Source organism: Diospyros lotus, chromosome 6, assembly GCF_014633365.1.
Source record: "Diospyros lotus cultivar Yz01 chromosome 6, ASM1463336v1, whole genome shotgun sequence".
NCBI classification, from domain to species: Eukaryota; Viridiplantae; Streptophyta; class Magnoliopsida; order Ericales; family Ebenaceae; genus Diospyros; species Diospyros lotus.
Window position 1 is genome coordinate 20,552,209 of NC_068343.1, and position 288,358 is coordinate 20,840,566.

At 36.9% G+C, this 288,358-nt stretch overlaps 5 protein-coding genes, 1 long non-coding RNA gene and 2 pseudogenes across 10 annotated transcripts; 5 read left to right on the plus strand and 3 right to left on the minus strand.

The window, feature by feature from the left end:
* Positions 1-464: 464 nt before the first annotated feature.
* Positions 465-34,937, plus strand: LOC127804382 (cytochrome P450 71AU50-like; annotated as a pseudogene).
* Positions 34,938-51,478: 16,541 nt separating this feature from the next.
* LOC127803927 (cytochrome P450 71AU50-like) lies at positions 51,479-226,279 on the plus strand. Of its 5 annotated transcripts, none has more exons than XM_052340573.1 (3): positions 51,479-52,596; positions 53,307-53,500; positions 122,746-123,267. In XM_052340573.1, the coding sequence occupies exons 1-3, from the start codon at positions 51,694-51,696 to the stop codon at positions 123,164-123,166; spliced, it is 1,518 nt and encodes a 505-aa protein (XP_052196533.1). In that variant the 5' UTR covers positions 51,479-51,693; the 3' UTR covers positions 123,167-123,267. The 5 variants fall into 5 exon arrangements, with proteins under 5 accessions (XP_052196533.1, XP_052196536.1, XP_052196535.1 ...); XM_052340576.1 differs by lacking the exons at positions 51,479-52,596; positions 53,307-53,500; positions 122,746-123,267 and adding exons at positions 120,672-121,594; positions 186,345-186,500; positions 225,524-226,279; XM_052340574.1 differs by lacking the exons at positions 51,479-52,596; positions 53,307-53,500; positions 122,746-123,267 and adding exons at positions 185,533-185,721; positions 223,825-224,603; positions 225,524-226,279.
* Positions 135,910-136,721, minus strand: LOC127803931 (uncharacterized). The gene is made up of 3 exons (XM_052340579.1): positions 136,636-136,721; positions 136,108-136,344; positions 135,910-136,016 (listed from the first exon to the last, which is right to left on the minus strand). Exons 1-3 carry the CDS (start codon positions 136,675-136,677, stop codon positions 135,990-135,992), a joined length of 306 nt encoding a protein of 101 aa, XP_052196539.1. The 5' UTR covers positions 136,678-136,721; the 3' UTR covers positions 135,910-135,989.
* LOC127803929 (cytochrome P450 71AU50-like) lies at positions 146,999-149,148 on the plus strand. The gene is made up of 2 exons (XM_052340578.1): positions 146,999-148,035; positions 148,366-149,148. The coding sequence occupies exons 1-2, from the start codon at positions 147,142-147,144 to the stop codon at positions 148,978-148,980; spliced, it is 1,509 nt and encodes a 502-aa protein (XP_052196538.1). The 5' UTR covers positions 146,999-147,141; the 3' UTR covers positions 148,981-149,148.
* Positions 172,490-174,961, plus strand: LOC127803930 (cytochrome P450 71AU50-like; annotated as a pseudogene).
* LOC127803932 (uncharacterized) lies at positions 172,692-224,037 on the minus strand. The gene is made up of 3 exons (XR_008023625.1): positions 223,926-224,037; positions 185,664-185,822; positions 172,692-172,823 (listed from the first exon to the last, which is right to left on the minus strand). It is a non-coding gene; the product is annotated as an uncharacterized LOC127803932 (long non-coding RNA).
* Positions 226,280-243,426: 17,147 nt separating the features above from the next.
* On the plus strand, positions 243,427-245,492 carry LOC127804152 (cytochrome P450 71AU50-like). The gene is made up of 2 exons (XM_052340939.1): positions 243,427-244,469; positions 244,579-245,492. Exons 1-2 carry the CDS (start codon positions 243,564-243,566, stop codon positions 245,191-245,193), a joined length of 1,521 nt encoding a protein of 506 aa, XP_052196899.1. The 5' UTR covers positions 243,427-243,563; the 3' UTR covers positions 245,194-245,492.
* Positions 245,493-245,579: 87 nt separating this feature from the next.
* Positions 245,580-254,402, minus strand: LOC127804151 (probable inactive receptor kinase At5g10020). The gene is made up of 3 exons (XM_052340938.1): positions 253,233-254,402; positions 247,717-249,384; positions 245,580-246,386 (listed from the first exon to the last, which is right to left on the minus strand). The coding sequence occupies exons 1-3, from the start codon at positions 254,155-254,157 to the stop codon at positions 245,809-245,811; spliced, it is 3,171 nt and encodes a 1,056-aa protein (XP_052196898.1). The 5' UTR covers positions 254,158-254,402; the 3' UTR covers positions 245,580-245,808.
* Between the last annotated feature and the right edge of the window lie 33,956 nt (positions 254,403-288,358).

Sequence of the window (288,358 nt, forward strand, 5' to 3'; positions counted from 1 at the left end):
AATTTTAGGATTTTAAAAATCGTTAGCGGAACTAACTGCACAATTGATTTGGGTACTTATAAGACCAGTTGGTGAAAGTGTTAAAAAGATTGTATTTTGAAAATTGTTTTTAAAAAGATGATATTTTGTACAATTACTCATGAAACACATACATGGCACCGCAAATGGATAGTTTTTTGCTAATTAATTTTATTTTTAGATAATATATGTAATAAAATTACTAATTTAAATTATAAAATATGACCAAATTATATTGTTTTGTCTTCATCCCACGAATCTTGTAGGTTGGAAGAAAAACTTATATAAAAAAATTCCTGCATTTTATTAGTAAACAAGTGGATTACAGCTGAACTTGGGCCGCACGGTCCTTCACTTTCTTGGGAGACAAGCAGAGTAAAGATCACATCAGCTTATGTTTAGTCAATGATGCGGCTCCATGCCATGACATAACAAAGGGGACGCATATATAGAATCTGGTTGGCTGTGTACGGTTATCCTTGCTCTGGGAACCCATCTTATCTCTACATAGGCTTCATCTCTGTTCTTCCATTTTCCAAAAACATATATATTGCTCCTTTGAATTTGAATAGCCTTATTGTTTACCACTGAATCTAGCAAACCCCTTATCAAGATCAAGTGGTCACAGCATATATATGGCTTGGTCATGGGAAATAGCTCTTGCAGTGGCAGTGCTTGCACTTTCTTGTCTCCTGCAAGCAGCAGCCTGGTTGAGGAAGAACAAGAATGGGAGATTACCTCCTGGTCCAAGAGGTCTCCCACTTGTGGGTCACTTTCACTTGTTGGGGAAGCTTCCGCACCAGGATCTGCACCAGCTAGCCAAGAAACATGGCCCCATCATGTACTTGCGCTTCGGCTTCGTCAAAAACATCATCGTTTCGTCTCCCGAAGCAGCCGAGCAGTTCCTTAAGACCCACGATCTGGTCTTCGCCAGCAGGCCGCCTCACGAGGCATCCAAGTACATATCTTACGGGCAAAGGAACTTGTCCTTCGCCTCGTACGGGCCTTACTGGCGGAACATGCGAAAGCTCTGCATCCTTCAGTTGCTTAGCGCCAACAAGATCGCTTCTTTCCAGTCCGTGAGGAAGGAGGAGCTTGACATTTTGGTCGGCAAGGTCAAGCAGCAGCCGGCCCTGCTTGAAAGAGAAAAGAACCATTCTAGGATGCTAGATATGCCCCCACACCTAACTAGAGCCAATCTAGATTGCCTTGCAAGGAGGGCATATCACAAAGAGATGCACAAGAGAAATATTATTCTTTAGGATTATTATTATAGAAGAAATACATGAGTAAATTTCAAAAGTGTCACATTCTTTTAAAGTTAATTTTAAAATACCATCCTTTCAAAAATAATTCTTACAATACTACCTTTCTAATTCTTAAAATTTTTGGATTTTAAAAATCGTTAGTGGAACTAACTGCACAAGTGACTTGGGTACTTACAAGACCAATTGGTGAAAGTGTTAAAAAGACTGTATTTTTTAAATTATTTTTAAAAGATGATATTTTGTACAATTACTCGTGAAATACATACATGGCACCCAAAATGGATATTTTTTTGTTAATTAATTTTATTTTTAAATAATATATGTAATAAAATTACTAATTAAAATTATATAATATGACCAAATTATATTGTTTTGACTTCATCCCATGAATCTTGTAGGTTGGAAGAAAATATCATGGATATTATTAAACAAAAATAATATGAAAAAAATCCTGCATTTTATTAGTAAACAAGGGGATTATAGTTGAATTGTCTCCTATGTAATCCCCTCTAATCAGGAAAAGTCAAATGACACACAACCACTTTAAAAGAAAACGAATAATGCTATTTGTACATATAAGGTTTTGCAAGTGTTCCTGACAAAAGGGAGCGATTGAAGATGGGATCGCAATGGCAAGGAGCGGGCTCCGGCGACGGGTCCATCCAGAAGGCGGCTAGCACCTACAAGCGCTTTAATGATCGAATGAGTGAGAGAACAAAGAAATGACAATGTATCGATAGGTTAGAGAACAAACATACCTTGCCTCTGAAAAGAGCTAGTTGGTATAGGAGGAGGAGACGTCCTCCTACATGCATGCATCGTGCGTTTGCAGGTGATGGGACTGAGTATCCGGCGCTGGTGGGGTTCCTAGGTGATAGCATGGTGTAATACCCCGTGAGCCCAGAGAAGCTAGTATATATCGAGGATATTGTAAGAAATGAAACAATACCAACTGAATACCTTTTGAGCTAAATGTAAGCAAAGAACTCTCGGGTTAAGCGTTCTTGAGCTAGGGAAACTTAAGGATGGGTGACCCTTGGGAAGTTCGCGTAGGCCCATTAAGGTAAGTTGTTCTGGTCATTTTTATCGCTTGATGCGGGATGTTACAGGTGGTATCAGAACCGACCCAGGCTGTGTGTTGGGACCGTGTACTAGCCAAATGCTGGGAGTACTAGATTGGGGACCATGTACTAGCCCAAGGCTAGGGGTACTGGATTGGGGACACTAGACGGGGGAGATCTGGGACCAGTTGTAAGGTCACATAATGAGGACGTCATGTACTTAAGAGATGGAGAATGTAATACCCTGAGAGCCTAGATAAGGTAGTATATATCGAGGATAGTGTAAGAAATGAAACAATACCAACTAAATACTTTTTGGGCTGAATGTAGGAAAAGAACTCCCGGGTTAAGTGTGCTTGAGCTGGGGAAGCTTAAGGATGGGTGACACTTGGAAAGTTCGCGTAGGCTTATCAGGGTAAGTTGTTCTGGTCCTTCTTATCGTTCGATGCGAGATGTTACACATGGTGTCGACAGGACCCTCATTAATGTGGATGGGATTTGTGACTGCTACGCTACCTTGCACATTTATTTATCAAAACAACAACCAAATTCGTCAAACATTAATACTCTTATTAAAGCAGGTATAGGTCGATTATACTCGCCAGTGTGCGAGTATGCGTGTAGTACAATTTTAAATTTATATTTCGGTGAGTCCGAGTCGGTTCACAAGGAGATTATTTATGGATGAAAACAAAAAACAAATCATAGAATATTTGATTTTAGGAGGTGATTAAGATGATCTAAAGGTAAGAATTAAAACTAAACTAACATTGAATTTAAGTAACTTGGGTCAAGACAATTTCAGTGTCAAAACCAATTAATTCCCAATTTAATAGAAAATATCAGTAATATTCATCTGAATTAAGTTTTACAGATCTGTCAGTAATTTTAGTTTAAGATAATGATAATTCTTGTTTAAGCAATCTCTATACATGGCATGAAAATTCTAAGTTAAGCAATTATCATAAATTGAATTATATTCCATAGATAGAATTTATAGATACAGATTAATCATTTGGGCTTGGGTATGAAAACATTTTCAGGTCTAGCAATCTCCATACGTGGGATGGAAATTCTAAGTTAGGCATATACTCCAATCCAAACTCAAAGATGCACTATACGCACACTACTCAAATTAAATTAGATTAATATTACACATTTGAAGTGTAGCTTTCTTTGGGAATCATTGGAGTTGGACATTGTCATTGCCTTAACCCAAAATTAGATTTAGCTACTCATCTTTATTTGAAAATAAATTGGTAGAAATTTAAATGACGGGAATTAAAAGACAGTATTTAAAAGACAATATTTAACCGACCATATAGGCGGTGGATAATTAAATGACGGGAATTAAAATTATAAAAATTAAAAGACAGTATTTGAAAGACAATATTTAACCAACCATATAGGCGGTGGATAATAAAGAGACGTGAATTAAAATTTTAGAAATTAAAAGATAATATTTAACCGGTGGATAATAAAGAGACGAAAAAAATAACATAACACAACTATATAGAAACTAAAGTTAAAGATTTGAGAGAGAAAATCTAATAACACAACCATGCTTTCATTATAAGAAAATTGGATCGTTACAAGTACAACCAAGTGACCTATTTATAGCCCACAAGATGCAATGGAGACCACACAATTATCTAATTTAATAATAAAAAATATCTAATTTAATAATAAAAATATCTAATTTAATAATACAAAGATAAACAAAATATCTAATTTAAAAATACAAAGATAAACAAAATATCTAAGAAGCTTCCAGAACTTGGGCCTTTAGTTTTGGGCTTGGGCTTTCCTTGTTTTAGGCTTGGGCCTTCCTTGTTTTGGGCTTGAGCCTTCAATTGTTTTGGGCTTGGGCCTTTCTTGTTTTGGGCTTGGGTCTTCCTTGTGTGAAGTATGCAATCCAAATATTATATATATGTATTATATTTATTTTTTTATTTTATAAATTTTATATATTTTTTATATTAATATTTTTAAACCTGCACGCAATCACAAAATGCATATTAATATTCAATTTCAACTAATTTTAAGATCAAAATAAGGGTGAAATTATAACAAAATTGACCACTAATCAATTTGCCATTAATGAAGATGGGATCTGGGGCTGACGTGCAGATACCTAGTAGAGGCTATAATGATGTTGTTGCAAACTAGCGTAGGGCCAAGATGGGGCCGAGATTGGGCCTGAACGGTCCACAGCCTTGAGGTCGGATGCTTGAGAAGCAAGCATTCGAGCTAGAGAAGGGAAGTCTGGATAATTTATCGCATACGCTAGTTTTAGAGAGATTATCGTTAGGCCTGGCCAAGAAGGGTGGTCGAGTTGACGCATGGTCTCGTTTAAACATATGTTGGTTCAAAAGGCATATGGAGCCGCTTGGCTTTATGCGGCGAAGCATTTCTCTTGGTGTGCATAACGAGCGTGGTTTCGAGATTTGAGGCATTATGCCAGTGAGGTGTAATACCCGGGAAATCCTGAAGGGTATAAATGGTATTTGATGAAGGGTATAAGTGGAATTATTGAAAGAATGAGGCTACAAGGTACACTAACACAGTCTTAAGTGACTGAATCAGACAAAGGGAGCACCCTGGACCCTAGATAGCTAAAGAAAATATAATGGTATTGATGAGTAATACGAATTATGATTTTAGAAATCAAAAGAAGTTGGATCAGGATTAATTTTCGGTACAATTGTCGACCGAGCTAAGAAAACTGAATCGACGTAGGGAACATCCAAAAATTCAACGGAGTGTCTTGAGGACTTAGATTTTGTATATGAAACAACTCTTGAGTGATTTCGGGTTGAAACAAATGGATTTAAGGTCAAAACGATTAACCGGGCATAACTGTAATTTTTCAATTTTACCCAAGGGAGGTCTAAATGATGTTTTTTCAAAAATCTCAAGGATGAAATGAGATGTACAAAACATGTGGGTCTTAGTGGTATTATTGGATAGATCACGAGCTCAAGGAAAAGGGAAAAATCGACATTTGAAGAAGTTAGGGGTGAAAGTGTAAAAAAACAAACTTGCAGTGTGAACACAAAAGTCGGCCACCGCTTTCCTCCGCACGTGGCTGCCTATTCCGGCAATGGGACGGCTGAGGGAGAGCTGGGGGAGTTGCTACACGGTGGTAGGAAGCTTGGTGGCCAAGGCTTGGCCATGAGGTAGCCGATTTTTGGCTATAAAATGGGGCTAAAACTTCAAGGTTTTGGGGAATCAAATTGGTCGATTTTGGGAGTGAATCGAAGGTTAAGGATAAAGGGCTTTTGGTCTTGAGGCATCAAGGATCGTTTCTGGAGCATTTGAGGGTATTTGGTGTGAGTTTGGAGGCCATTCGAAGCTCGATCGGAATCGGGAGGCGGACCGCCACCACCAACTTGTAACTCTCCATTTGAAGCATTTTTGGTTAAGCTTTCGAGGTGAAAGGAGTGCCGTTGTGATCGACTTATCAAGGGCTTCAAGGGGGTGCCCTTAGATCTGGAATTGGAGTCGTCGTCGGTGACTGAAAATCGGAGAAGAAAGTGGCGCGTGAGTTGCACGCGCCACACTCCACACGCAGCCACACGCTAGGCACGTGAAGGCGCGTGAGCAAGGGCATCTTTGGTATTTTTCTTCTAGTATTTTTCTTCAATTATTTTAGGATTTACTGTGTGAAAAAATTGGGAAAAATATTTGAGGAAATAATTATTTTGAAATTATCGAGGTGAAAATTGGGAGAAAAATAGAGGAAATTATGGAAAGATTGAGGAAAATGGATTTTGATGCTTCTTTAATTAAATATGGTGTTTAGGAAGTGTCGTGGCTCGAGATTGAGTACAAGTTCAGGTCTTTGTAATTTGGCATGCAAATTGAGGCAGTGCACAAGGATCGAGGTATTCCAAATACATTCGAGGTGAGTGTTCGTCCCTAAAACTTGACTTATTGTGAGTGTTCTACCTTGAAACTTGCTTTTAAGTTGTGAGTTGTTCACTACCAAAACTTAATTTATTGTGGGTATTTCTACCCTAAAACTTGGAATTGGTGTTACCTAAATTTGATATGGTTTTATGCAAAACGGTTTTATTGCATGCAAACAGTAACTGGTGATGGTTAGTTTATGAGGGAGGTTCGTCCCTAAATGTTTTGAACTTGTGCATTGTATTTTATAAAACTGTTGTTTATATGATGCTTTGAATTGTGAAATGTGGCATTGTCTTGTGTTTTGTTGTTCATATGGAATGTTAGCCTAGGATGTTGTCTAAATAGTGTAGCCATAATTCTCCAAGGGCGTGACGGAATAATAGGGGTATCTTGTACTGGTGTACATGCTGGGATAACCGCCTTGGTTTTTGTCCCGGGCCGTTTGGTCAGGGAAGTTGCATTAGGATGACTAGGCGATCCATATTGTGTTGTTCATATGGGATGTCAGCCTAGGATGTTGTTTGGATAGTGTAGCCATAATTCTCCAAGGGCGTGACGAAATAATAGAGGTATCTTGTGCTGGTGAGTATGCCGGGATAGTTGCCTTGGTTTCCGTGCCAAGCAGTTTGGTTAAGGAAGTTGCACTAGGATGATTAGGTGATCCATGTGAAATTTTGGAGTTGGGATTGTGTGGTGGTTCCTGGATGCTTAGAGTGGGAACGTAATCTCCGACGTAAGTGTGGTGAGCTGGGTTCCTATGTTGATGTGACCCTCCTAGGCTGGGAGTTGGTAGCGATTGTTCCCGAGATGTTGGAGAGATGCGTTGACTTGCCCCTCTTAAGCTAGAATCGCGTCGTGTCGATTTGTCAGTATGGTGGCATAACTTTTAAAGAGATTTCTCTTATTCCGTGATAAGGTTAAGTGCTTGGGATTCTCTTGGGCTAAGGCTTACCGGGTGTATCGATTTATTTCATGCCTTGTATTCATTCATGAAAAATGTGTTTTTAAACTCTCACTTAGATGATTCATCATCTAATATGGACTTTGTCCCTAGAATATTCAAACGTTTCAGGTGAAGGCAACAGTGTGAAGGGAAAGGGAATTGCCGAGGAGTGACGGTGATTAGTGGATAGTTTACTTTTTATCATTTTCAATTATGTTGTTAATTTTGATGACGTCATGTAAACGTTGGTTAGACTTTATATTATGAATAAAGTGGTTTCGATTGTGTCTATTAAGGTTTTCATCTAGCTTCCGCATTGAGATGATGTACCTGTCTTAGTTTATTGATGGTTCATGGTTGATATACTGAGAAGGTGTAACGGGATCTTTGGGGAACAATTTTGTGTTAAGTTTTCGTTGATTGGAAAAAAAAATATATCCTTGGAATCTTACGTTACCTAACGCTCCGGACAAGTGGGGTGTTACAGGAGGGCTCAAGGTGACATTTGGGTGTGGTGGCTGGCTGATTTATCTTGAATGTGCACAGGCAGAGTTTTAGGCTGCTATTAGGACGTGCTTGGGGCATAGCCGAGCTCGCGCTTGGTTTTTGCTACCCTCATCGAGGATTGGATATGCTTTTTGGGAGTGGTGCTCTGGTTATGGTTAGCCTCTTAATCCTCGCAAGATTGGGACCGAATCTGGTGGCGGGGAAAGTCCTCCCAATGTTTAGACATATGAAGCGTGGAGCTTCAAGATATGGACCGTCATGCTTGGGAGACGCAGTGCCGTAGGTATGAGTGGTAGATCATGATTTCCCTCGAGAGATTGAATGCGCGACAGGTGGCATGCCCCTAACGATTGCTAAGCACCTAATGGCATTTTTCTTTCTTCTGGACGCGCTGTATGGGAATAGTATAAAGGGTGCGTCCTCTTTTGGGTTTTCTATTGCTACTTCTTCCTTTTTGCTTCCAGGGTGCGCTGCTTTCCTAAGTCTTTTTCTTTTAATTGTTACTTGAGGAGAAATGGCTCCCTAACTTAGTTGAAAAATACTTAAGGTTGTTTTCGAGGGAAAGAGAGAGGCCTCTAGTGGCTCTAGTAAGAAAGGCACCTTCTCCCTGGCTATGGATCTTGCATCTTCCGCCGTGTTAGTCCTCCTGCCTGCTTCTGGTGCCACCTCGATGTCGCATTCTGAGAGGCCTGTTGCTGATGAGAGATAGTTATCGGTTAGGAAACGCCCACAGGACACTAGAAAGGTTGGGTCATCTGCTGGAACGCCTTCTGTGGGCGTGTCCAACCCACCTGTTTCAAGGGATCGATATGAGGCCTATCGCTGGGTGGAAGATCGAGCTCTGGGGGTGGTGGTGGAATGTCGTGTGCTAGAGTTAAAGTTTCGAACAGAGATAGCTGATCTCAAATGGTTGCATCGAGAGGAGATAAAACGGGTTCAAGAGGTTGCGGAAAGCAAGTTGGGGGATGAAGTGGCTAGGGTGAAGGTCGGCTCGAGCTAGTAGCTAGAGGAAGCAGAGGTGATGCTAGTTTGTTGCGATGAGGTCATGGGTCGACTCAGCCGCCGATGTGATGATCCTAAGTTGGAGTTTCATCATTCAGGGGCAGAGGTTACCCATCTACGAGCTGCCCTTGGGGTCGCTCAAGTGGAGGCGGAGGCTGGTAAGGCTCAGAAGGTGGAGGCTGTAAATTAGTATTTGAATGGTTATGAGGAAGCCTTACTCCATGTTAGGACTTTGTTTTCGGGTATGCTCCTACAGCCTTGTAAGCCCTTTATGAGGGTCGAGGATGGCCGACTTGTTGATTCGTCCGAAGGGGAGCGTACCGCCGGGACTTCAAGGGGAATTCTGGGTGTTGAGATGGACCGAGTTAAGGAAGGTGTTGTCGATGTCATTGAGCCTCGGGCTGAGTTGGGTTGACTTTTTTTGTTTTTCCAATCTTGTACTAGTGTAGGTTTTCTAGTGTTTTTGGCGGCTGGGTAGGTCTTGTAATATTACCACTTGTTGACTTTGTCAATGAAATAAAAGGCTTTCTTGTTGTTTGGGATACTCTCCTTTTCTATGGCTTGGTTTATTATGCTTTTTCTAGCTGGGTTAAGGCCCTTAGGGGCTAACACGGTGATCCTAGGGTTGGGGCCGGTGCCTAGTCTTAGGGCTCGGAGAAGAAGCATTTATCAACTCGGCTCCATGGTATTGCAGGAGTGTGACGGAATTGTGCACTTGGCATGGGATTTAAGGTTATAAATGAGGCAGCGTTTTGGTGGCGGCGTCAAGTGCGCTGCTCTTTTTGAGATGTTTCATCAGGGTTTTCTATTTAGCACGTGGAGAGGGTTGATTGGCTATAGTGGGGGGGACCTTTTGGTTTTTAAGGCGACGGTATAATTGTATTGATGACACGATTTTTGAAGTCTGATCATATTGATTTTTAGAAGACGGTGAGTGTCTTTTGATTGTTGGGCCTTCCTGGATTTTCTTCAGGAGCGATTGCAAGACCGGCAGAATCAGATCCCTTTGTAGGGGATAGGATGCCTGGTGGTACAAAACGAGTTTCAGCCTTTACCAAGCGGCCTGTGGGGAAAGATGTTACTGATGATTATAGGGGGAGAACGTCTCACAAAGACTGTTGCTCAGCCTTGCTTTTACTTCAGGCATGCTTTTAGGCTGCCCCCAGCGTTTGTGCCTTATAGTGGTTATAGTGTGATAGGCGAGTATAACATAAAATTACTACATATATGAATCTTGTAATCAGATGTAAGTTTCATAATGAAATGTAGGTGCCTTTTGGGTACCTTGTTTTCTATTATGTCTTGCATGCTCTTTTTAGTGATAACATCTCTTTGCATTAATGACCTTGTGTCTCATATAAAGCACAGGGTCCTATGTTCCTTTCTGATACAAGGCATGACTTTAATGATCAATCGAGTCTAGTTCGAGGTCCTATGCGCCTATTTGATACAAGGCGTGGCTCGACAAGGCCTAGGCAGGCTCGAGGCCCTAGAAAAATGACGGGGTTGTGCCCGAGGTCTGCGCGGGGCGGACTAACCATGTCGGTCTGGGTCTTGAGCACGATTTAATGGAGGACTGAGTCTGGCTCGAGGTCCTATGCGCCTGTCTGATATAAGGCGTGGTTTGATAGGGCCGAGAAAGGCTCGAAGCCCTAGAGAAATGATGGGATTATGCCCAAGGTCCACGCGAGGCGTACTGACCATGTCGGTCTGGGTCCTGAGCACAGTTTATAGGAGGATCGAGTCTGGATTAAGGTCATTTGTGCTTGTCTGATACAAGGCGTGGCTCGATAGGGTCGAGGCAAGCTCGAGGCTTGAGAGTAATGATAGGGTTGTGCCTGAGGTTCACGCGGGGCAGACTGACCATGTCGGTCTGGGTCCCGAGCACGATTTAAAGGAGGACCAAGTCTGGCTCAAGGTCTTGTGCGCCTGTTTGATACAAGATGTGGCTCGATAGGGCCGAGGTAGGCTCGAAGCCCTAGAGCAATGATGGGGTTGTACTCGAGGTCCGTGCGGGGCGGATTGACCATGTCGGTTTGGGTCCCGAGAATGATTTTGAAGGAGGACCAAGTGGGCTCAAGGTCCCGTGCGTTTGTTTAATACAAGGCGTGTCTCGATAGGGCCGAGGCAGGCTTGAGGCCTTGGAGCAATGACTTGGTTGTGCTCGAGGTCCTCGCGAGGCGAACTAACCATGTCAATTTGGGTCTCAAGCACGGTTTAAAGGAGGACCGAGTCTGGCTTGAGATCCTATCTTGCTAATACTCGCATTGAATGAATTATGGGCAGTAAAAAATAAGGGATTTTCGAGTACCTTGTGGCTTCGGTTGATTTTGCCAGTATCGCGTTTGGACATTTATCCTCGCCAGTGTAAGTGTTAGGTGAGATGAGGTTGTTGGCTCTGCCCGGCTAGGGCGCGGCTTTAGCGAGGCCGAGGTAGTTCCTAGTTTGTTAACACTGGGATAAAGTATTGAGTGATAAATTGAGGAATTCTTGGGTACCTTATATTGAGTCAGTCGAGAGAGACTGAGGTGATCTAAGGTCTGTGTTATGCTTTGTGCCTGTTTGATACAAGGCAGGTTGAGACAGGGGTGACGTGAAGCCAGGGCTGTACCAAGGGAGTCTGAGGTCTGCTATGTAAGGACATAAAAAGTGGAAACAAGTGTCTTGATTAAATAAAGCATATTTTTAATTGAATGAAATGGGAAAGCAGTTGCTTAGCTATAGTATTTTCGCAAGTTGTTCGCATTTTATGATTTGGGCCGGGGTTTTTTCTAAAGGCTCGGCCAAGTGGTAAGCTTCGCTGTTGAGGTTTCTAGTGGCTTGGTTAAGTGGAGTCAACATAGATGACCTATTCTGGGGGATGGCTATCTGAGTGTTCGCTTTGTGGATCTATCTCTGCCATGTGTATGCTAGGGAGTGGAGCTTGGTTGCTGGTACCCACTGCTTGGCCGTTGTCGGGCTCGGGACTCTAGGCCTTGAGGTTGTCGTGGTAGCACTGCCAAGCCTCCTTTTGGTCAACGTGAACGACCACGACCTTGGTATCTAACATCGGGAACTTCATGGCCAAGTGGGGGGTGGATACTATTGCGCCCAAGATGTTGAGAGAGGGTTGGCCGAGAAGCACATTATATGGTGTCTGACAATCCATGACCAAGTACTTGATGGTGATTGTCTTGATAAGGAGGGTCCCAATTGAAGTTAGTAGGTCGATATAACCCCTAATGCATATCTGCTCTCCAAAAAAGTCAATCAGGTTCCCATGGAATGGCCTCAACTGTTTTTCGAGAATACCCATCTTTCTTAGAGTCAACAAGTATAATAGGTCGGCGAAGCTACCTTGATCCACGAGAACTTTCTTTACAAGAAAGTTTGCGATGATGACCGAGATTACCATGGAGTCATTGAGGTTTTTATCAATGCCCTCGAAGTCCTCATCAGTGAAGGAGATTGTGGGATGTCGGGCTATCCTTTTTGGCTTTTTCTTGATATTACTTATCGACATTACTGCCGAAAGTGTCTTTTCCTTGCTGAACTTGACTCACTTCCACTTGCAAAGCCTCCGGAGTTTGTGTTAATGACCCTGGCTATTTGATTGGTTGAGGATGGAGTAGCGTTTTACTTGTCGTCTGCTCTTGGTCGTCTTTGAGGGTTGTGGCTCCTTCGCCTGTCTGGATAGCCCTGTGGGGACCGTCTTCTGTCTATTCTAAAAACATACTGGTGAAGATAGCCTTCTCTGACCAATCGCTCTATTTGGTCCTTTAGGGCGGCGCATTCTTGAATCATGTGTCCGAACATGCGATGGTAATCGCACTGCTTGCTGGTGTTGCCACCGAGGGCATTGTTCATTGACGTCCTGGAGGGGGATAACCCTTGCGTTGTAAACTTCTCAAAAGATCTAATCTCCCTCTTCCCTTTGTTGTGATCTCGGTTTTCCTGTTTTCAACCAGAGTCCCTCTCAGGGTTGTGTTGCCGTTCGGAGGGAGGTCTCAGTTGAGGAACCAGTTGTGGTTGTGCTTGTAGTTCGGCTTTGTTGCGTTAGGCAACTGACACCTCCTCCATGTTTATGTATCCCATCGCGTGTGTCTTGAGATCGTCCTGGACGGCGAGAGGCTTTCGGGCCAACGAGTTGGCGAAGGGACCTGCTCTCAACCTGACCACGATAGTGTGTAATGAGACTACTGCGTTGAGGTCCCTGATCTAGAGGGACTCCTAAAAAACCTATTCATGAATGCCCGAAGTGGTTTGTGTTCTCCTTGCTTCAAGTTGATGAGACTGGCCGACTCCTTATGGTGAGCTCGGCTAGTGGAGAAATGAGTGAGAAAGTGAGTGGCTAGCTCGGGGAAGTCCTGGATGGAGTTCGGCTCTAGGGATGAGAACCACAACATGGTCGACTTCCTCAACTTGCTAGGAAATGACCTACACTTAATTGGGTCTGAGCTTCGCTTAGTAGCATTACGACATTGAATATGGTGAGATGCTCCCGAGGGTCAATGGTGCCGTCATAAGGCTCCAAAGTGTTAGGGAGGCTGAAACTGTCGGGTAATGAGACGACCATGATGAACTCTAAGAAAGGATGACTTGGGGAATACAAGAACACGGAAGGCGGGGGAATAGGGGCGTGGGTGGCTTGATGGTGTTGGTCGCGTTGCTAGTTTCAGGTTAACTCAACAACTTGGTTCTGGAGTTCTTGGATAGTCTAGAGGAGGACTTCTATGATAACTGGGTTTTATGGGAGACGGTCGGCGTTGTTTGGCTCTTGGGCATGGGCGCTTATAGTTCGCACCATGGTAAAGTGATGGGGTTAGCTTGAAAGGCTCTAGTGAGATTATGGGATAGGTAAGTTTTATCGAGCCCCACTATGGGCACCAGATGTTCCTTCCTGACTAAAGGGAGTGGTCGGAGACAGGATCACAACGGCAGGGAGCAGGCTCCGACGACAGGTCCAGCTAGGCGGCAGTTAACACCTACAAGAACTCCGACGCTCGAGTGAGTGAGTAAAGAAATGGAAGTGTATCGGTAGGTCAGAGAGCAAAACATATCTTGACTCTAAAAAAGAGCTGGTTGATATAAGAGGAGACATCCTCTTGCATGCATGCATCGTGCGTTTGCAAGTGATGGGATTGAGTATCTGGTGTCGGTGGGGGTTCCCAGGTGATAACATGGTGTCGACAACACCCTCATTAATCTGAATGGGATCCTTCATTAATGAGGATGGGATCTGGGGCAGACACGCGGATACCCAATAGAGGCTGCAATGATGTTGCTGCAGGTTGGCGTAGGGCCAAGATGGGTCTGAGATTGGGCCATGAAGGATGGGCCAAGATTGGGCCCGGACGGTCCAGTAGGTGGCTTAAAGGATCATTTTGCCTCTTTCTCTCCTCTCTCAATGACCATTTTGCCCCTTCCCCCTCCAGCAACCTCTCTTCTCGCTCCCCTTCCTCTCACTGCCGCCGCATCCTCGCCATTGCAACCGACCATCAGTCATCAACCCTCTCACTATTGTTCTTCACCTCTGCTACCTCAGCTCCTCTTGCTGCTACAACCTCGTTGCCTCTCCTCCTTATCACTGCATCCTCAAGCAGTTGGCTCGCTTCTCAATGCAATGGCAAGAAGAGAGTCAGTTGTTGAATGATGCAGCAGTGAGGAGGCGAGGGGATAGAGGTGAAGCGATGAGGTTGCAGAGACGAGAAGAGGCGATGGCAAGGCTACAGAGGCGAGGAGATGAGGTTGCAGCGACGAGAAAAGGCGAGGCGACAGTGGTGAGAGCAGGTGAGGTGGCTAAGGCGAAGAATAGTGGCGAATGGTTGGTTACAACGGCAAGGGAAGGGGAGAGAGAGAGAAGGGGGTGAACAAAAATCGCGATATATCATGATATTTTTATGTTGATGTCAAAATATTGCGATATATCACCCTGTAAAGCATTTTGTAAACCTCTTTCTGTACAAATAGCATAACCCTAAGAAACTTAGGCCGTACTGTCCTTTGCTTTCTTGGGAAACAAGCAGAGTAAAGATCACATCAGCTTATGTTTAGTCAATGATGCGACTCGATGCCATGGCATAACATAGGGGAAACATATATAGAATCTGGTTGGCTGTGTACGGTTATCCTTGCTCTGGGAACTGAACTTATCTCTACATAGGCTTCATCTTTGTTCTTCCATTTTCCAAAAACATATATATTGGTCCTTTGAATTTGAACAACCTTATTGTTACCACAGAATCTAGCAAACCCTCTATTAAGATCAAGTGGTTAAAGCATATATATGGCTTGGACGTGGGAAATAGCTCTTGCAGTGGCAATGCTTGCACTTTCTTGTCTCCTACAATTAGCAACAACCTGGTTGAGGAAGAACAAGAATGAGAGATTACCTCTTGGTCCAGGAGGTCTCCCACTTGTGGGTCATTTTCACTTGTTGGGGAAGCTTTTGCACCAAGATCTTCACCAGCTAGCTAAGAAACATGGCCCCATCATGTACTTGCGCTTAGGCTCAGTCATAAACATCGTCATTTCATCGCCTGAAGCAGCTGAGCCGCAGTATCAGCCTAACAGTGAAACTATATATGTGAGGGCATAAGGCTCCCTATAACACCCCACTTTTCTGAAGCGTTAGGTAACGTAAGATTCCGAGGATATTTTTTTTTTTCAAACAACGGAAACTCAACATAAATCGTTCCCCGAAGATCCCGTTACACATTCTCAGTATATTAACTATGAATCATCAATAAACTAAGACAGGTTCATCAACTCAATTGCGGAAGCTAGATCGAAACCTTAACAGGTCATAATTGAAACCATTTTATTCATATTATAAAGTCGAACTAACATTTACATGACGTCATCAAAATTAACAACATAATTAAAAACGATATAAAGTAAACTATCCCCAAATTGTCATCACTCCTCGGCGATCCCTTTCCCTTTCGCACCGCTGCCTTCACCTGGAACGTTTGAATATTCCAGGGACATAGTCCAAATTAGATGATAAAACATCTAAGTGAGAGTTCAAAACACACATTTTTCATGAATGAATGCAAGACATGAAATAAACCAATACACCTGACAAGCCCTAGCCCAAGAGAATCTCAAGCGCTTAACCCTACCACGGGAAAAGAGCAATCTCTCTAAAAGCTATGCCACCATACCGACTCGACGACATGACGCGGTTCTCGCTTAAGAGGGAAAACCAATGCATCTCTCCAGATTACATTCCCACTTTAAGCATCTGGGAACCACCATACAATCCCAACTCCAAAATTTCATATGGACCACCTAGTCATCCTAGTGTAACTTCCCTGACCAAATGGCCTGGCACGGAAACCAAGGCGGCTATCCCAGCATGCTCACCAGCACAAGATATCTCTATTATTCTGTCATGCCCTCGAAGAATTACGGTTACACTATCCAGACAACATCCTAGGCTGACATTCCATATGAACAACACAATATGAACCATCTAGTCATCCTAGTGAAACTTCCCTAACCAAACTGTCTAGCATAGAAACCAAGGCGGCTATCTTGACATGCACTCCAGCATCAGATACCCCTATTATTTCGTCATGTGTAACACCCCAATTCCCGGGAGGGCGTTACGTAACGTAAGATTTCGGGGATATATATATATTTTTTCAAATAAACAACAAAAACTCAACATAAACCGTTCCCCGAAGATCCCGTTACACCTTCTCAGTATATCAACTATGAACCATCAATAAACTAAGACAGGTTTACCAACACAAATGCGGAAGCTAGATCGAACCTTAACAGGTCATAACCGAAACCATTTTATTTATAATATAAAGTTGCACCAACGCTTACATGATGTTCTCAAAATAAACAACATAACTAAAATGTGTATGATGAGTATTTTTAGTGAGATGACAGAACACATTGTGGAGGTTTTTATGGATGATTTCTCTGTCTATGGAGCTAGTTTTGAGGCATGTTTAGAGAATTTAGAGAGAGTTCTAGCTCGTTATGAAGAAACCCACCTTGTGCTTAACTGGGAAAAATGTCATTTCATGATCAAACAAGGTATAGTCCTAGGGCATATTGTCTCTGCTAAAGGAATGGAGGTGGACAAAGCCAAAGTAGAAGCCATCCAAAAATTACCAGTCCCTAAAAGTGTTAAGGACATCAGGTCTTTCTTGGGGCATGCTGGGTTCTATAGGATATTCATAGCATCTTTTAGCAGCATAGCCCGGCCTCTGTGTAATTTGCTCTCCCAGAATGTCCCATTTGAGTGGACATCATCTTGTCAAACCTCTTTTGAGAGGTTAAGAAATGCTCTCATCTCAGCCCCCATTATTCAACCACCAGATTGGTCATTGCCCTTTGAACTCATGTGTGATGCAAGTGATTATGCTGTAAGAGCAGTCCCAGGGCAAAGAAAAGATAAAAAACCTTATGTCATCTACTATGCCAGTAAAACCCTCAATGAAGCCCAAAAAAATTACATAACAACTGAGAAGGAACTATTGACAATAGTTTTTGCATTAGAAAAGTTCAGATCATATCTGGTGGGGTCATTAGTCATTGTTTTCACTGACCATGCAGCTTTGAAATACTTGCTCACCAAACAAGATGCCAAACCGCGTCTTATTAGGTGGATTTTGTTACTCCAAGAATTCAACATAGAAATCAAAGATAAAAAGGGAGTAGAAAATACGGTGGCAGACCATTTGTCTAGACTTCCATGCCAAGACCTTAATCTAGACAAGGAACCAATCAGGGACACCTTTCCAGATGAACAGCTCTTCCTTATCAATGATACCTCAACCTCTGTTACACCATGGTATGCAGATCTGGCTAACTATCTAGCCACCGGTCTAATTCCAAACCATTGGACCAAGCTAGATAAACAAAAATTCTTTAGGAAGGTTAGGACTTATTTCTGGGATGACCCTTACTTGTATAAGTATTGTGCTGACCAAATTTTAAGAAGGTGCATCCCTGAGCATGAGCAACAAAGTGTCATGAATTTCTGTCATACTCTTGCATGTGGAGGCCATTTCTCTATCAAGAAAACAGTTGCAATTTCAAAGTGGATTTTATTGGTCGACACTGTTCAAGGATGTGTACAAGTTCTGTTCAAGTTGCGATCGATGTCAAAGGTTAGGAAGTCTGTCAAGGAGAAACATGATGCCATTACATCCGATCCAAGTGTTAGAAGTTTTTGACTGTTGGGGTATGGATTTTATGGGCCCATTTGTCAATTCATTTGGTCATGAATACATCTTACTTGCTGTCGACTATGTGTCCAAATGGGTCGAAGCAATCCCTGCTAGAACAAATGACCATAGGACTGTGGTGAAATTTTTGAAAGAAAACATATTCAGCCGATTTGGGATGCCACGAGCAATCATCAGTGATTGGGGTTCCCATTTTTGTAATAAAGTTGTGGCAGGATTAATGAAGAAATATGGTGTACTGCATAAGGTTGCAACACCATACCATCCCCAAACCAATGGTCAAGCCGAGTTAGCCAATAGGGAGATTAAGCGCATATTGGAAAAGACTGTTACTGCTAATCGTAAGGATTGGTCCTTACGACTAGTGGACACTCTTTGGGCGTACAAGACAGCTTACAAAACAATTTTAGGAATGTCTCGCTATAGGCTAGTATACGGTAAATCTTGTCATCTGCCAGTGGAAATTGAGCATAAAGCATATTGGGCAATTCAAAAGATCAACAAGAGTCTAACTAAAGCAGGCCTCTCTAGGAAGCTCCAATTGAATGAACTCGAGGAAATTCGGAATAAGGTATTTGAGAATGCACGATTGGCCAAGGTTCGCATGAAAGAGTTACATGATCGGCACATCATTCGAAAAAGCTTTCAGGTAGGGCAACAGGTACTCTTGTATGATTCTCGATTGCATCTATTCCCAGGAAAATTGAAGTCTCGATGGGTTGGCCCCTTTGTAATCAAGTCCATCTCAGGATATGGGGCATTTGAGATAGAAAATCCAGAGTTAGGAGAACTTCTTACAGTCAATGGTCATAGGTTGAAACCATACCAGGGTAGTATTGAGAAGAATGAAGGAGTTGTGGATTTGGATGACGCACCATCATCTGATGAGTAATGGCAGTTTTATGTCGTCTGGGAATCTGACGTTAAAAGACCACCTTTCCATTTAGGTTAAATGGATGTTTCTAGATTTTTTTTTTTAAAAAACAAAATAAAAAAAACAAAAACAAAAACAAAAACAAAAAGTATATAAAAAATTTGTTTCTTTTCTGCATTACTTAAATAGTGTTCCTCTGTGTGCAGTCTAAATAAAACTTTTGCATACGAGTTCATATATTGAAGACCGCCAGGTATGCCTATCTTCTATCATTTTTATTGCCGATTGAGGACAATGCGCAATTTAAGTTGGGGGGTAAGGTGTACTTAAGAATTAATTTATTAGTATTTGAAATTGATCCATTGTGCAAATAATTTTGGTTGACTTGATAATATTGTCTTGTGTGGTATATATGATTTTATTGGGCCCCTAAAAAAATTAATAAAATTAAAAATATAAAAAAAACAATAAAAATATATATAAAAAAAATAATAATAATTGAGAGAGACAGAATTGACGCTGGTGGTAGCCATTCTTCTCGGGCAGTGCAATCACACTGCCCTATAAAGAAAGAGGCACACTGCCAAATGTTGAAAAATGAGACGCTAAACGACACCAAGCCTGACGGTGCAATTATGGCATGCGTCGAGCCGAGTGTCGAATAGTGATGCCCATTACTCTATAAGAGACTCCAAATCTATATGAGGTAAGCCACCCTTCTTGAGCTCAATCTTCTCTCATTTGTGTTATTCGCCGATCAGGTACTCTCATCCCTTTTTGTAAAGTTTATAGTTCTTTACTTTCTTCTTATTAGAGTTTTCTTTAAAAAAAAAAAATGGATCTTCAGCTTTCAAAAATTTGCAAGTACTATCCATCTCTCCCGCAAAATGATTTGAAAAAAATTGATGCTGCTAGATGTGAAAGACTTAGGCTTTTGATGCGTAATAACATTCCTGAAGATATTCGTTGTCTGATCGAAGCAAAAGTTCGATTAGCTGGCGAAACTTCACCTAGTTTTAAGCATTTCCTGGGCTTAGGGAAGAGTAGTTTTGCGAAGAAACGAAGAGCTAAAAGAGTGAATGGTTGTCACAAGTGTGCTCGTTGGACCTGTAACACTCGATGCAAATCTATGGGGTTTACGTCCGTAAATCGAGAAGATAAATTACTTTCATAAAGGATGGACTGAGTAAGGAGTCATTGGATGATATTCGATTGACTCTTGAGACGCATTCATGTGGAATAGTGCAAAGAGAACTTCTTGCTTTATGGAACCAGTTCATAAGTGACCGCCAACGCTATAGTCTTGGGAATCTGACTAAAAACGACCCTCTTTGCCAATCTATAAGAAAATTGGATGGGAAGCTTATCCTCGCTTCATAGAAAGTGTTTAAGCCATTTCTGGACGTAAAACCAGAGGAAGATGTGAGCCACAATCATAACTACTTGTACATACACATGATTTTTGTTTGTATTTATTTCTTGTTGAATTGTTGTATAGCTACTTTTGATTGCCAAACCTCTTTCCAGGGCATACAAAAGAAACAAACATGAAAGGTCAGTTAGTTCGTCGAATCAAAACCATATGTGTACTTTGTGGCTCTCAACTTGGGAGTAATATTTGTTACGCACTTGCAGCAAGCGAACTAGGCCAAAAATTAGGAGAGAAAAAGATTAATTTGGTATATGGAGGGGGAAGTCGTGGGTTGAATGGTTATGTTTCACAAGCTGCACTTTTTGTAAAATCATTTGTGGTAGGTGTAATGCCAATCCCTTTGGCTGAACCACGTATTTCTGGGATTACACGCGATCAACTTATAGAAATGACTTCTATGTCTGAGCGCATGGCTAGTAAGATTTATCAGTCAGACGCTTTCATCGCTTTACCAGGAGGTTTTGGTACACTTGAAGAAATCTTCTATATAATCTCTTGGGCCAAGAGCAATCTGAATACCAAACCCATTGGACTTTTAAATGTTAACCATTTTTTCGATGGGTTGCTTTCTTTTATTGATCAGGCTGTGGACCAACAATTCATTTCTCCTTCAACAAGAAAGATTCTTATTTCTGCATCCACCATCGAGGAGCTGCTAGAGAAATTACATACTTATGTTCCACAGCACGATCCTTATGAGCCTCGGATAGATTAGTCTAAGGCAATCAAAAACAAGCGGCAAAAAGGTTCGATTAATTTAGAATTATCCCTGTAAGGCAAGTCTATGATAAGATGGCTGAGTAAGGAGTACTTTTTGTACTCTTGAGACACATCTCCTATGACTTGTACAAAATTTCTTTTCTTGTGTTCCTAAAAATAAAAAAAAAATAAAAAACTGTGGAATGTTGTTAGGCGAGTCTATGATAAGATGGTTGAGTAAGGAGTACTTTGTACTCTTGAGACGCATTTTGTTTATCTTATGACTTGCATGAAATTTTTATTTTGGTGTGAAAATATAAAAATATATATATGGTATGCTCATTTGTTTGTTTGAGTTTTAGCAGTTCACAGTAAATCTATGGACTTATGGAGTTACAGGTATTCCTAACAATCCTATTTTATTACTACAATTCAAGTTGGGGGGAGTAAGGTATATTTATGAATTATCTGGTCTATGTTTAATTGTGAATTTGCAATTGCATGCTTGTAGTTTTGTGTGAATTAAAAAAAATTAATAAAAAAAAAAAGAATATAAAGAATGTGTGTGCTTTAAATAATGCTATCCCTAAAGCGTTGGAATTATACACTGATAGCCAGTTGAATTTGCAATATGAATCATAAATGCATTAATTTCTTATTTGAAAACGTATATGTATGGAATTAGAATAAATGATTTGCATGCATGGGGTGTTCAATAATTAGAAATTGGTTTATCGGTCATAAAGTCAAAGGCAATGGTAATTAGCTGATTAGCATACTGCATGATCCCTCAACAGAAGTAGAGACTATTACCTGAGTGAGTGTTTGAGCCTAATAATCGTTACTTCTGAGTGAAATAACACTTACTCTAAATATGCTTTATTGTTTATCTCATCTTTTCAATAGCTTCAAAACATCAATTTGCTTTGAATGTCTAGTATGATAGCGGATGAATTTGGTTGGTTTCAAAACTCTGAATTAGTTGACTGAGTAACATTGTTTTGTAGAAGTATGATAGGGGGATCAATTTCTTTCAATTTGGGCCTATTAACCTTTTTCTTTCTTTACATTAACCTCCCTTGCTAGCCCATTTGAGCTGTTCTTAGCACACTTTCTTTCCTTACCTTCGTCTAAACCTGTAACCATATGAAGTTTGTCCAACCTGGTGTGTTTCTAAGAATCAGTCTATATCGGTATTTTCATATAAAAGAAAAAAAGAAAAAAGAAAAAAAAGGGGAAGTTCTCTTAGTTATTCAGCATAAGTGTTTCAAAACAAATGCTGAAGAAAACATTATATCCAGTTTGAGATTAGTGTAAAAAAAAAAAAAAAAATCCTAACACACCATTTGCACACTTTGCCATTTTCTTTGACAACCCGTATTAACCTCATAGCCCCATTACAACCCAGTTTGGTCCCTCTTGATGCTATAAATCATGTGATCTCAGGATTTGAGTTCGGAGCAAGGAATTCTGTTTAAATTCAAAAGTTATTTATCTATGGCATTATTCCAATCATGAAGCTATGTTAATTTCCCTGCTCTTTCATGAAAATACGTTCTTTGTATTTGGGATGACACCGAGTTTGAACTTGTTTTACATTTACTCTTATAACGGTGCACCTCCTTGTGTGTACACCTGAGGAATCGTTTTATTGGAGGGAAAATCCACAGTAAGGCTTAAAGTCAAAACTTCGAGAGAATAATGTGTATTGGTTATCCTGATTGCCATTCCTAAGATTGTATGACCTTTAACCATAAATCTAATTTTGAATGTTCAACTTATTTTGAATGTTCTACTCTACGCATTTTGGTTTCGAATTTGAAATTTTTATATTCATGCAAGTATTGCGATTAGATCATGGCTGGTGTATAATCCGATTGCTAAGGGATTAGCAATATTCAAGTTGGGGGGTGTGATAAGGGTCAATATTTCCTATATCCTACTGAATTATGTCCCTATTTTGGCTTTATATTTATGCTTAAAGTAAATAATTATTCGTATTACATATTATTTCAGGATGAAACAAGGAAGTTGGCTTCTACAATTAATTAGGGGCATAATCGAAGACATTGGATTACCCATTTTAAAATTTCTCAAATTCAAAGGCCAATTTAAAGGATATTTCAAGTGCACTTGGCCCAACTATCAAATGGAATCCAACCAAAGGCCCAAGATCAACCAAAGGCCCAAGACCAATCAAAGGCCCAACAAAGCCCAATTTGTAGAAGACTTTTCTTTGTTTTGTAATTTTTTTATAAGTGATTTACAACCTAAAGTCTTTTGTATTCTTATGAGAAGTCCACCACACAAAGTCTTTTGTATTTTTTGTCTTTTACCTAATTTTCTTCCATTAGTTAGGTGAATATTTTGTTGAATAATTGTGTGGCTTGTATTGCATCTTGTGAGCTATAAATAGCTCACTTTGGTGCATTTGTGAGGGGTGGTTATTACTTGAATCAAAGTTTAGTTTTGTTCTTAGAGTTTCCCTTAGAGAATTGCTCTTATTCTCTCTCTTGTTTTCTCTTGTAATCTTACTTCCTTTCTTTCTTCTTTTAAATTCTTATGTCATTTATTGTTACTTTATTATCCACCGCCTAAATGGCCAGTTAATTTCTGCCTTTAAATTTCTGCAATTTTAATTCTTGTCTTTCAATTATCCACCGCCTAAATGGCCGGTTAGTTTCTGCTACTTCAATTCTTATCATTTAAATTATGTTATTTAAAATTATGCCATTTAAATTCTTGTTAATTAACTTTTAAATGGAAATGAGTAACTAAATCTAATCTTGGGTTAAGGCAAGGACAGTGTCCAACGCCAATGATTCCCAAAGAAAGCTGCGCTTAAAATGAGTATCATTAATTTAAATTTCAGTATGAGTGAGTTTTAATTATTGAAAAATCACTAGGTTTGGATTGGAGCGTAAGCCTAACTTGGAGCTTTCATGTCACGCATGAGAGTCACTAGAACTGGAAACGCTATCATACCCAAACCCGGATGATTAATTTAGTTGTTTTGTATATTAATTGTAATTAGATTTATGGTAGTTGCTTAAATTAGAATCCCGCATATCATGTATGGGGATTCCTTAAACTAGAACTATCATCATCTCTAATTGCATTTAGTAACAAACCATCATATCTGAAATTAAATTAATGTTACTAACATTGTTTGCTAAAATTTGGGAATCAATGGGTTGGTGCTGAAATTGTCTTAACTCAAGTGCTATCCAATTTAATATCCTCACATTAAGCATTTATTTTAACTTTTACCTTGCTTTATTTTCTAATATTTGTTATAAAAAAATTCATAAAACAAAATCTTGTTACCAATTCATCTAAATGCGTGTGCGTGTGTGTGATATTCTTTTGCTTTTGCCATAAATAAATCTCTCAGTGGACGACCTGAACTCATCCAGAAAATATAAATTTAAATTTGGACTACAACTGCACTCTTACACTGACGAGTATAAACCTCACCTAAATAAAAAAATATATATATATAAAATTTTTATTGTGTTTTGTTTTGTGTTTTAATTCCAGGGTGAGAGTGCAGCCAAGTGGTGTGTGGCGCGTGCAGCCACGCGCCACTTTCTTCCTCGATTTTTCAGGCGCCGACGATTGCTCCGATGGAAGATCTGATCCCACCCCCTTCAAGCCCTCATCCAGTCGATCACAATGTCTCAACTTCAAGGCCGAAAAGACACTAGCAAAGCCACCGAAAGGCCAGTTGCAGGCGGCGGAGGTGGTCCGCTTCAGGTTTTCCGGCCAGCCTTCAAACAGCCTCCAAACGTAATGAAAAACCTCCCAAAAACTCCAGAATTGATCCCTGACGCCTCGAGACCAAAATCCCTCTATCTCTTGCCTTCGATTCTCACCAAAACGTGAGCAATTTGTGTGAAAAGAATCGGCTGAACCCTTGCCCTTTTATAGGCAATTTTCAGCCAAAATCTGGCAAATCAGTGGCCAATCCTTGGCCATCACATCGCCGAGATCGGCCTCCATGTGCGTGGATTTGCGGCGGCCATTTTGGCTTGCTGCATTCACATTACAATTTTTGCTAAATTGCATTTTCACCCCCTAATTTCATCAAATCTCATTTTGGCCCCTTCCATGATACCCCTGATCTTTCCAACACCATCACTAAGGCCCACAAGTTTAGTACTTCTCATTTTATCCTCAAAATTCCAAAAAAACATCGTCTTGACCTTCCTTGGGCAAAATTAAAAAATTTGCACTTAGGCCTGGCTAGTCAATTTAACCTTAAATCCATTTGTTTCAACCCGAAATCACTTAAGGGTTGTTCTACACATAAAATATTAGTCATTAACATACTTTGTTGACTTTTTGGATGATCCCTACGTTGATTCAGTTTTCTCAGCCTAGTCGACAGCTGTACCGAAAACTGTTCCCAATCCAATTTCTTTCATCACCAAAAATCATAACTCGAATCATTCGTCGATAATATACCATTTTCCTTGGCTATCTAGGGTTCGGGGTACTCCCTTCGTCTAATTCAGCCATCTAAAGCTGCGTTAGTGTATCCTATAGCCTTATTTTTCTGAAAATTCCACTTGTACCCTTTATTAAATATTATTTATAGCCTTAAATCATTCCCGGGTATTACATTCTCCCTCCTTAATAAAGTTCGTCCTCGAAATTTGGTCCGTGATAATTGTGTCACTACTATTGCTAATGAATCCCAATTGAAAAGTCCTAGATGTATCATTCCTAATCCTTGGCAATCATTCTTAACTTACATCTCTATACAGTCCGAGCCTACCAGACACGTCTCTTATTTTCCAGAATATCCCGTTGTAACTCTAAACAGGCAGTTGTACATATCCAAATGATTCATAATACTTAATATCATTCCCAATCGTGTCCTCAAAATACATTTCATTTGACTCCTAATTCTCCCAATCTACTATAATGCTAATGTATATGATAAGATCACACAGAAATTGATAACATTGAACTTTAACTCAGCTGCCATGATCGCACATAAATTGATAACATTGAACTTAACTCGGCGTACCTTTTCTCCATTGTCGGGTAGATATCTTCGTCATCCTTTGACAGGTAGAAGACTCGTCCAGGGCAAGGTTTTTGTGCCTCGTTTGCTTTTCCCAGTTGCTCCATCTTCTGCCTCTTTGGACATTCGCTCAAGTAATGACCGGGTTGTTGACACGTGAAACATGTGATCCTCATTCGATTCCCAGTCGAAGGTGCCTCTTTATTCTTAAGGCAGTCATTTTCCTTATGTCCTTCTTCACCGAATGTAAAACAGCGACATATCTTTGGAAACATTGTTTCCCTGAGTGTATCTTGTTGCATCGGGGACACGGCTCACTGTCTTTGGAGTTCCTTCCATCTAATTTATGTTCCCCACCTTTCGGATCTTTCTTCTTTTCGTCCGATCTAATCAATCCAACTCGCAGTAGATTAGTCTCAATGGATAAGGCTCTATCCAACGCCTCGTTGTAGGTGTCCAAAGTCCACGAGCTAAGAGCTTGCTACAGTCCCACTTTTAGTCCACCCATAAATTTTTGGGCTTTCTGCCACTCATCGGCTTCGTACATAGGTACATACCGGATCAGTTGGGTAAACTTGACATCATATTGAGTCACCTACATCTTGTCAATCTTCTTCAATTTCATGAATTCTCAAGTTTTTTCTTCTCTCCAGCTCCGAGGAAAATACTTTCCGTTAAACGCTTCTTTGAATCTTGCCCAAATCACAGGTTGAGCTTGCCTCAGCCTTGGATCTTGCTCTATTTGCTTGGGTGTCCTCTGCAAAGCTCGCTGGATTGATTGCCAGCATCGTGTAGCCTCTTCCTCTAACATGAATGTAGCACAATTAACTTTCTCTTCGTCACTACATTGCAAATGTTGGAGCAACTTCTCAGTTTGCTCCATCCAGAACTCGGCTATGTATGGGTCATCTTCTGCTTTTTCCCTGAATACCGGGGGTCTTTGTCGGCGATACTGATCCAACACATGAGTGGTATGCCTCAGCGGCTCGTTTCTCGTTACATGTGTCAGCATACCTTCCAAGATTCTTTCCATTCGGTCAAGTCTATTCTCACTAGGACCTAATCGTTCCTCTTGTCGTCCATCGTTAGTGACATGATTCGTAGAGCGGCTGCGATGACTGCTACTACTGTTGCTCTCGCCTCGATCACTGAGATCCGTGACTCTCTGAGTTTTCACCATCTGAAAAAGAAAAACACTTTCTTAATCAATGCTAATCTCACTTAAAGATAATCTCAATCTTGCTAACCAATCTTTTGGGTCCCACAACCATAAAAGGTACCCTGTCCAAATCTTAATTCATGAGTAGCCAAAATTTCTAGTCTCCAATAGCCTTCACGGGATTCAATCCTATATCCCGGCCATTTCATTCTCTAGATCAACATTTGAACTAACACACTTGACTCGTTCCCATGAGTAGTTTCCTTGAGGTAACTCTACCTTGATCCTCACAACATTTATTTTGAGATCCCTATAATCAAAATCGATCTTCCGAATCCTTAAACTCTATTCTCAACAACACTTATCGAATCATCATAAGTTTAATATTCCTAGGATCCTCAATCTAACTGAATTATTCCTAACTCGATCATTCACGATAACTACCAGCTATCCCATTATTCCACGTAAGGACTTTGTTATTGACCTCAAATCGATAATTTCTAAATTTCCAACGAAATCTATAATCCTCAAATAACCATTGCCCTAATTAGAGTCCCTTAAGTTTCAAACCCTAATCAGAGTCCCTTAAATTTCAAACCTTCACTTTGATACCAATTGTAACACCCCACTTCTCTGGAGCATTAGGTAACGTAAGATTCCGGGGATATTGTTTTTTCCAAACAACGGAAACCCAACATAAATCGTTCCCCGAAAATCCTGTTACACCTTCTCAGTATATCAACTATGAATCATCAATAAACTAAGATAGGTTCATCAACTCAATTGCGGAAGCTAGATCGAAACCTTAACAGGTCATAACTGAAACCACTTTATTCATATTATAAAGTCAAACCAACGTTTACATGACGTCATCAAAATTAACAACATAATTGAAAACGACATAAAGTAAACTATCCACTAATCGCCGTCACTCCTCGACGATCCTTTTCCCTTTCGCACCGCTGCCTTCACCTAGAACGTTTGAATATTCTAGGGACATAGTTCAAATTAGATGATGAAACATCTAAGTGAGAGTTCAAAACACACATTTTTCATGAATGAATGCAAGACATGAAATAAACCAATACACCCGACATGCCCTAGCCCAAGAGAATCCCAAGCGCTTAACCCTACCACGGGAAAAGAGCAATATCTCTAAAAGCTATGCCACAATACTGACTCGACGACACGACGTGGTTCTAGCTTAAGAGAGCAAACCAACGCATCTCTCCAAATTATGTTCCCACTCTAAGCATTTGGGAACCACCATACAATCCCAACTGCAAAATTTCACATGGACCACCTAGTCATCCTAGTGTAACTTTCCTGACCAAATAGCCTGGCACGAAAACCAAGGCAGCTATCCCAGCATACTCACCAACACAAGATACCTTTATTATTCTGCCACGCCTTTGGAGAATTATGGCTACACTATCCAGACAACATCCTAGCCACCTAGTCGTCTTAGTGCAACTTCCTTGACCAAACGGTCTAGCACGGAAACCAAGGCAGCTATCCTGACATGCACACCAGTATTAGATACCCCTATTATTCCGTCACGCCCTTGGAGAATTATGGCTACAATATTTAGACAACATCTTAGGCTGACATTCCATACGAGCACAAAACGCAAGATAATGCCACATGTCCCAATTCAAAGCATCATATAAACAACATTTTATAAAATGCAATGCACAAGTTTGAAACGTTTAGGGGCGAACCTCCCTCATAAAACCAACCGTCACCGGTTATCATTTACATGCAACAAAACCATTAGCATGAACAAGTCATGTTTGGTAGTGAACAACTCACAACTTAAAACCAAGTTTCTAGGTAGAACACTCACCTCGAACAATTCGGATTGCCTCGATCCATGTGCACTGCCTCGATTTGCGTGCCAAATCACAGACACTTGTGTTTATACTCAACCTCAAGCCATAATATTCCCTAAACACCGTATTTAATTAAGGGAGCATCAAAATCCATTTTCCTCAATTTTTCCATAATTTTCGCCATTTTTCTCTCATTTTTCACCTCAATAATTCTAAAATAATTATCTCCTCAAACATTTTTCCAAATATTTCAACATGATAAATCATAAAATAAATCAATAAAAATTCTAGAAGAAAAATACCGAAAAATCCCTTGCTCACGCGCCCTTACGCACTCAGCGCGTGGGTGCGAGTGGTGTGTGGCGTGTGCTGCCATGCGCCACCTTCTTCCTCGATTTTTCATGCGCCGATGGGTGCTCCAATGGAAGATATGATCCCACCCCTTTCAAGTCGTCATCCAGTCGATCACAACGGAACAACTTTAAGGCCGAAAGGACACTGGCAAGGCCACCGGAAGGCCAGTTACAGGTGACGGAGGCAGTCCGCTTTGGGTTTTCTGGCCAGCCTTCGAACAGCCTCCAAACATAATGAAAAACCTCCCAAAAACTTCAGAATTGATCCTTGACGCCTCGAGACCAAAATCCCTCTATCCCTTGCCTTTGATTCTCACCAAAATGCGAGCAATTTGTGTGAAAAGAATTGGCCGAACCCTTACTATTTTATAGGTAATTTCCAGCCAATCAGCGGCCAATCCATTGCCACCAAGCATCCCTCGGCCGTATACGACCTCCCCCAACTCCTCCCCGGTTGTCCCATTACTGAGATCAGCCTCCATGTGCGTGGATTTGCGGCGGCCGTTTTGGCTTGCTGCATTCACATTGCAATTTTTGCTAAATTGCATTTTCACCCCCTAATTTCATCAAATCTCATTTTGGCCCCTTCCATGATACCCCTGATCTTTCCAACACCATCACTAAGGCCCACAAGTTTAGAAGTTCCAAAAAAACATCGTCTTGACCTCCCTCGGGTAAAATTAGAAAATTTGCACTTAGGCTCGGCTGGTCGATTTGACCTTAAATCCATTCGTTTCAACCTGAAATCACTTAAGAGTTGTTCTACACATAAAATATTAGTCGTTAACATACTCCGTTGACTTTTTGGATGATCCCTACATTGATTCGGTTCTCTCAGTCTGGTCGACAGTTATACCAAAAACTGTTCCTGATCCAATTTCTTTCATCACCAAAAATCATAACTCGAATCATTAGTCGATACTATACTATTTTCCTTGGCTATCTAGGGTCCAGGGTACTCCCTTCATCTAATTCGGTCGTCTAAAGCTACGTTAGTGTATCCTATAGCCTTATTTTTCTAAAAATTCCACTTGTATCCTTCATCAAATATTATTTATAGTCTCAAATCATTCCCGGGTATTACACTCCCAAAATTTAAAGGCCCCTAATTTTAAAAATTTATAATATATATTTTTTTATTTTTTTAATAATAAATATTTTATTATAAAAATTAAATATAAAACATAATAAACCTTTTCATCTTCTCTTCTCCATTTTCTAATTTTTTACCGTTGTTGTTATTCCCAAATTCCAATTCCCATAATCCCACAAAACCCATTTTCCCTTTCAAAATTTTCTCTCTTCCCCCCCCCCCCCCACTCTCTCGCACGTGTTCTTTTTTACGGTCACTACACACAACACACTCACTGCTTGGCAATGCCTATAAGGAACCGTTCCTGAAAGTCCCATAAACACAAGAGTTTCGAGAGGAAACCCTCACTGAAATGGAAACAAATGCAGACTAAAAAAAAATATCTTTAAAGAGCTTTTAATTAATATACACAAGAGAAGCAAAAATCATATAGTACACAATCTTTAATGACAACATTAGGGCTCGCATGCCCGTATATCCCATAAGAAACACCATGCCTAGCATAGTAAGACAATATTCTTCCTAAACTCAAAGCAAGAAAAAACGCCTAAGAATCTTCCAGTTAGGGTGCCTCTGTACACAACATCTATCATAAGGAAAGCTAAACTCGACTAAACCCACTCTCAATTGTCTTTCCATGCTTACCTGGAATGATGTAAAGCAAGAATGAGTCACAAGACTCAGCAAGTATATATATATATATATATATATAAGAAAAAGGATAACATGGTTGTTAGCTAACTCACCCATAAACGTCCCCACACATGATATATATCACATATCAAGCCATGCTATGAACCGTAATGCCAAGTCATAATAAAAAATGCATAAATGCACACATATGGTCCTTGAGACCCACATAAGAGATCACAACCAATGGCTCCCAAGGCCTTATATACAAACCTCCTAGTAGCCATAACAGGCTACCATAACGGAACCATGAACATCACTACATCAAAGATCTCAGGCTGCTATGGGACTCGAATCCCCAGTTTTACACATCACAATCACAAGCCAAGCCTCATCGGGGCGGTACTCCCGATACCCAGAATAGTAAAACTCATGAGCCAACACTCCCTCAGGACAGTCCTCCCGTCTCCGGAATAGGTGTACATCTCGTGGATAAAACCAGCACGCACAAGGAACCATGCAATACGACATATAAAGAAATGCAATGGCTCTTGCAAGATAAACGTGATGTCAAGGCCCACATAAGCCAAGCATCAGGCCATGCTACACCCACATAGTAATTCTCACATGCGAATGCTCTACATGCATATGCTTGCCCAACATACACAAGTCAACACTCAACAAGCCAATTGTGTCATGCCAATGCTCACACTCCCAACCAATACAAATCATGACCCCCAATAAATGCAACCCATGCCCCAACAACACAATGCAATGTAATATGGCAAGTAAGCTAAAATACAATAACCACCGAACACTGGCCTTTTGGAACCTATCCCACAAGGGTACGACATCATTCCACAAGGAAATGTAGGGAGAATAAGCCCTACTTGGCTAGCGAATACAAAATGCATTAGAAATGCTCAGGAAACCTCTTATACTCTCATAAAGAATTACATCTAGAAGCCTCATCATTTATCCCATCAATAGATCTCATTATACTTCAATCATGCCCCAAAGTAAGTGATTTATTCGCCAAGAACTAGAGCAAGGCCAACTACCCAAAATAGAAAATTATATGTCAGTTGGTACTTCATGGGACTCTAACCGGTACAATTCTTGTTCAAATAATCCAAATTATATATAAAATTGAATCTTATCGAGTCTAGTTTACAACAATTTAAACGGTTCCTAAATCAGATATCTACACAAAAAGTCATGGCCAAAATCGTATGACTGTGCAAAGTTGTCTAGAACCTTTAGTCGACTAATGAGAAGATTAGTTGACTATTGAAAAGCTTAGTCGACTGGGCTAAGAGCTGATCTTCCGGGGGTCAGCTAACCCACTAATTAGTAGACTAATGAGACTAGAAATGCACAGAAACGATCGAGAACACCCCAAAACCATCCCAAAACCCACCATAGTCCATCCAAATCCCAAATATATCATTTTCATGAAGAGATGAGATAGAAGAGTTCCTCATTTCAGCCATAACCTCAACTTACCAAGATTCCACCAAAAATTATACGAAATGCAATCAACCAAATTGTTGTAAAACCTCAACCTTCCACACAAACATCCCTCCCCCCCCCCCCCCAACCAAAAAAAAAAAAAAAATCCAAGAACATACTCTAAAATTCCATGATCCAAGGACATCTAGAAAAACCCCAAGATTCTAGTTTACATCCCCCATAGAAATGGAAATAGATTCACAACGGTATGAAGAAAAAGAAAAGGGAACTTGCACATCAAAGATGAAAAATAGGTGCAAGCAAGAACTTGCCTCTATTTGGATGAATCCACCGAAGATTTCAGCTACTAATCCCATGAATTTAAATCTCCAACTTCAATTTCAAAGAGAGAATAAAAGAAAATGGGAGAAGAGAAGAATTGGATGGAAGAAGAAAATAAGAGGGTTTGAAGAAGAAGAACAAGAATGGGAGAGAATGAGAGATTTCTCTCTTTATATACCATGCCACATTTCCCATTTTTCCCTTCTTCTTTTCTTTTAATCTCCACCTTATCCCTTGACCATTTAAATAATCCTTAAAATTTTCATTCAACTTAGTTTACATAGGTTCCACATCCATACATCATTTCCTCTTCTCTTTTTTTTTTCTTCCTATTTCCCATGTATTCCCATAAACACATGCACATTTACTTCTCTTTACCAACATTAAAGCCTAATAATTCTAAACATCACCCATGCAAACTAATTCCCAAAACATAACTCAGATCATTTGACTTTTCAAGTCATATTTCATCTTATCCATTGGACTTTTCCATGCACATAAATTTTGCTTGCATTGAAACCATTCACAACACATTAATTATTTTCAAATTCCCTTAGGTCAAATAATACCCGAATATAACACTCATTAAAATATTATCAAAATAATCTAGACCCACTAACGGGTCATTATAATGCCGACCCAAGGTGTATTATTTATTTTTTTATAAAAAAAATTAATACACTTGAGAAGACCTCTACAAATTTTTTCGTTTAAAGCCCCCCAATTCGTTGGGTCAGCTCTACTGAACAGTTCCTCAAGACCCACGATCTAGTCTTCGCCGATAGGCCGCCTCACGAGGCATCCAAGTACATATCTTACAAGCAAAGGAACTTGTCCTTCGCCCCATGCGGGCCTTACTGGTGAAACATGCGAAAGCTCTACATCCTTTAGTTGCTTAGTGCCAACAAGATCGCTTCTTTCCAATCCGTGAGGAAGGAGGAACTTGACATTTTTGTCGACAAGATCAAGCAACAGGCAGCTTGGGAGTGTGTGGCGGTGGATCTGAGCACTATGGTTTCATCCACGACCGCCGACATTAGTATTAGATGGTGATCGAGAAGAAGTACGAGGAGGAGGAGTTGGACAAGAGAAAAGGTTGAAAGCGGTGGTGAGAGAGGGGATGAAGCTGGGGGCAATTCCTAACATTGGAGACTACTACCCCTACATTGGAAAGCTTGATTTACAGGGGCTAACTTAGCGAATGAAGGCTATAAGCTAGGTGTTTGATCAACTCTTAGAGAATATCATCAACGAGCCATGTTCAAGACAGGGGTCGAGGCCAGAACAAGGACTTTGTTGACATCTTATTAGCTTTCATGGAATCTGAACAAGCTAACTTCCAGATTGATCGCCGCCATGTCAAAGTGATGATACTAGTAAACTAACTCACTCAATCACAAGATACATGTCAAGTTAATTGCGGTCTCTTATTTTAGTGGAGATTTGTTTTAATCTGTCTTTTTTTTTTTTTTACTAGCAAGTAAAATCCTAACAAGATTATGTTTCCTATCCTGAACTAATTACACATTTTGCACATCTCAACAACAATGAAAAAGAAAAACAAATACTTTTATGAATTGTTGGATGTCATGGTACGAAGATAGATGCGTGGGACACCATTACTCATTCATTTTCTTTTTAAATTACTAATGTACAATTGTATTAAAATGGAATAACTGGATATTTTTTTTGTAGGACATGCTTATAGGATCCATGGACACTTCAGCAACAACAGTATAGTGGATTCTTTCTGAACTTCTGAGGCATCCACGAGTGATAAAGAAGGTCCAAGATGAGCTTCAACAATTGGTGGGCATGGCGAGAATGGTAGAGGAATCGGATATAGACAAGCTGGACTACTTGGGCATGGTGGTGAAGAAAGCCTTGAGGCTGCAACAAATAGCGCCATTGATGGTTCCTCATGAAGCCACCTAGGACTGCGTCGTCAGTGGCTACCACATACCGTGAAAAACTCGACTCATCATCAACATATGGGCGATTGGCAGAGACCTAGCTAAATGCATGGACTGACCCGAAGAAGTTTTTGCTCAAGAGATTTGAGGGGAGTAATATCCACCAGGAGAGAGAGAGAGAGAGAGAGAATTATCATTCAACAATTTACAAAGGGAGGTGAATTGGGTTATCATTCACTCGGTGTAACTGTTTGCTTTCGTTTTGTGGACGACTCCAGATTTCTCATTCAAAGGATAGAATCGAATAGCTATGGCAATAATACCCAAGAGGGATGTGAATTGGGTTATTTAAAATTTTGATATAAAATTAAAAAATTTCTTACTTAAGAAGAACAAAACTTTGATGCAAGTTAAGGATGGTCGAAAGATTGCAAAACACAAATTATGAAATGCAAAGTAAGAGCAATTGAGTGATAGAAGCTATGTATAATGGTTTGGCTTGAACAAGCCTAGTCTACTTCTTAGCTCTTTATTAAGAATTTTCAAGCAAATTGCTATAACTCTCCTATCACACCGGATAGGCCTCTAGCACTAATCTAGGAAAATACAATCCTCTTGCTTAGGCAAACAAGTCCTTTAGTAAAGCTAGGTGAAAATACAACCTCCTACTTAGGTACAAGTAGGTTATCTAGTTATATGAGCTAGGAACACAAATAGTGATACAATAAATGAATCTCTAAGAGTATGCCCTCTTAGTTACAATGTAATCAAGAACAAGAATAAGGCTAGAAATATAATTATACACAATTAAACATAAGCCTTGAAATAAAGAGATTTAGGGCACCAATAAAGCACGATAAATGATGATCACTTGGGAGCTTGTAAATAGATCACTTGGGTATCTTGAATTCTCCTCTTAACTTGTATTTATAGAGATTTAAAGGCTTGATCGAGAATCTTGTCATTGAAAGTGGAGAGACCACTTTGAGAGAGTGGATGAACTAGTAATTACATGTTGTCTGCGGTGAACCAGTCGAAAGCTTCATTCAACCGGCCGATAGGTTAGTTCAAATATTTGAACATTGGTCGACAGGTGGATCAAGGCGGTCAACAACTTCACAAGACCAGTCAAGATGCAGAGACGGTCGACAACAAACTATAAAGAGCATGTTGTTCAACCGGTCAGCAACCTATATTAGGCGGTCGACAAGATGTGAAAAATCGATTGGCAGGTACAAAGAACCAGTCGACAACTTGTCTCTTGCTTTGAAAAAATATGCTATGATTTTTCAATGACATTTAGAATCAATTTTTGAAGAATGTTTTGGCCAATGTGTTTAAGACAAATTATTTTGATTTTACAAACTTTTCATTAAGAAAAATATGCCATAGAGATGAGATAGTTTATTTTTGATAGAATTTGATTTTATTTGCATAAGGTAGCTTGTTTTCATAAGATGGTTTGAAATTCATTTTATTTTCATAACATATGTAAAATTTGTAAAGTTTTGTGAATCATCAAAACTAAAACATCAATATTATCACTCTCTACCATCTACGTGTATTGGGCTTCGATTTTTATTCTTCCAAAGCGAGTGACTAAGGACATTAAGCAATTGGTACGCAATTTCCTTTGGAATGGCAATGAAGCAGCACTACAAAAAATTAGTGTTTTAACGACGAAAAATTTCGTCGCTAAATTTTTTAGCGACAGATTTAGTGACGGGTACCTTTCCGTCGCTAAAAAGGGCATCGATGAAATTTAGCGACGAGGTTAGTGACGAGTATTTTTTAGCGACGGAATCAGCGACAGGGGTTGTACCTGTCGCTATATAAAATTTAATTTTTTTATTAAATTTTATTTAACCCCGTCGCTAAATTCAACCCCAAAATTCAAAATTCAACGCGCGCTAGGCCCCGGCCTCCCCTCATGTGTGCCACGTGGCTACGCCTATGCTCGCCACGTGGTAGCGTTGGGATATTATTCCTAGCTATTATCTCAAGCTCTTTACCAGATTCGAACCCCCAACCTCTCATAACCAAGTTCTGCGCGCGATCCAGCCAATCTGGAAGCTTTCTTGTTTATTGATGTATATAAAATGTATTTATAGTATTCTCTTCCAAATATTTCAAAATTATATTTATACACCAAAATTTCTCAAACTTATTTAGTGATATTAATTTTAATATTAATGTTAGTAAAGGGAAATGAATATTAATTTTAATTTTAATTTTATTTCGTTATTAATTCAAATAAAACTTTATTAATTATTATATTAGCAGTGAAAAATTATGTTTTTATTTTGATTTTAATTTTTAATATATTTAAAAATTATTAGTTTAATTTCTACTAATATTAATGTTAGTAAAAATTATTATAATATGTTTAAATGTAAAATTTTTGATTTTTTACTTAATTTTTTTTATTTTTTAGCGATGGCGTTGACCCCATTACTATATTTTGATTTTTTTTATTTTGTTTTTTTTAGCGAGGAGGAGTATCCCGTCGCTAAATTTGAATTATTTTATTTAATTTCTTTTATGTTTTAGCTATAGGGTTGTCTTATCGTTAAATTTTAATTCTTCATTTAATTATTTTTTATTTTTTAGCGATTGGGATCCCCTAGCTAAATTTAATTTTTTTTATTTAATTTTTTAGCGATGGGCGTACCTCATTGCTAAATTTTAATATTTTTATTTAATTTTTTTTATTTTTTAGCGACGGGTGTACCCCGTCGCTAAATTTGAATTATTCATTTTTTTATTTTTATTTTTCAGCGATGGGTTGACTAATTGCTAAATTTGAATTAAAATTTAGCGACAGGCTCATCCCCATGGCTAAAAAATAAAAAATAAGCGTACCCCGTCGCTAAATTTTAATTTTCTTATTTATTTTTTTTTAGTAGCTGGTGTACCCCATTGTTAAATTTTAATTTTTTATTTAATTTTTTTACTTTTTAATTTAATTTTATTTAAATTCTTTTCATCTAAATTTTTATTTTTATTTAATTTTTAGCGACGCGATTGGTCTCGTCGCTAAATTTTAATTTAATTTGTTTTTATTTTTTAACGACGGGTTGACCTGGTCTCTAAATTTGATTTTTTTTTTAACTTTTTAGCGATGGGTTGACTCGTCGCTAAATTTGAATTATTTTATTTAGTTTTATTTAATTTTTTTTTTATTTTTTAGCAACCAAGGTTGACCCCGTTGCTAAATTTTAATTTTTTTATTTTTTAGCTACGGGATTGAGTCCCTCGCTAAATTTTATTTTTTTTTATTTAGTATTTTTTATATTTAGCGACGAGATTTCCGTCGCTAATTCCATCACTAAATTAAGTGATGGGGTTTCCGTCACTAACCCAAAAAAATATTTTAAAAAAATAGCGACGGAAGCGACGGAATAATTCCGTCGCTAAAATACATTTTTCTTGTAGTGCAGATTCTCATAAATCTAAAGTAGCTTGGCATGAGATTTGTTGTCCAAAGGAGCAAGGGGGTTTCAGTCTAAAACCTTTGTATGTTTGGAATCAGACCCTTGTTGTCAAGCTTCCGGTACCTGTTCTTGGGAAAGAATGAGTCTCTTTGGATTAAGTGGGTCTATACCTATCGTGTTAAAGATAGATGTTTTGGTTGGCGGATTAAGAATGGTCGGAGAGCATTCTTATGGCACGATCAGTGGCATTTTCTTGGAGTGCTCATATATCATTTCTCTCGCCAATTACCCCATCAATTAGGCATTTTTAATTTGGCTAGTGATAAGACTTAATTGTATATATATTTTTATCTAATTTTTATCTTAATCTTGTATTATTTTTTTTCTACACAAAATGTGTGTTTTTATAAATTTTACATTATTTTAATCTTTTTTATATGAATCCATCAAAGGAAATAAATTCGAAGATTTGGACATAAAAAAGAAAAAAGAAAAAGAAATATTATAAAGTTAACTTCAAAATTAATATTATAAAGTAATATTATAATATAAATAAAAATAAATAAGTATTTTAAATAATTAATATTATAATATAATTAAAATTACTATAACTAATAGTATATTAAATATTATATTATATATTAAATTATAATATTGATATAGATGTATTATAAAAAAATAAATAATATATATATATATATAATAATCAGTGGCGTGAAGGTAGAGAATAGGGCAAGGTCCATGTGCATATATATATATATATATTAATATATAAAGGAGATTTTGGGACTAGGAATGATGAATGGAAGAAGGCGCACAGCGAGGGCAGGGAGGCGGCGCACAAGAAGGAATTGAGGGAAGCCTCGCGCATAGGGACGCCGAAGGAGCAGCAACTATAGCATATCCATTGTGATCCAGAATGGATAAGGAGTTATTCCTCTTTATTTAATTTTTATTTTAATTATATTTAATTAAATTATTTTAGCTAGAGTTTGAATAGTTTTTAATTTTGAGATTATGTAATTATTTATTTAATTTAATTTAAAACTTGATTATTATTTACATGAGAAATTTATATTATTGTGTTTAATGATATAATATCCCATATTTTATAGTATTAAGTAAGTTCATGGAACTAGAAATCGGTTTAAGAATTTAGTTAAATAATTGTCGAATCGATGGAAGGGAGTACCCTAGAGCGTAAATATTTAAGAAAAAAGGTATGTCATTGACGAGTGTCATGAGGTAAGATTTATGACACCTAAAGCAGTCAGGGTAGAGACAATTTTTTCGGTACAACTAATTTCAGCCTGAAAAATCAAATGATCATAAATGATGTAATAGTCGAGATTTTTAGATTTAGATACTTGAGGAACTACGATATTTCAAGGGATTGTGGAAGTCTGGAGATAAAAATTCAGTTTCTGAGCCAGGGGAAAAATCGTAATTATTGATATTCTGGTAAAAGTGTAATTTACCTAAAAAATCAGGGGTATTAGCATAATTAATCCTTTCTCCATGGACTAAAATGAAATTAAAAATTAGTCGGGGGACCAAGTTGAAAGAGGTCTAGGTGCAATTACCTAAAAAGTTAATTTGGGCCAAAGTGTAATTCTTAGAACTTCTCAACTTGATCATTAGGGTAACGAACTGGGCCAACTAACCATTAGAAGTCATGATGCGGCACACAAATCAAAGCATGAGGTGGCAGGGTAAAGGTGTAAATAGTTGAGAATGTGCGTACGTGAGTTTACATTTCAATTGAGCTTTGGATTTCAAACAACATTAAATTCACATTTGAATCACTTTGGAGTCCAAGACTTAGCCTCCAAATTTGCTTAGTCTCCAAACTAGGGACATGTGGCAAGCACTCATGATGATGCATAATGACTCCCTTGAGGTAGCAAATAAGACTCATGATGACCTCACAAAGTGGCAACGCGTGATTAGCTATAGAAGTTTGCTTAGCCTCCAAGTCTCCAAAATCTTATCCTTAAGGGCACGTGGCAAGCAACTATTGGATTTCTTGAAGCTAAGTTAAGGCCTCATAATGATGCATAATGACTTCCTTGAGATGGAAGATAAGACTCATGATGACCTTTAAGGTGGCAACATGTGGTTGGTTAGAGAATTTTATAAATTGGGGCCTAAGTTGATCACAAACCATTCCAAACATCTTTGAGTAGAATATCTCCCAAATTGAGGGAAACAAATGGGAGGGTCTTGTTCTTGAGAAAGATGGAAGAATTCTGAAAAAAGAACTTAAGGATTTGCATGGAAATTGAGGCGTTCTGAGTATGTTCAAGGTGAATGGTTCGATCTAACACTTGGTTTTAACTTATTACAAATGTTTTGACTTGTGAGTGTTCTTACTTAAAAACTTGGTTTACTATGAGTTATTCATACCCTTAAACTTGATTTAGTTACATGCAAATGGTTTTTATGCATGTGAATGGTTGAACCTATGATGGTTGTTTTCATATGGGAGGTTCATCCCAAAATGTTTATTCTTGTGTATTTAATTTTATGTGATAAATTATATATATGAAATGTTGTTTTATATGATGCATCAATTCATGGTATGTGGCATTGGCATGTTTTTGTGTTATTCATGTGGGATGTGAGATGTCAACTTGTGATGTGACACTTGAGTGATAGCATTAGGGAAGCGTGCCAAGGATTAATACCCACTTGTAATGGGGGCTGAGAGTGAAACCACCATTGCGAATCGACAAATGGCGGGGCTAAGAGTGTACACCATCCCATATCGACTTAAGTGGAGGGGTTGCAAGTGGACACCACCCTAGGACCTTTGAGAGGTAACATTGTTTCCGAGGTGGACGTGGATTCCCAGGGATAGTGTTGATCATCTTGTGGTCAGGGTTTGTGTTGACATGGTCTAGAATGCTTCTGAGTGGGAACATAATAATGATAGGGTGATTCCTGGGTTCATGCATTGATGTTTCCCCTCTTAAACTAGCTAGGACGGTGTTGTGTCAATGTGTCGATGTGGTTGTGTTGCCTTTAGAGAGATTGTATTTTCCCTGGTTAGGGTTAACTGCTGTGTGGGATTCTCTTGGGCTGGGAATTGTCATGATATTTCAGTTATTTCATGTCTTGGATACATTTATGAAAATGTTTTGAACTCTCACTTAGATGATTTAGCATCTAATTTTGGATTTTGTTCCTGGAATATTCAAATGTTTCAAGTGAAGGCAGCGACACCAAAGGAAAATGAATTCCCAAGGAGTAACGGCTATGTGTAGATGGATCGTAGCATGTCTTTTGATTATGATGTATATCTTGATGATGTCATGTTTGAAGATAGTATGATTTTCATGTTATGAATAAAATGGTTCGGTTATGTACCATTTAAGATTTCTATCTAGCTTCCACATTTATGATGATTTACCTGTCTTACCTTATTAATTATTACTTTGGTATGCTGAGAAGGTATAACAGGATTATCGGTAAACGATTCACGTGGAGTTTATATTGGAAAAAAATAGCCCCGAAATCTTGTGTTATCTAATGCCTTGGAAAAAGTGGGATGTTACAAATGCTCTAAAAAATTGATCACTTTTTAATGATTTATACATGAATGACTAAATGATTGTTATAAATTAGATCCATAGGCAATATAAATCACATGCTTGACTATGATATCTAGAGATGATTAACTCATGTGTGGGAATCGAGGAATCTTAGTAAGTCACATCCCCTCCTGAGATTAGAGGTTTTCAAATAACTTAATGCATATTTATTTTTTTTATATTTGTTTAGAAATTTGACGATGAAATTGAATTAATAAAGGATTAATATGACTTGAGAAAACTTATTAATTAATTGAGGGAAATCTACCACCACATGAAAATAATTATAAAATACTATAAGGGTATTTTTTATTTTAAATCAGGTTGAATAAATAATTACATAATCTAGATTAAATGAAATCTAAATCCTAGTGCATTTATTAATTAGTTTTTCTCATAACAGGATTTAGTTTTTTTTTTCTTTTTATTTATCTAATTAATTAATTAGTTCAACTTAGGTTAAATTAAAATTATTTTGATATTGTGATCTAGTTCTTGTGAGATCGACATTCATTTTATCACTATATGCATATTTGACTATAGTACACTTACCCGAATTAATTGTGCATAAATCACACATCAGCTAGAGTCTCAAATATAATCTCAGATGGTTCATGGGTCTGGCTTGAGATGGACCACTTCCCTTTTTTAGACCTTATTTGGGACCATATACCATTCTTAGGAATGGGCGGCACAATGAGCTTTGTTGGCTCCCTGCCTTAAATGGGGTTTTCTCTGTCTGTTTTGCCTATCAGGCTCTTCTAGTGCAACGACCCCGTGTTCCATAGCATCGTTTGGTTTGGTCCATTTTGGTATTCCAGCCCATATGTTCTTATTTTTTGTTGGCAGTTCAGGAAAGGTTATTTACTCACAATCATATTAACTTGTACTTATCTTTTTTGAATAGATGATGTAATACCCAGAAATAATTTGAGGATAAAAATGATATTTGATAAGGGCATAAATGGAATTTTGGAAAAAAATAAGGCTATAGGGTACACTAACATAGCTTTAGACGACCGAATTAGTCAGAGGGAGTACCCCAGACCCTAGATAGACAAGGAAAATGGTATAGTATCATCGAGTAAAATTAATTATGATTTTTGGTGATGAAGGAAATTGGATCGGGAACAGTTTTCGATACAACAAAAAATACAGCTGCCAATTAGGTCGTATTACCGAATTGTTATAGACGATGTCCAAAAAGTCAACGGAACGTGTCTAGGACTAATATTTAATGTAAAAAACAACCCTCAAGTGATTTCGGGTTGAATCGAGTGGATTTGAGGTCAAAACGATCAATCAGGCCTAAGTGTAATTTTCTAAAATTGCCCAAAGGAGGTCAAAACGATAATTTTTTGAAAATTTCAAGGGAGAAACGAGAAGTACTAATCTTGAGGGTCTTAGTGATGGTGCTAGAAAGATCAAGGGCTTGAGGATAAGGACCAAAATGCAAAAAAAAAAATTCAAGATGGCCAAACTGCAATTTTTGAAAATCTGCTTAGAAATTGCAGATCTAGCCGGGATTTGTGGCCAAAAAATTTGGCGATTTGGCAGCCTATTTTCGTCAGTGCATGGGCAAGGACGGTCTAGGAGGCGTGTGGGAAGAGTTTTGGCCGAAAATCGGCCACGTGGGGGTGGGTTTTGGCCTATAAATAGCCAAGGGTTTTGGCCGAATTTGAAGCAACAAATCGCTCAAGTTTGAGGGTGAATCCAGGGAAGCCAATAAGGGGCTTTTGATCCTTGAGGCAAGATGAGCATTTCTGGTAAGTTTGGTGAATTTTCAAGGTGTTTAGAGGGTGATTCGAGGGCTGATCGGAAAACTGGGTGGTCCGCCATACCGCGCTTGAAATAGCCTGATTGAAGGCCTGACTGGTGTCCTTTCGGCCTGAAACTGGTGGCATCTCGATCGACTGAAGGTGGGCTTTCAGGAGGTGTGGTCGGGGTCCAATTCCGATCGCCGGCCAGCAACCAGCTCGCCGGATAAGAAAGGGCGGGTGTAGTGCACGCGCGGCTGCCACTCGCAGCACCACTCGCCCGCACGTGAGGGCTCAGGGTATTGTTGAAACTCGAGGGTGAACTATAGAGCGTCTGGCACGAGAATTGAGGTGGGGCACTCAAATCGAGGCATATCGTGCTTTTTGAGGAAATCAGAGTTACGTCTAGAGGTGAGTGGTTCTACCCGAAAAGGACTTATAGTAGCATGTGAATAGTTTACTGTGAGTGTTCATCCCTATGACTTGGTTTATTGTCATGGTTTGTCCAAACGGTTATTTACACATGCATTACATTTCGTACGGTAAATTGCATACATTGCGATGTTGATTTTATGCATGTTATGATTTTCGGCATTGGCATATTGTGTTGTCCATGAGGGACGTGGGTTGTTAACCTGTGACGTAGCTCTCAAGTGTCAGCACTCGGAATATGTGCCAAGGGTTAATGCTATGTGACCCACTTGGGACGAGGCTGAGAGTGGACACCACCCCGGTTGTTGGCTTAAGTGGCGGGGCTGAGAGTGGACACCACCCTAGGTTCTTTTGAGCAATAGCATTAAGGCCAAGGTGTCGTTGATTTCAGGAATAGTGCTGATGTGACACTCTTGGGGCTACGGTTGCGTTGGGTTTTGGAATGCTTTTGAGTAGGAGCGTAAAGCCTAACAATGACGATGGGGTGATTCCCGGGTTCATATGTCGAGGTTGTCCCTCTTAAGCAGGATTGGTTTGCCAATGGGTCGGTGTGGTCGTGTCGCCTTTAGAGAGATTGCATTTTCCCCAGTTAGGGCTAAGTGCTATGTGGGATTCTCTTAGGCTAGGGCATGTCGGGATTTATCGATTTTATATATGGTTTTGCATATCTGCATGAAAATATTTTTGAACTCTCACTTAGATGATTCAGCATCTAATTTGGACTATGTCCCTGGAATATTCAAACGTTCCAGGTGAATGCAGTGGCGCTAAGGGAAAGAATGTCATCGGGATGTAGCTGTTATGTTTAGTTTTCGTAGGTTTTTGTCTATGATTACAATGTTCAGAGGTTATGTAATATTTTGATATTTTCATGTGAAACATCGATTTGGTTATTGTAAAAGGAATTGTCAGTTATATATCATTGAGGTTTCAATCTTGCTTCCGCTGATGTGATTGATAATACCTGTCTTAGTCTATTAATTATTAAATTTTGATATGCTAAGAAGGTATGATCGGGATTGTCGGGAAATGATTATGATGAAGGTATGTGTATCGAGAGACTTATGTTGTGTGTTTGATGTTGAAAAAAATATATATTCCCGAAATCTCGAGGTAATGCACATTCTGGGAAGACGGGGCGTTACAGATGTTTCCTTCGCAGGGTGAAGGCAGAGAATCACATGCACTTTTTCTTCGATTGCTCTTTTTTCGTTAGGTGTTATAGCACTTCTGTAGATCGAAGAAATTTAGTTGGCCCTAGCATCGCTGAGAAACTGGGGTGTCTTAGGCGGTGGCCAAATAGAGAGGGAAGGGTCCTTGGCAGGTGGCTAAGCATTAGTGTACTTTGTTTGGAGAGAGCGCAACAATAGATGCTTCAATGATCGAGAGAGGTCTGCGTTACAATTGGAGCATTAAATTTAGGCTGTTGTATGGGCTCATATGGCCACTATTCACTTCCAGCCATCTCTTTAGAATAGTGCTCTACGTCAGCTGACCAGTCCTCTATTCTCCATTGATCATTTTGTTTCTTGCTTTGCTTTATCAGTTCCTGGAGTTGGTGATGTTCTCTTTGTAGTCTTCTTTTGGGTTTGGTTGGTTCTTATGTATGTTTTGTTGCCTACGAATGCCTTCTGGTGGGTGTTTTTATTTTGTATATATTTTCTGTTGGGCTGAATCAGAGAGCATTTGTATTTTGGTGCTTGTGTTTTTTCTCTGATGGTTTTCTTTTGGTCTAGGGTATGTCTTGACCTTCGGTTGTAGACACTTTGGCATGGTTTGTTTATATATTTTTTTATTTACAAAACAAAAAAAATTCAATCGTCTAAGTTAAGCACTTTGAAACCTCAAATTCAAGCAAAAAAATTTGAAAGAAATTAATCACTATAATACATCAATTGCAATCACCAATTACACAATCATTGATAACATCATCAATCACAAAATTACAAAATGAAAAAACAAAAAATTAATATATGCTAAAGACCAAAACTGTAACACCCCAATTCTCGGGAGGGCAATACGTAACGTAAGATTCCTGGGATATATATATATATATTTTTTTCCAATCAACAACAGAAAACCAACATAAACCGTTTCCCGAAAATCCCGTTACACCTTCTCAGTATATCAACTATGAACCATCAATAAACTAAGACAAGTTCACCAACACAAATGCGGAAGCTAGATCGAAATCTTAACATGTCATAACCAAAACCACTTTATTTATAATCTAAAATTGCACAAACGTTTACATGACGTTCTCAAAATAAACAACATAACCAAAAGGACATAATATAAAACATCCTGTAATCGCCGTCACTCCTCGGCAATTCCTTTTCCCTTCACACCGCTGCCTTCACCTGGAACGTTTGAATATTCCAGGAACATAGTCCAAATTAGATGTTGAATCATCTAAGTGAGAGTTCAAAACGCATTTTTTATGAATGAATGCAAGACATAAAATAAACCAATACACCCAGTAAGCCCTAGCCCAAGAGAATCCCCAATGCTTAACCCTACCACGGGAAAAGAGCAATCTCTCTAAAAGCTATGCCACCATACCGACTCAACGACGCGACGCAATTCTAGCTTAAATAGGGCTGCCAACATATCTCACCAGAATACGTTCTCACCTTAAGCATCCGGGAACCACCATACAATCCTAACTTCAAAATTTTACATGGACCACCTAGTCATCCTAGTGCAACTTCCCTGGCCAAACGGCCTGGCACGGAAATCAAGGCGGCTATCCTGACATGCTCATCAGTATCAGATACCCCTATTATTTCGTTATGCCCTTGGAGAATTACGGCTACACTATCCAGACAACATCCTAGGCTGACATCCCACATGAATAACACAGTATGGACCATCTAGTCGTCCTAATGAAACTTTCCTGACCAAACGGTCTGGCACGAAAACCAAGGCGGCTATCATGACATGCACACCTAGCATCAGATACCCCTATTATTCCGTCACGCCCTTAGAGAACTATGGCTACATTATCCAGACAACATCTTAGGCTGACATTCCATACGTACGCACAAAAAGCAAGACAATGCCACATTTCACAATTTAATGCATCATATAAACAACATTTTATAAAATCCAATGCACAAGTTCAAAACGTTTAGGGACGAACCTCCCTCATAAAAACCAACTGTCACTGGTTACCATTTCAATGCACAAAACCATTTTGCATGAAATCACACACATGTTCAGATAGAACAAGCACAATAAATCAAGTTTTGGGGGCGAACACTCACCTTGAACGAAACTCAGAACACCTCGAATCTTGTGCCCAACCTCGATTTTTGTGCAACTCCTCAAGTCTTTTAATCAAACCACCTCCTTACACGTCCTCATGTGCTGCCCAAGTGCTCTACGCGTGTGATGCTTCGCGTATGCTTAAAAATCCCTCTATCCACTAAACCCGAAGCACTCTTGTCTAGCACGAACTTCTCACAATTTCAAATGAGAAACCTTTGATTATGAACCCCTATTTATAGGTTTTGGAAAATTAACCACCAAGAAACATATATTCTGTAATCATTTCAAATCTTCCAAAATCTTTTACAATCATTCTAAATCTTCTAAAGATCTTCTGCAATCATTGTGAATCTTCCAAAATATTATATAATCATTACCAAATCTTCTAAGATATTCTGCAATCATTCCAAATCTTTTAAAGATCTTCTGCAATCATTGTAAATCTTCCAAGATATTATATAATCATTACCAAATCTTCTAAGATATTCTGCAATCATTCCAAATCTTCTAAAATTTTATATAATCATTACTAAATCTTCTAAGATATTCTGTAATCATTCTAAATCTTCTAAGATTTTATATAATCATTACCAAATCTTCTAAGATATTCTGTAATCATTCTAAATTTTCTAAGATTTTATATAATCATTGATATCCGAATAAAATCTTATTCAAATCAAATCTTTATCCAAATCAAATCATATCCAATCAAATCTTATCCAAATCTTATCCTTAAAGTCATCATGAGCTTTCATCTTGTCTTTAACGTCTTCATGAGCCTTTATCTTATCTCTAATGTTATCATAAGGCTTTATCTTATCTCTAACGTCATTTATGAGGCTTTTCCTAAATCTCTCAAATGCCCCTAGTAAAAAGGTTTCAATAATTACACTTTGGCTCGAACTTTTGGATAATTACACTTAGACCCTTTTCAACATGGTCCATAGACTAATTTTTAATTGCATTTTAGTCCCTAAAAAATGGACTAATTACGCTAATGCCCCTAATTTTTCTCAAAAATTACGATTTTACCCCTGGTTCAGAAATTGAACTTTTATCTCCAAACATCCACAACCCCTTAAAACATCATATTTCCTCAAGTATTTGAATCTAAAAATCTCGAGTATTACATTCCTTACGATCATTCAATTTTCTCAACCTGGTAGATAGTTGTACCGGAAACTATTCCCGATCCAACTTCTTTTGATGCCTAAAATCATAACTCGTATTACTCGTCAATACTATACCATTTTCCTTGGCTATCTAGGCTCCAGGGTACTCCCTTCGTCTAATTCGGCAATTAGTTAACTAAATTCTCAAATTGATTTTCAGTTCCTTGAACGTACTTGACACTTTGCAACATGGGGTATTACAGAAACGTTATTCTTTTTCCTCGTACTATAAAATACTAACTTTCACGCAACATGAAACCGACATGTTTCAACGAGTAGGCTTGAAGTTTGTTTATTAATTCCTGCAGTATTTTGCTAGCAGAACTAGATAATCCATAAACACCAGTGAAATTTCTATTGCCATGAAGTAACAACAAAAGAATTAACCTTCAACTAGTCAGGTAACATTTCCAAGTGTCAAAATCCAAGTTACTTGTGTTGATCTTCCATTTTCACTAATAATGATTTTACTTTGAATTGCTTTCGACCACACTAGAAAGGGACATACAGAGAAAGTCCCAGATTAGAGATTAAACCCCACCTTGAATAGTAGTTGTGCTGACTCGGTGTCACCTTTCACTGAATTGGAACTCGGATTTAATGAAGCATTAAATGCTTTAAATTTGAGTATTTTAATATCAAAGCATACTAGTCTATTGTACCCTCTAAATACTAATTTTTTAGCAAAACCATGTCTGACAAGAAAAGATTTAGAGGGTTTATAACTGTGATTTAGTGGAGTCGTAGAATGAGAATGAATGAAAACTAGACGACAATGCCAAAAAATAAGAGAACAAGTAAGAGTTTACACTGCTTATCTTGCCAAAGTACACGTTTTAAGATGGAAATATAAGCCCAATTCTTATTTATTAAACTGGTATTCAATCTGATACAACTCACCAACTTCTCCAGAATAGAGGTCGTCGAAGAGGAGACGAATAGGAATCGATGGAATGGTTCGGTCAAAGTAAGCACCAGTAGCTTATAAGGCATTATGTAAGCTCTCGAATAATGAACGTTGACTAGCGATGGCGGGTGCAATGGTCACAAATGGGGACAATGGTAGGTGTGACTAACAGCGAGTGAGTTAGGTGTTGTAGGGGAAAATTTTCCCCAACTCCAATGGATGGTTTTTGAATTGAGAATTTTAGGCTGCGTTTTCTTTACTATTTTTAAGTTATTTTTAGTTTTTAATTTTCTAAAATAATGAAAACGTGTTCTCTTTATTATTTTTAAAAATGTATTTTTAAAAACAAAAAAAAAATTATAAAAGAAACTTAAAATAACAAAAAGTTATTTTGAGTGTTTTCATCCAAAATAAACTTTAAACTCAAAACACATTTATTTATTTATTTATTCATATTTTATTATTGTAATGGAAAAATATTACAAAATTCATTAACTATATATTTTTTTAATAATATATTAATATTAAATATTTATAATTTACTGAATAATTAAATTTATTGAATAAAATATTATTAAAAAATTATTTTCAAAATTTTAAAGAAAACGTGTTTTTAATTTTCTAATAATAGATTACCAAAACAGAAAACTGAAAATGAATTCAAAACTAAAAATTAAAAATTAAAAAATAAAGAGAACATAGTTTTAGTAGTTTGGTCGGAATTGAAAATTTTTCAGTAGTGGTCGGCGATTTCAAATGGGTTGGTCCTTTTCCCTCTAAGAGGGTTTTGTGGGTTTTGATTTGGGGATTTTTAGGTTTTAAATTTTTTAAATGGGTTCTGTAAAGGCTGAAAATAAAAATAAAAAATAATTAAAAAATATTGTACCAGGCAGAAGGTGTCAACCATTCTGTCATCCATGTACAAGCAGCATTTTTCAGGAAGGTTTTAATCTTGATTGTGCATTCCACCGATGACAACCAGCATTTTTCAGGAAGGTTTTAATCTCGATTGTGCATTCCACCAGACAGACTTGACACCCTTTCAGTTTTTAATCTCGATTGTGGCCGGACAACTCCGCTTGCCCAACTACTCACGGTGGACAGCAACAGGGGCTCCTTCACATCTGTTAAAAACTCAGTGATTATTTTAACAGCAGGGGGATAATTTACAAAATAGTATAACAAGTGACTATAGGTATTAAATAAGAGCTGATATCTGCTGTTCTATCCTTTGTCTCTTCCGTTGTCTCTCTAATCAAATTAAGCCATCTTATCAAATTAATTCACAATAATATATATTAATAATGCTAAAAAATTCAATGCTCTTCTAAAATTTATTCTACAATTAACAGAAAAAAATTTATTTTTTCCAGATAAAGAAATAATTTTTTTTTTCAGACAAAATACTCACATCTCTGTCTGACTGTAAATATTTGAAAAGATGAATTTTTTCTGTTAATTACAGAATAAATTTTAAAAAAAGAGACAGGAAAATGATCTCACTCCGTTAAATATAGTCCACTTCATGCTTCTAAATTCACGTCAGAAATGCAACCAAATGCATTCTATTATTTTATTGTTGGACACTGAAAACATGGACGCTTGTGTTTATCGGATTCTTTTGTTTCCATCACTTAAATATATAATCCCTCCATTGTACGTTTAATATATAAAGTTTAAAACTACATTATTAAATCAAAATAATAAAAATATATTTAACAGTCCTAATTAACTTATTAAACCTTTTTATTTGGGTTTTTTAAATTACGAACATTCTCATCCTTTTTGTAAAATATATATATTAGACTTCTAATAAATATAGATAGTACTGAGTTTTTTTTTTTTTAATACATTGTAGTAATCTATCATTTGGCATCTTTTCATCATCCTATGTATCATAATTTTTAAAAAATTCATATCAAAGTATCTTTGTAAAAACTCTATCTACTTTGATTATACGTTGTAAGTATATTTACTTTGATTATACGTTGATGAGGAAAAGTTTTATTAGACTTTTATATATAAAATGTGACAAGCATGCGATAATAAAAAATACCAAAAATTTATTTAACTCTTTTTAATATATCATTCCATGTTATTTCGTGTACGAAATATGTTTCGTATGACATGGTTTAATATATAAAAAAATTCATGAGCAAACTCCTCTACTGCACAATGAAATCGCAGGAATGAAACAGCTTTCGGCTCTGTGCATATTCTTGCATTGTAAATCGCAGGAATGAAACAGCTTAAAATTGACATCATTCACTGTTGATCGATCTTATCTAGGCTTCAGCTTTCTTTTCTCTTTTATCACATAGGACTAGTTGAATCACATATTGCTGCTTCGATCGAACACCCTCATCAGTTGCTACTGATCGAAGAGTGATATATCAAACCATATATATATAGATGAATCCAGCTATGGGATGGTCATGGGGAATAGCTCTGGCAGTGGCAGTGCTTGCACTAGCTTACCTCCTGCAAGCAGCAGCCTGGCTCAGGCGGAACAAGAAGAACAACAGATTGCCTCCAGGTCCAAAACCTCTCCCAATTCTGGGCCATTTTCACTTGTTGGGGAAGCTTCCACACCAGGATCTGCACCGGCTGGCCAAGAAACACGGCCCCATCATGTACCTGCGCTTCGGCTTCGTCCCCAACATCGTCGTCTCATCTCCAGAAGCCGCCGAGCAGTTCCTCAAGACCCACGACATTGTCTTCGCCAGCAGGCCGCCTCACCAGGCAGCCAAGTACATATCCTACGAGCAAAGGAGCATGTCCTTCGCCCCATACGGCCCCTTTTGGCGAGAAATGCGAAAGCTTTGCACCTTGCAGTTGCTCAGTGCTCACAAGATCGCGTCTTTTAAAGCCGTGAGGAAAGAGGAGCTTGACATTTTGATCGACAAAATCAAGCGGGCAGCTCAGGATCGCATTACAGTCGATCTGAGCTCTAGCCTCTCATCCATGAGTGCGGATATGAGCTGTCGGATGGTGTTCGGGAAGAAGTATGCGGAGGAGGAGTTCGACGAGAAGGGGTTCAAAGCTGTAATTCAAGAGGCAATGAGGTTGGTAGCTCTTCCAAACATTGGTGATTACTATCCCTACATTGGGAAGCTTGATCTGCAAGGACTAAATCGGCGAATGAAGGATGTTAGCAAGGTGTTTGATCGATTCCTTGAGAAGATCATCGACGAGCATGTTCAAGCTGGGAACCAAGGCCAAAACAAGGACTTTGTTAACATCTTGTTAGCCTTCATGGAATCTGATCAAGCCGACATCCGTATTGATCGTTGCCATGTTAAAGCTGTTATGTTGGTAAATTTAACTCACTCGATCTTATTTTTCTGAAGAGATTTCAATTATGGTCTTTTAATATTCTTTTCTATTTAATTTTTTTTTGAGATTTTACCATATATTGAATAAAAGTTGCTAGATTATTTAGTTTGGTCTAGCATGTTAAAAAGAGAGCTTAAATCTACTTATGTGAGATGGAAAACTTTTGTATTTGTTAAAATGCGTAAAATAAGATTGTATTAAGATAAACTTAAAATATTTTTCGAATTATAATATGGAATGGTCAAGATTGAAAAATAAATCAAAATTTTTATTAAATTATTTGTTAATTTTTTAGTGATGTACGACATGTACATTATTTTTTCTTATCTATAAGATTTAAATGCAGATAATTAATACATTAAAAAGAACAAAAGTATAACAAACACTTTAAAAAAAACAAAAGTTTAGAATATTTTTAATATATTATTTTTTTTAATTTATATCTTGATTAACAAATACTAACTAAGTGTATATAGGTTGATAGGCTTTTTATGTAGCTTTATTTTTATTTTTTTTTAAAAATATTTTTATAATTTGAACTTGACCATTAATTAGTTATAAAAGAGTAATCTTATTATGTTATCTGCGATATTAACTTGGTAAAATTCCAACAAAGCTTAACCGAAAGCTTCAAATGCAGGCAACATATCGCTTTCAAATTTACATTATTATACATGAGAGATTTGCAGGATATGCTTGCTGCCTCCATCGACACTTCCGCAACCGCAATTGATTGGACCCTGTCTGAGCTTCTGAGGCATCCACGAGTGATGAACAAAGTCCAAGATGAGCTTCAACAAGTGGTAGGCATGGAGGGGATGGTGGAAGAAACTGACTTAGACAAGCTGGAGTACTTGGAAATGGTGGTGAAGGAAGCCTTTAGGTTGCATCCGGTGGCACCGTTGTTGCTCCCCCATGAAGCTACCCAAGATTGCATCGTGAATGGCTACCATATACCGCGTAAAGCTCGACTTACCATCAACGCATGGGCCATTAGCAGAGACCCAAATGTGTGGACTGATCCGGAGAAGTTTGTCCCGGAGAGATTTGAAGGGAGCACGATCGATCTGCGGGGCCGTGATTTCCAGTTGCTTCCGTTTGGAGCTGGCCGGAGAGGCTGCCCGGGGCTGCAATTGGGCCTACTGATGGTGAAACTGGTGGTAGCGCAGTTGATACATTGCTTCAAGTGGGAGCTGCCAGATGATATGTTGCCTACGGATTTGGACATGAGTGAGGAGTTTAGTCTGGTTACTACTAGAACTAGACATGGCCACGGTTCATGAACCGCCGGTTCCGGTTCATGAACCGCCGGTTCTGGTTCAAGAAATCTTTGAACCTGAACCGAACCGCCCAATGGCGGTTTGGGACGGTTCGGTTCCGGTGCCGGTTCGGTCAACGGTTTGGACCGGTTCGGTCAACGGTTTGAGCCGGTTCGGTCAACGGTTCCGGTTCCGGTTCAAACCGAATTTTTTTAATTTTTTTTAAATATTGTTGTATTCAATTTTGGTCCTTGTTCCGTTGTTCGGTTCGGTTTGGTTTCGATTTTTAATTGTTAAATGTAATTGTAAATATAAATATTCTCAACCATATTTTTAATAAAAAAACACTACTAAAAATTGAAGAAATATAAGTAATAATTTCATTAAAAATAATTAAAACAACTAAACAAGTATGTAATATAAGTAATTAATTTTTACAAATGTGAAAAATAAAAAATAAAAAATAGAATTAGACTTAATTTCATTAAAAAATAATTACAACAAAAATGTAATACAAGTAATTAATTTTTACAAATGTGAAAAAAAATAAAATATGGACTTGGATCCTACGCATCTTCATTGGAGTCGGAAGTCGCCGTTGTTGAACCATCATTAACCCATTCGTCAGATGATGATGAATGGATAAGTTCTTCTTGACGTCGCATGTTAGCTCTTTCCCAATCATCGAGGCAAACTTGAGCTTCCAATGATTCTGGAGCCAATCTTGATCTTCTTTCGTCCAAAATGTTGCCTCCACTACTGAATGTTTGTTCAACGGCTACAGTTGAAGCTGGAACTGCAAGAAGTTGACTTGCAATAATTGCAAGAGTTGGAAATGTCTCCTTGTGCCTTTTCCACCACTCCAAAATTTCAAAATTTAAACCTGTATCATCACCAAACTCAAAAACTGTGGTTAGATAAGTTTCGAGCTCCGAATGTGAGCTCGATCTAGGTTTTTTCCTCCTTTGATCTAAAAATTTATGACCCCATTTCATTGGTTGGGAGGAAGAGGAATGCGGAGCCATGGATGGAAATGATTCTTCACTACTAGGAGCAATAACATATGCTTCATATAATTGATTGCATAAAGTTCTAACCTTAGAAATTATAATATTCACATCAATTTCTTCATTATTTTCTAATCCTAACAACGAATAATAGTTAGACAAACACTCAATTAAACCATCAAATTTACACCTAGGATCAAATACCATAGTAACAAGAAAAATTTCAGGAATAAATTGATAATAACGTAACCATTTTTCTCTCATTTCTAAAACAGCATGACAAATTTCTTCAACATTAATTCCTTCCATTAATACACCGGCCACATTCATTGCTTCTATTAAAAATTGATGTGAAGTTGGTTTATAAACACTACTAAGTGTATGAGTAGCATCATTAAAAATTCGTAAAATATTCAAAATTGAACTACAAACATTCCACATAGTTGGAAAAATAGGATATTGTGGAATATAATTTGCTGCAAAAGAACACAATAAATCTTTATATTCAAAAGATTGATTAAGTAATTTAAAAGTTGAGTTCCAACGAGTAGGGATATCTTTTGAAAAACGTTTTGGGGTTTGACCATTGGAGGTGCAAAAATGTGCCCATGCTTTTGCAGTTCGAGGGTGTACCCAAATATAAGAAATAACATTTCTAATTGGATCTAAATAAGAATTAAGTGACTTAATACCATCTTGAACACATAAATTTAAAACATGACATGCACGTCTAACATGAAAAAATCTTCCACCAAAATTTGGTTGGCAAATTCTTTTCAATTCATTAATAAAAGCAGTATTAGCCGATGCATTATCAAAAGAAATTGAAAAAATTCTATTAACTAATCTATATTCTTGTAAAATTTGTTGAATTAATCTACAAATATTTTCAGCATTATGACTTTCATCAAAACATCGATACGCAAGAATTCTTTTTTGTAAAACATAATTTTCATCAACCCAATGACAAGTAATACCCATATATGAATGAGTTTGCCAATGATCACTCCAAATATCACTACAAATAGAAACATTAATATTATTGTTTTGAAAATATGTTATCAATTCAATTTTTGAGTTTTTAAACAATTTTAACAAATTCCTTTTCAAAGTATTTCTAGGAATTGATTTAAAACTAGGATTAACAAAGTTTTGACAAAATCGAGTAAAACCTAATTTTTCACCAAAACTAAAAGATAAATGATCAATTGCTACCATTTCAGCTAAACCAGACCTACAATTAGCTTCATTATAATGAAATAATTGAGGAGAGTTTGAAGAGGTAGCAAACCCGGATATTTGTGTTTGATCGCGGCTCAATCCAACCTTGAGCGGGTGCTTTGTTTGCAAATGTCGGGCGAAAGTACCATATCCACCTCCTTGCTTGAATTTGTATACTTGATTACAATAATTACAAGATACATCAAATTTACCATCTCCTTTTGGTGTTTTCTTGAAATGAATATTAAAAATATCAAAAGTAGAAATTTTTCCACCTCCCTTTTGTTGAGTTTCACTCTCTTGTATTTGAAAATTTTGAGCTTCAAACTCAACATTTTCAACATTTCTACCTTCACTTGCCATTTTTTTGAAAAAAGTATGATAATAAAAAAATATAATAATGATAAAATAATATAGTAACAAGTAATAAATAATTAACAATATAATTGAATAAATTGATAAATAACAAAATGAGAAGATTGAAGAAATTGAAATTAAAATATTAAATGAGAGACAAAATTGAGAGAATAATAGCTTGAGACTTGAGAGAGAGAGAGAGAGAGAGAGAGAGAAAGTGTGAAAAATGAGTGGGGGAGGGAGGGGTATATATAGATAGGAATTATAAAATTTAAAAAAAAAAAAAAAAAGTTGGGGGGGGTCCAACGGTCCAATCCAATTTGGACCGTTGGGGGGGGGGAGGGGAGGGGGGTCCAACGGTCCAATTTGGACCGTTGGGGGGGGGGAGGGGGGGGTGCACCGTGCGCGGCCGCACGCGCACGGGGGGGGGGGGGGGGAGGGGGGCCGGTTCCGCGGAACCGGAACCGGCGGTTCCGGTTCAGCGGAACTGGCGGTTCCGGTTCCGCGGAACCGGCGGTTCCGGTTCTCCGGAACCTTGAACCGGAACCGGACCGAATTTCGCCGGTTCGGTCCGGTTCCGGTTCGGCCGGTTCCGGGTCCGGTTCCGGCCGGTCCGGTTCCGGTTCGAACCGCCGGTCCGGTTCAATTTTGGCCATGTCTAACTAGAACTAAGCATCTCCTGGCTATTCCCGCTTATCGCCTTTCCAAATAATGGATCAAGTTCCACTTAACTAGGTTTATTTGTCAGCTAGTTTTCGAGTTTTTATAATGTTAAAACTCCTTTGTACTTATGGTCATGTGTAATTTATTTTCCTGTATTTTTGATTATACCAAAAAATATAAAACTAAAAAAAGAAGCCTTCCTGCGTGAAAAATTCTTCTTCTCTACGCTTCTTGTTCAACAATCTCTCTCTCTCTCTTCCAAGCACACTTTTGTAACTGTTTGATCTTAGATTCGATTGCATTTTCACCGTAAAAATAATCCCGATCTACAATGAGGTAAGTCTTTTAGTTTGATTAGTGTTATTTTTAGCATAGATGTATGCTATATATACGTATATATGTGTGGGTTGGGTTTGATCGGATGCTATATATACATAGATCTATAGAGATTCGGTCCTTAAATCTTGTTGGTTTTTGGGTATGTTGGTCGATAGAAGTAAAAGTGTTGGGTAATTGCCTCTGATTGTCGGAAACCACCAGCCACGATGGCCAGTGGCAACCGCCAATGTTTTTTTCAATTTTGGTCGAAAATAAAAATAAAAAATGTTTGCAAGTAAAAGATTTTTTCTTATAACTTATTACAAATAGAAGATGGGGGTAAGGGTGGGGGTAATGGTAGTTATAACTTTATGCTTAGCTTTGTTTTTTTTGTAGCTTGCAAATAAAAGTAAAAAATGTTTGTCAGAAGAATTTTTTCAAAATATATATGTTATTTACTTTAGGTGGTGTTTTTTTTTGTTCCCTAATAAGACCCAAGACAATGACAATTTTTTAGGTGGTTCTTCATAGGCTTCGGCCCGGGATTGAAGGACCCAAGACCGTTACCATCCTCTTTTGGCAGCCCATTTTAGAAGTCGGGCCACAAGCCCATTCCCCATTTCAGAGGAGATATGAGCCACAACCTATTTGCTCAAATAGGGGTGAAGCCCACTCAAGCTTAGCCCACATTTTAGCCCTCATATAAAAGAGCCTTTGGCTCTCCATTCGATGTCTCTATCCTATCCTCTATTCGAGCGAACCCTAGTTCTCTCTCTCTCTCTCTTGTTTCCTTTTCGTGGCCGATTGATTCATCGCTTCGGTTCTTGTTTATCCGATAACGATGAAGGCATTCTTGCCTTCTGTGGATGCTGTTTCCTTTCATGTATTTAGCCACCTTTCCTTTTGTGAGGAAGGCGGTCCCTTTGATGTCGCTGGAAGCACCTTATTTATTCAGATATGGGTTCTTCTTTTGGGATAAGTCTTTCTCCTTAGTTTGAGCCTTGATCTCGTTGTCTTTGTGACCGATCTAATCTACCTACTTTGTATGTGGCTGTGATCGTTTGAGGGAGAGAGGGTTTACTTTGCTGGTTTGGCTGAGAGGTGTTGGGACTTTTCTGGGCTTACGGTTTGAGAGCTTCGTTTGTGGCTTGTGATTCCTATTCATTGGTATTACCAAGAGTGGTAACTGGTCTTTCAGATCTGAGTCTTGAACGGTTAAAATAGGGAGTTTGTAATTTGTTTTCTTTACGTTCTTGTTTTGATCTATAGTTGATTCATTCTATTGTACTAACCTTCTCTGTTTTGAAAAGATTTTCCGCAACAGGTGTCAATCGAGCAATTTTCAGAATTTACTCTAGCTAGGTCAAAAAGTGAAATTTACTTTCTTTTATCTAGTTTTTTCTTGATGAGATTATCTTTACCCTATACCTGGTGGTATATTTTGCTAAAGTTGAAGGGAAATTCTTACAACAGGTCCTCTCATCATATATGTTATTTAAACATTGACCATTTCTGGAGTTTAACATATTAATTACTAGGAGAATTGTTGCAAGGATATATATATTGCTGTGTGCTAGAGAAGTTATTGAGATGAAAAACAGGAGAATTTTGAATGGTGGAACATCACTTTATACCCGTAGAGGTATATACCCCCAAAAAATAAAGTATTTATTTATTTATTTTTTGACAAGACTCAATATATTGAACCCAAAAAAATAAAAATAAAAAGATTAAATTACATATATATAAAGGCAGAATCCCCAAAGGTTTGTTTTTCTAATATAAATTTGCTGGTTAGGCTTTACCTTGCTCTAATATTTTTACTTAATCCTCTAAAGAAAAAGAATAAAATTGCTGATAAAAAGAAATTCTGTCTCAACTATATATATCAAAGTGCAGCTCCTTATATTTTTTATATAAATAATAAATTAATTAATTTGGTGCCATTTGCCTTCTCTCTCTCAAAAAAAAAAAAAAAAAAAGTAAGAGATGATATGTATAGTTAATCCTCTCTGCATAACTAAATGTTTCATGCATGCGTAGGCAATGGATTCATTGCCAACTTGTATAAAGAGGTTTCCAGCTAGCTAGCAACTTATATTTTGTTTGTTTGTGAATTGATTAAATAAAAGCTCAAACCTAACAAACTAAAAATCAAAAAAATCAAATTGGACATGCCAAAAAGTGAGAAAAAAAATTGAACCCGATTGAAAAAAGTGAAAAATAACTGAAAAACCAAAAAAAAATTGAAAATTGAAAAAACCAACCAAATTGAAAACCAAACAAACGGAAAATATTTGAAAAAACAAAAAAAAAAAAAAAAAAAACCTAGAAAAAACCAAAATAACCCGTTTATGATTAAATATAGAACTTGTATAATAATTATTACTATTATAATATATATAGTTATAAGTTTCAATCTGAACTCTTTAATAATTAACATGATCATAATTCATAAATAAAGATAATTAATTAAAATTTTAACTAAACATGTTTATTTTAAACATGCTGATTTTAATTGAGAGATTCTTCTCAATTTATAATAATTTAGAGAAAATCTTTTTACTTAGAATTATATCTCCTTGTTAGATAATATTTGATGCGAACTTGTTACAGACCATGGACGTACGTGAGCAACGGGCATGGATATAACAGATTGGCACCTAATCGTCAAGGACTAACAAATGAGTACTTATGTGGCGTTGAGAGTTCCATACATTATGTATGTGCTCAGCCATAGTTCACGCGAGATGATGAGACCATATATACAGTGTTCGTGTGTTAAGTGTATACGTTGCATCTTTATCAGAATGATGTGACGTTGATGTAGGAAATTCTTAAATGTGAATGATGTGACGTTGCATCTTTATCAGAAGGTATTCATGGCCCATTGCTATTATTGGGCATGCCATGGGGAAGAGAAGCCTCCCATGGAATCCCAGGTGCGAACAGAGGTAGCACAAAATGAAGCGCATTGGGTTTACGAGGATAATCCAAATGCATCTGATGCAATGGTGATGGATGGTACGAGTTATTCTATTAGAGCCCATCTTTTGAAGAACGAATAAGAAGAGTCCAATGTAGATGTTCAAAGCTTTTATGAAATGTTAGAAAATACAAGTACACCTACATATGATGGTTGCATTATTCACACCGAACTTTCTATAACAGTGAGGATGCTTAGCATTAAGGCTAATTTCAACTTGCCTAAGCAATGCCATAATGATTATAGGTGCAACTAATAAATGCGTTGATGTCAGAAGGCAACCGGATGCCCAATGACTTTTACTAGACAAAGAAGATGGTTTCTAGGCTAGGCCTTGGGTACCAGAAGATTGATTGCTGTGTTAATATGTGTATGCTTTATTTCAAGGATGATGTTGATGAAACAGAGTGCAAGTTTTGTCATGCCTGACGATATATATATAACTTGTAAGGTAGGACCTAGGAGGCGTAAGGAAGTTCCAATTAAATGAATGTGGTATTTACCTATAACACCAAAGCTCCAGAGGCTTTAGTTGTTAAACACAACTACTAGGGAGATGAGATGGTACTATGAAAACCCACGGGAGCTAGGTGTGTTATCCCATCCATTCAATGGAGAAGCATGGAAGCACTTTGATAATGTTTATCCTAATTTTGCTTGTGAACCACACAATGTCGGGTTTGGCTTGTGGGTAGATGGCTTTACACCGTATGGTCAATTTGGCAAAACATATTCATGTTGGCCTGTGATTGTCACTCTTTATAATCTTCCTCCATGGATGTGCATGCGACAAGAGTATTTGTTTCTTACAATAATCATCCCTGGTCCTCACAATCCGAAATCCAAAATAGATGTGTTCCTACAACCTCTCATAGACGAGTTGAAAATGTTATGGGATATTTGTGGAACCCTTACCCTTATACCCCTATTGTGTAGAAGAAATAAAAAACAAAGAAGAATCACTCATTCCACCATGCATGCACCTCTACAACTAAACGTACACCTGTACATAACTAACAACGGAAGCACCTGGCCTGACATCCATGTACATAATAGTCACATATACCTGAACATGAATTTGATAACAAAGGCATAAACCACCACCTGGGAATGCATACAAAAGATGACCAACCCTCAGGGTTGCATGGTTTTTATATATAGACTAAGGGTAAAACCAAAAGATAAAACCACCTTGATTACATAAAAGATCACAAAGCCTCAAGTTAAGACCAGCTAGTACTGCCCTGTACACCATCTATTAGGATAGGTCAAAAACTACTAGGCTCGCCCCCAACCTTGTCCTTGCCCTTATCTGAAATGAAGAGAAACAAGAGTGAGTCACAAGACTTAGAAAGCATAATTAAAAGAAAAACTAACGAGTGTATGGAACTAAAGAACAACTTGCACCCCATGTACAACATCCATGTATCATTTAATGCAGGATAGGTAATAATGGCATAATGAAGATATGCACATACCTAATCTTGGGGCCCACCTAAGACACAATGGCACCTAAGTCCATGCCACAAACCTGTTGTTGCCCTGAAGGCCAACATGTAACACCCTGCCTTGCCGAGCGTGTTACTATAAGGGTATTTTCGGGAATCTTTTTTTTTATAACATCATCACGCTCGGTGCTTCATGAACAACCTTCACATGCACACACAAGATCCCGAAAACCCCAGTCTTGCCCGTTTAACTAACAAAATCAATAATCTTAACAACTAAACAAGAGATATCATAATGCAGCGGATACATTAACATCAAACACCGTAATTCTTACATAGCATTTCCATAACGAAATACATAATACAGATAACCAAATGATAACAATGTTATCGTACAACTATTTATACACACGCTAGAATAAATACCAAAACCCCAAAATTTACAACGACTATCAAACTAAGCATCGTTGACCTTCAACCGGCCATGTCCTTGCCCTCGCAGCAGTCCCTGATTGGAACATTGAACATTCCAGGGGCATAACCCAAGTTAGATGACAAAACATCTAAGTGACGGCATGAAACAGTTTACATGATGCATGAACAAATATACGAGCATGGCATACACAGACAAAACGACATGCAAACACGTCTATCTTGAGAAATCTCCCTGACATACTCAACTTCCCGTGGAAAACACCTTCCACACACTGTTGGGGTTGACCTTGCTGCGACATACTTAATCTCTCGAGTGCCCTACCGTGTCACTCGTTCACCAAGATTAACCTTATCCCATTCTCAAGAAGACCCCATCTCGTCCCATACGGACCCAATAACAACACGAACAATCAATACCCCGATGATATGAAAATCACACGCCATGCACCGACTCTTTTGCAAGTAAAAACAGTTGATACAATATACCACATGATCAATATGCAAATGATGACATATATACATGAATAAAAATGCATAAGCATAGCATCCCGAGTTCTGGTCTCGAGTGCCCTACCGTGTCACTCGTTCACCTGAACTCACTACACTCACACCAAGACATATCCAAAACAAAAGTAAAACTAGAGTCAGACCACTCACCTCGAACATATTCGGATCACCTCAATCCTCGTTCATTACCTCGGTTTGCATGTTGAATCCCAAATACTTGAACTTATGCTCAACCTCGAGCCACAATATTCCCTAAACACCATATTAAATTAAGGAAACATTAAAATCTATTTTCCTTAATTTTTCCATAATCTCCTCTATTTTCTCCCATTTTTCATCTTGATAATTCCAAAATAATTATTTCCTCGAACATTTTTCCCAATTTTTCCACATGATAAATCCTAAAATAAATCAATAAAAATACTGGAAAAAGAATTACCAAAATGCCCCTTCGCACGCGCCTTCACGCGCCGGCGTGTGAGTGCAAACAATGTGTGGCACGTGCAGCTCACTTGCCACCATCTTCTACAAAATTTCGGCTGCCAACGGGTGCTCCGATGACCACGAAAAAGGTACCACCTTGAAGCCCATGAGGAATCGATCCATGTGGTACCAGTTTTAGGCCGAAAGGCCACCGGAAAACGGCCGAAAATGGCAATTGCAGGCGGCTCGCGGTGGTCCGCCACCCGACTTCGGCCAAGCCTCAATCGGCCATTAAACTCACTCGAAAACCCACTAAAAACTCCAGAATGACTCTCCTGAATGCAAGGATCTAAAGCCCCTTAACCATTCCCTCAAAATCATCCAAAAACGAGGTCGATTTCATGCTTCAAAAATCAAAACCCTTGGCCCTTTTATACCCGAAAAACTGACCCTCTTCCGGCCAATCACTGGCCATGGCTTGGTCACCAAGCATCCTCACGCCGGCTACCACCTCCCCTAGGTCGCCCTTGGCCGTCCCATCGTCGGATTCGGCCCCCCCACGTGCGAAGATTTGCGGCGACTGATTTCCCTTCACTGTGTTCACATTATAACTTTGTTTTATTGCACTTTCACCCCCTAGATTCTTCCAATATCATTTATGCTCTTTTCTTTGAGCCCCCAAACTATCCAAAACCACTATTAAAGTCCACAAGTTTAGTACATCTTATTTGACCTTCGAAACTTTCAAAAAATTACCATTTTGACCTCCCTGAGGCAAATTTAGAAAATTGCATTTAGGCCCGATTGATCATCTTTGACCTTAAATCCATTCGATTTAACCCAAAATCGCTTAAGGGTTGTTCTACACATTTAATACTAGTCCTTGACGCGCTTTGTTGACCTTTTGGACATCTCCTACGTCGATTCGATTTTCTCAGCTCGGTCAACAGCTGTACCGAAAACTGTTCCCAATCTAATTTCTTTCATCACTAAAAATCATAATTTAAATCACTCGTTGATACTATACCATTTTCCTTAATCATCTAGGGTCTGGGGTACTCCCTCTGACTAATTCGGTTGTCCAGAGCTGCGTTAGTGTACCCTAAAACCTTATTCTTTTGATAATTCCAATTATATCCTTCATCAAATACCATTTATACCCTTAATAATTTCTCGGGTATTACACAACATAACCTACAACCTACCTTAGATAACCCCGAGTGGGTGTGACGACACCCGAAATGGCTCGTTAAACTCGCTTCGTCTGTGAACATAACCCTGGCGCGGAAACCCCCGTCATTGAAACAGTTGTGTTTTCAATACCGACACTAAGAATCATACAAATGCACATATACAATGCAATGGCATAATGAGCATAAACATGATACATAGCCCCCATAAAACCATGAATCAAGCCACGCTCGCCCATAAAGGAAATCACATTCCATGCAATGCCTATGTCTAGCTACTCAAGGTATCAAAAATAATCTAATATGTCCGTGCCTAAGCACACAAGTCATGTGAGTCCTATTTATGCATCATCCTAGTCCTTGCTTTCAATCGGCATGCATGGGAAATTAATTAAGTAGTATAATGGCTACCACAAGTAAACTAGTACCAACAGGGTCTAACTTCATTCCACAAAGGAATTGGAGAGGAAACTATCTCTCCATGACCACATGAACAACAAGGCCCAAAATAACCTAATACAAACATTAAAAGTATATGTTTTACTTAATTTATTTTCCTTTTGGACAGGTTCTAACAAGAGTAAGAGAAGTTGTTAACTTGAAGTCTAGTAGGAAGGATAGCACCAAAGCCAACCATACAAGAAGGAAATCAAGACAACCTTACACTAGCAAGTCCATTAGTTGAACATCAATAAGAAGAAGACCTAAGGCTTCCTTTCACCATGTATAAACAATTTTCTCACCAAACAAAAAGTGGTTCAAGAGCTTCTCAAAGGAATAGTTCCTCCAACAGTTTATCTTTCCAATTTAACATGCAACACACCCAATCACAAACATGATAAGGGAAAAATCGAACGCTTTCCTAGGTATACTTGAGAGTCAAATAAAATAGGAACGAAAAAAGAAGGAAAGGGCTTGCATTTGGGTAAGAGCTTGCCTGAAACAGTGAAGAAATCAACCCTAGAAGCTACCAAGTTTCCTTCATCTTCTTCCTTTGCCCCTCTTCCTCTCGGCCAAACACACTAACCTCCTTATTCTTGCACTCTCCCTTAGCATATATATATATATATATATGAGGACTAGAAGCTAGTGGATGAGGATGCATGGAAAAATCGGGTGGAAGTCGTCCACCACTGCCTGAAAGTGGAAGCTATCCGGATGTGAGGCAAGGTATTTGGACGTATATAGCATCAAACTAAGGCATATCCGAATACTCCTTGCAAGGCATCCGAATATAATAAAGAAGAAGACCCTAACTCATTTGAATATCTTCCTAGGCACTCGAATACAAGAGAGAGAGATTCTCCAACACATCCGGATAACACCTAAGCCATTCAGATACCTTTTATTTAAACATGAGGTATTCGAATAGCCCATTGGCCTATCTAAATACCTTTCCAAAACTAAGGGTATCCGAATGTCTTCTTGAGCCATCTAGACATCCCTAAAAAAACCAAGTCCCTATTCAAATATCCCATCAAATATTTGAATATATCAAGCTTAGCTCAAACACTTAATTAATGTCATTATCCTAGCATCTCACCACCAAAAACAACATACTACACATCAAGGCTAACCAACTCAACCTCAAGGCATGATAAGAACATTACATAACTAAATTCAGGTCATTACAATATTGGCGTGCCAACATACGATATTTCACTCAAACAAAACTTCCAGATACAGGCTGCACTAATGTGGACTATTAATGACTTTCCCGCATATGGCATGCTATCAGGTTCAATGACAGCGGGCAAGTTAGCATGCCCATTTGCATGAACCAAGACATCCTTCTTTGACTATCATCGAATGTTTTTGCCCATGAATAACCTATTCCAAAGGAACCAAGATGCTTTCATTAAAAATAAGGTTGAGAAGGGTGGGTCTCCACCACGATTGAGTGGTGATGACATATGGGGTCAAGTTTGGGCATTGCTAGAAATAACTGAAACAGGTCCAATTCACACACAAAGTGATGGGTGTCGAATCCAACAAATAATAAATTCTTGCTCTTAAAAAATGCAAATTGTGATAGTAATGAGCAAGGTCGTATCCATAGGGATTGGTTAGATCTATTCCTTTGAAAAATTAAAATAAATAGAAGAAACAATTGGGGGGTTTTAATTTTGAAATTTAAACAATTAAAAACAGAATATTATTCTAAATTATTAAGGCAAATCAGAATGTAAAAAGATTAAAGTAATCAATAGAAACGCTTCCTGTAGAAGGGATTTATCTACCAATGGTTATGACACTGATCATTGATGCCAAAGTCACTAATTTTCCTTGAATACTTGGCCTTAGAAAGAACAACAAGCTTTGTTCATTCAATGTTTCCCTTACTTCTTAGTTAATTAAAACAAACTCTTCAATTATCTCTTACGTTCAAACAACCCTAGAACAAACTCTCTAGAATTTAATTCAAATGTAGCATTAAACTTTATGGAAACAAGACCAAATTCGAACAATAAACATACAAGCTCGGTTTATTTAATTTAGCACATGTACTCCCTAGGAATTGAATGAAAACTTGTCCATAAACATAAACCCTAGTTGCTACTTATGCAAGAAAGACCAAACAATTATGGATTTGGTATTCAAGCTAGCAATTGATCATGCATCAAGAATTGAATAGCGACCGTCTACGCAATCAAAACACACAATCATAAAAATTAAAACTAGAAGATACATGAATATTCAAGAGAAAATCATATGGAAAATAATCTTAGAAAGATCTCACAGTGTTCTTCACCATAGCTTCAAAATATCCTTCTACCAAAAACCAAAGTTTAGCCACACATAATGAGAGAAAGAACAAAAAAACAAGAGAATTTATGAAAAGGATGCTTCCTCCTCCTCTTGGATGTGCTCCTCTGCCTCTTTTTCTTCCTAGACGTTCCTTCTTCTCGAGCTTGGATCAAGACCTTAAATAGCCCCTAACAAAGAATCCAAATCAACCAAAGAATTAGGGCTTCCTAGACTCCCATAATTTATGAGCCCATTTTGGGCTATATAAAAAGCTTTTTAAGCTTTTGCCCCTCTTAAGAATTATAGCTCAGAATGTTTAGATTAATTTAGGATTTTGAAACACTCTATTTGGACATCATAAGTTCAAGTTATGTCATTTTAAAGATTCAGTGTTTGTGTAGAATTTTAATCCGATTAGGATTTGGCCTAGCTTTTCGATCCTAATGTTGAAGTAATGTTTGGAGGCCCAAACGAAGACGGATTTGGACAAATAATACCATTATGGAAATCCCAAGAAGTCCTCTACAAAAGCTCTAAGGACTTCATTCATGTTCTTGAACTGTAACATGGTCAAAAATTTGTAAGAAGCCCAAAAGGTCAAAATATTAAAAAGCTAAGATTTTCTAAGTAAAAACCCAATTTATACTAACATATCAAAAATTGCCTTAACCATAAAAATAAGCATAAATCAGCACAATAAGACATAAAGCTCACCCAAAAGACCATATGTAAGGGAAATAAATATATGAAATTATACACTAATCAAATTCCCCCTACTTAGCTTTTGCTTGCCCTCAAGCAAAACTAGGCGTACAACAAAATCAAGAATTCCCGAACTCGTAAAATCTCGACCCATGACATCATATTTACTACAAACCAAGAACTTAGGAGACATGTCATGACAAGCTAAAAATCACAAGACAACATAACTTATTCTATCATGGAAATCTTATCCAAAAGTGAGCATAATAAGATCCGTTAAAAACTTTTCCACAAATTTAAAAATCAGAATTTTCAAAACACAACTCCTTCTCATGCAATTCTCAATTGAATATAAACTCATAAGTAAAAGGAAAACACTGTTGAGTTCTAACCTAGTCAAGAGGGGGGGTGAATTGACACCTTTTAAAAACTTTAATGCAAAACTTATGCACGTATATATATGAGAAAACAAATTTAATATAAACCAAAATTGTAGTTGAGAGTACGGGAGCACTTAAATACTAGATGGATAATATGATATCCGCCAGCTGTGCTAGTATGTGCTTAGATCCAATATACTCTTCAAATTACAACTTGGTGAAAAACATGTGATTTGAATGCACACAATAACAAGACTTTAAATAAACCAAATGGAATATTGAATGAGTACAAAGAATGATCAATTAAAGAAAATCAGAATATAATAGCCAACAAGAATGTAGGCCTTAGGATTTGGCCACACAAAAACAAAAACAAACAAGTATAATCAAGCAAGAATAAGTAAAGAGTGAAGAGAAGAAGGACACAGAGATTTATAGTGGTTCGGCCCTTATGGCTTACATCCACTACCTAAGGATTCCCTTCCTTAGGATTTTCAATCAAATCCACTATATGAAACTTTTCTTACAACCACCAAAGCCTTCACTTGGCTTCACCACCACCAAACTATTTCTGGAGTCTCACACTCACTAGTTTGGATTTTGTACGCTCTTTACAAGATAGTAGAGATTGAAAAATAGGGTTCTCTCAAAAATAATACAATGAAGTGTAGAGAACTCTCTTAGTTTTCTCTCAAGAAGATAGAGGAAAAGAAAGACTAAGAGAGAATGAAAATCTTGGCCAATGATGTAGAGAATAATAGGGCTTCAAAAAGTTGTTCCAAAGACTTCAAGAGATCCTTTTATACAGTGTTAGAGTTGGCTTTCCTTGATTAATCTCAGCCCTCCATGTGTCAAGTCTTCAAGCCAATCTTAGCCCTTCGTTTTGAATTTTTGATTTACCTTCCATAATCAGCTAACTTGATTGATCTTCAAGACCTTTGACTTTTGTAGATCTCCAATCAGCCTTGAATGAGAAAATCAATTCCAATAATGCATGGCTGATTTCAAGGATTAAAAATATCATCCAAACCCTTCATAATTCTTGCAAAATCGAAATTAAATAACAAATGATCAATTCTGACTTCTAGTTGATCTTCAAACTCCTTTGATTGTGCAATTGGCCCCTTAGCTTCCATAACAAGCATAGCTAATTTGAAATTTGAATTTAAACCTCCAAATGGTGTAAAATCCTTCCAAATATTCTCAGATAATGAAGCAAATTTGTCCAATAATGAAGATATCAATTATAACTTCAAAGGCCCTTAATTGATCAAGTTTCCATACTAAAAAATGTTGACAACAAGAAGAGAATCAATTTGTGTAGCTGAATATATGCAAGATATCCTTAGAATATTCTCCCATAATGAAGATATCAATTAGCTATAATGAGGATATCAATTAGTCATAATGAGTAGGATAATTGATTCCGTGATTTGAGTAGAGGATCCTTTTAATGAGATAGAATCAGCAATAAAGGAAAGTAATATCAATCAAGGTTTAACTTTCAAACCTTAATTTCCTCCATTAATGTTGAATAATAGGGCTGAATCTTTAACTTCTCCATTTGAATGCAATTCAAAAATTCTTCCATATTTAACTAAGTAAAGAAGCTTCTAAGAACCTTTAAATTTACTCCATGATTCTCTTACCATATTTAGACCAACGAGAAGATGTAACCTTGATGAGTGTGCTCCACGTGGCTGCCACGTCATCAAAATGCCACATTAACAATGCCATGTCGCCAAGTTACATATATGGCAACTCCATATAGTGGACTACTCCAATCTCCTCAAAAACTTCCATATATATCTTTTGAAACTTCCCATATATGAACAAGGATTCAATATATCTTCTAGACTTTCCATTCTAAGAAGAACTTTCCATTCATAGCTCAAATACTTAAATTTCTAGAAAGCTCTCTAAAAACTTGTTTCCATATATAATGAAATCTCTATATAAGTATAAGAGGTTTCCATATATAACCTGTGTCATGAAATCACTAAAGAATAGCTTTGTAAGCCTTATGAAGGCTTCATGCTTTGTTAAAACATAAAATATAAATTCACATTCACACATGCCAATCATCAATCATCAAAATCTACACTCAACAAACACTACCAAACTAAAGAGAACTAAGCACACTCACATCATGTTTGCATATCCATGCACACTTCTTATTCAAATTCATAAACTTTGCAACTAACATAAGTGTTTCATGCTTAACCAAACCTAAAATCATCCCCTCGTCTCCTACTACAAACAAGGTAGCAAACGAGTTTTTTTTTTTGGCAAATAAACAAGTGCATTTTATGCTCCATCTCGTTCATATTCGCCTTATTATTATTATTATTATTATTATTATTATTATTATTATTTTACAAATAAATGAGTGCATTTTATGCTCCATGTAACACCCCGCCTTCTCAGGGCGTTAGGTAAAGTAAGATTCAGGGGATATATTTTTTTTTTCAATGAAAACTCAACACAAAAATCGTTCCCCGAAGATCCAGTTACACCATCTCAGTATATCAACTTAGAACCACTAATAAACTAAGACATGTAAATCACCTCCAATGCGGAAGCTAGATCGAAATCTTAATAGATCATAACCGAAACCACTTTATTCATAATATAAAGTCAAACCAACACTTACATGACGTCATCAAAATAAACAATATAATTGAAAGCGACATATTATAAGCTATCCACTAATTGTCATCACTCCTCGGCAATTCCTTTTCCCTTCACCTGGAACGTTTGAATATTCTAGGGACAAAGTCCATATTAAATGATGAATCATCTAAGTGAGAGTTCAAAAACACGTTTTTATGAATGTATGCAAGATATGAAATAAACCAACACAACCCGGCAAACCCTTGCCCAAGAGAATCCCACAGCGCTTAATCCTACCATGGGGAAAGAGAAATCTCTCTAAAAGCCATGCCACCATACTGACACATCGACACGACGAGGTTCTAGCTTAAGAGGGGCAAGGTCAACGCATCTTCCCAACATCTCGGGAACAATCGTTACCAACTCCCGGCCTAGAAAGGTCACATCAACGCAGGAACCTGGCTCGCCACATTTACGTCAACGATTATGTTCCCACTCAGAAGCATCCAGGAACCACTACCCAATCCCAACTCAAAATCTCATATGGATCACCTCGTTATCCTAGTGTAACTTCCCTGACCAAACAGGCCGGCATGGAAACCAAGGCGACTATCCCGACATGCACACCAGCACAAGATACCCCTATTATTCCGTCACACCCTTGGAGAATTATGGCTACACTATCCAGATAACATTTTAGGCTGACATTTCATATGAACCACACAAAAATGCATGACTATACCACATTTCACAACTCAATGCATCATATAAATAACATTTTATAAAATGTAATGTACCAGTACAAAATGTTTAGAGACGAACCTCCCTCATAAAACCAACCGTCACCGGTTACCGTTTTCATGTAACAAAACCATTTTGCATGAAATCACAACACATTTTAAGTATCACAAACGCCAAGTTTTTAGGGTAGAAATACCCACAATAAATCAAGTTTTGGGGGAAAACACTCACTAACCAAAACATTTATAATAAACTAAAAATCAAGTTTTTTGGTAAAACACTCACCTTGAATATAATTCAGAATGTCTCAAAATTTACCCAACCTCAACTCTGGTGTCAAGCTTTTAAATGCTAAACTCTAAACACCAACACGTTCCTTGAACTTCAAATAAATTTCTATTTTTTTTTAAAAAACTTTTTACTAATTTTCTCCATTTTCTTTCCTTTCTTTTGCTCTTCTTTTCTCTTCTCCTCCTCCTCCTCCTCTGCTCTCTCTCGATTTCGCTCACTCGGCCAAGCTCTTTCTGCCTCTCCTTTTCCCCCTTTTTCCAATTACCCTCCTTATATATACACTTAATACTTGGGCTCCACATCTATACTATATAATCATACTTGGCTGAAGATTGGCCATCACACACCTAAATGCATATAATATATATATTATAAAGTTTATCTCTTAGTTTATTAAAGAAATCTCTGTAACTTGGCCACCATTCTTATATATATTATATTATATTTTCTGCATGCTTCCTTTCACTTCAACTCAACATGGGCACCATGCAGCTTCTTTAAATTCAATTTAAAATTTGCTTCATTGGAAGCTTCCAATGTGCACACCCACAGATTGCTTAATTGCTCTCATATATATATATATAATTTATTATATTATATATTAAAATCATAGAAATTAGATATAAATCCCTCAATTAATTCTAAATCCCAGTTTGAGCATTTCACAATTACAATTACACCCTCAGACGTAAATTTCATTCAGATTCAAATACTGAAAATCCATAATTAATAATTCCAAGATTACTCGATAAAGACGATTTTGCCTCTGTGCCCTCACAAGACCTTTGCTTCATCCCGAAACTACTTTAGGGTTGTTCCTTACAAAAAATTAGAGCCCATTCGGGGTTCCGTTGACTTTTTGGAAGTCCCATACGACGATTCAGTTTTTTTTAGCCCGATCCACAGCTGTATCGAAAACTGTTCCCGATTCAGTTTCTTTTGACACCTAAAATTATGTCTCGAATTACTCGTCGATACTATTCCATTTTCCTTAAATATCTAGGGTCCGAGGCACTTCCTGCGATCGATTCGATCACACAAAATTGTGATAGTGTACCCTATAGCCATATTCTTCCAAAAATTCCACTTATATCCCTCGTAAAATCTCATTTATATTCTCAAGAATTTCTCGGGTATTACACTCCATCTCGTTCATATTCCCCTTATTTACTTAAACCTTACTTAGGACTAGAAGTAGAGGGAACAAGCTCAAGAATGGTACAACCTTCACTACTCATGCCAATCACACATCATCCACAAAATTTTTTAAGACATATGTACTTCAATGTTACCATGATACAAATGTGCATAACCCAATTTAATGAGATATTGCTCAACTTTAACTCAAGAATCACGCCGAAAGATAAATGACACAAGAATTAACATGTTTCCATAAAAACAACAAAATTGAAGGGTACCAAATTTGCATACTCACTCTTAAACTCGATCAACCATGATAAAATCCACTTATGAAGCAAGTTATCTCAACTAAAACATGCTTGAATCCTCATTCTTAATCAATCACAACTTATAGCAAATATGACCTCCAAATTCTCGGGAGGGAGAATTATCCAAGACACACAAAACACACTAAAAATGACACATGAAAATTAAAAAGAACACCCATGAAAATGAAACCTAAGTCCTCCCCCCACACTAAAACCTTACATTATCCCTAATGTAAGCTTGTCATGTAAAGAAGAGTAAAACTAAACACACATGGGTTAAAAATACACAAAGAAGAAAGGAAAATGATAGAGAACAAATATGATCATGGTTCTTAAACCACACTTGGGTTGCCTCCCAAGAAGCACATTTAGTTAACGTCATTTTCCTGATGTTACAGCTTTCCTCAATCTATGTAAACTGGATCTCTAAATTGCACTTCATCTGTAGTTTGCTTCTGAAAGACTTCATGAAATGGCTTAAGCCTATGCCCATTGACCTTGAACACCTTATTAGTTCCTAGGCTTCATACCTTAACTGCACCATAAGAAAATACATTAGTAACTTCAAATGGACCAATCCAATGAGAATGCAACTTACTTGGCATTAATTTGAGTCTCAAATTGTAAAGTAAAACTTTTTTTCCAAAAACAAATTGCTTTCCAGTAACCATTCTATCTTGAAATTCCTTTGTCTTATCCTCAATCTTGTCCTTTGTCTTTACCTTTGTCTTGCCCTTATGTCTCAACTCAAAAGTCTCCTATGCAAAAACATTAACCACATCAATAGAAAATGCAAATTGAATATCATTAGGGTACCTCGTGTCATCAAATATATTAAATTTCACAATCTCCCCATCGAACCCCATGGTAAGGGTACCATCGTGAACATCAATCTTTGTCCTTGTTTTTAGAAAGGGTCTTCCTAACAAAATTGGAGCAGGATTTGGAGAAGCATCGTCCTTCATGTTCAGAATGTAAAAATTAGCAGGAAAAATCAGCTCATTAACCTACACCAAAACATCCTCAACTACCCCTTTAGGGTATGCATTAGAACCGTCATCTAGTTGAATTATTACACCCGTTTGTTTCAATGGACCAAATTTCAAAGATTCATATATTGAATATGGCATGACATTTATGGATGCTCCTAAATCTAACATGGCACGTTTAATCTTAGAATTACAAATCACACATGGAATAGTAAATATACCTGGATCCTTACATTTTGGGAGTAACTTACGTTGAATTATTACTGATGCATTCTCTCCCACACTTATCTTTTGATCACCTCTCAACCTTCTCTTCGTAGTACACAGTTCCTTAAGAAATTTTGCGTACCTTGGGACTTGCTTAATGGCATTCAATAAAGGAATGTTCACTTCTACCTTTCAAAAAGTCTCCAAGATGTCCTTTTCTTGATCTTCCTTTTTAGATTTAGATAACCTGCTAGGAAAAGGGAGAGGAATAGGTTTATCAGAATTATACATAATTGTTCAAGAGATTACCTTAGAAGAGATTGTCGCCTCATTTTTTGTCTCCTCTTTTTGAGTCTTCTTGGCTGAATCTGTAGGATTTTGAACAAGGGTGTCAATTTCTTTTCCACTTCGTAGTGTAATGGCACTTTCATTTTCTCGAGGATTTACAACTATTTGGGAAGGCAATTTCCCAGAACCTTGAGATTCTAGCCTGCTCATTGATGTTGCTAGTTAACTAATTTGATTCTCAAATTTCTTGATGCTTGTTCTTGTCTCCTGTTGAAATTGTTGTGTGTTAGTCGCAAGTGATTTAATAATTTCTTCTAAAGACATATTTGAACTTGAAGAAAGTTGTTGTGGTAGAATATGTGGTCTAGGCTGGTAATGTTGGAATTGTGGTCTTGCTCCATAACTGAAGTTGGGATGATCCCTCCACCCTGGATTGTAGGTATTTGAATAAGGATCATACTTCATTTGTGGTGGGCCTGGGAATACCCCAACTGCATTGGCATGCTCTAAAGAATCTTCTTAAAGTGCGGGACACATATTAGTTTGATGACCAGTAGTAACACAAATACCACAAGCTTTCACATGTTGCAAATTTCCTACAACCAATTGTTGAACAAGAGAAGTTAGATTGGATATTTAATTTTCAATGGAAAATATACTTACCTCAATCACCCTTCTCAAAGGGGTGTCCTGTCTGAATCCAAACTGCTGTGAGTTAGTAGCCATGATGAAAATCAAATCTCTAGCGGCACTAGGGGTTTTATTCACTATAGCACCTCCACTAGCTGCATCCATTATTTTCCTCTCCATAGGTAGTAGCCCTTCATAGAAATATTGAATGAGGAGTTGTTCAAAATTTCATGTTGAGGACAGCTGGCACACAATTGTTTAAATATTTCCTGATTAGTGGTTAATTTTATAAAAATTTTGTTATAATTATACCCTTCTTTTGATCTTAAAAATAGTTTAAATTAGATATTAATATATATTTTATGGTTATATGCAAGTTTAAATTGAAAAATAAATGAAATGAAATTTTAAAGTAAAATTTAATAATAATAATAATAATATATAAAATTATATATAATACATATACATCATTATATGCATGCATGTAATATATATATAATATAATATAATATATATATATGTGCCATGTGTAATACATATATATAATATATAATTTATTAATAACATTAAATTATTTTTATTTTAGGCATGAAGAATTCAAGCCCATGAAGACTTAAAGTCCATGAAGAATTCAAGTCCATGAAGAAATCAAACCCATGGAAAAATCAAGCCCATGAAGAATTCAAGTCCATGAAGAAATCAAGCCCATGAAAAATTAAAGTCCATGAAGAATTCAAGCCCATGAAGAATTAAGGCCCAATTTGAGCAACCCATAGAAGATATTATTTGGAGAAGGCCCAAAGATTATTTTTAATCCTAATGAAGATTAAAAACCAATTTATAGAAATCTATTTTTATTTTTTATGTGAGAGCTTTATTAGGTGTGTTTTTTAGCTAAAATCCATTTAACTATTAGGTGGATATTATAGCTAAAATCCATTTAACTTTATGAATGCTTTATTAGGTATGTATTTTAGCTAAAATCCATTTAATATTAGGTGTGTATTATAGCTAAAATCCATTTAACTTTAAGTGTGTGAGTGCCCATTAGATATAATTATGTCTAGTTGAATAATTGAAATTGTGTGGTTTGTATTGCATCTTGTGGCCTATAAATAGATCACTTGATTGCATTTGTAAGTGTGATTATTATTCTTGAATCAAAGTTTAGTTGTTTCCTTATAATTCTCTCTTTGAGAATTGTTCTTGTTCTTTCCCCTTTTCTTTAGTATTCTCTCTTGTGATCTTACTTCCTTCCTTTCTTCTTTTAAATTCTTATGTCATTTATTATTACTTTATTATTCACCGCCTAAATGGCCGGTTAATTTGTGCCTTTAAATTTCTGCAATTTTCATTCTTGTCATTTAATTGTTCACCGCCTAAATGGAAGGTTAGTTTATGCCTTTAAATTCTTGCAATTTTAATTCTTGTATTTTAATTATCTACCGCCTAAATGGCCGGTTAGTTTCTTCTATTTTAATTCCTGTCATTTAAATTCTGTTATTTAAATTATGTCATTTAAATTGTTGTCAATTAATTTAATAGAGATGAGTAGCTAAATCTAATCTTGGGTTAAGGCAAGGACAGTGTCCAACGCCAATGATTCCCAAAGAAAGCTACGCTTTAAATGAGTAACATTGGTTTAAACTTCAATATGAGTGTGTTTTGATTATTGAAAAATCACTAGGTTTGGATTGGAGCATAAGCCTAACTTAGAGCTTTCATGTCACGCATGAGAGTTACTAGAACTGGAAACGCTATCATACCCAAACCCGGATGATTAATTTAGTTGTTTTGTGTATTAATTGTAATTGAATTTATGGTAGTTTCTTAAATTAGAATCCCGCATATCATGTATGGGGATTGCTTAAACTAGAGCTATCATTATCTTTAATTGCATTTAATAACAAATCCTCATATCTGAAATTAAATTAATGTTGCTAATCTTTTATGCTAATATTTGGGAATCAACGGGTTGGCACTGAAATTGTCTTAACTCAAGTACTTTCCAATTTCATATTCTCACGTTTAGTATTTATTTCAACTTCTGTCTTGCTTTATTTTCTAGTATTTGTTATCTAAAAAATTCATAAAAAATCATGTTATCAATCCATCTAAATGCGTGTGCGTGTGTGTGACATTCTTTTTTTCTTTTGCTATAAATAAATCTCTCAGTGGACGACCTGGACTTATGCAGAAAGTATAAATTTAAATTTGAACTACAACTGCACTCGTACACTGACGAGTATAAACCTCTCGCCTAAATAAATAAATAAAATATAAAATTTTTATTGTGTTTTGTTTTATGTTTTAATTGCAGGGTGAGAGTGCAGCCATTTCCCAATACTCGTGAAGGGTTTCTATATCTTTCTACTTTATTCCACATATCTCCCTTCTGATGCTAGCAGCTCATGAAGCAGGGAAAAACTTATCAAGAAATAGTCTAACCATCCCTGCCCATGTAGTTACAGAACTTGTAGGTAAGTAAAATAGCTAATCCTTTATTGTATCTACCAGCGAGAATGGAAAAGCACTCAATTTGATCTGTTCTTCAGTCACTCCTTATCTTTTCAGGCTTGAACACACCACGTGGAATTCCTTTAGATGCTTATGGGGATCTTCGTTCTCACAGCCATGGAATTTAGGGAGCAAATGGATCAAGCCAGATTTTAATTCAAAATCCATCTCTAAAGTTGGATACTGAATGCAAAGTGGTTGTTGTTTTTTTTTTTGGTGTAACCAATTCCCTTAAGGTTCTTTCTACATTGTCCATCTCTTGTTCTATTTTAGAATCACTAGATGAATCAATCGAGTCCACTGTTAAATCCAATCTGGGGGACGAAGATGAAGATACTTGTTTGTGCAATTGAGCTTCGTTCTTGAACCTTCGAGCTTTCTTCTCAACCTCAGGATCTAATGGAGTTCACCTGTACAAAAAGAATGAGGCATAAAAAAAATAAATAATAAAAATAAAAAGAATAAATCTATTTGACACCAATCCCAAGCAACGGCGCCAAAAATTTGATGGGTGTTGAATCCAACAAATAATAAATTCTTACTCTTAAAAAATGTAAATTGTGATAGTGATGAGCAAGGTCATATCCACAAGGATTGGTTAGATCTATTCCTTTGAAAAATTAAAATAAATAGAAGAAACGATTGAGGGGTTTTGAATTTTGAAATTTAAACAATTAAAAATAGAATATTATTTTAAATTAATAAGGCAAATTAGAATGTAAAAAGATTAAAGTAATCAATAGAAATGCTTCCGGTAGAAGGGATTTATCCACCAATGCTTATGACACTGATCATTGATGCCAAAGTCACTAATTTTTCTTGAAAACTTGGCCTTAGAAATAACAACAAGCTTTGTTCATTCAATGTTTCCCTTACTTCTTAGTTAATTAAAATAAGCACTTCAATTAACCCTTACCTTCAAACAACCCTAGAATAAGCTCTCTAGAATTTAATTCAAAGGAAGCATTAAACTTTATGAAAACAAGACCAAATCTGAACAATAAAGATACAAGCTCGGTTTATTTAATTCAACACATGTACTCCCTAGGAATTGAACTAAAACTTGCCCACAATCATCAACCCTAGTTGCTACTTATGGAAGAAAGACCAAACAATTATGGATTTGGTATTGAAGTTAGCAATTAATCATGCATCAAAAACTGAATAACGGCCGTCTATGCAATCAAAACATACAATCATAAACATTAAAACTAGAAGATACATGAATAATCAAGAGAAAATCATATTGCAAATAATCTCAAAAAGATCTCACAGTGTTCTTTACCATGGCTTCAAAATATTCTTCTACCAAAAAACCAAAATTTAGCCACACATAATGAGAGAAAGAACAAAAAAAAAGAAGAGAATTTATGAAAATGATGCTTCCTCCTCCTTTTGTATGTGCTTCTCTACCTCTTTTCTTCCTAGATGTTCCCCCTTCTCGACCTTGGATCAAGACCTTAAATAGCCCCCAACAAAGAATCCAAATAAGCTAAAGAATTAGGGCTTCCTAGACTCCTGTAAATTATGAGCTCGTTTTGGGTCATATAAAAAGCTTTTTGGGCATAGGGTCATTCTTAATAATTGTATTTCAGAATGTGTATATGAATTTAGGCTTTTGAATCACTCGATTTGGTCATCAGAAGCTCAAGTTATGTCCTTTTAAAGATTCAATGTTTGTGCAAAATTCTAATCCAATTAGGATTTAGCCTAGCTTTTCGGTCCTAATGTTGAAGCAATGTTTGGAGGACCAAACAAACTCAAATTTGGAAAAAATAATACCATTGTGGAAATCCCAAGAAGTCCTATACAAAATCTCTAAAGACCTCATTCCTGGTCTTCAACTCTAACATGGTCAAAAATCTGCAAGAAGCCTAAAAGGTCAAAATATTAAAAAGCTAAAATTTTCTAAGTAAAAGCACAATTAATTCTAACATATCCAAAATTGCCTTAACCGTAAAACTAAGCATAAATTAGCACAATAAGACATAAAGCTCACCTAAAAGACCATATGCAAGGGAAATAAATATATGAAATTATGCACCCATCACAAAGCTATGGGGTATACCACAATTGGACAAGGAAAAACATTTTTTAGGCATTGACATATTGGAAAACAAATCTCATTCACCACAATTTAGATGTAATGCATATTGAGAAGAATGTATTTGCTAATGTTTTTAACACTGTGATGGATGTCAAGGGAAAGACAAAGGACAACATCAAGGCTAGGATGGACCTAAGAGAATATTATCGATGTATATTTTTAGGCAATTCCCTGGAATTCAATGGCAATCAAACACCAAAAGTTGAAAAAAATATTATTATTTCTAAGTAAAAAATAGCCAATCAAACACCTTCAATTGACATTTTCCCTGAAATTTAATTCTAGGCAATTCAATTGCCTAGAAAATATTTTATTTCCATGCAAATTCCATGTTGGCAATCAAATGCACCCTAAGTATCTAGTCGAAAAGCAATTTCAAGAAGTGTACACAATATCAAAATTTAGAGAACTTCAAGAGAAATGTACTGGGAATGTGTACTGTGAAGTTATATTTTATGATGTAGGTTATCTATTAACAAGATACGATGTACAAGAAGATGTAATGCTTGACGAGGGAGTGGGGAAAAAATGTTTATGGTTTCATTTCAAAGAGAGATTTCTTAATTTGTTTGTAACTATCACTTATTCGAGTTCAGGGGAATAGTGTGTGGGCATGCGATATTAGTTTGATCCATAATGATGTCACTGCATTTCCCGAAAGGTATATCCTCAGGAAGTGGATAAGAAATATGAGTAAACGACACATGAGAGTTGCAGTTAATTACAATGGTTAGATCAAAACTTCTACACAAGTAAGATTAGACAAAATGTGCATTATCTTTGCTAAGGTAGTAGACCTTGTGGCCAATGATGAAGACCAAGTTTGTGCGATAATGGAGTAGATTGAATTTCAAATAGCCCAGCTTTCCAACTCAAAATCCATACATGGCTATGGAAGAAATCTCCATTTCCAATCAAGTGCACAAGTGGCCTTTGATTTAAAAGATTGCATTATACTCGATCTGAGCTCTAGCCTCTCATCCATGAGTGCAGATATGAGCTATGGGATGGTGTTCAAGAAGAAGTATGTGGAGGAGGAGTTCCACGAGAAGGGGTTCAAAGTTGTGATTCAAGAGGCAATGAGGTTGGTAGCTCTTCCAAACATGGGTGACTACTATCCCTACATTGGGAAGCTTGATCTGCAAGGGCTAAATCGACGAATGAAGGATGTAAGCTAGGTGTTTGATCGATTCCTTGAGAAGATCATTGACGAGCATGTTCAAGCTAGGAACCAAGGCTAAAACAAGGACTTTGTTGACATCTTGTTAGCCTTCATGGAATCTGATCAAGTCAACTTCCGTATTGATCGTTGCCATGTTAAAGATGTTATGTTGGTAAATTTAACTCAATCGATCTTATTTTTCTCAAGAGATTTCAATTATGGTCTTCTATTATTCTTTTCTTTTTAATTTTTATGGGTTTTTACCATATATTGAATAAAAGTTGCTAGATTATTTAGTTTGGTCTACCATATTAAAAAGAAAGCTTAATTCCACTTATGTGGGCTGGCAAGCTCTTAAGGTAGCATTTGTTAAAATGAATAAGATAAGATTGTATCAAGATAAAATTTGAATACTTCCCAAACTAAAATATGGAATGGTTAAGATAAGACTGAGAAGTTTTTTAAAATTTTTATTAAACTATTTGTTATATTTTTTGTAATGCACTAAAGGACATATGCCTCATTTTTTCCTATCTGTAAGATCTGATATATCATTTTTCTTGAGGAATGAGAGATAAGCATATTTTGAAATCACAAAAGTTTAACAAACACATTGGAAAGAACAAAAGTTTGAAATGTGTTTCATATATTATTTTTTTCTTTATATCTTTATTAACAAATACTGTCTGGTCAATGATAATGATTTTACTTTGAAATGCTTTCAACCACACCAGAAAGGGACATACAGAGAAATTCCCATATTAGAGATTAAAACCTACCTTGAATAGCAGTTGTACTGACTTGGCTTCACCTTCCACTTAATTCGAACTTGAATTTGAAGAAGCATTACATGCTTTAATTTTGAGTATTTTAATATCAAAGTAGACTGGTCTATTGTACCCTTTGAATACTAATTTTTTAGCACACCTATGTCTGAAAAGAAAAGATTTAAAGGGTTTATGACTGTGATTTAGTGGAGTTGTAGAATGAGAAGGAATGAAAAATAGACAATGCCAAAAAATAGGAAAACAAATAAGAGTTTGCACTACTCATCTCAACAAAGTTCAAGTTTTAAGATGAAAATCTAAGCCCAATACATATTTATTAAATTGGTATTCAATTTTATACAACTCATCGACTTCTTCGAAATTGAGGTCGTCGAAGAAGAGATGAATAGGAATCGAACGAATGGTTTGGTCAAAGTAAGCACCAACAACTTAGTAGAAACTATGTAAACCCTCAATGAATGAGCGTTGGCAAGGGTGGCAGGTGCAGTGGTCGATGGGTGGGGGCGATGGTAGGTGCGATTGGTGGTAAGTGAGTTGGGTGTTTTAGGGGAAAAAATTGTGAAAATTTCCCCCAACTTGAATGGGTGGTTTTTGAATTAGGAATTTTAAGAGTTTGGTCAGCACTTGGAATTTTTTCAACAGTGGTCAACGATTCCAAGTGGGTTGGTCCCTTTCCCTCTGAAGACCTGAAAGGGTTTCATGGATTTTGATTTGGGGATTTTTGGATTTTTGAATTTTTTAAAAGGAGCTCCCTAAAGGTTGAGAACAAAAATAAAAAAATAATTAAAAAAAATATTATGCCACATGGCAAAGGTGTCAACCATTCTGTCATCCATTAGGTACGAGCAACATTTTTGGTTAAGTAATCCTTGATTGTGCATTCCAGCTGACAGATTTGACACTCTTTCAGTTTAAAGCCTTTTTCTTAAAATACTCTGATTATTTTAACAGCTAGGGGATAATTTAAAAAATAGTATAACAAATGAGTATAGGTGTTAGAGAATGTCCACTCTATGCTTCTAAATTCACGTCAGAAATGCACCCAAATGTATTCTATTATTTTATTGTTGGACAACGAAAACATGGACGCCTGTGTTTATTAGATTCTTTTGTTTCCATCACTTAAATATATAATCCCTCCGCTGTACGTTTAATATATAAAGTTTAAAACTATATTATTAAATGAAAATAATAAAAATATAGTTAACAGTCCTAATTAACTTATTAAACCTTTTGATTTGGGTTTTTTAAATTTTGAACATTCTCAACCTTTTTGTAAAATATATATATATATATATATATTAGAGACTTCTAATAAATATAGATAGTACTAAGTTTTTTTTTCTAAATCTTTGTATTAATCTATCATTTGGCATCTTTTCATCATCCTATGTATCATAATTTTTAAAACATTCATATCAAAGTATCTTAGTGGTATTGTTAGAAAGATCAGGGGTCTCAAGGAAAAGGGTAAATCGAGATTGGAAGAAACAAGGAAGGGATGAAGTGTAATAAAGCAAACTTTGTAGTGTGAACACAACAAGGAAATCGATCGCCGCACTGCAACTGCATGTGGCCGCCGTTTTCAGCGATAAGACCACCGAGGGAGGGCTGTGGAAGGTTGTATCCGGCGGTACAAAGCTAAGGGGCCAAGCCTTGGCCGTTGATTGGCTAAGATGTGGCTGATTTTTTGCTATAAAAAGAGGCCGAGGGTTTCGAGAATTAGCACACTAATTGGCCACGATTTGGAGTGTTTTTTAGGGATTTGTTTAGGGGCTTTTGATCCTTGCATCAAGGGGAGAAATTCTAGAGAAATTGGTGGATTTTGGAGCACGTTTTGGAGGCTATTCAAGGCTTGGCCGGAGACGCGAGGCGGACGCCAAGGCCGAACCTGTAACCAGCCATTTGGGGCTCTTTTCGATGACATTTCGAGCATCCAAAGGTGCCACTGAGATCGACTAAGGAAGGGCTTTAAGGGGGTGGAATTAGATCAATCATCAGAGCAGTCACCGGCGGTCGGATTTGAGAAAGACGATAGGCGCATGGCTTACACGTACCACCTTTCATGCCCAGGGCGTGTGGGCCATGGGTAATTTTGGAATTTTGCTTTAGTATTTTTCTTAAATTATTTTAGGAATTATTGTGTTGAAAAATTTAGGAAAAAGTTTGAGGAGATAATTATTTTGGAATTATCGAGGTGAAAATTAGTAGAAAAATAGATAAAATTATGGAAAATTAAGAAAAAATGAATTTTGATGCTCCATTAAATAAATATGATGTTTAGGGAGTATTGTGACTCGAGGTTGAGTATAAGTACGGGTGTTTGAGGTGTGGCAAGCAAATCGAGGTGAGTAGTTTATTACCAAAGCTTGGCTTGTTTATACAAATAGTTTTATTTGTGAGTGGTTCTATCTCAAAAATTTAGTTCAAACTTGTGAGTGCTCGCCCCCAAAACTTGGTTTATTATGGGTGCTTCTACCCTAAAAACTTGGTATTTGTGCTACCTAAATGTGTTGTGATTTCATGCAAAATGGTTTTGTTGTATGCAAACGGTAACTGGTGACAGTTGGTTTCGTGAGGGAGGTGCATCCCTAAATATTTTATACTTGTGCATTGTATTTTATAAAATGTTGTTTATATGATGCATTGAGTTGTGATATGTGGCACTGTCATGCGTTTCGTGTTGTTCATATGGAATGTCAGCCTGGAATGTTTTTTGGATAGTGTAGCCGTAATAATATATAGGGGTATCTTGTGTTGGTGTGCATGCCGGGATAGCTGCCTAGGTTTCCGTGCCGAGCCGTATGGTAAGGGAAGTTGCACTAGGACGACTAGGTGGTCCATATGGGATTTGAGTTGGGTTTGGGTAGTGGTGCTTGAATGCTTTTGAGTGGGAATGTAATCCCTAACGTAATTGTGGTGAATCGGGTTCCTACGTTGACGTGACCTTTTTGGGCCGAGAGTGGTATCGATTGTTTTTGAGATGTTGGGGAGATGATTTGACCTTACCCTTCTTACACTAGGACAACATCGTGTCGATGTGTCGGTGTGGTGACGTGACCTTTAGAGATATTGCTCTTTCCCTGTGGTAAGGTTAAGGGCTGTGTGGGATTCTCTTGGGCTAGGGCTTGCCGGGTTGTGTTGGTTTATTTCATGTCTTGCATTTAATCATGAAAATGTGTTTTGATCTCTCACTTAAATGATTTTTCATCTAATATGGACTTTGTCCCTAGAATATTCAAACGTTCTAGGTGAAGGCAATGGTGCGAAGGGAAAAGGGATTGCGATGGTGACGGCGATTAGTGGATAGTTTATAGTATGTTGTTTTCAATTATGTTGTTTATTTTGATGACGTCGTGTAAAATGTTGATTCAGATTTATGTTATGAATAAAGTGGTTCTGGTTATGTTTCTATTAAGGTTTCGATCTAGTTTCAGCATTTGAAGTGATTTACTTGCCTTAGTTTATTAACGATTCTAAGTTGATATGCTAGGAAGGTGTAACGGGATCTTCGGGGAACGGTTTTATGTTGAGTTTCCGTTGGAAAAAAAAATATATATCCTCCGAATCTTACCTTACCTAACGCCTTGGGAGAGCGGGGTGTTACAATTGGTATCAGAGCAAAGGTTATTTGAGGATTATAGATTTCATTAGAAATTTAGAAACTATCGATTTGACGTCAATAGTTGAAATCCCTACGTAGAGTAATGGGATAACTGGTAGTTATTGGGAATGATCGAGTTAGAAATAATTCGGTTAGATCGAGGATCCTAGGGATATTGAACTTAGGATGATCGGATAAGTGCTATAGAGAATCAAGTTTAAGGATTCTGAAGATCAATTTTGAGAATAGGGATCTCGGAATGGATGTTGTGAGAATCGAGGTAAGGGTACCTCAAGGAAACGACTCATGGGAACGAGTCGGGTGTGTTTAGTTCAAATGATGACATAGAGAATGAAATGATCGGGATGTGGTATTAAGTCCCATAAAGGTTATTGGAGATTAGGAATTTTGATTATTCATGATGTGAGATTCAAATAGGGTACCTTTAATAGTCGTGGGACTCGAAAGAACTGTTAGCAAAATTAAGATTATCTTTAAGTGAGTTTAGCACTGATTAAGAAAGTGTTTTCTTTTTCAAATGGTGAAAACTTGAAGAGTCACGGAACTCAACGAACGAGATGAGAGTGACAGTAGTAGCAGTTATTGCAGTCGTTTTGCAAATTGTGTCACGAGCGATGGATGACAAGAGGAGCGATCAGGTCCTAGTGAGAATAGACTTGATTGAATGGAAAGAATCTTAGAGGGCATGCTGATACATGTAATGAGAAATGAGCCGCCGAGGCATACCACTCATGTGTTGGATCAGTATCATCGGCAAAGACCCCCAATGTTCAAGGTGAAAGTAAAGCAAGATCGCTACGGGGCAAGCAGCGTAGTTCAAAAATTTTGAACCTTACCCCGATCCCGGCGATTGGATCAACGTCAAAATCAAATCATTCACAAACAAATAAATAAATCTAACCTTTAAATTATCGAGTTGTTTGCGGATTCGAGTCGTCCAAGCATCCGACCTCTAACTCGTGATACGCGACACGCGTCCGTTGGCAAGAAGAGCGGAATAGGAGTGCTAGCTCCTTCTCCTTTGCACGGCTTGTGTATGGACGGTAAAAGAACGCCCACGTTTCAAATCAATGCCAAAAAGAAACGGGAAGAGTGAACGGCAATACGTTTTTCAACTCTTGAAAAACGACACCAAAAATCACCTTAATTTTGGGCAACCCATAAAAGGATATTTATAAGGAAATATCCTAGGGTTTCTAAAACCCTAATGGATTGGGCTAGCCCATTAATTCTAATTTAATTAGAATCTTAAGTGGGCTTATTCTAGTCCAACTAGAAATATAATTAAATGGCCCAATCCTTTTATAGGTTAAATAAAATATTATGGCCCAAATCTAATTCAAGCCCAAATATATTTTATTTAATATTTGGCCCAAATCTAATTTGGTCCAAATATAATATTTAATATTTGGCCCAAATCTAATTTAGTCCAAATATAATATTTAATTTAATATTTGCCTCAAATCTAATTTAGTCCAAATATTAACTTAAGCCCAAATATATTTTATTTCCTATTTGCCACTCCAACAAATAGAAAATTATTAAATTAGAAACTCCTTCCTAATTTAATCAATTGTCATTTTAGGAAACTCTTTCCATTATGACGACCCCTCGCCATATCGATGTCATTACATCTATTTGTTCTTTTTCCGTGAGAACCTACGACGGCACAACTTCTTGCCGAAGTGTCCCACTTAACCATACGTCCACTCTCCTGGTTTAAGCTAGGGACCGTGCCTATTGCGTATGACTCATTAGGCTTCTGAATATGTTGGCAATGTGTCGGTACAAACACATAAGACAAGATTGGCCTCTAGCAAGGCATCATGCCTACCCAATTATTCAAAAAGATTCATAATCCGCAAATAACCTTTCACGAGCATGGTTACCATGTAATTTGATCCTCTCGTCAATGTATCTTATGTGATCTCAAGTATGGCGATGCGTTGCTTGATAACGATCACCTGAGTTTTCTTCGGTCTTCTGGATATCTTCACTTAATAGAAAGTAAATCAATAACTCCTTATTGATCTCTTTTATCATGGCCATGGATTTAAAGTGAATATCCACCAAAAGCGCCTTAGATACATCATCCTCTATCAAGGGATAGACGAGTCTCATCTTGCTTATACACCCATCTCCATAAGCCTCACGATATACCCAACGATCGCCCACATGCAGCCTTTGTCTAGGCCCATCGAAACGATGTCAAAGCATACCGTTCTTCTTATGAGATGACCGTGACAACCTCAGGTCCAAGGATTAGTTACACCCATCTCGTATGAGAATACCATCAACATATAACCAAAATGGATTCTCATGGCGAGTCATGTCTAGTGACACGTTCTCCAACATTGGTCACCTATGTACTTGTCTAGGCATCCCCATGCCTATGGGTGTGAGACCCCCATTGCTATCACATAGCAAAAACATAGCACATACAAGTCTTACCGCAATTGTCAATGTCCATTCTTGACATTGTTATGACTTGGGACGTTTAATGATGTCTAGAAACTGTGATGCATCATCTCACATCTTTATAGATTATTCACAGTATACATCATATGGACTTCTATCTAGTTTCATTTGGTTATTACAATAATAACAAGAAACTAATAGAATGACTTCTTGTGAATTTGAATAACTCCTTATTCAAATAATAACATGATTACAATTGTCAGTGTACAACATGCCCAATCTGATTGGGTCTAAAGCACCTACACTAACACAAGGGAAAAGCAGAAGATGACCCTTGCATGGCCGAGTTCTGGATGGAGCAAACCAAGAAGTTGCTCCAACATTTGCAGTACAGTGATGAACAGAAGGTTAATTGCGCTACGTTCATACTAGAGGAAAAGGCTGGACAATGGTGGCAATCAGCCCAACGAGCTTTGCAGAGGATACCCAGGCAAGTGGAGCAAGATCCAAGGTTGAGGCAAGCTCAACCTGTGACTTAGGCAATGTAACACCCCCTTTCCTAAAACTGACCGAGAAGAGGTGCTACTAGGGAAAACTGAATAAAATGACATAAAACTCCAACTCATCACAAACTGAAATTTGATACCATTAATAACTCAACTGATCATAACTAAAACATCTCTAACTGAATTGAAAAATTGAAACAGTAATCTCTATCTAAGGGAAAATCCCTCAACTAAAATAATAAACAATCCAAAACTGACTAGACACTAACAAACTAACAAACTCCCAGACATCTTTGATCTTGAGCGGTTCCACGTACACACACTACTGACCACTGCTGCTAAGCCTCACATCTAGGACTCCCTCGCTAGGATCTGGAATGGTGAAGAGTACAAGGTGAGCTACAAAGTTCAGCAAGTAAGAAGCTGGAAAGAATAATTGAAGTTAAATCGAAGAATATTGATACTGATAAATTACTTACTAAACTTGTACCAAGTATAATCACTATCTATTGCATTCACAAAATGTAATGCACATAACTATAAACTAAATGCAGGTATGCAACTTTGGCTCAAAGGCCCACATAAACTGATAATACATACCTATCTGATCTAAATCATGTATACATAAAAACTATAAACATATATTGTGGGCAATAGGCCCTTGGCCCCCTGGTCGTCACCAAGCGAGCGATCTCATAAACTGAGCTGAACTGAAACTGGTGGGATCCCTGCGGACTAGCCGCCTGGCGCACATAATGCAATGCAATGCTCATATACATGCTAGCATACGATATGTAGTGCTCCATATAAAGTCATGCTCAATGCTCATACCAGAATGTATACACATAAATGTCACATAATAATGCTGAACATGTTATAAGAATTACTAAATATGTTGACTGCTCTTTAATATATTGGAATACAAGATTCTGTGATTTATGTATTTTGGTATGGGCATATTAGATTTTATCATACTTGGCATGTGAATTCAATATTTAGGAGCATTGAAGATTTAGCTAAAAGCTTTGGATTTAGCTCGCTGGTCGACTCCATACTGAAGATTAAGTCTTAAGGACTAGCTGGGCATATTTGGTGAGCTATAAAGCTCGCAAGATCTAGTAGCGAGTTATAAAAAGCTCGTAAGGTCTGCAAGCGAGCTACATGACATTGAGGGTTCACTGGCAAACTACTGCTGTGAGTTAACTGACACTTAGGATTTGCTGGCGAGCTACTCGCCTGTGAGCTAACTGACACTTAGAATTCACTGGCGAGATGTACGTCTGTGAGCTGACTTACACTTAGGATTTGCTCGCGAGCTACACGCTAGCGAGCTACTTGACACTTAGGATCTACTTGCGAGCTGCGAATGCTCGTAAGATCCGCTAGCAAGCTGTGGCCTTTCAAGCCTGCCCACGAAGAACAGGTTATGAATGATCATAGAAGACTCAATCTGATGCAAGCCTATTATCACTACACCATTCCGAAGGGAACATTGAGAAAACAATCCCAATCGACAAGAAACAATATCAAGATGATTCAAAGATTATATCTGATTGAATCAATATAAGGAAATCATACATATCTCCTTCATGTACTCACAATTATATGCATATATATATATGACGTATTTGTTGAACGTTATAAACTGCTAACTCAATAAGAGTTTCTGAATAATCTGAAAGCAAAACTAAGAAGGACTTATAATGAAAGGAATTACAGGGAAGATACTTGCCTTATGCTAGCTCTGATCGGATCAAACACCTCCGATGAGGATCACTATTGCAACTTGAACTCTCTGTATAGCTTCTTGGCTTCTGTTCTTCAATGTGGTGTGAGAAAAACTATGGCTATGGTTATACATATATATATATATATAGGCAGCCCTAAGCCCATCTCAAATTCCTATTATAACTTGGAGTCTTTAACCAAAACCATCTCACGTATGGACTCCCACTTCCTTAATAACTTTAATTAATTAAATAATTAAATTCTAATAACAAATTTCTTAAATGATCCTCACATCCTTGCATTTAATCTCCACAATAATAAATAGAATTAAATGCTATTCTCTCAATTACAAATCTAAATTGCCACATTAAATAATTAAATGGAAAATTCTCTTAATTAAATACTTCAATAATTAATTAAATAATTCTAAATAAATACTGGGCCCTTTAACGGGTCATTACAGGCAAGATTCAAGGAAGCGTTTGACGCAAAGTATTTTTCTCGAAGCTGGAGAGAAGAAAAGACTTGGGAGTTCATGAAATTGAGGCAGACTGACGAGATGTCGGTGACTTAAGTTTACTCAACTGATCAGGTACGTGCCTATGTACGAAGCCGATGAGTGGAATAAGGCATAAAAATTTGTGGGTGGACTGAAAATAGGATTGCAGTAAGCTCTCAGCTCATGTACGATGGACACCTACAACGAGGCGTTGGATAGAGCTCTGACCACCGAGACTTATTTACTATGTGTAGGATTGATTAGATCGGATGATAAGAAGAAAGATCCGAAAGGGGGGGAACATAAATCAGGAGGAAAGAATTCCAAAGACAATGAGCCATGTCCCCGATGTAACAAGATACACTCAGGGAGACAATGTTTCCTAAGATATGTTTGTTGTTTTACGTGCAGTAAAAATGGAAACAAGGAAAAGGACTGCCTTAAGAATAAAAAGGCATCTCCGATCGAGAATCGAGAAGGGATCACATGTTTCACATGTCAACAATCCGGTCATTACGTGAGCGAATGTCCAAAGAGGCAGAAGGTGGAGTAACTGGGAAAAGCAAATGAGGCACAAAAACCCCGCCTTGGACGAGTCTTCTACCTAACAAAAGAGGACGAAGAGATCAACTCAACAATAAAAAAAGTACGTCGAGTTAGCACAATTAAATGTTGATAATTTTCATGGTCATATCATATGCATTAGTATAAGAGTGGGTTGGGAGATTCGAGAGTCAGAAGAAATGTGCTCCAATGACACAATTAGAAATGATATCAAGTGTTATAAATTATTTTGGGATATGTGTAATCGCATGTGTAGAGCTATAATGGGATATTCTATATAAAAAAAAAAAGAAAAAAGAAAAAATGCCTGGTAAGCATGGACCGTGTGAAGATGTGAGTCAAAATAATCGCTAAGGATTAGGAATAATATATATGTAGGACATCACCATTGGGAGTCATTGACAATAGTAGTGATTCAATTTATTACGGAAAAAATTTCGAGGACGAAATTTATTAAGGAGGGGGAGAATGTAATACCTGAGAAATTCTTGAGGTTATAAATGGTATTTTATGAAGGGTATAAATGGAATTCTCGAAAGAATGAGGTTATAGGGTACACTACCGTAGTTTTAGGTGATCAAATCTACCGAAGGGAGTACCCCAGACCCTAGATGTTTAAGAAAAATGGAATAGTATCAATAATTGATTCGAGGCATGATTTTAGGAGTAAAAAGAAATTGGATCGGGAATTGTTTTTGGTACAACTGTTGATTGGGCTGAAAAATCGAATCGACGTAGGAAACTTCTGGAAGGTCAACGGAGTGCCTTGAGGACCAATATATTATATGTAGAACAACCCTTGAGTGATTTCAAGTTGAAATGAAAGGACTTAGGGTCAAAACGATCAATCGGGCCAAAGTGTAATTTGCTAATTTTGCCCGAGGGACGTCAAAAGGATAGTTTTTTGAGAATTTCGAGGGTAAAATGAAGAGTACAAAACTTGTGGGCCTTAGTGGTATTGTTAGAAAGATCAGGGGTCTCAAGGAAAGGGGTAAATCGAGATTGTAAGAAACAAGAGGGGGCTGGAGTGTAATAAAGAAAACTTTGCAGTGTGAACGCAGCAAGGAAATCAATCGCCGCACTGCCACCGCACGTGGCTGCCATTTTCGATAATGGGATGGCCGAGAAAGGGCTGGGGAAGGTTGTATTCGGCGCTAGGAAGCTTGGGGGCCAAGCCTTGGTTGTTGATTAGCTGAGATGTGGCCGATTTGTTGCTATAAAAAAAGGCTGAGGGTTTCGACAATTGGCACACAAATTGGCCGAGATTTGGAGTGTTTTTAAGAGATTTGTTAAGGGGCTTTTTCTCTTTGCATCAATGGGAGAAATTCTGGATAAATTTGTGCGTTTTGGAGCACATTTGGAAGCTGTTCAAGGCTTGGCCAAAGACGCGAGGCAGATGCCGAGGTCGGACCTACAACTGGCCATTTAGGGCTCTTCTCGATGACATTTCGGGCATCCAAATATGCCACTGAGATCGACTAGGCAAGGGCTTAATGGGGGTGGAATCAGATCGATCATCGGAGCAGTCACCGGCAGCCGAATATGAGGAAGACAATCGACGCGTGGCTTGCACGCACCACTTTTCACGTGCAAACATGCGCAGGACGCGTGAGGGCGCGTAGGCTAGGGGTAATTTTGGAATTTTTATTTAGTATTTTTCTTAAATTATTTTAAGAATTATTATGTTGAAAAATTTGAGAAAAAGTTTGAGAAGATAATTATTTTGGAATTATCGAGGTGAAAACTAGGAGAAAAATAGAGGAAATTATGAAAAATGAAGAAAAAATGGATTTTGATGCTCTATTAAATAAATATGATATTTAGGGAGTATCGTGGCTTGTGGTTGAGTATAAGTATGGGTGTTTGAGGAGTGGCACGCAAATTAAGGTCATGCATGAGGATCGAGGCATTCTAAATACGGTCGAGGTGAGTAGTTTATTATCAAAGCTTAGCTTGTTTACACAAATGGTTTGATTTGTGAGTGGTTCTATATCAAAATTTTGGTTTAGACTTATGAGTGTTCGCCCCCAAAACTTGGTTTATTGTTGGTGTTTCTACCCTAAAAACTTGGTATTTGTGTTACCTAAATGTGTTGTGATTTCATGCAAAATGGTATTGTTATATGCAAATGGTAACCAATGACGTTTGGTTTCCTGGGGGAGGTTCGTCCCTAAATATTTTATACTTGTGCATTGTATTTTATAAAATGTTGTTTATATGATGCATTGAGTTGTGATATGTGGTAGTGTCATGCGTTTCGTGTTGTTCATATGGAATGTCAGCCTGGAATGTTTTCTGGATAGTATAGCCGTAATTCCCCAAGGGTGTTGTTGGAATAATATATAGGGGTATCTTGTGCTGGTGTGCATGCTGGGATAGCTGCCTAGGTTTCTGTGTCGGGCTGTATGGTTAGGGAAGTTACACTAGGATTATTAGGTGGTCCATATGGGATTTGGGTTGGGCTTGGGTAGTGGTGCCTGAATGCTTTTGAGTGGGAACGTAATCCCTGACATAATTGTGGTGAGCCAGGTTCCTACGTTAATGTGACCCTCCTAGGCCGGGAGTGGTAACGATTGTTCTCGAGATATTGGAGAGATACATTAACCTTTCCCCTCTTAAGCTAGGATTGCTTCTTGTCAATGTGTCGGTGTGGTGACGTGGCCTTTAGAGAGATTACTCTTTCCTTATGGTAAGGTTGAGCGCTGTGTAGGATTCTCTTGGGCTAGGGCTTGCCGGGTTGTGTTGGTTTATTTCATGTCTTGCATTCATTCATGAAAACGTGTTTTGAATTCTCACTTAGATGATTCATCATTTAATATGGACTTTGTCCCTGGAATTTAAACGTTCCAAGTGAAGGCAACGATGTGAAGGGAAAAGGGATTGTCGAGGAGTGACGGCAATTAGTGGATAGTTTATAGTATGTCGTTTTCAATTATGATGTTTATTTTGATGTGATGTTTTACACTTGTGATTATTTTTTATGATAAAAAACATCATTTGGTTTTGATCCCCAAGTATCGAGTCAATTTTATGGTTTTCAACAAAAATCAATTTCAAGTACCTATGTGAAATGAAAACTGAATGATTTATAATTTTTTCTAAGTCTAGAAGATTAGTACATTATAAGGAGACATATATGAAAATGTTTCATTTTGAAAAACTTTTTCCCGGTATTTCAATAGCTAACATTCATTGATGTTAAAATGATTTTTAACGAATTTTTCAAGAAATAGAAAGTGTATATCTTGAAGGTGGTAAAATCACAAAATCCTAAGTTTGTACTAAAACCCAAATTCTACTTTCTTATTGTTATGGATTTTGATTTTTTAGATATTTTTATTGAATCCAAATAGGGGGTACTTTCTTATTTATATTTATGTATTAAAGTAAATGGAAGGTAAAATATAAATAAAATAAAATGAGGAAATATGTTGTGGATTGTATCATCAAAGCAGTGAATTTTTATCTTGGCAAACTGTCAACAGTTTGTTTCAAGATGTCGACAGTTTTTATAAAAATGTTGACAGTTGAACAGAAACTGTCGACAGTTTCAAACATTGCTCTCTGTATCTAAATGTCGACAGCTCCTGCATCAAAAATGTCAACAGTTCTTAAATACTATCGATAGTTCTTCGTCAAATGTTGACAGTTTATGTCCCAGACAGCTTCCAACAGCTAGATTATCCATTGTTCAAGTCTCCAACGACTATATTTTTGAATGGGCTCGAGATGCTCTATAAATAGAGATCAAATGGGTGATTCAAAGTAACCAAGAGATTACATTTCAAGCTTTCAAGTGCTTACTCTATTGTGTGCTTCATTGGTGATTTTATTTCTCTCCAAAAAGGCTTTGTGCTTATCTTTGTAAATTTATCTTCAAGCCTTGTTGTATTATTGAGAGAATTTGTAACTAAGAGTGATAACTCTTAGATCCTCTCTTATCTTGTACTATTTTGTAAAATTACTAGCTTGTTGTGCTAGAGGACTTGTTTATTGAAGCAAGGGGTTGAAATACCTAGCTTAGTGCTAGAGGGCTTGCTTGGTTAAGCAAGATGTTGTATCTTCCTAGCTTGTTGCTAGAGAGTCTATCTGGAGAGATAGGAGGTTTTTAGTAGATCGATTTAAAAATCCTTAGTGAGGAGCTAAGGCAGTGGATTAGGCTTAGTTTAAATCGAACCACTGTATATCGTTGTGCCTCTTATTTTTTTGTGCTCTTTGTTTCATTTATTGTTCCAAGCATTTCATTAATCCTCACTTACACTAAACTCTCATTTTTCATCAAAAGGATTTTCAAATTTCAATCAAAATTTTAAAACAACCCAATTCACCCCCCCTCTTGGTGTTGGTGTCATTGCTATTCAAACCTAACATGATGACGTCATGTAAAACGTTGGTTCGGCTTTATGTTATGAATAAAGTAGTTTTGGTTATGTTTCTATTGATGTTTCGATTTAGCTTTCATATTTGAACTGATTTACCTGTCTTAGTTTATTTACGATTCTAAGTTGATATGCTGGGAAGGTGTAATGGGAACTTCAGGGAACAGTTTTGTGTTGAGTTTTCGTTGAAAAAAAATATATATCCCCGCAATATTACGTTACCTAACGCCCTAGGAGAGCGAGGTGTTACAATATATATATATATATATATAAGATGTTAACATTCTAGGTGAACGAGGACACAAGTCCCCGATATTCTAACTTGGCCTAGACCTAGTATCCTACAAATAGGAACTGAAAACATAAATCCCTGAATACACGACGAAGCCCTTAACATCCCTTGCATGTTTGAAATAATAAGTCGTTAATGTTCTCGTGAGCATAAAGAAACATGTTCTTAATATTCTAGCGTGACCTAACCCTAAAATAATATCTAACTTTTGACAATTTATAATTTTCATTAAAAAAATTCCCTCCATCATTTGTTTCCATGAAAAATTTATTTCATCTTTGCTATTTTGATTTCATCCAAAAAGTTAAGTTTCCTATTTAACAACAAAAGCTTAGGAAATTTAAGTTTTGTTTAATATTAGGATATTTTGTTATAATATTTTGTCATAAAATATTGGCGCCAAATTTTTAGTGCCAATATTAATTAGAAATATTAAAAAATAATATTATAATAATTACCTTTTAGCAATTTTTAATTTCTATTGAAAATTTTCAATAAAATTATTGTTTTAAAAAATTTTAATAAAATAATTTTACTTTTCATTAAAAATAATATTATAAAATTTAAGTAATTTAAATAATATTTTAATAATATTAATAAAATTAAATAATTTCATTAAATATGATTAAAAAAATTAAGAAATTAATAAAATTATTAAAATTAAATAATTATCTAAAGTAATTATCAATTATCGAATAATATTAGTTCTAATTTTTTGTCATACATTATGTCACTCTTATTTGAGCTGTCATTTCCTCTTTCCTTATTTGGATTACTTCATTGTTAATTATTATAGGGATACAATTCCTAAAAATATTAGGCAATATTAGTTATTGAAAAATATTTCAATTTTGACAAAAAAAAAAATTTTCACTTTTATGATTTTGTGAAAAAATAATTTCACCATTGTTAATATTTTCTTACTAAAAGAATTTGTCACTTGTATGAATTATTGACACAAATATTTTTCTCACTATTGGGACATTAACAAAAATACTTTATCACCATTGAATAATTTTGAAAAAATTTGTTTTGTCACTATTTTTATATTATTTTATTACTATTTTTATATTGTTAAAAAAATATTTCTCAAAATAATAAACGATTGACAAAATTATTTGTCATTATAAATTGTGCAACAAAATTTTGTTTTCAATTTAGTTAATAAGTGACAAAATTTATTTTATCACATTAAAAATTATGTTAAATAAGTTTTGTCACTATTTAAATTGTGACAAAATATTTTTTTCACAAGATACATTTTGTCACGACAAAACATATGATTTATATCTAAAATTTATTGTGACCCAACAGTACATATTATGACAAAAATATTTTCTTTTACAACAAAATAATTTGTCATAATTAGGTAATTTAAGGGACAAAATACTCTTTGTCACAATAAAACTGATGATATTGTGACAAAACTCTATTTTGTCACAATATACTTATTAAGACAAGCTTGTTGTGACTAATGTGTGACAAATCAATTTCATAACAATAAGTATGTTGGGACAATTTTCATAGGTTATTGTGACAAAATAATTTATCACAAGAAGCCTAATTTCTTATAGTGTTTATTTTTGTTTTAAACCTTTACAAGGCCCATTTTGAAAATTTCAAAAATCGAAAAATCTCCAAATCAAAACTCACAAAACCTTCCGAGGCTTTGAGAGAGAAAGGGTGTAACATCCCAATATTTTGAGAAAATAAAAACACATGATTTTGGGGTGTTGAAAATAATTTATTGAGGATATATGATTTTAAGGAGTGCGATTGAGGGATTCTTAATAGCTCCCCGAAGTGTTTTATGGCTGGTGTATTTATACTGGAAAATGACATCATGGCATGTCAATTTGTAATTTTGTGAAATGGGATGCCAAGTAATGAATTGGGAAATTAAGGTAATTAATTATTTTACTTGGAGGTATTTATGGAATTGCAAATATGTGGTAGTGTATTTATGGAATTAATGTTTTTATGGAAAAGGAATATGTAGCAACATCCATATATATATATATATATCCATATTTGGCATGTGTGGCTCACGTTGGTGCATGTTGTGTGAGCAAATGATTGTACCATAGCATGGGTGCTAATGTGGCAAGGAATAGCATTGTGTATAATGTGATTTGAGACATGGCTTAGGCACAATGTGGTTGTAATACCCTGAGAGCTCAAAGAAATTAGTACATATCGAGGATAGTGTAAGGAAGGAAATAACACCATCCAGATACCTTTTGAGTTGATTGTGGATAAATAACTCCCGGGTTAAGCATGCTTGAGCTAGGATAACTCAAGGATGGGTGACCCCTAGGATGTTCACGTAGGCCCATCAGGGTAAGTTGATCTGATCCTTCCTATCGCTCGATGCGAGATGTTATAGGTGGTATCAGAGCTGATCCTTGGTGAAGGTGGTCTGATGAGGGCCTGAATAAGGAGCGGCTTCTGGTAGGCTTCTAGGATGGCAGCCCCCAAAGGGAAGAAGATCTTGGACCAGTTGTAAGGTTGCATGATGAGGACGTCATGTACTCAAGGGGGGAAGAATGTAATACCCCAAAGAGCCCAGAGAAGGGTAGTATATATCGAGGATAAGTAAAGAAGGAAACAATACCAGCTGGATACCTTTTGGGTTATATGTAGGCAAAGAACTCCCGGGTTAAGCGTATTTAAGCTTGGGAAGCTCAAGGATGGGTGACCCCCTAGGAAGTTCGCGTAGACCCACTAGGGTAAGTTGTTTCGGTCCTTCCTATCGCTCGATGAGGGATGTTACAGTGGTATTGTCTGGCAAGGATGTATATAATGTACATAAATGCATGATATCATAAAGTGGAACAAGAGCATATGGTGTCGTAATTTGTGACATGCTACATAACGTGGCATTTATCATATATGACATAGCATGACTATGCATAACATATTTGATTGCATGGTATCGATGAGTATAGAGTGAGCATGTAGGGATTGTAAGTCATAGCATAGCCATCTCTCATGTGATAGGTACTGTGTTCCCGTTCTGTGTCAATTTCATACCACGCCCCTTTTATTTTATACATACTTGATGAGCCTTGCGGCTCACCTTTTTTTTTTTGACGTCATTGTAGGTATGGAAGTTGATGTCTAGGAGGGACTCATGATGTGTCAATTCCAGGAGGCTACGTGTATAGGGTAATCCTGACCAAAAAGATCTTTAGGAGTGAGTTATAGGTAAGATGTCAGATGTTGTAATTAATTAGACATGATTATCTGAGGCTCGATTGAGTGTATAAGATAGCCCCAAGGTGTGTATTTGTAACTCCTTTGCTACTAATGATGTAAGTAAACGTTGAGGAGAATTCTAGAGTGTTACAGTTGGTATCAGAGCAAGGTCAAGAATCATCTCTGTACGCATAGGAGTATCGAGGGATGTCTAGGTGGCACTTAGCCACAGGGTATGAGTCTGATTAAGAATAAGAATCATCATTCTTAAATCAAAATTCATGAGGGGAGTAAAGTGAAGTGTCCCTAAATAGATGTGTGTGGTATGGTATAGACCTGTGTTGGCATCGTTCAATAGGGAGCCATATGTTTTCAGGCATGGTCCTTGGTTGGGGGCCTAATACCTGACATTATGGGCAAGTTATGAGATGCTTTGTTCTCTGGTATGGACCTAGGGGGACCGAGTTCAAAGTTATCGGACTCGGATCTGGGGTGCTAAACTAAACCTGAGATCATTGGGAGCATGAGTTTCTCTCCATGATGGGAAGTATGAGGATCAAAAAGGGACATTTAAGTATAACCCTAGAGAGTTTCATGGGGGCTTTGCTTTAGATAGAGAGATTGGGCTAGCATAGACCCATTACTTGAGGATTCGAGATACTTAATTGGGTATAAGAAAGGAATTGTGGTGACTCAAGGATTTCAAGGAACTTTTCATATGTTTGATTGGTTAAAGGTGTAAGCTAAATTATGGAATGGCTTGACCGCTAAGGAGATCATGTGCATATATTCCATTGTGGAATAGAAATGTAAAACGAGCGCAACTAAGCTACAAGAGATCAACATACAGTTATAAGGTTTGTTAGATAAGAGTTGTGTTTACCTAAGGGGGTCCGTTGGGGTGCTATGGTGTTAATTGAGGAAAAGGAATATGGGGATACAAGAGTCTATATGAATTATGACATTTTGACTAAAGTGGTGATTATTACAAACATGCATATCCGGATACTTAACGTTGCACGGTGATTGGGATATAAATAGTTGTCGTATGATGCATGTGTAAAAAAATAAAATGGAAGTTGTGTATTAACTCTCTTCGGCATGTGCGATTGCTTTGGTATGTGTATGGCAATGGGTAAGGTATGGGCATTATATGTGATGTGTTATGATTGTATCATATGTGTCAGAAATGACTTATGTGTGTGAGATGGGTGAAGTATTAGCATGTAATGGTATAGATTAATGTTTTGGATAGATGTGTGGCATAGATTCAGGATGCTTGTCAGGGGCATGGGATACTCGCCCGGGGAAGTTAGTGTGTGTGAAGTTACGGCTCATACCGCTCGTCTAGTGTGATTCTAGTGTGAAGTAGGACATTGGTCCTTATGATGACATGATAGGATTGCTAATGTAAGAAATCCTAAGTATGTGGTAGATGCTAATGAGTATGATGATGAGAGAAAGGTATAATTGAATATAAACATTTTATGAAATGATTAGGGCATAGGGCATAAGACCCCATATGGATGGAAGCGTTATGAGACATTATTATAGACTTGCTTAGTTATTATTACCGAGAGGCGTGTACGCATGTATACCTATGGGTAGCCATAACGGATAGGATGAGGCAGTAGTGTGGCACAGCAAACAGTCGACCGTGGGTAAGGAAGTTGTTGGCCAATCGCGAACGGTCACCCGTTCTCTTTCCATCTGTCAATCGTCTTTGCTGGGGACCCGGTAACTGTTATGCGTATCAATGGGGGAAAATCTACATGATAGCTAAAAATTGATGTAAGTTGGAAGGTTCAAATAAAGGAAATGTAAGGGAGTGGAGTGGTCAAAGGGTTACAGATTGCCACAGTGACGAGAGGGAAAGATAGTAAAATTGAACAATTGAGAGCGAATTGCTCTCATGTGGAAAGGCCAAATTAACTAAGAAAGTAGAGAGCCATGGGTGTAGCTAAAAGCTCACATATGCAAAGTATATATACCTATTGGTAGTTTATATGTGGAAAGGAAATTAAAAAGAAATTAACTATACAAGCAAATGTTAATATACGCCACCAAATTTGTGACATTGGAATTAAAAAATAGTGATATTATGAAGGTAATATGCTAGTACGGTTAGAGGCCGTGTGAATAGATATACACTAAAGTCTCCACGTTGTGCATAAAGATGGAATGAATTGAAAGTCTTGCTTTGGAGTTAGAAGATGAGGTCAAATGAAACTATTGGTAACTTACAGTCAACAATGAACTAGAATACTAGCATAATGCTGAATGGAAAATTATTTTGTTGGCGGCAAGAACAATTTGATTTTGGAAAGAACAGGCAATTGAGCGACCGGATAGGAAGGGTCTAAGCAGCTCGATCGAGATAGGCATTGAGGGCTACGTCGATAATAAAAACTCAAAAGTGATGTGAATGGACGAGTGTAGAAGGTATGTTAAAATAGGAAAGAATACCCGGGGGGCATCTATGGGAAGAGTTACTAGTAAAAGGTGTTGAGTCCATTGACGATTGGCTTGTCCAAAAGTATTTCTTGCAGTACCCTTGGGCTATTAATGAATGAAAGCACGTGTGAGTGTAACAGCGTCACAAAGTATAATGTTGTGAATAAAGTAATCACAAGAATTGGATACCCCTGAGTTCTGAACGTGTTCCTGGATTAATCTGTGGTCGAGGTGTTGTCAATTAAAGATATGATATGTGAACGAGATAGCCTTAGGGTTATGTCTCTGCTATGATGTTATTCTGAGAAAACTTGGTTGATGTCCCTTAATGTGATTGATAATGTTCCTTGAGTGGATCAAGGTGATAGTGAGTATAACGTGGCCCCAAACAAGGTCAAGTGGCGTATCTAATGACCTAGAGTAAGTTGGGAACTTGGAATGTACGGGGGAGATCTGATTTGGGGTTTGTCGTCCCCAATTTCGGCACTAAATGTGATTGGATCTTGGAGTGTGATATAAGTGGTCAGGTTGGTCAAACTTGTCATATAAAGAAAAAACTACGGATTAATTGGGAGCCAGGGAAAAACTGTGACCATCTAGCATTATGGTGGACAAGAAATTCAATGAGTTAGAGTTTGTTAAACTCCCAGAGTCCGGGAAGAAATTGGGTGTGTCTCCCAAAGTGGTTGGAGTGGGATGATAAGAATTTCGAGGACAAAATTCTATTTGGGGGGGGGGGGGGGGGGGGGAGAGGATGTAACATCCATGTATTTTGGAAAAATAAAAACACATGATTTTAGGGTCTTGAAAATAATTTATTGAGCATTTATGATTTTAAGGAGTGCGATTGAGGGATTCTTGATAGCTCTCCGAAGTGTTTTAAGGCCGGTGGATTTATACTGGAAAATGACGACATGGCATGTCAATTTGTAATTTTGTGAATTGGGATACCAAGTAATGAATTGGGCGATTAAGGTAATTAATTATTTTACTTAAAGGTATTTATGGAATTGCAAATATGTGCTAGTGTATTTATGGAATTAATGTATTTATGGAAATGGAGTATGTCACGACATCTATATATATATATATATCATATTTGGCATGTGTGGTGCACGTTGGTGCATGTTGTGTGAGCAAATGATTGTAACATAACATGGGTGCTAATGTGGTAAGGCATAGCATTGTGTATAATGTTATTTGAGACATGGCCTAGGCACAATTTGGTATTGCCTGGCAATGATATATACATTGTACATAGATGCCCGATATCATAAAGTAACAAGAACATATGGTGTCCTAATTTGTGACATGCTACATGATGTGGCATTTATGAAATATGACATAGTATGATTGTGCATAACGTATTTGATTGCATGGTATCGATGAGTATAGCATGAGCATGTGAGGATTGTAAGTCATAGCATAGCCATCTCTCATATAACGGGTAATGTGATCCCGCTCCATGTCGATTTCATATTGTGCCCCTTCTTTTTCAAACATACTTGCTGAACCTTGCGGCTCACCTTGTTTTTGACATCATTCTAAGTATAGAAGCTGATGTTTAAGAAAGACTCGTGACGGAGGATGTAACATCTTGATATTTTGGAAAAATAAAAACACATTATTTTGGGGTGTTGAAAATGATTTATTAAGGATTTATGATTTTAAGGAGTACGATTGAGGGATTCTTGATAGCTCGTCAAAGTGTTTTAAGGCTGATGGATTTATACTAGAAAATGACAATATCGCATGTCAATTTGTAATTTTTTGAAATGGGATGCCAAGTAATGAATTGGGCGATTAAGGTAATTAATTATTTTACTTGGAGGTATTTATGGAATTAATGTATTTATGGAAAGGGAGTATGTCGTGACATCCATATATATATCCATATATATATATCCATATTTGGCATGTGTGGTGCATGTTGTGTGAGCAAATGATTGTACCATAGCATGGGTGCTAATGTGGTAAGGCATAGCATTGTGTATAATGTGATTTGAGACATGGCCTAGGCACAATGTGGTATTGTCTGGCAAGGATGTATATATTGTACATAGATGCACGATATCATAAAGTGGAACAAGAGCATATGGTGTCGTAATTTGTGACATGCTACATGATGTGGCATTTATGAGATATGACTATGCATGACGTATTTGATTGCATGGTATCGGTGAGTATAGCGTGAGCATGTGGGGATTGTAAGTCATAGTATAGCCATCTCTCATGTAACGAGTAGTGTGATCCTACTCCATGTCGATTTCAAATTGTGCCCCTTTTATTTCAGATATATTTATTGAGTCTTGCGACTCACCTTGTTTTTGATATTATTCCAGGTATGGAAGCTGACGTCCACGAGGGACTTGTGACGTGTCAATTCCAAGAGGCTATGTGTATAAGGCAATCCCAGCCGATGTCAGATGTATTTAATTAGGGCAATCTTGGTAATCCAGGGGTGAGTTATAGGCAAGATGTTAGATATTGTATTTAATTAGACATGATTGTTTGAGGCTCGATTGTGTGTATAAGATAGCCCCAGGGTGTGTGTATTTGTAACTCCTTTCCTACTAACGATGTAAGTAAAGGTTAAGGAGAATTTTAGGGTGTTACAAAGGGACCAACCCACTTGAAATTGCTAGCCATTGCTATTCTGCTGGCCACTGCACACCTGCTGGTGACAACTGAAAAATTCCAAGTGGGAGAAAATAGTTGGAGGAATTTTTTCCAAAAACATACTACCTCCGTCGATCAAAAAACGCCTAATTACTAATAGAGATTTTGGTGAATATTAATATTGCTAGAAATTTTTCTTGTTTGTACAGTCCATGAAAGCTATTGATTCTTTTCACAAGGAATTATACTCCTTTCTAAAGGATATTGGCCTTGTTGATAGCAACACAATCATTTACATTACACAGTGTCTCAATAACCTTGGCAGAGATGGCAATTTTTCGTAAGTGTACGGATCGCACAAGTAATAGAGTAGTGAGTAGAATATCATTCCCACGAGTATCGGGTGATAATTACCAAAATTATATTAATTCAAATGTTATTTAAACAATTGATTAAGGGGAATTAATTTAAGAAAACACAATAATAACACATAAAGTAAATATAGAGAGTTTTAAGATTTGGAGAGCATTAGGGTATTTTGATTTCACCTAATTAATCCAATTTAATTTAAATGGTTGATAATCCAAATTTTATTATTCATGCAATGATAATTAACCACATAAGTCAAATTTTTACTTCCGTTCCAATTATATTCTTGTGGTGTTTTTTATCTAGATCAAGTTATAGATTTTTCCTTCTGGTCTAAACCTATATCAACATATCAATCAAATATTGGACAAGTATTTGACAACATTAACACAATAATAAACACTTACATGAATAAAGAAAATCAATCTATGAAAATCAAATTATCATATTTAAGTTACATCAAAACACCCTAGTTATAGAATTTAGTTCATTTTACAAATGATAGAATCCATAACAAAAGAAATGAACATAAATATAGAATTTAAAGGAAATAGAAAAAGAGAATAAAACTCTTTTAATGTGTAGGATTTCCTTCTCCAAAAATGTTGTCACCAATTCTTAAAGAAATCTTCCACCAAGAGTTCTCTAATTCTCCAATCCTTTAAGCTCTCTTACCTCCAACTCTTCCATTTTTCCAACCTTCCTTCTCAATTTATACTGATCAATTTCTTATTTTCCTTAATTTTCTCCTTAAAACATGGGATACCCTACCACCACAATTTCCTCCTCCATGTTTTCCTCTTCCATGTTTCATGCCACCCATGTCCACTCAAAAGTTTAGGTCCCATATTCAATACAAAATAATCGCTCAAAATATCAAGAATTACAATTTACGAATTTTTGTAAAATATGAGCTTAATTTTATTAGACTTTTGGCTAGCCTTATTAGGTCCAATTGGGCCTAATTTTTCATGAAATAAGCAACCCAAATAACCCTTAAAAGGCCTTTTAATCCATCTAGAAATCAGCCCAATTTGGAGAAAATAGAATGAAAAATTCGTAGGTAATGCTGAATTTTTTACAGCTTTGACCTTTTGTCACTCCAATCATAACTTTCTGTAGAAAATTTGCATTTATACATCATTTGAAGTGTAGAAAAGTAGACATATAGAACTCTCACATATATGTTTTTCAAAAGTGTTCGACATTCCAATTGGTACAGATTTTATTTTTAATCAGACCCTTGAATAACGAAAATCCATAACTTTTGCTCTTCTTTCTCACTTTTTCTTCAAATCCTGTCAACATGATTAATTAGCTAAAATTGATATAGAAAGCATATATAAGCATAAAATCAAGTAAGAATGGTATAGAAAATATGTAGAAAATATTAGCACATCAGCAGATGGAGGTAATAATGTTGGTTTTTTTACATTCCTTGTTCTTTCTTTTTTCATAGCAAATTAATTTTAGAGAAATTGAAGTATATATGCTGAAGGATTGGGAAGTCTTCTAATATACTGTGATGCTATAAAAATCCTTGTGACTTTGCTTAGCTTCCAGTGTTACAAAGGGATAAGCTATTAATTTCATATATGAAGTTGCAGTATTAGGAGTTTTGACTTCCAAGTTACTACATTGTTTGGTGGATTTGTAGATTTTATCACCAAATAATTATGATAGAATTGAATGCAAATGAAGAAATTGGAACTAGTTGGGTATGAAAATTTAAATGTAGTTATTATTAGCATTTAATATTACATCTTTTTTTTTACATATAATTTTTCTAGTATTATTTGCTACTTCATTTTAGATGTAAAAGGTTTATCAGATTCGCTGTTTTCTTTTCTTGTATCAATTAAGTTAATGGTAATTAATACAATTAATGAAGAATTTTATTTTCCAACTCAATAATCAAATACGGTACCTTAGAATTCCAAGAACCTATTAATTCAAACTAACATGTAGATGCACTACATAAGAATAAGAATATAAATAAAGATTTAAGATACATTAACAAGAATAGATGGATGAAAGTTAAAAATGCAACTTGGATTAACCTATTAGTTTTGCAATATCTAGCAATTTTGTGTTTCGTAGGATTTTGATTTCTTCTACTCTGTTCAATAGTTCGCATAATTGTTTTTTTAATTTTTTTTGTATCATCTTTTATAGGAAACGTAGTTCATAGTTCTAAAGACAAATGTTTTGAAGTCACTGATGAATGGCTAGTCACAAAAAATCGTGATGTTTGCAATAATGAAATCTTAGTAAAAGATAGTCAGATTGTCCCGGAGGTTGGGATGAAGTTTAAAGACATCAACAAATTGTTTGATTTTTATAAAAGATATGCTTATAACTCAGTCTTTCCAATTAAAAAAAGAAATTCGAAGAAAGGTGATGATGGTGTTGTGAGATATGTGGCATTTACATGTTGCCGCCGAGGGGGGGGCGTAGTAGAGTTGGTAACGCAAGCACTTCCTTAAAGCCCCAACCAACAATCTAGACAGTTTATACCAGGCTAATAGCTTGTTCAGATGTCAATGGTGTTTGGGGTATTAACACAGTACATCTTAAGCATAATCAAAAAACAAGTCCGTCCAAATCTAGGCTTTATCAATGCAATCATGAAGTTAGTGACCATGTTAAATGGAGGTTTAAAGTAAATGATTTAGCGAGGATTCCCTTACACAAAAGTTTTAACTCGATTGCTATTAAAGCTGGTGGATACTAATAGTTGACATGCATAAAAAATGACTGTAGAAACTACGTCGAAAAAGTGAGGAGACTACGACTTTGGGAAAGAGATGTTGCGGCAATACAAGCCTACTTTTTGAAAATGCAAACAAGTTGTCTCAGTTTCTACTTTAATATGGATTTAGACGAGGAATGTCGGTTGAAGAATGTATTTTGGACCGATAATAGGTGCAGACAAGTGTAAAAGGAGTTTGAAGATATTGTAACATTTGATACAACGTACTTGACAAATAAGTACGACATGCCTTTCGCCCCTTTTTTCAGAGTGAATCACCATGGACAGTCAACCTTGCTCAGTTGTGGTCTATTGTTAGATGAGGATACGAAGCCCTCTATTTGGATTTGTAGGACATGGCTTCAATGTATGCATGATTAGGCTCCTAGGGGAATAATTACTGATCAAAACAGGGCCATGCAAGCAACAATTGAGATTGTTTTTCCTGATATGAAGCATAGATGGTGTTTATTGCATATATTAAAGAAGTTGCTCGAAAAGTTTAGGAGCCATCCATGTAAGAGATTGATACTTTCAACAGTACACGGTCTTGTGTATGACTCGCAACGTCAAGAAGAATTTGAGCATAGCTGGATTATGATGGTTGATAAGTTTGGTTTGCATAGGAACGACTGGTTGTCTGGGCTATTTGAAAACAGATGTCGTTCCATGCTTTTTGAAAACTTCTTTCTATGCAGGGATGTTAACAACTCAACGTAGTGAGAGTATGAACGCATTTTTTTATGGGTATGTTCATTCCAAAACTTTCCTCAAGCAATTTGTTGAACAATATAAGCAGGCACTCAAGAGTGAGGTTGAAAAGAAGTTCCAAGCAAATGTCAAGTCATTCTCGTAGATGGTCCCATGTGCTATTAAGTATCCAGTTGAAAAGCAATTTCAGGAAGTGTACACAATATCAAATTTTAGGGAATTTCAAGAGAAATGTATTGGGAAGGTGTATTGTGAAGTTATATTTTATGATGTGGGTTGTCTAGTCACAAGGTACGATATATAAGAAGATGTAATGCTCAACGAGTAAGTGGGGAAAAATGTTTATGGTTTCATGTCAAAGAAAGACTTCTAAATTTGTTTGCAGCCGTCACTTATTTGAGTTTAGGGGAAGAATGTACAGGCATAGGATATCAATTTTGATCCAAAATGATGTCACCGCACTTCTCAAGAGGTATATCCTTAGGAATTTGATGAGAGATATGAGTAGACGACACACGAGAGTTACAGTTAATTACAATCATTGGATCAACACTTCTACACAAGTAAGATTAGACAAAATGTGCATTACCTTTGCTAAGGTAGCAGACCTTGTGGCCAATGATGAAGACCAAGTTTGTGGGATCATGGAGTGGATCAAATTTCAAATAGTTCAGCTTTCCAACTCGAAATCCATACATGGCAGTGGAAGTAATCTCCATTCCCAATCAAGTGCACAAGTGGCCCTTGATTCTTAAGCAAAAGAACCCGTAGGAAATAGGAACAAGTTGGATCTGAAATGATCGAGAACTAAAGAAGCTCTAAAGAAACTACGAAAAAAAGGTCCATTGGAGAAGAGTTCTAAGAAATCCAAAGTATATCATTTTTTATAATTATTCAACTTTTCCAAATGGTAAATTTAATAGCGACTCTTAGTTGACATGTAGGCAATTCTGAGGACAGATAGAGGCAAAGCAAAGGTCAAAAGCAACGCACAACATAGATCACTGGCTGGTGAAGACTCATAATCATCATAGGCTTCACATTCAACCCAGTATCCCATATCTTAGACATATCAGTCACTAGTAAATTCTCAATCATTATCAACATTTTTACCTAAACATTAAATTGCAACCAAATTCATTAATCTAGAGTTATGAAATCAGAGGCCTATAAAAATGCACATTGTTGTTGCATTTTTTTTTTTTTTTTTAGTGGCTGGGTCAATCTCAATGGTATATAAGAAGCAATTTCCAACCACCTGGAGCACCTTACATGCATCAACATGTACAGCATGTCCAATAGCTACCACTATCCCCCCTGAGGCCTACTTTATTTCCCAATCTTGTATTCAATGCTTTAAGTATTCCTACACTAGTTTCATAAATATGTTGTTGTTTCAATATTACGGGGAGTTGTCCATTTTCCCTTTTGTACTGCTGCCTTTTCCTGGAACGTTGAATATTCTAGGGATAAAGTCCAAAAATTAGATGTTGAATCATCTAAGTTAGAATTCAAAAATATTTTTATCAACGTATGTAAGACTTGAAATAAAAGAAATATCACAACAAAACCCGGCCCAAGAGAATCCCACATAGCACTTAACCCTAATCGGGGAAAATGCAACCTCTCTAAAGGTAACACAACCACATCGACACATTGGCATAACACAACATCAATGCATGATCTCGAGAATCACCCCATCATCATTATGTTCACACTCAGAAGCTTTCGGAGCACGTCAACACAAATCTTGGTCATATGATGATCAACACCATTCTAGGAATCCATATCCACATCGAAAACAATACTACTGCTCAGGGCTTCTAGGGTGGTGTCCACTCGTAGCCCCGCCACTTAAGTTAATATGGGGTGGTGTACACTCTCAGCCCCGCTACTTATTAACTCGCAAGGGTGGTGTCCACTCTCAGCCCCCGTCACAAATGGGTATTTTCCCTTGGCACACTTCCATAGTGCTATCACTCAAATGCCACATCATAAGTTGACATCCCATCCCATATGTACAACCTGTCACCCTAGAGTAACTTCCTTGGCCACCCAGCCCGGCATGGAAACACCTTCGTTTCCATCAGTACCCTTGGGGAATTACGGCTACACTATCAGGGCAACATCCCAGGTTGACATCCCATAAAAATATGCCAATGCCACAAAACATAATTCGATGCATCATATGAACACAACATTTCATGTACATAATTTATCGCACAAAATTCAATGCACATGCATAAAACATTTTGGGACAAACCCAAAGAAACCAACCATCACAGGTTAAAACCGTTCATATGCAACAAAACCTTTGCATGTAATCAAATCGAGTTTAGATAGACCCAAACCAAGTTTTATGAGGGTAGGAAAACTCACCTTTGGTAAAATTGAGGGTACCTCTCAATTTGCGTGCCCGACCTCAATTTTCATGCCAATCTTAGAATTTGTACAAATCACTTCACTTTAAACCTCAAGGCACCCTAATCAATATATAATTATCAAAACCTATTTTTCTCATAATTTCTCTATTTTCTCCCATTTTTGTCTCTAAAAATTCAAGTAAATATCTCCCAAACTATTTTCTCCAATCTTTCTTCACAACAAATCATAATAACCTAAGAACTTCAAGAGAAAACTACTGAACTTACCTTGATGCTTCATTTTCATGCAAAACGAGACTGGTTGATGCAAAAATCAAGAAACAGAAAGCCCAACTTCAAAACTTTTTCCATAAACACCTAGATCTTGAATTTCTAGGATTTTACAAATTTTTTCCCAATTTTTCCAGCCCTTCATGCGCCTCCATAAGCCGCCTTAAGGTTTGCCACGTGCCACAACTCACGACTGCTATTGGGCATGTGTTCCACACGCGCCGGTCTTCTTCCTTGGGCAGTTCGCTGGCAACTGCATTGACCTTTGGTTTTTTGCCTATGATTCCTTTATTTGAACTCTGTTTTTCCCCCCATTTGAACGTACGGCTTCCTCTTTTCGCCCTCTACCGAAAAATAGCTTAAAATCCCTCGAACAGAGCCATTTTCTGACTACTCAATCTCATTTTCTAGCGAAACTCATTTTCTCGACGAGGCTTCAAATCTCCCTTATCTCTCAACCAAAATGGCTCAAAATTTTCAAAATTGATGCTCAAGACATGGGGAACAAAAGCCCTTATTTGATTCTCCCAATTGTTTCTCAAAATTACGGATCTAACATTTTAATTTTCTTTATCTTCTCGACTATCTTTATTTATAGGCATTCTCGAGCTTCCAAACACTCAAGGCTACTCAATCAGACATCTCTAAGGCCTCTACCTCCCCTAGGTTGACCTAAACTTTCTAAAATCCAACCGTAATCATGACTTGTAGAGCTTCCAAAATTTGATCAAACTTTCGATCGGATATCTTCCAAATCCGACCATTCTCGCAGTCAGTGTTGACCCAAACTCGACCCTAAGGCATCCCCGACCCGTTTTCTCAAAATCCCCATGCTCAAATGTGGCTATTCGGTGACCAGAACTGGCTGGTCATCCATGGCAGGCTGTTCCCTCCTCAAGTTTGAGAAATTACACTTTTGCCCCATCTATTTTGTCTCTTATGCTTTGGCCCATTGTCACAAAGCCCCTAAACTTTCCATAATTTCCATTGAGTCGCTCAAGTCCTAAAATTTCCATTTCACCTCTAAAGATTCTAAAAGATCGCCATCTCGGCCTCCCTAGGTAAATTCAAAAAACTGCACTTAGGCCCGAATATTTATTTTGCCTGCAAACCCTTTTTTTTCTTTCAAAAACCACTGAAGGGTTATTCTTCACACCAAATATGATCCACCTTAGGGTTTCGTTAACTTCCCAGAAGTTTCCTACAATTATTTGGTTTTACAGCCTATCCTATAGCTATATTTTAGCTGTACCAAAAACTATTTCTGATCTAATTTCTTTCAATGCCATAAATCATATCTCGAAATACTCGACAATGCACTATCATTTTCTTTAGGCATCTCGGCTCCAGGGTACTCCCTGCAGTTAATTCGGTCAATTTCTTGGGCTACTCTGGTACATATTTTCCTCAAATCCCATAAATGCCTATTTCTCAATTAACTCAAAGTTCTCGGGTATTACAACATTCATCACCCCACTTGAAATATTCGCAATCAACATTATAACAAAAAGAACATTTGTCCTATGTTCACCGTATTCTTCTCTACCTCTATCTATTTTACAAGCCCCGTCCACATGAAGGGCAATGTTGCTTTGTGGGACATCCCAGCAAGTTGTGACCAGGGCATCTACAACTATGACAAATTCCTTTATTCTTTTCCATCATTGTAAGATACTACAACATCCACAATCATAGACAAACAATACTTCAACAAGGAGTGTCATATTGTTAAAACATGTAAAATAAAAACAATTAATCTTAAGTTACAGTTATCGACTTCAGTAAGAAATGCTACTTTAAATAATTAAGATTGTTTTCTGCATAAGCAATTTCAATCATCTCATGGCATAACCATTTGCTTTCATTTTGTGGGCGACTCCAGCTTGTTCATTAGTGCTCTCTACCATCTATGTGTATTGGGCTTCGATTTTTATTCTTCTAAAGTGAGTGACTAAGGACATTGAGCAATTGGTGCGCAATTTCTTTTCGAATGGCAATGAAGCTAATTCTCATAAATCTAAAGTAGCTTGGCATGAGATTTGTTATCCAAAGGAGCAAGGGGGTTTCGGTCTAAAACCTTTGTATGTTTGGAACCAGACCCTTGTTGCCAAGCTTCTAGCTCCTACTCTCAGGAAAGAATGAGTCTCTTTGGATTAAGTGGGTCCATACCTATTATGTTAAAGATAGATGTTTCTAGTTGCTTCCAATATCGTATGCGTGCCTTTGATACTGGAGGAAGTTGTTTTGTCTTCGGTGTTTGGTTAGATCCTATTTTGGCTGGTGGATTAAGAATGGTCAGAGTGCATTCCTATGGCATGAGCAGTGGCATTCTCTTGGAGTGCTCATATATCGTTTCTCTCGCCAACTACCCCATGAATTAGGCATTTCTAGTTTGGCTAGTGATAAGACTTGATTGTATGCATATTTTTATCTAATTTTTATCTTAACCATGTGTTTGTTTTTACATAAAATATGTATTATGTAGATTTTATATTATTTTAATCTTTTTTATAAGAACCCATCAAGAGAAATAAATTTGAAGATTTGGGCATAAAAAAATATATATATATATTATAAAGTTAACTTCAAAATTAATATTATAATATAAATAAAAATAAATAAATATTTTAAATAATTAATATTATAATATAATTAAAATTACTATAACATATAGTATATTAAATATATTATATTATATATTAAATTATAATATTCATATGTATGTATTATATTATATATTATCTTATATTATTTATATATATAACAATCAGTGGCGTGAAGGTGGAGAATAGGGCAAGGTCCATGTGCATATATATATATATATTATATATTATAATATATAAAGGAGATTTTGGGACTAGGAATGATGAATGGAATAAGGCGCACACTAAGGGCAGGGAAGCGGCGCACAGGAAGGAATTGAGGGAAGCCTCGTGAGCAGGAGCTGAAGCAAATTTATTGTGACTCAGATATGGGGCAAGGAGCTCTTCCACTTCATTTAATTTTTATTTTTATTTTAATTATATCTAGTTAAATTATTTTAATTAGAATTTAGATAGATTTTAATTTTAAAATTATGTGATTATTTGTATAATTTGATTCAAAATCAGTTTGTCAGAGGAATTTATATTATTGTCTTTAATGTTTTAAAAAGATTAACTATTTTTTAATGATTTAGTGATTTATACATGACTAACTAAATGATTGTTATAAATTAAATTCATAGGCAATATAAATTATATGCTTGACTATGATATTGAGAAAGTTTAGTGAGTCATATCCCCTTTCGAGATTAAAGGTTTTCAAATAATTTAATGTTTATTTATTCTTTTGACATTTGTTCAGAAATTTGACTGTGAAATTAAATTAATAAAGGATTAATATGACTTGAGAAAACTTATTAATTAATTGAGAGAAATTTATCATCACATGCAAATAATTATAAAATACTGCAAGGGTATTTTTTATTTTGAATCGGGTTGAATAGATAATTGCATAATCTAAATTAAATGAAATCTAAACCCTAGTACATTCATTAATTAGTTTTTCTCATAATAGGATTTAGTTTTTTCTTTATTTTTTTATTTATCCGATTAATTAATTAGTTCAACTTAGGTTATATTAAAATTGTTTTGGTATTGTGATATAATCCTTGTGGGATCGACATTTGTTTTATCACTATATGCATATTTGATTAAGGTACACTTGTCCGAATTAATTATGCATAAGTCACACATCAGCTAGAGTCTCAGATATAATCTCATATGGTTTATGGGTCTCATAGGCCACTCCCCTTCTTTAGACCTTATTTGGGACCATATGCCTACCATTCTTAGGATTGGGCGGCACAATGAGCTTTGTTGGCTCCCTACCTCGAATGGGATTTTCTCTGTCTATTTTGCCTATCGGGCTCTTTTGGTGCAGTCGCCCTGTGTTCCATGGCATTGTCTGATTTGGTCCACTATGGTATTCCAGCCCATATGATCATTTTTTGGTTGGCAGTTCAAGAAAGGTTATTTACTTGTAATCATATTAATTTGTACTTGTCTTTTTCGAATAGATGTTTCTTTGCAGGGCAGAGGTAGAGAATCACAGGCACTTATTCTTCAATTGCTCTTTTTCCTGTCAGGTGTTGTAGCGCTTATGTAGATCAAAGAAATTTAGTTAGCCCTGGCGTCGCTGAGAGACTGGGGTGTCTTAGGCGGTGGCTAAATAGAGAGGGAATGGTCATTGGCAGATGGCTAACCGGTTGACTCTTCATGCATTAGTGTCCTTTGTTTGGAGAGCGCAACAACAGATGCTTCAATGATCAAGAGAGGTGTAATACCCAAAAATTTCTTGAGGTTATAAATGGTATTTAATGAAGGGTATAAGTGGAATTTTCTAAAGAAAGAGGTTATAGGGTACATTATTGCAGTTTTAAAATGACCGAATTGACCGAATGGAGTATCCCAGACCCTAGATAGCAAAGGAAAATAGAATAGTACTGACGAGTGATTCGAGGCATAATTTTAGGTGTTGAAAGAAATTGGATCGGGAACAGTTTCCGATACAATTGTCGACTGGGCTGAGAAAATCGAATGATCATAAGGGATATAATGCTCATGAATTTTAGATTCAGATACTTGAGAAAATATAATATTTCAAGGGATTATAGATGTTTAGAGACAAAAGTTCAATTTTTTAGCCAGGGGAAAAATCGTAATTTTTTAGGTTCGGATAAAAGTGTCATTTACCTAAAAATCAGGGGCATTAGCGTAATTAACCCTTTCTCCAAGGACTAAAATGTAATTAAAAATTAGTCCGAGAACCATGTTGAAAAGGGTCTAACTGTAATTATCTAAAAAGTTTGGGCCAAAGTGTAATTCTTGAAACCTCTTTCCTAAAGACATTTGGGAGATTCGGGAAAAGCCTCCTAATGAATTTAGCGATAAGGATGAAGCCTCATGATAACGTTAGAGATAAGACAAAGCCTCACGATGACGTTAGAGATAAGACGAAGCCTCACGATGACGTTAGAGATAAGATAAAGGCTCATGATGACTTTGGAGATAAGATAAAGCCTCATGATGACTTTAGAGATAAAATAAGATTTGATAAGACTTGATTTGTATAAGATTTGAAATGATTATAGAAAATCTTAAAAGATTTAGAATGATTGCAGAAGATCTTAGAAAATTTTGGAATGATTTTATAAAATCTTTGAAGATTTAGAATGATTGCAGAAAATCTTAGAAGATTATGGAATGATTGCAAAAGATCTTAGAAGATTTAGAATGATTGCAGAAGGTCTTAAAAGATTTAGAATGATTGCAGAAAATCTTAGAAGATTATGGAATGATTGCAAAAGATCTTAGAAGATTTGGAATGATTATAGAAAATATTAGAAGATTTACAATGATTGCAGAAGATCTTAGAAGATTTGGAATGATTGGAAAAGATTTTGAAAAATTTGAAATGATTACAGAATATGTATTTCTTGGTGGCTAAGTTTCCAAAGCCTATAAATAGGGGTTCATAGTCAAGGGTTTCTCATTCGAAATTGTGATAAATTCGTGCTAGACGAGAGTGCTTCAGGTTTAATGGATAGAGAGTTTTTAAAGCATTCGCGAAGGCGTGTAAGGAGGTGGTTTGGTTAAAAGACATGAGGAGTTGCACGAAAATTGAGGTTGGGCACAAGATTCGAGGTGTTTTGAGTTTCGTTTAAGGTGAGTGTTCTACCACAAAACTTGGTTTTAACTCGTGAGTAGTTTACCCAAAACTTGATTTACTGTGGGTGCTTCTACCCTAAAAACTTGGTGTTTCTCTATCAAAAAATGTTATGATTTTATGCAAAATGGTTTTGTTGCATGCAAACGGTAATTGGTGACAGTTGGTTTTGTTAGGGAGATTCATCCCTAAAACATTTTGTACTTGTGCATTGCATTTTATAAAACTATTATTTATATGATACATTGAATTGTGAAACGTGGCATTGTCATGCGTTTTGTGATTGTTCATACGGAATGTCAGCCTAAAATGTTGTCTGGATAGTGTAGCCATAATTCTCTAAGGGCAAGACAGAATAATAGGGGTATCTCGTGCTAGTATGCATACCGAGATAGCCACATTGATTTCCATGCCAAGTCATTTGGTCAGGGAAGTTGCACTAAGATGACTAGGTGGTCTAGATTTTGAGTTGGGATATAGAATGTCAACCTAAAATGTTGTTTGCATAGTGTAACCATAATTCTCCAAGGGCATGACAGAATAATAGGGGTATCTTATGCTAGTGTGCATGTTGGGATAGCCGCCTTAGTTTCCATGCTGGGCCGTTTGGTCAGGGAAGTTGCACTAGGATGACTAGATGGTCCATATGAGTTGGGATTGTGTGGTGGTTCCTGGACGCTTAGAGTGGGAATGTAATCTCCGACATAAATATGATGAGCTGAGTTCCTGCGTTGATGTGACCCTCCTGGGCTGGGAGTTGGTAACGATTGTTCCTGAGATGTTGGAGAGATGCGTTAACTTTCCCATCTTAAGCTAGAACCGTGTCGTGTCGGTATTCGAAATGGTGGCATGGCTTTTAGAGAGATTGCTTTTTCCTCGTAATAGGGTTTAGCGCTGTGGGATTCTTTGGGTCTAGGGCTTACCGGGTTGAGTTAGTTTATTTCATGTCTTGCATTCATCCATGAAAATGTGTTTTGAACTCTCACTTAGATGATTCATCTAATATGGACTTTGTCCCTGGAATATTCAAATGTTCCAAGTGAAGGCAGCGATGCAAAAGGGAAAGGGATCGTTAATGAGTGATGACGATTAGTGGATAGTTTACTATATGTCATTTTCAGTCATGTTGTTTATTTTGATGACGTCATGTAAACATTGGTTCGATTTTATATTATGAATAAAGTGGTTTCATTTATGTCTATTGAGATTTCAATCTAGCTTCTGCATTTGAGGTGATTTACTTGTCTTAGTTTATTAATGGTTCATAATTGATATACTAAAAAGGTGTAACGGGATCTTCAGGGACGATTTTGTGATGAGGTTCCTTTGTTTTGAAAAAAATTTATATCCCCGGAATTTTACATTATCTAACACCCTGGGAAGGCGGAGTGTTACAAGAGGTCTACATCACAATTGGAGCATTAGATTTAAGGTGTTGTATGGGCTCGTCTGGCCACTATTCGCTTCCAACCATCTCTTCAGAGTAGTGCGCTGCGTCGTCCTTTCATTTCTTACTTTGCTTTATCAGCTCCTAGAGTTGGTGTTGTTCTCCTTGTAGTCTTCTTTTGAGTCTTGTTGATTCTCATGTATGTTTTGTTGCCTACAAATGCCTTCTGGTTGGTGTTTTTATTTTGTATATATTTTTTGTTGGGCTGAATCAGAGGGTATTTGTATTTTGGTGCTTGTGTTTTTTCTCTTATGGTTTTCTTTTGGTCCAGGGTATGCCTTGACCTTTGGTTGTAGACGCTTTAGTGTGGTTTGTTTATATATTTTCTTATTTACAAAACAAAAAAATTTCAATTGTCTAAGTTAAGCACTTTGAAACCTCAAATTCAAGCAAAAAATTTTGAAAGAAATTAATCACTACAATACATCAATTACAATCACCAATTACACAATCATTGATAACATCATCAATCACTAAATTACAAAATGAAAAAACAAAAAGGTAATATCTGCTAAAAACCAAAACGTTACTCTTTTCCCTCATCCTATAAATACTAACTTTCACGCAACATGAAACCAACATGTTTCAATGAGTAGGCCTGAAGTTTGTTTATTAATTCTTGCAGTATTTTGCTAGCAAAACTAGATAATCCATAAACACCAGTAAAATTTCTATTGCCATGAAGTAGCAGTAAAAAAATTGATGTAACGACCAGGGGCCACCTAGAACCTGAGATAGGTGCGGTGGACGAGTTTGCATGCACGCTGCACTTCATTTTTATCTATGATATCATACTCATTAATTTACTGCATTTCATATTGTCTTTACTGAGTTTCCGGACTCACTCTCTTTATCCCCACTAACCCAATAGGTGACTCGGGGTCTAAGAAAGGGTAAGTGATGTCGGTGGAAAAGCCGTCGGTTAATAGTGAGAATATTAATTGTGTTCCTATGTCGTCTATGTAATATATATGTGTTTTGTATTTGACTACGGGAGTCAACTTCAATTTAAATTAAATTTGATTAATATCAAGTTAAGGTTCCCACTATGAGTAATTCAGAGTGTGTGTTTAAACCGATCGATTACGGTCAAAATTATAAGATAAACTTGACTGTTGAAATATTTTATTGAGCATGTTGCTATTTATTTTATTTGAAATTGAATTATATTTTAAGGGCCTAATCAGGTACGAGAATCGGGTGAGTATCCGCTGTCTATACATTTCACACCCGAGTTTTTGACAATCAAAAATGACAAAACCTGAACCCCACCCAAAATACTCATATTATTTTAATATTTTATTTTAACAGGACATAGTTGTCCTTTGAGATAAGTCAGGATTATAACCGTAGGCATCCGATAGTGGGCCCAGGCGTCACACCTATTCAGAACTCCGCTTGCCCAACTACTCACGGTGGACAGCAGCAGGGGCTCCTTCACATCAGTTAAAAACTCAGTGATTATTTTAACAGCCAGGGGATAATTTAAAAGTGACCATAGGTGTTAAATAAGAGCTGATATCTGCTGTTCTATCCTCTGTCTCTTCCGTTGTGTATCCAATTAAATTAAGTTATTTTATTAAATTAATTCAAAATAATATGTATTAATAATGTTAAAAAATTCAATATTCTTTTAAAATTTGTTTTGCAATTAACAAGAAAAAATTTATCTTTTTCAAATAAAGAAATAATTTTTCTTTAGAAAAAATACTCACATCTCTGTCTGACGGTAAATATTTGAAGAGATAAATTTTTTTCTATTAATTACAGAATAAATTTTAAAAAAAGAATCTTAAATTTTTTAATATTATTAATATATATTATTATATATTAATTTAATGATGAGACAGCAAAAAGAGACAGGAAAATTATCTCGCTCCGTTAAACATAGTCCACTCTATGCTTCTAAATTCACGTCAGAAATGCAACCAAATGCATTCTATTATTTTATTATTGGACACTGAAAATATGGACGCTTGGGTTTATCGGATGCTTGTTGTTTCCATCACTTAAATATATAATCCCTCCATTGTAGGTTTAATATATAAAGTTTAAAACTATATTATTACATGAAAATAATAAAAATATATTTAACAGTCCTAATTAACTTATTAAACCTTTTGATTTGGGTTTTTTAAATTACGAACGTTCTCAACCTTTTTGTAAAATATATATATATATATATATATTAGAGACTTCTAATAAATATAGATAGTACTGAGTTTTTTTTTTTTTTCTAATACATTGTAGTAATCTATCATTTGGCATGTTTTCACCATCCTATGTATCACAATTTTTAAAAAATTCATATAAAAGTATCTTTGTAAAAACTCAAAACTGTATCCCTAATTCTTGTATATAGAGCTTTTAATGGTCATGCGGTCTCAAAGATTGAGATTTGCTTGTCCCCTTAAGATTTAGATTTACTTTGATTATACATTGACAAGGAAAGGTTTTATTAGACTTTTATATATAAAATGTGACAAGCATGCGATAATAAAAAAATACCAAAAATTTTATTCAACTCTTTTTAATATATTATTCCATGTTATTTTGTGTACGAAATATGTTACGTATATAACATGGTTTAATATATAAAAAAAAATTCACGATAGATACTTAATTGTAGTTTAGCCTGAGCAAACTCCTCTACTGCACAATGAGATCACATATCATTAATAAAAGAAGTCGCGATATGACATGTAAATCGCAGGAATGAAACGGCTTAAAATTGACATCAGTCACTGAGGATCGATCTTATCTAGGCTTCAGCTTTCTTTTCTCTTTATCACATAGGACTAGTTGAATCACATATTGCTGCTTCGATCGAACACCCTCATCAGTTGCTACTGATCGAAGAGTGATATATCAAACCATATGTATATAGATGAATCCAGCTATGGGATGGTCATGGGGAATAGCTCTGGCAGTGGCAGTGCTTGCACTAGCTTACCTCCTGCAAGCAGCAGCCTGGCTCAGGCGGAACAAGAAGAACAACAGATTGCCTCCAGGTCCAAAACCTCTCCCAATTCTGGGCCATTTTCACTTGTTGGGGAAGCTTCCACACCAGGATCTGCACCGGCTGGCCAAGAAACACGGCCCCATCATGTACCTGCGCTTCGGCTTCGTCCCCAACATCGTCGTCTCGTCTCCAGAAGCCGCCGAGCAGTTCCTCAAGACCAACGACATTGTCTTCGCCGGCAGGCCGCCTCACGAGGCAGCCAAGTACATATTCTACGAGCAAAGGAGCATTTCCTTCGCCTCATACGGCCCCTTGTGGCGAGAAATGCGAAAGCTTTCCACCTTGCAGTTGCTCAGTGCCCACAAGATCGCGTCTTTTAAAGCCGTGAGGAAGGAGGAGCTTGACATTTTGATTGACAAAATCAAGAAGGCAGCTCAGGATCGCATTACAGTCGATCTTAGCGCTAGCCTCTCATCCATGAGTGCGGATATGAGTTGTCGGATGGTGTTCGGGAAGAAGTATGCGGGGGAGGAGTTCGAGGGGTTCAAAGCTGTGATTAAAGAGGCATTAAGGTTGGTAGCTCTTCCAAACATTGGTGACTACTATCCCTACATTGGGAAGCTTGATCTGCAAGGGCTAAATCGGCGGATGAAGGATGTAAGCAAGGTGTTTGATCGATTCCTTGAGAAGATCATCGACGAGCATGTTCAAGCTGGGAGCCAAGGCCAAAACAAGGACTTTGTTGACATATTGTTAGCCTTCATGGAATCTGAGCAAGCCGACTTCCGTATTGATCGTTGCCATGTTAAAGCTGTTATGTTGGTAAATTTAACTCACTCGATCTTATTTTTCTCAAGAGATTTCAATTATGGTATTTTATTATTCTTTTCTTTTTAATTTTTATGAGTTTTTACCATATATTGAATAAAAATTGCCAAAATATTATTTAGTTTGGTCTAGCATGTTAAAAAGGGTGCTTAATGAGTAAGATAAGATTATATTAAGATAGCATTTGTTAAAATGAGTAAGATAAGATTATATTAAGATAAAATTAAAATATTTTTTAAATCTAAATATGGATTGGTTAAGATAAAACTAACAAAACATTTTAAAATTTTTATCAAACAATTTATTAAATTTTTTGTAATGCACTAAAAGACATATGTCTCATTTTTTCTTATTTATAAAATCCGAGATATGTTTATTTTGAAGGATGAGAGATAAATATATTTGAAAAAAATAAAAGTTTAATAAATATATTAGAAAAAATAAAAATTTGAAATGTGTTTCATATATTATTTTTTTGTCTTTATATCTTAATTAACAAATACTTAAGTGTATAAGTTTATAGGCTTTTTATGTAGCTTTATTTTTATTTTGTAAAAAATTATTTTTATAATTTAAACTTGTAACCTTTAATTAGTTATAAAAGAGTAATCTTATTACCTAATCTGCCTATTAACTTGGTAAAATTCCAACAAAGCTTAACCGAAAGCTTCAAATGCAGGCAACATATCGTGTAATCTACGATATTATCTTATTAGATCTTCTCCTCTATGCTTCTTCAAATGCAGGCAACATATCGCTTTCAAATTTACATTATTATACATGAGAGATTTGCAGGATATGCTTGCTGCCTCCATGGACACTTCCGCAACCGCAATTGATTGGACCCTGTCTGAGCTTCTGAGGCATCCACGAGTGATGAACAAAGTCCAAGATGAGCTTCAACAAGTGGTAGGCATTGAGGGGATGGTGGAAGAAACTGACTTAGACAAGCTGGAGTACTTGGAAATGGTGGTGAAGGAAGCCTTTAGGTTGCATCCGGTGGCACCGTTGTTGCTCCCCCATGAAGCTACCCAAGATTGCATCGTGAATGGCTACCATATACCGCGAAAAGCTCGACTTACCATCAACGTATGGGCCATTAGCAGAGACCCAAATGTGTGGACTGATCCGGAGAAGTTTGTCCCGGAGAGATTTGAAGGGAGCACGATTGATCTGCGGGGCCGTGATTTCAAGTTGCTTCCGTTTGGAGCCGGCCGGAGAGGCTGCCCGGGGCTGCAATTGGGCCTACTGATGGTGAAGCTGGTGTTAGCGCAGTTGATACATTGCTTCAAGTGGGAGCTGCCAGATGATATGTTGCCTACGGATTTGGACATGAGTGAGGAGTTTAGTGTGGTTACTACTAGAACTAAGCATCTACTGGCTATTCCCGCTTTTCGCCTTTCCAAATAATGGATCAAGTTCCACTTAACTAGGTTTATTTGTCAACTGCTTTTCAGTTTCAATGTTAAAACTCCTTTGTCCTCATCGCATATGTAATTTATCTCCTTATACTTTTGATTGTATCAAAAAATATAAAACTAAAAGAAGAAGCCTTCCCTCGCGAAGGCTTCTTCATCTTTGTGCTTCTTCTTCAACTATCTCTCTCTCTCTCTCTCTCTCTCTCTCTCTCTCTCTTTTCCAAGTGCACTTATGTAACCGTTCGATCTTAGATTCGATCACATTTTTACCGTGAAAGCAACCCCGATCTATAAGGAGGTAAGTCTTTTAGTTTGATTAGCGTTATTTTCAGCATAGATGTATGCTATATATACACATATATATACGTGCGAGTTGGGTTTAGTCGAATGTTTAAGTTTAGATCTATGGAGATTTGGCTAGTGGATCTTGTTGGTTTTTGGGTATGTTGGTCCATGAGGGTAAGGGTGTCAGGTAATTACCTTCGATCGTCAGAAACCACTGGCCACGATGGTCGATGGCGACTGCCAATGCTATTTTCAGTTATGGTCGAAAATAAAAAAATAAATCTATGGAGATTCAGCCGTTAGATGTTATTTTTTGGGTATGTTGGTCGATAGGGCTAAGGGTGTCGGGTGGTTACCTCCGATCATCAGAAAACACCTGCCACGGTGGCCAGTGAAGACTGCCAGTGTTGTTTTCAATTTGGCCGAAAATAAAAGTATAAAATGTTAGCAAATAAAAGAATTTTTTATAACTTAGGGTGTGTTTGATTGGGGGGTGAAAAGTGGGGCAAAATTTCAATTCTATGGAATTTCAATTCTTTGAATTCAAAGAAAATCTTCATTTTTTGAATTGTTGACGGCGAAAATTGGTCGACGTGATTCGTCTTACCCGCACTGAGAAAATAAATATGAAAGAGAGAAAGAAAAAGCACACAAGAGGATTTTTACGTGGGTCGGCCAGAACGATACCTACTCTACGACTGTTCTCTGGTTATTGTTGTAAAGTCATAGTATATTATTGCTTGATCCTCCTCATACAATGGTTGTTGACCCCTATTTATAAAGTGGGGTGTTTACAATTTGAATGAGTCCTAAATATAGAAGGATAATATTATTACAGAAATAATATGTCCTTATTAACTCCACACAATCAGGAACGAATCCCATGTTTTCAAGGATTTGGTTTGCTTTTGATAAGGTAAATGAATATAGCCTTCGATTATTTTGCGGTCTTCTGCTATGCGAGCTGAAGGGTCGACCAACGAACTATAAGCCTCAATGGGAGCTTGCTTGGTTTTGTGATCTGAGCTTGAGTATCAGTGGCGTGTCACCTTGCTCTAACAATCTCGATCTTGGGCCCATTGGGCTTTGAGAGATTGGGCCAGCTTGCTGGGTCGAGTTCAGTCTGCTTCATGCGATCTGAAAATACATATAACATGAATTAAGATGGAATTCGAATTCTATGGGAGAAAAAAAAATTTATTTGATAGAATTTTCTGAAATTTAGATGAAAAATAAATTTCACCATATTTTTCACTTCTATCAAGTGCACCTTAATGCTTAATGCAAATAGAAGATGGGGTAAGGGTGGGGGTAATGGTAGTTATAACTTAATGCTTAGCTTTGGTTTTTGTGTAGTTAGCAAATAAAAGTAGAAAATGTTTGTCAGAATAATTTTTTTTTACTCATCCATTTTAGCATAAATATTCACTGTCTAAATAAATGCTTCTGGCATACTGGAAGATTTCAAAAGATGCCATGCCTTTTCCATTTTGGTCATGTTGATATGAATCATTAACGTTGTTCACCTAAATTTTGAGAGGAAACTTAATTTGTCTAAATTTTTCTTTATTATTTTCATAAGAAATGCCATTATAACTTATTTTAAACAACCTAATCTTTGGCTCAAGGTGTCAATCGAGCAATTTTCAGAATTTATACTCTAGGTCAAAAGTGAAATTTACTTTCTTTTATCTAAGTCTTTTCTTGATGAGATTATCTTTACCCTATACGTGGTGGTATATTTTGCTAAAGATGAAAGGGAAATTCATACATGTTGATTTTAATTGAGAGATTCTTTTCAATTTATAATAATTTAGAGAAATTGTTTTTACTTAGAATTATATCTCCTTGTTAGATAATATTTGATGCGAATTTGTTGTAGACCATGGACGTACGTGAGCAACGAGCATGGATGTACAATAGATTGACATCTAATAATCAAGGACTAACAAATGAGTTCTTATGTGGAGTTGAGAGTTTTCATACGTTATGTATGTGCTTGGCCATAGTTCACGTGAGACGATGAGACCATAAGGTGTCTGTGTTAAGTGTCGATGTAGGAAATTCTTAAATGTGGATGATGTGACGTTGCATCTTCATTAGAAGGGATTCATGGCCCCCATTATTATTATTGGACATGCCATGGGGAAGATGAGCCCCCCATGGAATCCTAGGTGCAAACGGAGGCAGCACAAAATGAAGTGCATTAGGTTTACGAGGATAATCCAAATGCATATGATGCAATGGTAATGGATGTTGCGGGTTCTTCTGTTAGAACCCATCTTTTGGAGAACGAAGAAGAAGAGCCCAATGTAGATGCTCAAAACTTCTATGAAATGTTAGAAAATGCAAGTACACCTATATATGATGGTTGCACTACTCACACCGAACTTTCTGCAGTAGTGAGAATGCTTAGCATTAAGGCTCATTTCAACTTGCCTGAGCAATGCTATAATGATTAGGTGCAACTAATAAATGAGTTAATGTCGGAAGGCAACTGGATGCCTATGGACATTTACAAGACAAAGAAGATGATTTCTAGGCTAGGCCTTGTGTAATACTTGGGAAGTCCTTAAGGGTATAAATGATATTTTAATGAAGGGTATAGTGGAATTTTTGAAAGAAATAGGTTGTAGGGTACACTATTGCCCTTTTGAGTAATCGAATCGTCCAAAGGGAGTACCCTGGACCCTAGATAGTTAAGGAAAATGAAATAGTGTTAAAGAGTAATATAAGGCGTGATTTTAGGTGATAAAAGAAATTGGATCCGGAACAATTTTTGGTATAGCTGTCGATCGGCTAAGAAAATCGAATTGATGTAGGGAACATTCGGGAAGTCAACGGAGCATCTTGAGGACCTAGGTTTTTCATATAAAATAACCCTTGAGTAATTTCAGATTGAAACGAAGAGATTTAAGGTCAAAATGATCAATTTGGCCAAAATATAATTTATTGATTCTACCCGAGAAAGGTCTAAATGATAGTTTTTCAGAAAATTTGAGGATGAAACGAAGAATACTAAACTTGTGGGCCTTAGTGGTATTGTTGGAATGATTAGGGGTGATATGCAAATGGCAGAAATGACATTTGAAGAAGTCAGGGGGTGGAAATGCAATAAATCAAAGTTTGGTAGTGTGAACACAAGCCAAAAGTCAGTCGCCGCCTTCCACCGCACGTGGAGGCATTTTTCGGCGATGGATGGCTGAGCGAGACTTGGGGAAGGTCGTATACGGTCGAATAGTGCTTAGGGGCCAAGCTTTGGCCGTTGATTGGTCAGAATTTGGCCGAAAATCAACTATAAATAAATAGGTTTTGGCTGAGATTTTACACAAAAATTACTCACGTTTGGGAGTGAATCGAAGGCAAGGGATAGAGAGTTTTTGTACTCGAGGGGTCAAGGATCAATCCTGAAAAATTTGGTGAGCAAAGGATGGGTTTTGAGTGGGTTTTGGAGCTTGGTTGGAAAGCTTGAGGCGGACGCCTCCGTCGCACCTGCAATTGCCGATCTGAGGGCTTTTTCGATTTTCTTTCGACCGAAAACCGATTCCATTGAGATCGATTCATCAAGGACTTCAAGGGGGTGTCATCGTTTTGGCCATCAGAGCCATCGGCGAGGACTAGAAATCAGAAAAGAAGGTGGCGCGTGAGTAAGGGTATTTCTATAATTTTTATTACAGTATTTTTCTTGAATTATTTTAGGATTTATCATGTGAAAAAAATTGAAATAATGTTTGAGGAGATAATTATTTTTGAATTATCAAGGTGAAAATTGGGAGAAAATTAGAGGAAATTATGAAAAATTGAGAAAAAAATAGATTTTGATGTTTCTTAATTAAATATGATGTTTAGGGTGTATCGTGCCTTGAGGTTGAGTATAAGTTCAGGTGTTTATGATTTGGCATGCAAATCGAGATAGTGCACGAGGATCGAGGCAATCTGAATATGTTCGAGGTGAGTGTTCTACCTGAAAACTTGGTTTTAACTTGTGAGTGGTTCTCCCCCAAACTTGTTTACTATGGGTGTTTCCACCCTAAAACTTGGAATTGATGTTACCTAAATGTGATATGGTTTTATGCAAAACGATTTTATTGCATGCAAACAGTAATCGATGATAGTTGGTTTATGAGGGAGGTTTGTCCCTAAATGTTTTGAACTTGTGCATTGCATTTTATAAAATGTTGTTTATATGATGCATTGAATTGTGAAATGTGGCATTGTCATGTGGTTTGTGTTGTTCATATGGAATGTTAGCCTAGAATGTTGTATGGATAGTGTAGCCATAATTCTTTAAGGGCGTGATGAAATAATAGGGGTATCTTGTGCTGGTGTGCATGCTGGGATAACCGCCTTGGTTTCTGTGTCGGGCCGTTTGATCAAGGAAGTTACACTGAAATGACTAGGTGGTCCATATGGGATTTTGAGTTAGGATATGGAATGTCAACCTGAAATGTTGTCTGGATAGTGTAGCCATAATTCTCCAAGGGTGTAACTGAATAATAGGGGTATCTTGTGCTAGTGTGTATGCCAGGATAGTTGCCTTGGTTTTTGTGCCGAGACGTTTGGTCAAGGAAGTTACACTAGGATGACTAGGTGATTCTTATGGGATTGTGTGGTGGTTCCTAGATGCTTAGAGTGAGAACGTAATCTCCGACATAAATGTGGTGAGCCGGGTTCTTGCATTGATGTGACCCTCATAGGCTGAGAGTTGGTAACGATTGTTCTCTAGATGTTGAGGAGATGCGTTGACTTGCCCCTCTTAGGCTAGAACCACGTCGTGTCAGTGTGTCGAAATGGTGGCATGGCTTTTAGAGAAATTGCTCTTTAACCGTGATAGGTTTAAGCGCTGTGGGATTCTCTTGGGGTAGGGCTTGCCGGGTTGTGTTGTTTATTTCATGTATTGCATTCATTCTTGAAAACATGTTTTGAACTCTCGCTTAGATGATTCATCATCTAATATGGACTATGTCCCTGAAATATTCAAACGCTCTAGGTGAAAGTAGCAGTGCGAAGGGAAAGGGAATTGCCGAGGAGTGACGGCGATTAGTGGATGTTTTATATTATGTCGTTTCAATTATGTTGTTTATTTTGAGAACGTCATGTAAAACGTTGGTTTGACTTTATGTTATAAATAAAGTGGGTTCAGTTATGATATATTGAGGTTTTGATCTAGCTTCCGCATTTGAGGTGATTTACCTGTCTTAGTTTATTAATGGTTCATAGTTGATATACTGAAATGGTCCAACGGGATTTTCAGGGAACAGTTTTGTGTTGAGTTTTCGTTGTTTGGAAAAAAAATTATATTCCCAGAATCTTACGTTACCTAACGCCCTGATAGAGCGGAGTGTTACACCTTGGGTACCTGAAGATCGATTGTTGTGTTAGTATGTGTATGTTCTATTTCAAGGATAATGCTGATGTAATAGAGTGCAAGTTTTGTCATGCCCGATGATATAAAACTTGCAAGGTAAGACCTAGGAGGCGTAAGAAAGTTCCAATTAAACGAATGTGGTATTTACCTATAACACCAAGGCTCCAGAGGCTTTACGTGTTAAACACAACTGCTGGAGAGATAAGATGGCACTATGAAAACCCACATGAGCCAGGTGTGTTGTCCCACCCATTTGATGGAGAAGCATGAAAGCATTTCGATAATGTGCATCCTGATTTTGCTTGTGAACCACGTAATGTCAGGCTTGGGTTGTGTACAAATAGCTTTACACCGTATGGTCAATCTGGAAAAATGTATTCATGCTGGCCTGTAATTGTCACTCCTTATAATCTTTCTCCCCGGATGTGCATGTGACAAGAGTATTTGCTATACACTTGTACGTAACTAGAAACGGAAGCACCTAGCCTAACATGCATGTACATAATAGTCACATATACCTGAACATGAATATGACAATAAAGGCATAAACCACCACTTGGGAATGCATACAAAAGACCAACCCTCAGGGTTACATGGTTTATATATATAGACTAAAGGTAAAACCAGAAGATAAAACCACCTTGATTACATAAAAGATCACAAAGCCTCAGGACAAAACCAACTAGTACTGCCCTGTACACCATCTATCAGGATAGGTAAAAAATTGCTAGGCTCGCCCCTTACCTTGTCCTTGCCCTTAAATGGAATGAAGAGAAACAAGAGTGAGCCACAAAACTCAGCAAACATAATTGAAAGAAAAGATGACAAGAGTATAGAACTAAAGAACAACCCGCACCCATGTGTAACATCCATGTATCATATAATGCAAGATAGGTAACAATGGCATAATGAAGATATGCACATACTGGATCTTGGGGCCCACCTAAGACACAATGGCACCCAAGTCCATGCCACAAACCTGTTGATTTCCTAAAGGGTAACATAACCTGCAACCTGCCTCAAATAACCCAGGGTAGGCGCAACCACACCCAAAATGGCCCGCTAAACTCACCTTGTCCATGAACATAACCCCGGCGCGGAAACCTATCTCATCGAAACAGCTGTGTTTCCAATATCGACACCAAGAATCATACAAATGCACATATACAATGCAGTGGCATAGTGAGCATAAACATGATACATAGCCCCCATAAAACCATGCATCAGACCACGCTTGCCCATAAAGGAAATCACATACCATGTAATGCCCATGTCTAGCTACTTAAGGTATCAAAAAGAATCTAATATGTCCATGCCCAAGCACACAAATCATGTGAGTTTTATTTATGCATCATCCTAGTCCTTGCTTTCAATCGACATGCATGGGAAATTAATTAAGTAGTATAATAGCTACCATAAGTAAACTTGTTGAACAACCACCAACAGGGCCTAGCTTCATTCCACAAAGGAATTGGAGAGGAAACTATCTCTCCATGGCCACATGAACAATAAGGTCCAAAATAACCTAATACAGACATTAAAAGTATATGCTTTAACTAAATTATTTTCCTTTTGGACAGGTTCTAACAAGAGTATGAGAAGTTGTTAACTTGCAGTCCAGTAGGAAGGATAGCACCAAAGCTGACCATACACGAAGGAAATCAATACAACCTTACACTAGCAAGTCCATCGGTTGAAAATCAATAAGAAAAAGATCCTCCCTTTCATCACATATAACAATTTTTCTCACCAAATAGAAAGTGGTTCAAGAGTTTCTCAAAGGAATAGTTCCTCCAATAGTTTATCTTTCCAATTTAACATGCAACACACCCAGTCACAAACATGATAAGGGAAAAATCAAACACTTTCCCGGGTATACTTGAGAGTCAAATAAAATCAAAGAGGTGAGATATCCATGCTAGGAATGACAAAAGAAGGAAAGGACTTGCATTCGGGTAAGAGTTTGCCTAAAACAGTGAAGAAATCAACCCTAGAAGCTGCTAAGTTTCTTTCTTCTTCTTCCTCTACCCCTCTTCCTCTCAGCCAAACACGCTGACCTCCTTCTTCTGGCACTCTCCCTTGGTGCATATATATATATATATATATATGAGGAACAAAAGTTAGTGGATGAGGAAGCATGGAAAAATCGGGTGGAAGTCGTCCACCACCGCTTGAAAGTGGAAGCTATCCGGATGTGAGGCAAGGTATTTGGATGTATATAGCATCAAACTAAGGCATATCCGAATACTCCTTGCAAGGCATCCGAATAAAAGAGATAAGAATACCCCAACTTATTTGAATATCTCCCTAGGCATTCGAATACAAGAGAGAGAGAGATTCTCCAACACATCTGGATAACACCTAAGCCATTCGAATACCTCTTATTTAAACATGAGGTATCCAAATAGCCCCTTGGCCACCTTTCCAAAACTATGGGTATCTAGATGTCTTCTTGAGCCATCTAAATATCCCTCCAAAAACCAAGCCCCTATTCGAATAGACCATCAAATATTTGGATATCCCATTAAATATTCAAATATATCAAACTTAGCTCAAACACTTAATTAATGTCATTATCCTAGCATCTCACCACCAAAAATACATACTACACATCAAGGCTAACCAACTCAACCTCAAGGCATGATAAGAACATTACATAACTAAATTCAGGTCATTACAATATTAGCGTGCCAACATATGATATTTCACTAAAACAAAACTTCCAAATACAGACTGCACTAATGTGGACTATTAATGACTTCCCCGCATATGGCATGCTATCAGTTTCGATGACAGTGGGCAAGTTAGCATGCCTGTATTGCATGGAGAATTCAAAAGCATTCATGCTCAAGCACGGTCGGAAGACATCCTTCTTTGACTGCCATCAAATGTTTTTGTCCATGAATTACTCATTTCGAAGGAATCAAGATGCTTTCATTAAGAATAAGGTTGAGAAGGGTGGGTCTCCATCACGGTTGAGTGGTGATGACATATGGGGTCGAGTTTGGGTATTGCCAGAAATAACTTAAACAAGTCCAATTTGCTCGCAAAGCTACGGGGTATACCACAATTGAACAAGGAAAAACATTTTTTGGGAGTTTCCATATTGGAAAACAAATCTCATTCACCACAATTTGGATGTAATGCATATTGAGAAGAACATATTTGCTAACTAGAAAATCAAATAAGGATAAACTTTGAGAAGTCGACGTCAGATTGTATGATTGACATCTTGTTCCTCGTAAGGAGGGATTTAACAAAGAAGCCAAGTTGAATGTGTCCTACAGTAGTTGAAGCATTAAAGGAGTATTGGAATACTCCACAATGTAAAGACAAGTCAAAAAAGGCAAAGAGGAATAGAGCCTCAAATGTTGGAGGTAGTATGCATATATGTGGCTCTATACCTATGTCCAAGCATACAAAGAGACTGATAATATTTCATATTTTTATTTTACTTAAATACTTTTTAAAAATAAGTATGGCTCCATGAACATTTTTTTTCCCATTGCAATCTAGGTAATTTGGTCGCCCACCCACACAGGCTGAGTTATTCCTCGCTACACACAAAAGAAAAGATAATTCAAAATTCATGGATAGAAGGTTCGAAGATATTTATGTAAGTATAGAGCACAGTTGTGTTTTATTATATCTTATTATGATTAACTTGCATTTTGATAATACAACTTATTCCATGTATCCATTATGATTGCAAGTTGACTTCCAGACGCGACAACAAGATGCATCATCACAGGCATCGACGGTTGGCCCATCAAAGGGTAGTGATGCTAGTCAACCCTTGGCTATTGACGAGACATCATTATGGTTAGAGGTTGCAGGGGGGGAAGAAGAAAGGTCCTATGTATGGGAAGGGGGTCAGAAGCACATGTCATCCTTGGTTCCTACCATGTACTGTCACCATCATCGCCGCTGTTATCATTGTTCTCATTGGTATACTAGATTCGACAAGTTGGTAAAGAAGCTATAGAACCCTTGGACCATTGCTCTTCAACCCTGGAAGGTAAATTGTAGGACAGTTCATTGTCGCCACCCTTGAATCCTTCAGATCATTAGGAGGATTCGTCACTGGATGATGTGCATTATTATTAATACTGTATGGATTTATTGCAATGAACTTACATTTATGCATGATTTTTTTTTTCAATTTGTATATTGTATCTATCGGGTTTAATTTTAAAATTTTGGAAGAAACTAATTTTATTTTTATAATTAAATTTAAATTTAAGAAAGATTTTAAATCCATCTTTAAATTTGTGTCTCTAAATCCATCTCAAATTAGAGATGAAAAAAATCTGTCTCAAAATCCGTCTTTATTTTGAGACAGAAAAAATTCATCTCAAAATCCGTCTCTAATTAGAGACGAAAAAAGTCAATCTCAAAATCCCTCTCAAATTCCGTCTCAAATTAAAGATGAAAAATATCGGTCTCTAAATCTTTCTCGAAATCTATATCAAAATCTGTGTCAAATTAGAGACGAAAAAATTCATCTCAAAATCCTTCTCAAATTAGAGACAAAAAAAATCCGTTTCAAATCTAGTGACGATTGTTTTTTCAACGGCCTAAATCCGTTTCAAATCTAGTGACGATTGTTTTTTCAACGGCCTAAATCCGTCTCAAACTTCAAATCCGTCTCAAAATTCATCTCAAATGACCTGATTTGAATATTGATTTTGCCAAGGAAATGGTAAATACTAAACTAAAACCATCACCATAAATGACTTCTTCATATAAAATCTTTTATTCTTTTTATTGCACGTTACTAGTACATATATATGATATATTCTAAATTTATTTTTTTGATTATTAAGTATTATTTAAATTTAGTTACAAATGAAAAAATAAAGTTCGATTACCCTAAAAACTAAATCAGGATGCTCGGTTTCGATTTAAGCATGTCAAAAAACTGAGCACCTTGGTTTAGTTTAAATTATCTATCAGGTCTTGGCCAATAGACTTAAGGTTGTTCTTCACATTTCAAGCATTTTACATATACATTTACAACATTATTTTCTATCTACAAAAAATCTTCATTAAAATAAAAAAAATTAAAATATCCAATTCATCCCCTCTTGAGTGTACAATTCTATATTTTCATAATGTCTTGATGAGGCCTAACTCCCAACATCTTGGTGGCACTAATGGTCTGGTATTTTTCAAGCCTGCAAAACCTGTTACATTTTATTTTCTTAACTCTCCTAATTCCCACCTTTCATTGTGTTGTATTCGATTTGTCCATATCTCCTCAAGATGGATTCTCTAGGTTAATTTTGTGTCAAGGGTGTGTCCATGTGAATTCTCAATGATGATAGCTTTCAGGTGACATGGTGTCTTTAAAGTTAGTCAAGTACAAAGCTTTATTGTAGCCAACTAAGAGTTAGTCAAGTATTGTATCTTGCTCTCGATCTTCTTCATCCCGTCAACGTTCGCGGTCTCTTTCATTCGACGTCTCACTCTTCGGCATCTCCTCCTTCCGACATTTTCTATGGCGTCTCTCATCTTTTTCTTAGTGTGCAATTTTGTTAGGGGCCCCTCTTTTTGGGGGACCTAGGAGTCGACACTACCTTTTACAAGTTTTAACGAGTTACTCCAAGTTAGTCATTATGGTTGGCTAGTAGTGTCCCTAATGAAGTGATTTCTAATACAAAGCTTTGGCTTCCATGTGGCTCCTACATATCCATTCATGAAATTCCCTTAAAATGTAGTCCGTTTCTCTTTCATGAATGATATCTTGGTTCATGTTTCATGACCACCTTTGGTTGGGAAAGGGGGGACATGTGATGTGATTAATATCATTATTCACGAATTTGGCCAATGCCGTTAAGCCAACCTCTCATCGACCCAATATCATTACTCAATTTTTAGTCATTAACAAAGAAAAAGAAAAATAAATAACTTTTAAAGTTTGGGCGACGACCATGCACACATTGCTTGAAAGTAGGACCGACTTTGAGGCATAGGCCACTAAGGCCTATGCCAAGGGCCCCCAAAAATGGGGGGCCCCAAGCCAGCTTTAGAAGGCTGCTGAAGTTTTCGTTCCATGGCTCTTTTCTGGAAATCATCTTCTTTACAATGTAATGACATGGCATATTATGATAACCTATAATTTTCTTCTTTTTTTTAGTAAAAGGAGATATTTTCAGTTCACATTATCAATCAGAAATAGTGTTTGATTTTTGAAAATTTATGGGTTTTAGATTTTTCAAGGGATAAAAAATTTTAGATACTTTTCTACAGTTCATTACATTTGAAATTTACTAAATAAAAAAAATATGATAGAAAATGGCTATTATATTCAAAAGAATTAGATTAAGTATTTTATTATTATTGTAAATTATTTAGTTTAAAATTAATGCTACAACAATTTTGGGTTTACGAGACATTTAAAAATGCCTTAATATGTAGTTTATTGGGGCATTTTAGCTATTAGGGCGCTAACAAAAGTGTTGCATGTAATCGTGCCCTAAAAGCTTATTGAGACACTTACAAATGCTGTGTAAATCCACCAAGATATCTCCCTGCATTTTACATGTAATGGCATTTAAAAATGCCTCGAAAATAACTGTAAATTTATGCATGTAATGACATTTAAAAATGCCTCAAAAATAATTATAAATTTATGCATGTAATGGCATTCAAAAATGCCTTGAAAACAATTGTAAATTTAAGCATGTAATGGCGTTTAAAAATGCCTCGAAAATAACTGTAAATTTAAACATGTAATGGCATTCAAAAATGCCTCGAAAACAACTGTAAATTTAAGCACGTAATGGCATTCAAAAATGCCTCAAAAACAACTGTAAATTTAAGCATCTGATGATATTTAAAAATGCCTCTAAAACAACTATAAATTTAAGCATTTTTTTTTCAAAATAGGTTGATCTGGTGAACAAATTTTTGAATTCTAAAACCTGATATCAACCAACATAGACACAAATCTCTTCATCTAATCTAGTAATGCAAACCACATAATAAAGCCACTTCACATATACACATACAAAACCAATACTCCATGGTCTATGATTGATTTGTCAAAAAAAGAATTACTCCAAAAATCCATAAATCTAACAATTATCATCATTTGTCATCCATTATAACACCAAAAAAAAAATTAACAAAACAACTAATCTCCATGATCTATTGAACTCTAATCATCACTTTCATCACGTTCAACCTACACAAAGAAAGTAAAAATATCTTAGTAAAATAGAAACAAAGTTTTTCTAAAGAAAGATGAAATCAACAATATAAAAGTATAAATGTACCAAGAACAATGGCCATGCAACATGTGCTCCAAGGGCATCTCCAATGGTTTTGAACATTCCATATCTTCTTATCAATTCTTCATCCCACTCTACTGCCACTTGAATATGTACCTCACACCAATTAGGTCTTAGTCGTGATCCACCAACTTCTGTGGATGGATCAATACTCCAGACAATTCCCTTTGCTACAATTTGAGTTGGGTCATTTATACTTTTCAAACAAACTCTATTTTGAACCTATCAACAAAATAACAATGGATAATACAAGTTCAATATCCAACAACATCCTCAACAAAAAAGTAACATATATAAAACAAAAATTTAAGCAGCATCACACTACTTGTAAAACTCATCATAAATAGAATAATGGAAAACAAAAGGAAAGAAAAAGAGAGATGAAACTAAATAGATAGAAAAGACTGTCGAATGGGTCAAAGCCTAAAGTTATAATGTCCCAAACAACAATTTTAAGTCGTAGTCCTCGAATGTGCATAACTACTACAATGAAGAAGATAGTAAGAAAATTACTTGAATTGGTTGGCGAGTTGAAGTTGGTGAAGAAAAACCCATATTGCTCTGAAGAGATGACACAAGATTAGAAGGGTTCGAAGATGGCGTAAGATGACTATTACTAGTTGTTTCTCTATTTTCCATGCACATAGCTCTCAATTCTTGTAGCTGCTCATTCATATTCATGTATTGTTCCTTCATCATCTCCAATTCATTCTTATAACTCATAGCAAGTCTATGAGACGTTGCACGACTAGGTATTGGACCATAAAGATCTGAAGGACAAACACCTAAGCCATACATACGTACATGCCCAGCTTTCTCCTTTCCCATAACTTGAGAGTAAATATCATTTTCATTTTGGTCATTTCGTGGACCTTCTAGAGCATTAATAGTTAACTCACGCATTGCTTCCTACAAAAAAAAAAATTATATTCAAAGAATAAATATAAACAAATGGACAAATAAATTATTATTATTTTTATTTAACTATTACCATTGCTTGACTAGCTGCCTCATTTCTCAGAGTTTCACCTTTTGAGTAACACTCAATGAACAAGGTAGAGCGTGATGGGTAATAGCCAAGTTCCTTTTTTCTGCATACAATGTAAATATTTATATATTATATAATAGTTAAACAAAGATATAAAATTGAATACTTCCAATCATGACAAATATAATTAATGAGAAACAAAAATAATATTTATTTCATTAAAATTCAATTATACATAGCATTTTGAAAGGAAGTAGAAGTTACCTTTTTCTTTGCCACTCTAGCGAAACTCATCTTACCCTTTCGGTGTACCATTTTTTGATGTCCTCGACTCACTTTATTTCTATCACTAACTCTCTAGAATACATGGAAAATTTTGTAAGAGTAATTAATTGAAAAATACCACAAGTTAAAGTATAACTTTACACACACCTTTGATGCATTAGAATTCCAAAAAGTTACCAACTCCTTCCATTGGTCTTCATGAACTCTTTCAGGAACATTTTTCATTTGTTCAACAAGAGATACATTTGGATCATAATAGGTTGTTTTCACAAAAGATTTCCAATTTCTCCACTTTTTGGCGATAGATTTCAATATCCAATCCTCTTGACCAGGAGGAAGCTGAAACTTTTCCTAAAAAGAAAAAAATAAATCAATTTGATAGAAGAATAAGCATGAACAATGATATTATACAATATTGTTATAATATAAAGAATAAAGTACACCAATACCTGAACTTGGGTCAACATCTCTTTTTTATAAGTTTGAGGTACTTTGATCCAATTCTTATAATGTAATGGTGTGTATCTTCCATTGCGTGCTATAGCCCCCAAGAAGTGAGCTAATTCACTTGATGACTTTTCATCAATAGGTTGCCCTAGGTCATTAAATTCAACTTGAATAGCCTCTTGCTTATCTCGAGCCCAAATTTTTTGCATAAATGTTGGCCCTCGTACATTCTTCTTGATACCATTGTCTATTCCAAAACATTATAGAAGTATAAAGTGAAATGAGCAAAGTTGAATTAGAAAAGTTGATAGATTACCTGAGACTATATTGGTTTGAGTGTTGCTTAAATCTCTTCTTGACTGGTTTGAGTCCAACCCATCAGACATACGTCCAATTCTAGTTCTTGGTGCCATCAAGCTGAATTTGTGTGAATGTAGCAATACTCACTGTTATATAACAATGATTCTATGTACCAAATTAATGGAACAACACACAAATAGTATGTAGATAATTGAAATAGCTAATTAAGACAACACAATCTTGATATATAGTTTTCTACAACGAAAAATGAATTAATTGAAAATAAAACCCAAAGGAGAAAGCATTAAAAACTACAAACTCAATTTAGAAAAGCATAGAATTGAAAGTTGTACAAAGTTATAACATAAAAAAATAATAATGAACCATATCAACCATAAGCATCAAATTCATTATGCTCCCTAGCCCATGTAATATCAACATTGATGTCACCATCTTGAATTTGAGGATTGCATGCATGGCTTTGCAGCTGAGTCTCTATATCATCCTCACATGAATTGACTTTTTGATCAAATTGGTCTCTAGGTGTGGTTCTTATTACAACATGCCAGTCTTTTTTTGTAGGGTCTTCCACATAAAACACTTGTTGTGCTTGAGAAGCTAAAATAAATGGCTCATTTGTGGGCATGAGTCTAGTGAAATTGACTAAGGTGAAACCATCATCATCTTCTTTCTTTCCACTTCTTTGAGAAACCTAATCACAATTGAATAGAGTCACTTTTTTACCACTAAGATAATCTAACTCTAAAATATCATTTAGAACTCCATAATATGTGACATCTCCTGATATGGGGTTGTTATCCCTCACGCTAGCATAACTTTCTGTCTTGGTAGTAACAATAACCCCACTATTTTGAGTTTTTCTCTTTTCCTCAACTTCTTTCACATGAAATCTAAAACCATTAATAATAAAACCCTTGTACTTTCTTACAACACAATTAGGACCTTGAGCAAGAGCTCGAAGCTCTTCAGATATATCCTCATTTCCAACAGCAAACATTTCTCCAACCTAAATAAATGAAGGATAAGATTATGAAAACAAAAATAAATAAATAAATTAAAAAAATTGAAACCAAGGTTACTGAATAAAAACTTACTGTGTCACTAAACCATGAAGTAAATTCCTCGATGTGTTTAATAGCCCTTTGTCATTTAGAAAGTCGAGGATATTGATTGTTTATTATAGTCTCATGTTATCTGTGCATATAGTAGAATATAAGGATACAAAAGAGCTATTTATACTCTATTAAAATTAATGGAAAATAATTATTGACTTACTAAATAAATTCTTGAAAACAACACATATTTATGTGCCATTTCTAATGTTTCTCTATTTAAAACAACCATCTCTTCTTTTCCAAATGATTGTCCTTGCATTGCAAATATTGGTAACTCAACATTGCTAACATTTCCTTCATCAGAATTTCTACTTGGCCGATTGAATTTGGTTTCAATGTCATCAAAATATCTAGAACAAAAGGTTAAACATTCATTTGCTAAATAACCTTCAGCAATGGAACCCTCTGGATGAGATCTATTTCTTACATACGACTTCAATGTGGACAAATACCTATAAGATGCCCAATGATGAAAAAGTAATTATGTTTGCTTTCAAATGAATGATATCTAAATAAAATTTGACAAAATAGAAGCAATGAGTATTAATTACCTCTCAATAGGATACATCCAACGATAATGCACAGGCCTAGCAAGTTTAGCTTCTGTTGCTAAGTGAATTGGTAAAAGCACCATAACATCAAAGAATGATAGAGGGAAAATCCTTTATAGGTGACAAAGTATTAATGCAATTTGGTATTCCATTTGAACCAAATCAACAGAGTGGAGTGATTTTGAACAAAGATTTTTGAAGTACTGGCATAACTCAATCAAGGGCTTTCGAACATGCTGGGGTAAGACCTTTCGCAATGCTAATGGAAGTAATTGTTGCATCAAAATGTGATTGTCATGACTCTTAAGACCTAATATTTTGAATGGTTTAAGCTGTACACACCTTGAAATATTTCTAGCATACCTATCAGGAACTTTCACTTTCTTTAACACTTTGCCAAATATCTTATTTTCTTTTTTATTCATTGAAAAACAAGCAGGCGGTAAAGAACCATCTTCTCTCGGGTGAAGTTCACTTCTAATATTCTTCGCTTGTAAATCAAGACGTGCATTCTTGTGATCCTTTGTCTTCCCATCTAGATTCAACAAGGTCCCAAGAATACTATCGCACACATTTTTCTCAATATGCATTACATCAAGATTGTGGCGCACTAAATTGTCCTTCCAATAGGGCAACTCAAAGAAAATGCTTCTCTTTTTCCAATTGTAAGGCAATTTTGGATTATCACTCACTTGTTTTCCAAATTTTATGTTGAATCCGTTCAATTCATCTAACACCATAGAGCCAGTTAAGCGTGGAGGTGCCTTTCTATGTTCTTCCTCACCATCAAAATTTTTCTTATCTTTACGAAAGGCATGATCAACATCCAAGAATCTTCGATGACCCATGTAACATGATTTCCCACTTTTTTGCAATCGTTCAAAACATGTATACTTATGACATGAGGGGCAAGTAAGCTTTCCTTTTGTGCTCCATCCAGATAAGTTAGCATAGGCAGGCAAATCACTAATAGTCCACATAATAGCTGCACGAATTTTAAAATTTTCCTTAGTAGGTACATCATATGTGTTTACCCCATCCCATAATTCCTTTAACTCCTCTATCAAAGGTTGTAAGTATACATCAAGGTTATTTCCAGGTGGTGAAGGGCCAGGGATGAGCAATGATAACATGAAAAAAGGTTGTTTCATACACATCCAAGGAGGGAGGTTATATGGCATTAGGATAACTGGCCAAGTACTATGAGTACTACTCATTGTCCTAAATGGGTTAAATCCATCACATGCTAATCCAAGTCTAACATTACATGGATCTTTAGCAAACTCAGGATGCTTGAAGTCAAAAGTCTGCCAAGCTGGAGAATCTGCCGGGTGCCGCATGTATCCATCTTTAATTCGGTCCTCCTTATGCCATTTCATAAAGGAGGTAATTTTTGAAGACATGAATAGCCTTTGCAATCTTGGTTTCAATGGGAAATAGAATAATACCTTAGCAGGGATTTTTGTCTCACTTGTATCTATGCTCGTTTCTCCATCATTTTGCAACCTATTTGTAGGTATTTTGTATCTAGGAGTGTGACATTGATAACATTCTGTGGCTGTCTCATATTCCTTGTGATAAAGTATGCAATCATTTGGACATGCGTGAATTTTTCTACACTCAAGGCCAAGTCCCTTAAACACTTTCTTTGTCTCGTAGTAAGATTTTGGTAATTTACCCCCCTCAGGAAATGCATCCTTTAACAACTCCAATAACATTGAAAAAGACTTGTTCGACCAATTTCCAAGACATTTAATGTGAAATAGGCGAACAAGGAATGATAACAATGAAAACTTACTCCCGGGAAAAAGTTCTTGTTTAGCTTCATGAAGTAACTTATAAAATGTCTCAGCCGTTTCATTAGGTTCATCTACAATATTCATTGGGTCATCTTCATTTACATGTTCATTTGGGATGCCAAATGCATCATATAATAACTCATGCATCTCATTATTCATAAATAGGTCATTAGGAGCATGTGTTTCAAATCCCACAAATGATGAACCTTCTCCATGGGCTGTCCATTTTGTATATCCTTTAATAAACCCAAAGCATATCAAATGATCTTTCGCCTCTTCCCTAGTTGCCCACAGTCCATTCCCACACTTCTTACATGGGCATGTTATTTTTCCATTGATACTTGCTTTAGCAAATGCCAAACTTAAGAATTCTTCCACTCCATCAATGTACCTTCTACTAACTCTATGTTCATTCATCCAATTTCTATCCATCATTTTCCCTTTCAAATAAAAGGATTTCCAAAAAAAGATATCTACAAAAAAGACAAAGAAATTAAATAAGTTCATTACTAATGCTTCAGGAAACATACATAAAAAAATACCAAAAAGAAAGGCCAGAAAAGCATTTAGATACACACAAAATACATATATATATAGAGATATGTATATATATTAGCAACAATTTTGCAAGTAAAAAAAAAGGCTGCTCTCAGCTAGCAGCCTTCTCTCTCTCTCTCTATATATATATATATGTATATGTATATATATTAGCTGGAGAGAGCATTGGTAGAGCGTGTGGCAGTGTGTCTCTCTCTTCTAAATATACTTTTTCTTTGCCATTTTACTGTCAAAGTATTTTTCATCCAAATTACATCAACCAATACATGATATTTCACACATTTTTTCAATCTCCAAGTTATATATCTAATATATATTTTCAGTTTGTTGCTTTACTTCCAGCCATCTTTTCTCTCTTATAATTGAATTTTATATTATTTTATATCTAATATATATTTTCATTTTTCTTTGCCATTTTATTGGCATGAATTGATTGAATTTTATATTATTTTATAAATATCCCCTTCCTACTGCCCCACGATAAGGAATGGATTTCTAAAGTAATTGAAAGTGGGAGCCACAATACTTGACTACCAATGCTTCAGGAAACGTTCAAAAAGATACATGAAGGCTTAAAAAACATTTAGATCATAAATTGAAGGCTGCCCACACACACATGCAAAATACATATATATATAAACATATATAACTGCAAAACATAAACTGATTGTGTTGCAGAGAGGCTGCAAACTACCCGGAGGAGGCAGCGGCCGCGTTGAGGCAGCAGGAGGCTGCGATAGTGGCGTTGAGATAGCAAGGACAAGGCGATGTCGGCGTTGAGACAGTAAGGACGCAGCGACGGCAGACGTTGAGGCAGTAAGGATGCGACGACAATGACTTTGAGGGAGCAAGCGGGCGACAACAGCAACGTTGACGGAGTCGATGAAAGCTACAGTATGCTTGAGGAAGATGGGCAATAGGGATTTAGGGATTTCGCAAGGGAAAAGGGAAGAGGCGGGGGGAATCTCCCGCCACTGGTTTTTTCATTTTTTTTATATTTTTTTGTTTTTTATTTAGTTGTTATATATATATTTTTTGTTTTTTTATTTAGTTGTTAAATAAAATAAAATAAATTATGAAAATAATATTAATAATTATTTGATTGATAAAAATAAAATAATTTCATGATAACTGTTAAAATAGTTTAAATTATCACAATTATTAAATAATTTAAATAATAATTTATGATAATAATTTAAAATATGTTAATAAAATAATTTAAATTATTGTATTAAATTAATATTTATTTTAAAATTTTGAATCCATATATATAGCTTTGTTTCACATAAGGGTGCACAAACGATCGGTTTGATTACTGAATCGATGGAAAAGTAATAATGAAAATAACTTAACTGTATGTAATAATTAATCAAATCGAATCAACCGACAAACACCAAATAATCAAACTAACCAAAATCGAATAATTAACTAAACAAAATTTGTAAAAACTAAACCGGACCAAGAATTGAACTTTCTCACATAATAACCAAACAAACTGAACTAAAGTTCAGCCTTATTGTTGTTGTCGACCACCTAACGGGGTGGTGATTCCAATGATTAGAACTGATCAGTGGATTTCCCCTAACCACAATGGTTCATATATCCAAAAATCAAAATGATCTAATGGTTAGACGGAGACGAAGATGAAAGGACGAGCGAATCGGAGACGAACGAAGTGCCCCTAACCACAGTGGTTCATATTCTAATGGTTAGCAATTCGATTTGTTTTATTAACCGACCAACGAAGACCGAATCAATAAAAATTAACCCAAAATTTTTGACAAAAATAATTGAACCACTAATCGACACCTAAATAACTAAACCAAACCGGCTGGTCATTCGGTTCAATTAGTTCAGTTTACTAGTTCCACACTTCAAATTTTAGCTTATTAGAATTATTTTATTAGATTTCTTTATTAGGGCACTTCATAAAAGTGTCTCATTAGAATTATTTTATTGAGGCATTTTAAAAATTGTCCTATTAGATTTTTCCTTTAGGGCATTTCATCAAAGTGTCTCATTATTTTTCTATTAGGACACTTCATCAAAGTGTCTCATTACAATTATTTTATAGGGGCACTTTAAAAATTCTTCCCTATTAGATTTTTCTATTAGGACATTTTATTAAAGTGTTCCATTAGAATTATTTTATAGAGGCACTTTAAAAATTTTGCCCTATTAGATTTTTCTATTAGGACACTTCATTAAAGTGTCTCATTAGAATTATTTTATAAAGGCACTTTAAAAATTTTGCCCTATTAGATTTTTCTATTAGGGCACTTCATTAAAGTGTCTCATTAGAATTATTTTATAGAGGCACTTTAAAAATTTTGCCCTATTAGATTTTTCTATTAGGGCATTTCATTAAAGTGTCTCATTAGAATTATTTTATAGAGGCACTTTAAAAATTTTGCCCTATTAGATTTTTTTATTAGGGCATTTCATTAAAAGTGTCTCATTAGAGTTATTTTATTGGGGCATTTCAAAAATTATGCTCTAATAGGGTTTTCTATTAGGGCACTTTATCCCTATACCTCATTAGAATTATTTTATTAGGGTATTTTTTTAAATTATGCCTCAAAATAGTATTTTATAGGGCATTTTTTAAAAAATGTCTTAAAAAAAATGCCTCAATAAGTATTTTTTGTTCTAATGTAAATACAAGTCAATTTACAAATGAAGGGTGTGAAAATTGAAAAAAATTATTGCCAAACTTAAAAGTCACGAAACAAATAATGAACATACTATAAATATGAATACTTGGATTTGAGATAAGATTACTTAAAAATAAAACAATTAATCAATATTTACAAGAGAAAATAAATAAAGAGAAAGAGCATTGGAAAAATGTGCTAATAAGAATTATTGCTATTGTAAAAACTCTTTCAAAAAATAATTTGACATTTCGTGTTACAAATGAGAAAATTTATCTAGATAATAATGGAATTTTCTTGAGTTTAATTGAATTGATTGATGAGTTTGATCAAATAATGCAAGAACACCTTACACGTATTCAAAATAAAGAAATTCATAACTATTACCTTAGTCATAATATATAAAATGAGTTGATAAATTTTTTATTATTAAAAATAAGAAATATAATTATTAAAAAAATAAAAATTAAAATATTTTTCAATTATATTTGATTATACCCCAATTACAAGTTATGAAGAATAAATGTCTTTTATATTAAAATGTGTAAATATTTTAACAAGTCTGATAAAAATAGAAGAGTATTTCATAGATTTTTTAAAAGTGAATGATACATTTGGTCAAGGTATTTTTAATGTACTTATAAGTAAAATAAAAAATCTTGAATTTAATATAAATAATGTGAGAGGGTAAGAATATAATAATAGATTAAATATGAAAGGTAAACAACAAAATGTGTAAAAAATATTATTAGATATAAATTCTATGACATTTTATATACTATGTGATTGTCACAATCTTAATTTTATTCTTTGTGATATAGTTAATTCATGTGTTGAGCTATAACATTTTTTTAGAGTCACACAACGCATATATTCAATATTTTCCTTTTCTACAAAAAGACGAAAACTCTTACAAGATCATATTTTTAATTTGACATTTAAGTCATTGTTTAAATCTTGAAAATTTTCTAAAACATGATATGTTCTCTGATATTGATAGTTTAGATTTATTTTCGGAATTAAAAGTTTAAAATAAATTATAACTATAGAAATGAAAACACCACTTGTGATACTAAATTTTATAAAAAGTGTAAATTCTTTTCCAAATGCATGAATAGTTTATAAAATATTATTAACAATTCATGTTACTATAGTTTTGGCAGAAATAAGTTTTTCAAAATTAAAATTAAAATTTTTTTATTTATGTTCAATTATCTCTAAGTAATTTGGTTATATTGTCAACTGAAAAAGATTTATTTTCTAAACTAGAATACAAAAAATTAATTAGTGATTTTACATCTCAAAAAATAAAAAATATATATATTTAATAATTTTTATTATTTTTTAAAAAATCACTAAACTAATTCTCGTCTAGGGCCCAAATAACTCTTGAGCCGGCCCTGCTTGAAAGAGAAAAGAACCATTCTAGGATGCTAGATATGCCCCCACACCTAACTAGAGCCAATCTAGATTGCCTTGCAAGGAGGGCATATCACAAAGAGATGCACAAGGGATATATTATTCTTTAGGATTATTATAGGAGAAACACACGAGTAAATTTTAAAAGTGTCACATTCTTTTAAAGTTATTTTTAAAATACCATCCTTTCAAAAATAATTCTTACAATACTACCTTTCTAATTCTTAAAATTTTAGGATTTTAAAAATCGTTAGCGGAACTAACTGCACAATTGATTTGGGTACTTATAAGACCAGTTGGTGAAAGTGTTAAAAAGATTGTATTTTGAAAATTGTTTTTAAAAAGATGATATTTTGTACAATTACTCATGAAACACATACATGGCACCGCAAATGGATAGTTTTTTTGCTAATTAATTTTATTTTTAGATAATATATGTAATAAAATTACTAATTAAAATTATAAAATATGACCAAATTATATTGTTTTGTCTTCATCCCACGAATCTTGTAGGTTGGAAGAAAAACTTATATAAAAAAATTCCTGCATTTTATTAGTAAACAAGTGGATTACAGCTGAACTTGGGCCGCACGGTCCTTCACTTTCTTGGGAGACAAGCAGAGTAAAGATCACATCAGCTTATGTTTAGTCAATGATGCGGCTCCATGCCATGACATAACAAAGGGCACGCATATATAGACTCTGGTTGGCTGTGTACGGTTATCCTTGCTCTGGGAACCCATCTTACCTCTACATAGGCTTCATCTCTGTTCTTCCATTTTCCAAAAACATATATATTGCTCCTTTGAATTTGAATAGCCTTATTGTTTACCACTGAATCTAGCAAACCCCTTATCAAGATCAAGTGGTCACAGCATATATATGGGTTGGTCATGGGAAATAGCTCTTGCAGTGGCAGTGCTTGCACTTTCTTGTCTCCTGCAAGCAGCAGCCTGGTTGAGGAAGAACAAGAATGGGAGATTACCTCCTGGTCCAAGAGGTCTCCCACTTGTGGGTCACTTTCACTTGTTGGGGAAGCTTCCGCACCAGGATCTGCACCAGCTAGCCAAGAAACATGGCCCCATCATGTACTTGCGCTTCGGCTTCGTCAAAAACATCGTCGTTTCGTCGCCCGAAGCAGCCGAGCAGTTCCTCAAGACCCACGATCTGGTCTTCGCCAGCAGGCCGCCTCACGAGGCATCCAAGTACATATCTTACGGGCAAAGGAACTTGTCCTTCGCCCCGTACGGGCCTTACTGGCGGAACATGCGAAAGCTCTGCATCCTTCAGTTGCTTAGCGCCAACAAGATCGCTTCTTTCCAGTCCGTGAGGAAGGAGGAGCTTGACATTTTGGTCGGCAAGGTCAAGCAGCAGGCGGCTCGGGAGTGTGTGGCGGTGGATCTGAGCGCTATGGTTTCATCCACGACCGCCGACATTAGTTGTCGGATGGTGATCGGGAAGAAGTACGAGGAGGAAGAGTTGAACAGAGAGAAAGGGTTGATAGCGGTGGTGAAAGAGGGGATGAAGCTGGGGGCAATTCCTAACATCGGAGACTACTACCCCTACGTTGGAAAGCTTGATCTGCAAGGGCTAACTCGGCGAATGAAGGCTGTGAGTCAGGTGTTTGATCGACTCTTAGAGAATATCATCAACGAGCATGTTCAGGACACGGGTCGAGGCCAGAACAAGGACTTTCTTGACATCTTATTGGCTTTCATGGAATCTGAACAAGCTGACTTCCGGATAGATCGCCGCCATGTCAAAGCGGTGATACTGGTAAATTAACTCACTCAATCACAAGATACAAGTCAAATTAATTGCGGCCTCTTGTTCTAATGGAGATCTGTTTTAATCTGTCTTTTCTTATTTGTTTTGACTAGCAAGTAAAATCCTGACAAGATTATGTTTCCTATCCTGAACTAATTACTCATTTTGCACATCTCAACAACAATGAAAAAGAAAAACAAGCACTTCTATGAATTGTTGGATGTCATGGTACGAAGATAGATGCGTGGGACACCATTACTCATTCAAATTTTTTTTTTTTTTTAAATTACTATTGTACAATGGTATTAATATAGAATAACTGGATAATTTTTTTTGCAGGACATGCTTATAGGATCCATGGACACTTCGGCAACAGCAGTAGAGTGGATTCTTTCTGAACTTCTGAGGCATCCACGAGTGATGAAGAAGGTCCAAGATGAGCTTCAACAATTGGTGGGGATGGAGAGAATGGTGGAGGAATCGGATATAGACAAGCTGGACTACTTGGACATGGTGGTGAAGGAAGCCTTGAGGCTGCACCCAATAGTGCCATTGATGGTTCCTCATGAAGCCACCCAGGACTGCGTCGTCAGTGGCTACCACATACCGCGAAAAACCCGACTCACCATCAACGTATGGGCGATTGGCAGAGACCCAAATGCGTGGACCGACCCGGAGAAGTTTTTGCCCGAGAGATTTGAGGGGAGTAATATCGATCTTCGAGGCCAAGACTTCCAGTTGCTGCCTTTTGGGGCTGGTCGGAGAGGCTGCCCGGGGTTGCAGTTGGGGTTGCTGATGACGACGCTAGTGGTGGCGCAGTTGGTCCATTGCTTTGATTGGGAGTTGCCTAATGGCATGCTGCCCATGGACCTGGACATGACTGAGGAGCTTAGTCTGGCTACGACGAGGGCTAAGCATCTCCTGGCTATTCCTAGTTTTCGCCTTCACAAATGAATTTGATCCGTGAAGTCCCACTTAATGAGGTTGCTTTTTCGCTAAAATCATTTAACGAAGTGAGTTAAATGACTCAATAACCAAGGGATATGTATTAGAGATAATTATATTGATCTGCATTAGGTTTAGAAGAAATTACAAGCGGTGTCTTTGTGCTTTGAAAAATAATAGTGACCTCTGTTGCTAAAAGATGAGAGAAAATTATTTTGTCCCAAATCTCTCTCTTGCCTCTCTCTCTCCCTTCACTCTCTCTCTAAAGATATTTTCTAAGTTACAAAAACTATACTTCAGAAATAATTTTTTTTGAAATGTTAATTGCACTACCCCCCATGCAGTCAAACAACAATAGTTAAAACTCTTTCGAGTACCCAAATTCATAATTGGAATTTCATAACCGGAATGGGAAATTATGAAATAAAATAGGTTATGGAATTAAGATTTTAACCAATCAGTCAAAACATAATAGAATCAATTGCAAAATGGAAAAGGTAGTAACTAATCAACCATCGTACGTAGCATGAAAAAAATAGAACCCCAAAATCACATACTCGACTAAAAGGATCATGTTTGATCCTTAGGAAAAATCATCAAGAAAACCTATAATCATTCCCAACATTGCAACCCACTATGGGAAAACCTTACACTAAATTGGGTAAAACAGGGAAAGGAATGAATAGAGCATCAACTAAGGGGGTCGAACCAATTGAAGGGAGAAACCCAAGAGGGGTGAATTGGGTTTCTTTGAAAAGTATGTTACCTTTGGAAAAAGTAAAACCCATGTGAAAGATATGATATTGTGTGTGGTTGCTTTGTTTCATGTAAAATAGATATAGCATGATATCACAAGTATAAAGAAATTGTAAGGTAAAGAGAAAGGGAAACAAGTATACAAACTAATTTTAAAGAGGTTCAACACAGCCAAGACTACCTACCTCATCTCTCTTATATCGCAATTCAAGGGTTTTACTATGAAAGCAATTTCTCTAGCTTACTAAATGTTAAAGAGTCTTTACAATCCCCTTGCTGCACCAGATGGGAGTCAACCTCTCCTTAGTCTGTGCTAGTTGACATCTCTTGTCATAGCAAATCCCTATCGCATGCAGGTGCCATATATAAAACCATACAACCCTCTAGCTTTAGCAAGTTCTAGTAAACCTCTTATAGCTTCAATATGTGCTAGTAGACTATTGCAAAAAATCCTTAGCTTGTAGGCTAGCACAAACCTTCACACGAAGGCCAAATTATAAGATATGTCACACACCTTCATAGATTTATGATTACAAGAAGAGATACAAATGAATATGCCAATGAAGCGTCACTTGAATACTCTTTCTTCGTTTGTAGAATCAAAGACAAGGTTAGATGGAGACAAATTAAACTAAAATTAATGCTTTGAAGATCAAAGGATATGTTGACGAAAACTTACAAGACATCTCTTGGAAAAGGATAAGGCACAATTTGATGTATATAATTTTTATCATTCATGATAAAAAAAAAAAAAAAGTCTTTAATCTCGATTGTCCATTCCAGCTGACGATTTGACACCCTTTCAGTAAAAAGCCTGCTTCTTCTGAGCAAAGCCCCACCTCAGTTATGGTTCACAGCCCTAATCACAACTCCCCTTGCCAACTACTCACAGTGCGGTGAAGGAGACTGTACGTGCCCTCTTTTTGTTTACGCGATGGACCCTATTATTGGTCCTTTTGTGGCTGCAGATAAGGCTGGCAATTTTTGAGACCACCTCATTAGACATCACCTCGTTACACCATACAAAGGACACGAAATTAAACGGGTTATGGTTGGGTTAATTGGGTTTGGATCATAAATGAGTTAATCTATTTATGATATGATTATTTTTATGTTTTAAGTGGATCAATTCGTCTAATTCATTTAGACACAACCCATTTAATTAAATTGGTTAACGAATTAATCCGAACATGTTAATACGATTATATATGAAATTGAATATTTTTAAAGAAAATACTCCTTCAACTCAATGTTCTAATTCTTTCACTGTTGATTAGATTGTGTAATATCTAATTTAGAACATTTTATTTTATTATTAGGTGATTGTATTTTATTTTATTATTGAGATGATTGTATTTTATTTTTTTTTTTCGATGACTGTATTTTATTTTGCATGTTAGATGACTTTTATTTTATGTTAATTGTTAAGGATATTTCTATTCTAATAAGTTAAACGTGTTTTATTCGTATTAATAAGTTTTCATTCATGTTAATGTGTCGTGTTGTGTCTGTTTAATAAGTGGATTATCGTATCGTGTTGTGTGCGATCTGTTGAACTTATTTGTTAAACGGGTTATGCGTGTCGTGTCGTATAACCCGTTTAATAAACATGTCCGTGTTAAGATTGAGTGTTTTGACACGATTAATTAATCGTATTGTGTTCTTATTTATCATAATTATATTATACATGTGTCCTAATATGATACGATTATGATCTGCCCGCCCATTTTAACACCTCTAGCTACGGATGGGCGATTGGGGTACCCCTAGTTTCAACGAATGATGGGCTTGGGGTCTTCTGCGATGCCAGCGCAAAGAACCCTTTCCAGCACTCGTGACTGGTTTAGTCACTGCGGGTGTCCAGTGGGTGTCCTCTTCTTCTTATAGAGTTCCTCTTCTTCTGGCGGTGGCCAGTGGGTGTCCACGTCTCTTTCTGTTCTTTCCATTGGGAATATCTTAAGATCACAATTCCCATCTAAAAAATTATTATCTGTTGTCATTTGATCATACTACCACCTAGACTGATGGGCATGGGCATAACGAAAATGCTAGAGACATATTCGGCCCCCTCCCCTTTTGCTGTCTAACCAATTGGCCCTTAAATTTGAAAGAGGACTTATTACTTGTTTGCCTCAACTTCTAATTTGGAGTCTATTAGACATCCTAATTTTTAATTTAGACCTATCAACCCCCATATTCTAGTCAGCAATGCACGTAGAATAAGGCACAATTGAGGAGCGAGATGAAATGGATCTCTATAATTGCCAATTTTGCCCTTACACTATTTTCTAATTTACAAAATTACCCCTCTCCTTCATTTGGATAGCTTGCTTGTTAATGGCGGACGAAGGGTTGGATGGGCCATGATTGACGGTGAAGAAAGATAGATGGCCGACGAGTATGAGGCCCAGAGGACAAATTACGCAAGATCGATCAATGCAGGAGGGAGATCGATAGTCGTCGGTGACTAGCAGAGGCTACGGAGGCTAAGCTTGACTGAACAATACAAAGCCAATCAGCGAACAAAGATGCGGTCAGTAATGAGGGCGGCGTAGCGGCAAACAACAATGGCAAAGAGGAAACAACCAACAAAAAGGCAAATGATGAGGCGACTGCTGCAACAATCGGAGAAAGTGAAAAGTAGCCCAGATTTGGCTAAAGAAGACGAACATACGTAGAGACAGCGACAACAACGACGACTTTAGCGGCTAACGGTAGTAGGGTCAACAACGACAGGCGTAGTCGATGGTGGCTGCGGGGCGCGATCGATGATGGCGACAATGATAGCGGCGACCAGTGATAGAAAAGGTAGAGTGCATGTTTGGCACACAAAGAATAAAGGACACAATGAATCCCAAATTGTAACTAGGGGCACAATGAATCTCAAATCGTAACTTGAGGGACACAATAGGTCATCCTCTAAGTTAAAATGCACAACTAGTTAAATGGGAAAAGTACAAGGGGCTAGAAGTGTCTTTAGAGTAGGGGTGTCAATGGTTCGGATTGGTCAAGTTCTATAAGAATCCAATAATCAAACTATTTTTAACAATTTCAAAAAAATAAGAATCGTAACCGAACTATTATATATATAAAACCAAATCATGACCAATCTGTCACCTCGGACTGATTTCGGTTCTTGGACAGTCCGGGTCTAATCTCGTCCCTCTCCTTAGGCCCAATCTCGGCCATTTCCATCTCAGCCAAATCTTGGCCTTCTCCTTGGGCTCAATCTTGGTCCTTTCTCGGGGCCCAATCTCTGCCAGCGCCAACCTACCACGACATCATTGCAATTCCCATTGGATATCCGCGTAGCCGCCTCAGATAGCATCCTCATTAATGGCGGATCCCATCCACATTAATAAGAGTTTCGTCGCCACCATGCTGCCACCTGAGAATCTCCACCAACGCCGGATAGTCAGTCACATCACCTGCAAACACACGACGAATGCATACAGGAGGACGTCTCCTCCTCCTATATCAGCCAACTCTCTTCAAAGCCAAGGTATGTTCTGACCTCTGATCTACTGATACACTGCATTTTCCTTACTCTCTTACTCACTCGAGCGTCGGAGTGTTTGCAGGTGTCAGCCGCCCCCCGAACGGACTCGTCGCTAGAGCTTGGGCTCTGCCTTTGTGATCCTGCCTCCAATCGTTCTCTTTTTAGTCAGGAAGGAACATATGGCGCCCACCATGGGGCTCGGTAAAACTTACCTATGCCATAACTTCACTAAAGGATTCAAACCCACCTTCTTGTCGCCATACCATGGTGCGACCGAGAAGCGCCCCCGCCCAAGAATCGAATAACGCTTACCATCTCCCATAAAACCCAACTATCATAGAAGTCTTTCTTCAAATGGTCCAGCAACTCCAGAATAAAGTTACTGAATTAACCCGAAACCAACAACGCGACCAACCCAACGAGCAGGTAGATTGCGATGTAGAGGTTAATTGTCACAAACATCACCAGTCTACCCACACCTCCGTTCCCTCACTTTCTACTTCCTTGTACTCCCACAATCACCTATTTTTGAGTTTATCATGGCTGTCCCTTTACTAGACGAATTTCGCCTCCTTACACCTCGGAACCTTATGATGGCACTACCGACCCTTAAGACCATCTCACCACATTCAGCGCCGCCATGCTAATAAGCGGAAGCTCGGACCCGATCATGTGCCTATCCTTTCTTAGCACCATGAGAAAGTCAACCATGCTATGGTTCTCATCCTTAGAGCCGAACTCTATCCACGACTTCTCTGAGCTAGCCACTCACTTCCTTACTCATTTCTCCACTAGCCGAACCCATCATAAGACGTCGGCCAGTCTTATTAACTTGAAGCAAGGCGAGCACGAGCCACTGCGGGCATTCATGAACAGGTTCTTTCAGGAAGCCCTACAAATTAAAGATCTCAACCCTGTGGTATCTTTGCACGCCATTATGGCTGGGTAAGAGCAGGCCCATTTGCCGATTCACTAGCCCCAAAGCCCCCAGCCATCCTGGATGATCTCAGAACGTGCGCGACAGGATATAACGCAAACCACAAAAGGGACTCCTACCGAAACTAAGAAAATCAAGATCATAACAAAGGGTGGAGAGAACCACCCCGGGCCCTCGAGCCATCTCAATTGCACTATAACGCAAACACCCCCTCACAACAAGGTGGGATTGGATTTTTTGAGAACTCTACAATGCCAGGGTCATCCCCTTCTGGATATCAGCGAGCAACAACCCCCTCGTGGTAACACCGACACCAACAAGTGGTGTGATTACCACCGTATGTTTGGACATACAACTGAAGAATGCGCCGCCCTAAAGGACCAAATAGAACGGCTGATCAAGGAAGGCTATCTCCATCCATACGTTTATAGACTAGACCGAAGGCGATCCCCACAAGGCAACTTGGACAGGCAAAGGAGCTGCAACTCTCAAAGGCGACACCAAGCAGACAACCGGCAAAATGTCGGACCACCCCCAAGAAATCCAGTAACTGGGGTCATTGACACCATCTCTGAAGGCTTCATAGGCGAAGGAGAATCAAGCTCGGCAAGGAAATGACACCTCCGGGTGGTAATATCTGTAGATAGTGCCGAGAGGAAACCAAAGAGAATTCCCCGCCACCCCGCAATCTCTTTCATCGAGGAAGACTTCAAAGGTATCGACAAAAATCTCGATGATCCCATGGTAATCCCGATCGTAGCTGCTAATTTCTTGGTAAAGAAAGTACTCATGGACTAGGGCAGCTCGGCTGACCTACTATACTTGCCAACCCTAAAGAAAATGGGAAATCCCGAAAGGGAGCTAAGACCGTTTGACGGGAACTTGATTAGATTTTTTAGAGAACAGGTAAGCGTCAGGGGCTACGTCGACTTACTAACTTCATTCGGGATAGCTCCCCTCGTCAAAATAATCCGCATCTGATATCTAGTCATTGATTGCCAAACACCATATAATGCGCTACTCGATCGCTCATTTCTCAAAAACTTAGGCGCAGTAGTATCCACTCCCCATCTAACCATGAAGTTCCTAGTGTCAGACACTAAAGTCGGAGCCATTCACGCTAATCGAAAAAGGCTTGGCAATGCTACCATGACAGCCTCAGGGTTCGAAGCCCCGAACCCGATAATGACAATAAGGGAAGAAAAACTCCTGGGAGCAACAATCAAGCGGCAGGAACAAGTAACCAAGCCCCGCACCCTAGCATGTACATGGCAGAGCTAGAAAAGCAAAATCGGTCAGCATATGACCATTGTCAACCCGTAACAGAACCCTACCTCAAAGGACGGAACCCCCGCCCAGAGCAAACATCTATGGCAAAAATATCTCACCGGATCAGCACCAACAACGAAGCCTACTGCCTAGCTGAGCCCAAGAACAAGCCTTTACCTAGACTGAAAGGCGTGGGGAAGCAAAAGCGTACCATAACTAAGTAGCCATCCTTTCGGGGGCTCACTGTTACAATACGCCTTACTAAATAAAGATGGTTGCTTCCACTTATTACTTGTCATAGTTTCACAAAGTGCAAACACTACAAGAAAAATTAATTTTAGTGACGGAAAAATCCGTCACTAAAAACAGAAAATCGATCACTAAATTTTTAGTGACGGGTTTAGTGATGGGGTAAAAATCCGTCACAAAAAAGGGCGTCACTGAATTTTAGTGACGGGGTTGAACAATCCCGTCACAGATCTGTGACAGGCAAGCTTTCCCGTCGTAGATTTGTGACGGGTCACCCGTTGCTGATCTGTGATGGGACATCTTTCCCGTCACAGATCTGTGACGGGGTACAGAGCCCCGTCACATATCGTTTTAAATAATAAAAAAATAAAAAATAAAATATGAAAAGTAATTTTAAATAAAATAAAATAAATATTTATCTAATTTATAATATTAATTCGAAATATTTGAATTGAAATTTTATTTCTTCTTTTTATTGTTTTATTTTAGATAAAAATCTTAAAATCTATTAGTGTGCTGTATATTTTATAAAAACAAAATAATATTTTTCTTAAATACTATTTTAATTTTTAGTCTTTAATTACCTGTATATTTGAATTAAAATAATTATCTAATTTATTTAATATGTTAGTTTTAAATATTTGAATTGAAATTTTATATATTATTTTTAATGTTTTATGTCAAATAGAATTTTTTGTATTTTTTAATGTGTATATTTTATTTATAACAATAAAAGTAAACTATATTACATTTAAAAGTAAACAATTAAAAATTACAGTATTACATTAACATTTCCTATGTATTTTATTTAAAATTACAGTATTATATTTTAATTAAAAGTAAATTTTTTTCAATTAAAAATTAAAAAAAATATAAATAACCATTAAACTAAACTAATACAAAATAACTATAAGTAAACTAAAATAAAATAACTACAACTAAACTAACATAAAATAATCATTAAACTAAACTAACACAAAATAACTACACCTAAACAACACAAAATAATTACCTCATTGACTGAAAGAGTGGCGGCAATGGCACCGGAGTAGTAACAATACCGGTGGGAGACAGCAGTTGCAGAAAAATCAAGAGAACCAAGGGGGGAATAGAGAAATGGTGTCAGAATAGGGGGAAAGGGGTGAGAAAGAGTGAGAACCAGAGAGGGGAAGGGGGAGAATGGTTGTTCGGGAGGGGGGGTTTTAAACTTAAATTAATAACGGGTGTGCCAGTCCTGTCCCTGATCAGTGACGGGCATAGCAGTCCCGTCACTGATCAATGACGGGCAAGGCACGCCCGTCACTAATCAGTAACGGGCATTCCAGTCTCGTCACAAAAAATATGGCAGAAAATTTAGTGACAAGACTGTAATGCCCGTCACTGATCAGTGACGGGCATGGCAGTCCCGTCATTGAACAGTGACGGGCAAGGCACGCCCGTCACGGATTCGTCACTAAACCCGTCACAAATTAGTGACAGGTGGGCCCTCGTCACAAATCCCTTAACTAAATTACGATTTTCTTGTAGTGAAAACACAGACTTTCACTTGGCATACTCCCGTTTTCCCCATCACCCTAAGATCGGCTCAACTCGAATCACCCCAGCCTTGCCAAGCCAACTAAATACAAGACAAAGTCATCTGTAGCCTCAGCTCACCTAGTGCACACACCAACAAAAGTAGATGTTAGAATGAAGCCACTGGCAAAGCCGGCCAAAATAACGAGGTATTCCAAAACTCCACATTTTGTTAAAGAAAATTCAAATACAAGTGTTAACAGGCACGCCGGACCTTGAGCCTACCATGGTCCCAAAGTTGTGCCTTGTAACAAACAGGCACGCCAATCCTTGAACCTACCTCGATCCGATCCCAAAGTCGTGCCTTATAACAAACAGGCACGCCGAACCTCAAGCCTACCTCGGTCCGATCTCAAAGTCGTTCCTTATAACAAACAGGCATGCTGGACCTCTAGCCTACCTCGGTTCGATCCAAAAGCCATGTCTTGTATCAGACAGACGCACATGACCTCAAGCCAAACTCCATCCTCTACTAAACCATGCTCGGGACCTAGATCGAAATGGTCAGTCTGCCCCGCCAAGACCTCAGGCACAACCCTGTCACTACTATAGGTGCCTCGAGATCGCCTCAGCCCTATTAAGCAACGCTTTGTATCAGACAAGCGCACAGGACCTCGAGCCAGACTCAATTCTCCTTTAAACCATGCTTGGGACATAGACCGACATAGTCAGTCGTCCCCACGCGGACCTCGAGTACAACCCTGTCACAATTCTAAACCGACATTACTCTAGGCACCTCGGGCAAAGCCCTGTCATTGCTCTAGGTGCCTCAAACCTGCCTCGACCCTATCGAGCCACGCCTTGTATCAGACAAGCACACAGGACCTCGAGCCAGACTCGATACTACTTTAAACCGTGCTCGGGACCCAGACCGACATGGTGAGTCCGCCCTATGCTGACCTCGGGCACAACCCTATCACCACTCTAGGTGCCTCGAGCTCGCCTCGGCCCTATCGAGCCACACCTTGTATAAGACAAGTGCACAGGACCTCGAGCCAGACTCGGTACTCCTTTAAACCGTGCTAGGGACCAAGACCGACATGGTCATTCCGCCTCGCGTGGATGTTGAGCATAGCCTTGTCATTACTCTAGGCGCCTCTAGCCCGCCTCAACCCTATCGAGCCAAGCCTTGTATCAAACAGGTGCATAGGACCTCGAGCTAGACTCGGTACTCCTTTAAACCGTGCTCGGGACCCAAACCGACATGGTTAGTCCGCCCCGCACGAACCTCGAGCACAACCCCATCATTGCTCTTAGCGCCTCGAGCCCACCTCGGCCTTATTGGGGTACGCCTTGTATTAGAAAGGTGCACAGGACCACGAGCCAGACACGGTACTCCTTTAAACCGTGCTCGGGACCCATACCAACATGGTCAGTTTGCCCCGCGTGAACCTCGGGCATAGCCCCGTCACTGCTCTAAGCGCCTCGAGCCCGTCTCAGACCTATCAAGCCACGAATTGTATCAGATAGGTGCACAAGACCTCGAGCTAGATTCGATCCTCCTTTAAACTATGCTTGGGACCCAGACCGACGTGGTCAGTCCGCCCCGCACAGACCTCGAGCACAGCCCCGTCACTGCTCTATGTGCCTCGAGCCCGCCTCGGCCCTATTAAGCCATGCCTTATATTAGATAGACGCATAGGACCTCAAGCCAGACTCGGTCCTCCTTTAAACCATGCTTGGGACCGAGACCGACATGGTTAGTCCGCCTCTCGCGGACCTTGGGCACATCCCTATCATTGCTTTAGGCCCCTCTAGCCGACCTCGGCCCTATCGAGCCACGTCTTGTATCAAATAGGCACACATGACCTCGAGGCAGACTCGATCCTCCTTTAAACCATGCTCGAGACCCAAACCGACATGGTCAGTTCACCTCGCGCGGACCTTGGGCATAGCCCCGTCATTGCTCTAGGCACCTTGAGCCCGTCTCGGCCCTATCGAGCCACGCCTTGTATCAGACAGGTGCACAAGACCTCGAGCCAGAATCGATCTGACCCTATACCCTAAAGTCGTGCCTTGTAGCAAACAGCAAGCCGGTCCTCGAAACTACACTAGTCTGATCCTAGAGTACTTCATATCAAGACACAACCAAAAAAGCTAGAATATGCTATCACCAAAAAGAGCATACAAGAAACAACAGAAAATAAGGTACCCATATGGCATTTACATTTCATTACGAAATTTACATTTGATTACAAGCTTCATATCTATAATAATTTTACATTACACTTACCTATCACGCTACAACCACTATATGGCACAAACGACTGAAAACACAACTGAAGTAAAGCAAGGTTAAGTAGTAGTCGCCGGAGGATGCACTCTTCCTATAAATCATCAGTAATCACTTTCCCCACAAGCAGCTTGGCAAGAGTTGAAATTCTTTTGTACCGCTTGACATCCTGTCCCCAAAGGGGTCGGATTCTGCCAGCGCTATAGTTGCTCCTAAACCAAACCCAAGATGACCTAGCACCTAGGTGACTCGGACATTCTCACTTTCAACCTTGGAGCCGTCAAACGACCTCCCACCTCCAGCCTGATGATGTCGACATTAGAGATCTGAGCACTCAGACACTAGAGCACAATGCCTCCGCCGGAGGAGAACTCCAGGAAAGCCACATCACCCATTCTAGACACGACGTGCCTCACCCATCCTAATACTGCTCTCTCCTAGACACACTGAACCTTAGACCACCCGGCCCCTACCGCGCTACCCAAAAAGTTACCACCCGCGAGATCACCAGCAGAAACATCCCTACCAGATGAAAAACCCCCACCATGAAACGCTAATCCCATTTTCCTAGTCTCCCATAACTAGGACGCAAGCAAGTAAGGATAGCATGGAAACAAACCAAGGGCTTTCCTCCCTTTTAATAAGCACAGTCACCCGACGATCAGAAGATCCTCATTATCCCCTAAAAATTAAATACGGTCAGACTCTGAAAAATCACGCCATCAATATGATCATATCCCCACCTCGAAAAACGAAGGGCCACTCTCACCATGACCAATCAAAGCCTTCCAAGTGCTAATAGCGACACCCAAAAGACGAAGCGTTTGACCTCATCCATAACCTCGAATCTCTTGCCACGTGCATAGTCCCCCAAAACCTTTAGGGACCTGTAGGGTTTATGCTCCAAAAAAGATTTTTCCCTAATTCTAAGATTGGGCACCAGCCATGGCACTTAACTCAAGAACCACTACGTCAGCACTTAAGGGCCCCGGCTCAGCTAGGAGAATACATGACATACCGAAAAGAAAACAAAGAAGGCGCCTTACGGAAAAGGAAAGCAATAATTAGACATTTCATGACGAGTAGCAAGCCAAAAGATGGCAAACATAGCAGGCCGCTATATTACAAGTCCTGATAAAATCGAGCTACCAAAAGAACACTAAGAAATCTATGCTACTGTAAGCAAAGAAAGAAACAAATCAGCTTAGTTCAGCCCGAGCCTCGATACCATTAGCAATGCTCTCCTCGGCTTGGTTCACCTCAACTCCGGGAGTTCCCCTTGAAGTCTTGGCATGCGCCTCCTCGGTCGGGACAACAAGTCGGCATCCTTCAACCTTCATATATGGCTCACAGGGCTGAAGGTTTAAGCCAGGGAACAAAGTCCGAACATGGAGTAGGGCTTCCTCATAACCTTCCAAATATCTATCCACGGCCTCTAACATTTCGGCCATGCCAACCTCCACCATCAATCGGGTGGCCTCGAGCGCCGCCTTGAGATGGGCAACCTCCACCTTTCAATCACGAAGCTCAGCTCTAGCATCCTCCTGCTGGCGACTAAGACGACTCATGATCTCCCGACATCAAACTAGCGACGCCTCCAACACCTCCAGCTGCTGACTCAAGTTGGCTGTCACCTTAATTACTTCCTCCCTCACCATGCTCTCAGCCACCTCTTATTTCCTCCCACTGAGACTGCTTAAGAGTAACCACCTCTTATTAGAATCCGAGCTCCAACGCACGACACTTCGCCAGAACCACCAGAACTCGATCCTCCACTCGGCAGCATGACACCCGATGATCACCTGAGGCAAAAGGACCAGACACGCCCATAGAAAGCGCGCCAGCAGACGGTTCAACCTCTCCACCATCCCTCAGGCATTTTCCAATCGACAATCGCCCTTCACAGGTAGCAGGTCCCTCGGAATGCAGCACCGGCATGACATCAGAAGAAGCCAAAAGAACCGGCGCGATGATAGAAGATGCCAGATCGACAACCGGAAGAGCGATACCTCCTTCGTCGTCATCGCTAAAGGACTCTCTCTTTTCGTCAAAAATGGCCTTCAACGTTGCCCTTCTAAAACAGTGAGCCATCTTTTACCTGTAAGGAATGATTAAGAAGAAAGATTTAGAAAACAACACACATTCGATGTAAAGAAAAGAAAGCAATGGAAAACTCTAAAGAGGGGGGACACACCCTTTTATACTACCCTACACGTCGTGTCCAGAAGAAAGCAAAACGTCATCAGGCACTTAACAGAGCACTAGAGGCACTCCACTTGTCACGCACCTATCACACATTCAAGTCTTTCAAGGAAAATCAAAAGTTGCCTTGCACACCTACGACAATATGGCTTCTTGGCGTAATGCTCCATCTCCTAAAGTTCTGCTCAACGTATACATCGGGGGCTCCCTCCACCCCCGGAATCAATCCCCACCTTGCAAGGAATGGGAGGCCAGTCATAACCAAAGCGCTCGCCCTCCAAAAGAATACTCAAAACCTCATCGAGGGGACCGTGATCTTTTCCTTTCAAGTTTAGATAACGTATGCGGACAAGAACTTGGTCGTACCCCCAACACATCCTAACAATGGCATGAGATCCCATCGCCGCATACCCACGATAACCAACCAACCTTCGTACTCGGACGTCGCCTAGATAACACCCCTACCTCTTAGGTGAAACGACTCAAATCCCGAAGCCACCCACATCGAGTGTCAGTACACAGAGAAAACCACCTCACTTTCGAGAACAGGCCAACCTCAAACGACCCCAGAGCCACCATTTATATAAGCGAAACCAAAGCCAGCTTGACCAACGGCCTCAGTCAAACTTTAAGCCGACTCTCTAAAATTAGCGCATGCAGCAAAAATTACCCAGGCCTCATTCCTCTAACTCGAACGCTCGTTACTCAAGCATCCGATCTGGGGGGCTATGGACTGTCCGGGCCCAATCTATGCCCTCTCTTTAGGCCCAATCTCTGCCCTCTCATTCTCGGCCCAATCTTGGTCCTTCCTTGAGGCCCAATCTTAGTCCTTCCTCGGGGCCCAATCTTGGCTCAGCGCCAGCCTGCCACGACATCATTGCAATCCCTGCTGGGTATCAGGACAATTGCCTTAGATCCCATCCACATTAATGAGGGTCCCGTTGCGACTATGCTACCACCTGGGAACCTCTACCAATGCCGGATAGTTAGTCCAATCACCTATAAATGCACGAACCATGCATACAGGAGGATGTCTCCTCCTCTTATATCAGCCAGCTCTCTTTAAAGCTAAAATATGTTCTGACCTCTGACCTACTGATAAAGTGTCTTTTCCTTACTCTCTTACTCATTCGAGCGTCGGAGTGCTTACAGGTGACACCTGCCCCCCGGACGGACCTGTCGCCGGAGCCCGCGCCCATGCCCTACCGTTGCGATCCCGCCTCCAATCGTCCTCTTTTTTTTTTTTTTTTTGATAGGAAGGAACAGTTCTATCCAATTAACATTTAGCTTCTAAACACTTTCGCAAAATATGAAATTATAAACAAATTTTTTAATTAAAATAAACCCATAACTTTATTAATGCTTTAAGTTTTGAAGTAAAAGTAGAACAAAATAGTCCATAGACTATCTCATAAAATGAGATTACATCGACCATTTAGTATAGCAATAGCGCATAAAAGTCTAGAAATAAAAAAGTTCATGAATAACAATAACCAATAACAAAAAAGAAATAAACGAAAACTAACAGATTAAAATTGAAGTAACATAATCAAAGCAAAGTTCCCACTAGCAGCAGCATCAGAAAGTATTCCCAGCAAGTCAAAAGACTCAAAGTCTTAACAACAGCCCGAAAAATTCAATAGCAGCATCAACACATTCCTTTTCCAAAAAATTATAATATACATAAATAAGTATAATATTCATTCCGATTTGATTCGAATCGCGGTTTGAAAAAAAAAAATCAGTAACTAAACCAAATATATCGGTTCTTAATTTTTTAGAACCAGAACTTAATCTTTAAATCATAGAACCAATTCAAAAGGCATAATTTGGTCTGATTCACTAATTTTTGAATATTTTTTGACACTCCTAGTCTTTAGCCTAACAAAAATTACAAACCTTGGTTACGTATCAACTAGTATAGTGATCAAATAATATAATCAAGTGTGTATACGTATTATTTACTTCAATTTAAAAACTCAGTGAGTTGTTTATAACAGCCGGGGGATAATTTACTAAATTTGAGGGTTCCCCAAAAAGTCAAGACAGTAGATGGCACGTCTCCAAGGATTGAATGCCGCCGACGCGTATTGGAGTAGGTAACATCGTGTTAAACAACTACCACTCTGTGCTTCTAAATTCACGTCAGAAATGCCACCAAATGCATTCTATTATTTTATTGTTGGACACTGGAAACATGGACCCTTGTATTTATCGACTCTTTTGTTTCCATCACTTAAATATATAATCCCTCCATTCTACGTTCAATATATAAGTTTAAAAGTATATTATTAAATGAAAACAATAAAAATATATTTAACAGTCCTAATTAACTTATTAAACTTTTTGATTTTGGTTTTTTAAATTACGAACGTTCTCAACCTTTTTATAATATATATATATTGGAGACTTCTAATAAATATAGATAGTGCTGAGTCTTTTTTTTTTTTTTTTTTGGTAGTAATCTATTTTTTGGCATCTTTTCATCATCCTATGTATCATGATTTTTAAAAAATTCATATCAAAGTATCTTTGTAAAAACTTAAAATTTTATCTCTAATTCTTGTATTACTAATAGCACCTACAAGAACAGGGGGACCTTTCCGAGGTCATGGGGTCTCAAAGATTGAGATTTTCTTTAGTTGAATGTTGGTGAGAAAAGGTTTTACAAAACTTTTATCCATAATAAGTGACAAGCATTTAACTTGACCCCTAAAGATTTAGGTTTATTTTGATTATACAAGACTTTTATATAAAAAAAAAGTGACAAGCACGCGACAATAAAAAATTACCCAAAAAATTTATTCAACTCTTTTAAATATATTACTCACTGTTATTTCATTTAAGAAATTTGTTTTGTATAACATAGTGTTGCAACAAGAACACCGATGTGGAGAAAATAATATAGTGAGAAAAATAAAGGACACCAACATATAACATGGTTCGACAATTTTGCGTCCACGACTGGAGAGCAACGAGAAAATTTTCACTATGAAACTAAAGAATCTTTACAAGCTCATTCAATATACCACTCAATACCCAAAATCCTATTACACACATATACATTCTCACTTAGATCTCTCTTAGAACCTCTCTATTTTCAAAACTAGGGAGGATGAGAATTTTTATGTGTCTTGTAATTTTAGCCACAAGTGTGGTTGAACTTGAGCCACACAAATTGGAGCCACATGTTACAATTTGAGACACACAAATTTGAGCCACATGTTACAAATCTCCACCTTGGCTGAAATTATACATAGTGTTTTTCTTTTGAACTACTTCCCTTCATGTCTCTTATAGTCTTTGAACTCCAATTGGCAATGCTTGAACTTGTTTTCAGGAACTGGTTTCATCATCATGTTTGTTGGATTATCTACCATGGGTATCTTCTCAATTTTAACAGTCTCTAGTTCCACAATCTCTCTAATAAAGTGCATTCTAACAATATCGATGTGCTCAGTTCTTTCATGATATATAAGATTCTTTGTCAGATATATGGCACTTTGACTATCGCAGTAGACTGTTGTTTACTTCAGTTGTATACCCAACTCATCAATTAGTCCTCATACTCAGATAGCTTCTATAACGCCCCCATCTCTATAATTAATATTTAAATATCATTTTTTAGGGATGCGACGCTAGCACAACTACCAAAAACTCATGGCGACCTCTTCCTTGGAAACCCCGGTCGAGGAATACAAGGGGAAACGTCAGAATAGTTAGCACTTACTGGAGTCTTTGTGAAAATACAATAGCTAACATATTTTCTTCTTATAACAAAACTCTTCTACTGCCTCATCAATCTACTTAATACATTCATAGCATATATCGAGATCAATTACATTAGGAAACACTGAACCTAACACGATATCACATTACAACATCCACAATAAAAAGACACGACCAGGACCTTTTGGTCGGGACTGCTCTATACACATCTAACCTCCACCTGGAGTATCGCCTACCCCATCCTTGCTTGGTCCCTTGCTCTTACCTGGAATGACGCAAGCAACGTGAATCGCAAGGCCCGCAAGCATAATAGTATGAAGGCAATAGGTTAAGAGTAGAACTTTCCCCATACTCTATGTGTTTAGTCCTAATACAGTAACATATCATGCTATGTACAATATGTGTATTAGTTCTAATTCCATAAACATAAAATAATCCGCACATATCCGGTCTTTGGGGCCCACATAAAATGCATACATTGGCTCCCAAGTCCCACATACAACCTTCAGCTACCGTAAATTGGCCATCATGTCATATCAGAACCGTGAACCCAATCATATCAACATCATAAGATGCTGTGGGACTCAAACCCCCAGTCTCTCGTATCGTAAATGCTGTGGGACTCAAACCCCCAATCTTTCATAAGTTGCTGTGGGACTCAAATCCTTAGTCTTTCATAACCCCCTCACTCATCATGGTTACTCTTGCTCACCATGCAATGCCACATAATAGAAATGCATTGGCATCTGCAGCATAAACATGATGTCAAGGCTCCCATAAATCAAGCATCAGGCCATGCTACGCCCACATAAGAATACACACATGCGAAATGCTCTAAATGCATATGCTCGCCTAGAGTACCCAAACTGGCTCTTAGGCCAATCGGGTCATGCCAATGCTCACACACCCCATCACACACACAACATGTCCCTCCCAATGAATGGAACCCAAACCCCATGCATTACACAATATCATGATATGCACAAAGCCAAGGTGAGAATCCGGAAGTACTAGCTCTTCTGGCCTGTCTCTTGCTTATCGTAACAGCTAATAACTAGCGCCCATACATCCAACCATCAGCTGCCACGACCCACTGTCGACAGTCAGCGGCTCTGTACCCCATACCTTTTAATACCCATAGCCAACATTTACTTATATTCTTTAAACTTAGCATTTCATGAGATTTTCCCATACTTCCCATGCACCTCACCCATTTAGACTCTTAAGATAACTATCATTTTTTGCAAGAAGACACAATTCATTGCGTATCCTGAACCTAACAACAACACATCATTCCTTAAGAATTTGAGGGCAGTTCAAAACCCTCGTTTAGAGTATGGACATGACTCAACCGGAACTTATGCTGCAAGCCAAATAAATAAATCGAACTAAACCATTCATATCAAAGTGAATAATACGAAGAAGACTCGCAACGGGAACTTACATATCGTCGAAAGAGAGAATAAATTTAGGTAAGGTTAAGAGTTTTCATAAAAGAAATGGAGAAGTGGAAGCTTGCATAAAGGAAACCAAGGAGTAGAAGCTTGCCTGATTAACGACGAATTTGACGATTTTTCTGCAAAAAATACCAGTTCTTGTAACCCAAACATCAAATATTTTTATATATTATTAATTTACATGATTTATTGTGTTTGTGTGTGAAATTTCAGGGGGAAAAGGAGCCGACACGCGCCCCAGGAAGACTAGACACGCACCACCCTTATTTTTCAGCCAACTTTGTACAATTTTCGTGTTTCGGCCACATCTTCTTCGTTTTAACTCTGTTTCGACCCCCGTTTTTTCCTACATGCTCCTTTTTCATCCCTCTACAGGAATATCAAAAAAAAGGGACTTACCTTGCTGTTTTCCAGAGATTCAGCCCAGCTTCTGAAAATGCGTAGTTTCTCCGGCGAGGCTCGCATCTCTTTCGTTCCTTCACCGATTTCCCTTGTTTTTCTTGCAAAATCTCCCCCTCCCTCTCAAGAACACACTCTTCACCTTCACACCTCTCAATATGACATAAATTTGGCTTTGAATGATTTGAAATTCCCCAAAAACTTAACCCAAAGGTCCTATTTATAAACGTTTTCGGCCAATCGTGTTTCGCCACATGTCTTGCCACCCAAGCACCCTCATCATAACTCATAATTACATTCCAATTTGTGGCTAATCACTTTGTACCACTTGTCCCCTCATCATGACTCATAATTACCTTCCGGCTAATCACTTTGTGCCACGTGTCCCATATAATTATTACTATCCATGTGTCTCAAAGTTTGATTTAAATCGGATTTGAAATCCAAATCCATGTGCTTCCATCCAAATGGTGCCATGTGTCCTATATCATAATTACTTCCATGTGTTTCCATTCAAATGGTGACATGCGTGCTATATCATGATTACCTCCATGTGTTTCATCCAAATGGTGACATGTGTCCTAAAGTTGGATTTAAATTGGATTTGAAATCCAAAGCCACATTTAAATAGTTTTTGAAATCTAAAGCTATATTTAATAAGAGTTTGAAATCCATGACATTTAGGTCCCTAGGCTATTCTCAAATTCCACCAATTTCCAAGACTTTTAGACTTACACTTCTACCCATATTTCAAAATTATGATTTTGCCCCTAACCTCTTATGATTCAATTTTCTTGAATATGAAAAATCTCAGATGTTACAGCTTCCTTTACAGGTTTTGTTGTTGCGAGGTACTCTACTTCAATGGTAAACAGAGCAATAAGGGATTATAGTGTTGCTTTCCAACTAATAGTACAATCGCAAAGAGTGAAGGCATACCCAGTGACAGACCTTTGTTTATCAAGGTCTCCGACACAGTCTGAGTCAATGTATACAATGATTTTTCCTCCAGCATTTTTGAATTTTTCATAGACTAAGCCCACATCAGCAGTACCTTTCAAGTATCGCAAAATCCACTTTACAGCTTACCAATGAACTTTGCCAGGATTTGCTATGTACTTGCTTACCATACTAACTACTTGCGTAATGTCAGGTCTTGTGTATATCATAGCATACATGAAACTGCCAATCGCACTAGCATAAGAAACATGTGACGTCTGTTCCACCTCTCCTCAGTTTGTAGTGATAAGGCTGTTAAAAGTTTGAAATGAGCTGCCAATAGAGTAGTGACAGGTTTAACATTTTGCATGCAAAAACTTTCCAGCACATTCTTAGTATACATTTTCTGTGACAAAAATAATGTGCCTGCATTCTTGTCTTGCTAAATCTCCATTCCCAAAATTTTCTTTACAGCTCCCAAATTCTTTATTTCAAACTCCATACTTAATTGAGCTTTTAGGTCTTTAATTTCTGACATGTTCTTACAAGCAATAAACATGTCATCAACATGCAAGAGTAGATAAATAAATGATCCATCCATCAACTTCTTATAGTATACACAATTATCATACTTACTCCTATAGTAGCCATTTGCAAGCATGAAAGTATCAAACCTCTTATACCACTATCTAGAAGATTGTTTCAGGGCATATAAAGACTTTTTTAGCAAACAAACATAATCTTCATTACCTAAAAATTTCAAACCCCTCAGGTTGCTTCAAGTAGATTCTTTCTTCCAGTTCACCATGCAAGAAGTCTATTTTCACATTCAATTGCTCGAGCTCTAGGTTGAAATAAGGAATAATGGCAAGCAATGTATGAATTGAATTGTACTTCACCGCTGGAGAAAAGACTTCATTGTAGTCAATACCTTTTTTCTGTGTATAGCCTTTCCCAACCAATCGAGCTTTGAATTTTGCATCTTCAACTCTAGGGATTTCTTCTTTCATTTTAAATATCCATTCTCTTTTGACAATCTTCTCATTCTTGTGAAGAGATTTAATCTTTTCTATCATTGTAGTAGACCACTGAACTGATTCTTTACTAGTGATAGCTTTCTTGTATGATTGTGGCTCACAATTATCAATTTCATCAGCAATGTTGAGAGTATAAGAGACTAAATCTACATAACCATGTCTTTGGGGAGGTCTTATCTTTCTCCTTTGTCTTTGTCTCTAGCCAACTAATAGTGTTGCAATTGTGATGTGTCTGTATCTACAACTGGATTTTGATCTTCTTCTTGATCAACTGATTTTTCTTTTATAGGCTCCACATTCTTCGAGATGTTAGGGTCTTTATTTCTATTTGATAACTCTTTGTGAAGCTTTAGCATCTCGACTTCATTAAAAGTCACATCCCTACTAATAATTCATTTTCTTTTTTCTGAACACCATAACTTATATCCTTTCACACCAAAAGGATATCCAAGAAAAATGCATTTTAGTGCCCTTGGCTCAAGTTTTCCTTCTTTAATATGAGCATAAGAAGGACAACTAAATATCCTTAAATTTTCATAATTGGAAGGAGTACCTGACCACATCACTTTTGGAGTCTTGAAACCAATGGCTGATAATGGACATCTGTTGATTATGTAATAGGCTGTGATGATAGCTTCAGCCCAAAATTCTTTTAATAATCCAGCATTAGACAACATGCATATAGTTCTTTCCAATGGAGTTCTATTCATCTGTTTTGCAAGTCCATTCTATTGTGGAGTGTGCCTTACTGTGTGGTGTCTAACAATACCATAGTCCTTGAAGAACTTTTCGAATTCACCACTACATAACTCCAAACCGTTGTCAGTTCTCAGTCGCTTTATACGCCTTCCAATTTGCTTTTCGATCAAGGCTTTCCACTGTTTGAACTTGACAAATACTTCATTTTTATGTTTCAAAATGAAGATCTATACCTTCCTTGAATAATCATCAATGAAGGTTAGCATATATCTGCCACCATCATGAGAAGCTACTTGGGAAGGACCCCACAAATCGGAATGTATATAATCCAACATGCCTTTTGTTTGAATTGCAGTGTTAAATTTTATCGGACACTATTTCCAGAATTCATAGTGTTCACAGAAGTTGAATTTCCCAACTTGTTGGCCACAGAGTAATCCTTGCTTGCTCAACTTTGCTAAACCCCTCTCACTGACATGCCCCATTCGCAAATGCCATAACTTGGTGACATTAGGATCAGTAGTTGAGGAGATAGCGATAGTACCTGCAATTGTGTTTCCTTGTAGCATGTAGAGACTATTTTCTTTCTTTCCTTTCATCACAATAAGAGCACATTTAGAGATTCTTATAGCTCCACCTTCACCCTTGTAGCTATAACCTTTTGAATCTAGCGTGCCCAAGGAAATTAGATTTTTCTTCAATTCTGGAACATGCCTAACATCTGTCAAAGTTTTCACGATCTTGTCAAACATCTTGATTTTGATCATGCTAATGTCGACAACCTTGCAAGGTGCATTATTTCCTAGAAGGACCTTACTCCCATCTAAGGCTTGCTAAGTAGTAAACTAATCCTTATTGGGACACATGTGATATGAGCATCCAGAATCAAGAATCCACTCATCTTTTGAGTTATGTTCTGAATCTATAAGAACATCCGCACTATCGTAGCCATCTGCTACAGCTGCATTTTCAAATTTAGAAATCTTCTCATTGCCTTTATGCTATGGACAATATTTTATGATATGCCCTTTCTTGTGACAGTGGAAACCTTTGTATTTTTTAGGCCTAATTTTGGAGTTTAACCTAGATCTGCCTCTTTTATTCTCTTGATTTCTTCTATCTGTTCTTCCCCTCACAAAAGAGACTTTATATTGAGCCTTAGTTTTACTTTCTGATACCTTTTTCTTCAACTCTTTCGAGTTTAACTCCGCCTTGACCTCTTCCATGGTAAGAGTATAATGGTTGTACATCATAGTATCAATGAAGTGCTCGTAGGAATTTGGTAAGGAACACAATAGAATTATTGCTTGTTCTTCTTCCTCAAGTTTGACGTTGATATTTTTTAAATCAAGAATAATTCTATTAAATTCATCCAAGTATTGTTTAGTGGGCTTACCTTCTTGCATCTAACGAGTATATAGCCTCTTCTTCAAATACAATCGATTAATGAGTGACTTTGTCATATATAGGCTCTCCAACTTTAACCATAGTTTGACAGTTGTCTTCTCCTCTGAAACTTCTAACAAAACCTCGTCACCCAAGCACAACAAGATGTCACTATGTGCCTTTTCCATGATCTCGTCCTTTTCACTATCTGACAGAGTCACTGGCAACTTATTTTTTCCTTCTAAGGCTTTAGCCAAACCTTGGTGAACCAGTAAGGCCTGCATCTTGACTCGCCACAGTCCGAAATCATTTTCTCCATTAAATTTTTCCACATCAAACTTAGCAGTAGCCATAAATTTCAATAGTACTAATTATGATTAGTACTGTATATTAGAATAGTGTTATAGCTTGTGAATAGTATAACAGGTAAGTTCCCGAGAAAGAGAGGTGGGTCACCAAAGGACACACTTAAATCTGACATACACAATTCAATCGAACGTACACGAAATATACTTCTAGCTAGAAAACCAAGAATAATTCTTTTCTGATGTGGAAGATCAAACAATGCTGTAACCATAGAGTAGGAATTTCTTGGAAAAACTAACACTTTTGCAACAAAGAGCTCTGATACTAATTTGTTACAACGAGAATATTGATGTGGAGAAAATAATATAGTGAGAAAAACAAAGGAAACCAAGATATAACGTGGTTCAGCAATTTTCCTACGTGGGTTGGAGAGCAGCAAGAAAATTTTCACTATGAGACTGAAAAATCTTTACAAGTTCACTCAAAGTACCACTCAATACCCAAAACCCTATTACACCTAAATACACTCTCACTTGGATCTCTCTCATAACCTCTCTATTTTGAGAACTAGGAAGAGATTTTTTATGTCTCTTGAACTCTAGTAGATGGGGTATTTATAGAAACTAATGACCAAACATGTGGTAATTAATTAAGAGGACAAGTGACATAATTTTAGCTACAAATGTAGTTGAATATGAACCGCATAAATTGGAGCCACATATTACAATTTGAGCCACACAAATTTGAGCCACATGTTACACATAATTTAATATATAAAAAATTCACGATATATAGATACTTAATTGTAGTTTAGCCTGATTTCCTGAGAACTCCTCTACTGCACAATGAGATCACATATCCTTAGTAAAAGAAGTCCCAATATGACAGGCTCTATCTGCTTTCGGCCATGTGGATATTCTTGCAATATTGTAAATCGCAGGAATGAAACAGCTTAAAATTGACATCATTCTCTGAGGATCGATCTTATCTAGGCTTCAGCTTTCTTTTCTCTTTTGTCACATAGTACTAGTTGAATCACATATTACTGCTTCGATCGAACACCCTCATCAGTTACTAGTACTGATCGAAGAGTGATATATCAAACCATATATAGATGAATCCAGCTATGGGATGGTCATGGGGAATAGCTCTGGCAGTGGCAGTGCTTGCACTTGCCTACCTCCTGCAAGCAGCAGCCTGGCTCAGGCGGAACAAGAAGAACAACAGATTGCCTCCAGGTCCAAAACCTCTCCCAATTCTGGGCCATTTTCACTTGTTGGGGAAGCTTCCGCACCAGGATCTACACCGGCTGGCCAAGAAACACGGCCCCATCATGTACCTGCGCTTCGGCTCCGTCCCTAACATCGTCGTCTCGTCGCCGGAAGCCGCCGAGCAGTTCCTCAAGACCCACGACATTGTCTTCGCCGGCAGGCCGCCTCACGAGGCAGCCAAGTACATATCCTACGAGCAAAGGAGCATGTCCTTCGCCCCCTACGGTCCCTTTTGGCGAGAAATGCGAAAGCTTTGCACCTTGCAGTTGCTCCGCGCCCACAAGATCGCGTCTTTTCAATCCATGAGGAAGGAGGAGCTTGACATTTTGATCGACAAAATCAAGCAGGCAGCTCAGGATAGCATTACAGTCGATCTGAGCGCTAGCGTCGCATCCATATGAGTGCGGATATGAGCTGTCGGATGGTGTTCGGGAAGAAATACGCGGAGGAGGAGTTCGACGAGAAGGGCTTCAAAGCTGTGATTCAAGAGGGGATGAAGCTGGGGGCAATTCCTAACATGGGAGACTACTATCCCTATGTTGGGAAGCTTGATCTACAAGGGTTAACTCGACGAATGAAGGCAGTAAGCAAGGTGTTTGATGGATTCCTCGAGAAGATCATCGACGAGCATGTTCAAGCTGGGGCCAAGGCCAAAACAAGGACTTTGTTGACATCTTGTTGGCCTTCATGAAATCTGATCAAGCGGACTTCCGTATTGATCGTTGCCATGTTAAAGCTGTTATGTTGGTAAGTAAATTTAACTCGCTCAATCTTATTTTTCTCAAAAGATTTCAATTATGGTCTTTTATTATTCTTTTCTTTTTAATTTTTTTGGGTTTTTACCATATATATATAGATCCAAGACTAATTAAATACAATCTCTCTCTCTCTCTCTCTCTCTCTCTCTCTCTCTCTCTCTATATATATATATATATATATATATAGACAGAGGTTATTGAATAAAAGTTGCTCGATTATTTAGTTTGCTCTAGTATATTAAAAAGAGAGCTTAAATCCACTTATGTGGGATGGCAAACTTTTATGTGTATAGGTTTATAAGCTTTTTATGTAGCTTTATTTTCATTTTGTTAAAAAATTATTTTTATAATTTGAACTTGTAACCTTTAATTAGTTATAAAAGAGTAATCTTATTATGTAATCTACCATATTAACTTGGTAAAATTTCAACAAAGCTTAACCCAAAGCTACTTTCATCTCTCTCTCTCTCCCCAAATCTCTCTCTCTCAATTAGGAAGAAAAATAAATCATAACAGGAATGTGGTTTCTTATTGTAAATTCAAACTACCTGTGTCAACCACCAATAAATACAAGCATTTCTATGAAGTATTATATCAAGTTGGATGGATGTGTGAGACTGTGGCACCAAAACTCATTTAATTTAAATGCCTTGTGGATATACTTGTTCGAAGGTGCTTTTTTATGTTCTACTATCAAAAAACGCCATCACGATATTAGGCTCATGGGATTTTCTTTTTCTATCACTTAAACAAAGTATCATTATATTATGAATTCTAAAATGATTCAAGCTACAAGTCAATTATAAAATGAAAAAAAAAAAAAGGAAATGTATACCATTAGATCTTCTCCTCTATGCTTCTTCAAATGCAGGCAACATGTCGCTTTCCAATTTACATTATTATACATGAGAGATTTGCAGGATATGCTTGTTGCCTCCATGGACACTTCCGCAACCGCAATTGATTGGACCCTCTCTGAGCTTCTGAGGCATCCACGAGTGATGAACAAAGTCCAAGATGAGCTTCAACAAGTGGTAGGCATGGAGAGGATGGTGGAAGAAACTTACTTAGACAAGCTGGAGTACTTGGAAATGGTGGTGAAGGAAGCCTTTAGGTTGCATCCGGTGGCACCGTTGTTGCTCCCCCATGAAGCCACCAAGATTGCATCGTGAATGGCTACCATATACCGCGAAACGCTCGACTTACTATCAACGCATGGGCCATTAGCAGAGACCTAAATGTGTGGACTGATCCGGAGAAGTTTGTCCCCGAGCGATTTGAAGGGAGCACGATCGATCTGCGGGGCCGTGATTTCCAGTTGATTCTGTTTGGAGCTGGCCGGAGAGGCTGCCCGGGGCTGCAATTGGGCCTACTGATGGTGAAGCTGGTAGTAGCGCAGTTGATACATTGCTTCAAGTGGGAGCTGCCAGATGATATGTTGCCTACAGATTTGGACATGAGTGAGGAGTTTAGTCTGGTTACTACTAGAACTAAGCATCTCCTGGCTATTCCCGCTGATCGCCTTTCCAAATAATGGATCAAGTTCCATTTAACTAGGTTTATTTGTCAGCTAGTTTTCGAGTTTTTATAATGTTAGAACTCCTTTATATTTATGGTCATGTGTAATTTATTTTTCTATACTTTTGATTATACCAAAAAATATAAAACTAAAAGAAGAAGCCTTCCGGCGTGAAGGCTTCTTCTTCTCTATGCTTCTTGTTCAACAATCTCTCTCTCTTCCAAGCACACTTTTGTAATTGTTTGATTTTAGATTCAATCGCATTTTCACCGTAAAAGCAACCCCGATCTACAATGAAGTAAGTCTTTTAATTTGATCAACATTATTTTCAGCATAGATGTATGCTATATATATGTATATACGTGCGGGTTAGGTTTGACCGGATGCTATATATACGTAGATTTATAGAAATTCGGTCGTTAGATCTTGTTAATTTTTGGGTATGTTGGTCAATAGAAGTAGGGGTGTCGGGCGATTAACTCCGATCGTCAGAAACCACCGGCCATGATGGCCAATGGCGACCACCAATACTGTTTTCAATTTTGGTCGAAAATAAAATTAGAAAATGTTTGCAAATTAAAAAAAAAATTATAACTTAATGCTTATTGCAAATAGAAGATGGGGGTAAGGGTGCGGGTAATGGTAGTTATAACTTTATGCTTAGCTTTTTTTTTTTTCTGTAGTTTGCAAATAAAATTAGAAAATGTTTGTCAGAAGATTTTTTTCAAAATACATATGTTATTTACTCAAGGTGTCAATCGAGCAATTTTCAGAATTTATACTCTAGGTCAAAAGTGAAATTTACTTTCTTTTATCTAGTCTTTTCTTGATGAGATTATCTTTACCCTATACCTGGTGGTATATTTTGCTAAAGATGAAAAGGAAATTCATACAACAGGTGCTCTCATCACATATATATATATATATATATATGTTATTTAAACATTGACCATTTCTGGAGTTTAACATATTGATTACTTAGAGAATTGTTATTTAAACATTGACCATTTCTGGAGTTTAACATATTGATTACTTAGAGAATTGTTGCAAGGATATATATATATATATATATCCTATGAAAATGCACATTGTTGTTGTATTTTTTTTTTTTTAAATTGCAAGGACAAACTCAATGGTATACAAGAACCAGTTTCCAATCACCAGGAGCACCTTACATGCATCAGCATGTACAATATGTTCAACATCTAGTACGATCCCCCCTCCCCCTGAGGCCTACTTTATTTCCCAATCTTGTATTCAATGTTTCAGGTATTCCTACACTAGTTTCAGAAATATGTTATTGTTTTAATATTACAAGGAGTTGTCCATTAATTTGTTTGAGGGTTTTTTGTACACAAGTAACACAGTACAATATTTTAATCAATACTTGCAAGAAGGGCCGAGAGCTTGAGTTTTACAAATCTAACCAATAAACCAAGTGTGAAGTGGAAGATTTGAGATTTCAATCACCTTGGAGTTTTCCTTTTGTAATAAGCAAATTAGGGTTTAACAAGCTTAACAACATGCATTTCCTTTTTCCTTGCAAATCGTTAGATTCAGAGATATCTTCACATCTTCCTCTTCAGAAATATGAGCAAGAAGTTTGAATACACAAGCCATATCTTGTTCAATTTCTTCTGTAGTAGATGATTTTTTGAAGAAACACCACTTGATTCACCTTTATCATACACCCCTCCACTTGCTTGTCCTTCAAAAGTGTTGGCTTTCTTTTGGGTGCATGTATCACCCCACTTGAAATATCCGCAATTAGCGTTACAATAAAAAGAACATCTGTCCTCTGTTTACCGTATTCTTCACTACCTTCATTTATTTGACAAACCACTATCTATATGAGGGCAATGTTGCTTTGTGGGACATCCTGGCAAGTTGTGTGACTAGGACATCTACAACTATGACATATTCCTCTATTCTTTCCCATCATTGTAAGATTCTATAACATCCACAATCATCGACAAATAATATTTCAACAAAGAGTGTCATATTGTCGGAACATGTAAAATGAAAGCAACTAATCTTAAGTTACAGTTATCGACTTTAGTAAGAAATGCTACTTTAAATCATTAAGATTGTTTTTCCCATAAGCAATTTCAATCAGTTTGTGGCGTAATTGTAATACCCCATGTTGGCATGAGCTTGCAACGTAATTTGAATTAGTTTAAAATACCAAAAAATTGGTTTGATGGTAAAATAAATCGTCGAATTGATGGCAGGGAATGCATCTTAGATACAAAAGGAAAAATTTATTTCATTGACGAGCATCTCAAGATGGGATTTATGACGTTGAAAGAAATCAAATTCGGGACGATTTTTGGTACAACTATAATTCGGCCTGAAAATCGAATGGCTATAAGGGACTTTTGGGAAGTCAATGAAACCCTAAGTAGCAACCCTTAAATGGTTTCGAGAAGAAATAAAAGGATTTGCGGTCAAAACACGATCTTACGTATATTCGAGCCTAAGTGTAATTTATTAATTTTGGTCAAGGAAGGTCGAAATGATGGTTTTTCTGAATCTTCGGGGGATAAGATGAAGGGTTTGGAACTTATAGGGCTTATTGGATAACTCAAAGGATAAAATGGAAATTAGAAAAAAAAAAAAAAAGGGGGGGGTCAAAATGTAAAATTCAAAAAAGGGTAGACATGGCTACTACCGACGAATGCCACACCACCGCTAGCCAAGGCCACTGCCACCGTCAACCAGCCCATTTCCAGCGTCGAGAGACTCATTTCAAGGGTCAGAAGTGGGCCCCAAAGCATGGTGGTTCAATTGGGAGCAAGCATGGCCAAGAAATGGCCGAGTATGGCCGAAGGTTGCCAGAAAATTGAGCAAGCTCGTTCGAGCCTAATTGCGATGATTTAAAGCAAGATAAGGCTGTATCGAGGAATTTAAGGCTCTGATTTGATGAAGCATGGCTAGTCTTGGCTCGATTTCAGGTATAAATAGGGGTCAAATGGTCGAGGGTTTCATCATAAATTAAACTGCAAATTGCTCGCTTTTGAGATTGATTCAGAAGTCTTGGATAAGGGGCTTTTGTTCTTGGTTGAGTGAAGATCATTTTTGCAGGATTTCGTGAGGTTTCATCAAGGTTTGAAGGTGTTTCGAGCTTAGCCGAAAAGTCGCGATTAGTGTTGGAGTTGGACTATTTTTGGCCAAATCAAGGTGTTTTCGGTGGTTGATTTAGGCTAAGGGTAGTGCCAAGGTGATCAATTGAAGAGGGCTTCAAGATGGTGAGGTCGGGAAAGATTTTCGGTCACTGGCCGATGAGAAGCTCACTGGAGAAGAAGACGCGTGTGCGTCACACACGCGGTTTCACACGCACAGCCCACGCGCAGGTGCGTAACTGAGTGTGGATTGAGGTAAAATCCTATTTTTAATTTTAAAATTTTTAGAAAAATATTTTATGATTTGTTGTGAAAAAATTTTTGAAAAATATTTAAGCAGATATTTATTTTGGAATATTAGAGAGAAAAATGGGGGAAAATAGAGAAAAATATGAAGAAATTATGAAAAATAAATATTGATATTCTTTGAAATGAATATGATGTCCAAGATCATTGAGGCTCGATGTTGAGTAATAGTATGATTATTAAGGCCTGGCACAAAAATTGAGATTGGTACGAGAATCGAGGTATTCTGAGTACTTTCAAGGTAAGGGTTCTTATCCTAAACTTGGTTTACTGTGAGTGTTAACCCTATAACTCGGTTTATTATGAGTAGTTCTATTTTAAACTTGGTTTATTTTGGGTGGTTCGACTTTATACTTAATTTGTTTATAGAAATGATTTGACCTGCGATAGGTTGGTCTCATGTGAGAGGTTCATCCCATATTGTTTTATACCTATGCATTGAATTTCGTGTGCTATAAATTCATGCATTAAAATGTTGATTTTATATGATGCATGATATGCATTGCGGCATTAGCATGTTTATGTGTTATCTATGTAGGATATGGGTTGTCAACCTGTGTTATGACACTTGAGTGATAGCACTCGGAATGCATACCAATGATTAATGCTATGTGACCTACTTGGGATGGGGTAGAGAGTGAACACTACCCCAGATGTTGGCTCAAGTGGTAAGGTTGAGAGTGGACACCACCCTAGGTTCCTTTCAGAAATAACATTATTGCCAAGGTGAATGTTGATTTCAGGGATAGTGCTGATCCTTTTGTGGCCAGGGCTGTGTTGAGATCCATAATATTTTTGAGTGGGAACGTAACCCTTGACATGCTAGCGGGGTGATACCTAAGTTCACGCGTTGAGATTTTCCCTCTTAAGTAGGATTGTGTTATGTCAATGTGTTGATGTGATTGTGTTACCTTTAGAGAAATTGTATTTTCTCCGATTAGGGTTAAGTGCTGTGTGAGATTCTCTTGAGCTAGGACATGTCAGAATATGTCAGTTTGTTTCATGATCTTGCATATATTCATGAAAATGTTTTTGAACTATCGCTTAGATGATTCATCATCTAATTTGAAATTTGTTCTTGAAATATTCAAACGTTCTAGGTGAAAGTAGCGGCGCCAAAAGAAATGAGGTTTTTGAGACATAGTCGTTGTTTCGTTGGAAATCTTTAACATATATTTTGTCTATTATCGAGGTGTTAGTAATTGTTGAGAGATGAGTTTTTATGTATTTTGTTTTGAAATGTTATGTCAAACAATGGTACAAATTCTATATTATAAATAAAGAAATTACAATTATGTATCATTGAGGTTTCGATGTTGCTTCCGTTAATGTGATGATATCACCTATCTTAGCTCATTCGTTTAAGTTGATATGCTGACACCACAAAAAAAATTGATTTTTTGTGACAATTTTTTTGCGGCGATTTTTTTAACATTTTGTGGCAGTTTCCCAAAACTGTTGCAAAATTAAATTTTTTAAAAAAATTGTCGCTAAATTTAAAAAATATTAATAATTAAAAATTAAAATTAAATTTTGCGACAGTTTTTGAGAAATCGCTACTAAATTCAAAAAAAAATTAAAAATAAAAATAATTTAACATTTGAGGTGATTTTTTGAAACCGCCACAAAATTCATTAAAAAATTTAATTTTGCAATAGTTTTTTGAAAATCGTTGCTAAATTTTAAAAATAATTTAATAATTAAAAGTTAAAATTAAATAACATTTGTGGCGATTTTGAAAAATCGTTGAAAAATTCACTAAAAATTTAATTTAAAAAAATAAAAAGAAATTTAACAGAATTTTAATAATTTTAAAAAAAATTAAAAAAATATATAAAATCTTATTTTTATTTTTTAATCAATTAATTTATTTAATTTAATTTAATTAATTAATTTATTTTTTTAATTTATATTAAAAAATATAAAATATAATTATAAAAAATAGTGGTTGGATTAGTATATAATTTATATGGGTGAATATATAATAACGAGGCAGGATGTGAGTGCCTAAGGGAGGTTTCGGGTTTGAAATTAGGGAAAGTGGAGGAAGGATGCTGGAAATATTTCCAGCATCACCACGTGGTGTGCAAGGGCCAACTTGCATGTGCACGGGCGAGCTAACACTCGCAAGCGGCTGGGTGTGCGCGCGGAAGGCGGTTCTAAAAATTCAAAATTTTTTGAATTTTTGTGGCGGTTCCTAAACCGCCACTAAATTACTGTTTTTGCGGCGGTTCTTAAATTGCCACAAAAAAAAATGACTTAGCGGTAGTTATTCTAGTGATTGCTGAAAATCACCGCTAAATGCTTTGCGACGGCTAATTTAGCGGCTGTTAAAAATCGTGGCTAAATGCAAAAAAAATTGCGGCTAAATGCCATTTTTTTTTTTTGTAGTGTGAGAAGGTAGATCGAGATTGTCAGGGTTTAATTTATGTTGAGTGTATGTTAAAAAAAAATATCCCCGAAATCCAAGGTTAACGCACGCTTTGGAAAAAAATGGGGCGTTATAGTAACCGTTTGCTTTTGTTTGGTGGGCAACTCCGACTTGCTCATTTAGTGCTCTCTACCATCTATGTGTACTGGGTTTCGATTTTTATTCTTCCAAAGCGAGTGACTAAGGACATTGAGCAATTGGTGCGCAATTTCCTTTGGAATGGCAATGAAGCATTTTCTCATAAATCTAAAGTAGCTTGGCATGAGATTTGTTGTCGAAAGGAGCAAGGGGGTTTGGGTCTAAAATCTTTGTGTTTGGAATCAGATTCTTGTTGCCAAGCTGATCTAGTGCCTGCTCTCGAGAGAGAACAAGTCTTTCTGGGTTAAGTGGCTCCATACCTATCGTGTTAAACATAGATGTTTCTGGTTGCTTCCAATACCATATCCGTGCCCTTGGTATTGGAGAAACTTGATTTGTATTTGGTGTTTGGTTAGATCCTATTTTGGTTTGCGAATTAGGAATGGTAGGAGTGTATTCCTATGGCATGATCAATGGCACTCTCTTAGAGTGCTCATAGATCGTTTCTCTCACCAATTGTCCCATCAAGTAGGCATTTCTAGTTTGGCTAGAGTCTAAGATATAATTTTAGATGGTTCATTGGTCTAGCTTGAGATGGGTCATTTCCCCTCTTTAGACCTTATTTGGGACCATATGCCTACCATTGTTATGATTGGGCGGTGCAATGAGCTTTGTTGGCTCCCTGGCTTGAATGGGATTTTCTCTATTTGTTTCGCCTATCAAACTCTTCTGGTGCAACAACCCCACGTTCCATGGCATTATCTGGTTTGGTCCACTATGGTATTTCACCCCATATGTTCATTTTTTGGTTGGCAGTTCGGGAAAGGTTATCTACTCGTAATCGTATTAACTTGTACTTGTCTTTTTTGAATAGATATTTCCTTTGTAGGGCGAAGGCAAAGAATCATAGGCACTTGTTCTTTGATTTCTCTTTTTCCCGTCAGGTGTTGCAGCACTTTCATAGATCAAAGAAATTCGGTTAGCCCTAGCATCACTAGGAGACTGGGGTGTCATGGGCGACGGCCAAATGGAGAGGAAAGGGTCCTTAGCAGGTGGCTAACTGATTGACTCTTCATACATTAGTGTACTTTATTTAGAGAAAGCGCAACAACATATTCTTCAATAATCAAGAGAGGTCTACGTCACAGTTAGAGCATTAGATTCAGGGTGTTGTATGGGCTCGTCTGGCCACTATTCGCTTCCAGCCATCTCTTCATAGTAGTGCTCTGCGTCATTTCTAGTAGCTCCCAGTTAACCAGTCCTCCATTTTTCATTGATTCTTTTGTTTCTTGCTCTGCTTTATTGGCTCCTAGAGTTGGTGTTGTTCTCCTTGTAGTCTTCTTTTGGGTTTTGTTGGTTCTCATGTTTGTTTTATTACCTATGAATGCGTTCTGGTTGGTGTTTTTATTTTGTATATATTTTCTATTGGGATAAATTAGAGGGCATTTGTATTCGGGTACTTGTGTTTTTTCTCTAATGGTTTTCTTTTGGTCCAGGGTATGCGTTAACCTTCGATTATAGACGTTTTGGCATGGTTTAGTTAATATATTTTCTTATTTACAAAATAAACAAATTTCAATCGTCTAAGTTAAGCAGTTTAAAACCTCAAATTCAAGCAAAAAAATTGAAAGAAATTAATCACTACAATACATCAATTGCAATCACCAATTACACAATCATTGATAACATCATCAATCACAAAACTACAAAATGAAAACAACAAAAAGGTAATATCTGCTGAAGACCAAAACGTTACTCTTTTCCCTCGCCCTATAAAGCACTAACTTTCAAGCAACTTGAAACCAACATGTTTCAATGAGTAAGCCTAAAGTTTGTTTATTAATTCCTCTAGTATTTTGCTAGTAGAACTAGATAATCCATAAACACCAATGAAATTTCTATTGCCATGAAGTAGCAGCAAAAGAATTAACCTTTAACTAGTCAAGTAACATTTCCAAATGTCAAAATCCAAGTTACTTGTGTCGATCTGCCATTTTCACTGATAATGCATTTACTTTGAAATGCTTCAACCACACCAGAAAGAGACATACAAAGAAATTCCCAGATTAGAAATTAAACCCCACCTCGAATAGCAGTTGTGCTGGGTCAAACGTTGTCTTCCACTGAATTGGAACTCGGATTTGAAGAAGCATTACATGCTTTAATTTTTAGTATTTTAATATCAAAGCAGACTGGTTTATTGTACCCTTTGAATACTAATTTTTTAGCGAAACGATGTCTAAAAAGAAAAGATTTAAAGGGTTTATAATTGTGATTTAATGGAGTCGTAGAATGAGAAGGAATTAAAAATAGACAATGCCAAAAAATAAGAGAACAAATAAGAGTTTGCACTGCTCATCTTGACAAAGTTCACGTTTTAAGATGGAAATCTAATCCCAATACTTATTTATTTAATTGGTATTCAATCCGATACAAGTCACCGACTTCTTCATAATGGAGGTCGTCGGAGAGGAGACGAACAGGAATCGAAGGAATGGTTTGGTCGAAGTAAGCACCAGTAGCATAGAAGGCACTATGTAAGCCCTCGACGAACAAGCATTGGCTAGCGATGGCAGGTGCAGTGGTCGGCGGGTGGGGGCGACGGTAGGTACTACTAGCGGCAGGTGAGTTAGGTGTTCTAGGGGGAAAATTTGTGAAAACTTTCCCAACTCAAATGGGTGGTTTTTGAATTGGGAATTTTAGGAGTTTGGTCAGCACTTGGAAAATTTTCAGTAGTGGTCGGTGATTTCAAGTGGGTTGGTCCCTTCCCTTTTCAAGGCCTCAAGTTTCGTGGGTTTTGATTTGGGGATTTTTGGATTTTTGAATTTTGTAAAATGAGCTTCGTAAAGGTTGAGAATAAAAATTAAAAAAATATTGTGCCACGTGGCAGAAGGTGTCAACCATTCTGTCATCCATTAGGTACGACCAGTATTTTTTGAGAAGTTTTTAATCTCAACTGTGCATTCCAGCTGATAGATTTGACACCCTTTCAGTTTAAAGCATGCTTCTTAAAATACTCTCGGTGATTATTTTAGTAGCCAGAGAATAATTTACAAAATAGTATAACAAGTGAGTATGGGTGTTAAACAACGTCCACTCTATGACTATACATGTACCAATAGGATGATAGGTCTCATGATTAAATTGGATTTCATCAGATGATGAAGTCTAATTGAATTTCATCATCGATTATTAAGACATCGCAGATGAAAGAAATTCGAGTTTCGTAAAACTCGATCATTCTCGGATAAAACTTGATCAGACTTGCTTCATGAAGCTCAAGGGTTCATCAAGTGATGGCAAAGACAAATTGGGTGAGGGCATTTTTATTATTTAACGTTTTCGGTCATTCTCTCAATAATCTAATTATTTGTACAAGTAGCATTTTCTGCTTTTAAATTCACGCCAAAAATGCAACCAAATGCATTCTATTATTTTATTGTCGTTGGACACCGGAAACAAGGACGCTTGTGTTTATCGGACTCTTTTATTTCCATCACTTAAATATATAATCCCTCCATTGTAGGTTTAATATATAAAGTTTAAAACTATATTATTAAATGAAAATAATAGAAATATATTTAACAGTCCTAATTAACTTATTAAACCTTTTGATTTGGGTTTTTTAAATTACCAACGTTCTCAACCTTTTTGTAAAATATATATATTAGAGACTTCTAATAAATATAGATAGTACCTAGTTTTTTTTTTTTTTTTCCTAATACTTTGTAGTAATCTATCATTTGGCATCTTTTCATCATCCTACGTATCATAATTTTTAAAAAAATTAATATCAAAGTATCTTTGTAAAAACTCAAAACTGTATCTCTAATTCTTGTATTACCCTATAGAACTATAGCACCCACAAGAACAGGGGGAGCTTTTAAAGGTCATGCGGTCTCAAAGATTGAGATTTGCTTTAGTTAAATGTTGGTTTGAAAAAGTTTTACAAAACTTTTATCCATAATAAATGACAAGCATATAACTTGTCCCCTTAAGATTTAGATTTACGTACTTTGATTATACGTTGACGTACGAGAAAAAAGTTTTATTAGACTTTTATATATAAAATGTGACAAGCATGCGATAATAAAAAATACCAAAAAATTTATTCAACTCTTTCTAATGTATTATTCCATGTCATTTCGTGTACGAAATATGTTTCGTATAACTCTTCTAAAAAAATTCACATATTCTTGCATTGTAAATCCTGAGCAAATATTCACGATAGATACTTAATTGTAGTTTATCCTGAGCAAACTCCTCTACTGCACAATGAGATAACATATCCTTAATAAAAGAAGTCCCAATATGACTGGCTCTATATATCTGCTTTCTGCTCTGTGGACATTCTTGCATTGTAAATCGCAGGAATGAAATAGCAAAATGAGATCACCTTTACTGCTTCGATCGAACACCCTCATCAGTTACTACTGATCGAAGACTGATATATATCAAACCATATATAGATGAATCCAGCTATGGGATGGTCATGGGGAATAGCTCTGGCAGTGGCAGTGCTTGCACTTGCTTACCTCCTGCAAGCAGCAGCCTGGCTCAGGCGGAACAAGAAGAACAACAGATTGCCTCCAGGTCCAAAACCTCTCCCAATTCTGGGCCATTTTCACTTGTTGGGGAAGCTTCCACACCAGGATCTGCACCGGCTGGCCAAGAAACACGGCCCCATCATGTACCTGCGCTTCGGCTTCGTCCCCAACATCGTCGTCTCGTCTCCAGAAGCCGCCGAGCAGTTCCTCAAGACCCACGACATTGTCTTCGCCGGCAGGCCGCCTCACGAGGCAGCCAAGTACATATTCTACGAGCAAAGGAGCATTTCCTTCGCCCCATACGGCCCCTTTTGGCGAGAAATGCGAAAGCTTTCCACCTTGCAGTTGCTCAGTGCCCACAAGATCGCGTCTTTTAAAGCCGTGAGGAAGGAGGAGCTTGACATTTGGATCGACAAAATCAAACAGGCAGCTCAGGATCGCATTACAGTCGATCTGAGCGCTAGCCTCTCATCCATGAGTGCGGATATGGGTTGTCGGATGGTGTTCGGGAAGAAGTATGCGGAGGAGGAGTTCGACGAGAAGGGGTTCAAAGCTGTGATTAAAGAGGCATTGAGGTTGGTAGCTCTTCCAAACATTGGTGACTACTATCCCTACATTGGGAAGCTTGATCTACAAGGGCTAAATCGACGGATGAAGGATGTAAGCAAGGTGTTTGATAGATTCTTTGAGAAGATCATCGACGAGCATGTTCAAGCTGGGAGCCAAGGCCAAAACAAGGACTTTGTTGACATATTGTTAGCCTTCATGGAATCTGAGCAAGCCGACTTCCGAATTGATCGTTGCCATGTTAAAGCTGTTATGTTGGTAAATTTAACTCACTCGATCTTATTTCTGTCAAGAGATTTCAATTATGGTATTTTATTATTCTTTTCTTTTTAATTTTTACGAGTTTTTACCATATATATGTTGAATAAAAGTTGCCAAATTATTTGGTTTGGTCTAGCATATTAAAAAGAGAGCTTAATGTGGGATGGCAAGCTTATAAGATAGCATTTGTTAAAATGAATAAAATAAAATTATAATATTTTTTAATCAAAATATAGAATAATCAAGATAATGTTAGAAATATTTTAAAATTTTTATTAAACTGTTTGTTAAAATTTTTGTAATGCATTAAAGGACATATGTCTCATTTTTTCTTATGTATAAGATTCAAGATATGCTTATTTTAAAGGAGGGGGATAAACACAATTGAAAAGAACAAAAATTTAACAAATATATTAGAAAAAATAAAAATTTGAAATATGTTTTATGTATTATTTTTTTATATCTTAATTAACAAATAATTCCTACGTATAGATTTATAGGCTTTTTAAGTAGCTTTATTTTTATTTTGTAAAAAAATATTTTTATAATTTAAACTTGTAACCTTTAATTAGTTATAAAAGAGTAATCTTATTACCTAATCTGCCTATTAACTTGGTAAAATTCCAACAAAGCTTAACCGAAAGCTTCAAATGCAGGCAACATATCGTGTAATCTACGATATTATCTTATTAGATCTTCTCCTCTATGCTTCTTCAAATGCAGGCAACATATCGCTTTCAAATTTACATTATTATACATGAGAGATTTGCAGGATATGCTTGTTGCCTCCATGGACACTTCCGCAACCGCAATTGATTGGACCCTGTCTGAGCTTCTGAGGCATCCACGAGTGATGAACAAAGTTCAAGATGAGCTTCAACAAGTGGTAGGCATGGAGAGGATGGTGGAAGAAACTGACTTAGACAAGCTGGAGTACTTGGAAATGGTGGTGAAGGAATCCTTTAGGTTGCATCCGGTGGTACCGTTGTTGCTCCCCCATGAAGCTACCCAAGATTGCATCGTGAATGGCTACCATATACCGCGAAAAGCTCGACTTACCATCAACGTATGGGCCATTAGCAGAGACCCAAATGTGTGGACTGATCCGGAGAAGTTTGTCCCGGAGAGATTTGAAGGGAGCACGATCGATCTGCGGGGCCGTGATTTCCAGTTGCTTCCGTTTGGAGCTGGCCGGAGAGGCTGCCCGGGGCTGCAATTGGGCCTACTGATGGTGAAACTGGTGGTAGCGCAGTTGATACATTGCTTCAAGTGGGAGCTGCCAGATAATATGTTGCCTACGGATTTGGACATGAGTGAGGAGTTTAGTGTGGTTACTACTAGAACTAAGCATCTCCTGTCTATTCCCGCTTATCGCCTTTCCAAATAATGGATCAAGTTCCACTTAACTAGGTTAATTTGTCAGCTGCTTTCCAGTTTGAATGTTAAAACTACTTTGTACTTATGGCATATGTAATTTATCTCTCCGTACTTTTGATTGTATCAAAAAATATAAAACTAAAAGAAGAAGTCTTCCCACGCGAAGGCTTTTTCTTCTTTGTGCTTCTTCTTCAACAATCTCTCTCTCTCTCTCAGTCTCTTCCAAGTCCACTTCTGTAGCCATTCGATCTTAGATTCAATCTTATTTTTATCATAAAAGTTGCTCCAATCTACAAGAAAGTAAGTCTTTTAGTTTGATCAACGTTATTTTCAACATAGATGTATGCAATATATACACGCATATACGTGTGAGTTGGGTTTGGTCAAATGTTTAAGCTTAAATCTATGGAGATTTGGTTATTGGGTCTTGTTAGTTTTTGGGTATGTTGGTCGATGAGGTAAGGGTGTCGGGTGATTACCTTCGATCATCAAAAATCACCGATCTACAAGAAGGTAAGTCTTTTAATTTGATCAACGTTATTTTCAATATAGATGTATGCTATATATACACGCATATACGTGTGGGTTGGGTTTGGTCGAAAGTTTAAGTTTAAATCTATAGAAATTTGGTCATTGGATCTTGTTGGTTGTTGGGTATGTTGGTCGATGAGGTAAAGGTGTCGGGTGATTACCTTCGATCATCAAAAACCACCGGCCACGGTGGCTGGTGGCGACCACTAATGCTATTTTTAGTTATGACCGAAAATAAGAAATTAGATCTATGGAGATTCAGACATTTGGATGTTGAATTTTATGGGAAAAAAATTATTTAATGGAATTTCTTGAAATTTGGATGAAAAATGAATTACATCCTCATTTTTCACCCCTATTAAATGCACCCTCAATGATTAGTGCAAATAGAAGATGGGAGTATGGGAGGGGGTAATGGTAGTTCTAAGTGTGTTTGATTGTATTACCTATAATTTAATTTTAGGTAATGATTGTTTAAAAAACAAAAATTGTCCCACCCCATTGAAAAATGAATTTCATGGAAAGAAAATTTAAATACTTGTATCATACACAACTTTTTATAAAAAAATTAAGAGTGTTTGATTATTTTCATAGAAAATAATTATACATGATTAGATATTTTCTATGAAAATTATATGCTATCAAACAGGCCCTTAATGCTTAACTTTGGTTTTTATGTAGTTTGCAAATAAAAGTAGAAAATGTTTGTCAGAAGAATTATTTTTTTAATCATCCCTTTTAGCATAAATATTCACTGTCTAAATAAATGCTTCTGGCATACTGGAAGATTTCAGAAGATGCCATGCCCTTTCCATTTTGGTCACGTTGATATGAATCATTAATGGTTCACCTAAATTTTGAGAGGAAACTTACTTTGTCTAAATTTTTCTTTATTATTTTCATAAGAAATGCCATTATAACTTATTTTAAACAACCTAATCTTTTGCTCAAGGTGTCAACTGTCAATCGAGTAATTTTCAGAATTTATACTCTAGGTCAAAAGTGAAATTTACTTTCTTTTATCTAGTCTTTTCTTGACGAGATTATCTTTACCCTATACCTGGAGGTATATTTTGCTAAAGATGAAAGGGAAATTCATACGACAGGTGCTCTCATCATATATATATGTTATTTAAACATTGACCATTTCTGGAGTTTAACATATTGATTACTGAGAGAATTGTTGCAAGGATATATCTATTGCTGTGTGCTATATATCTCAAAGTGAAGCTCCTTATATTTTTTATATCAATAATAAATTAATTTGGTGCCTTTTGCCTTCTTTCTCAACAAAAAAAAAAAAAAAAGTAAGAGATGATATGTATAGTTAATCCTCTCTGCCTAACTAAATATTTCATGCATGCATAGGCAAAGGATTTACTTGACAAACATTGCCAACTTGTATAAAGAGGTTTCCAGCTAGTTAGCAACTTATATTTTGTTTGTTTGTGAATTGATTAAATAAAAGCTCCAACCTAATAAACTAAAAATTGAAAATATAAAATTGGACATGCCAAAAAGTGAGAAAAAAAAATGAATTCAATTGAAAAAGTGAAAAATAACTGAAAAACCAAAAATTGAAAATTGACAAACCCAACCAAATTAAAAAACCAAACAAACTGAAAATATTAGAAAAAACAAAAAAAAAAAAAAACCTAGAAAAAACCAGAATAACCCGTTTATGATTAAAAATAGAACTCGTATAATAGTTATTACTATTATAATATATATAGTTATAAGTTTCAATCTGAACTCTTTAATAATTAACATGATCATAATTCATAAATAAAGATAATTAATTAAATTTTTTTAACTAAACATGTTTATTTTAAACATGCTGATTTTAGTTGAGAGATTCTTCACAATTTATAATAATTTAGAGAAAAAATTTTCTTTAGAATTATATCTCCTTGTTAGATAATATTTGATGCAAATTTGTTGCAGACCATGGATGTGCGTGAGTAACGGGCATAGATGGACAACAGATTGGCACCTAATCGTCAAGGACTAACAAATGAGTTTTTATGTGGAGTTGAGAGTTTCATACGTTATGTATATGTTCAGCCACAATTCATGCAAGACGATGAGACCATAAGGTGTCCCTGTGTTAAGTGCTAATGTAGAAAATTCTTAAATGTGGATGATATGACGTTGCATCTTTATCAGAAGGGATTCATCGCCCATTACTATTATTGAACATGCTATGGGGAAGAGGAGCCCCCATGAAATCCCAGGTGCAAAAGGAGGCAACACAAAATGAAGCGCACTGGGTTTACAAGGATAATCTAAATGCATATGACACTATAAAAAATTCAGCATTTAGCGACGATTTTTTTTGCATTTAGCAGCGGTTTTTAATCGCCGCTAAGTAATTTAGCGACGGTTTTTAAGTCAGCCGTCGCGGAGCGTTTAGCTGCGATTTTCAGCAACCGCTGCTAATTTTAAATTTTGTGGCGGTTTTGACGGTTTTCAAAATCGCCGCTAAATAAGTGATTTAGCAGCGGTTTCTATAATATTTAACTGCGGTTTTGAAACCGCAGCTAAAAATTTAAAAAAATAATTTTTTAATTTTAACGACGATTTCAAAACCGCCGCAAAAATTAATAAAAAAAATTAATTTTTTAATTTTAGCGACGGTTTCAAAACCGCCCCTAAAATTAACAATTTAATTTTTTTTTTAATTTTAGCGTCGGTTTTGAAACCGCCGCTAAAATTAAAAAATTATTTTTTTTATTGCCTACGCAAGCCAGCCCGACCCGCCCTGCCTGCCCAGCCACGTGGCCGCTTGTGCACGCACCACGTGGCGATGCTGGAAATTAAATCCCAGCGCGCTGCTCTCCCCAAGTTTCGAACCCAAGACCCCTTGTGCGCGCGCGCGCACGCGAACCGCCTAATCCGCGAAGAACCCCTTAACATATATACACATATATATATTATATACTAATCTAACAACTAATTTTTAAAATTATATTTTATATTTTTAATATATATTAAAAATATTTATTAATTAATTATTTTTTAAAAGAATAATAGAATAAATTACAAATAAATTAATTGAGTTAAATTAAATAAATTAATTGATTAAAAAAAAGAAGATTTTATATATTTTTTAAAAATTATTAAAATTTTATATATTAAAATTTTGTTAAATTTATTTTTCTTTTTTTAAATTATATTTTTAATGAATTTTGCTATTAATTTAAATGCAATTTTAAATTTATTTTTAAGATTTTATATTTATTTAATTTTTAATTATTTTCTTAAGTAAAATTTAATTTTTTTAATGAAAATAATGAATTTTAATATTTAAGATTTTTATTTAATTTTAATTGTTATTGTTTTTTTGAATTTAGCGACGGTTTTCAAAAACCGCCACAAAAATTAATTTTTTAATGAATTTTGCAGCGATTTTTGAAAATCGGTGCAAATATTATTTTATTTTTAATTTTGAATTATTTAATTTTTTTTAAATTTAGCGGCGGTTTTTGAAAATCGCAGCAAATGTTAATTTAATTTTAATTTTAAATTATTTTTTTTTGAATTTAGCGGCGATTTCTAAAAAACAGCTGCAAAATAGAATTTATTTATTTTTTATTTAATTATTTTTTAAATTTAGCCACGATTTTTTGGAAACCGCCACAAAAAAACATGTTTTACTGAATTTTGCGGCGGTTTTACGAAACGGCTGCAAAATTTTAAAAAAATCGCCGTAAAATACCATGTTTTGCTGTGATTTTTAAAACCGCTGCAAAAAATCAATTTTTTTGTAGTGTGATGCAATGGTGATGGATGTTGCTTCTTCTGTTAGAGTCTATCTTTTGGAGAACGAATAAGAGCAGCCCAATGTAAATGCTCAAAGCTTTTATGAAATGTTAGAAAATGCAAGTACGCCTATATATGATGGTTGCACTATTCAAACTGAACTTTCTACAACGATAAGGATGCTTAGTATTAAGCTTGATTTCAACTTGCCTGAGCAATGCTATAATAATTGGGTGCAACTAATAAATGAGTTGATGCCGAAAGGCAATCGAATGCCCAATGACTTTTACCAGACAAAGAAAATGGTTTCTAGGCTAAGCCTAGGCCTTGGGTACTAGAAGATCAATTGTTGTGTTAATATATGTATGTTCTATTTCAAGGATTATGCTAATGAAATAGAGTGCAAGTTTTGTCATGCTCAACAATATATAACTTGCAAGGTAGTGTTGAGCCAAATTGCTCTGATCAACCTATTGTGTATTTTGATATTTGACAAAATATAATTTTAGTAAAACTATTTTTGGTATATTTAAAACCCCTAATGAATTTTTGATATGTTTTAAGTATTATAGTATTTTGTGTATCAAAATGAACTAAGAGATGTTATTTTTTTAAGTCTAGAAGATTAACGCACTATAAGGGAATATATAAGAAAAAAAAATATTTTAGAAAACTATCTCCCGGTATTTCAATAGCTAACATTCATTATTGTTAAAATGATTTTTAATGAATTTTTTAAAAAATAGAATGCATGTATTTTGGAGGTGGTAAAATTGTTAAATCTTGAATTTGTACTAAAATCAAAATTCTACTTTCTTATTGTTTTAAATTTTGATTTTTTAGATATTTGTATTGAATCCAAATGGGGGGTACTTTTTTATTTACATTTATGTATTAAAGTAAATGGAAGATAAAAAATATAAATAAAATAAAACGAGGACATTTACTTGCAATGTATACATGATATATGGTTTATATCTTCAAACAATTATAATATGTATAAAATCTATTTTCTGTAAAATTGGCTTGAGAAGTCGACTCTTGTATATCTAGAGTCAACTCCCCTTAAGCTAAAGTTGACTCTTGCAAAGCTAGAGTCGACCCAGCCGAGAGCGGTTTTATGCAGAGTCAACCTAGTAGCATTTGTGTTTGTGAAGAGTCGACTCCCACTTAAAATGGGAGTTGACTCCTGTTTTAGAGAAGTCGACTCCTCGAGTCCAATGGTCGAATTTTTTATAACCATTACAGATTCGTTGAAAGCTCCACTATATATATCAATAAGAGATTTCTGGAGAAGACTAATGCTTTATCAAGTTCCATCATTCTAAAGCACACCCAAGCTCTCAAGCATCCATTTCAAGCAATCCAAGACTCAAGCTTAAAGTCGAATCTTTAGAGCCCAAGGCAAATGAGATATTCTCTCCAAGTGTGGTAAAAATTGTATCATTATATTTATTCATTTGCCTTTTATATTTTCATTGTATTCATATCCATATTAGTCCAAGTTTGTTAAACATATGATTGTTTATTTGTATTAATTGTGGATTGTGAGTGGCCTCCTAGAGCCCAAGTAATCTAGGTGTATTTTTTGTATTAGTTTTCGGGATGAGCTAAGAGGAAAACCTCGGTGTTGTGTAAAAGTTTTCTAGGTGAACTTGTTGGGAAATCGAGGTGTGCTTTTAGTGGAACCTCAAGTGTCGGTTTGACCTTGAGAGAGTGAAGTAAGTGTTGGAGATACTGAACCACTATATATTCTTGTGTTGATTATTATTATTTGTGTATTTATATGGCTATCACTCTCAAACAACATGAATATTTATAACAAGTATTTTCCTTGTATAAGAAAAGCCCAAGAGTTTTTAAAAGAAAATAATTCGGTTGAATAAGTTTTTTAATCACTTAATTCACCTCCCTCTTGAGTAACCATTGTGTGTATCAAGGGACCAACAGGAAGGACTTGGGAGACGTAAGAAAGTTCTAGTTAAACGAATGTGGTATTTAGCTATAACACCAAGGCTCTAGAAGCTTTACACGTTAAACACAACTGTTGAGTAGATGAGATGGCACCATGAAAACCCACGGGATTAAGGTGTGTTGTCCCACCCATTCGATGGAGAAGCATGGAAGCACTTCGATAATGTGCATCCTAATTTTGTTTGTGAACCATGCAATATTAGGCTTCACACGTTAAACACAACTGCTGGGGAGATGAGACAGCACCATGAAAACCCATGAGAGCCAGGTGCGTTGTCCTACCCATTCAATGGAGAAGCATGGAAGCACTTTGATAATATGCATCCTGATTTTCTTGTGAACCATGAAATGCCAGGCTTGGGTTGTGTGCAGATGACTTTACACCTTATGATCAATCTCGCAAAACTCATTCATGATAGCCTGTGATTGTTACTTCTTATAATCTTCCTCCATGGATGTGTATGCCACAAGAGTATTTGTTTCTTACAATAATCATCCCTAGTCCTCACAATCCGAAATCCAACATAGATGTGCTCTTACAACCTCCCATAAACGAGTTGAACTCGAGCAGGTGCCCCAGAAGAAATAGAAAACAAAGGAGAATCACTCGTTCCACCATGCACGCACCTCTACAACTAAACATACACTTGTACATAACCAACAATGGAAGCACCTGGCTTGACATGCATATATATAATGGTCACATATACCTAAACATGAATCTGACAACAAAGAATAAACCACCACCTGGGAACACATACAAAAGATGACCAACCTTCAAGGTTACATGGTTTATATATATAGACTAAGGGTAAAAACTAAAAGATAAAACCATGCACCCTAATTACATAAAAGATCACAAAGCCTCAGAACAAGACCAGCTAGTACTGCCTTGTACACCATATATTAGGTAGGATAGGTTAAAAACTATTAGGCTCACCCCAAAGCTTGTCCATGCCTTTACCTAGAATGAAAAGAAACAAGATTGAGTCACAAGACTCAGCAAGCATAATTGAAAGAAAAACTGACAAAAGTATGAATCTAAAGAACAACCCGCACCCCATGTGCAACATCCATGTATCATATAATGCAGGATAGGTAACAATGGCATAATGAAGATATGCACATACTGGATCTTGGGGCCCACCTAAGACACAATGGCACCTAAGTCCATGCCATAAACTTGTTGTTGCTTTGAAGGGCAACATAACCTGCAACTTGCCTCATATAACCTTGGCTGGGCGCGACCACACCCGAAATGGCCCGCTAAACTCGCCTTATCCGTGAACACAACCCTAACGCAGAAACCCCTATCACTAAAATAGCTTTGTTTCCAATACTGACGCCAAGAATCATACAAATGCACATATACAATGTTGTGGCATAATGAGCATAAACATGATACATAGCCCCCATAAAACCATGCATCAGGCCACACTTGCCCATAAAGGAAATCACATACCATGCAATGCCTGTGTCTAGCTACTCAAGGTATCAAAACTAATCTAATATGTTCGTGCCCAAGCACACAAGTCATGTGAGTCTTATTTATGAATCATCCTAGTCATTGCTTTCAATCGGCATGCATGGGAAATTAATTAAGTAGTATAATGGCTACCACAAGTAAACTAGTTAAACAACCACCAACATGGCCTAGCTTCATTCCACAAAGGAATTGGAGAGGAAACTATCTCTCCATGACCATATGAACAACAAGGCCCAAAATAACCTGATATAGACATTAAAAGTATATGTTTTAATTAATTTATTTTCCTCTTGGACAGGTTCTAACAAGAGTATAAGAAGTTGTTAACTTGCAGTCCAATAGAAAGGATAGCACCAAAGCCGACCGTGCATGAAGGAAATCAAGACAACTTTACACTGGCAAGTCCATTGGTTGAACATCAATAAGAAGAAGACCCAAGGCTCCTTTTCACCACATATAACAATTTTTCTCACCAAACAGAAAATGGTTCAAGACCTTCTCAAAGGAATAGCTCCTTTAACAGTTTATCTTTCCAATTTAACATGCAACACACCTTGTCACAAACATGATGAGGGAAAAATTAAATGCTTTCCCGAGTATACTTGAGAGTCAAATAAAATCAACGAGGTGAGATATTCATGCTAGGAATGACAAAAGAAGGAAAGGACTTGCATTTGGGTAAGAGCTTGCCTAAAACAATGAAGAAATTAACCTTGGAAGCTACCAAGTTTCCTTTTTCTTTTTCCTCTACCCCTCTTCCTCTCTACAAAACTCACTAACCTCCTTCTTCTCGCACTCTTCCTTGGCATATATATATATATGAGGAACACAAGCTAGTGGATGAGGACACATGGCAAAATCGGGTGGAAAACATCCACCATCGCCTAAAAGTGGAAGCTATCCGGATGTGAGGCAAGGTATTTGGATGTATATACCATCAGACTAAGGCATATCCGAATACACTTTGCAAGGTATCTGAATATAAGAGAGAAGAAGACCTCAACTCATCTTAATATCTCCCTAGGCATTCGAATATAAGAGAGAAAGATTCTCCAACACATCCGGATAACACCTAAGACATTCGGATACCTCTTATTTAAACATGAGGTATTCGAATAGCCTCTTGGCCTATCCAAATTAAATACCTTTTCAAAACTAAGGGTATCTGGGTGTCTTCTTGAGCCATCCAGATATCCCTCTAAAAACCAAGCCCCTATTTAGATATCCCATCAAATATTCAGATATATCAAGCTTAGCTCAAACACTTAATTAATGTCATTATCCTAGCATCTCACCACTAAAAACAACGTACTACACATCAAGACTAACCAACATTGTAACATCCCGATCGAGCGATAGGAATGACCGGAACAACTTACCCTGATGGGTCTACGCGAACTTCCCAGGGGGGTCACCCATCCCTGGATTACCCCGGGTTAAGCACGCTTAACTTGGGAGTTCTTTGCCAACATTCAGCCCAAAAGGTATCTAGCTGGTGTTGTTTTCTTTCTTACACTATTCTAGATATATACTAACTTCTCTGGGCTCTCGGGGTATTACATTCTTCCCCCCTTAAGCACATGACGTCCCCGTCATGTGACCTTACAACCGGTCCCAGAACTCCCCCTTTGCATGGCCGATGTGGGATTCGCCTAAGGTGCCTACACGCACCCCCCATAAGGGCCTACACACACCCCCCTCGGGACTCAGCCTCCTCGTTGAGGTTTGCCCACCACCGCGCTCAGAGGCTCGGGGGTCGGCTCTGATACCACCTGTAACATCCCGATTGAGCGATAGGAAGGACTAGAACAACTTACCCTGATGGGTCTACGCGAACTTCCCAGGGGGGTCACCCATTCTTGGATTACCCTAGGTTAAACACGCTTAACTTGGGAGTTCTTTGCCAACATTCAGCCCAAAAGGTATCTAGCTGGTGTTGTTTTCTTTCTTACACTATCCTCGATATATACTAACTTCTCTGGGCTCTCGGGGTATTACAAACATAACCTCAAGGCATGATAAGAACATTGCATAACTAAATTAGGGTTATTACAATATTGGTGTACCAACATACAATATTTTAGTAAAATAAAACTTCCAAATACGGGCTACACTAATGTAGACTATTAATGACTTCCCTACATATGGCATGCTATTAGATTTGATGACAGCGGGCAAGTTAGCATGCCCGTATTGCATCGAGAATTCAAAAGCATTCACGCTCAAGCACGGTTAGAAAACATCCTTCTTTGACTGTCATCGAATGTTTTTGACCATGAATCACCTATTTCGAAGGAACCGAGATGCTTTCATTAAGAATAAGGTTGAGAAAGGTGGGTCTCCACCACAATTGAGTGGTGATGACATATGGGGTTAAGTTTGGGCATTGCTAGAAAAAATTAAAATAGGCCCAATTCGCACGCGAACCTATGGGGTATACCACAATTGGACAAGGAAAAGCATTTTTTGGGAGTTATCATATTGGAAAACAAATCTCATTCACCACAATTTGGATGTAATGCATATTGAGAAGAATGTATTTGATAATATTTTCAACACTGTGATAGATGTCAAGGGAAAGACAAAGGACAACATCAAGGCTAGGATGGACCTAAGAGAATATTGTCAATGTAAGGAACTTGAGTTAATGGCACAAGGTAATGGCAAGTACTTAAAGCCAAAGGCCTTGTATGCCTTCTACGTGAAACAAAGAAGAGTAGTATGCGTAACATCCGGCATCGAGCGATAGGAAGGACCAGAACAATTTACCCTGATAAGCCTACGCAAACTTCCCAGGGGTCACCCATCCTTAAGCTTCCCCAGTTCAAGCATGCTTAACCTGGGAGTTTATTGTCTACATTCAATCCAAAAGGTATTCAGTTGGTGTTGTTTCCTTCTTACTATCCTCGATATACTAGTTTCTCGGGTATTACAGTATGCGAATGGGTATGTTAATTAAAATTGCCTAATGGGTATACATCTGAGTTGACTCGTTTTGTAGAGATGCAAGAAGCAAAGTTGCATAGTATGAAAAATCATGATTGTCATGTTTTTATGGAATGCTTCCTCCCAATTGCACCAAGAGCACTGCTAGACCTTATATGGAAGCCTCTAACAGAGTTGAGTCAATTCTTTAGGGAATTGTGTTATTCAACTCTTAGGGTTGATAAGTTGTAAATAATGGAAGAAAATATTAAGGTAACCATTTGTAAGCTAGAGCAAATTTTTCCACCTAGGTTCTTTAACTCAATGGAGCACTATCTATACATCTAACTTATGAGCACTACAAGAAAATAACAATTTTGAGACGAAAAAAAATATGTCTCAAATTAGAGATAGATGTTAATCCGTCTCTAAATTCGTCTTTAATTAAAAAAATATATTAGGTAAAAAAATAAAAAATAAACTACAAAACAAAAATATTCCAAAATATATAAAAAATTTAAAAATATATATATTAAGATTAACAATATATTAAGTAAAAAAATTTAAATATAAATAAAAAATAAATAATTGATATAAATATATTAATTTAAAATGAATCCAAAAAATTAATTTATATTTATGTGTATAAGAAAATAAAAAATATATGAACTATGCAATAGTTTACTATCGGTAATATTTATTAATGTAAAAATAACCTACATTTTAATATTATAAAACTTAATAAATAAAGTAATTTTTAAAAAGATAATTTGTATATATTTTACATATAAAATAAATAATTTATGGTTAATAATATTTAAACTGAAAACTATTTCTAACATAGAATTAGTTGTTATTGATAATTTTTTAAAATTCTACATAAGTATTTATTTAACATATATTATTTGTCATTTCACTCAATAACTTTGAGTTTTGGCATAATTAATTAATTATTTACTTAAAAATATGAAATACTAGTTTTTTTTTTTTTCGTTCACTTTAGTTTAGTAGCACTTCACATACGTATGTTTCTATTTTTAAACTACATGAATATACTTTGAGTTTTGTAATAACATTTTGAATTAAGATTTATAATATATATATATATCAAATATAATGAGACTGTACATTTCCCTATAAATTAATGTCTATGTAGTATATATCGAACATCACTACAAGAATTTCGAATTTGAGCGACGTAATATTTTCGTCGCTAAATCCAAAAATCTGTCCCTAAATCAATTTAATGACGGACTTTTTCCGTCGCTGAAACAATTGTCACTATATTTTTTTTCGACGAATCCATCGCCAATTTAGCGATGGATCAGTGACGAAAAATTTTCCGTCGCTAAATGTATTTTTTAAAAAATTTAGCGATAAAAATTTTCATCGCTTTTTTTTTAAAAAAATTATAAAAAAATAAATTTTATTTTAGGGGCAGAATATTCTGTCGTTATTTTAATTTTTTTTATAAAATATATATATTTTTAAAAAATATAAAATTAAAAATTGTAAAAAATGTTAGCAACAGAATAAGTTCCGTTGCTAAAGCATATTTATAAATAAAAAAATAATAAAAAATAAAATAATAATAATAATAATTAAAAAATAAAAAATATATTTACACTACAATCTGACAAGCATAAAATTATTAAAAAATAAGATAATTAATTAATACTTAAATATTTAAACTTTAAATATAATCAAAAACAGAATAAAATTAGAATCCTATCAAACATTTCTAATAATTTACTGAAAACAAATAAAATATATAAATAAAAAAATAAAAAAAATAAAGAAGCATAAAAAATATATGAACAGCAAACAACATAATAAATAAATTTTTAATAAAATAAATAAAAGAACATTTCTTTCACTGAAAAAAACATATAAAAGAAATAAATAATTTCTTTCTTTTTTGCTTGGAAAGAAAGAAAAATAAAAAAAATTAAACAGAAAAAAATAAACTAATACTGAAAACACTTCAAATTTACTTAAATTTAACATTAGCTACAAACAAATTTTAAAAATAAAAAGTAAAATAAATATCCAAAAAATAAAAAAAAAAAATAGTTTAACCTTGGCGAGGGCGAGCGACTGCAAGCGAGAGACGCGGGCTAGGGAGAGGGGTAGCGAGAGAGGGTAAGCCGCGAGCGAGAGCGACAGAGCGAGCAAGAATTTTTAAATTCTTATGTCATTTATTATTACTTTATTATTCACCGCCTAAATGGACGGTTAGTTTATGCCTTTAAATTCTTGCAATTTTAATTCTTGTCATTTAATTGTTCACCGCCTAAATGGACGGTTAGTTTATGCCTTTAAATTCTTGCAATTTTAATTCTTGTATTTTAATTATCTACCGCCTAAATGGCCGGTTAGTTTCTTCTATTTTAATTCCTGTCATTTAAATTCTGTTATTTAAATTATGTCATTTAAATTGTTGTCAATTAATTTAATAGAGATGAGTAGCTAAATCTAATCTTGGGTTAAGGCAAGGACAGTGTCTAACGCCAATGATTCCCAAAGAAAGCTACGCTTTAAATGAGTAACATTGGTTTAAACTTCAATATGAGTTTGTTTTGATTATTGAAAAATCACTAGGTTTGGATTGGAGCGTAAACCTAACTTAGAGCTTTCATGTCACGCATGAGAGTTACTAGAACTGGAAACGCTATCATACCCAAACCCGGATGATTAATTTAGTTGTTTTGTGTATTAATTGTAATTAAATTTATGGTAGTTTTTTAAATTAGAATCCCGCATATCATGTATGGGGATTGCTTAAACTAAAGCTATCATTATCTTTAATTGCATTTAATAACAAATCCTCATATATGAAATTAAATTAATGTTGCTAATCTTTTATGCTAATATTTGGGAATCAACGGGTTGGCACTGAAATTGTCTTAACTCAAGTACTTTCCAATTTCATATTCTCACGTTTAGTATTTATTTCAACTTCTGTCTTGCTTTATTTTCTAGTATTTGTTATCTAAAAAAATTATAAAAAAAATCATGTTATCAATCCATCTAAATGCGTGTGCGTGTGTGTGACATTCTTTTTTTTCTTTTGCCATAAATAAATCTCTCAGTGGACGACCTGGACTTATCCAGAAAGTATAAATTTAAATTTGAACTACAACTGCACTCGTACACTGACGAGTATAAACCTCTCGCCTAAATAAATAAATAAAATATAAAATTTTTATTGTGTTTTGTTTTGTGTTTTAATTGCAGGGTGAGAGTGCAGTCACGAGGCAGTGAGCGAAAGCGAGGGCGAGAGCGAGAAGCCAGAGAGAACTAGAAAGCCAAAAAGGGTTAGAGATTTGGGGGAGGGGGGACTTAGGGTTTTTTGGGGGGAAATGAGGGGGGGATTTGGCTAAGAAGGAGGCGGGGAGTTTCCTGCCTCTTGGATTTTTTTTTTAATATTTATTAATTAAATAAAAAATAATATAATTTATAAAAATAATAGAAATAATTATTTAATTGATAAACATAATGTAATTTAAATAAAATTTTATTATTAAATAATTTAAATAAAATCTTATTGTAATTATCTAAAAATTTAATTATATTATAAATCTAATAATTATAATAAATTAATTTGATATATTGAATTATTTATTAATAGTTTGTTATCTTAAAAAATTAATTTTTTTCTATAAATAAAAATCTTATTGTAATTATTTCCGTCGCTAAAATTCGCGACGGATTATTTTTTCGGTCGCTAAAAAAATATTTTTTTTATTTTTTTAGCGACGAAATTTTTTTCAATCGCTAAAATCCGTTGTTAATTCTCTGAAATTTTTTTTTGTAATCCATCGCTATTCCGTCGCAAAATAGCGATGAAAATGTCCGTCGCTAAAAATCCATCGCTAAATCCCATTTTTCTTGTAGTGCATGATCTTGATTACTCATCAAATTATGCATAATTTTAAATATATTTTTTTATAACCACATTATTAAAACAATTCATAAGTTTGAATATGCTTGGTTATAAATACATTAACAAAATGATTCATAATTTTATAAAGATATTGTTTAATATAAAAGAATCAAACTTTATATTATTAAATAATATCAATATATCATTAATAAAATGTGCTGATAAAAATATTTGTTGTGACTTAAGATTAATCAACTAATGCATGATTTTAATGTTAAATTTTTACAAAAATTGTACTTGATTAATGTTTTATTTGTAATGAAATAAAACATAAACATTTAAGGTGTCAATTGATTATATACTTGTCTTACTCAATTATATGATAGAATGACATTAATATATTAAATATAAATAGTATTCATAAAGTAAAAAGATGAAACTAAGAAAAATAAATCAAAATTTAAAATCTTGATATATTACACAGTTAACACTAAAAATAAAACCTTTTATTAATTAATTATAATTTTTAATTTGTGTTTGTTTAATCAATTTTCTTTTAAAAATTCTTTCAGGATAATTTGGTTTCAAAGTAATCCTAAACAATAAGTAACTGAAATTCATACGATTGAGGTACATTACTAATATATATTTATCTTAATTAATATATGAAATGATAAAATAATTTTTGATTATAAATACTTAATTCATATTGAATAGATTTAACTAATATCATTAAATATTATAGATACATTATAGAATTAAAGGATTACATAACAATTTAATTAGTCTAGGTGCATACAAAGATTGGTTGTTGGATGATCAAGAAATAGACTGTGCCACACTGTATGTTTTTCTAAACTATGATGAGGTTCAACCATACATTAAGTAAGTAATCACTCATATCATTGGGATTACAAACTTTAGGTGCCTCATTTGCATGTATGATTAACATGGCCTCTATAAATATAATTCATCTGTGGATTCTATTAAAGCGGATGCACCACATATGATTAAAATTGATGTGGACAAAAAGATAGAGGTTAATTTCCTGAAATGGTTCAAGGAATATGTAAGTCTACATTAAATTATTTAGACAATAGGTCATCCTCTAAGTTAAAGTGCACAACTAGTTAAATGGGAAAAGTACAAGGGGTTAGAAGTGTCTTTAGAGTAGGGGTGTCAATGGTTCGGATTGGTCAAGTTCTATAAGAATCCAATAATCAAACTATTTTTAACAGTTTCAAAAAAATAAGAATCATAACCGAACTATTATATATATAAAACCAAACCATGACCAATCTGTCACCTCGGACTGATTTCGGTTCTTGGACAGTCTGGGTCTAATCTCGTCCTTTTCCTTAGGCCCAATCTCGGCCATTTCCATCTCAGCCAAATCTTGGCCTTCTCCTTCGGCTCAATCTTGGTCCTTTCTCGGGGCCCAATCTCTGCCAGCGCCAACCTACCACGACATCATTGCAATTCCCATTGGATATCCGCGTAGCCGCCTCAGATACCATCCTCATTAATGGCGGATCCCATCCACATTAATAAGAGTTTCGTCGCCACCATGCTGCCACCTGAGAATCTCCACCAACGCCGGATAGTCAGTCACATCACCTGCAAACACACGACGAATGCATACAGGAGGACGTCTCCTCCTCCTATATCAGCCAACTCTCTTCAAAGCCAAGGTATGTTCTGACCTCTGATCTACTGATACACTGCATTTTCCTTACTCTCTTACTCACTCGAGCGTCGGAGTGTTTGCAGGTGTCAGCCGCCCCCCGAACGGACTCGTCGCTAGAGCTCGGGCTCTGCCTTTGTGATCCTGCCTCCAATCGTTCTCTTTTTAGTCAGGAAGGAACATATGGCGCCCACCATGGGGCTCGGTAAAACTTACCTATGCCATAACTTCACTAAAGGCATTCAAACCCACCTTCTTGTCGCCATACCATGGTGCGACCGAGAAGCGCCCCCGCCCAAGAATCGAATAACGCTTACCATCTCCCATAAAACCCAACTATCATAGAAGTCTTTCTTCAAATGGTCCAGCAACTCCAGAATAAAGTTACTGAATTAACCTGAAACCAACAACGCGACCAACCCAACGAGCAGGTAGATTGCGATGTAGAGGTCAATTGTCACAAACATCACCAGGCTACCCACACCTCCGTTCCCTCACTTTCTACTTCCTTGTACTCCCACAATCACCCATTTTTTGAGTTTATCATGGCTGTCCCTTTACTAGACAAATTTCGCCTCCTTACACCTCGGAACCTTATGATGGCACTACCGACCCTTAAGACCATCTCACCACATTCAGCGCCGCCATGCTAATAAGCGGAAGCTCGGACCCGATCATGTGCCTATCCTTTCTTAGCACCATGAGAAAGTCAGCCATGCTATGGTTCTCATCCTTAGAGCCGAACTCTATCCACGACTTCTCTGAGCTAGCCACTCACTTCCTTACTCATTTCTCCACTAACCGAACCCATCATAAGACGTCGGCCAGTCTTATTAACTTGAAGCAAGGCAAGCACGAGCCACTGCGGGCATTCATGAACAGGTTCTTTCAGGAAGCCCTACAGATTAAAGATCTCAACCCTGTGGTATCTTTGCACGCCATTATGGCTGGGTGAGAGCAGGCCCATTTGCCGATTCACTAGCCCCAAAGCCCCCAGCCATCCTGGATGATCTCAGAACGTGCGCGACAGGATATAACGCAAACCACAAAAGGGACTCCTACCGAAACTAAGAAAATCAAGATCATAACAAAGGGTGGAGAGAACCACCCCGGGCCCTCGAGCCATCTCAATTGCACTATAACGCAAACACCCCCTCACAACAAGGTGGGATTGGATTTTTTGAGAACTCCACAATGCCAGGGTCATCCCCTTCTAGATATCAGCGAGCAACAAACCCCTCGTGCTAACACTGACACCAACAAGCGGTGTGATTACCACCGTATGTTTGGACATACAACTGAAGAATGCGCCGCCCTAAAGGACCAAATAAAACGGCTGATCAAGGAAGGCTATCTCCATCCATACGTTTATAGACTAGACCGAAGGCGATCCCCACAAGGCAACTTGGACAGGCAAAGGAGCTGCAACTCTCAAAGGCGACACCAAGCAGACAACCGGCAAAATGCCGGACCACCCCCAAGAAATCCAGTAGCTGGGGTCATTGACACCATCTCTGAAGGCTTCATAGGCGAAGGAGAATCAAGCTCGGCAAGGAAATGACACCTCCGGGTGGTAATATCTGTAGATAGTGCCGAGAGGAAACCAAAGAGAATTCCCCGCCACCCCGCAATCTCTTTCATCGAGGAAGACTTCAAAGGTATCGACAAAAATCTCGATGATCCCATGGTAATCCCGATCCTAGCTGCTAATTTCTTGGTAAAGAAAGTACTCGTGGACTAGGGCAGCTCGGCTGACCTACTATACTTGCCAACCCTAAAGAAAATGGGAAATCCCGAAAGGGAGCTAAGACCGTTTGACGGGAACTTGATTAGATTTTTTAGAGAACAGGTAAGCGTCAGGGGCTACGTCGACTTACTAACTTCATTCGGGATAGCTCCCCTCGTCAAAATAATCCGCATCTGATATCTATTCATTGACTGCCAGACACCATATAATGCGCTACTCGATCGCTCATTTCTCAAAAACTTAGGCCCAGTAGTATCCACTCCCCATCTAACCATGAAGTTCCTAGTGTCAGACACTAAAGTCGGAGCCATTCACGCCAATCGAAAAAGGCTTGGCAATGCTACCATGACAGCCTCAGGGTTCGAAGCCCCGAACCCGATAATGACAATAAGGGAAGAAAAACTCCTGGGAGCAATAATCAAGCGGCAGGAACAAGTAACCAAGCCCCGCACCCTAGCATGCACATGGCAGAGCTAGAAAAGCAAAATCGGTCAGCATATGACCATTGTCAACCCGTAACAGAACCCTACCTCAAAGGACGGAACCCCCGCCCAGAGCAAACATCTATGGCAAAAATATCTCACCGGATCAGCACCAACAACGAAGCCTACTGCCTAGCTGAGCCCAAGAACAAGCCTTTACCTAGACTGAAAGGCGTGGGGAAGCAAAAGCGTACCATAACTAAGTAGCCATCCTTTCGGGGGCTCACTGTTACAATACGCCTTACTAAATAAAGATGGTTGCTTCCACTTATTACTTGTCATAGTTTCACAAAGTGCAAACACTACAAGAAAAATCAATTTTAGTGACGGAAAAATCCGTCACTAAAAACAGAAAATCGATCACTAAATTTTTAGTGACGGGTTTAGTGATGGGGTAAAAATCCGTCACAAAAAAGGGCGTCACTGAATTTTAGTGACGGGGTTGAACAATCCCGTCACAGATCTGTGACGGGCAAGCTTTTCCGTCGTAGATTTGTGACGGGTCACCCTTTGCAGATCTGTGATGGGACATCTTTCCCGTCACAGATCTGTGACGGGGTACAGTGCCCCGTCACATATCATTTTAAATAATAAAAAAATAAAAAATAAAATATGAAAATTAATTTTAAAATAAAATAAAATAAATATTTATCTAATTTATAATATTAATTCGAAATATTTGAATTGAAATTTTATTTCTTCTTTTTATTGTTTTATTTTAGATAAAAATCTTAAACTCTATTAGTGTGCTGTATATTTTATAAAAACAAAATAATATTTTTCTTAAATACTATTTTAATTTTTAGTCTTTAATTACCTGTATATTTGAATTAAAATAATTATCTAATTTATTTAATATGTTAGTTTTAAATATATGAATTGAAATTTTATATATTATTTTTAATGTTTTATGTCAAATAGAATTTTTTGTATTTTTTAATGTGTATATTTTATTTATAACAATAAAAGTAAACTATATTACATTTAAAAGTAAACAATTAAAAATTACAGTATTACATTAACATTTCCTATGTATTTTATTTAAAATTACAGTATTATATTTTAATTAAAAGTAAATTTTTTTCAATTAAAAATTAAAAAAAATATAAATAACCATTAAACTAAATTAATACAAAATAACTATAAGTAAACTAAAATAAAATAACTACAACTAAACTAACACAAAATAATCATTAAACTAAACTAACACAAAATAACTACACCTAAACAACACAAAATAATTACCTCATTGACTGAAAGAGTGGCGGCAATGGCACCGGAGTAGTAACAATACTGGTGGGAGACAGCAACTGCAGAAAAATCAAGAGAACCAAGGGGAGAATAGAGAAATGGTGTCAGAATAGGGGGAAGGGGGTGAGAAAGAGTGAGAACCAGAGAGGGGAAGGGGGAGAATGGTTGTTCGGGAGGGGGGTTTTAAACTTAAATTAATAACGGGTGTGCCAGTCCTGTCGCTGATCAGTGACGGGCATGGCAGTCCCGTCACTGATCAGTGACGGGCAAGGCACGCCCGTCACTAATCAGTAACGGGCATTGCAGTCTCGTCACAAAAAATATGGCAGAAAATTTAGTGACAAGACTGCAATGCCCGTCACTGATCAGTGACGGGCATGGCAGTCCCGTCATTGAACAGTGACGGGCAAGGCACCCCCGTCACGGATTCGTCACTAAACCCGTCACAAATTAGTGACAGGTGGGCCCCCGTCACAAATCCCTTAACTAAATTAGGATTTTCTTGTAGTTAAAACACAGACTTTCACTTGGCATACTCCCGTTTTCCCCATCACCCTAAGATCGGCTCAACTCGGATCACCCCAGCCTTGCCAGGCCAACTAAATACAAGACAAAGTCATCTGTAGCCTCAGCTCACCTAGTGCACACACCAACAAAAGTAGATGTTCGAATGAAGCCACTGGCAAAGCCGGCCAAAAAAACGAGGTATTCCAAAACTTCACATTTTGTTAAAGAAAATTCAAATACAAGTGTTAACAGGCACGCCGGACCTTGAGCCTACCATGGTCCCAAAGTTGTGCCTTGTAACAAACAGGCACGCCAATCCTTGAACCTACCTCGATCCGATCCCAAAGTCGTGCCTTATAACAAACAGGCACGCCGAACCTCAAGCCTACCTCGGTCCGATCTCAAAGTCGTTCCTTATAACAAACAGGCATGCTGGACCTCTAGCCTACCTCGGTTCGATCCAAAAGCCATGTCTTGTATCAGACAAACGCACATGACCTCAAGGCAAACTCCGTCCTCCGCTAAACCATGCTCGGGACCTAGATCGAAATGGTCAGTCTGCCCCGCCAAGACCTCGGGCACAACCCTGTCACTACTATAGGTGCCTCGAGATCGCCTCAGCCCTATTAAGCAACGCCTTGTATCAGACAAGCGCACAGGACCTCGAGCCAGACTCAATTCTCCTTTAAACCATGCTTGGGACCTAGACCGACATAGTCAGTCGTCCCCACGCGGACCTCGAGTACAACCCTGTCACAATTCTAAACCGACATTACTCTAGGCACCTCGGGCAAAGCCCCGTCATTGCTCTAGGTGCCTCAAACCTGCCTCGACCCTATCGAGCCACGCCTTGTATCAAACAAGCACACAGGACCTCGAGCCAGACTCGATACTACTTTAAACCGTGCTCGGGACCCAGACCGACATGGTGAGTCCGCCCTATGCTGACCTCGGGCACAACCCTGTCACCACTCTAGGTGCCTCGAGCTCGCCTCGGCCCTATCGAGCCACACCTTGTATAAGACAAGTGCACAGGACCTCGAGCCAGACTCGGTACTCCTTTAAACCGTGCTAGGGACCAAGACCGACATGGTCATTCCGCCTCGCGTGGATGTTGAGCATAGCCTTGTCATTACTCTAGGCGCCTCTAGCCCGCCTCAACCCTATCGAGCCAAGCCTTGTATCAGACAGGTGCATAGGACCTCGAGCTAGACTCGGTACTCCTTTAAACCGTGCTCGGGACCCAAACCGACATGGTTAGTCCGCCCCGCACGAACCTCGAGCACAACCCCATCACTGCTCTTAGCGCCTCGAGCCCACCTCGGCCTTATTGGGGTACGCCTTGTATTAGAAAGGCGCACAGGACCACGAGCCAGACACGGTACTCCTTTAAACCGTGCTCGGGACCCATACCAACATGGTCAGTTTGCCCCGCGTGAACCTCGGGCATAGCCCCGTCACTGCTCTAAGTGCCTCGAGCCCGTCTCGGACCTATCAAGCCACAACTTGTATCAGATAGGTGCACAAGACCTCGAGCTAGATTCGGTCCTCCTTTAAACTATGCTTGGGACCCAGACCGACGTGGTCAGTCCGCCCCGCGCAGACCTCGAGCACAACCCCGTCACTGCTCTATGTGCCTCGAGCCCGCCTCGGCCCTATTGAGCCATGCCTTATATTAGATAGACGCATAGGACCTCGAGCCAGACTCGGTCCTCCTTTAAACCATGCTTGGGACCGAGACTGACATGGTTAGTCCGCCTCTCGCGGACCTTGGGCACATCCCTATCATTGCTTTAGGCCCCTCTAGCCGACCTCGGCCCTATCGAGCCACGTCTTGTATCAAATAGGCACACATGACCTCGAGCCAGACTCGATCCTCCTTTAAACCATGCTCGAGACCCAAACCGACATGGTCAGTTCACCTCGCGCGGACCTTGGGCATAGCCCCGTCATTGCTCTAGGCACCTTGAGCCCGTCTCGGCCCTATCGAGCCACGCCTTGTATCAGACAGGTGCACAAGACCTCGAGCCAGAATCGATCTGACCCTATACCCTAAAGTCGTGCCTTGTAGCAAACAGCAAGCCGATCCTCGAAACTACACTAGTCTGATCCTAGAGTACTTCATATCAAGACACAACCAAAAAAGCTAGAATATGCTATCACCAAAAAGAGCATACAAGAAACAACAGAAAATAAGGTACCCATATGGCATTTACATTTCATTACGAAATTTACATTTGATTACAAGCTTCATATCTATAATAATTTTACATTACACTTACCTATCACGCTACAACCACTATATGGCACAAACGACTGAAAACACAACTGAAGTAAAGCAAGGTTAAGTAGTAGTCGCCGGAGGATGCACTCTTCCTATAAATCATCAGTAATCACTTTCCCCACAAGCAGCTTGGCAAGAGTTGAAATTCTTTTGTACCGCTTGACATCCTGTCCCCAAAGGGGTCGGATTCCGCCAGCGCTATAGTTGCTCCTAAAGCAAACCCAAGATGACCTAGCACCTAGGTGACTCGGACATTCTCACTTTCAACCTTGGAACCGTCAAACGACCTCCCACCTCCAGCCTGATGATGTCGACATTAGAGATCTGAGCACTCAGACACTAGAACACAATGCCTCTGCCGGAGGAGAACTCCAGGAAAGCCACATCACCCATTCTAGACACGACGTGCCTCACCCATCCTAATACTGCTCTCTCCTAGACACACTGAACCTTAGACCACCCGGCCCCTACCGCGCTACCCAAAAAGTTACCACCCGCGAGATCACCAGCAGAAACATCCCTACCAGATGAAAAACCCCCACCATGAAACGCTAATCCCATTTTCCTAGTCTCCCATAACTAGGACGCAAGCAAGTAAGGATAGCATGGAAACAAACCAAGGGCTTTCCTCCCTTTTAATAAGCACAGTCACCCGACGATCAGAAGATCCTCATTATCCCCTAAAAATTAAATACGGTCAGACTCTGAAAAATCACGCCATCAATATGATCATATCCCCACCTCGAAAAACGAAGGGCCACTCTCACCATGACCAATCAAAGCCTTCCAAGTGCTAATAGCGACACCCAAAAGACGAAGCGTTTGACCTCATCCATAACCTCGAATCTCTTGCCACGTGCATAGTCCCCCCAAACCTCTAAGGACCTGTAGGGTTTATGCTCCAAAAAAGATTTTTCCCTAATTCTAAGATTGGGCACCAGCCATGGCACTTAACTCAAGAACCACTACGTCAGCACTTAAGGGCCCCGGCTCAGCTAGGAGAATACATGACATACCGAAAAGAAAACAAAGAAGGCGCCTTACGGAAAAAGGAAAGCAATAATTAGACATTTCATTACTAGTAGCAAGCCAAAAGGTGGCAAACATAGCAGGCCGCTATATTACAAGTCCTGATAAAATCGAGCTACCAAAAGAACACTAAGAAATCTATGCTACTGTAAGCAAAGAAAGAAACAAATCAGCTTAGTTCAGCCCGAGCCTCGATACCATTAGCAATGCTCTCCTCGGCTTGGTTCACCTTAACTCCGGGAGTTCCCCTTGAAGTCTTGGCATGCGCCTCCTCGGTCGGGACAACAAGTCGGCATCCTTCAACCTTCATATATGGCTCACAGGGCTGAAGGTTTAAGCCAGGGAACAAAGTCCGAACATGGAGTAGGGCTTCCTCATAACCTTCCAAATATCTGTCCACGGCCTCTTAACATTCCGGCCATGCCAACCTCCACCATCAATCGGGTGGCCTCGAGCGCCGCCTTGAGATGGGCAACCTCCACCTTTCAATCACGAAGCTCAGCTCTAGCATCCTCCTGCTGGCGACTAAGACGACTCATGATCTCCCGACATCAAACTAGCGACGCCTCCAACACCTCCAGTTGCTGACTCAAGTTGGCTGTCACCTTAGTTACTTCCTCCCTCACCATGCTCTCAGCCACCTCTTACTTCCTCCCAATGAGACTGCTTAAGAGTAACCACCTCTTATTAGAATCCGAGCTCCAACGCACGACACTTCGCCAGAACCACCAGAACTCGATCCTCCACTCGGCAGCATGACACCCGATGATCACCTGAGGCAAAAGGACCAGACACGCCCATAGAAAGCGCGCCAGCAAACGGTTCAACCACTCCACCATCCCTCAGGCATTTTCCAATCGACGATCGCCCTTCACAGGTAGCAGGTCCCTCGGAATGCAGCACCGGCATGACATCAGAAGAAGCCAGAAGAACCAGCGCGATGATAGAAGATGCCAGATCGACAACCGGAAGAGCGATACCTCCTTCGTCGTCATCGCTAAAGGACTCTCTCTTTTCGTCAAAAATGGCCTTCAACGTTGCCCTTCTAAAACAGTGAGCCATCTTTTACATGTAAGGAATGATTAAGAAGAAAGATTTAGAAAACAACACACATTCGATGTAAAGAAAAGAAAGCAATGGAAAACTCCAAAGAGGGGGGACACACCCTTTTATACTACCCTACACGTCGTGTCCAGAAGAAAGCAAAACGTCATCAGGCACTTAACAGAGCACTAGAGGCACTCCACTTGTCACGCACCTATCACACATTCAAGTCTTTCAAGGAAAATCAAAAGTTGCCTTGCACACCTACGACAATATGGCTTCTTGGCGTAATGCTCCATCTCCTAAAGTTCTGCTCAACGTATACATCGGGGGCTCCCTCCACCCCCGGAATTAATCCCCACCTTGCAAGGAATGGGAGGCCAGTCATAGCCAAAGCGCCCGCCCTCCAAAAGAATACTCAAAACCTCATCGAGGGGACCGTGATCTTTTCCTTTCAAGTTTAGATAACGTATGCGGACAAGAACTTGGTCGTACCCCTAACACATCCTAACAATGGCATGAGATCCCATCGCCGCATACCCACGATAACCAACCAACCTTCGTACTCGGACGTCGCCTAGATAACACCCCTACCTCTTAGGTGAAACGACTCAAATCCCGAAGCCACCCACATCGAGTGTCAGTACGCAGAGAAAACCACCTCACTTTCGAGAACAGGCCAACCTCAAACGACCCCAGAGCCACCATTTATATAAGCGAAACCAAAGCCAGCTTGACCAACGGCCTCAGTCAAACTTTAACCCGACTCTCCAAAATTAGCGCATGCAGCAAAAATTACCCAGGCCTCATTCCTCTAACTCGAACGCTCGTTACTCAAGCATCCGATCTGGGGGGCTGTGGACTGTCCGGGCCCAATCTATGCCCTCTCTTTAGGCCCAATCTCTGCCCTCTCATTCTCGGCCCAATCTTGGTCCTTCCTCGAGGCCCAATCTTAGTCCTTCCTCGGGGCCCAATCTTGGCTCAGCGCCAGCCTACCACGACATCATTGCAATCCCTGCTGGGTATCAGGACAATTGCCTTAGATCCCATCCACATTAATGAGGGTCCCGTTGCGACCATGCTACCACCTGGGAACCTCTACCAATGCCGGATAGTTAGTCCAATCACCTATAAATGCACGAACCATGCATACAGGAGGATGTCTCCTCCTCTTATATCAGCCAGCTCTCTTTAGAGCTAAAATATGTTCTGACCTCTGACCTACTGATAAACTGTCTTTTCCTTACTCTCTTACTCATTCGAGCGTTGGAGTGCTTACAGGTGACACTTGCCCCCCGGACGGACCTGTCGCCGGAGCCCGCGCCCATGCCCTACCGTTGCGATCCCGCCTCCAATCGTCCTCTTTTTTTTCTTTTTTTTTGATAGGAAGGAACAGTTCTATCCAATTAACATTTAGCTTCTAAACACTTTCGCAAAATATGAAATTATAAACAAATTTTTTAATTAAAATAAACCCATAACTTTATTAATGCTTTAAGTTTTGAAGTAAAAGTAGAACAAAATAGTCCATAGACTATCTCATAAAATGAGATTACATCGACCATTTAGTATAGCAATAGCGCAAAAAAGTCTAGAAATAAAAGAGTTCATGAATAACAATAACCAATAACAAAAAAGAAATAAACGAAAACTAGCAAATTAAAATTGAAGTAACATAATCAAAGCAAAGTTCCCACTAGCAGCAGCATCAGAAAGTATTCCCAGCAAGTCAAAAGACTCAAAGTCTTAACAACAGCTCGAAAAATTCAATAGCAGCATCAACACATTCCTCTTCCAAAAAATTATAATATACATATATAAGTATAATATTCATTCCGATTTGATTCGAATCGCGGTTTGAAAAAAAAAAATCAGTAACTAAACCAAATATATCGGTTCTTAATTTTTTAGAACAAGAACCTAATCTTTAAATCATAGAACCAATTCAAAAGGCATAATTTGGTCTGATTCACTAATTTTTGAATATTTTTTGACACTCCTAGTCTTTAGCCTAACAAAAATTACAAACCTTGGTTACGTATCAACTAGTATAGTGATCAAATAATATAATCAAGTGTGTATACGTATTATTTACTTCAATTTAAAAACTCAGTGAGTTGTTTATAACAGCCGGGGGATAATTTACAAAATTTGAGGGTTCCCCAAAAAGTCAAGACAGTAGATGGCACGTCTTGAATGCCGCCGACGCGTATTGGAGTAGGTAACATCGTGTTAAACAACTACCACTCTGTGCTTCTAAATTCACGTCAGAAATGCCACCAAATGCATTCTATTATTTTATTGTTGGACACTGGAAACATGGACCCTTGTATTTATCGACTCTTTTGTTTCCATCACTTAAATATATAATCCCTCCATTCTACGTTCAATAGATAAGTTTAAAACTATATTATTAAATGAAAACAATAAAAATATATTTAACTGTCCTAATTAACTTATTAAACCTTTTGATTTTGGTTTTTTAAATTACGAACGTTCTCAACCTTTTTGTAATATATATATATATATATATATTGGAGACTTCTAATAAATATAGATAGTGCTGAGTCTTTTTTTTTTTTTTTGGTAGTAATCTATTTTTTGGCATCTTTTCATCATCCTATGTATCATGATTTTTAAAAAATTCATATCAAAGTATCTTTGTAAAAACTCAAAATTTTATCTCTAATTCTTGTATTACCCTATAGAACTAATAGCACCCACAAGAACAGGGGGACCTTTTCGAGGTCGTAGGGTCTCAAAGATTGAGATTTTCTTTAGTTGAATGTTGGTGAGGAAAGGTTTTACAAAACTTTTATCCATAATAAGTGACAAGCATTTAACTTGACCCCTAAAGATTTAGATTTATTTTGATTATACAAGACTTTTATATAAAAAAAAGTGACAAGCACGCGACAGTAAAAAAATACCCAAAAAATTTATTCAACTCTTTTAAATATATTAGTCACTATTATTTCATTTAAGAAATTTGTTTTGTATAACATAGTGTTGCAACAAGAACATCGATGTGGAGAAAATAATATAGTGAGAAAAATAAAGGACACCAAGATATAACATGGTTCGACAATTTTGCGTCCACGACTGGAGAGCAACGACAAAATTTTCACTATGAAACTAAAGAATCTTTACAAGCTCATTCAATATACCACTCAATACCCAAAACCCTATTACACACATATACATTCTCACTTAGATCTCTCTTAGAACCTCTCTATTTTGAAAACTAGGAAGGATGAGAATTTTTATGTGTCTTGTAATTTTAGCCACAAGTGTGGTTGAACTTGAGCCACACAAATTGGAGCCACATGTTACAATTTGAGCCACACAAATTTGAGCCACATGTTACAAATCTCCACCTTGGCTGAAATTATACATAGTGTTTTTCTTCTGAACTACTTCCCTTCATGTCTCTTATAGTCTTTGAACTCCAATTGGCAATGCCTGAACTTGTTTTCAAAAACTGGTTTCGTCATCATGTTTGTTGGATTATCTACCATGGGTATCTTCTCAATTTTAACAGTCTCTAGTTCCACAATCTCTCTAATAAAGTGCATTCTAACAATATCGATGTGCTCAGTTCTTTCATGATATATAAGATTCTTTGTCAGATATATGGCACTTTGACTATCGCAGTAGACTGTTGTTTACTTCAGTTGTATACCCAACTCATCAATTAGTCCTCATACTCAGATAGCTTCTATAACGCCCCCATCTCTATAATTAATATTTAAATATCATTTTTTAGGGATGCGACGCTAGCACAACTACCAAAAACTCATGGCGACCTCTTCCTTGGAAACCCCAGTCGAGCAATACAAGGGGAAACGTCAGAATAGTTAGCACTTACTGGAGTCTTTGTGAAAATACAATAGCTAACATATTTTCTTCTTATAACAAAACTCTTCTACTGCCTCATCAATCTACTTAATACATTCATAGCATATATCGAGATCAATTACATTAGGAAACACTGAACCTAACACGATATCACATTACAACATCCACAATAAAAAGACACGACCAGGACCTTTTGGTCGGGACTGCTCTATACACATCTAACCTCCACCTGGAGTATCGCCTACCCCATCCTTGCTTGGTCCCTTGCTCTTACCTGGAATGACGCAAGCAACGTGAATCGCAAGGCCCGCAAGCATAATAGTATGAAGGCAATAGGTTAAGAGTAGAACTTTCCCCATACTCTATGTGTTTTGTACTAATACAGTAACATATCATGCTATGTACAATATGTGTATTAGTTCTAATTCCATAAACATAAAATAATCCGCACATATCCGGTCTTTGGGGCCCACATAAAATGCATACATTGTCTCCCAAGTCCCACATACAACCTTCAGCTACCGTAAATTGGCCATCATGTCATATCAGAACCGTGAACCCAATCATATCAACATCATAAGATGCTATGGGACTCGAACCCCCAGTCTCTCGTATCGTAAATGCTGTGGGACTCAAACCCCCAATCTTTCATAAGTTGTTGTGGGACTCGAATCCTTAGTCTTTCATAACCCCCTCACTCATCATGGTTACTCTTGCTCACCATGCAATGCCACATAATAGAAATGCATTGGCATCTGCAGCATAAACATGATGTCAAGGCTCCCATAAATCAAGCATTAGGCCATGCTACGCCCACATAAGAATACACACATGCGAAATGCTCTAAATGCATATGCTCGCCTAGAGTACCCAAACTGGCTCTTAGGCCAATCGGGTCATGCCAATGCTCACACACCCCATCACACACACAACATGTCCCTCCCAATGAATGGAACCCAAACCCCATGCATTACACAATATCATGATATGCACAAAGCCAAGGTGGGAATTCGGAAGTACTAGCTTTTTTGGCCCGTCTCTTGCTTATTGTAACAGCTAATAACTAGCGCCCATTTATCCAATCATCGACTGCCACGACCCACGGTCGACAGTCAGCAGCGCTGTACCCCATACCTTTTAATACCCATAGCCAACATTTACTTATATTCTTTAAACTTAGCATTTCATGAGATTTTCCCATACTTCCCATGCACCTCACCCATTCAGACTCTTAAGATAACTATCATTTTTTGCAATAAGACACAATTCATTGCGTATCCTGAACCTAACAACAACATATCATTCCTTAAGAATTTGAGGGTGGTTTAAAACCCTCATTTAGAGTATGGACATGACTCAACTAGAACTTTTGTTGCAGGCCAAATAAATAAACCGAACTAAACCGTTCACATCGAAGTGAATAATACGAAGAAGACTCGCAACGGGAACTTACATATCATCAAAAGAGAAAATAAATTTAGGTAAGGTTAAGAGTTTTCATAAAAGAAATGGAGAAGTGGAAGCTTGCATAAAGGAAACAAAGGAGTAGAAGCTTGCCTGATTAACGGCGAATTTGATGGTTTTTCTGTAGAAAATGCCAATTCCTATAACCAAAACATCAAATATTTTTATATATTATTAATTTACATGATTTATTGTGTTTGAGTGTGAAATTTCAGGGGAAAAGGAGCTGGCACCCGCCCTCACACACCCCAGGAAGACTGGCCACGCACCACCTTTATTTTTCGGCTAGCTTTGCACAGTTTTCGTGTTTCGGCCATATCTTCTTCGTTTTAACTCCGTTTCGACCCCCATTTTTTCCTACATGCTCCTCTTTCATCCCTCTACAGGAATATTGAAAAAAAGGGGACACATCTTGCTGTTTTCCAGAGATTCAGCCCAGCTTCTAAAAATGCGCAGTTTCTCCGACGAGGCTCGCATCTCCTTCGCTCCTTCACCGATTTTCCTTGTTTTTCTTGCAAAATCTCCCCCTCCCTATCAAGAACACACTTTTCACCTTCACACCTCTCAATATGAGATAAATTTGGCTTTGAATGATTTGAAATGCCCCAAAACTCAACCCAAATGTCCTATTTATAAACGTTTTCGGTCAATCGTGTTTCGCCACATGTCTTGCCACCCAAGCACCCTCATCATAACTCATAATTACATTCCAATTTGTGGCTAATCACTTTGTTCCACTTGTCCCCTCATCACGACTCATAATTACCTTCTGGCTAATCACTTTGTGCCACGTGTCCCATATAATTATTATTATCCATGTGTTTTCATCCAAATAGTGTCATGTGTGTCCTAAAGTTGGATTTAAATCGAATTTGAAATCCAAATCCATATGCCTCCATCCAAATGATGCCATATGTCCTATATCATGATTACCTCCACGTGTTTCATCCAAATGGTGACATGTGTCCTAAAGTTGGATTTAAATTGAATTTGAAATCCAAAGCCACATTTAAATAGTTTTTGAAATCTAAAGCTATATTTAATAAGAGTTTGAAATCCATGATATTTAGGTCCCTAGACTATTCTCAAATTCCATTAATTTTCAAGACTTTTAGACTTACACTTCTACCCATATTTCAAAATTTTGATTTTGCCCCTAACCTCTTATGATTCAATTTTCTTGAATATGAAAAATCTCGGATGTTACAACTTCCTTTACAGGTTTTGTTGTTGTGAGGTACTCTACTTCAGTGGTAAACAGAGTAATAAGGGATTATAGTGTTGCTTTCCAACTAATAGTATAATCGCAAAGAGTGAGGGCGTACCCAGTGACAGACCTTTGTTTATCAAGGTCTCCGGCACAGTTTGAGTCAATGTATACAATGATTTTTCCTCCAACATTTTTGAATTTTTCATAGACCAAGCCCACATCAGCAGTACCTTTCAAGTATCGCAAAATCCACTTTACAGCTTACCAATGAACTTTGCCAGGATTTGCTATGTACTTGATTACCATACTAACTACTTGCGTAATGTTAGGTCTTGTGTATATCATAGCATACATGAAACTGCCAACCGCACTAGCATAAGGAACATGTGACATCTGTTCCTCCTCTCCTCAGTTTGTAGTGATAAAGCTACTAAAAGTTTGAAATGAGCTGCCAATAAAGTAGTGATAGGTTTAACATTTTGCATGCAAAAACTTTCCAGCACATACTTAGTATACATTTTCTGTGACAAAAATAATGTGCCTGCATTCCTGTCTCGCTAATCTCCATTCCCAAAATTTTCTTTGCAGCTCCCAAATTCTTCATTTCAAACTCCATACTTAATTGAGCTTTTAGGTCTTTAATTTCTGACATGTTCTTACAAGCAATAAACATGTCATAAACATGCAAGAATAGATAAATAAATGATCCATCCATCAACTTCTTATAGTATACACAACTATCATATTTACTCCTATAGTAGCCATTTCCAAGCATGAAAGTATCAAACCTCTTATACCACTATCTAGAAGATTGTTTTAGGGCATATAAAGACTTTTTTAGCAAACAAACATAATCTTCTTTACCTGAAAATTTCAAACCCCTCAGGTTGCTTCAAGTAGATTCTTTCTTCCAGTTCACCATGCAAGAAGTCTATTTTCACATCCAATTGCTCGAGCTCCAAGTTGAAATGAGGAATAATGGCAAGCAATGTACGAATTGAATTGTACTTCATCGTTGGAGAAAAGACTTCATTGTAGTCAATACCTTCTTTCTATGTATAGCCTTTTCCAACCAATCGAGCTTTGAATTTTGCATCTTCAACTCTAGGGATTCCTTCTTTCATTTTAAATATCCATTCTCTTTTGACAATCTTCTCATTCTTGTGAAGAGATTTAATCTTTTCTATCATTGTAGTAGACCATTGAACTGATTCTTTACTAGTGATAGCTTTCTTATATGATTGTGGCTCACAACTATCAATTTCATCAGCAATGTTGAGAGCATAAGAGACTAAATCTACATAACCATGTCTTTGGGGAGGTCTTATCTTTCTCCTTTGTCTTTGTCTCTAGCCAACTAATAGTGTTGCAATTGTGATGTGTCTGTATCTACAACCGGATTTTGATCTTCTTCTTGATCAACTGATTTTTCTTTTATAGGCTCCACATTCTTCGAGATGTTAGGGTCTTTATTTCTATTTGATAACTCTTTGTGAAGCTTTAGCATCTCGACTTCATTAAAAGTCACATCCCTATTAATAATTCATTTTCTTTTTTCTGAACACCATAACTTATATCCTTTCACACCAAAAGGATATCCAAGAAAAATGCATTTTAGTGCCCTTGGCTCAAGTTTTCCTTCTTTAATATGAGCATAAGAAGGACAACTAAATATCCTTAAATTTTCATAATTGGAAGGAGTACCTGACCACATCACTTTTGGAGTCTTGAAACCAATGGCTGATAATGGACATCTGTTGATTAAGTAATAGGCTGTGATGATAGCTTCAGCCCAAAATTCTTTTAATAATCCAGCATTAGACAACATGCATCTAGTTCTTTCCAGTGGAGTTATATTCATCCATTCTGCAAGTCTATTCTATTGTGGAGTATGCCTTACTGTGTGGTGTCTAACAATACCATAGTCCTTGCAGAACTTTTCGAATTCACCACTACATAACTCCAAACCGTTGTCAGTTCTCAGACGCTTTATACGCCTTCCAATTTGCTTTTCGATCAAGGCTTTCCACTGTTTAAACTTGACAAATACTTCATTTTTATGTTTCAAAATGAAGATCCATACCTTCCTTGAATAATCATCAATGAAGGTTAGCATATATCTGCCACCATCATGAGAAGATACTTGGGAAAGACCCCACAAATTGGAATGTATATAATCCAACATGCCTTTTGTTCGAACAGTAGTGTTAAATTTTATCCGACACTATTTCCAGAATTCATAGTGTTCACAGAAGTTGAATTTCCCAACTTGTTGGCCACAGAGTAATCCTTGCTTGCTCAACTTTGCTAAACCCCTCTCACTGACATGCCCCATTCGCAAATGCCATAACTTGGTGACATTAGGATCAGTAGTTGAGGAGATAGCGATAGTACCTATAATTGTGTTTCCTTGTAGCGTGTAGAGACTATTTTCTTTCTTTCCTTTCATCACAATAAGAGCACATTTAGAGATTCTTATAGCTCCACCTTCACCCTTGTAGCTATAACCTTTTGAATCTAGCATGCCCAAGGAAATTAGATTTTTCTTCAATTCTAGAACATGCCTGACATCTGTCAAAGTTTTCACGATCTTGTCAAACATCTTGATTTTGATCATGCTAATGTCGACAACCTTGCAGGGTGCATTATTTCCTAGAAGGACCTTGCTCCCATCTAAGGCTTGCTAAGTAGTAAACCAATCCTTATTGGGACACATGTGATATGAGCATCCAGAATTAAGAATCCACCCATCTTTTGAGTCATGTTCTGAATCTATAAGAACATCCGCACTATCGTAGCCATCTGCTACAGCTGCATTTTCAGATTTAGGAATCTTCTCCTTGCCTTTATGCTATGGACAATCTTTTATGATATGTCCTTCCTTGTGACAGTGGAAACCTTTGTATTTTTTAGGCCTAATTTTGGAGTTTAACCTAGATCTGCCTCTTTTATTCTCTTGATTTCTTCTATCTGTTCTTCCCTTCACAAAAGAAACTTTATACTGAGCCTTAGTTTTACTTTCCGATACCTTTTTCTTCAACTCTTTCAAGTTTAACTCCGCCTTGACCTCTTCCATGGTAAGAGTATAATGGTTGTACATCATAGTATCAATGAAGTGCTTGTAGGAATTTGGTAAGGAACACAATAGAATTATTGCTTGTTCTTCTTCCTCAAGTTTGACATTGATATTTTTTAAATCAAGAATAATTCTATTAAATTCATCCCAGTGTTGTTTAGTGGGCTTACCTTCTTGCATCTAACGAGTATATAGCCTCTTCTTCAAATACAATCGATTAGTGAGTGCTTTGTCATATACAGGCTCTCCAACTTTAACCATAGTTTGACAGCTGTCTTCTCTTCTGAAACTTCTAACAAAACCTCGTCACCCAAGCACAACAAGATGTCACTATGTGCCTTTTCCATGATCTCGTCCTTTTCGCTATCTGACAGAGTCATTGGCAACTTATTTTTTCCTTCTAAGGCTTTAGCCAAACCTTGGTGAACCAATAAGGCCTGCATCTTGACTCGCCACAGTCCGAAATCATTTTCTCCATTAAATTTCTCCACATCAAACTTAACAGTAGCCATAAATTTCAATAGTACTAATGATTAGTACTGTATATTAGAATAGTGCCATAGCTTGTGAATAGTATAACATGTAAGTTCCTAAGAAAGAGAGGTAGATCACCAAAGGACACACTTAAATATCAAATCTTTCCCTAGACATCCACCTCCACACTACCACAATTCTGACATACACAATTCAATCGAACGTACAAGAAATATACTTTTAGCTAGAAAACCAAGAATAATTCTTTTCTGACGTAGAAGATCAAACAATATTGTAACCACAGAGTAGGAATTTCTTGGAAAAACTAACACTTTTGCAACAAAGAGCTCTGATACCAATTTGTTGCAACGAGAATATCGATGTGGAGAAAATAATATAGTGAGAAAAATAAAGGAAACCAAGATATAACGTGGTTCAGCAATTTTCCTAAGCAATTTTCCTACGTCAGTTGGAGAGCAGCAAGAAAATTTTCACTATGAGACTGAAAAATCTTTACAAGTTCACTCAAAGTTCCACTCAATACCCAAAACCCTATTACACCTAAATACACTCTCACTTGGATCTCTCTCAGAACCTCTCTATTTTGAAAACTAGGAAGAGATTTTTTATGTCTCTTGAACTCTAGTAGATGGGGTATTTATAGAAACTAATGACCAAACATGTGGTAATTAATTAAGAGAGGACAAGTGACATAATTTTAGCTACAAATGTAGTTGAATATGAACCGCATAACTTGGAGCCACATATTACAATTTGAGCCACATGTTACACATAATTTAATATATAAAAAAATTCACGATATATAGATACTTAATTGTAGTTTAGCCTGATTTCCTTCAAACTCCTCTACTGCACAATGAGATCACATATCCTTAGTAAAAGAAGTCCCAATATGACTGGCTCTATCTGCTTTCGGCCATGTGGATATTCTTGCAATATTGTAAATCGCAGGAATGAAACAGCTTAAAATTGACATCATTCTCTGAGGATCGATCTTATCTAGGCTTCAGCTTTCTTTTCTCTTTTGTCACATAGTACTAGTTGAATCACATATTACTGCTTCGATCGAACACCCTCATCAGTTACTAGTACTGATCTAAGAGTGACATATCAAACCATATATAGATGAATCCAGCTATGGGATGGTCATGGGGAATAGCTCTGGCAGTGGCAGTGCTTGCACTTGCCTACCTCCTGCAAGCAGCAGCCTGGCTCAGGCGGAACAAGAAGAACAGCAGATTGCCTCCAGGTCCAAAACCTCTCCCAATTCTGGGCCATTTTCACTTGTTGGGGAAGCTTCCACACCAGGATCTACACCGGCTGGCCAAGAAACACGGCCCCATCATGTACCTGCGCTTCGGCTTCGTCCCTAACATCGTCGTCTCGTCACCGGAAGCCGCCGAGCAGTTCCTCAAGACCCACGACATTGTCTTCGCCGGCAGGCCGCCTCACGAGGCAGCCAAGTACATATCCTACGAGCAAAGGAGCATGTCCTTCGCCCCCTACGGCCCCTTTTGGCGAGAAATGCGAAAGCTTTGCACCTTGCAGTTGCTCAGCGCCCACAAGATCGCGTCTTTTCAATCCATGAGGAAGGAGGAGCTTGACATTTTGATCGACAAAATCAAGCAGGCAGCTCAGGATAGCATTACAGTCGATCTGAGCGCTAGCGTCGCATCCATGAGTGCGGATATGAGCTGTCGGATGGTGTTCGGGAAGAAATACGCGGAGGAGGAGTTCCACGAGAAGGGGTTCAAAGCTGTGATTCAAGAGGGGATGAAGCTGGGGGCAATTCCTAACATAGGAGACTACTATCCCTATGTTGGGAAGCTTGATCTACAAGGGTTAACTCGACGAATGAAGGCAGTACGCAAGGTGTTCGATGGATTCCTTGAGAAGATCATCGACGAGCATGTTCAAGCTGGGGGCCAAGGCCAAAACAAGGACTTTGTTGACATCTTGTTGGCCTTCATGAAATCTGATCAAGCCGACTTCCGTATTGATCGTTGCCATGTCAAAGCTGTTATGTTGGTAAGTAAATTTAACTCGCTCAATCTTATTTTTCTCAAAAGATTTCAATTATGGTCTTTTATTATTCTTTTCTTTTTAATTTTTATGGGTTTTTACCATATATAGATCCAAGACTAATTAAACACAATCTCTCTCTCTCTCTCTCTCTCTCTCTCTCTCTCTCTCTCTCTCTTTATGTATATATATATATATAGACAGAGGTTATTGCTAGATTATTTAGTTTGCTCTAGTATATTAAAAAGAGAGCTTAAATCCACTTATGTGGGATGGCAAACTTTTATGTGTGTATAGGTTTATAAGCTTTTCATGTAGCTTTATTTTTATTTTGTTAAAAAATTATTTTTACAATTTGAACTTGTACCTTTAATTAGTTATAAAAGAGTAATCTTATTATGTAATCTACCATATTAACTTGGTAAAATTTCAACAAAGCTTAACCCAAAGCTACTTTCATCTCTCTCTCTCCTCAAATCTCTCTCTCTCTCTCAATTAGGAAGAAAAAGAAATCATAACAAGAATGTGGTTTCTTATTGTAAATTCAAACTACTTGTGTCAACCACCAATAAATACAAGCATTTCTATGAAGTATTATATCAAGTTGGATGGATGTGTGAGACTGTGACACCAAAACTCATTTAATTTAAATGCCTTGTGGATATACTTGTTCGAAGGTGCTTTTTTATGCTCTACTATCAAAAAACGCCATCAGGATATTAGGCTCATGGGATTTTCTTTTTCTATCACTTAAACAAAGTAGCATTATATTATGAGTTCTAAAATGATTCAAGCTACAAGTCAATTATAAAATGAAAAAAAAAAAAAAGGAAATGTATACCATTACATCTTCTCCTCTATGCTTCTTCAAATGCAGGCAACATGTCGCTTTCAAATTTACATTATTATACATGAGAGATTTGCAGGATATGCTTGCTGCCTCCATGGACACTTCCGCAACCGCAATTGATTGGACCCTCTCTGAGCTTCTGAGGCATCCACGAGTGATGAACAAAGTCCAAGATGAGCTTCAACAAGTGGTAGGCATGGAGAGGATGGTGGAAGAAACTGACTTAGACAAGCTGGAGTACTTGGAAATGGTGGTGAAGGAAGCCTTTAGGTTGCATCCGGTGGCACCGTTGTTGCTCCCCCATGAAGCCACCCAAGATTGCATCGTGAATGGCTACCATATACCGCGAAAAGCTCGACTTACCATCAACATATGGGCCATTGGCAGAGACCCAAATGTGTGGACTGATCCGGAGAAGTTTATCCCGGAGAGATTTGAAGGGAGCACGATCGATCTGCGGGGCCGTGATTTCCAGTTGCTTCCGTTTGGAGCCGGCCGGAGACGCTGCCCGGGGCTGCAATTGGGCCTACTGATGGTGAAACTGGTGGTAGGGCAGTTGGTGCATTGCTTCAAGTGGGAGCTGCCAGATGATATGTTGCCTACGGATTTGGACATGAGTGAGGATTTTGGTCTGGTTACTACTAGAACTAAGCACCTCCTGGCTATTCCCGCTTATCGCCTTTCCAAATAATGGATCAAGTTCCACTTAACTAGGTTTATTTGTCAGCTACTTCCGGAGTTTTAATGTTATTATGTTTTTTATTTCTGCATTCAAACCTACAATAATGAGATCCTATATTAAAGAAAGAAAGCAATCTTCTTTTATTTTGCAGCTTGTCAAATGGCAATTGGTGCAATATTTTGAGATATCTCTATCTATTAATTGTAATTTAAAAAATCTCCCCTTGGACTTCTTGGATTGTAACATATATAAATAAAAGACGTTAACATCCTAGGTGAAGGAGGACATAAGTGCCCGATATTCTAACTTGGCCTAGCCCTAGTATCCTACAAATAGGAAGTGATATGTTTTCATTGTTCCAATGCAGCCAAGCCCTCAATATCCTAACAGATATTAGCTCAAGCTCATTAGTAGTTGTTATTGTTAGTTTGTTTGTACAGTTAGACAGTTAGGTGATTGGTTAGATGGTTATTTTGGTTAGTTAGTTCCTTCCGAAACTAGCCTTGTATTTAAAGCTGCTTGCAGCTCATTTGGGAAATGAGATTTCGAAGTATTTTTCATTCTAATATGGTATAAGAGCAATAGCTCGCTTCCTCTTCGCCTATCCTCATTGTCCTTCTCTGACAACCTCGACGGCTCTTGTTTTCCTTGTTTGAAGTTTACAATTTGCAATTCTTCAAACCTACTGTTTGTCCATACTTTTTCTATGGCGATAGCAATTCCACCACATACAGATTCATCCTCCTCGTTAATGAGCAATTCCGCCATTGACAATGGTTCTAGCCCTTATTTCCTTCATCACTTCGATAGTCCCAGCCTTCTACTAGTTTCTCAGCTATTGACAGGAGATAATTACGCCTCGTGAAGTTGTGCCATGATGATAGAACTATCAAAAAAGAACAAGTTAGGATTCGTTAATGGATCCATATGCCGATTGCAGGTGATGATCCTCTCTTAGTGCTTGGATCCAAAACAAGAATATTGTTATTTTTTGGATTCTTAATTCTGTGTTGAAGGAAATCTTTGCGAGCGTTATCTATTTTGAGTTGGGTATGAAATATGGATAGATCTATGCAGAGACACCAGCAGAGCAATAGACCTCGTATATTCCAATTAAGGTGCGAATTGATGAATTTGACTTAGGGACAACTATCTGTAAGTGCCTATTTCACTAAATTTAAAACTATTTGGGAAGAACGCTTAGCAACTATAGACCTATATGTTCGTGTGGAAAGTGTTCTCGTGGAGCTACTAAAGCCCGTGCATATCATTATCAAGCGGAGTATCTGACGTCCCTCTTAATGGGGCTACATGATTCCTTCGCACAAGTTAGAGGTTAGTTACTTCTTATGGATCCAATTCCTCTCATGAATAAAGTTTTTGCTCTTATTTCTCAAGAAGACTTGAGAAAATCAGAGACATGTTATTAGCTTTGCTGGTGGAATGATTATGTACTATTCTCTGTTAAGCATGATATGAGTAAGCCTAGTCATGGTAAAATTCAGAAGAAATAATGACCTATCTGTACACACTGTTGATTAGTGCTACAAACTACATGGTTATCCTCCAGGATACAAATCTAAACAGAGGAATAACCATACACCACAAGAATTTAGAGTTTTAGCGACGGAATATTTCTATCGCTAAAGCCCAAGAATCTATTGTTAAATCAATTTAGCGATGGATTAGCTACAGAACATATCCGTCGCTGAAATGCTAGTTGCTAAATTTTAATAGCAATGGATCCGTTGCCAATTTATAGCGACGGATCAGCGACGAAAATTTTTTTATCGCTAAATGTAATGTTTTTTTAAAATTTAGCAACAGAAATTTCTGTCGCAATTCTATCTCTAATTCAGTTGTCCTATATAGTGGCCAAATTAAACAGCGACGAAAATTTTTGTCGCAAAAAATAAAAATATGTAAATAAAAAATTTTAAATTTATTTTAGCGATAAAAATTTCTGTTGCTAAATTTAGCGAAAAAAATTTCATCACTAAAGTATTAAAAATATAAATAAAAAAATAAGAATTTATTTTAGCGACTTAAATTTTCATCGCTAAAGTATAAAAAAATGAATCAAAAATTAAGAATTTCTTTTTGCGATGGAATATTCTATCGCTATTTCTAAAAAAAATTAAAAATATATATATATAAATTAAGTTAAATTCGCGACAAAAAATTTCGTCGCTAAATATATCAAAAAATAAATAAATTTATTATAGCAATCAAATTGAGTCGCTAATTCCGTTACTGAAATAAATATTTTTTTATTATAATTAATTATTAAATTAACCTAAATAATCTGAAATAATTTTAATTCTAATATAAAATAAAATGAGAATTATTATAGAAATTATAAAATTTATATTTATAAAATAAAAATTAATATTCGAACAGAATATTAATAAAAATTAAAATATCATCCTAACTATTGCATCAAAATAACTACGAAACATAATCGTTTGAATTGTCACTAGCACTAGGCGAGTCAGGCTGGTGAGTTGACTGTAGATGAGAAGAAAAAGAAGGAAATATGCCACGAGTAGATCTAGTAAATTGTTCAATCAAAACTCGCATTTCAAATATATGTTGTCGAAAGTCGTTCAACTCCTGAACCTATGAGTTTATCTTCTCTGTCATTTCTTGTATGATGACATTTTCCTGATGGCCAAATGAGACATTAGATAAGCTATTGACGTCGAAAAATTTCGATTGGGATAAGGATCTCATGCCGTAAATCCTCTTCTTCTTATTTTTTCCACCAGTAGTCTGGATAAATATTTGGTCGCAATCTGGCTCAACTAGCTAATCGGACCCCTCATCCAATTGAGTCGCTTGCTCCAGCAATTGTATGTACTTTTCCTACGGCAGTTTAACCAAAAAAAAAAATAGAATAAGTTAATTACGAATATTAAAATTTACATTAATTATAAAATTGATATTATTTACAATCAAAAAACACTTACAGCGACGCTCGCAAAACGTTTGTCGACGTACGCCCTCTCTCTTTTTTCAGTCTTTTTTTAATGAGTTCATTCAAAAACTTCAATCAACGTGAGCTCCCTCCCAAACTCCCTTTTCTAAAAAAAAAAATGATATATAATTAATAATTTTAATAATAATAAATTATAAATATTAACAAATTAAATAAATTAAATTTCTTACCATTCGTCTCTTATGCTCCATTAAAGATATGGAGCCCCCATTGTGGTGGAAAGGACCAGCTCTAGTGCCACCCGTCTCACTCAAGTGATTCAACAACCCTTGTACAGATCGTTTCTTAAAGGCTTCATCTTGTTCCCATTTCTGCATCCAACAATCCCAGACATTATCTGGCACAAAAGTCGGTTTCCCATTAGCATGCTACTTACAAATATTGTCGATGTATCGCTTAGCTGCCTTTTATGCCCACTCTCTCCTAACCAATGCATCAATCGTAGGATCCCACTAAAAAAATTTTCTACAAGCAAAAGTAAGATTAAATAGCTAAAACATTTCTACATTGATAATTAACAAAAAATATATATTATTAATTTGAATTTAATACCACAAATTCATTCCAGTATAAGCCTTTCGTCTCCAAAGGCACTTCTTTCCAAACGTGGCCCTCCTTATGAAAACACTTCTTGAAGATCATCAACATAATATGGGAGATATTAACTGTACGACAAAAAATGCTCATGTATATAAATAATAATAATTAGTATAAAAACTAACATATGTTATAATGTAAAAAAAAATAGAAAAAACAAAGTTACCCATCGCCATCTTACTCTATAACATGCTGTCATTCGGACGTAGAAGGATTGATAACCGAGTGAGATGATGGATGTACTGGTGACTCTGCAACAACTAGAGATGCTGGTAGGGGAAAGACCGGTGAAACGTCCCCCAAAATATGTGATGCTACAATAGAAGAGGTGGAAACAACAGTGGACCCAGAAGAGCTAGGTCTAGAACCATTGCGTCCTGCACGATAACATCATCTAACACCTGTCATATCTAAGAAAGAGAATAACAAGATTGATACCTCAAACAGACAAAAAGATATGAATGTCGTTGTTGTCATTGTCACTACCAACTAAGAAAGAGAAACAAATAAAGATTTAAGAAAAATGAGAAATCAAACTAAAAATTGAGAAAAAAGTATTTAAATATAAATACATTTTAGTCAATTTTTAATGTTTAACTAGAGTTAACAAATGATATGGAGTAAATTGTAGCATAGTATTAAATATCAAGGGTATTTCTTATATATTTTCAAATGTTTAGATAAATTTATGTAATTATCTTAAACCTTAAAAGTAGCTCCAATATTTTTTCATAATGAGTTTATTAATTTTAAAAGTACCAAGAGTAATGTTAACTATTGTCCTTTATTAAATACACTTATATTTTAGATAATGCATATTTATTATATTTTTTTAAATTTAAATATTTTTTATTGGTTGATTTGATTATAATTGCATTTATTTTAGCACATTCCAATAAAAAATAAGGAATACTAAAAAAATATTTATGGGCTATTTTCGTAATTTTGAAAAAGTTTCGAGGGTCATTTTGCGATATTAAAAAAATATTAGAAACACGTTTTTATTTCATGACCACATTAGAGACAAAAGCAATTTTGTTTCTATTGTCCTGCCAACCATGCTAGAGACAGAAGTAATTTATATTTATATTTATTTGAATACATGATGAAATTTATATTTATATTTGATTAAATAATTATTTTTTAATAATTTTTTATATTAAAAATTATATTGACAAAAAGATTCCTATATTTTTTTATGTATGTGTTTACATTTTTTATTTTTTTTAAATATCATTTTTTTATTTTATATTATATCTAATTCGCATTTTCGTTTATGTGAAACTTAGGGCGTGCACATACATATATATATATATATGAATGGAAAGAACATATGCATGTGTATATATAATTATATATAACAATAGTCTAGTTAAATAAATTCAACATAAAAATGTTATATGATGGCCAATTTCTATTCTATTTTACATCAATTACATATGCACCAAATGAGGTCAACAAAAATTCTCCTCCAATTTCATTTTCATTGCAAAGCACCATATGAGAACAACAACAAATCTTACTTTAATTTCTTTTTAACAGTGCAAAAGTAAGAGATTTTAACAATACCTCTTACTTTGGTTTTCTTAGAATTAATTAGAACAGCAAATTCAAGTTAGCATATTATCAACTCTATTATATAAGTAAATATTTCATTTCGATATATATTTGAAGTCCTGCTATTAAAATAATTTTTCAAAATATCACTCATATATTTTGCTTAAAAAAACAAAAATTTGTTAAACAACATGATTTGAATTCAAGACCTCTCAATTAGGCTAAATTTGAAAATAATATTACCACTAGACTCACACTCATTTTCATTTAAATTTTACCAAAGAAATAGTAAATACTAAACTAAAACCAGCACCATAAATGACTCTTCTTTTATTCTTTTTACTTGCGCGTTACTAGTACATATATATCATATATTCTAAATTTCTTTTCTCCATTATTAAGTATTATTTAAATTTAGTTAAGAAAATGAAAAAGAAAGTCCCATTACCCTAAAAACTAAATCAGGATGCTCAGTTTCGATTTAAGCATGTCAAAAAACTGAGCACCTTTGTTCGGTTTAGATTATCTCTATGGTCTTGGCCAATAGACTTAAGGTTGTTCTACACATTTGAAGCATTTTACATATACATTTACCGTGTTATTTCCCAACTATAAAATTTTTTCTTTAAAATTGAAAAAAAATTTGAAACACCCAATTCACCTTCTCTTGAGTAAGGGCGTGCAATCAATCAGTTTGATTACCGAATCGATCGAAAATCACTAACCGACACTAACTGAACCGAGGCATATAACCAAACAAAATCGATTGAGTCATCCAAATTAACCAAAACCGAACTAACTAAATTTTGAATCACGGTAATCGAACCAAAAACCAAAATAAATCAACAAAATCAAACCGAAAACTGAAGTAACACAGATAACTGAAAAACAAATCGAACTAACCGGATAATCGAACCAAGAAAAGTTTGGAAAACTTTGACAAAAGAGCCTAGACTGAACTAAAAAAGAGCCTACTTCAGTTTGGTTCGATTTTTCGATTATTAATACCAAAAAAAAAAAATCGAACTAAATAACTAAAATTCTTGGGAGAAATAACCAAACCGAATAGAATATCCAAAAATCTTGAAAAAAATAATCGAACTGAACTACTTTTAGTGAAAAATCAAACCGAACTAACAAATTTGATTTGTTCAATTCAATTAGTTGATTTATACGAACTCCTACTCACCCCTGCTCTTGAGTGTATAATTTTATATTTTCATATATATATAATGTCTCAATGAGGCCTAACTCCAAGCATCTTGGTGGCACTAATGGTCCGGTATTTTTCAAGCCTGCAAAACCCATTACATTTTATTTTCTTAACTCTCCTAATTCCCACCTTTCATTGTGTTGTATTCGATTTGCCCAAATCTCCTCCGTCTAGGTGGATTCTCTAGGTTGATTTTATGTGTCCATGTGGATTCTCAACGATGATAGCTTTCAGGTGAGATGGTGTCTTTAGTGTTAGTCGAGTGCAGAGCTTTATTGTAGCCAACTAAGGGTTGATGATTGTGTGTAAACATAAGCTCGAGGGCAGCTCTATGGGATACCTTTTTTTTATGGTGTCATGTGTTGGCCTTTCACTTTCACTTGAGATCCTTTCTCATAATGGCACATGTCAAGCCCTGTTTCATGCATCCGAAGCATTCCTTGCCAAATTAGGACGTCAAATATTAATTGCAAATGAGGAAAGGGCAAAACCACTAGTTTCTTAAAAGGGTTCAAGCAAGAATCCCAAACAAACTAACAAACATGAAAAACAAGTACGTACAAGGGAGATTGATCATAAGAAAGAGAGCATGCAAGTTCATGTGAGAATATGGCAGTTCCATAGACATTTGGATTATTCTTTGGTTCTAAATATATATATATGCCAATTAATTAAGGTTCATCATCCAACATGCAAGGGTGCATTCATGCTTCTTTCTCCTTCAATCGTGGGTAATCTTCATCCAAACTCCTTAAGTTACTGTCTAATTAAAGCACGTTAGGCTTTTTTTATATTTATTTTTCCCCTTTATGGTAGATAAAATCTATATCAGTGTTTTTAAAATCAGGCCATATCAGTCGATCAAACCGTAAGCCAGAAAATTAATTATACCAATAATCACTCAACTTTGCATTCTGTTATTATTTAGTCACTGAATTTTAAAATGTTATTCATTGCTCACTGATATTTCAAATCTGTTACTACTTAGTGATTAAAGTTTAGTAAACTTAAAGTTCGGTGACTAATAAGTGATGGGTGAGAAACAATTTTAAAATATTAATGACTAGTAAATAACATTTTAAAATTCAGTGATTAAACTGTAACAGTTTTGAAATATTAGTAATTAACAGATAACATTTCAAAGTTCAGTAATCAAACAGTAACAGAATGCAAAATTGAGTAATTATTAGTGTAATTAACCCTAAACCAAAAGTGAAACTAGTTTAATTTGTATACAAAAAATAATTTTAAAAAATGGGTTGAGTTAGAGTTGAATCATCGATTGAATCACTAGTCATCTGAAATAGTGCAGTTCGACCAGCCCACTTTCAAGGCATTGTTGTTTTGAGGCATATAAAAGGGCCAAAATTGGGGGGGTTTCTCTTTTCTACAAACCCTAGTGCACCACACATGGATGATCCAACCACTCCAATCTTCTTCATCCTGTCGTTGTTCCCCTATTCTTCTCCTTCTCTGATCTTCCCCTCTTCGTCTTCCTGTCCAATCTTCCACTGTATATTCTTCTTCTCTAGTCTTCCAACATATATACTTCTTCCTCTCTAATCTTTCACTATTCTTCTTCTTCTCTATTCGTCTCTGATTGCCAATCTTCCACTATTCTTCTCCTTCTCTGTTCATATCTACCTACCGCTCTTTCATCTTCTGTCACCGCTTACTTCTCTCAAACGATGCTATCTCAAGTTATATTATCATTATTACTCGTACAAATATTTCAACTTCCTCAACAATTTCCTGAGTTCAAAATTATCTAAATCTATTTGCTATGTATTTTCACCTTTGTAGATAACTGGTCTTAGTTAGTTTCCTCTTTTTTAACCTTTATTATTTCTATCATGATGTATATATACCCCTAACCTCAATCAATAAACTCACGACTATTATATTCAACTAATCAAAACTTTTAATTATGTTTCTTCTTTATATGCGCATTTTCTTTCTATATATATAAAAAAATATACATAAAAAAATTAAAATAGTCCAACTTCAATTAACTCTAATTTGATTAGTCGCTCCCTTTCTTCAGTTTAATATTCAATAAACTCCAAAAACATTTACATAAATGCATACAATGAAATAAAATCGACATGTTTCAGCTAAAGAGAATCTCACTCAGAGTTTAACCCATACCAAGGGAAAAGTGCAATCTCTCTATATGTAACATAATCACATCGACGCATTGACATAACACAATCCTGGCTTAAGAAAGGCAACATCAACGCATCTCTTCGACATCTCAGGAACAATCGTTACCACTCCCGACACGGGAAGGTCAACATCAACGTAGGAACCCTACTCACCACAATCATGTCAGAGATTATGTTCCCACTCAAAAGTATCCCGGAACTCTACCCATGTCCAACACACATGCCAATGCCATAACCACAGCATGTAATGCTAAATTATATAAAACTATGTTTGAAAACGCATATTTTAATGTATGCGTAAAAAAAACATTTTGAATGAACCATCCACATGACATCAACCATTCATATGCCAAAACCATTACATGAAACAAAATCAAGTATAAAGTCGAACCACCCACAATAAACAAAGTTTTTTTTTTTTTTGTAAAAAAGAAATATATAGAACAAGAAAAACAAGCGACTACAAACACCTCTGGGCGAAGCCGAGAGAAAGAACAAAATCAACAACACTAGCCAACACCAACAATGGGAAAACCTGGGACACTACACCCCTGACACACGGGGCTACAAAACACCTCAACAGGAGGGAGAACCAGAAAGCACCAAATAACTAGGCAAACAGCAACGACGAACCACTGAGGGACTCCCCAGGAAGGGAAAGAGATCAAGCACCCGGATAAGAGCGGAGGCATGAATGCGGGAGACGCCAAAATCGAACCAAGGCAATACTCTGCAGGGACTGAGAGAATTGCATGGAGGCCAACCGCACCCAAACCGCCTGCTGAATCTGATACGCAAGCTGGGCCGGAGGCCGCTCACTGTCTCGAAAGCACCGGTGGTTACGCTCCCGCCAAATAAGATACACTGCAGCCTGAAGAGTGAGCCGGTGAGCCACCACCCACGGGGATCTACCACGCCAACGAAGAGCAGCCCAAGAAACACCACGCTCCCAACTCCTCCAGGGCCAGGCAAACTTCACGTGACGTCTAAGCTGTTGCAACACCTGTTTAGAATAATCACAGCTAAAGAATAAATGGCTATGGCGCTCCATCGCGCACCTGCACAAGAAACATCTGTTAGGAAAAGCCAAATATAGATTTAATCGATCTAACGTGGAGAGACGCTCCTTTATAGCCAACCAGAGGATAAAAGCATAAGAAGGAACTCCAGAGGAGTGCCAAACCAAACGACCCCAAGGGACTCGAGCTCTCCTGCATCTAAGAGCATCCATAGCAGAATGGGCTGAGAAGCAGCCATCAGGCGCCGGGACCCACCAAGGGAGGTCAGGGGTAGGGAACCGAGGGAGACTAGGCGAAGCCTCCAAGATAAGTTGGGCTTCCCTCGAAAGCTCCACATGGGGCCAGGACCAGCCCCCTTGAGAGATAACGGAGGAAACCCTAGCAGTAGAGGGGAGACCCATCAGTCTAGGCGCGAATCGAGAGAAGGAATCAACCAACACACCAAGAGGATGCCATTGATCATGCCATAGAAAAACACGATGACCATTACCAATTTTCCATCTAATAAGCGGCCTAACAGCCACTCTGAGGTTGAGAATCCTACGCCAATACCAAGGACAAGAATAAGGTGGCGTAATGAGCCAGAAACAAGAATCCCTAATCCGATACGAGTGGATCCAACGAATCCAAAGGGATTCAGAAGAAGCATGCATGAGACGCCAAATTAATTTGGCAGCAAGAGCTTGGTTCCAAGTGTAGAGGGGACGCAAGCCAAGGCCCCCTTGGTCTTTCGGGAAGCAAATATCAGCCCAAGCAACCTTAGCCTTGAAAGGAGACAACTCTGGACCATCCCACAAGAAAGCACAAGTGACTCTTTCCACCTCCTTAAGAACCTTCTTGGGGAGCACGAAGATCGAGGCCCAATAGACATGGATGGTAGACAAGACCGACTGAACAAGCTGGAGACGACCAGCGAAGGAGAGGAGACGACCCCTCCAAGAGACCACTTTAGAACGAACCCGGTCCAAGATAGGACGACAATCATTATAAGTGAGTTACTTCGAGATGAGCGGAATCCCAAGATATCGAAAAGGGAGAGAACCTTGCCTAAAGCCCGATTCCCGAACTAGGGTGGCAAAGAGGTCAGGGTCTCCACAACAGACAAAACAAAAGCTCTTAGCGGGATTAGCCGCTAAGCCCGACATGTCAGCAAAGCGATCTAGGCATTGCTTAAGGATGCGAACAGAATCTTGGTCCCCGTTGGAAAACAGCATGAGGTCATCAGCAAATGAGAGCATAGCAATGTCAAGCCTATCACACTTCCAATGGAATCGAAAATCGTCTGCATGAGAGTGATAGGCAACAATACCATGAAGAACCTGCATGACAAGGACAAAAAGATAAGGGGAGAGAGGGTCCCCCTGCCTGAGGCCCCGACCCCCAGGGAAAAAACCATGGAGCCTCCCATTGACCTTAATAGAAAAGCGGGCCGTGGTCACACAAGCCTTGATCCAGGAGACAAAACGGGGAGGGAAGTGCATATGGTGAAGAACAGATAGGAGGAACCCCCAATCCACCGAGTCATAAGCTTTACTAAGGTCAACCTTAAGAGCACATCTATCGAGGCCCTTCGGGATATGGTACCGATGCAATAACTCCTGTGCCATGAGGATATTATCACCTATAGAACGACCCGGCACAAAGGCAGTCTGCGAGACATCAACGAGCTGGGGTAACAGAGGCTTGATCCTATTAGCAAGGATCTTAGAAATGACCTTATAAGTCACATTACAACAAGAAATCGGACGAAACTGACTAGAAGACTCTGGATGGGGAACCTTGGGCACAAGACTAATGATAGTCGCATTGATCTCCCCCAGTAACTTGCCTGATTGAAAAAAACTCGACACAGCCGCAACAAAATCCGCCCCAACAATGTCCCAGGCATGCCGAAAAAACTTAACAGTGAAACCATCCGGACCAGGGGCTTTATCATCCCCCATCGAGAACAGGGTGGACCGAATCTCCTCACTCGAAACATCTTTTAGAAGATCAAGCCAGACCTCAGGAGAGATAGCCCTATCCACATACATATTCAACGACTCATTGCTAACATGAGTCTCTCTAGATTGGGACCCGAGGAGGTCCTTAAAATGAGAAAGAAGGACCTGAGGGACCTCTGACTCCGAGGTCGTATGGAAGCCATCAGGACAGGCCAGGCTATGAATATGGAGATGGTTGCGGTTAGAAAGCATTTGTTGGAAAAAGAACCGAGAACATCGGTCCCCTTCCCCACTCCAGCGAATACGAGCTCGGAGACGAAAGAAGTCACTTTCCTGAGAAAGCTCTTTCAGATAAGAACGGCCAAGGGCACACTCACGGGCGCGGAGGGAAGCATCAGAGGGGGAGGAAATAAGAAGCCCCTGGATCTCGTGGAGCTTGTCCCTAAGGCCTAACACACGCGACGTCACGTGACCTTGCTGGGAGTTGAGGAGCTTCATCCCATGCTTAACAGCCTTGAGCTTGGAAACGAGGCGAAACATGGGCCAACCATCCACTTCCAAAGCCCATCCAGATTGAACAGTCTGAGCAAAGGAAGGGTGGACAACCAGGTGATTATTAAAACGGAAGGGGCCACCTCTCCTATCCTGATCGGTCTGCAAAGAGACTGTCATAGGGCAATGGTCAGAGATACTAGGCAGAAGAAAAGAGGCTGAGCTATAATCAAAATGCGCCAGCCAGCCATCATTAACAAGAACACGATCAAGCTTGCGAAAGATACTATCGGAGCCTGCACGTCTGTTACTCCAAGTTAGAACTGGACCACTAAACGAAAGATCTTGAAGAGACGCGCGATTAAGGAAGTCGGCGAACCGCGTCATACCTAAGGAACGAGCCAGGTTACCACCCCGGGACTCCAACTAATGCTTACAGACATTAAAATCCCCCATGAGGACCCACGGGGAGAGATTAATACTAGGCACAAGGGAGAGAAGACGATGCCATAACCGAGACTGGTCAGACTCTTCATAACTGGCATAGATACAGGAGACAAAAAACTCTTTATGATCCGTAAGCCTAGTACACAAAAGATGAAGAAACTGGTCTGAGCCATCGAGAACCGTCACAGAAACAATACCAGGGTCAAAGCCAAACCAAATACGACCCTGGGAACTAAACTCATAATTCATAGACCAAGACCAGCGGGGCATAATATTACGGGCAATTTCCTGAGAGCGGCTAAGCTGGACGCGAGTCTCAAGAAGAGCACAAAACCTTAGACGATGCTGACTAATAAAGGAGCGATCCTCCCATTGCTTTGCGGGGTGGTTCAAACCCCTGATATTCCAAGCTCCAAGGATCATGGAGGGGATGGGAGGGGGGAGACTCATTAGCCTGCTTGGCTTTACGAGGCCTATTACGCCTATTCTTCGGGGGAAGGAACTCTAGAGACTCACTAGGCGGAGGGATGGCCTGGGGGGGGGGGGGGAGGGATAAGTGGATCCCCAAATGAACCAGGGGTCTCTATGGGAGGATCGGAAACACAAGGCGCAGAAGAGGATGATATGGGGGGGTGGTCATTACTCTCAATAACCGGGGAAGGGAGAGGAGAGGGACAGGGAACATCTAACTGAATCGGGTCGTTAGCGGGAATCACTGGGTCCTCTTCCATGAGAGAGCATAAACGATTTGCAACCGAAACAGGGGGGGATAAGCAGAGACACTTGAGATTGCGAAGAGGCCACTCCCGGCTCGATGGGAGCCTTGGAAGAAGATAGGGAGGCACTCGGAATTGAGGAAGAAGAAAGCGAGGGGGGAGGATCACGGGAAACCGACTCCCTAGCCTTTTGACCTGCCATCGGGATAGAGACAGGACTAACCGAAGCTGGGGGGGAGGGGGGCGTGGCCTTACGAGGACACGAGCTATCTTTATGACCAAAAACTTTACACTTATTACATACTGAGGGACGCCATTGGTAATCAACCAAGATTGTAGCTATCTTAGGCTCACCTGAAAACTCATCTATACCCTGGTAGAATTCAATAAACCTAGGGAAAGAAGATGACGCCGACATCTCAATACAAATACGAGCAAACCCTAATCTCTTACGATCCTCAGTCATAGAGTCAGCATGAATAGGTCTCCCAAGTGAACTAGCCAATTCCGATAAGCCTAACATAGACCAACATTCTAAAGGAACATCATAAAATTTAACCCATACTGGAAGAGATTTATGAGCTGATTTAGATAAAATCATACCTGGCTCCCAGCATTGAAGGAACAAAGGCCGCTGAGCAAAGTGCCAAGGCCCTGCTTCAAAGACCTGCATCATTTGATCATAAGAAAAGAATCTAAAAAAGAAAAAACCTGAGTTGTTCGATTGGACATCGGATAAGCCATAGTTCTTCCATAGCCGCATCGCTAGACTCTGGACCGCCTGGAAAGGAAGGCCTTTCTCCATGAAATACCCCACCAAAGTATTCTCCCATTGTGCCGCTCCCTTCTCGCGGGCTTCCATAGAGAGATGCACTCTCGGGATACCGCCAAAAACCTTTGTTAGCTGAGGGATATATTTAAGCTTTGTAGGCATCCTAGGTATAGAGCCATCCACAACATTAGCCCATGTTCTAGGCTGATTTTGATTGCCCAGGGCAGGGCTAGGCCCTGATTGCGTGAGATTGCGCTGAGGACAGCCCACGCTTGATGGAGGCTGGCCTGGGGACGCATGGGCCTCATTAAACAAATTTTCCAGCCCAATAACCTGCTGGTCAATTTCCATGGTAACCGATGGGTTAGCATTCTCGACCCCTTCCAAGTGGGTAGCCTTAAGATCCCTTTCCTTCCCTTTATACCTCGGCCCCACCACATGAGCAAGCTCAGCTCCATGAGAAGTTTTGGGCAGCTGGGACACGCCATCCATCATCCTAATCTCATGATGAGAGGAGACAAAGTTGCTAGGAGCATTTAATGCATCCTTTGACTTTCGGCCAAAGGAAGGAGGGATCCGACCCGCCCCACTCACAGCCTCGCCCATACTGCCAATTGCATGCAAATCTGTCACATAGCCGTCCAGCTCCTGCTGTTGATTAAGCAGGACTGATTTGAAGGTGGGGCCCCCTTTTTCAAACCAAGCGAGCGAGGAAGAAGACCGTTGCAGGTCCGCCATGGCCGCATCCAGCCAAGCACTACCTGCTGCGGCTTCACTCGCCCTGCATGGAGATACCAGCAAGCTTTCTTGCTGCCTCAGCTCCGTCTCGACCTTACCTCCCACCATGACCGACGCTTCAGGTAAAGGACTCAACGAGCAGCCCCCTTGCACGACGCGAGACACATCAACAGAGACCTTCGTCTTCATGTCCACCATATCAGAAACAACCTGCCTCGTGCTACTGCCGAATCGCATCTCACCTCCCTTCTCTCCATGCGCTAAACCCGAATCTTCCAGCAAGCCAATCAGCCGACGTTGGTTTTTCACATTCTGCCCGCCACCCTTATTACTTCCAGGGACCTTCGCATCGTCCACTGCTGCCTTTTCACTATTTGGATGATGCGGTTGGCTCCTATTATCTTCCTCCAACAGCTCCTCGCACCACTGCTCAACCTGTAAGTCCTCCATATCCCGAGCTGAATGAGACTCAGCTTCAAAATGCGAGGGGCAATCAACATCCTTCATTTTTGAAGCACTGGACCTCTTAAAAATACGTCTGGATAGCCTCACGAACGAGCGCTTCTTCTTCACACTGCTTGAGTGACCAGTTTCCTTCGAACTACTGCTAACAGGTAGAACCTGGAGGTCCATCTCGTCCATTTTTACCAAACACTTTGCCCCTTCAGCATTAGAGGCTTGAACCAGTAACTGCTTGCGTCTAGTCCAAGCTTGACCATGAACAGAATCCTTCCAAGATCTATGCTTCCATCCAGCATGCACAGAAGCTGTTTGAACACCTTTGGACGGTGAACTGGCCAGAGAATCCGACCGTTCCCGCATGAGAACCACCCAAACAGATCCCGGAACAAAAACAGGTTAGAAATCCAGAGAGAGGATAGAGGATTTTCTCTCTCAAGAAAATTGGGTTGGGGTTTGGGGTTTTTACAATAAACAAAGTTTGAAGTAGAAACTTTCACAAATCAAAACCATTTATATAAAATAAGTCAAGTTTTGATAGTAGAACCACTCACAAAAATCGAGTTTGAAGTAGAACTCTCACATCAAACAAACCAGCTTTTAGTAGAACTACTCACCTTGAACGTACTTAGAATTCCTCAATTCTCGTGCCCAACCTCAATTTTGCTCTGACCTTTCTTCTTCCTTTTACAGATTTTTCTCCTTTTTCTCAAGCACAAATCCCTCACCTCAAATCTCTCAAATGGAATGGTTTTGAAAACAACCCCATGACCCTATTTATAGGCTTGGACTCCAAAGTAATCCAAATTTATAATGGATTAACTTTTGAAATCCACAATCATAACTCTTACTTACTCATCATAGCTTACTATATCTCACCATACCTCACATCACCTCACCTCATTACTCCTCATCGTATATTTCACTTTTTTCCATACCTAACACCTCACTTCATAATTAACCAAAGCCATACCTTCATAATTATCCTCAATTAACTTCATAATTCCATTTTAGAATTTGCACAATCATCAAATATCAAATTAATAATCATTGAGATATTTTAAATCCTAGATTAATAACTTCAAGTTACTCGATAAGTACATTTTTATCCCAGTGTCCTCACATGACCTTTATTTTATCCCGAAACCACTTCAGAGTTAATCCTTATATAAGATTAGAGCCCTTTCAGGATTCTGTTGACTTTCTGGAAGTCCCTTACAACCATTCGATTTTTCAAGCTGAATCATAGCTGTATTGAAAACTATTTCCGATTTGATTTCTTTCGGTGTCATAAATTTCGCATCGAGACGCTCATCGCTAACATACATTTTTCTTTAGACATCTAAACTCCAGGATACTTCCTGCAGTCGATTCGGCAATTTATTTTTACTATCAAGCCAATTTTTGATATTTTAATCTCTTAAATTACATGGCATCCTTATGCTGAAACAGGGTATTACATAGATAGGTAAAAATTTTAAAATTAATTAGAGTAATATTATTTATCTAAATTGGATATAGACCTTCGATCTGTGTAGCATCTTTTCATTGAACAATAAAAGGTGTACAATAAATATGAATATTTACATATTTTCAATGTCTAATAAAATTGTGCCACGTAGATTCAGATAAATAATATTATTTCATTAATTAATAATTAATCCCTGGCGGAATTAATTACATTTTGCGAATCTTCCAATGATAGAATGTCCCGTATTGTACGAGGCAACTAAACCATCTCGAACAATGTCCATTTTATGGTTTTAAATTCATGTCAGAAACTATTGTACTATTGGACACTGGGCCCGAACACACTTCTTGTGTTCATCGAAATCTTGTTTTCATCACTTAAATAGAATATTTTAACTCTATTATTATATATGTGATTGATGGAACTTATTTCTTATTATTATACACAAATAAGATTCAGTTGTTTTTATGTGTCTAGCCAAATTATGTAATCTAATACATTTGGCATCTTCTTGCCTTATCGTAATTTTTTCAAGACATCACTAATCTATCTATATATCTCCATAATGATCATTATACTAGACAAATGATGCTGATGCCATGCAATGCCATGGCCATACAAAAGGGACATAAATGGGAGGATTCATGAACCAGTTGAATTTGGCATCATTCTCTGTAATTCGATCTTATCTAGGCTTCTGCTTCGTTTTTCCCTTTGGTCACCTATATATAGTACTAACTCAAAACACATATTACTCATTCCAGCAGCCTTTGTTACCTCTGATCAAAGCAGCTGCCTGATCAAACCATACATATATATATATATATAGATAGATAGATAGATAGATATGAATCCAGTTATGGAATGGTCATGGGGAATAGCTCTGGCAGTGGCAGTGCTTGCACTTGCTTATCTCCTGCAAGCAGCAGCCTGGCTTAGGCGGAACAAGAAGAACAGCAGATTGCCTCCAGGTCCAAAACCTCTCCCAATTCTGGGTCATTTTCACTTGCTGGGGAAGCTTCCGCACCAAGACCTGCACCGGCTGGCCCAGGAATATGGCCCCATCATGTACCTGCGCTTCGGCTTCGTCCCCAACATCGTCGTCTCGTCTCCGGAAGCCGCCGAGCAGTTCCTCAAGACCCACGACATTGTCTTCGCCAGCAGGCCGCCTCACGAGGCAGCCAGGTACATATCCTACGACCAAAGGAACATGTCCTTCGCCCCATACGGCCCCTTTTGGCGAGACATGCGAAAGCTTTGCACCTTGCAGTTGCTCAGCGCCCACAAGATCGCGTCTTTTCGATCCATGAGGAAGGAGGAGCTTGACATTTTGATCGACAAAATCAAGCATGCGGCTCAGGATCGCATTACAGTCGATCTGAGCGCTAGCGTCTCATCCATGAGTGCGGATATGAGCTGTCGGATGGTGTTCGGGAAGAAGTACGAGGAGGAGGAGTTCGACGAGAAGGGGTTCAAAGCTGTGATTCAAGAGGCAATGAGGTTGGCAGCTCTTCCAAACATTGGTGACTACTATCCCTACATTGGGAAGCTTGATCTGCAAGGGCTAAATCGGCGGATGAAGGATGTAAGCAAGGTGTTTGATGGATTCTTCGAGAAGATCATAGACGAGCATGTTCAAGCTGGGAGCCGATCAGAGCAGAACAAGGATTTTGTTGACATCTTGCTAGCCTTCATGGAATCTGAACATGCTGAGTTCCCTATTGATCGTCGCCACGTCAAATCGGTGATGTTGGTAAATAATTAACATTAGCTTCGTTTTCTAAATCTTTCTTCCCATAATTAACGGGTGCAATTTAAAAATTATTTGAGGTTTGATAGATGTAGAAGAAATTGATCTGCAGGACATGCTGGCAGGCTCCATGGACACTTCAGCAACAGCAATTGATTGGATCCTCTCAGAACTCCTGAGGCATCCGCGAGTGATGATGAAAGTCCAGGATGAGCTTCAACAACTGGTGGGCATGGAGAGAATGGTGGAAGAATCCGACTTAGACAAGTTGGAGTACTTGGACATGGTGGTGAAGGAAGCCTTCAGGCTGCATCCGGTGGCGCCGCTGCTGATCCCACACGAAGCCACCCAGGACTGCACCATCAACGGCTACCACATACCGCAAAAGGCCCGACTCACCATCAACGTATGGGCAATTGGTAGGGACCCAAATGCGTGGACTGATCCGGAGAAGTTTGTGCCCGAGAGATTTGAAGGGAGTTCAATCGATCTACGGGGCCGAGACTTCCAGCTGCTGCCGTTCGGGGCGGGCCGAAGAGGCTGCCCGGGGCTGCAGCTGGGACTGTTGATGTCCAAGCTGGTGGTAGCGCAGCTGGTGCATTGCTTTGATTGGAAGCTGCCAGATGATGCGCTGCCCACGGATCTGGACATGACTGAAGAGTTTGGTCTGGTTACCATCAGGGCCAAGCATCTGCTGGCTATTCCCACCTGCCGCCTTCACAAATAATTCATCAACCTCAAGTCTCACTTAACGAGCTTTTCGGAGTTTTCGAGGTTAACCATGTCTCTGCTTCTGCCTTAAAATCTAGCACGACGACCACGCAGATTAAACGACTTACATGCTGCTCACTATAAATGTAGAAGGGTAAAGATATCATACATCACCATCTTAGCACAGAAAATATATATATCAGGCACGATAGCATAACAATGCGAGTTACTCTGCTACTTTTTGCAGCTTTTCTACAAGAAGTAAAGAAACAATATTATTTTCATTTCTTGTTTGGTAATTGGTATCGCTCGTTCATAATTAACCAAAAGTTTATAATCTATTTTTGACATGGCACACCATACAATCCGCACAGAACGTTAATGCTATAAGAAACAACGAGAGAAAAAACAAATGAATAGCAATCATTTCACTTGCAAGATCAAACTGGGATTAACAATCACTATGGGGGGTCGACGGTTCATTTACACAAAAATTTGAGAAAAGAATGAGAGGAGGAGGATTAGACAACATTAGGAGGAAGGAAAACCAATTATAAAGGATGAAAGAAAACAGAGAGAGAAGAACAAGTCAAGGAAAGAAAAAACCGATTCCAAGACATGTACGCCACTTTCAAACTGAGATAGCATAGAGATCCTCGAAGACTTGTCTGATGTTAGGCCTTTCATTTACAGGGAGAATACACCTTAGCGATATTGCGAGCAATTCATCCATTGCTTGCGAGTGCTCCTCCCCATCAGCAATGTCCCTGTCGATGCAGTCCATTCCTCGTCCCTCTTGGTCACATAGCCGAACCCAATCAGTAAGATCGACAGCACCTGATTGACCCGATATAATGTCACCGGCACTTCTTCTCGTCAACAACTCCATTAGGATCACACCGAATGCATATACATCAGCCTTAAATGAAGGCAGCGGTTTGGCTGCAGTAGCTAGTTCGGGAGCACGGTATCCAAGTGCTCCCAGGTTTAGTATCTGCTCGGCAATGCCAACTGGTGTCATCAACCGGTGTAGTCCATAATCAGTAACAAGAGCATCCAGATCAGGCCCTGCCAGGAGTATATTACTAGGCTTTAAGTTTCCATGCGGTAGGCTTCTATCATGAAGGTACATCAGACACCGAGCAACATCCACAGCAACTTTCAACCTCTGGGTGAATGAAAGCAGGGAGTACCTCCGAGGCGTTGTCTCTGCATTGAGACAAATGATTAGGCATTGAAAAATAAAGGCATCATTACGATTTCCAACCAATAACAAGAGAGTTCCTGCACAGACTTTCTTTTTTACTTGCAAACCACACCTAGGCCATTATACTAGCAAGTGTAACGATGAAAAATGTCATCCCGATATGCCAACATGAAACCTATTTGGTCACACTAAAGCAGCAAAACCTGGAATCCTATGAGCCCCTAGGTAACCGGCTGTCAATCAGACCTTGTCAATATACTTGGATATTCATAAACATTAACACTTTTTATAAACATGCAATTGTAAGCATTTCAGTTAAAGCTTATAAATCCTATAAATGATACCATTGCCAAGGGCTTCTCCAAATGCCATCAAGAGTCTTATCCCTGAGTGGAGACAGGGTCGTCTGTAATTCTGATATCCTGCAATTCCACTTTCCTTTTTCTTGGGGATACTTTGTGGAAGGTAGTACACTAGAGCATCCATACAGATTCATCCCAAAATAAGACTGGAACCCTAGGCATAATTGAATTAAATTGGAAAAATCCCAGGAAGCTCTTTCATGGTCTTTGAGCCCATACCAACCATGACGTACAAAGAATCCTGCATAACAGTAGGTGACACAAGCATGCTCCTAGCACAGGTCTACTGCTAATTTAGTGTTCATTCTGTGGATGCAGTTTTACAAGCATGTGAACCAACCACAGGTCTAGTACTAATTTTGTGTCTGTGCCTGTGAAAGTTCAGCAACAAAATACTTCTAGTAAAGGCACAAGATTTCTTCTTCTCTTGCACTACACTCTGCAAATGGTAAGTGACATCAGCAGGACAAAATTATTCAACCTGTCTAGATATAGAATCAAAAACTGCTTTCAAAGAAGGTATATCAATAATCTATCTTAGTAGTGCCATATTCATAACCAGAGATACAATTACACGAATGTTATGTCTTCTGCTCCCTGTGGAGAGATAAACGACAGATATAATTAGCAGGCACAGATGCAAAATAAAAATTTGCTCTAGTAAACAAGCACGGAAGTAGAATGTAGCAGTCCCCTCACAATTCAGTAAGTTTCATAGAATTATCATTGTGATACTACCAGACAAATACTTCAAGTAAAATACGATTCCAAGGAACAATCCCAAATTTTCTTAACAGGGCAAATTGTAGTACAAAACTGACAATTAAAAAAATGCTTGGTTATTGAATCACAAGGCCCAATAGGAATAACAGTGAAAATGTATGCAGGCAATAAAAATAGCAGAACAGATTAGTATCTTAAATGTCATTTCCAAACACATATTGATACATATGCTTAGAAAGACTCTTACCATAAAGATGCAGGGCCAAGCTGTCTCCCTGTATATAGTCTGATAAAATAAGTCTCTCTTGTTCCCTTGGTCCCCAATAATAAGCTCGTAAAGGAACAATGTTGGGATGTCTGATTGATCCAATTTTTTTAACTTCCTTGGCAAATTCTTTCTTGTGTTTGACCAATCCCACCCTCAGCCACTTCACAGTCAACATATGCCCGCTATCCAGGGTAGCTTTATATAAAGTGCCATGATTGCTTCTGCCTAAAACTTCTGCTGGAGCTCGTGACAACTCCTCAGCTGTGAATGCTAGAGAAGAATCCAGGAAGAACAGTTCTCCGGCCAATCGATCTGGTGAATTTACATCTAGTGTGACACGCTGTTCAATTGCATCAATAAAACGCGGTGAAGAGGACACCGGGGAATCTGAAGAAGACTTTCTCTCAGAAATAGTTTGGCGAGCATCTGGTAGATTGGGATTCAGGGATGATTGAGTAGCACCTCGATCATGAATAACTTGTTCAACAATTTCAGTACTGAACTCTCTCTGCCCTGACAACGACCTTGAATTTGAGGTTAGTAAGTGATCATTGGAAAAACTTAAAGAAGAAGGTGGTGGATCAGCATCTGTATGGAACTTGAAAAGAGAAGGCCTAGAAAATCGTCCTAGTTTAACATCTCTGCCACTTGGTTGGCTACTAAACCCACTTCTTATACGAAAATCTTGAAGTTGTGCTCGATGGTAAGCAAGCAGAACAAAGGCAATCATCAAAGTAGCCCCAACTGAGGCAACAATAATAGCAACTCTAATACTTGATTTTGAGCTGTGGTGGTTCCCTCTGTTTGGATCTTCAACAGGAGTGTCACTCTGGGATGGCTCGCCATCAGGTAAGCTCAAGAAAGAGTTTCCAGGTTGAAATGAACTCTTAGGAAATTTTCTCAAGTTTTCTGGAATCTGACCTGTGAGATTGTTGTAAGACACGTTAAAGACCTTTAGACTTGGTGGAAGCTTATCAGGTATCTTCCCACTGAAACTATTTCTGGATAAGTCCAGGTACTCCAAGCCAGTAAGCTTGCTTAATTCATCCGGGATTGGTCCCTGTAAGCCATTCTTAGCAAGATTCAGCAACTTAAGCCTACCCAAGCTGCCTATATCAGGAGGCAACATACCTGTTAGCGAATTATTAGACAGATCAAGAGACTGCATCAGTGGATAAGAAGGTAGAACTAACAATCCACTTGCATGTGACTCTTGAAGTGTAATTGACCCTGTCAAATGATTTCCTGAAAGGTTGAGGCTTGTCAAGGTCAGTGATGTAAAAAAACTAGGTGGAATAGGCCCATCAAGTTCATTCAAACTCAGATCAACTGCAGAGAGCTTTGGAGATGTCAACAGCAATGGTGGCAAGGCACCGAGTAAAGAATTATTTCCTATATTGAGGGTCGTCAATCCCAGAAACTGTGACGTTAGGTTAGGAATGCTTCCTGACAACCGATTTGAACTTAAATCAAGAAACTCCAAAGCTGCTTCCCAGGTTTGCATAACCGATACATCACCTGTGAGCATATTTCTGCTTAAATCCACTTTGACACATTTTCCCACAGAAGAAGGAAGAGAACCAGATAGCACATTTGATGAAAGATTCAAAATGTTCAAGGTTGAAGAATTGATCACATGGATTGGACCTGCAAAGACATACATACAAAAGATTAGACAATTAGGAAAAGTCACTAACAAACTATTTTCTAGATGGCAAACTAGTGGAACCACCAAACAACATGCATCAGTGCACACAAAAGAAAAAAGAAAATGACACTAAACCAATGCTAACAAGGAAGCCATTGTTTATTTGAGCAAATTTCAGGGTCTTTATTTTTTTACCACTTTTATAAGTATTAGAAACATTCTTTATGACCAAAAAAGGGCAGGGATTGAGAGGGAGGGCCAAACAAATATTCCAAGTTCCAACCACATTGTTCCTACCGTAAAAATAAGTTTTGGAATATATTAGATATATCAGCCAAGGTAGCAAAGGTAAGGTTTCTCTTTTGTGATTAGGTCAAGGGTTCAAGTAGTGGAAACTGTCTCTTTGCAAAGCAAGTATAAGACTGCATACAAGAACGACCATCTCCTAACCCTTGCAAAATGAGGAGACTCATGCACTTGGGACTCCCTACCACCCAATATACCCAATACGCAACTACACAAATATTTTAGAATCCTAAAGACAAGGCCTTGTGTCAGTAAAATGTGAATACAGGGTTGAACTTCCAGCATCTAGCTTCTTAGCTGACACCAACATATGGAGTGCACAAATGTTACCAATGGGATAAAAAATAAATTGAGAGGCCTCGTCAACAGAAAGTCAAAACCCTTAAGCAACAGAACTAAGCAGATAGAATAAGAACACTGACTCATAAAGCAGTGAATAAGAAAAGCTAATATGACCAGGGATCCAATAGATTTAATAAAAGTAGTCAAGGCAACAAAGTCAAAAGTTCAGAAAATTCTAGGTAAGACATCTATTTGAAGAGTGATTGCTCAGGGCACCAGGTCAGTTGGTTATTAGATAGCCACAAAAGTTACTGAATATCCTGAGGTAGTATGTCAAACTACCAAGAGTACCACAGATAAAGTTGATCAAATTTCATTGGTAATGCAATCAAATATAGTAGTGTCTCATTATTGCAAGATGAAGTTTGACTAAATCTAGGAAAACTGAAAGGACCAATCAGGCACTTAGCCAAGATGATTTTATGGTGTAAATTGGAGAAAGCATGGGACTACATACAGGCAGCATGCACATATCAATGAGATATTGCTCCTCCAGCTAAGCAATGAGAAACAAGGCATAGTCAAAGACTATCATCCAATGAATTGAATGGGGTTTTTTGACTAAGAAAAAGAGGATAGAAAGACTTGGTTTGTATCCTACATATCCAAAGCTCAAAAGGAATAATTTCTTCTGAGATGAGGAGATTGATGTAGGATCAACAACATTAAAAATAGTATAGTATTGTTGATATATTGAGAGAAGTACAATTCAAGTCATTACAGTAGGAAAATATAGCATCAGACCAGGATGGTCATTATTACTTCACCACAACTACTAGCTGCAGTAGCAGAATAACTCAACCCCTTAGTTAACGAATTACGAAGATGGCCGAAACCCTAAGTACTCAATCAAATAAACTATAAGGTTTTTGCATAAAATAAGTAGCAAAGGATTTTCTGTATTTAAAAAAAACTTGAAGGAATATTGAACTCCTCAAGGAGATGATATGATTGCCAAGATGGTTTTAATGTGCACATTAGCAAAGCAACATGAGTTTAAATATGTACATATTATAAATATGCCTTTTACATCAATTTGCAAATGAAATATTAATAGTATTCTTACATTATTTTGAAATTTTTAGTATTGAACAATAATCAAAACAGTTAGAATCAAACAATGTGGATTGAATATTAAAAAAATATTCACATATTCTTCGGGTAAATTCCACCCAGACCCAATTGTCTGGGCCATTTTTTTACAGGAATCATTGTGGTCTGCTTTTGTTGACTCCTTGTGATTTGTCACTTTAAACACATTACACATTATTTGACCTCACAAAGGTGGTTGCTTGGAGACAAAAAACAAAAAAGCACCATTTGGACCCGAAAATGCCAAAAATTAACCACGTGAGGTGTCTGTAAAAATGATCCAAATAAAGGTTACGGGTGGAATTTTTCCCTATTTTTTAAAAATATAGTAGACATAACGGCAAATCCAAACCAGAGTAGTCAGAACCCCCACCCCCCAAAAAACACCAACAGACAAATATCATTGCCCAATTCAACATTGACAGCTATGCAATGTACGAGAAAAGTAATACATAAATATCATTCCTTTAACTAACTAATAAGAAAGAATCCAATAGTTGATCTTGCAACAGACAAAAGGATCAGCTCATCTTTTATCACTTGCTTAGCTGGAATGCAAAAAACGACAAATGCAGTGTCAACGGAACTAGAATCCAAAGAATAACTTTTAACTTGCCGACTCATGTTAGATAACAAAGAAAAAGAGAATGAAATACTTGTTTGGCATTCGTTCAAAGCATGGAAAGTCAAACTCAAAGGATTAGGTCCCTCTTACATTGAGGATATTCATGAAGAAGCAACACTACCTAGAGCGCTATGCTGTTTTTTAATATAACTAGGACGATATCGTATACAACTTATTGCACTGCCTAAAATATTGCAGCATTACACTTTACCACACTAGTTAATTGAAGTAACAAAATAGTTGAGTCTTGGCATAATACTTAAATGAAGCTTTGAATATGGGTATCATATTACATGACAGTATTATAATTAGGGTGCTCTATCTCTTTCTCTTTAGTTTTAGTTAGGTTATCATCAATGGCAAGTATTTGTAGGTCAATGGCAACAGTCATCTGTAATGGCCCTGTTCCATCAACACAAAAATTCTAAAATGGACCTCATATCATTCATGACATGTTCATTAGGTCTCCACAAGAACATCAGGTTTCCTAGAACATAAGTTGCCCTTATATTTCTTTGCAAAGAACCTAGACTAAACAGAAAGCCGAAATGTCATCTTCACCTCCTGCCCTCAAAGTCCTTGAAAGGCTCTTTTTCTTCAGGATAGTTGTGGTACTTAAATTCCAATCAAATTTAGAAGCATGTGTAGCATAAAATAGTACTTTATGTCTAATTATAGATAGCCGTACAAGTCCTTGCACGACCTACCTAACAACTTATTCATCCAAAGACATTCTGTGTTCAGAAAGGATTTTCTTAAGCTAGCCAGGCCAGTAAGTCCTCACCTCCAACCCTGTAATCATTTTGATTCCTAACACGTCAAAGGATGTTTTCCATATCACAAATTAATTGCAAAATATGAAAGTCTACATATCCAGTTAACAAAATGAAGATTTCTCCTTTAGCTTCCATATTTGATGAATATTAATTTTCAGGTACCATGTCTTCTAATTTTGAATCTTGCATTATATTCTGGAGAATGCCAGCAATATAATTATTGTAAATTGTTGTTTATTAACAGCCTCCATGTGCCCCAACTAGCTGTAACAATAAAAATTTGCCCCTGCTTAAGTTTGTGCACAGAAAGAGCCACAAAAACCCGGAGGAGGAGTGGGGGGGGGGGGGGGGGGGAATCTAGGAAAAAGACTTCTATTGTAGTATCTTCGTCATGCATGGAAACTTCACCTACTTTGCCTCTTATTGACCTCAAATTATCATTATCTAAAATGTGAAGCAAAGGAAGAAGGAAAACAATTAAAGGTCAGAGTATATGTAAAGTATATAATCAGGAACTAGAATAATGATATCATGCTGAAAGGATCCACAGTTTATTTCAGCATAGGATTCGTAGTAGCACCAAAAGATCAATAAGTACAGTGTGGGTGTAATCATTAGTATTCGACAGTGAGCCCTTTGGAGGAACAATCCAGATAAAATATGATACAAAGGTTCAATTGTTTTATAAGTTAAAAAAATGTCTTACCTAAAAACCCATTGCCACTGAGATCCAGTTCTTCCAAAGGAATCGAACTCTCTAACAGGTCTTCTGGTATTACCCCATACAAGCTGTTATTTTGCATGCGCAGAACTTTAAGATTTGGCAATGACCCAAAAGAAGGCAGCTGCCCACTTATCAGATTATCACCCAAATCCAGAACTCTCAAGTTCCGAAACAATGAAACAGCTTCATCCTTAAAGAACCCACCGCTCAACCTGTTTTGGCGCAAATTCAAGTACTGCACAGTATTTGCTAAGCTCGAAAGGTTCTGCAAATCCATCGAAAGGGATCCGAAGAACATGTTGTAGCTCAAGTCTACTTGCTCCACATTTCGGAGCTCCGAAAACAGTTCCTGAACGTCCCCCCGAAGCCCATTCCTATGCAAGTCCAACACCTTCAGTTGTTGCAGATTGCGAATTCCACCAGGAAACCAACCCGTGAAGTTATTCAAGGAAAAATTGAGGTAACTCAGTCCCCAGAGATCGTTAATCCTAGCCGGAATTGGTCCATAAAACTGATTACCTGACAGATCCAAATGCTGCAAAGTGGTCATTAACCCCAGGGCCGGAACGAGCCGACCGGAGAGGTGATTCCCAGACAGACTCAGATTCTTCAGCATTTTCAACCCATTGAGCGTGAAGAACTTCAAGTCACCGGTTAAGCCGAGCCCCTCGAGCACAATGGCCGTAACGTTTCCGGCGTCGTCGCAGGAAACGCCGAAGAAGGAGTTGGGGCAAGATTGTGGATCGGCCGAGGACGGAGTCCACGAGTTGAAGACCTTCCCGAGCGGATCTCCTCGGATCCCTTTCCTGAACTCGAATAGCGAGCGAAGTTCGTCCTGAGACGAGAACACAAAGCTGGACAAGAGCAGCAGAGAGAGGAAGCGGGCGAAAATGGGAGTGAGATTCATAGCTGAACGCGAGACCAAAACCCTATCAATCCTTCATTTGGGCAAAACAAATTCGAATTCTGGAAAGCTACAACTCACAAAGTCCTCAGTGACCCAACCGATTGCAGGAAGTTGAATTGAAATGGGACATTGCAGAGAGAGAGAGAGAGAGAGAGAGGTCTGCAAGCTCAGCAAAGTACCAAAAGAGAAAAGTAGGGTTTTTTATATTTGAGAGAGAGAGAGAGAGAGGGTTTTGTGTGTGTGTGTGTGTGAGAGAGAGAGAGAGAGAGAGAGAGAGAGATGCGCTCTGGAAATGGTGGGTTTTGTTTTTTGGAGGCGGGCGGATGGTGAGGTGGTGCGATGTGATTGGTAGAAGCTGAGTAAAGTACAGTCTGTAAAGCACTCAGGAGAAGTCCCCTTCCAAGACCATGTTTTGCTTCTCTCGCTTCTCCTCACTCACGCCCCCAACGCCGTTAATTTCGTTTTTGCCTTATATATATTACTTGCTCACTATGACCATCTCTTCTCTATGCTTCATGTCAACATCTATCTATCTTCTATATGGCAATAAATATCTTTACCCGTAACGCCAAAACTCCCCCTCTACTAACTCAAAGCCTTGTATATTTAAGAATTTATATACCTTACAGCTATGGGGATAATTTCTCTTTATCACACTATAATTATTTACATTTATATATTTTATTTAATTATATATTATATCTCACATGTTCTTATAAATTTAAAACTTAAACCTAATTTAATTCTAGTCCCTTTGTCTTTGTTCTTCTCCCTATCAACCAACCAATGTATGGAGACAAAAGAAGGGATCCCCTACCCATACTCTCTTCCTTATCATCCCTAAACTATCTCATTAATTTCTTATATAAAAAGCGTAATTTATGAGTAATCATAATTATTATTTTAAAGGCAATGATAAAAGTATAATAAATGCATATTATTTTTAAATAAGTTACATTTATAGCATTTTGTTTCAAGCTTGAAAAAGTGTGACAAAATTTTTTGAAATGCAATAGGTTATAAATAAATACAATAAATATACCTTATTTGAGAATAAAATGCATTTACTACACTTTAACTATTATCCTAATAGCAATGATTAACATTACTCATAATTTATTATTTATCGTAGTTCTTGGATATTACATGTAATATAGTATATATTGAGAATAAATAAAGAATGAAACAATATCAATTGAATATTTTTTGAGTTGAATGTAAACAAAAAACTCTCGGATTAAGCGTACTTGAACTGGGGAAACTCTTGAAAAATTTACGTAAACTTATCAGAATAAGTTATTTTAATTTTTCATATTACTTGATGCGAAATGTTACATTACAAGTGTATTCAAACCAAACCATAGTAATGATATTTTTTGTACAAATATTTTAGGATAGTGATGGTTTCTAGCTAGCGTTGATCAAAATTACTAAAAAAAAGTTTTTTTTATTGCTTTTAAGTTGTAACTTTTGAAATGTTAAATATGTCGGGTTCTCTGAGTTTGCCTAATACCATAGCAGACGGCTAAATCGGGCCCCAAAATTCTGGCTCAACGAACCAATTCGAGTAATTATAATATTTTTTGAAAAAAAATTATATAATAAATTTAATTCCCTTAACAAATTCTTTTATTTCATTTCAAATAAAAAAGATGAACACTAAGATTAGTCGCCACACTAATAAACAAGTTATAACAAGTTTCAATGTTTAATTTACATTTAATAAAAGTGTATTTAATTTCAAATTTTGTATTTAAATATAAAAGGAAATCATAAATAGACATAAATTATAATTGCAACATTACTAAGTAAATTACATCAATTTTTCTACTTACACATGTATGGATTAAAACATAATATATGACATTTGAAATGGATATAAATGTTTAATAAAAGAATTAAAAATCAATTTTAATTTAAAATGTGAAGGGTATTTTAAAAACAAAAATATGCAACGCTTCTTAAAAAAAGACAAGTTTACTTAGATCGACGCGTTAAAACTTGTAACCTGATTCGACCTTCTTTCTAGCTAAATCATTGAATCTCACACGACCCACACAATCTCAATTTAACACAAGTTTAGCTTGATCCAACTCATTTTATATTCTCAACATACTAATCATTTTTTCTTAGTGATAATAAGATTTTTTATATCATTAATCATTTTAATTTATGTTTTTATCTTCTATAAAATTCCTATAAACAACACACTAAGAATCTCCCCCTAAATATTCTTTTATTTTATTTTCTCAATAACATTTATACTTGTGTGTGTATATATATAACGATTCTTAAAGATGAGATTTGAATATTAACATGAACTTTTTTTCTTTTGGGGGGGGGGGTAAATAATAAGAAAGTAAAAAAGTGGTGATTGCTCGAAAGATTTAAATTTAGGTAAATTGATTATACATTCAGTTTGATTATTTGATTTAAATACTATCAACTTTAAATTGGCTTAATTAGTTTTAAACATTTTAAAATTAATTATACTGTCCATTATATTACTGTAAATTGACTATTAACATTGTGTCTATAGCTTGACACTCCTAAACTTTGAATGTTTGGCCTAAATGTGTCTTGAACTTTAGGGTTTTGTGTCTATAGATTGAACTTTTATTTTTTATCACATGGTCTTTTTAGGAATATTTAGCGATTAATTTGACAAAAAATAAAATTTCAAGGGTGTTTGGGCCAAAGACCTAGAGTTTTAAGGGACATTTGGTCAATTTATTTAAGGTTATTAGTATCGAATGATGTGTCGTGGCTAATTTTCAGAAAATCTAGGGATTAATTGGATAGATTTTAAAGTTGGAGAAATTTAATCAATTTACATTTAAACCTATAACCATTTCAAAAAGCGCTTAAATCAAAGTGACTCAAACAAGTAAAATTTGAATCGAGTCATAATTTGTTAAGACTTAACCTGAACCTGATTTGTTAGTTTATTGGGTTAAAAAATCTTAACCCAAACCTAGGTATATTGACTAAACAATAAATAGATTAACTTGTTAAATATCTTAGTTAACACGTACATATCAAATTGACCCATTAACCTCTTTAAGTATCTATTTAAATTTAAATACTAACTAAAATGTTAAAACTAAAAATAAAATAATCTATAAATTACTAATTAAGTGATCTATTTCATTCTCATTTTTTTAAACAATCCAAAATAGTCAAGACAAAAATTAAGAAAAATAATACATTCATCATGCATGATACAATTTGAAAAATAATCAAAATATTAAAATTTTATGTCAAAAATGACTTGATAGAAAGTGAAAGAATGATAATTAAAAAGTTGTTAGGGTATTTTGGAAATTAGCAAGTATTCTATTTAATAAGTTATAAAGGGTCAATTTCGATTCTAGTTTTCATGTCACAACCCATTTAAACTTACCTCGTTATTGAGTTGGTTTTGAATTTTTTTGAGTTGACATGTTTTTAATCCGACCCTAATAAGATTTTACCAACTCGATTCGATAACAACCCAAATTTGCTAAGGATCAACCAAAACCTATTAATTTTATATCGAGTTTAAGGTGAATTATTAGGTTAAGTGATCTATTAACAACTCTAATTTTAATATGAAAGAAAAAAAAGGTCATCTCTCATATTTAATAGATAATATTATCAATTAATAAATTACTAACATAAGTAGTAGTTAAACTTTTAGTTTTCAATGATGATGGCCTATGATGGATGCTCTAGTCCCCATAAGGATGATTTTCACCTAACTATCATAAGATAGAAAGGAGAGACCAAAAGTGTGAAAACACTTCAACTAGATACGTTTTCGATTTGTTCAAAAGTCTCCAAACGAAGGCAGATCAAAACCTTATATAGTAGGTTGTCCTTGATCCCCTGGATGCTAAGTACATGAATGCATAAATGTAACTGAAGTATCTACACGAATGCTGAAAATTAAGAGGATACATCAATGTTGAATTAAAAAAAACAATTAAAGAAAACAATTAAAGTATCTATTAAAGAAGCCAAATGAAGTTAACTAACTTGGTTGTTGGTCTCTCTCTTTGATGGGCTCCACGAATTGGACTGATGGGCCTACTAGACTGGGCCTGTGATGGGTTTGGTCTGATGGGTTTCATCTTGTTGGGCTAGGCTAGGCTAGCCTTTTGTGGGTGCACCATGGGCTGATCTTGCAGGCTGGTTGTGGGCTAAGACCTCAAATGGCTCATGTTAGCCCAGGTGGTCCACTCGAATGTCAGGTGAGGTCTCAACTGGCATAGCATGCTTCTAATCGCTATTGGGTCGTCTTGAATTATCACTAATTGTGCCAACGCTCGAGCTGTTATCTGAGTTTGGTGTGTCCTGAACCTCAAAGGCTGAGACTCAAGATCCTAACACTATCACACTCAACTGTTAGTCGGTTTGCCACATTGCATGGGGAATGTTAACTATTTTCCACAAGTAATAGTTAAAGAGCAATAGATTTACTTTATTTTTAAATAATGTATATTTATTATACATTAGTTTAATATTTAAACATTCTTATTAAGCATAATGTATATAAAAAACAAAGTAAATTTATGGAGAATATTTTAATATTTAAACATTCTTGTTACATTCTATGAAACTATAGGGTTACTTTGTGCATATTTTATGAAAAAAGTAAATTACAATCAACACTCCTAAGATTTGACAAATAACAAAGATCGCTTTGATATATAAGAAATGAAAAAAATACCTCCATTACTTGTCTAAATACACTATTTTGCCTTTATTTTTTGACTCTCTCTCTCTCTCACTCACTAGCAAATTGAGCTTTTTTTTTTTTTTAGAGAGCTTCCATCTTCTTCAACATCAATCCTTCATCTTCAACGATAGCTTTTGACGGAATATATGTATAATGGTGTAATTAAAATTAATTTTTTTTGCGTGCATCAAAGATACATAGTCAAAGCATTAGACGCGCAACATACATAACTTGGATATTTAAACAATCTATTATTTCATCACATGAAATATAATAAATAAATATCTAAAGTTCGAGGTCAGGCTGGGGTACAGAAACAATTTTTATATTGCGACCGATTCCACCTCACGTTGTAGTAAGCCACAGCTATCCATACCTAACATACAATCTGGTACCGTTCTAGTCTATAACGATCGAAAATTTTCAGATCAAATAAATTATTTTATTACTACACAATAATCTGATACTAATCTCCTTTTACAATAGCAGAAGCACAAATAACCATTAATACATTCCTCAGGAGTTGCACTATACTAAAACATATCGTCAACCACAATAAAACATAACACCAGCACCTCTGTCTCCAACGCACCCTCAAAGATCTTCTTGGTCAGGAGATCCCCGTACACATAGCTACCAACAAGGATCTAACACCACTGAACTCGCCCTCAAACTTTCTCTTCCTCAATCTAGAATAATGCAAGCAAATGTGAGCCACAAGGACCAACAAATATTATAAAACAAAAAATATGCATAAAAATCAGGAACGCTGGAAGGTACTAAAACACAGGAAGTATGAAATATCCTCTTAATATGCTTTTCATAAATCATGTTTAAAAACATATATTGCCATTACTAGAACCATATTTGAAAGGGACAAAGCCCTTCACGAGTCCAACATTTTGCCCACTCGAGATTTGCAGGATATAATATATCCTCGCTAATATTGTCTACCACATGTGGATAGGGTTGTAGCCCATAACAAGTCCGGCGTTTTTCCCACCCGAGATTTGCAGGATATATCTCTACGGATCTAGTCTGTTGTGCATATCAAATACCATATTCTTTCAAAAACCATTTCATGAGCATACATATGCATAATGACCCTAAAACTCCATGTATCTAACTCTTCATGCAACACATGCATCAGGCCTCAAATGAGATTATAACCACACATAGTATGTGTGGGACACACACAAGTATCACAAGACAAAGAGCATGGTGAAAAAATCATAACCAATCCATTTGTAAGATGTTACAATACCTTGCATAAATCCACCCTTAGCCAATAAGTATCATTCCCAAATAATTATAAGGTGAATAAGCCCGATTTATATGCTCATAAGGAATTTCAACCCAAAGTCAATAAACTAGAATTAAAATTATAACACATCTCAATGGACTTAAAAACTCGCAAGGGACTTGTAAAAAGAGTTTAAAGAATAAGAACTTACATTCGGTAAATAAATAATATATAAGCTTGCAAGGGGGTTAGGAACTTGCATAAAAGAAATAAAGGAGTAAGAATTTGCATAAACAAGAACAAGATGATGAAACTTACCTTAGATATTCCTCTTTAAACTATTAAAAGTATCCGGAAGGCCAATACTACAACTCTATACTCCTTTAACAACATCCAACATGATAAACTATAAGAATTATTTAAATTCAACATTACCTCAAGTACCCTTAACTTAATTCCAACTATTTTTATACTTACTTTGTACACGCTGTCTAATTTTCTCACCTTTATTTTACCCTTCTTGTGCCTAACTTCTTCTTCAAATTTCTCACTTTTCCCTCAACCTCCCCAGCATATATATAGGCCATTGGAAGCATGTGGTGGTAAAATGCCATGTGGTAGTGCAAGATTGCACCACTTAGCGCAACAACAGCAAGGACCGTGCAGGCCTTGCGTAGTGCGGTCAGTGCACATATGACGCCTGAAGTAGCGCTGTTTTAGGCGCTTAATGGCTGGCAAAAAACCAGCCATTTCTCTTACGAACGTAGGGTCTCAATCCTACATCCAAAGCCTGGGTCCCTCATGCGTGTGCCACCCACACTGGCTGCTTCCCTCACTTAATATTGCACACATTTTATATTTAAGATAATCTAGCCACCAGTTTTCGTTAATTCTACTTAAACCCCAAAAATTTCACAAACTACCAATTACACCATTCTTCATAAATATAATAAATTCTAATTTTCCCTTTAAAATTCCTTAAACTCACCAATCTTTAATAAATTATTTCCAAAACTCATATTATTATTTTTCCAAAATAACCAAGATGTTACATAGTCACCTCTTTCCATGCTAGACTAAGGATCCTATATCATTAGCAACTGTGTCTTGATTCCCCACATGACATTCACACCCAATTAATTTAATGGAAGCAAAGCAAAAGAAGACAAAAGAAGCTGAGGAAATAATAAAGGCCAAGCAATAAAAGGCTTTTATCAATTTCCTTTAACTATTTCACGTCCAATTGCTCCACCGCCAATACCACATATCTCTTCAATTGTGTGCCACATGGAACACATTGAAGAAGGCTAAGATGACACAAGGAGTTGACTGTTGTGGCAATTAACTCCTTAAGCTGGGTAGTTAACTCTGCTACTAAATCTAGAAGATTCTGCAGCACGATTAATTAACTCTTAGCAAATTGAAAACGTAAGACACATTAGGTGATTAGTGTCAATACTAGATGCAACATTATATGGTGTATGACTTTTTAGGTTCACTATCCGTTAACAATCAGATAGCGCCAAAACCTATTTTGGCACTGACCAACACCTTGACCCATCACAAGAATCTCTTTATATCCCGTTGATGATCCGAGATGTCTTGGATAACGCCTAGCAACGGTCCAGAACAATATAGATGACAATGAAGTCTAACTTCAAGTGATTCTATTACAGTTGACGATTATCGTTTGTTATAATCATTCAATCATCTAATATCCCAACTGAGCGAGAACCATGAAGTGATAAACTCACAAACTCAATAACTATATGTCTAATCTTATCAATGTTACTAGACGACATATCAGGAAACACCTTTCTTGATAATCTATTTTTCCTAGGCAATGACTGTCTTGTTATACTAACAGTAGACCATATAAGATATTCACCTCATCAATAACAATGAGACTGACAGATCCTATTTCCAACATCTATCTCCATACACCAACAATACAAAACCACATAGATGAACCTCTCAACCTCACAATTGTATGGTTCAGCGCATTAGCAAATGCCGCAAACCAATATACAAAACAACCGTGTCAATTCAAGTCTAAGAATTAGCTACACTATCACAACTTAGACTACTTGACCATTATCGACAATGCCATGTGATCAGTCATTAATGTCACATTCAGTGGATTATTCTCCAATAACCACCCACATGTTTATTAAAGACATCACCATGTCATATGGCATGTGACACACCATTCTCTCATTAGTATCTCATATATAATAAGGTAGTAAATATTGTGTTAGTCCATACTTGACTAATTAGAGTCCATATTCAATTAATCTAAGGACTAGAAATTATTTAAAAAGTCCTGTCACTAGAAAATTTTGTCACACAGTCTCAACATCTTGAGAATAAAATTTTCAAACATGAAATATATGTACTCATTCATATAACAAACTGGAGAGTTTATGAATGAAGATAAACTTTCATTTTATTGATATATACAAAGATATAACAAATGTATTATTACAAACTCGCTAGACGTCATTCAAATCTAGCATTTGGGCACACATTACTAATAAATTTAACATCTTCTCTACTACATTTCCTTTTCCTCTATTTCTTTTGCACTTTTTTAAGATTGATCAATTTGCAAAGATGTCTCTACAAATCAAAGGGTCACAAACCTTAGATTTGTAGAGAAGACCTTTCTCTAACAATGATTAAGAGAGAGATAAAAATGGAAATAATACTTCTTCTTCTTCTTTTTTCTCTTTCTTTCTTTATATGTATATCTCTTTATCCCTTCATCATCTCTAAGTTGCAAGGCTAGATGTCTTTCTCTCTGTTTGTGTTTCTTTTTTCTCTCTCTATCACAAGAGCTTAGGATCTTACCTAGATCTAGGTTTTTCTAGCAGTTTCATTGGATTCAAAGTAGTAACCAATTGCTTTCAATTCACTTTTAGTCGTTGCCAACCACTACTAGTAATATTTTTATTTTTATGTTTTTCTCTTCTAACTATTAATGAAAGAGAAAAAAGAAAATAGACGGTATTTTGAATATTTTGAAAAAATTAACAGAAAAAATATGAAAAGTAATACAAAATCAATAACATCAAGGGAGGTCCATGCCATTTCTATTATGTTAGGGGAATTTGTGTTATTTGTTAGACCTCAAGGGTGCCCATTATAAAACTACAAAGTTCTCATTGTAATACTTAACATTATCTCAATTTTTTATTTTACTAAAATGTGGTCAACGTCCAAAATATAATAAACCCCTTTTTATAACAAGGGCAAATTATTATTTGATACTCTAATGTAAAGTTAAACTACTGAGGGGTAGTTTTTTTTTATTTCTAAAATGTCAAGGGTATTTTTTTGTAATTTTGCTAAACCTTAGGGGTGTCCTTCGCAATAAATAATATTACATATATATTTGTGTGTGTATGTGTAGAAAATGACAACTTAAAGGTAAATTCCATATAGTGCCTTTGAGGTTTGATGAAAAAACATTGACTACACTTGTGCTTTAGGAAATAACACCAACCTTTTTTGATTTTATTTTCCATGTAACACTTTTTCCTCACCACTAATTAGAAACAATTGTTAATATCTATAAATCGCCAAAATATTCTTCCTTCCATTATAACTATAAAAAGAAAAAGAAAAATTTGGTGATAGCTAATGACTATCATTGTTCACCACTACATGGTTATCACCTTCAAGAGAGAAAAGATGAATGAAGAAAGAAAGAAAAGACAAAGAGAGAACCCATCGACTAAATCACCATGTCTATGAGTTTCAAAGAACCCATTGTTGTCATTAATGGGTATTGAACCCATCAAAGATAATGATGGGTACTTTGGAACCCACTACGTATAATTAGAAATGTGGAACTCGTCGTTCATTGATTTTTAAAACCAAGTGAGAGATAGAAATAGAGAAAAAGGGATTGATATATTGTAGGAGGCATCACATATCAAACCCCAATGATGGGGTTATGTACCAAACCCCATAACTAGCATTGCAAAATGTTAGAAAATGAGGAAAAGAATAGAGAATTAGTCATTCCATCATGGGTGATGACAATAAGAATGAAAGGTTTGACAATAAAAAGAAAAACCATCATTTCTATCTTTGCCATTGTTGCTTAGACACACACACACACTCTCTTTCTCTCTATGCTAACTAAACCACATTACATCAATAATTACAATGGTATCTTGTTTGAAGCTTGTTGTGATGTTGGCTTTTGAAGGGAGAGATGTTAAGAGGTTCACCATTGTTGGGATTGGGGGAGGGGGTTATTGTCAATGGGGAAAATAAGGGGGTTGGTTCATTATCATTGAGAAAGAGTTTACAAAGATAATGGAAAAAGAGGAGAAACAAGAAAATATGAGAAAAAAGAGGAGGGAAAAGAGAAAAAAGAGGAGGGAAGAGACTGAAAAAAGAAAGAGAGATGAGATTGTATAATAATATGGGGGAAATAGTCAATTTTCTTGATTTGTTAATGTAATTAGTGTTATTTACAGAAATTGAGGAGTCATCGGTGCTTTTTTGCCAAAGCTGATGACTATACGGAATTTACTTTAAATTAAGTTGTAATAATAAATGCCGTTACAAGTTAGTTATATCAATAAATTAATTAAAGGAATGTCTATTTTAACTATTAATTTGTAGGTATAAGTGTTAATGTAATTACTCATTTTAATTTAATTTTGATATTTTTATGTTAACATTTATGTCATTAATATCATATTTCAATATTTAAGAATTTATTTTGTACAAGTTAATCTTATCAATTAATCAAGTATTATTAATTATTCATGAGAACTCTCAACTATTAACTTTTGATTGTGCAATTGGTAATTTTATCAAGCATTATTGTCATGGTATGTGACTCCCTAGTGCCAAGGGCTGACCGTACTGAGAATGGGCTTCATTATTCTTACAACTTTATTGACATATTGGCTATGGTTGCAAGATTGTCTTATTGGGATACCTTGTTATTCATGTTTTAAGCTTGTCAATGTCAAAGGAGTAAGGCTAGTTCCACCTTTCTACCCTCTAAGCATTAGGGTAGGGTGCTACAAAAGGGAATCTGTTAGCCTCATGATAATATGTTATATAAGTGGCTCTTGAGGGCAGTACAGAGGCGTGCATTGAGTGATCATAGGATCTGGTTGACATGCATGCACATGAGAAGACAAGACAAGTTGGAAGTAGTTAAAAATAAGGGCACAATAGTTCATTTCCTTGATCTGATGGCAAGGGAGACTAGCATTATTTTAAAAAACACAAATGTGGTCAATTATTTTTGCCAAACTTAATTAGTGTCACATGCAATTTATATCCTAAATTAAATTATGAAAGCAAGTGTGGATTATAGAATAGTTATGCCAATAAATTAGTTAAATGCACATGTATGTTTACTATTAGTATGTAAGTATATATAAGTGTGAATTGTGTAATTACTTGTTTTAATTTAATTTTGATATCTTTATGTTGATTATAATTATATTTCTAAAATTTAGATTTATTTTTTTTTACAAGTTACTCTTATCAATCAAAAAGTTTATCATCATCATCATCATTATCATCATCATTATTATTATTTATGAGAACTTTCAGCCACTAACTTTTGATCTGTAATAGGTAAATTTATCAGGGTTGCTATCATGGCTTGAGACTCCCCAATGCTAAGGTTCAACCATACAATGAGGGTGGGCTCCATTATTCCTGTAGGGTTACTTATATTTATGATTATGGCTGCAAATACGTGCTGTTAGGATACCTTGTTATCCATATCTTAAACTCGTTTAAGGGTTAGCAGCACTAGTTCCACCTTTTATTGTCTGAGGGTTGCATCATGGCATGGAGGGAATATGTTGGCTCTATGACAATGTGATATTAGACTGGTGCTCAATGGCAACACGAAGGTGTGCATTAAGTGATCTTAGGGTCAAGTGTTGACAAACGTCTACGCATGCATCTTTAGTGGTCGCATAGGAGAAGATAACATGGGTTGGAAGCAAAAATCCATTAACTGCTTTGCTAAGTTGAAGTGGACGAGGGTACCCAACATTGACATACTAATTATTCTGTGGGGATGGAGTAGGTTGGGGTATCCTTATAACGAGGGCATTGAGAGATTGCAATGCTTTCACAGTCTAAATACCAAACAGGGTAAATTAGGTTAAGCACCCCTAAAGTTTGACAAAATGACATCGACCCCTAACATATTAGAAATGACATGGAACTCCGTTGAGGTTATTATAATGCAATGCTTTCGCCCTTCAAGTGAATCAAAGTTTGTTAATTTTTCAAAAATGTCTAAACTACTGTTCATTCTCTCTCTCTCTCATCTCTTCGTATCTCTTATGTGTATTTATAGAGAAAAAAAATTAAAAAAAATCTAAAAAGATTATTGATGGTGGCCAACAGCAACCGCTACCTTTACTATCACCAACCCCCACCATTGAAGTCACCCAAAGAGCCTAGGAAAGCCCAAATCTAGGTTTTCTCCATTGAATAAGAGAAAAGAGGTAGAAAAAGATGAAAACGAGAAAAAAAAAAAAGAAACAAGAGCAAAACCACCATAATATCGCTAGCACAAGATGTGAGACCTCACCCAAATACCCCAGCTAAGCCGAAGAACCCAAGTGAAAGCCCGCAAGGGGTAGAGAAAATAGAAAAAAAACCATCCTGACCTACCATGTATGCTCAACTAGGATTATCTGAATTCATACTGAAGAAGTAACAGCGGAAGCATAACTCATATCCTAGGCATGCATATAAAAGATAATCGGTCACAGGGTTACATGGTATATACATATACACATACATAATCGTGCCAAACACTCAAAAAACTAAACATCCCTGGCACGACATCACCAGATCTACATCAAACCAGGATTTGCTAGGACTACCATGTACATCACCTATCGGGATACCTCAAAGATTGCTAGCCTCACCCCTATACTTAGCTTTGCTTTTACCTGGAATAAAGAGAAGCAAGAGTGAGTCACAAAACTAAGCAAGCATATAAGAAATGAAAGGTTGACAAGAGTATGAAAATTAAAGATAGGTCGCACCTAAATCCAAAACTCATACAAAGCATGACAAACAACCATACATCAAATGTCCATGAATCACATGACATATATATATATATGCTGCATAATAAAATATGCACATACTGGTCCTTGGGGCCCACATAAGACACACGGCACCCAAGTCCCTATCACAAACCTGTTATTGCCCTGAAAGACAATGTAAGTAACATCTCGAGCCATAACTCTTTTGGGTAGGAGTGACCAACACCCGTTGGGGCACGCTAAAGCGTCCATAAATCTGGTGTAACTACATCTGTAAATTAGGCACGCCAGCTGCGATCATAAACCCACCACAACACACCCACATAGCGCCAATAACAATGCAATACACAAATATAATACAGGGGCATAATGAGCATAAACGATAATACATAACCCCCATAAGCAATGCATCAAACCTTGCTCGCTTATATAAGAAATCACATACAATGCAGTGCTCGTGTCTAAATATGATGTAGAGACATAATGAGCATAAATGATGATACATATAGCTCCTATAAAACCATGCATCAAGCCTTGTTCGCCTCAATAGGAAGTCACTTATAATGCAATATGCCCATGACCAAGAACATCAGTCATATGACACCCAAATGCATATCCCAACCATTAATTCAACTTACATGCATAATTCACAAGAAGGAAACAACTAAACATGCGCACCCACAACACACCTAAACTAGGCACTTCCCAAGGATGGTCTAGCTTAATTCCACAACAAATCCTTCGAGGCTTACAAGAAAAGACTAATCATCTGACAAGGATTTAACCAAGATGGAGAACCAACCAAGAATAGTCCTATAATCCTCGAATGAAATCCTCTATAACTCACCGTGAGGAGATTCTCAATAAATCCTCAAACATGAAGATTATCTGAAAAGTCCAACTATAACTTCCAATAAATCAACATACAGTAAGAAAATAAATCGTACCTATAATCCTCCAATAACAAGCATATATCCTCGAATATACATCTCAAACCTCATAGTAAGGAAGATAAACCAAATCAATAAAGGAATAAACTGAGCCTATAATTCTCAAATAAAACTGCATCTACAACCTTAGCCATTCAAGATCAAAGTAAGGAAATAGCCAAATGAAACCTCCATTAATTCAACATCACAATAGGGAAATAAACTAAATCCTCAAATAGACCATCTGTAATCTCACAGTGAGGAAAATAAGCCATTAATTCTCAAGAATGACAGAATCTCTCATGGTCACCAAAGTGTACACAAAGCCCATGTTCACTAAGGTATACACAAAGACCCATTTCTACCTTACTTACCCGACCATACCTTGAATGTTTAAATACACAACATATATAAATATGTACACAATAAGCTGAATGACATAGGGTCTTGGCCATACACAGGGTCTCGACCATATCTACATATTTATGTATTACTCACCATGCTAATAGAGTCTCGGCCACATATGAGTATGACCCAACCTTCTGCCACTTAACTCAGAGTATACCTATGCTTCTTGACCATGTGTATATATAAACATGCATAGTAAAGAGACTAACCCACTCATCCGCGCAAGCTAAGTTACTGAACCTTAAGGGAATCAAGATAAGGAAAAAGGAAAGTGAGAGCTTGCAAATGGAAAGGAAAGATGAGAAGAGGGTATGATGCTTGCTTGATATGCGAAGAAGAGAACCAAACCCAGCAGTTGCATGGCCGAACCTCTGCTTCTTCTTCTTCTTCCTTTGCTGCTCACTGTTGAACACTCTCTCTGCCCAAAAACTCCATTCTCTCAATATTCCCTCTGATTATATACACAGGGGACAAGGATGAAAGGATTTAGACGCTTGCTCGACCACATAAAAAGTCTCCACTACCACTCTAAAAGTTGGGATTTATGTCAGGAAAATGGCCTGGGAAGTAGCGTATCCGGATGGGTTAAGAAGATATTTGAATATGAGAGAATTAATGAAAAACGCAGGTTCTTGATAGATTCAACACCCTTTTGAATTTTGGGCATAACTCTCTCATTCGAGCTCTACAACTTTCATGTTTTAAGTATTTTGAGATTCAAACTGCATCAAGGTCGAAATCGGTCACAAGGAGAAAACTACACTTTGGAAATGAAGGCAATCCGAATCATTAGCTCCCTATTCGAATCATCGTCTCCCTATTCGAATCACTTCACTGTAGCATTTGAATCTCTTCACTAAAACTCATAAAAACTCATCTGAATCAGCTCCCTCTCATCCAAATGCAAAGCATAAATTAATAAGGGATATCCGAATGCCAAACACAAGCCATCTGAATACTAAGCAACCCATCCGAATGGCTCACTCTCCCATCCAAATACATGACTCCAATTCAAAAATAACTTAATAAACATTCGGATGTTCTAACTTATACCTTACAATTAATTAATAAAAGCCCAAAACAACATATATACGCATATGCTACACCTTGACACCCAAATACTTAGGAAATAAACACCAAAAATAATGTGCTACACATTAAGGTTAACCAATTCAATCCTCAAAACATTAAACAACATTGAATAATTAAATTCGAGTCATTACACAAGACCACCATTTCATCACCACCTCCAATCTCCTCACCCTACCATAAGTTTCATCACCACCACTACCATTACAAAGCACTACATTATCATTGTGCTCTATTGCGAGCGCTATCTCCAAGTTTAACCATCTGCTACTACCTCTTTACCTTTTTAATCAATCTCTCTATTTCTCTTCTCAGTCATGTCATGAGCATTGCCACATTTTCTATATAAAGTTGTGACCAAGCAACCATTACCACCCCTCCTCGAACACTAAATTGGTTTCTCTCCAGTCTTTATTCTCGCTTTCTCTTCTTTCTCTTTGTCTTTCTCTAAGTGAAGTTGAAAAGGACAATCACTATAGCCATCACTATTCATTGCCACCGTTGTCATTATTATCATCTTCATCTTCTTCTTTTCTCTCTTTTTCTTGTTGTCATGAAATTCTTTAATTTGAAAAGAACACCCTTCTTTATAAATTGAAAGGTCTCTACAAGGGTTCAATTTATAAAGATGTTCTCTACAAATTGAGCCCTCAATTTATAGAGATTAAACCATTGATTACAGAGATGATGTTGATGTCATCACAAGAAGGAAGAAAGGTCATAGAGAATATGGACGACCATCGAAAGGGACAATCTGTGAGAGAGAATAAAAGGAAAGACAAGACTTAGATAATGAGGGAAAAATGGTTATTTTATGCAATACTTTATGGTAAATGAGACCTTTATCTTTTTTGATATGTTTGGGGTTGTACATCATTTTGTCAAACCTGTAAGTGGTCAATGTAATTTACCCTTTTAAATGTATAGGCAAGTTAGGTTGGCATACTATAATTGAGAAATGTGACCATAGCAAATACACTTGCTAATGATAGAGGTAATCCCAAATCTATAGGTTGTTGGGTTGATCCTTTTTAGGATCTCAAAGGGTTAATCAACTCAGGCTTACCAACCTTACATTCCAAGTCTATTTATACCTTCTTTGACGACTCGTTTTCCTTATCTCTCAACCACTAATACCATACACCATCTTCTAGTCATGGTGTCATCTATGTACACTCTCGCCTATCTTTAACTACATACCTAGTCTCTTGCGAATCAAGTTCACTTAGTATGTTGTCTCAAGTCCTAACAATAGACTCTCACATGCTCATATACATAGGTTGTAACCCTCACCTTAACATGGACATTCATACTTAAGGCCTTATTTATTAATAAAATGTGAGCTAAAATTTTGGAACCCCACCTCCATCATGACTAGTTTATTTTGCAATGGAAGTTAGCCTAGAGAATCCTATGGTTCCTTTCCCATTCAGTCCAGTAGTGCATGTTGATCTAAGCTTAAGATCTATAAAGGCTGGCTTTAGACCTTTATTCTTGTCTATGAGAACTAGTGATGAACCCTTGATGCACGGAGAGTTTAATTTAAAAATAAAAAATAAACTTATTGTTTTAAATAATTTTACCAAAATTGATAATTATAATTTTTTTAATTTTTAATTATTTATCAAAATTTAAGTTTAATTAATTATTCACTATTCAATATATTAATGAAGAACACTTTTAATTCAATATACTGTCATTCATTGTGTTAAAAAATAATTAACACATTAAGTAGGTCATTTGATAAAATACTTATAAATTTTTTTATTTATTATATTATATTTATTTATAAATAAATATTATAAAATCTATAATATATCCACTCAAAGACGTTCGCTATTTTTTATTTATTATATTATAGTTATAAATATAAATTAAAACTCTTAAATATGAGTAACAATCAGTTTTTTCAATAATAACAAAATTTTAAAAATATGAATTTTGATTTCTTCCATAGTCTTAAAAATGTGATACCTTAAATATTAATTAGCATTGAAAAACCCTAACATTTGACAACCTTAAATATTTTTTTATGAATTTGTTAAGATATCATATTATCAAGACTATAATATAATTATTAAATTAATTAATAATTAATTAATCACTACATTTAATTTAATGCAAGTTTTTGAGGGAAAAAATTTACCATTGATTGACACTTGGCAAAATACTTTGTTTGACTATTATATTTTAATATTATATAAATATATATAGAATAAAGATATAAAGATAATATTTTAAATAAATTGACAACTTTCTATGACTTAATTAATAGTTTAAGTTATCCATTAATATTTCTCATAAAACCCATGCAAATTTAATACAAATTTTAGAGGTAAAAAACAATTTTGCAGATTTTTGGAGGGAACAAAAATTTGCAAACTATTCTACTTTAATATAATATATTATATATTATTATATTATACAAAAATAAGATTTTATTTAATGGATAATTTTTTGTGACTTAGTTAATATTTTAAGTGTCTATTCATATTTATCATAAATAGTATTTATTTTTGATTAATTAATAACATTGAAAAATTCATACAAGTTTAATACAAATTTTCGATGTAAAAAATAGTTTGGCAGATTTTTGGAGGGAAGAAATATTTGCATACTATTCTACTATATATTATATTATATAAAGATAAAATTTTATACAAATAAATAAATTTCTGTAACTTAATTAATAGTTTAAGTATCTATTCATATCACTCATAAATAGTATTTATTTTTGATTGATTGAAAGATTAATTAAATATTTAATATTCACATAATAATGTATTGGAAAACCTATGATTAGAATCTATTATTAATTTTACAATAATTAGTACATATTATTTCAAAACAGTTGAAAGATTTAAATTATTAATGTAAATTACAAAATGTAAATTATTAATGCAATAAATACTAAATGTAAATAATTGATGCAAGTTTTTGGGAAAAAATTTATTACTACTTATTGTTTCAAAGCAATTGAAAGATTTAAATTATTAATGTAAATTACAAAATACAAATTATTAATGCAATAAGTATTAATTGCAAATCATTAATGCAAGTTTTGGGGGAAATGTTTTTTTTTTCAAGACTATTCTACTTATATATATATAAAGATATAAAGATTATTTTAATTTTATTTTATATTTAATTTTTTTTTTAAATCTGATTCCTAAAATTTGAACTCAATTAATGACATTAATTGATTTAGGGTTGAACCCTTTAATCTGAACCAAACAAAATTCATGGGCCATTTATATTTTAGATCCTTAAAATTATGCCCCTTAACCTTTTGGGGTAGGGCAATTAATCTGTCGCACATGTTTGAGAACTTGGGATACCACGAGATCGTGGATTCGGTTCTACTTCCATGCGGTAGTGTGTATCAATTCTATCCAAAGAACTTGGCCTTGAGTTTTGACTTGCGACTACTTGTTCGTTCACCTAGATTGAGGAGCATGGCGGACCAGGGGTTTATGGAAATGGTAGGGCATTCCGGGCCAAAAACTAACTGTACTTATTCAAATCCTCCCAATTTCCCATGTTTAAAAAACAAAAAAAATTATGCCCTAACCCCAAAACTACTCTTATTGGATTGGTTTGTATAAATTTATTATTTTGTTGTTCCATGAGTTTTGAGTATGAATTTTTAGCATGGAAGCAGAGGTTTTGGAATATAATGATTGGGTTGGGTTTGTTGAATTTTGTTTTTTTATATAGTCAATTTTGACCCCAAAATTAATTTAAGAAGAGGAATTATAATAAATTAACCATCTTCAGACCGCCAATCACCTACCGAGTAGAACAAACACTACCTTTAATATATAAACAATAAACAGTGACGAGCTTCAGGATTTAACATACCAAGGCATTTATGAAAAAACCAGCCACTCGAACTACTTCTCAAGAGGAACTCCAATGTCTTAGGGGCTCTGAATATATCAGGAACCGATCTACTCTACAGGGGGAGTAGGAATTCAGTGCCATAATCCATGCATGTCGCCAACTTCATAATTATATAATTGAAACTAAATCCTCATTAGGAGATCTTGACAATACATGACAGTTGGCCAACCACGTCGCGACAACTTTCCTTCAGCAAAGGAATGTCCACTGTTCGAAGAATAGATCACGCATTGAACAAGGGCACGTCCAATAAACACCCCACCATCAGCACAGCATATATCACTCTGGCTACAATCCCCAAGAAATATCACACCTGAGAAAATAACCATCAGATGTTACATAGAACAGTAAAGCACTCGTAACTACAACTCATCAATTTCCATCAAAATAAGAACCACGGGAAACACAGTTATGTCCCCACCCAACTCCTTATTGTTTGAAATGGTTCAGTATCGCTCTGAATTAATTAACCCTTTAAAAGGTTCATGAATGAATTTGAAAAAAAGAAGAAGAAGAAGAAGAAGAAGAAGAAGAAGAAGAAGAAGAAGAAGAAGAAAACAGTTAAATTGATAAAATAAAATAAAACCAAGAGCCAAAGTAACCCTTTTTTTCCCCCAAAAATCTTATAGAAAGTAATTTTTGTTTCATGTTCTTAATTTGATCTATATTTCTCTATTATTAGATGCCTCTCCTTACGCTTACAACATCTGTCTTGGAGACAAAAGCCTCGTGTCTGCAATACCAAATATTTCCTCGTCTTGAAGCGGCTGGTGAGCTGTGGAGTTCGAGACCATGTGCTGGCAAATTAAAACTTCACTTCCAAACAACCCTTAATTTGGAAGCGTAAGTGTGTGTGCGTGTGTGAATGGCAGGGACGTGAAGAAACTGTGTGCTTTTGCTGATTCGAGAACAAGAGTTGTCATGTGCAAAGAATATACAATGGCAGCCATGTGTTTTTTTCAAGACTATGTTTGGATGTTTGTTTTGTCGAGGGGAAAGGGAAAGGGAGAACAATAACATAAAAAATCAAAGGGTGAATGGGACCCATCAAAATTAAAATAAAAAAAATGGAATGGGATTTTGTAGTTATTTCAGTACAAAATAAAAATAAAAAAAAAGAAAACCCTTGAAGTTTTGTATAAATTACAGTTTAAGACAAAAAAAAAAATTATATTAGATATTATAATAAAATTAAAATTTTAAACAAAACTATAGTTTGCATTTTAAAATTTAAATAATATTTATATTTTCTATTGCTATTTGAAAATTAAAAGTTTCAAAATGCCATAGCTACTCCTTGGATTAGATGCTAGATTAAATTTAAAATTTAAACAAAAAGTTAAATTTAACATCTTGAAATTTAAACAATTCTAGTGGTTATGTACGTATTTAAAACTTGAAACGAGATAAATATAAATTCTTCATGCCTACAATCTTTCTCCATATATCTCCTATATCCTCAATTAGGTAACGATCTTACTTACAATTTCTACACCCAATACCCTCTGTATATGACATAATGATCTTACTAATAATTTTGATATCATCAAAGAGATATTTCTCTATCAAGTCATTAGCAATGCGTTTTGTTTTTTTTGTGCTTTCAGAGTGATGGTGAAGGTTTAGTATTAGGAGTTGTTGATTTATATATATTCCTTTAGTTTTACTTTTATTTATGATAATTTGATGATCTTGCTATGGTTATGGTGTTTTTGAAGTAATGGGTGAAGGTCTAAGTTTGGGAGTTGTTGAGTTATGTTGTCATAATTTCGAGCTTGTGATTATCTGATAAACTTATTTATCATTGGTGAAGCTATATATGTCAAATTTTAGATTTCTAATAATATTTACCTATCCAGAGGGTTAAAATTGTAAATTAATAAAAGATGCCACGACTGCACCCTCACCTCTTATGAAGATTTTCAAATTTTTATAAACTCCAAATAATTATTAAATTTTTTAGAGATTCAGGACAATTTAAACTTACAGAGAATTTGTCAACTATTCTACTTTAAATCCATTATATTAAATATGTAAAAACTAGATTCGTTGTGTGAAGTCTAACTTTACCTATTTCTAACATATCTTTAATATTTTATTTTAAAAATGAAAATTAACCATGTTAACAAGGTCTGAACCTATGATCTCTCTAAACAGCAATAAATTTATAAATAATTTTATCACTACATCAAAAAATTTATTTTATTTAAAAACAAACTAAACTACAACTATCAAATACCACCTAATAAACTTTCATTTGAATTTTTATTATTTTTTATTTACACATGCATAGCACATGCCACTCTCTTAGTTTTATATGAGCAAACCCACCATTTATGGTGTGTTTGATATCATGAAAAATACATAAAAAATATTACATTTAAATAATTGAATTCATCTTTGGTGTTTAACACACTATATTTTTCATAGAATTAAATTTCATGGAACAATCATTAAAGCATGTTTTTTTCTCTTTTTCATGAAAAATTCCATTTAAGGGGAGATAATTTTTGTTTTTCATATAAATTGAAAAATATTTTCTTTTCAACTAAATGCTATCAAACACATCCTTAGTGTTATCAAGATTGAAGCTTATAATCTTTGGTCATTATAACTCTCACAAGTTCAATTTTCATTATTCAAACTCTCTATTACTGATGAAGTTGGAACTTAGAACCAGAGAGAGAGAGAGGGGGGGTTATGTCGAAGTTGTAGCTTCAGAGAATTAAGTGAAAAACTCAGAGAAGAAAAATGTATCGACTTATTCCCCTGCAACCATGTCTTAGTTTGGTAAAGTTGTAGAAGAAAAAAAGAAATGATGATTAAGAAAGAGGAAGAAAAAGAAAATTGCAACCAGAGACAGTGAGAGTCAAAAAATTAAAAGCGCACTGAGATTTGAAAAGTTAAGCAATGAAACAGATTAACAATGTAGAAGTTAAATTGATAAATTTTCAAGAGATTCTAAAAGATTTAGAGCAAAAATAAATATATATATATATATATATTGATGTATGAGTTGGATATGCATCACATGTGCTTGACTTCTAGTATTATTGAACCAAACAGTGATTTTGGTGTTACACAAAAGTGAAACCTTTTTGAATTTTTGAAAATTTCCCTTCAAATCCTTTGTAACTCGTTACCTCTAAATAATATTGCATAAACATGTATGCACACGCGCACCTGCGAGCACACACGTGTGTGTTTGTTTTAGTTTGTAGGGGAAAGAATAGTAATGGGAGGATGGGAAGGGGGTTGTGTGAACATGAGGAGAATTGAAGAATAGAACCAAATCATTTTTTACAATTTTTGAAGCATTCTTCAAAAAAAAAAATTCTAATTCAACACTTGAGGACATTAACTCTCTTTGATGAAGCCTTTTTCAACTAGAATGTTACACATCATCTCTTTTTTAACTTTGCACTTTAGTTTATTACTTTCTTCTTAAATCCTCATCAATTGATTTTCTTGATTCTTGATGGTATTCTTGCTCTTTCTCCCTTTTCTCTTTCCCTCTTTCTCTCTTTAAATTTGTCTATATTGTAGTTTTCCAACAAAGGAAGGTTTGTAAATACTAATATGTCTTGAATACTATTCTATTACTTAAGCAAATGGTAAGTTTGGTGTTATCCAAAGTGAACCCTTTTTGAATGTTCCAAAAATACCCCTTCAAACTATTTGTAACTCTTTCAAAATTTACTACATAAACATGTGTGTGCATGTTTTTGTGGGTGGGGAGGGAAGGGGAGTGGTGGGAAAAAGAGATGGAGGTAGTGTGATTTGAGGTAGATTGAAAATGAATCATTCTTGAAAAAGTTTTTGAAGCATTTTTCAAAAATCATTCGGAGTTAGCATCAATGATAGTAACTACAATTTTTTAGATTTTTAAGATAAATTAGGAAATTAGGATTTTTCATTTTAGATAAACAAAAATGGGCTTAATGACAAATTTGTATTGACTTGAGGGTATTTTGGGCAATTTGTCAAGAGGTTCCATATGATGATTTTTTTGAAGTGTTGGGGCCTTAGTGTAATATTTTAAAGATTATTGAGGTTTTTGCATAATTCTTAGAAATTTTTAAGGTTTAAGTAAAAACTTAAATTGCAGTAACTTTTAGTATAATTTACAAAAGTCACAAGTGTAACATATCAAAAGCAAGTGGACAAAACAAGGGAGCTCAACTAGGATTTAGCTTACTCAATGGGCAAAATTGCTTTTAAAAAAATCTACAACTTGTCGAGGAATTGGCAGGGAAACTTGCATTGCCATCGATGGTGGCTGATATTGAGCTAGCTTACTCTATTTAACTTCTAATTATGTTTTAATGATTAACAAAAATGATATTTTAAAAAATATATAAATTGTAGTATCTAATTATTTCTGATTAATTTACAAAATATTTTTTCCACAGTATATGTATTATCAAAAGTGGTATTTTTCATTAATTTTTTTTAAGTAAAGTAAAAATTTATTTACAAGTATTTTGACCGTTCCTACAATATTTTGGCCGTTTACTATAGTACTTTCAGCAAACGCCTATAAATGCCCCAAACTCATTTTGAAGATGTAGATTGCACATATTGTATATCCAAAACACTCACAAGCTCCCAAACATTCTCGAGCAAATTTTCAAATAATCTAAGGCTTTCCAAAGCTTCGTCGTACATCCATCAAAAAGCCACAAAGCAAGAGGAGAAAAACGTTTCAAGTCGACTACAAATATCTCCATCAAACTTGAGGTTACTTATTTATTTACATATCATTGCCTTGTATATTTGTTTTTAATTGCTTATTCATTTGTGTCTAATGTTAGACAAATATTTGCATTCACATAAACTTTTATTGCGGATTGTATTGGTTGCCTAGAATTGTTGAATCTATGAGTGTAACTAGCTTTCAATGTAAGGTGGGAAGAAAACTTTAGTGTTGGTGGTTACTTAGAACTTGTTGTAATCTAGGAGTGTATCTAGTTTCTAAGGTAAGCTAGGGAGAAAACCTTGGTGGGATTGGTTAGTAGAACCCCAAGAGTGGTTAGACCTTGGGAGAGTGAAGTAAGTGTGTGTGGAAACAATGAACTGTTAGTGTTGTGTGCCCTAATGCTAGATTTGGATGACATCTAGCAGGCGTGTAATTGGTCGCATTCATTGTATCTTTGTATATATTTATAAAATGCAAGTTTTCATCATTTATGAGCTCTCTATTTTATCACATGAATAAGTCACTAGATATTTTGTTTACGAATCATATTCTTAAGGTGTTGAGACTATGTGACAAGATTCTTGGTAACAGGATGTTTTAAACTATTCCTAGTTCTTAGATTCTTTGGATGTGGACTCTGATTAGTCAAGTATGGACTAGCACAGAGGTTACTATCTCGTTCAATATGAGTTAATAATAGGAGGGCACTGTGTCACACGTCATATGACATAGGGATGTCACTAGTAGACCTGTGGGTAGTTGTTGGGGAATAACCAACTGAATGTGGTGCCAATGATATATCACATGGCATGGTAGATAATAGTCTTATTGCCAGGCTACAATAGTGTGTTAATCCTTGGACTTAAACTAGCATGGTTGTTTTGTATATTGGTGTGCGGAATTTACTAATGAGACGAACCATCCAATCAAGATGTGAAGAGGTTCATCTATGTGATTTCGTATTACTAGTATATAGAGACAGGTGTTAGGAATAGAATCAGCGCCCCTCGTCAGTAATTGATAATATGAACGTCCTGTGTGATCTACTATTAGTGTAACAGGATAGTTCCTGGCCATGACAGATAAAATATCAGGAAAAGAGTTTCATGAAGTGTCATTTAGTCACATTGACGAGGTCAGACACATAGTTACTGAATTTATGAGTTTATCACTCTATGACTCTCCCTTATTCGAGATGTTAAGTGATAGAAGGATTATAGCACACGGTAATTATTAGTCGTAATAAGTTCACTTGAAGTGAGACTTCACTACCACTTATACTGTCCTGAACCTCAACTAGGCGTTATTCAAGAACTCTTAGATCATCAACGGGATATAGAGAGATTTCGATGATAGGTCAAAAAGTTGGTCAGTACCGTAAAGGGTGTCGGTGTTATCTGATTGCTAGCAGGTAGTGAACCTACAAAGTCACACACTATATAGTGTTGCGTCTAGTAACAACATCTTGTGCTCAAAGCATCTTGGGGATTGGTAGGTCAAATGTTGACTTGCTAGCCTAGAGAGTCGATTTTCCTATGGCGGAAGTTGACTTTTGAGGCAGTAGAAGTCAACTTCTGCCAAGACAAAAGTCGACTTTCGGTCACCTAATTACTGCTCCAATTGGGTACCACGTGTTTGCCGATTGGAGGGGGCTTGAGGGTGAGGCGGTGGCTGTTTTGCAGGTAGAATAAACTGGAGAAGCAGTATGTTTTACTACCTGCGCACATCTTCTGCTTCTCCATTGCCTTCTTCTACTTCTGTTGTTTCTGTAAATTCTGTAACTGCCAAAAATTTAATACACGTAACAATTACGAGAGAAGATTTGAGACACGGGTAGGAGTAATACTGCAACCCTTGTGTCTAGCTCGGGAAGGGGAAACCAGAACGATATCGGACAATATACTAGGTGTGGACTGGCTAGAACCACCACAACTTGAGGTGGAGCAGTCTTAGTACAAAAACAATTTCTGTACCAACCCTATATCGGGCAACAAGTATATGTGTATTTATATTCATAAGATGAATGTGCGTGTTGCTTAAATACCCAAACTACGTGCGTAAGGACCCACTCTCGAATATTCTCGCTAGCACAGGATATTCGAAAAGAGGTCATCACAGTGATGATATAGAACAAACCATATTAAAACAAACAACTCATTTCATTACTAGCAGCGAAAACTAAATTAAAGTTCAGTTACATTTTCAATATCTCATGAGTCTAGGCTCGAAAGTCGTACAAAATAAATAAGAGGCTCTAGTATGAATTAACAAAATAAAACTCATTTCATTACATGCCTCTCCAAAATGATACTAAGGATCTTCAAGTTAGGACGCATCTTCGTACACCATTATCCTTGGGCCTTAGTCCTACTGGACTTGCCCCCAATAACAACATTTCCTTTACCTAGAATAACAAAAAAGATCAAATGAGCCACAAGGCTCAATAAGTTCGAGAAACAATGAACAATGTATAGGATCCAAGAACATGATGACACCAAGAAGAGTAATCAAGGACTCCACAGTTATATATAAGATTCATGATTTATGAATTTATTAATTCAAATTTAAATACATCATGCCACCATGTACCACTATGCAAATGTGCATAAATCTCAATGTTAGTATCAAATCTCGCAGGCTCTCAAGCCATCAATCAAAACATGCAAAAATACATTATTTCAATATCAGTATCAAATCTCACAAGCTCTCAAGCCATCAATCAACACATGCAAAAGTGCATCATTTTAATAGAATCTCACAAATAAATATGGAGTCAACTTGCCAAGCTATAATCACCTCGTCCCATGCCAGATGCTCTAGGGTACCATTTTCACTTAGCGCAAAATAGTAAGTGCACAATATATATGTGTGTGTGTGTGTGTGTGTGATATGTACATGTCAACCACATTCATTTAAATTCTCGTTTCCTCAATATTCATACTTTCAACACCCTTTACCCATATCGGGCATTTTACCATCATCAGATAAATTCAACAAAACTTATTTCATAGCATTTACCACATTCAAGATGTAAATTATAACACATAAATAATTTTGGGAGATGCTATTTAAGGTTAAATATTGATTCATCATTTGAGGAGTATTATAGACTTAATATGTTATTTTCCCCATCATAATAATCCTTCAAATTCATTCAATAATTATGCTAACATCGATATGTAATTTGGGAAAATTAAACAGGGGTCATTCGAATAGTGTATAAGCATATACGTACGGGTATTCGAATAGGGCCAGAGGTGATTCGAATAGGGGTAAGTATGTATATGTATGTGATTTGGATCATTCCAAGGCATTTCGAATAGGGCTTTTAGATCTTACTGATTTGAATGGAGGCTTGTCGATTCGAATGGGACTTTAAATGAATGGCCAATTCGGATGAGACATAACCGATTCAAATCGCCTTGCATGAGTATATGACAGTGATTCGAATCATAAATATATATAAGGTTATTCGGATCATGTGCATAAACATATAAGGGTTGTTCAAATAATATATATATAAGGTTATGGGTGATTCGAATAGACATATGTATTTATATAGGTGATTCGAATAGGTCATGGCTGATTCGAATGGGTTTGGGTGCATATATAGGAGTGATTCAGATCGCTCAAGAGGCAATTCGGATTGGGCAAGCGTATATATATATATAGGTGATTCAAAACAGTAACATCCATATTTTTATCCAAGATTGACGGGGCTATTATGGACTCAATATAAGTCCAAATAATATGGGTAATATATCAAAACGAAGCCTACGATATCTAGTTTACATTCCAATAAACGGATCTCAATTCAAAGATGGAAATAGAAATTTATAGGTCAAAGAACACTAGGTGGTCAGAATACATGAAAACAGTAAGCTACGAATTTCTTGGCAAAAATTAATCGAGTTGTTACAGGTCCAAAACGTAACCAAATTATTTGAATAATAAATAAAATTGAAGCCTATGAAGTCTATTTTCAACACATCAAACGGATCTTAAATCGGATATCATCACAAGGAGATAAACCCAAAAGAATGAAGCATACACAAACTTGCTATATTACATTCGGATGGAGCATAAAAGCATTCAGATAGGAGAAAACTGGTGGCAGGGTCATTCAGATGCTACAATAGCTCATTTGGATGGCTTATACAATTTTTGGTGAGAGTGATTCGAATGGAAAGGGAGTGATTCGGATTGGGGAGTGAGTGATTTGGATTTGGGGGGTGAGTGATTAAGATTGGGGAGTTTCTAGTGTGTGGTTATCCCATTGAAGCTCCATTTTGACCATGATAAAATTCGAATCTTTTAAAATTCAAAACATGAAAGTTGTATATCTTTCTGTTTTCATTCTATAGCATCTTGAATCACTTTAATCAGAGTTCAAACGAGAGAGTTATGCCAAAAATTTGAAAGAATGTCAAATCTGTCTAAAATATGCATTTTTCAATAAAAGCCTATATATGTGTGTGTATAAATCTCGACTTCTTCGAATACGAAATGAGTGAAGTTTAGTATCCTTACCTACTGCAAATGCCATTCACTGGAAAGGAATGGGGGGTGATGCAAACCCCAAAGAGACATCAATGAAACCATGAGAAAACAAGTAGAGAAATCCAAAGACACAATACTAGAGAGAAACCACATACAAAATAGACATATACATACATATATACATAATAATCCCTCACGGTGACTAAAATGAAAAGGCTGACAATGAGACTCGCACGAGAACTAGAAATAACAAGAGAACTTGCACTGAAAATAGAAGAGGAGCGTAAGAAGAACTTGCCTGAGGAGATGTCCCAACAGAAGAGTACTATTTGTTAATCACGAATACTATTCATACTATTCATACATATTTGTTAGGCATACTATCAATCACGAATACTATTCATACATATTTGTTAAATATATTTTTTAATAAAATTATTAATTAAGAATTATTTTTAAAAATTTTAAAAAATTTAATTACTCAATTTACCTATTCTTAAGTGACAATTCCCTAAGGGACCAAAAGCTCAATCTTAAGAATTCAATTTAGGGATGATGAAAAGGGTAATGAACAGCTAGGATTTGAGGGTTTGGGCAAATTGACTAAAACTAGAAGAACAATTCAACTATGTTTTGATTAGTTTTAAAAGGATTTGATTTTTTTTTTTGGTTCAAAAGGGTTGAATTGGGACAAAAATGGAGTGTTTTGTTTGAGATTTGGGAGAGATACAAGGCTCATTAGAAAATCGAGGAACTTGCTAAAATCCAAATCGGATAGAAAGAAAAAAAAAAAGAGAGAAAGATAAGAGAAAGAGAAAGAGGAAAAAAAAAGAGAAAGAAGAAAAAATCAAGAAAAATAGTTGCTACAAGTCATCAACGATAGAGGAGTCGTCGGAGAAAACAATTGGAAATAGTTGTTTAGGCACATGCAGCACATGTGACTGAGGGCATGAGACACGCGTGTAGCCCATGCACTAGGAAGGAAATAACAGTAAAATGCAAACAAAATAAAAAATGAAAGAAAGGAAGAAAAAATAATAATAATAATAATAATAATAATGAAAAATTAAAAAAAGGGAGAAATATAAAAAATAAATAAAAATATTTGAGAAACTACCAAGTGTTTAGAAAACATTTCAAGATTGGGGAAAATAATTTCAAGCACATCAAGGCCACAAACAATAATTTGGAAGCTATTATCGATAAGGATTTTTTTTATTTTTTTTTAAATATGATCAAAATATAGAGTATTAACATTTTATTTACGTAATTGACATGTTTTTAAATTTTATTTTGATTATTCTATATCTTGGTTCGAAAAGCCATTACACACAACATTTATAATTAGTATATTTTTTATTTTGTTTATAAATCATAGTTTTTTATTTCTCGCATGTTTCAATTTCTATTTTAAATCCCTTTTTTACTTGCACCACAATTTCATCAACTAATTTGAAAGCTTTTTCTCCTTTCGAGTTTTTGAATTTATCCCTCATCTTTTAATTATAAATATAAATAACTATAAATATGGTATTTTTTTAATTTTTTAAATTTATCCTTACATTGAGTTTTTTTATTACAAAAATAATAAAAAATATTTTTTTTCAAAATTTCTCACTTTTAAAACAGGATCTTTGCAATTTTTTGTCTAAGATTATAATTTTTTATTTTTTTAATAAATTACAATAATTTTTATTCTTTTATTTATTTATCTTACTCCGATATTCCTTATTTTCAATTTTTTTGTTTTTTTTAATTTTTATTTACACCAACAATTTTACCAATTATGCTTCTTTCCATTTAAATTTTACAAGTTATTACTTACTGAAAAAATTTAGAAGTTAATTACTTTCATGTTTTAATTACAAATATAAACAGATGAAAAAAAGGTAATTTTTATTTTTTATTTGGTTTATCCTTATTTCCATATCTTATGTTTATTTCAATTTTTTTTTTTGAACAAAATGAATTAGATTTTCCTTTGCAAGAATAGTGCAACGCTATAATTCCTTTTGGTTATGTTCCCAAAAATTTTTCACTTTCAAATTTTGAATTGAGGTTTTGTGAAATTTTGATTTTGTTGGTAAACAATATTTTTTAAAATCATCATGACAAATATTTTTATTTATATTTACAATTAATTTTCATATTGGTATTTTTTTTTTATTTTGAGGAATGTGGAAAAAAATTGATTGGATTTTCATTGCAAGAATAATAAAAGAAAATATTCTTTTAATTAATTTAGTTAAAGTTCCTCACTTTTGAAATTTGAATTGAGCTTCTATAATCTTTGGTTAAGATTATAATTTTCTAAAAGGTAAACAAAACATGATTGGCAAGTCTTCCCTAGTGTAAGAGTTTCTTCTTGTCATTTTACAGAGTGTTTTGATTTTCACTCTCATCAGGCAATTGCTTTTGTTTTGTTTTGAAGAGTTTTGGTTTGGGTTATTTCTTGTTATCTATTGACTAAGGTGTTATGGATGACATTTTGGATGACTCTTAACAAATTGACGCTGACTCATGAGAAGGATGAGTAGATCTTTCTCAATTGGACTTTTGTAGTGAAAGATGAGTAGATCTTTCTCAATTGGACTTTTGTAGTGAAAGTGCTTACTGATCACCATGTCAACATTGAGGCTTTAAGGAAACACCGGGAGTCGACTCCCGTCCATTGGGCAGTCGACTCTCGATGCTCAAGTAAGTCAACTTTTGACTCACTACATCATTAACTCTTAATGACATAGCCGAGACACATCGGATACACAATGTTGATACCAGATATACCACTATATGGTGTATGACTTTCTAGATCCAATGTCAACCAGATAACATCAAAACCCATTTCGGCACCAGCTAACACCTTGACCCATCATAGGAATCTCTCCATATCTCGGCGATGATTTGAGAGGCCATGGATAGCACCTAGCAATGGCCGAAGACAATGTAGGTGACAATGAAGTCTCACTTCAAGTAAACCTATTACAGTTAATGATTACTGTGTGCTATAATTATTCCATCACCTAGCGTCCCGACTGAGAGAGAGCCATGGAATAAACTCACAAATTCAGTAAATATGTGTCTAACTCGTCAATGTGACTAGATGACACATCAGGAAACACATTTCTTGATAATCAATATACCTTGGCCAGGGACTGTCCCGTCATATTAATAGTAGATCACATAGTGCATTCGCCCAATCAATTACAACAAGGGTGACAGATCATATCCCCAACACCTGTCTCCATATACCAGTAATACAGAACTACATAGATAAACCTTTCTACATCACAATTGGATGGTTTGGCCCATTAGCCTACATACTGATACACAAAACAACCGTGTCGGTACAAGTCTAAGGATCAGCTACACTATTACAACTAGATGACATTACCCATTATCCACAATGCCATGTGTCAGTCATCAGCATCAGATTCAGTGCGTTGTTTCCCAACAACCACTCACAGGTTTACTAGAGACATTCCCATGCCATATGGCATGTGGCACATCATCATTCCATTAGTATCTCATACTAAACAAGGTAGTAAACACTGTGCTAATCCATATGCTAAATGTTATCCAAATCTAGAATTAAGGCACACAACACTAACAACAATTGCACCTGTCAAAAGTTAAAGTTATAGCTGAGCCTGTAAAAGCTATAGTGGATTGTTAAAATCCTTGGTGAGGAGCCAAGGGAATGGAGTAGGCTGGTTGAGCCGAACCACTATAAAATTCTTTGTGCTACATTGTTTTTTTCTTTCTTTCATTCCAACAAGTCAAATCTTTATTTTCATCATTCAATGTCTGTAATTTTAGCAATACAATTTGATCTTGCAAATCACATTGTCATTGAAGTTATATTTGCTTCATTATTTCTAAAATCACCAAGAATTTAAGCTTTCAATAAAATCCTTTATATTCATTTTTTAAAGATTCCAAAAGGACAAACAGTTTTCTTTGCACAAAAGCCTTTAAATCTAATTTTTTTTTGAAAATCCAATTCACCCCCCTCTTGGGTGTCTATTTTTTCTTTCACATATATATATATCCCCCTATAATTACACCATTCCCTCTAAATGAACCAATCGATCTAGAGGTGGATGAGGGTTCTTTAGGGACGGTTGTTTCTTAAAGTTGGTACCACCTATCTAGCTACAAGATAGATCACATCTAGAAGCCATGCATCTTATAGGTTGAAAGGAATAGATACATTGGAGGACACCGACAAATATTTCAAAAGATGGGCCCCATAGTAGGTGCTAAATGATGACAGTTCTGAGAGTCAATCACCATACGCTACTGTTGAGTTATGTTTTGATGATGAAACTTAAACACAAAACTTTAATGAAGTATTTGATGAGATTTAATCGAGTAACTGAATACCTATAATAGAGGAACACATAATGATCAAATAATTAATTGATTATGTGCTTGTTTTACTCGAGTATTATAACGACCCTAAAGTAGGTCTAGGAGTTTTATTACTTAATGTCAGTTTGATGGCATTTTAAATGTGGGTCTAAGTATTTTAATATTTAATGATAAACTATTTTGATAGCATAGAAATAGTTTTGGATTTTAAAATTTTATTTTATGATTCATGTGATTGTGAAAATAAGTGTATGGATCTAATTTTTTAAGAATTGAGAAATAATGTAATGGGCCACAATTAATTAGTTAATGAGTCCATGGGTTTATCAGGTGGGCTATATTATTGTTGGGTTGGGATTGGGCCCAATGATAAAGGAATTTAAATTTTTATGTGAATAAGGAAAAGAAGAATGAAAATAAAAATACGTGTCAAATGTCAAAAATGCCCTAAAAAGTTTGTTTGTTATAGGAAAAAGTAGGGGCAATTGAGTTTTTTGAAGGCTAGCATACAGAACTAGTGTCGTAACCCCTTTTTCTTCTGCGCACTATGGTTGTTTCCATTTTAGTGCCGATTTGCATATCTCCCTTTATCCCCCCCACTATTCCATTGCCTTCATCGTCTTCTTCTTCTTCTTTTCTCCCACTGTCTATTCGCGACTGGAGCTTCAGTGGAGGAATCTCATCAACGCAAGTCATCAGACAAGTTCCTTCCGCACTCTCTTTTGAAATTCTACAAGTTTCCTTGTATCTTATCTCACTCTTGTGCAAGTTCGTGTTTGTCTCCCCATTCTGATTGTAAATCTATATATACATGTCTATTACTATAATTTTTCTTCTTTTGTTATAGTATCCTTCTTTCTTTTCTTTGATTTTCCTTGCTAAACAACCTTGCAGTCCCTTAATGTTTCGAAATGAGTTTGCTCTACCCCTAAATTTATTTTTGGAATGGCATATTTTTGTTTCCTATAGGAGCTTTGTTCACTTCTATGAGGTAAGCAATGATATATATGTATATGTAGATAGGAATATGGCCATTCGAATGGGAGCTCTCACTCTCTCTCTGTTCATTCACATAGCCCTTGTTTATATACCCCTGATTCGAATAGCCAATATATATACATACCATGATTGATTCGAATAGCCTCCATATATTTTCATGACTGATTCAAATAGCTTATATAAATATATATATATAATACACATGATTCAAATAGCCATCATATATACATACTCTAATTCGAATCATATATATATATACATACTCAAGCTATTCAAATCACCCCT

What these genes read in the sequence shown, in the direction of transcription:
- LOC127803927 (XM_052340573.1), top strand. Translation starts at nt 51,694, where the DNA reads ATGAATCCAGCTATGGGATGGTCATGGGGAATAGCTCTGGCAGTGGCA. An exon ending in ATGTTAAAGCTGTTATGTTG is followed by an intron (nt 52,597 to 53,306) that starts GTAAATTTAACT and finishes AGAGATTTGCAG; the next exon opens with GATATGCTTGCTGCCTCCAT. An exon ending in GTGGTGAAGGAAGCCTTTAG is followed by an intron (nt 53,501 to 122,745) that starts GTTGCATCCGGT and finishes GGAAGCCTTTAG; the next exon opens with GTTGCATCCGGTGGCACCGT.
- LOC127803931 (XM_052340579.1), bottom strand. Translation starts at nt 136,677, where the DNA reads ATGGGTTTTTCTTCACCAACTTCAACTCGCCAACCAATTCAA. An exon ending in CAACTCGCCAACCAATTCAA is followed by an intron (nt 136,345 to 136,635) that starts GTAATTTTCTTA and finishes TTTTGTTGATAG; the next exon opens with GTTCAAAATAGAGTTTGTTT. An exon ending in TTGCATGGCCATTGTTCTTG is followed by an intron (nt 136,017 to 136,107) that starts GTACATTTATAC and finishes TTCTTTGTGTAG; the next exon opens with GTTGAACGTGATGAAAGTGA.
- LOC127803929 (XM_052340578.1), top strand. Translation starts at nt 147,142, where the DNA reads ATGGGTTGGTCATGGGAAATAGCTCTTGCAGTGGCAGTGCTTGCACTT. An exon ending in ATGTCAAAGCGGTGATACTG is followed by an intron (nt 148,036 to 148,365) that starts GTAAATTAACTC and finishes TTTTTTTTGCAG; the next exon opens with GACATGCTTATAGGATCCAT.
- LOC127804152 (XM_052340939.1), top strand. Translation starts at nt 243,564, where the DNA reads ATGAATCCAGTTATGGAATGGTCATGGGGAATAGCTCTGGCAGTGGCA. An exon ending in ACGTCAAATCGGTGATGTTG is followed by an intron (nt 244,470 to 244,578) that starts GTAAATAATTAA and finishes ATTGATCTGCAG; the next exon opens with GACATGCTGGCAGGCTCCAT.
- LOC127804151 (XM_052340938.1), bottom strand. Translation starts at nt 254,157, where the DNA reads ATGAATCTCACTCCCATTTTCGCCCGCTTCCTCTCTCTGCTGCTCTTG. An exon ending in CAGTGGCAATGGGTTTTTAG is followed by an intron (nt 249,385 to 253,232) that starts GTAAGACATTTT and finishes ATGTCTTTGCAG; the next exon opens with GTCCAATCCATGTGATCAAT. An exon ending in CTTGGCCCTGCATCTTTATG is followed by an intron (nt 246,387 to 247,716) that starts GTAAGAGTCTTT and finishes GTCTCAATGCAG; the next exon opens with AGACAACGCCTCGGAGGTAC.